The sequence below is a fragment of the Tachypleus tridentatus genome, chromosome 9 (assembly GCF_004210375.1).
Source record: "Tachypleus tridentatus isolate NWPU-2018 chromosome 9, ASM421037v1, whole genome shotgun sequence".
Classification (NCBI taxonomy): Eukaryota; Metazoa; Arthropoda; class Merostomata; order Xiphosura; family Limulidae; genus Tachypleus; species Tachypleus tridentatus.
In genome coordinates, this window is record NC_134833.1 from 154315735 (window position 1) to 154540393 (window position 224659).

Sequence of the window (224659 nt, forward strand, 5' to 3'; positions counted from 1 at the left end):
TCATACTTACCTGATACTACTGGGACTAAGTATATATCATACTTACCTTATACTACTGGGACTGAGTATATATCATACCTGATACTACTGGGACTGAGTATATATCATACTTACCTGATACTACTGGGACTAAGTATATATATCATAAACCACCTGACACTACTGGGACTGAGTATATATATCATACCTGACACTACTGGGACTGAGTATATATATCATACTTACCTGACACTACTGGGACTAAGTATACATCATACCTGACATTACTGGGACTAAGTATACATCATACTTACCTGATACTACTGGGACTAAGTATACATCATACTTACCTGATACTACTGGGACTAAGTATATATCATACTTACCTGTATATACATACCCTGATACCTGGGACTAAGTATATATCATACTTACCTTATACTACTGGGACTGAGTATATATCATACCTGATACTACTGGGACTGAGTATATATCATACTTACCTGATACTACTGGGACTAAGTATATATATCATACTTACCTGACACTACTGGGACTGAGTATATATCATACTTACCTGATACTACTGGGACTGAGTATATATCATATATATATCATACTTACCTGATACTACTGGGACTGAGTATATATCATACTTACCTGATACTACTGGGACTGAGTATATATCAAGTACATGATATATATTATATTTACCTGACACTACTGGGACTAAGTATATATATCATACTTACCTGACACTTCTGGGACTGAGTATATATATCATACCTGACACTACTTGGACTGAGTATATATATCATACTTACCTGACACTACTGGGACTAAGTATACATCATACCTGACATTACTGGGACTAAGTATACATCATACTTACCTGATACTACTGGGACTAAGTATACATCATACTTACCTGATACTACTGGGACTAAGTATATATCATACTTACCTGACACTACTGGGACTAAGTATATATCATACTTACCTTATACTACTGGGACTGAGTATATATCATACTTACCTGATACTACTGGGACTGAGTATATATCATACTTACCTGATACTACTGGGACTAAGTATATATATCATACTTACCTGACACTACTGGGACTGAGTATATATCATACTTACCTGATACTACTGGGACTGAGTATATATATCATACTTACCTGATACTACTGGGACTGACTATATATCATACTTACCTGATACTACTGGGACTAAGTATATATATTATACTTACCTGACACTATTGGGACTGAGTATATATCATACTTACCTGATACTACTGGGACTAAGTATATATATTATACTTACCTGACACTACTGGGACTGAGTATATATCATACTTACCTGATACTACTGGGACTAAGTATATATAGCATACTTACCTGACACTATTGGGACTGAGTATATATCATACTTACATGATACTACTGGGACTAAGTATATATATCATACTTACCTGATACTACTGGGACTGAGTATATATCATACTTACCTGATACTACTGGGACTAAGTATATATATCATACTTACCTGACACTACTGGGACTGAGTATACGTCATACTTACCTGACACTACTGGGTCTAAGTATACATCATACCTGACATTACTGGGACGGAGTATAAATCCAAATTAGTCCTTCGGTACATTTAAGTACATCATCTATTATTTCTAATTAAGTATGTTGATCAGTTGATGCGAAAGCTAGTCGCGGATTTACGATTTTACATTAAAACAGATCCTAGTCAGATTTGAATTTTTTTTTTAATTTCACGCAAAGCTACACGAGTGTAAGACTAGTGAAGTTAGCAGTGTAAGACTAAAGTGAAGTCATCATCACCCACCGCCAACCCTTGAGCTACTGTCCCAACGAACAGTGGGATTGACCGATACGTGATAACAACCCCACGGCTGAAAGGGTGAGAATGTTTTGTGTGACAGGGGATTAACTCTGCACTAGTGACAAAAGAGTTTGCATTGTCTACATTCTTAAATAATTTATCAAGTCTAATTACATACCTTTTTTATCAAAAATCAAAACCTATCGCACGTTCTCATTTGCCAAATAAGGTACATGATATACAAAACAAACACCCCTATAGATTCACAACACTTGCTTCTTATTTTCTCCGTTTGTTAATCGTGTAGGAAAAGAAATTTCTTTTAATATCATATCTTATGCTAAGATCACTGTAGATTCCATTTTGGTTTTGAAAATTATTATTGCGTCTAACAACAACAACAAAGAAATTATTTACTTTTCATATCACAGGATGCAATTGCTCATCTTTTATATAGATAACTAATACTTTTATTTAACTTCTCTGGTTTCAGCACAGATAGTTTGGGTAAAACTACATACGTTCGGCAGTTAGTTATCTACCTCCGGGTTTCATTCTCCTAACCAACATTTTCATCAGACATTCTGAACTACTCTAGCCATCCTTGGACCGTTGTTGTTCCTCGCGTCGCTTGTTTTCTTCTGTGGATTTTTAACTCTTAAAAAATGAAGTCAGTTCTTTCGTTTCGTATTTCGTGCAAAGCTACACGAGAGCTATCTGCTCCAGCCGTCCCTAACTTAGCAGTGTAAAACTAGAGAGAAGGCAGCTAGTCATCACCACCCACCGCCAACTTTTGAGCTACTTACTCTTTTACCAACGAATAGTGGGATGGAACGTTACATTATTAACGACCTCAAGGCTGAAAGGGCGAGCATGATTGATGTAATGGGGATTCGAACACTCGACACACTGTGAGTCAAGCGCCCTAACTGTCTAATCATGCTGAGCCTATTATAACTTAGAATGGACGTTTTTCCTCACTAATTAGATTTGAAATATCTAGACAAGTAATACAAATGATCTTGACCTACTAAAAGCCTTATCGTGAAGGTAATTATAAAATACTAAAACAATTGACGGTTTAAATGTTACAATAAATTAATCTCAACGTTACCTCGTAATAGATACACTTACATAGTTGTTGCTATTATATGTAGCGCCACCTACATAAAACTAACGTGAATTTTTCGAGTAGCGCGTTTCCAGAGTAGAGTTTACGTGCACAAGAAATAAAAAAAAATACTGCAAAAACTGAGTTATAATTTGAATAGACTTAGATCGCAGAAATAAACGATTATTATTATTAACAATTAGTAAAATAATCGTAAAATCTAAACTTGACACAGTGAGCCTCGCCCGCTGTGTCCGGAGTCCCTAAGCAAATGTCTAGGTTTGTCGCTATGTGAAACCTGCCCTGATGAGAACAAGTAATTTTGTCAATTACGTATAAATTTCTACAACCAAGATCAACACACAGCTTTAGCTAAACAGAAGGGCCCCGGCATGGCCATGTAGTTAAAGCGTTCGACTCGTAATCTGAGGGTCACGGGTTCGAATCCTGGTCGCACCAAACATGCTCGCCCTTTCAGCCGTGGAAGCGTTATAATGTAACGATCAACCCCACTATTCGTTAGTAAAAGAGTAGCCCAAGAGTTGGCGGTGGGTGGTGATGACTAGCTGCCTTCTCTCTAGTCTTACACTGCTAAATTAGGGTCGGCTAGCGCGGATAGCTCTCGTGTAGCTTTGCGCGAAATTCAATAAGAAGCTAAACAGTAGTAATAGACTCCTGTAAAACCCTTTTCCATCATGTTCATAAATGTATGCAACAAAAACAGTAACCAACAGATTTTTCCCTCTCTTTCTTAAATATAGGTGAAAACGCTTGAATGTTTCATTAATTTATTGTTAGATTTGGTGACTTCCATATTTTGTGGTATTTTTACTACATTAACGTGCGGATTAGATTAATTTATATTTTAAAATATAACTCATGTTTTTATATAAACATTAATTCTTAACCTTTCATCTGATTCATTTGATGTAAACATTGGTGCATAATCTTTTAAACCACATCTTGAGGCAAGTATTGATTTATTACGTCATCATTTCAAATACAGTTCTTATTGTAATTCTCACAAACAGTTTACATCACTTTAGCGATCATTTAAAGTTAATTTACAATTTTTGTCTATTTTATTAAAGTCAAAATACCACGAACTTAAATGAAAAGTGTATTTTGCCTTTCTCAGACCAAAGAAACGAGTGACTTTAGTTAAATGGGTAATTGGAAGAATTTTCAACACTGTGAAGTTCTAAAAGTTGTCTTTATGTTCTAGAATTAGGCTAAACACTAATAGAAATAAATTTTATAAAGAAAGTGTATGAATGTCGCGCAAAACTACACGAGAGCTATCTGCGCTAGCCGTCTGTAATTTAGCAGTGTAAGACTACAGGAAAGGCAGCTAGTCATCACCACCCACCGCCAACTCTTGGGCTACTATTTTACCAACAAATAGTGGGATTGACCGTCACATTATATCGCCCCACGGCTGAAAGGGCGAGCATGGTTGTTGCGACGGGGATTCGAACCCGAGACCGTCAGATTACGAGTCGAACACCTTAACCACCTAGCCATGCCGGGCCCTAATTTGATTTTATCTGCTTACATTATCCATTCGAAAATGCAAAAGAAAATTAGGCATAATACTTCTGTAAGTTAAATTCTTAGTTTTGAATTTGGACCAGTCACATTTCGCAAAATATTTACAATAGTTTTTTTTATAAATTTCGCTTGAATTTTTCTTGTTACATAATTTTCATGCACGATATTTAAACTGTGATTTTTTGTAGGTGTTATATGTTAGATCAATAAATCTAAACTGTGATTTCTTGTAGGTGTTATATGTTTGATCAATAAATCTAAACTGTGATTTCTTGTAGGTGTTATATGTTTGATCAATAAATCTAAACTGTGATTTCTTGTAGGTGTTATATGTTTGATCAATAAATCTAAACTGTGATTTCTTGTAGGTGTTATATGTTAGATCAATAAATCCTGCTCTATTTGAAAATCTTTAATCCGATCAGACAAATAAACTCACGTATACGTAACTTTATTTAATATTATTACATTGCTGTGCAAAATTATTTGGACAAGATAATATTTGTTATTACTTTTGTTGTTTATAACAATAATTGTTCCATACCATTACAGAATGTAAACATCAACACTATGGTAACACTTCACTGATCCTGTTAACAACTGCATGAGTTAGGGTTAGAATACATATCATTCATTATAATTCACATATACTTGTATCAAGGGTATGTGGTAAGTGTTCTGATTGAGTGAACATACTGATCAAATTTAGGGTTTGAAATAGATGTCATGGAACCTCGTGCAGTGTCTTAAATACATAAATAAGGAGCTAACAAATGGTATCAGTATATATTAGAAGAAATCAAATTAATTACACTCCACAAAATAAACCTTGATAAAAATAGTGTTTAACACGATGTATTAAGTTGTGTTTTGCCAAGGTCCAAAAACACATAAAGAATTGTGAGTATAACAGACATAAAAACTTTACATGATGCTGATAGGACTCGTTGACAAACTGCCACACTCTTAAAATGCTCCCCAAACTCTGTAAAATATACAAAATATCGTGAGACCGAGAAAGGTAGATTTGAAACTAGGGAAGAAAGAGACAGAACATCTGAACTCAGTGATATTGTTGTTTATGTGATCTTCAGGAAGACTGCCGCTGATCTCAAGTATGAGATAAACAACAAATAACGGAAACGTGTCCAGATCTACAGTATGAAGAGGACTTAACATGAGTGGAACATCTGGTCCAGATCCACAGTATGAAGAGGACTTAATACGAATGGAACATCTGGTCCAGATCTACAGTATGAAGAGGACTTAACATGAGTGGAACATCTGGTCCAAATCTACAGTATGAAGAGGACTTAATATGGATGGAAGATCTGGTCCAGATCTACAGTATGAAGAGGACTTAACATGAGTGGAACATCTGGTCCAAAGTGGAACATTTGGTCCAGATCTACAGTATGAAGAGGACTTAATATGAATGGAACATCTGGTCCAGATCTACAGTATGAAGAGGACTTAATATGAATGGAACATCTGGTCCAGATCTACAGTATGAAGAGGACTTAACATGAGTGGAACATCTGGTCCAGATCCACAGTATGAAGAGGACTTAACCTGAGTGGAACATCTGGTTTTGTAGCAGTTAAATAACATTTACTTTGATCTATATTGTCAAGAGACTGAAATTTGCTAAAATTACATAAACTGGAATGTTGATAATTAAAATCACTCTTATGGGTGGATGAATCCAAGTTTGAAATATTTGGTTCAAACCTTAGGTTGTACGTCCAGCGTAAGTTGAAAAATACCTCAATACATAGCACCTGCCATGAAGCATGGGTGTGACAGTATGATGGTTGGGGGTCAGCTGAAGCAAGAGGAGGTATTTGTAAGCTAGATGGAATAATGAACCAACACAAGTACCATCACGGTATACCCAGTGGTTTGCATATTATTGGTAAATGATTCTGCCACCAAGAAGATGACTCCAAACACTCATCCAATCGATGCAGAAATTACGTAGCTAAGAAGAACGTCGCTGGAGTCATTCAAATGATGCAATGGTCTCCCACAGAGCTCCAATATCAACCCAATTTAGTAGATCTGGGATTTGATGGACCAAACACTTGACAAATCAAAAGTTACTCCCAAAGAAACTTTATGGGAGTGTACCAGAGACATTGAAAGAACAATCCCAAAGAAAGGTTTATTTAAATATGTTACAAGAAAGCCTAAAATAATGTCTGCAGTTATTAAAACGAAAGAAGACACACAAAATATTAACTGTTTGTTGAACCCGAGCATTTCCACCGAGTTTCTGTTGCAATAAATATGAAAAATTAACAAAATGTTGATGTTACATCTGTTATTTATCTTCCATTGTTCTTTGAATGTAGCCTGAAATATAATTATTGGCTTTGTTCCAACACTTTTGCACGTGTAGAGCAAAATAATAAAGTAACTCAGGGGTGCTCGTAATAGTGTATAGAGTATAAAACAGTCATGAACGTTCTGTGTATGACGTGGTTTTACAAGTTCAAATAAAGGAAACTGACTAAAACCAAGAGAAAAACTCATAGTAAAGAAAACACAGAATTAAAAGTTGTTTAGAGCAATCTTTTAGCCGATCCGAAGCTAAATTATTGCAAAGTAAAGTAAATGTAAAACTGTAAAGAAGGCTAACGTAGCTGATTATACATAAGCGTCTGAATGTATGTTTAAAATATTATAATCATATGGTTTTGAAAGAGCTGCGCGTGCGTATTTTAGACCTAAATAAGTCGAGAAAGTCCATAGAAACTGTATTTAGCGCAGTGTTCTTTTTTTAAGGAAATTACACGCGGGTTAACTTGTTTATGTGAGATACCTTGTCGTCTGACGACAAGGAAATTGTGACATTGTGTACCATTATTTGTTGCTCTGAAAAGTTTGACTTGGCTAAAAACAGGTAAGATGATTCTGAATTCATTTCTGAAGCAAAAGCATTTGTAACTATGAGATTTATAGTGTTTGATGGAGGAATTTGCGAGAAAAGTAAGTGTTTTTACTCAATAGTGCTTGACGTCATGATCTAGAAATGTCATGTTTTGAGCAGAAAACGAGAACGATAACAATAATAACAGTGAAGTAAGACAGTAAATCTGAGATATTCATTTCAGTGTTAGTAATTAGTTAGTACGTCTATTCCTCAGTTATAGAATTAGCAAGTTTATTTGTGAGTTAGGAGTAGTGTAATATCACAATTTCTTTTGAAACATTGTTTGTGAATCTAGGCCTACAATTTGTGTCAAAACGTTTATTTGTTGTTAAGAGCAATGCTACAAGATAAGACATCTTTGCTGTGCCCACCACGGATACTGAGACTCGGTTTTGGAGTTTTAATTCCTTAGACTTGCTGCTGTGCCACTGGGAGAAATGTCAAAGCAAACGTAACCTGTAGCAAACTTTATTGAATAAATTAATTTCTTGTTGTCACAGGGACTGTTTTTTCGTTTTTCAACTTCCTAACCTAGACTAAAGTGAAAAGCCTCAGAAGTGCTATATAAGCCTTCTTTAGAGTGCACACGTACTTGTGTTTACGATAACATTTCATTTCTATGCGTAGTTTTTACTAAAAACGTGATAATTAGACAATTATTTCGAGAGTGATGAAATAACTGAGGTGTAAGGAAGTACAGAGAAATTCGTTTTAGTTAAATTCTATAATTTTTCATTAATAATTCAATTATGATTGTGTGGTGAGTGGAAGGTAGTTTGCAAGGATTTCCTATCCAAATATTTAGAGCTCCAACATAGGATAAACCTGCAATCAGTTATCTCTCTCCATATATATATATAGATAGATAGATGGCCCCTAGTGTAGCTTTGTGCTCAACTACAAAACAGTTAACCTAGTAAAGTTGCACATTTCTAATGTCTAATGATAATTCTTTATTTTTATAAATATTTCTTTTTACAACAATGTTAGTAGACTGTGAATCAGTACATTTATTGGCGTCAACAATTACTACATAGAATAGTTTTAACATGAATAAAGGTCTGCCTTCTGTTTCTAACCTAAAACTGGTTTTCAAACCCACCAAACACTTGTTTCCTTTTCAAAGACAAAATACCTCTTTCATGAAGCCGCTCATACTGTATCAATAAACGCGTCCCTATGAACATAGCTACATAAGGTCAACGACACGAACCCTGGTTACCACAATCAAAGAGCATGCGCAAAACACTCCTTCCAAATACTTTGGAATTTACGACCGTCTAAACATAGACGTTAATGAAGAGCCAAACATCGAAGACCTTAGAATAATAGACCTATTGGTAAATAAATGGAAGCTAATGAAAGAAATACCTGGTAAATTCAAAAACCGAAACCAAAACTAAACAGCCAGTAAACAATACCGCTGCATCTAGAGCGATGATAAATTATCATGCACAATATTGAAAAAAAACTTTGAAACTTTTGTGAAACAATTAGATAACTATTTCTGACAGAAAGCTTTTCATTGAAATATTGTTTTTATTTGCTCTTAATAAAGCACGAATATCTAATTCGTGGCGGTTGTATCGACTATTTCACACCTCTGAAGAACTGTACGTAATATCCAACATCTCTGTTCCGGCCATTAGTAACGTTTTACACATCATAAGCTATTGAATTGCTATACAAATATCTATTGTCGTATCCGATAGCTAGGGAAAAACAAACTATAATTTTGTCATCATTAGTTACTACACAAACATCTACCATCGTGATATTACGAATTGCTATGGAAACACCTACCACTGTGGTATCATCAGTTATTGTACGAACACTTATTATCTTAACATATTGAGCTGCTTCAGAAACATTTATTAATATGATGTCATGCAATGCAATGGATAGTCTATGAATTATTGTAAAGTTTCACAGTACGATGCCACTATGTGTTATTAATACATTTCTATAAAAAAGAACAGCGTATTTAAAATCATATCACGTATCTGTGTGAATTGTCTAATTCCAGTAGGAACATGAATTATTAGGAGTTGCTATAGAAACATTAAACCGAGCAATATCACCAGTTTCCATGGAAACACATACTGGTAAGATAGGGTAGAAGCATCGCTAAGTGGCAACAACGCCAATTATCATAGAAACACATCATGAGTTTTTGTGTTAATAGATAGTTCTTTGTTAGGTGCAGACAGCTTTGTTGCTTTGAGCTAGAAAACGCCAACCAACAAACCAAGTGGTCTGTCTGACAATATTAGAACTTTTCCCAGGATTCCATAGGCTGAACCTTGTTGTTCAGCACATTAGCCACCTGACAGTTCAATATCGAAACCCAGTGAAAGCGTGTGGTAGTTTCCAAATAAGAAATCTGACAGAGACTTCAGCTGTGCCGCTCCGACAACGTCAAGAGATCAGACGGAGACTTCAGAGGTGCTCTTCCGTCAGGTGTATCGCTCTTTCCTTCTGGATAAAGGAGGGTAACTCTGCTTCCATCTTCATCAGACTACTAGAAACTTGTGGCTTCAGATGGATAATGTATAGTGGTCAACCCTAAGAGATATATAGACTGTTTCGTTGATACATTCAACTGTCTTCCCTTCCCTGTAAAACAAAAGGAACAATAACACTCGTTTGTAGAGAGTAAGTGTTTCGCGTTTCTTTTGTTGTGCCGTTATTTCTAGCGAATCAGAGAACAGAATATAATATGTTGGAACATCTCTTAAAAACTATTGTAGGAGTCGAGATAAAATGGTAAAGGACGTTGTGGGCGGTAAGTTAAAGTCAGGAAGTGACTTGAACGAAACCGTCTTCCATAAACCTGAGTTGACTTGTCATGACTTTAAAACCAAAGGATTACACTAAGTAACAAAATTTTTACTTTTTTTTGTTCCTGGACAGAAAGTGTTATTTCCCAATTGCTTATGTCTAAAGTAAATGGAAAAGACCTGCTTTCTCTTCAAACTTTGCTTTTGTAATCTGGGAGCGTATAACTAAAACATGATGGGAGACTATATTTGGTGGCTGGTACGTGAGATTTACATTACAGTCGCAAATCTCGAAAAACTACTCACTTCTGAACATTTTTGTATAACTTTAGTATAAATACATGTAAATCTTGATTCATATGTTGTTTTATTCAGACCTTATGTAAATAAAAATGTGCAAATTTGCTCGTTTTTACATAGAAAATAGGTTAATTTCTAAATTTCATTATCCAGGCCACAGAAGCAAAGTTTGATGGGAATAATGGTCATTTTCTATACTTTTCAGTAGTTTTCAGGCTACTCTTGACAGTTGGATTGAGGGTCATAGAACATTAACTAAAATACAGGAAACGAACCACTGGTTGGTTGTCTTATTTTTTACTTTATAGGCTTTCAGTTTGTTTTGTTAAAACAACTAGAATTCAAACAGAATTCTGTTGGGTGTGAGTATACAGCGAGATTATGAAAAAAGATCCACATTTCAACGTATCATACCTCACAAACGATATGATACGGTTTGGTGAAGATGCACTTCGGTTCTGGGAATATCAGGTGGATGCAAAGTTGCCACGTGTTACAGACAGGAGCGCTAGTGGAGTTTATTTTACGTGTTTCCCACGAGTTCAAAATGGACCTGTCCACTGCACTAAATCCCATTCAACCAAGCAGAAACAGAGAGGTTTACTAGTGAGACTTTACTACTACAAAGGATGCAATACCACGTCAGTTTTCAAGGAATACTGTACAACGTATAACACCAGCAGATGGCTCTGCTCTAATGCTGTTACACAAGTTCATAAGACTTTTAACTATGAGGGCGACACTTACTGAAAGTGTCGCTGAAGTCATACATGTTGCACAAGAACAAGGCGTCGAGACAGCACGTTTTGTTGACTGTTGTCTATTTCCATTGCACGTTTTGTTGACTGTTGTCTATTTCCATTGCACGTTTTGTTGACTGTTGTCTATTTCCATTGCACGTTTTCTCTTGAGTCAACTTTCCGAATGTTTCTACAAAGTTGTGTGACATTTAGGTATTAAAAGATTTTGATTGATTTCTGAAATACTGATTCATCCAGACGTAGTAACTTTGCGTTGTAGTTGTTGTTGCTAACATCTTACAGTCAGACAAAGTATCGTTTAGTCTGTCTGGAAGTGTAAACACGTGTAGCTACATTATTTACTCCGATAGCATACACGTATAACATTTCCTACGCACGTCTATGACGTTAAGATCAGAGTGAGACGTGGTTTTCAGCTGACTTCGTTAGTGAACCTTACTGTTTGTTTTTTGTAAGAAATATTAGCACATGGAATACAAATTTACACAGTGCTGCACGGTGCTAATTTGATTTCCGTGCTGCAGCGACGAAATGTGATTTCCAAGCAGGTTGTTGCCCTCTGGACGTTGGTCACTAGGTGGAATAGTTTTTAGAAAGTATTTTCAATACAGAAAAATTTCACTGTCAGAGAATCTACCACTGACCGATTTCTGGTTGTGAGACTACCTGAAATCACGTGCGTAGCGTGTGAAACGTTGCACCATTCCAGCTATCAACTAATAAGGTTCTAGAAGTGGTCAGCATACAGAATTAGATATCTCTGTGGCTCTAACTTCCGTTTACACACAAATACAATGCATTCTGTCCACTAGAGGAGCACATTTTGAAGAGTTGCTACGATTTATCAGACAGATATTAAGTGATTGTAGCGCCTCTAGTGGTAACGTATGACAACTGTGATATTTGAATGCGGATAATATTGTTAATACCTCAGTAAAATTTCTCTTTACTTTGCGACCTAGCTGTCGGAACTCGTCAAGAATTCCCTGTTAGAAAGTCTAGCTGGTTATACAAGAGACACCACAATAGTGGGCTTGTAATGGCCAGGTGGTTAAGGAACTCGATTTGTAATCCGAGGGTCGCGGGTTCGAATCCCTATCACACCAAACATGTTTGCCCTTTCAGTCGTGGGGGCGTTATAATGTGACGGTCAATCCCACTATTCACTGGTAATAGAATAGCCCGAGAGTTGGCGGTGGGTGGTGATGACTAACTGCCTTCACTCTAGCCATACATTGCTAAATTAGGGACGGCTAGCGCAGATAGCCCTAGTGTAGCTTTGTGCGAAATAAAAAAAAACAAAAACAAAACTACAATAGTAAAAGTTGGCCCTATTTTGAACCACTAAACACAGACCTAGTGTATTAAGTGTTAATCGAATGTCATTGAGGGTTAAAGTGTTTTCGCTTGAGTAGTTAACATGAGACTGCAATTATTGTTATACTGCTAGCCTGTAATTCAACACAACGTTACTTGTTCTACTGCTAGCCTGTAATTCAACACATGTTACTTGTTCTACTGCTAGCCTGTAATTCAACACAACGTTACTTGTTCTACTGCTAGCCTGTAATTCAACACAACGTTACGTGTTCTACTGCTAGCCTGTAATTCAACACAACGTTACTTATTCTACTGCTAGCCTGTAATCCAACACAACGTTACTTGTTCTACTGCTAGCCTGTAATTCAACACAACGTTACTTGTTCTAATGCTAGCCTGTAATTCAACACAACGTTACTTGTTCTACTGCTAGACTGTAATTCAACACAACGTTACTTGTTCTACTGCTAGCCTGTAATTCAACACAACGTTACGTGTTCTACTGCTAGCCTGTAATTCAACACAACGTTACTTGTTCTAATGCTAGCCTGTAATTCAACACAACGTTACTTGTTCTACTGCTAGCCTGTAATTCAACACAACGTTACTTGTTCTACTGTTAGCCTGTAATTCAACACAACGTTACTTGTTCTACTGCTAGCCTGTAATTCAACACAACGTTACTTGTTCTACTGCTAGCCTGTAATTCAACACAACGTTACTTGTTCTACTGCTAGCCTGTAATTCAACACAACGTTACTTCTACTGCTAGCCTAATTCAACACAACGTTACTTGCCTGTGTAATTCAATTCAACGTTACTTATTCTACTGCTAGCCTGTAATTCAACACAACGTTACTTGTTCTGCTGCTAGCCTGTAATTCAACACACGTTACTTGTTCTGCTGCTAGCCTGTAATTCAACACAACGTTACTTGTTCTGCTGCTAGCCTGTAATTCAACACAACGTTACTTGTTCTACTGCTAGCCTGTAATTCAACACAACGTTACTTATTCTACTGCTAGCCTGTAATTCAACACAACGTTACTTGTTCTACTGCTAGCCTGTAATTCAACACACGTTACTTGTTCTACTGCTAGCCTGTAATTCAACACAACGTTACTTGTTCTACTGCTAGCCTGTAATTCAACACACGTTACTTGTTCTACTGCTAGCCTGTAATTCAACACAACGTTACTTGTTCTACTGCTAGCCTGTAATTCAACACACGTTACTTGTTCTACTGCTAGCCTGTAATTCAACACAATGTTACTTGTTCTACTGCTAGCCTGTAATTCAACACAAAGGTTGTATTTATTAGTACATGCAGGACTAGGACTGTTCACATACGAGATTGTTTTGCAGTGTTCTTTTCCAGTTCTAATAATAATAATAATAAATCGTATATTATTATTCAACGATGTTATTTTGACAACAATACGTATATTTCACAGATTACTTGGGTGTCTTGGGTGTATGAACTTTCTCTTCAACAGCCAGTGCTCCAGACTGGAACTGACCAATGCAAATACCCGAAAATTAAACCGTGGATGATCTGCAATAATTTCCACGTGCACAGACACAACACTAAAGCCCGTGATTTGGTTCCCTCTAGCAGACAGACCACAAAACGACTTATTGTGTATCTTTGCGCTGAAAAAAACAAACAGCAAACACAATCACAAACGTTTTAAGTTTCTGTCTCGTGAGACTAAATATTTTCCAGACTTACTATTCATAACTTATTTTTTTGTCTCTGTCGTTTATTTCTGAAAAAAACACTACCTGGGATTCTGAAACAAACGGTCTTTACATAGAGTTCAGTAGTAAATTAATGTGTAATATTACACAAAGAATAAAAATATCGAATCTATTTGGATACCTGGTCTGAGTAGTCGTTTAATTACATGTGTAATCGGTGGTGTACGAAGTTGTTTTTTTTTAATATTGCCCAAAGCTACATGAGGGCTATCTGCTAGCTGTCTGAAGAGAAGACAGATAATTATCATCGCCCACCCCTAACTCTTAGGCTACTCTTACTCTTAGTGAGATTGACCGTACAATTATAACGCCCCCACGGCTGAAAAGGTGAGCATGTTTGGTGTGAAGGGGATTTGAACCCATGACCCATAGATTACGAGTCGAGCGCCCCCTAACCACCTGGTCATGTGGAAAGGAGTTACAAAGTGAGTGTGATTGGCTAGACATAGAACGTTTAAAATGGAAGAATTAGACTAAGGGTGTGCTTCCCAGAGAATTAATATTATGATATAAATTACAGTCGTTATACGAGTGAAGTGTGTAAAAATGCAGTAACACCTCCCGTTTCGACACCCCTAGGAATTGAACTTCGAGTGAATTCTGTGCTAGCCAGTATCATATTATTATTACCTTTATCAACATGTGCGCATGAAATGTTTCGTTATTAACAGTTTCCCTGCTGTCCATTGCGTGGTCTCCTTAGTGTAACTTAGGTTGGAAATATATAAAACATTCTGAGCAATGTTTTATAGAGTTAGCAAGGCTGCATTTAGTGTACACTTATTGCTGCGTCCAGCATGACCTTGTCTTATTGACTTTTTCATACTTCCAAGAAATGACCATTTGTAACACGTATTACATTTCTTGACTCCTGTTAGGCACGTGATAGATTAGGCGACTTATCTCTGTCCACCAATCAGAGCGAAGACAACCAATACAATGTCAAGGTTGAGTATTATACTGCTGTCCAGCGGACCTAATCATATGTGCACCTTTACTTGAGGTTTCGTAACTTCTCTTCAGTTGCAGTGTGGGCCCCCCTCGAATTTCTTTCTGAACGTTTATCAGCTAAATAAAACGCGTGTAATACCTTAATGTTTACCTCTCAACGTAAGTCGATAAATCTGGTTTTCCTTGTGGCTTTCCGTATAAATAATTCAAAGTGTACGGGATTATGATAAAAATAGAATAACTAAGGATACTGAGTAATGAAGAATAACTTTCTAAAACCAAGTTTGTTGAAAATGGAGTTAAGACACAACTTTTAAAAGTTAGCTAATAAAGGTAATTGAAACGGTCTATTCGGGGAGAAGGGTTATTGTCCTTAGATGTTTATGTCTGCTATTTGGGTCAGAACCATTTTATGGAGATAGTGATCGTCAGAGACCTCCTAGAATAATCATTTTCGCGAATTAAAACTTTGAGTGTTAGGTTAAATTTGTTACACGTATTTAAACATCAGTAAACAAGAGAAAGTTTCGGTTAATTGACTCTAGATTTCTTCTCTTTTCCCTGATATATGTATATACTTTAGTGTAAAATTAAATAAATACATTTAAATGAAGTTAAATAAGTAAACAAAATCATGAGGAAGAACTGCGTTAAAAACAGCAAATCCCAACCTCTGATTAATTACATTATAACCATAACTTTTAAAGCCATAAACAAAACACATTAATTAAACACAAAAATTAAACATTTTAAATTTAATATGTTTTGTTTATGGCTTAAAAATTTATGGTTTTATGTATATATTAATTGTTTGTTGGTATTTAACCACAAAGCTACACACTGAGATATCTGTGCTCTGCTCACCACGGGTATCGAAACGCGGTTTTTAGCGTTGCAAGTCCGCAGCCATACTGTTGTGTCACTGGGAGTGGGGGTATCATAGGGGTATCATATTGAATTAAATAGGTCTCATATAACCATTAGAGTACTTTAGATGCTGACACGTCGTATATGATTCTGCTGGTGCCTGTCTTCTCTCCAGCTGCCCCCCGCTAGTACAGCGGTATGTCTACGGATTTACAACGCTAAAATCAGGGGTTCAATTCCCCTCGGTGGGCTCAGCAGATAGCCAGATGTGGCTTTGCTATAAGAAAAACAAACAAACTCTCCAGGTAGTCAAAGACAACAAGCCAACATCGCTCACCGCCAACTCTTTCCTCAATGAATAATGAAATTGTTTGTCTCATTTTAAAGCTCAAATGGCTGAAAAGGTGAGCGTGTTCGGTGACCGGGATTGAAACCTACGATCCATAGACTGAGAGCCGAGCTTCCTAACGAAGAGGCCATGACAGACGCAACTCAGTTAACATCGCAAAATTTAAGTCATATTTAATATATTACGTCAACTGTAATAGGAAGTTTTAACAACTTCTTGCCAAGTGTTTCGTCAAGTTTCCACAACTTTATGCTGTTGTTCAAATTATGCGTTTTTGAAATTTGGTCAACGTTCCTGTTAGCGAGGCTATTTCGCTCAAAAAGTCTGTTCTATTGATATTTTTTACAATTAATTATTAGTCCGTTTACATATTTTTGTGATACTATTTCAACATTCTGGTCACCGAAAAAAATATAATTAAATAAAATATGCTATTTAAATGCGTTACAGTATTTGTTGCAAAGCTGTACAATAATAGGATATCCGTACTTTTTTCACCATACGGAATCGAAGACTGGATTTTGGTGATATAAGTCCGACAACTTACCGCTGACCAACTCGAGAAAAAAAAAAAAAAAGAAAGGGCCCGACATAGCTAGGTGGTTAAGGCATCCGAGGGTCACGGGTTTGAGTCTCCGTCACACCAAACATGCTCACCCTTTCAACCATGGGGACGTTATAATGTTACAGTCAATTCCACTAGTCGTTGGTTAAAAAGTAGCCCAAGAGCGATGACTAGCTGCCATCTCTCTAGTCTTACACTGCTAAATTAGGGACGGCTAGTACAGACAACCCTCGTGTAACTTTGCGCGAAATTAAAAAAAACTAACAAAAAATAAATCCTTAAAAAATTCTTTATTTCATTATAGATAAAAAAGATATTCTATTGTAGTTATTACACATAAGCTTAATATTGTCTTTCCGATACAAGTATCTCCTTTTCTTATTGTGGTCAAAGGTGTGGTTCATCTGTGACAAGGACAACCTATCTTGCTAAATATCGTGTTCTAAAGTGATCAAGTTCATAGAGTAGATCACGTGGCAACCACTTGACCACAGCCAAGTAACCTAACAACTTGTCCAATCTTATTGACAGACATTGTTTAGGTCACATGCCAACGACACGAGGCACGTGGGTGTAGGACAATTGACGTCACGAAAAGTTCACTGATACGTTTCAGAACATTTTAGCTTTTCATCGTTATAAAAAAAACCCAACTGAACGCGTTTCGTCTCACATTAGATAAAATGTTGTGCGCATATTTCCGTTTTATACCCACAACAACTGACATAAATGTATATCCAAAAACGTTTTTACATATATATTTTTCTCTACAAGTGGGTTTTCTCGTCATCACGAACAATTGACATAGAAATGTTGATAGAACATGGCGAATGTCACTGTATAAATTCCAAATAATTTTCGCCCAACAACTATTTAACCCTGAGGCTAGATTGGACTCACCTTTGACCTTGTGTTGTAATATTACAAAAGTACAGCTGTGGTCAAAATAAAACTACTTGTGAACACAGCACATCCGGTGCGGAAAATATACGGTATATGATAACAAAAACGGAATAAAAAGAGTGATACCAGGTTTTCAGCTTTGTGTTTTAAGAACTAATATGGCAGACAACATAATTCTTTTACAAATATTTTTGTTGGTGTAACAAATTGTAAATATATTTAATCACGTTTCAGTTTATTCAGAGAGAGTTGGTGGTCTCAATCTGGCCGATTTGTCTTGTTCCCTAAATGGTTTAAAATACGAAGTGATTCATATTTGTTTGGTGTTTTTTGTTGTTTTTTCTAATTGTATCAAATTCAAGACTTGATCATGGTCTGCAAATTCTTTCTGGTGGCATTTGTTTATTACAAGCGAAAATAAAAGTAGTTCGACCGAGTATAATATCTTGACAGCCGATTCTGGTTGTCAGTACATTAAAAACGTTGAACTAATGCTGTAACTAAATCTTTACAACAAGTAATTCTTAAGATCTTCGAGAAATACGCCCGTTCGTGGAAATTTCAGTATGTAATAGTTGCGCCATCTGTTGGTTATAATTCACACCAAGTTAAAAAGAAAATTCTTTTTGTAAAGTTTTTTGGAACTACGTACTGACATAATGGAACGTATTTCTTTAATTATGTACTTTTGAATTTAATAAAGAGTTTGAAGACATAAGATTTTAAAAATAGTTTGGTTCTGTTCTTTTTTTAATATTTAATCATACGATTTTCCTGAATAATTTGATTTTAAAAAATTGTCATATAAAGTAACCACACACTGATAAAAACTCCAGAACTGTTATCATTTCATTTTCATTTGGGGTAGGTAATGAGACGAAAAACTACAGTCAAACATCGATATAAGGCGCTAGTTGGGGTCCAAAAAATTCGACCGCGTTGTATCTGATTGCGCCTTATACCGATTTGATTATATATTTTTTTGACCCTCGGGGTGAGCGATAATGCAAAATTTACGCGTTTTGTAGTGAAATAAAGAAAAACAAACAAAACTACTTACACCAATAATATAGCATTTTTTATTTATTAAACTCAATTTTAAGACTGAAATTAAATGTAAAAAAGCAGAATTCTAAAGAAATTTATCGAATTCATTACTTTGATGGGGGCTGATATTCTAAAAGTAGTTCCGTCAGAGCAATCATGTGATCGTTTTTACGATTAGACGCTGATTAAAATTAGTTCAATTTTAAAAGTTGATACATACAGTAATTAATTTTGATAAGTTATTTACTAATTATTAAAATCTAAGTACAAACTGAAGTCAAATAATTACCAGGAAAAAAATGTCATGGCAAAGTTTAAAATACGAATTCAGTACTGAAACAAAAACGGATTTTTCAAAAAAATTAATAACAATAAAATATAGTGAGCACATAAAACAAGTTGAAATGCACAAATTTATACTGGTTTTTGATTTTTGATCACATTAACCGGCTGATTACATTAAGCAGTGGTAATATTAAGCGGCGGCCTCTGTAGAAACCCCAAAAAATTTGGGGCCTAAGACCCCATCGCGCCCAACTGATTATCGCGCTTTATCGATGCGTTTTATATCGATGTTTACCTGTACAAGCAACAGTTTCACTGCTCATTTTACAGATGTTTATTTTACAATGTGGAAGTGTTTTTTTTATATTTTTAATGATGTCATCAGTCAGAGTAAACACTTGTCAACTCTGTCATTCTAGGAACTTTCAATATGCTACGATATTAAGTGAGCCCCGCATGGTCAGGTGGGTTAAAGCATTCGACTCGTAATCTGAGGGTCGCGTGTTAGAATCCCCGTCGCACCAAACATGTTTGCCCTTTCAGCCGTGAGGGCATTATAACGTGACGGTCAATCCTACTATTCGTTGGTAAAAGTGGTCTTTCACTGCTAAATTATGGACGGCTAGCGCAGATAGCTCTCGTGTAGCTTTGCGTGAAATTCAAAAAACAAAACAAACAAACGATATTAAGCATATCAGCACCACCTACTGGCTATTTTGGAGCTTCCAACCTTAACACAGTGACTTCCAGTAATAATTTGTACAGTATTTAGGATCCCTGTCATAACAGAATACAATTTGGAACTGTTTGTACTCCTGAATATGAACTTGAACTCTTGTAATTTAGCCTCATCTCTCAAAAAAAAATTAGCTCCAACCTTTATAACCAATTTTATGTTATGTTGGTTTGTTGTTTAAGCTCAGAGTTATACAATGGACTGTATGTGCTCACAGACCAAAGGTAGCGAAAACTAGCTATCTAGTTTAGTAAGTCCAGAGACTTATCATAGAGCTACCAGGGGGCTTCATGTCGAGGAAAGAAGTGTTCGAGTTTCCTACTTGAATTTTAGAGATAAAAGTAATTTATTGAAAATATTTGCATTTATCCTGCTTTATCAATTATCACTTGGACACACACAAACATCTATATTTTGCTGAAAACTTGTGAGTTCATGATTGTTTCTTTTCGAAATTTCACGCAAAGCTACACGAAGGCTATGTGCGATAACCATTTATAACTTCGCAGTGTAAGACCAGAAGAAATGCAGCTAATCATTACCACCCACCACCAACTCTTGGACTACTTTTTCACCAACGAATAGTGGAATTGACTGTAACTTTATAACACCCCACGGGTGAGCATGTTTGGTGTGACGAAGATTCGATCCCACGACCCTCAGATTACGAGTCGAGCGCCCCTAACCATTTGGTCATTCCAGACCTATATGTTCACGATAAAATATAATTCAACAATGCGTTTTTACAGTCATTCCCAAGAATGAACTCTTGGACGTAGATGAATATTGTATCTAACCGATAAGATGTATTGTTGGAAAAGGTTTGAAATATTAGCATTTTTTTTATTTATTCATTTTGCGATGTATATATATGTGGGCCCGACATGGCCAAGCGTGTTAAGGCGTGCGACTCGTAATCTGAGGGTCGCGGGTTCGCATCCCCGTTGCGCCAAACAAGCTCGCCCTTTCAGCCGTGGGGGCATTATAAGGTGACGGTCAATACCACTTTTCGTTGGTAAAAGAGTGGTTCAAGAGTTGGCGGTGGGTGGTGATGACGAGCTGCCTTCCCTCTAGCCTTACACTGCTAAATTAGGGACGGCTAGCACAGATAGCGCTCGAGTAGCTTTGTGCGAAATTCAAAACAAACAAACAAATATATATGTGTGTCTGTGTGTAGCTGAGTACGTTATATTAAAGTAGCTTTGTTAAACAGCGATCTTTAACCACATGGATGTTTACATAAATCGTTTGATGTCACTATAAAAATTTTAACATTTAACCTGAAACATAATTATATCAAAACTTTAAGTACTCACCTGAACATTAGAAAATTAATTTGTCATGTTATTGTATGACCAAAAAGTTATTTAGTGTTTTTTAACTTAAACGGCACTTTATGTGACGCATAGGCTTAATGGTCTAGTTATAAATGCCAGACTTGAGGCAGAGCCATTCCAAATTTAAAACTGTTGACCAGAGAACAGAAATCCAATTACCAGCACTTGTCAGAATTCCTGCGTTAAGACTTGATTAAAATAACGTATTTTTCTTCTTGCTAAGTGTACATAATATTGTTCTTCTTCACAAGAAAGGAAAGGACTTAACATGGGTATGTGTTTTTCTTTTAGCAAAGCCACAAAGGCTATCTGCTCAGCCCACCGAGAGGAATCGAACCCCTGATTTTAGCGTTGTAAATCCGGAGACATACCGCTGTACTAGCGGGGGGCAGGACTTAACAAAACGAACACTTCAAATTTATCATGTGAGGTTTTCGGATTTTATAGTTTCAAGAACCACTTGCAAATCACACTTAACATTCTGTGGCAACTTAGCGCGATACATATTTTTTATACTTAAATACTTTAGACACTTTTGTCTATAGATGTATTTTATAATAGTTTTGTTTGTTTTGTCTATAGATGTGTTTTATAATGGTCTTGTTTGTTTTGTCTATAGATGTGTTTTATAACAGTGTTGTTTGTTTTGGAATTTCGCGCAAAGTTACACGAGGGCTATATGCGCTAGTCGTCCCTCATTTAGCAATGTAAGACTAGAGGGAAGACAGCTAGTCATCACCACCCACCACCAACTCTTGGGCTACTCTTTTACCAACGCCCCCATGTATGAAAGGGCAAGCATATTTGATGCGACGGGGATTCAAACCCTCGACCCTCAGATTACGAGTCAAACCCCTTAACTCACCTGGCCATGCCGGACCCTTACAATAGTCATTAATTATTTTATTAAATTACAAAAGCGCTTGATGGCATTATTGATTTTTTAGCTTAATGTTAAATAAAATTTAGTCAAAATATAACAAATTATTCAAGGAATGAAAAACACTAAATTATAAGTAAATGTCGCCACGTCGGGTTCGGTTCGGTCTGACAACCGTGCATTCCATCATTTGTCCTGCAGCATAGTTTCCATTATTGAAGGATCTATTGTAAAGCTTTTGTGTCAAAAGCACAATTTCCTTCCATGCGTACTTTACTTAAACCATTTAAGGTTTTAACAGTCTCATTACACACAAATCCATATAGAGTATGGATTAATATAAATCACCTGCTTCATTTTTCAACTGATTGGAATATGCAAAAGCGAAACAACTATGCCATGGAAACAGCTTGCGTACACGTGACACCTTTCGCTGTTTAATGTTGTCTGGGACACGTGGACAGCTTTGGATACTGTCCTTTACATCAGTGGATACTTTCTAACTACAAGCGGCCGATCTTTTCCTACGTACTACATGTGTGATAAGCAAAGATCGGCCGCTTGTAGTTAGAAAGTATTCACTAATGATATTAAGTATTTATCACAGTGTGTTAAAGCAATATTTTATTTATCGTCATAGGAAGTAATGTACTGTAAATGTTAAAAACATATTTTAAATTATTTATTTTGCTTCTGATTACATTGTTTCCTTTTCACCATTGACGAACTATAATCTCAGGATCGCGGGTTCGAATCCTCTTTCAGCTGTGGGAGCGTTATAATGTGACGGTCAATCCCACTATTTGTTGGTAAAAGAGTAGCCCAAGAATTGGCGATGGATGGTGATTACTAGCTGCCTTCCTTCTAGTCTTACACTGCTAAATTAGGGACGGCTAGCGCAGATAGCCCTCATGTAGCTTTGTGCGAAATTCGAAACAAGCAAACTAACGAAATATTATTGTATGTTAGCGCTATTTGTTGACAATTTCTGATGGTAAAATGAAAGCATAATGTATAAGAAATGATGGGTTTTGATTGAGACTACTTACATAAAAGAAAAACAAACGTGTTTGTTAATGATCCATATATTTTAATTGCTGATGAGACAAATATATTTCTCTCAAATAATTTAATCTCCGTAGATCAAAAGCTTTACGTATTATTATCTGAAAAAATGAGAATCTGAGCATATGTAAATTATTTTGTATCGAAATTTAACAGAATCTTCACTCGTTAATGTAGGATACTTTCGTTGAAAAAACAAACAAATTACCCAATCTCTGTTTCCTTAATTTGAATGGAATTTTTTAAATGCTTTATTAGCTAAAAAAGAAGGAATTTCTCGCACTTTTTTGACGTTAGGACTGGTAAACGTTATTTGAAGTGGTAAGGAAATTGAAATATAATCAGTGCATCGCGCGCTCAAGGGCCAATCACAAGAAATATGTAAGTTTCCGATGAGATGCAGATGTATTTAGGAACTGTTTACCACCACCTTGGTAGTTTCTGTGCAGCAAGCTGAGCACAATATTATATCTGTAGCTGATTTCAAAGATTTTCTGTCTGCTTATTCCACTGCTGACTATCGTGATGCTTCGATCTTCCCTACAGAACCGCAAATGAAATCGTTCTTATCTCAGTTGAAAACTAAACATCAAAAGGTGATATCAGATTGACAAATGCTTAATTAATAATGCAGAGAAAGTTGCTTTATTGATATACACCGAATTTACTCCCAGCGTGTAGACTTTAGTACTGACTAGTCGAATTGAACTTACTTTTAGTATTAAATAAATTGTAGTCTAAACACACCTCTCGGCTCCCGACGGGGGTGTATTATATTACTTAATAAGGATTTCGTTTTTCTCTTTCAAATGCCACATGGAGAGAGAGCTACCGTATTTTCCGGTTAATAAGCCGAATCGCCGAATAAGCCGAGGCCAATTTTCAGCTCTGAAAATGAGGGTTTTTGCTTATTACCGCCCAATAAGCCGAAGCCATTTTTAAGAAGTGACAAGTTTCTTCAAAATGATTTCTTAGTCTCGTTTCAGCGTCAGCATGCACGTTGTGTGTGATTATTGGCGTTCTGTTGTAAAGCAGAACGTGTCGTATTGAGACAGAGATGGAATCAATATGTCATTCGTTATTGGCTCCACTCACTGTAATTAGGTAACCAATGAAATTCCAGAAACAACGTTTCACTGTAGTGTTAACGTGCTTTGCTGATGGGACAAAATTACCGCCTATGGTAATTTTCAAAAGAAAAACATTTCCTAAGAAGAAATTTCCGAAAGGAGTGATCGGCCAATAAGCCGACCCCCAAAAATCAGGTCCAAAATTTAAGGCCAGAAATTCGGCTTATTAGGCGGAAAATACGGTATCTATAAATTAGATTGTGATGAAATGTTTTAAAAATTATATATTTTTTATATAAATTAAGTCAAGAAAAGTATGATCGTTTATTGTGTTAAAATCCAATAAATAAATGCTTCAAAAATATTTTATTCTAATGAGAATACAAACTGACAACTCCTAACTGATGCAGAAACCCCAGGGAGTTGACGACACGTGCTAAGTATTATAATTTATATCGGTTTGTTTGTTTGTAATTTCGCGCGAAATTACAAGAAGGTTATCTACGCTACCCATCCCTAATTTACCAATGAGAGACTAGAGGGCAGGCAGTTAGTCATCACCGCCAACGGTTGAAAGGGCGAACATGTTTGGTGTGACGGGAATTCGAACCCGAGACCCTCAAGTTTATATCGGATGAGTTTCCGATTTAATGTATTACGTATGTTACGTATTAAGAGTTCAAATAGCTGGAAATTTAGTTTGAATTTTAAAATTAATTAAATGTTAATAAGTATCAAATTTATAATATTTGCCGACAATACAGACAGACACAAATTTTTTCTTAACACAAATATATTTTAATACACAAAAAGACTACAGTTTATAACAACAGTTATTACAAATATAGGTTTATATACAAGAATTTTACAAACTTAGAAACCATACTGAGCCTTCTGCCTGGTCTACAACTGACAATTTTATCAACGGCCCAAGTCGTTGATACTGATACGCCTAACCTACTCTAGCTAGTTTGATTGGCCTGACACCACTTACAAGCTGACTTATACCGACGAAGATATTTAACGTTCTTGTAGAAATACTAACGTCCAAAGTCAATTCACTGAAGTTGAATGGTTTGTAATGTTTGAAATCTATAAACGTTCCTGGTCCAGTTCTGTAGTTTCAGATTAATAAGCGTTAATCACAATTATAGCTTCCGAGGCTTATAGCATACAGGCTGCAGCGATAAAAAATGTAACTGTCTCTTAGTGCGTTGTTTTATATAGTTTAAGACGAAATTATAGAACGTTCAACAATGTTCGAAAACACATTAGCATTTTCATTAAGCAAATATTGTTGATTCTTACTCTCGAGAATCTTCTGTGAATTTAGAGAATAGGCGGAACTTGCGCAATACATATCCAACAATATATGTTATGTGCGTAAAAAAAATATACTGAGATGAACGTAGGTATTAATATAAACATACAACGGTAAATCCGTTATACATAAAGGAGTCAATTTCAAACACTAACTCACTATTTTACTCCCAGGAGTTTCAAGGGTATACGCCATGTGTGGTTGAGATAGTTTCATGTTTATTTTAATTTTTTGTGAACAAAAGACCACTTTGGTTTGAAGTACTACAACACGACTCAAATCACCCAAACTCTTGGAATGGTACATAAAGTGTATTTTTATTGTAGTTTAGTTTAGTTTGTTTTGAATTTCGCGCAAAACTACTCAAGAGATATCTGTCACGTTATAACGCTTCCACGGCTGTAGGGGCGATCCTGTTTGGTACGACGGGGATTCGAACACCCGACCCTCAGATTACAAGTCCAGTACCTTAACCACTTGGTCATGCTGGGCCATTTTCATTGTAATACTTCAATCTGAATATTTCACCTCTCAACGAACCTAATACATTGACTAACTTAAAACTACACTAGTAAAGCCTAAACCAGATTGCAATTAAGGCTACTTAAAACGTTAAAAAACGGATTGCGATACCCAGAGCATATATGGCTCTTTGAGTAGCTTTGTACTATTTGCAGAAAGTCTGATTTGTGGGTGAAATGTTATAATCATCGAAAAGGGCAAAAACGAATGAAATGTTTCAGGTGTAATAAAGAAAAACTAAATATTTTGTTTGTAATCGGGTTTTATTCAGAAAAAAAAGATGAAAAAGGCTTAACCACAGATAAACTACAGCTGACTACTGTGTTCATGTGTAAACGTTACAAGTCAGGTACAAAAATGTGTGCTGGTCTTGTTTTACAAACATTTTGTTACGTCTTCAGTTTAAAACATTTTTTAAGTACAAACCAAGTATTTTTTGTTGACAATCTTTCAGTCTGAAGAAAATAAGTAAACTAATAAAACACTTTCAGAAAAAAAAACATTATGTGTGTTTGTGTGTTGTTTTTTGATTGGTTAATAGAAGCATTATAAAAATAATTCACTGCATTAACTTGGTAATAGACTCCATTAGCATATGTCATCATTTGCTACTTAAATGAATGTTTGGACATTTAATATTGCTGTTGAGCATCTGGCTACATCCTTCCAGAATCTCATTGCTGTCAGTTTTGGATTGTCTGGAGAGGGTTTTGTTTTGACTGAATTCCAAGTTTCAGTTGTTATTTCTTCTACAAGGGAAAACTCTTACATGCATCTACAATTTCTTTACAATAGTAAACACATTCCTTTCGGATGTTCCTTTCCATTTTTCAGCCAGGATTACAAATAATTAATTAACAGATTGACTCACATAAATAGCATCTTTAAGTGCTAGTTTTCCTAAAACAGTGCCGTAATTCTCTGTTGGTTTAGTCTCTGTGTTTTTGTTGTTGTTGTTTTTTAGCAAAGGGAAAGCTTGACATCTTTGATGTGGTCTATGTTACACAAAATGGACTGATTGTAACTGTACAGAAACATATACTTGGCATAAATTTTGTTTTGCGGCTGTTGGTAAGCGAGAATGGTTTCTAGAACATGTGATGAATTTACTGCCATATTTTTGTTTAAGTTAAACTTATATGTCGAGATGTACATAACTTATATTTTTAAATCTGTATTGCGAGACTCCAGCCTATTTAATAAAGTTGTAGAGGATTTTTGAGTGTAAGAATCAACAAATAAGTGTGTATGCAAACACTGGTGTATCGTCTATATTGTTGTGTAGGCTGAAATTTCTAGAAATTCTCTTCACGCCTATAAATGTAACCAATGTGTCGCGTCAAGAGAGAGTAAATATTATTGTTTTTCTACAATTGGTGTATTATAAATCTTGGAAGCAATAACTGTGATTAACGCTTATTAATCGGGAACGTTAGATATTTGAAACATTTATAAATTTCCAACATCACAAATAATTTAACTTCAGTGGATTCCCACCAGACATTAGTGTTTTTATGAAGACATTATATATAACTTCAGTGGCAAAAACTTGACGTGTGATCAACAAAGAAGAGCCAGCTAGCTTCCTATTCAGTGAAATGCACGTGTATCAACTGAAGATTAATGTGCTCATCGTGAACCTTCAATAAGGTACCAAGGAAGTTCCACACCAGATAGGAGACTCTATATTGTTTTTACGTTTGTAAAACTTTGATATATCTTATATGTAATAACTGTTATTGTAAATTGTGTTATTATTTGTATTAAAAGAAAACTGTGTGGATCCACTTTCTTAGCAAATATCATAAATTGGATACATATCGGCAGTTTCTAACTTTTGAATTTAAATTATTATTTAATGCAGTTTCAGGCCATTTGAAATTGTAATACATAACATAATAAACTGGGAGCTCGTGTCGGAGATCTAAATTAGACACAATTCGATTTAAATTATACTTACAATTTAATTTATATTTATCAGTGATTATCAAGGCTTTCTTGAATTATTCTGCCTCGAATAACTAGAAAGATATAACAAAAGTAAATTGCTCAAAATTGTCAAAGTTTTAGAATCAGTGTTTAAGAAATCATTGATAAAAATGAACTAAAAAGTGTATTATTGAAATGTTAATCGATGATGATTTGTTGTCTGAGGAAGCATCAGGAGAATACTGTAGTGTTGACACTGGCCAAATTAGAGATCAACTTAAAACTCAAACAAATTGTGCTAAAACAAGCTCGAATCGAAGTCGAGAAAGAACGAGCTCTTATCGAAGCTAAAAGAGAAAATAAACGTCTCGAGAGCGAAAAAGCTTACATTGAAGCCGAAAAAGAAATTAAACTGAAAGAAATGGAAATTATACCCAACTCCAATCGACCAAAGCAAAATTAGAACCTTGAACTTAACTGATATGTTGAAGTACCACTGTTCGATGAAAATCAAGTGATAAATATTTCCAAAAGTAGTCATTATTATTACAAAATGTTTTAACTAGTAAACATAAGAAGCTTATGCCACTCTGCTTCTGGAAGATTGTACGAATTACGATAGGGTTAAAGCAGCTGTTCTCACTGCATACGAGTTAGTACCAGAGGGTTATCGCCAAAAGAATCGAGATTATCACAAGCAAGATAGTCAAACTTATACGGAATTTGCCCACGTAAAAGAGGTTTATTTTGATCGATGGTGCAATTGTATGCATATTGGCAACAGTTTCAATAACTAAGACAACTATATCTAATTGATAAATTCAAACGTTGTGCACGTGACGACCTCAACACTTACTTGGACGAAAAGAAAATTGAAACATTACAGGAAGCAGCTGCTCCTGCAGATGGTTACACTTTAAGACACAAAAACCACTTTTCATAAAAAGAAATTCTCACCAACTCAGCAAAAACCTGTACTTGTTTAATCGACTAAAGTTGAGGATTCTTCTTAAAAAAACCCAGATCCTTTAGTTTGAAATCTTCTGACAGTCAAAATAAAACTTTACCAAGGGCTCTTTGCCACTTTTGTAAAAATTAGTCATTTCATTTCCGATTGTTGGTGTTATTGTGCACTTACCTTTTATTCACGGCAACTAACTTTGATAAGCCTTTCGTATTAGGTACTAATACCAGTGATTGTGGTGTTGGTGCCATTCTATTACAACCAGATGACAAAGGTATCGAATACTCTGTTTGCTATTTTTCTAAAATGTTTGTCACCATAATAATTATTCTACTGTGAAAAAAGAAACATTGGCTTTAGTGTTAGCTTTAGAACGTTTCCGTATGTTCGCAACAACCTATTGTAATTTACACTGATCACAATCCATTGAAGTTTTTCTTTTAACCAAATGAAGGGCTAAAAAATATAAAGCTGTTAAATTGAAGTTTATCAGTCAAGAGTATGGTTTGAAGGTGTATATCTATAATATTATGGTTAAAATTAGAGAAGTTAGACAATTTTTAATTATATAAAGAAAGGAGATGCGACGGATTTACTATTATATATCTCTTTTAATATTGATCTATGTTTAAGTTAAATTTATATTTAGATATGTACATAACTTAAAGTGTTAAACGTGTATTATGAAACTTCTGTCTATTCAATAAAGTTATAGAAAATTCTTGAGTGTAAAAATCAACAGTGTACTGATGTGCAGGCTAACATTTCCAGAAACTCTCATCACACCTATAAATACAACAACAAGACGCACCAAGAAGCAGCATATATTATTGGTTTGCTATAGTTGATACACTATAAACCTCAGAAGTTATAACTTTGTTTAACGCTTATTAATCGGGAACTTAAGATATTTGATCAGGAATATCTATAGATTTCGAATATTACAAATCGTTCAACTCTAGTGTGTTCACATTGGGCATTAGTATATTTACGAAGGCATTATATAACTGCAGTGGTGAAAAACTCGACGTGTGATCAACGAATATCGCAGAGTCAGCCAGCTGTTAAATGAATTATATCTACGTCAACTCAAGACTAATTTGCTCATTGTGAGCCCTTAATAACATACCAAGGAAGTTCTATACCAGACAGAAGACTCAATGTTGTTTGAGTTTCTAAAACTCTTGTACATAATTCATCATTTTAATCATCGTTATTGTAAATTGTATTATTGTTTGTGTATTAAAAATATTTGTATGGAAAAAGAAAACTGTGTGTATCAACCTTGTTGTTAAATATCATAAATTTGATACACATCGACATTTAAAACAGTTTTAAGCTATTTGAAATTGTAATACGTAACGAACATTAGACTTTTTTTTGTTCATGACATCGAGGATCTTATTCAAAAGAATCATCAGCTCAGCCCAAAAGCAGACTCTGATAAAAACTGAACTATCTAGAAGGAGCAACAGCTGAGGGGGTAGATGTTCATTATATCTTCAATTCCAATTTGAGCACACACTTCACTACACAGTTTTTCTATTTTGTGAGCATATTTAAAGAAGGTACCAAACTTGATAAACACTTTCCAGCATCTGATGTTGCCAGACAGCTAAGGATGGTGTCAACAGAAACATGAATTAGACGTGCCACATGTCGAAGTTTATTGACACCTTAACCAACACGTATTCCACTCACCAATGGTTGGATGTTATTTATAGAATCATATACTACAGCAATAACATCAAACCACTTCTTCTCACATTGCCATAATGATGTTGCGAGCGTGAAAATAAGGCAGACGCTGTTTGAGATAACAACATTAAAAATATGTACTGGTGTTATTTGATGATCTCCTTTACAGTGTTGTAATATGACATCAGTGTATTGACTTTGGACTTTCCTCTATCTGAGGATTTATCAACAGTCAGATATACTTTTTATCTTCTATTTGCTCTTTTGTTTCCGAAAGGCTTGAGAGAAATGAATCTCTTCAACGTAACATACTTTAGCATTATTTTAGCTGGTAGATGACATTTCTCTAGAAACTTTTCTAAAAGTCCATTAGCCACAGGTAAATTTAAAATAGCTTTGGCAAGTGTTTCAACAAATGAATGAATTACACTCTGACCCTCTGCCTCTTTGTCCTTCTGCATTTCCATTAAAGTTTACTCTATTGTAGATCTTCTTCATTGTTCAACTTCCTGTTTTAGAGAAATATGATGTATACCACGTAAGTGTTCGTTTATCCTGTCATTTTTTTTCTGTCAATTGATATTTTTAACTCGAAGTATTTACACATTTATTTAAGCCCTGTATTGTTTGTTTGTTTGTTTAATTTCGTGCAAAGCTACACGAGCGTTATCTGCACTGGCCGTCCCTAATTTAGCAGTGTAAGACTAGAGGGAAGGCAGCTAGTTATCACCACCCACCGTCAACTCAAGGGCTACTGTTTTACCAACGAATAGTGGGAGTGACCGTAACATTATAACGCCCCCACAGCTGAAAGAGCGAGCATGTTTGGTATGACGAGGATTCGAGCCCGCGACCCTCGGATTACGAGTCGAGTGCCTTAACCACCTGGCCTAGGCCCTGCATTACTATCTCCATAAAGTACCTTGAAATTAGGGTTATTCTTTGACCCCTCAACAGGTACTTTGCGTTTTCTGCACATTATTGAAGAACTTTAGTTATGATTATTATTAAATAAATTATTATTCAGAAATCAAACAAGTTTATCTTAATCAATTCTAGTTCTTTGAATCATAGAAAACTGCACATGAGTTTCATCGTTAATATTATTTTCCTATTCAGAAACTTTTCGAGATTAACCCAACTTCTTAAGAAAGTGGAGGAAGAAAAGTGTGATGGGGTGAAAATCGGGTAATACCAGAACTTTTGATCTACTGATCGTAATCCAAACTCAAATAATGCTAGTAGATTTCAAATTTCACACAGTCACAAGCTGAGGAATAGTCTAGTCCATTAACTCCAAATTAGGGATGACAATGCGCAATAAAACTTGTAATCATGCGTGAAAAATTCTGAAACGAACATTGGGATTGAGCAGAAGCTAAACACTGTTTTTCAGCACATGAAATCCAATTCTCAGCTTGAGATGGTATTTTTAGTCAGCGTGATTTAAATGTTTTAAGAAATGTGTTTTAAAATTTCCAAATTTTAATTAATACGAATTACATTAAGTTTATTGAAGAGGATATATTTACTGGTGTTGGAAATTTCCTACAAAAAGTAAAACAAAAATGTTTAATAACACCGTCCATTTAAATTTAAAATAATTATCTTGGAATGGAATGAAAAATAGGAAAGAATGACAAGTTGTTTTGAGTTTAGAACTGTAATTTTATAATTTTAATTTTTAACACGTGACTTAAATTACGCCGACAGGGGTTTACAGTAAAAGTAGTGAATAATGACTATTTCCTTCGTGTTAAAAAAGAACTGTCGAAGAGGCTTCGTATGAAATTATCAGGTGGGTTGATTTACAGGACGTAAAATATTAATCGAAACGCTATTTAATTAAATCAATTGTTTCCGAGACAAGATTGTTAAATCCAATCGAAATGATTATCTTGTACCGAACGAATTGCTGTCATCGGTAAGGCTTAGAATAGACAATTAAATAGTTCTATTTTGCATAACTTAAGACTGTGACAATAGGATAGATTTATTTGACGACCCATATATTGCATTAAAAATCTTGTTAATAAATTAAAATATGCTTGTGTGTGGTGGAACCTGCTTAAAAAATTAACCCTTGCAATTTCGTTATAACATTACTCTGAACCACACCATTTTAAAATGAGAGCACAATTAAGATAAAAATACCTTAAAACGCTGTTTACAACGAAGATTCTATTGACAAACGTGACAATTACTGTTTCGAACATAATGCTCCAGTAATATGTTACAAGAGTAATTAACTTTTTTTTTTAATTTTAGAAGAACAAAACTTTGATTATTAGGTGTTCTTACATTACTTTAACTTCAGAATTAATATTATGTGTTTCTGTAAGTTCTGCCGGGACGCATGAAACATAAAACGACATCTGTTGAGGCAGACAAATATCTCATATGCAAACTTAGAAACCATGCATGGGAAAATATCCAGTATGTGCATAAGGCATACTTTATGTATTCTAGGACATTGATGCATACTTGTATAGTTTTATTTCGATACTGAAAGGGTTAAAATTATTTTGATATTATTTAAGTCTTGAGTTTGTAGACTGTCATGAGATATCGTTAAATATTTAGAAACGATACAGACGAGTCTTGGAGTTATCAAAAATGTTTATTAGAGTATAAGTTTATTTTTCTATATTCCAACAGTATTTAAGTATCTCGAGACAATTTAAATATATGAAAACACGTACTTCATCGCAATAACATTAATAACAAGGTACACAAAAAAACATTTGTCAAGAAGTTAAATGAATTAGTTTGTTTTTTAAATATTTTTAAGTACACGGATCCATAGAATACGTGCATTTGTCGAGTATTTGGAAGATCGAGCACCTTTCTGAAGTGTTGACGAGCCAAAAATTGAAAAGGAAACATCTTCTGATAAATATCCCATTGTAGAGACATAAAAATAACATTATCTACAGACCATACCAACACAATTTTGTCGTCAGCCAGTCTATTCATAGTGAACGACTCCACGACTAGATGACGTCAAAATCACATTCGAACGGAAACAAACAGGAGTGGCGCCAGTGAAAATCTTGAATTAGAGGTCACAGTTTTTTGAAATGAAGTAAAAAAGAAAACACTATAGCCCAGACAAAACCCAGAATAAGAAGTATCACCATGGTAACTGTCTTGTACTTAGCCCAAGGCTCCATTCTGATCTGCAGTCTCCTTCTGGGGGGGTTTCCTGTTCCACACCTGCATTCTTTACCTTCCTCAAGGCAAGAACAGGTTTTCTTTATTATATAGGTGTGTGCCATTTCCATAGGGTTTGAGGATGGCCAAGATGGATTCTGGTGCCCATAAAGGAATGGCAATCTGCAATATAAAAAATTAACACATTGCTTATTAGCTAGTAACAATAATAAGTATCCATGCACGGTTAGATTTCAATAAAATAATTTTTATTTATGTGAGGTTTTAAGTCCTTTCACGTCGCCACACAGTAACCTAAATGAATTTAAGTATGTTAATCTTACGACGTTTCGTCGAATTCGTTGTTTGATATAATAGCGGACCATCTGCTTAATGATTTTATATACGTGTTAAAGATCGATGTTCTTTATCAGTAGAGATGAAAACTGAAGAGAATCTCTGAAGTAAAGAAAAACAAAAACGACTCGAAAACCACATTGATATTATACACACTTCACCGTTATCAGATGTCTAAGTATTTCTTTGGTTGTTGATCCAAGCTGTGCTGATAAGGCTTAAATACGCGAAACTGTAGTACACAACAGAGTACCACCAATGTACAGCAAAACCTGTCTAAGGCGGAATCGCATGGGACAGAGTAAAATTTCCGGTTTAAACAGGTTTTATAGCTCGGACATATTGAACGTGCATTTTCTTAATTATGCATAATTTCTGAGCGGAACGTTATACTTGCTTGACTCAAGAGAAGTAAGATGTTTGTGAATAAAGTTATTATACTGTTTATGCTGTATTCATCAGAATAATAAAAATATACATTCAAAATATACACAAGTACACAAAATCTTAAATTTATTTGAAGAAAGTGTCCAATTTCAATTATTTCGTTTTTATTAATGGGCTTTCTGATGCGATTAAAAGAAAACGCCGATTCTCAGGCCTTTTCATGAAGTTCATTTTCTCCCTTCATTTTTACATACAATTTGATAGTGTTAATATAAATTAACACTTGAGATGAAGTAGGAATTTCTATTTCCTCACTATCTTTATCAGTTTAATCACCTTCTTTCCATCACCGTGTTACCATCTTTCGATTCTATTACAGATTTTAAATCAGTTTCTGTGAAAATATTATTGTCAACGTTCACAGAATCACCTGCAATCTTCTCAAGAGTTTGGATTTCACTAAAATCGTCATAACAAACAACTTTTCCACAGTCTCCGCCATTATCAAGAATAAATCTACAGTTTTGAAAGCACTTTATTACGCATTCATCTTTTATGCATTTCATTGAATGACTTAAAAACGCAATTGCATCTAACACATCAATTTTCATGGTCATTTCAGATGCTTTCTTACAGTCGTCCATGTTTGCAATGATATGCTGAAGCATCAGTTTTCTGTAGTTCAATTTTATATAGTGTATAATTCCATTATCTAATGGCTGTAGAACTGATGTTGTACCTGGAGGTAGAAAGACTAAACGAACATTTGAAAGTTGAACTTTCGGGTGACAAGTTGCATTATCTAGGAAAAGTAGAATATTCCTATTTTCTTGTTCCATTCTTTTGTTTAATTTGTTCAAAAATTCCTCGAATGTAGCACTTGTTATCCACCCTTTATTATTCGCTTTCCATTCCACAGGAAGTTGATTCTTCCTTACATTTTTAAAACAGTACGAATTTTCACTTTTACCTATTGCCCATGGTTTTTCTAGTTTTCCCATCAGTAAAGCCCCCAGTGGCACAGAAAACCGAGTTTCGATACTCGTGGTGGGCAGAGCACAGATAGCCCATTATATAGCTTTGTGCTTAATTCAAAACAACAACCCATCAGTAAATGCAACCAAAAGTACAGTCAGTCATTCTTTCGAATAGCGACCTCCGGAATAATGACGGCAGAAAAAAAGAACAGAATATATTAAACCAATACTTACTGTAACAAAATGTCTGAAACTTTATTCATATTTAAAGAAATCATTAATTAAATAAGAATTTATTAATATTTAAATAAATTATTAATCAAGAAAATATTTAATTAAAAAACATTTTCTCCACCTTACTCAGGTTCTAATCCTACTTGTTGGTAGATGAGATAGGTGAAAGTTTTCCGTCTGCGTTACGCAGGTTCCGCCATATAGAGGGCCTTTTATAAGAAAAAATTTAAGATGAGGAAAAATTGATATTTGCGGCTTGTAGAGGTTTCCGTCCTATGCAATTTCTGGCTTAGACAGGTTTTACTGTATATTTGAAAAAAGGCATTAGGCTTCAATGGTTTAGATTCTCTTCAATTTTTACCTCTGGTGAAAAGAAAACCTTTAACAACTTTTTTATTCTATTGGTGTTTTCTAATATTCAGTGTCTCAAAATTTTATTTTATATATTCCTGTCCCAACACTTATAAATTTGTAATTATTAAAATTAAAACATAATTCCTTATTAACAAACATTTAATAAACTTTATAACGACAATAAAATAGGCATAGGTGGAACGCTGAGGAAAGTTCTGGGCTACCAAATCTATGAAATCACGTAAGTCTTAAGAGTATTTCATAAAAAGTAAAAAGTAGTTAGGCCTATATATGTATATATATTAATTTACTTAATTTTATGAAGCATTAATTGCCTAGGTTTCTTTCAATGATATCTGAACGCTTAAAATAGAATAGTACAGAAAAATTTATAATTTACATATGTTACTTAAATTTACCTTTCCACACAGATTTCAAATATTCTAATAACACAAAGCACTACACCCAAACGTTGTAGATACCGCATTTTGTGTAATTAAAAAAAAAACAAAAAAAACATTTAATTTCTACCATATGTATTTGTTAATTTTTTTAACTGGTGTGATGTCATATACATTTTATTTTTCATTTACTTAAAATACATATTTTAATGTATTCATTTTTAAAAGTAAATATAATTTATTCGCCTCTATACTAATTGCTGTTTTATTCTAAGTAATTGTATTGTTAGTTGTTTTTCACAGTTAACCCACTTTTTAAAATTTCACGTCTTCTGAAAGCTAATTTGTGAAGTTAAATTTGTTTTTATTCTATTTTTGATACTTATATCTTGATCACTTATACCATTTAAAATTTTCCCAATTCCATTTTTAAAAGGTACTCAATTAACGAGGTATAAAAATAAAGGCTTGAATGAATAACGAAGAAACCTATTGCAAGTATGTTAAGTTTGTAATAGTTTTTTTTTTTTATTTCATTATCCACACATTCAATTTCAAGCGTCTTCAAACCTTATTAACCCACTGTGGGTTTTTAGTCATCACGTTATGAGACTTTGAAATAGCGTAAGTCCTATATGACATAAATGAATTTACCTATGTTGTAGTTTTCATCGTGAGTTCCGCTTGAAATGGCAAATTCTTATAACTAATGATGACATTGAAAGATGAACAATTCTTAACCAGCTATCAAAAAAACTCGTTGGAACCTGCGAACTCGATTCAGGCTAACGGTCAGAAGTGTTCTGCTTGATAGCTAAGCTAGCTTCCAAATCAGGGTAGCCCAAGCATCCGGCGTTGATAAAATAGTATTTTTAGCAACGATTTACAACAGTGCAATCGGAAGTTACTTAAAAGTTGTTTACAGTCACTATAAGAGGAGAGGTGTTTGACCAGCCTGGGCCATAACTGATAAATACCTAGTTAATTAAAGTTAAAAATAAAAGTGTCACATGACTACAACACAGTACGCAAAGGTATAACTCAAATAAAATAATAATGAAAAATTATACAGGTCAAACATATTCGAATATTTCAGAAAACTCAATGGAACAAAATAGATTAACTAAAGGCAAATCAACATTTAAGATCAATTGAACAGTGAAACGTTGAGTGATGTAAAAAAGATTTATGGGTGTATTTAATTATTTTTATTACATTTATTCAGAAACAAATCGTTATAATAACTGAACTTGTATGAAGTTCAAACTTTCGGTTTAATTAATCTATATTAGTTTTATATACATATATATATATATTTCAAGTGTGTTGGTAGTTTAATTGCTATACAGGTACAAAAATATTTTAACGTGTATATTATTCATATGTGCATCATTACCAAGTCTGACACTTACGTATGTCTGTTACTGTTTTTAGCACAAAGCTACACCATGTGCTTTATTCATTCTGTCAACAGTACGGGGAATTGAACTTCGAAATTTAGCGTTATAAATATGTAAAATTAACGTGTGCTATTACTGCGCGCTTTGCACAAACGAGACAACATAAATCGGTTTCTAAATGGATAATGTAGTCAATACTAGGGTTTTCAAGGCAACTTATCCGTCGTTTATGTCATAAATGTGATACTTTCAAATAAAGTTATAGAACTTGAGCGTTAGGGCATAATCAGCCAGGTTGATCAATATGTTATTGTTTCAGTTTTCCATACTAAGACTTTGGTTTATTATAGCATGATATTTTTAATTTAGTGTGAGTTACATTTTTACATATAAACTTGCTTTCATGTCACGGCCCGGCATGGCCAGGTGGGTTAAGGTGTTCGACTCGTAATCTGAGGTTAGCGGGTTCGTATCCCCGTCACACCAAACATGCTTGCCCTTTCAGTCTTGAGGGCGTTATAATGTGATGGTCAATCCCACTATTTGTTGGTAAAAGATTAGTCCAAGAGTTGGCAGTGGGTAATGATGACTAGCTGCCTTCCATCTAGTCTTACACTGCTAAATTAGGGAAGGCTAACGCAGATAGCCCTCGAGTAGCTTTGCGTGTAATTCAAAAACAAAAACAAACAAAGTTTTCATGTAAAATATAGGGGACACTGCTTAAGGTTTGATCCAATGATCATCTGCTCACAGCGATTCATAAATATTTTAATGCTTGAATTTTTATGGAATAAAATTTAGATAATGTTTATTTTCATTAAGTTTTCCTAACAAAATCGGTTATTTGTAAAAGTAACTCAAAACAACTAACAAAGGTCATATTCGAAGAGACAATGTATATTGTTGGTTTGCTACATTTGGTATACCATAAACCTCGGAAGTTACAGTTGTGATTAACGCTTATTAATCAGAAAACTACAGATGTTTTACCACGAACGTTTGTAGATTTAAAACATTACAAACCGTTTAACTTCATCGGTGAAAAACTCACGTGTGATCAGCGAAGAGCTAGCTAGCTCCCCGTTAAGTGACGTCTACCTATATCAAGTTAGAATTAATTTGCTCATTGTAAACCGTTGATAAAATATTCAGTTCCAGACCAAACAGAAGACTCAATGCTGTTGTGAGTTTGTAAAACTTGTGTATACAAATCAATATTTGGGATAACCATATATTGGCGGTTTTCACTAATTCATTTGAAGTATAAGAGAACGATAAAAAAAATTGAAGTCGAGTAAAAATAAAAGACATTACCACAACAGAATAGATTTGTCATCTGCATGTGTATGTATATACATATAATTTAAGGACAAGAAGGGACCTGTAGCTCCACTCAGGCTAGCCTATCTACCAAACCACACTTTAAAATATAAATAAAACACCCAAAGCCAAAATTTATTATTAAAATACTAATTAACCTTTCCCTTAAACTTTCGAAATTTACTGCATCTAGCCAGAGCTGACGACAAGGGGGTGGCAAATAAGACATCAGCCTCGGATCCATGCAGTGGGATATTTCAAAGTTCACTATAAACACATACTAATTAATGAGTTAAAATGGCTACTGCTTTTTCATGAAGTAATTAAGAAATTTCTCACGTAGATTAATTTCATGAAAAATCGGTAAAAGTTAATAAATATAATGAAAAAGGAGTCCGATGATATTACTGACCCCGGAAACTGGGCTGGCTTTTGAGGCCCCTGCATCTATCTTACCTGAAGACAAACATTTTGTTAGAAAAATAAAGCTGTCTTGTTGAAAATTATTCTTTACCTAAGAAAATTTATATTTGTGACCCTGAGTTTTACCATTATCACCATTAAGTTTGAAGAAAGATGACGCATCAACAACATTGATTCTCTTAATAATTTTTTAAACATCTCGGTTACATCCGCTGTAACTCTCTCTTCTGTTTTTTTTTTCAAATGCCAAAGGTCTTAACCTGTCCTCATATCGCAGCCTTTGAATCATTTCCAACAATTCAATTTCCTTTTTAAACTAAGGAGCTCAGTTGTTGTTTTTTATTTTTCTTCTAATTTTCCATAGCAATTATAAAATGTTTGAAAATTGATGTGAACACAGGTAGAATTCACGTCCTTTCTTTGAATGTTCAGTGTCACCGAAACTGGATAAAACTTTGCCATGAAAGTAATTTAGTTACTATGTTAGTGGTAACTAGTCATTATGACGATTGAAAGAATTACAGTACTTAAACATCTGAAAATTTAAAGAAAAGATGTTAGAAAGCTAAGTTCTTATAATATTCTGGATTTTTGAATGTTATTTGGTTTTAATATTTTAATCCCAAGTCCAACTAAATCTTGCTGTTTTGCTTTGTTATTTAACCCTAATTTCTAAAAATAAATTTTATAAATGTAACATGTAGTATAATCACATTAGGCTAAGTACGCATAATGGTTCTTTACATCTTGTTATAATTCAACTTGCAGCAAGATTGCAAGACAAATTGAATACACTGTTTTATTTAATATATATAGTCAATTAGTTAATTGTCAAACGTAGGTTCAACAGCATTAACAACAAGTTGCTGATATTTAATTATAGTATCGAGTGTTTATTTTAATTCTACAAATAATACTGTGGTTAAGACTAGTGCGTTTCCTGTTTGTTAGGTGCGAAAGGTGCAATAAATAGGTTTTTTATTTAAGAACATTGAACTACTGTGCACTTTTAAAGAAGCTAGTAGTGAGGGTGTTCAATTTATATGTAAAGTTTGCAGATTGGACGAAAGTTGAAGGTTATCCTAACTAAAGTTGAGGAAATAGTGAAATAGTAGTATAAACTGTGTGAAATGACAACAGGACTTCAAGAGGAGCTAAGATTTTAAATACAAGGTTTTATATCAACTAAGATTAACAATGACAACTAGTTAGAAAGTGTAGTATTGGAGTTAAAAATAGTGAAGTTACGTGTAAAGACCGTATTCTACTGAGCAGCAGACTTCAGCCCTTGACTTACGTAGACAAGGAACAGTTGGAGGAATATAGAATAATGTGGATTATGAAGTTAAACAGGTTATAGTTATATTCTACTGAGCAGCAGACTTCAGCCCTTGACTTATGTAGACAAGGAACAGTTGGAGGAATATAGAATAATGTGGATTATGAAGTTAAACAGGTTATAGTTTTATTCTACTGAGCAGCAGACTTCAGCCCTTGACTTACATAGACAAGGAACAGTTGGAAGAATATAGAATAATGTGGATTATGAAGTTAAACAGGTTATAGCTATAGGTGATACTTTGACACAGCATGTGGTTAGAATAATCTGTGGGTAAACTGGGAGAAAAGTTAAATTATGTTACCCTGGGGCACAGGTGGAAAATATTACTGACAGAACAAGAGATAAAAGTGGACTAGCAACGATGTAGTTTTTGTTGTTCATGTAGGGACTAACGATATAGTGAATTTTGTCAGGGATACTGCCAAGAATTAATTGTGAAGATAAGATTTTGAGTAGGTCCCTAGGTTAAATGTTAGTCTGAAATTAATGTGCAAAGAAGAGCAGGTTAGCTGATATTATTTAAATTGTAAGGGAAGTTTTAAACTAGGACTAGATATTGGTGAGGGCAAAGATAAGCTAAATGTAACAAAACAGATGTACAGGAAAGTTTAGCATAGGAAATCAGTATAAAAACAGTTATAAGAATAGGCTTAATTGTTACTACTGTAATGCTGAGAAGTATGACAGATAAAACAGAAGACTAGGGCACTGGTATGAATAGAATATTTTGACATAAAGGGAATAACTGACACATGGTTAAAGGTAGATAATTTTGATGCCATAAATGTCTTTAAAATAAATGGTTATTGGTTATTTACTAAGAACAGAGTAGTAAACAGAGGGGAGAAGTGGCCCTCTATGTAAAGTATGGTTACATCCTGTTGAAGTTGAGAATATTAAAGATAATAGAAAAGATATTGAATCTATTTGTGTTTCTTATAGTAGATATCAAGGGAAAAAGCTCTTAACAGGAATTTGTTACAGACCATCAGATGAAATTAGTGAGATTAAGATTTCACCTGTTAATGAAGTTCATAATTACGGGTCATTTTAATTTCAGACATATTACTTGGAAAATGCTAGAGTCAAACCATGAGGGAGAAAGGTTTCTGTAAGCTGTTCAAGATGGATTTCTTCACCAACTGGTCAAGGAATCTACTAGAAATATTATTTCAGATTTATTGTTAACTTGCAATAGAGAAGTGGTTCAGAGAGTGAAAGCTGGGGACAATTATGTACAAGTGTTCATTGTTGTATTAGACTTGATGTTTTGCTCTATATGGAAATCAGGAATAATAATATTTTGATTCTAAATTTAAAAAAGAAAGCAACTTTTGAAAGGAAGCAACAAGAATTATCTGTTGTGAAGTGAGCAGCTAAATAATTTGGAGTCACTAAGCAAATGTGGAAAATGTTTAAAGAAAAAATTCCAGTATTAAAAACAGATGCATTTCTCACAGAAATAAAATGGTAGCTGTAAATAGAAAAACCATGTTGGTTCACAAACTGTATAAGTGATAACATTTTAAAATCTCATAAATTTAAGAAAGTTAAATTGATTGGTATTATAGAATATTATAAAAGATCAAGAAAGTTCATCAAACAGGAAATTAGAACATCGAAAAGAATGTATAAACAATTTGGCTGAAGCATAAATATTAACAGTAAGGATTTTTAAAAAAATACGTTTTCGGTAAACAGTGTCAGGGTGGGAATAGGACCCTTGAGGAATGATAAAAGATGGTTTGTATCTGGTTATTATGAAGTAGTTAGGTTGTTAAATTATACTTTTTCTTCTGTTTTTACTTATGAAGACTTAAGCTGTAATCTTCATCTGTAGCAATTGATAGAAGGAAACAAAATTGAACAAGACAATTGCATAAAGTCTGAGTTTGTTAAAATACAGTTGGGAAGTTTAAAGAATGATAAGGCTCCTAGACCAGATAACATTTTCCCAAGGATTTTAAAGGAAGTCAAAGACTGGATATGTGAGTCACTTGCCATGATGTTGTGAATAGCAGACAAGTACCAACATATTGGAAACTAGCTGTTGTCACTTCTATCATTAAGAGACATAATAGAAGCTATTCCATTAATTATAGGCCTATTAGTTTTAATCAGTCATAGAAAAACTTTGGAAAGTTTGATAAAAGATACTTTGTGAAATCAGTTAACATTGTTCAGAATTTTGTTAGATGGTGAACATGGTTTCATTAAGGGAAAATCATGCCTTATAAATTTTGTGACATGCTTTGAAAATGTTACTGCATATGTAGATGAGGTGTATCTGGATTTTCAGAAAGTATTTAACAAGAAGGCATGAAAAGAAACTTATTTCTATAAGTGTTTCGAATAAGCTAACAAATTTGACAGAAGAGTGGCTTGATGGAAGAAAGCAGAGGGTTGTTAAAAATGGAGTTCAGTTGAACTGGATTAATGTTTCGATGGTGTTCATCAGGGCTCAGTCTTAGGAACATTAGTGATGTCGAGAAAATCCACTTGTAGAGAAAAATATGTATGTAAAATTGGCTTGTTTGGGTTGAGAAAGTATTTTACATAGAAGAACGAACAATGTTTTGACCTTCTTCGACGAGAAAATATTTCTTCTGACAATGATTGAAGAAGGTCAAAACATTGTTTGTTCTTCTATGTAAAATATTTTCTCAACCCAAATGAGCCATTTTTACATATATATATTTCTTAGGAACATTGCTTTTTCTGATTTATATTAATGCCATAGATCAAGGAATTGTTAATAAATTATGTAAATTTGCTGATGATATTAGTGTCTTGGGTGTTGCTGATTTACAAAAGGATTTATATCATTCATTGGGATGGGCAAATGAATGGAAGATGATTTTAATTATGATAAATGCAAGGTAGTGGGTTATCATCATTTGAATTATAAGTATATTATGGATTGGAATAATCTTATCAGCACCATAAAAGAAAAGGATCTTGGTGTAAAAGTTGATCATTTTCTTAAGCCATCCAAACAGTGTGCTGTTGCTAGTGGTAGGACAAATAGGATTTTAGATTGTAGCTACATAAATAATGAATACAAGTCTAAACAGGTTATCATTTTATTGGCCTAGTTAGGCCATATTTGGAGTATTGTGTTCATTCTTGGGCTTCTTACTTTAGGAAATTCATTGAATTGTTGGAAAGGATTCAGAGAAGAGTTACTAAAATGATATCTGGGATGGAAGGGTTGTCATACAAAGAGAGATTCAGGTCCTTAAAATTGTTTACTCTAAAAAAAAGAAGAGTTAGAGGGGATCTGATTGTAGTGTTTAAGAATGATAATGTCGATGCATCAACATTGTCCATACTTAACAGTGAGAATTATAGAACTAAGGGACAAAAATATAGATTTAGGCAAGGTAGAAACCATCTTCAGATAAGACAATTCTATTTTTCAAGTAGGATGGTTTTCCTATGGAATGGATTACCTTCAGATGTTGTTGAGGTAGTCAAGTGAGCTTTAAAAAAGACTTCTTTTTTATACCAACTCCAAATTACATTTATGAGTGTAAATGTTGTTGGTTTTTGGTACTCACTGTATGTTTCTATGCCCACAAGGTGCAGGTGTGATATTCTGTGACACTTTGTTTAACATGTAGCTTCCATTTCCATCATTATTTTAAAATTATTAGTATTTTTAACACTTGTCACATGAGTCAGCCAAGAATCTTAATGTGGATAAAAAATGAGTCATTTTAGAAAGATATGGGTTGTTTTGATTAGATAAAAAGATGTTTGGTATTATTTTCGAGGTTTAGGTTGCTGGGGAACAGATCCATGACTGGACCCGAGAGTATGTGAGCTGTCTTGTACATGTAAAGTAAACCAATGAATCATGCTTGAAATGTTCCAGATACGTTTGCGAATGTGATGGTTTAGTTGTAGTGATAACCTTAAACTGTGGGTGTAGAAAGTATTGGAAGATATCCCAGTCGATTTTACATACTAGCTAAATTGGAAATTTGTCACTTAATTACTACATGTTAATGTTTTTAAAATAGTTTCATTCTATAGTTTCAGGGTTGAACCTTTTACAAAACTGATAGTTTCATTCTTTGTAGTTGAGAACTGATGTCATTATAAGAACTATTAGTTTTTTTTTGTAGTTTAATGTCATTACAAGAACTGTTGGTTTTATCCTTTACTTGTACAAAGTTATTGTTATTATAAAACTGATATTTTTGTCTTTTGATAGTCCACTGTTGATGGTATTATAGGAACTGATAGTTTCATTCTTTGTTACTCTACAGTCAATGTTATTATAAGAACTGAAAGTTTCATCCTTTGTTACTCTACAGTCAGTGTAATTATAAGAACTGAAAGTTTCATCCTTTGTTACTCTACAGTCAGTGTTATTATAAGAACTGAAAGTTTCATCCTTTGTTACTCTACAGTCAGTGTTATTATAAGAACTGAAAGTTTCATCCTTTGTTACTCTACAGTCAGTGTTATTATAAGAACTGAAAGTTTCATCCTTTGTTACTCTACAGTCAGTGTTATTATAAGAACTGAAAGTTTCATCCTTTATTACTCTACAGTCAATGTTATTATAAGAACTGAAAGTTTCATCCTTTGTTACTCTACAGTCAATGTTATTATAAGAACTGAAAGTTTCATCCTTTGTTACTCTACAGTCAATGTTATTATAAGAACTGAAAGTTTCATCCTTTGTTACTCTACAGTCAGTGTTATTATAAGAACTGAAAGTTTCATCCTTTGTTACTCTACAGTCAGTGTTATTATAAGAACTGAAAGTTTCATCCTTTGTTACTCTACAGTCAATGTTATTATAAGAACTGAAAGTTTCATCCTTTGTTACTCTACAGTCAGTGTTATTATAAGAACTGAAAGTTTCATCCTTTGTTACTCTACAGTCAGTGTTATTATAAGAACTGTTTTCTTTGTGACTCTACAGTCAATGTTATTATAGGAACTATAGTTTCATCCTTTGTGACTCTACAGTCAATGTTATTATAGGAACTGATAGTTTTATCCTTTGTTACTCTACAGTCAATGTTATTATAAGAACTGAAAGTTTCATCCTTTGTTACTCTACAGTCAGTGTTATTATAAGAACTGAAAGTTTCATCCTTTGTTACTCTACAGTCAGTGTTATTATTAGAACTGATAGTTTCGTTTCTTTGTGACTCTACAGTCAATGTTATTATAGGAACTATAGTTTCATCCTTTGTTACTCTACAGTCAGTGTTATTATAAGAACTGAAAGTTTCATCCTTTGTTGCTCTACAGTCAATGTTATTATAAGAACTGAAAGTTTCATCCTTTGTTACTCTACAGTCAGTGTTATTATTAGAACTGATAGTTTCGTTTCTTTGTGACTCTACAGTCAATGTTATTATAGGAACTATAGTTTCATCCTTTGTGACTCTACAGTCAATGTTATTATAGGAACTGATAGTTTTATCCTTTGTTACTCTACAGTCAATGTTATTATAAGAACTGAAAGTTTCATCCTTTGTTACTCTACAGTCAGTGTTATTATAAGAACTGAAAGTTTCATCCTTTGTTACTCAACAGTCAGTGTTATTATAAGAACTGATAGTTTCGTTCCTTTATTACTCTACAGTCAATGTTATTATAAGAACTGAAAGTTTCATCCTTTGTTACTCTACAGTCAATGTTATTATAAGAACTGAAAGTTTCATCCTTTGTTACTCTACAGTCAATGTTATTATAAGAACTGAAAGTTTCATCCTTTGTTACTCTACAGTCAGTGTTATTATAGGAACTGATAGTTTTATCCTTTGTTACTCTACAGTCAATGTTATTATAAGAACTGAAAGTTTCATCCTTTGTTACTCTACAGTCAATGTTATTATAAGAACTGAAAGTTTCATCCTTTGTTACTCTACAGTCAATGTTATTATAGGAACTGAAAGTTTCATCCTTTGTTACTCTACAGTCAGTGTTATTATAAGAATTGAAAGTTTCATCCTTTGTTACTCTACAGTCAATGTTATTATAAGAACTGAAAGTTTCATCCTTTGTTACTCTACAGTCAGTGTTATTATAAGAACTGAAAGTTTCTTCCTTTATTACTCTACAGTCAATGTTATTATAAGAACTGAAAGTTTCATCCTTTGTCACTCTACAGTCAGTGTTATTATAGGAACTGAAAGTTTCATCCTTTGATACTCTACAGTCAGTGTTATTATAAGAACTGAAAGTTTCTTCCTTTATTACTCTACAGTCAATGTTATTATAAGAACTGAAAGTTTCATACTTTGTTACTCTACAGTCAGTGTTATTATAAGAACTGAAAGTTTCATCCTTTATTACTCTACAGTCAATGTTATTATAAGAACTGAAAGTTTCATCCTTTGTTACTCTACAGTCAGTGTTATTATAGGAATTGAAAGTTTCATCCTTTATTATTCTACAGTCAATGTTATTATAAGAACTGAAAGTTTCATCCTTTGTTACTCTACAGTCAGTGTTATTATTAGAACTGATAGTTTCGTTTCTTTGTGACTCTACAGTCAATGTTATTATAGGAACTATAGTTTCATCCTTTGTGACTCTGCAGTCAATGTTATTATAGGAACTGATAGTTTTATCCTTTGTTACTCTACAGTCAATGTTATTATAAGAACTGAAAGTTTCATCCTTTGTTACTCTACAGTCAGTGTTATTATTAGAACTGATAGTTTCGTTTCTTTGTGACTCTACAGTCAATGTTATTATAGGAACTATAGTTTCATCCTTTGTGACTCTACAGTCAATGTTATTATAGGAACTGATAGTTTTATCCTTTGTTACTCTACAGTCAATGTTATTATAAGAACTGAAAGTTTCATCCTTTGTTACTCTACAGTCAGTGTTATTATAAGAACTGAAAGTTTCATCCTTTTTTACTCTACAGTCAATGTTATTATAAGAACTGAAAGTTTCATCCTTTGTTGCTCTACAGTCAATGTTATTATAGGAACTGAAAGCTAAATCTCCTGTTACTCCAGCTTTTCTAATCTTCTAAATCTCCTGTTACACCAGCTTTTCTAATCTTCTAAATCTCCTGGTACACCAGCTTTTCTAATCTTTTAAATCTCCTGGTACACCAGTTTTTCTAGTCTTCTAAATCTCCTGTTACACCAGCTATTCTAATCTTCTAAATCTCCTGGTACACCAGCTTTTCTAATCTTTTAAATCTCCGGGTACACCAGCTTTTCTAATCTTGTAAATCTCCTGGTACACCAGCTTTTCTAATCTTCTAAATCTCCTGTTACACCAGCTTTTCTAATCTTCTAAGTCTCCTGGTACACCAGCTTTTCTAATCTTCTAAATCTCCTGGTACACCAGCTTTTCTAATCTTTTAAATCTCCTGGTACACCAGCTTTTCTCACCAGGTGCACCAGCTTACAGTCTTTTAAATCTTTTCTTTCTAATCTTTTAAATCTCCTGGTACACCAGCTTTTCTAATCTTCTAAATCTCCTGTTACACCAGCTTTTTAATCTTTTAAATCTCCTGGTACACCAGCTTTTCTAATCTTTTAAATCTCCTGTTACACCAGCTTTGTAATCTTCTAAATCTCCTGTTACACCAGCTTTTCTAATCTTCTAAATCTCCTGTTACACCAGCTTTTCTAATCTTTTAAATCTCCTGTTACACCAGCTTTTCTAATCTTTTAAATCTCCTGTTACACCAGCTTTCTAATCTTCTAAATCTCCTGTTACACCAGCTTTCTAATCTTCTAAATCTCCTGGTACACCAGCTTTTTTCTACACCAGTCTTTAACTAAATCTCCTGGTACACCAGCTTTTCTAATCTTCTAAATCTCCTGGTACACCAGCTTTTCTGATCTTCTAAATCTCCGGGTACACCAGCTTTTCTAATCTTCTAAATCTCCTGGTACACCAGCTTTTCTAATCTTCTAAATCTCCTGTTACACCAGCTTTTCTAATCTTCTAAGTCTCCTGGTACACCAGCTTTTCTAGTCTTCTAAATCTCCTGTTACACCAGCTTTTCTAAGCTTTTAAATCTCCTGGTACACCAGCTTTTCTAATCTTCTAAATCTCCTGTTACACCAGCTTTTCTAATCTTTTAAATCTCCTGGTACATCAGCTTTTCTAATCTTTTAAATCTCCTGTTACACCAGCTTTCTAATCTTCTAAATCTCCTGTTACACCAGCTTTCTAATCTTCTAAATCTCCTGTTACACTAGCTTTTCTAATCTTCTAAATCTCCTGTTACACTAGCTTTTCTAATCTTCTAAATCTCCTGTTACACTAGCTTTTCTAATCTTTTAAATCTCCTGTTACACCAGCTTTTCTAATCTTTTAAATCTCCTGTTACACCAGCTTTTCTAATCTTCTAAATCTCCTGTTACACCAGCTTTTCTAATCTTCTAAATCTCCTGTTACACCAGCTTTCTAATCATCTAAATCTCCTGTTACACCTGCTTTCTAATCTTCTAAATCTCCTGTTACACTAGCTTTTCTAATCTTCTAAATCTTCTGTTACGCCAGCTTTCTGATCTTCTAAATCTCCTGCCATACCATTCAATTTAAATATTTAAATTTATGATTCTTTTTTTTTTATTTTTAATCTATTTGTGAGCCAACCCAGTTTTTACTTACAGCTATCCCTTTTTTATGTTTACTTTGAACACTTAAAAATTTATCTGTACAGTTTTTCCACATCTGATCAGTGTCTTTATATAACTTAGCTGATTAATTCAAAACAGTCGTGTACAAAGAATTCTTCTCACATCCATTCACAATTAGCTTTTTAGAAGTTTGTAACCAAAATATCGTTACAACTAATTTCCATATGCAACAAAACATTAAACCCAATAAAGTGATGGTCATTTGCATCCATATATTTCCTAATTCCCATCCTTTAGATCATTTCTATGTTTGAAGTTAAGAACAAGGCTAAACTAGCCTTGTATTTTAGTGGGTACTTTGAACTTGTATTTTAAGAATGTTTGTAATGCAAAATATCAACGATTCCCGATCAAACTCCACGTAAGTAACTATTGCTATTTATTCTCAGTCGTATAACAGAGTTAGAAATTGAATGCTTGGTATTTTGTATTTAAAAAAATAATTAAATTTATGTTTGAGAAGATTTCAATCAACGTGTTAATTGGTTATTTATTGATAGTATTAAGTGATATAACTCTCTAGTATGGCCAAGACATTAGAGTGCTCGACTCGAAATCTGAGGGTCACGGGTTCGAATCTGCGTCACACCAAATATGCTCGCCCTTTCAGCCGTGAGGGCGTTATAAAGTTACGGTCAATCCAACTATTCGTTGGTAAAAGAGTAGCCCAAGAGTTGGCGGTGGTGACTAGCAGCATTCCCTCTGGCCTTTCACTGGTACATAGCCCTCGTGTAGCTTTGTGCGAAATTCAAAATAAACAACAATAAATGGAACAATAAATATATTTGTGAAATGTACATTTGCTCCCCCTCTTCAATTCGTAATTATGGAGTTTTACCAAGTAACGAAAGTTTCATGTATTAATATATATATTTTCCATTTTACCATACACATATATATATGTATATAGAATACAAATTTGCATTTTGGATTTCTAATTTGGCATTGCCCTTCGGTGGCTTAGAAGTAAGTTTCACAGCTTAAATTGCTAAAATTTGGGTTTCGATACCGGCGATATAGTAACATTTTGTTCTTGCTTAGTAACAAGGAAACGATTTATAAAATTAACCGTGTTCTCCCTTAAAATATTTGTTTTTATTTCTCATTAGAGTTTATGAAATTATATCTTTTCTTCTCTTACTAATTTTAGTGAGTAGGCGCAACTTCATACTTTTGAATTACTTTCTTAATTGGTTTCATGATGTATTAACCAGAAGTTAATTTTAAATGTGAAAAGTTAGGTGTAAAAGAGCAGCCATAGAAAAAGATCAGGTTTACCATACATTTTGTATGTTCTTTAGTGTTATAAACACGTAGCCAAAATTCAATCCAAAATTAAAATTACCATACTGCGGCGATATTTGATGGTTTGGTTTGTTTTGAATTTTGTGCAAAGCTACACGCTAGTTATCTGCGCTAGCCGTCCTTAATTTAACAGTGTAAGGCCAGAGAGAAGGCAGCTAGTCATCACCACCCACCGCCAAATCTTGGGTTACTCTTTTGCCAACGAATAATGGGATTAACCGTAACATTATAACGACCCCACGGCTGAAAGAGCGAGCATGTTTGATGTGACGGAGATTCGAACCCGCGACCCTCAGATTACGAGTCGAACGCCTTAACCCACCTGGCCATGCCGGTTGTATTTGGTGGTATAACTTTAACAAAGTTATAAAGATACCTTTTATAAAAATCACCCATTTTGGTGGATATTTCTTCGTATAACACGTCGTCAGCCACTGGTTTGTAGACAGAAATAACGTGTTTTCTTGAATATGTTTGGCGAAAACAGTCTCCCCTACACTATTGATATACCGAACTATTTATTTTATTAACTGGAAAAATACAAACGTTTTCTAAAGAAAGACTTTTGATTTTAAGTTTATTTGGATACAATAAATATATTTTTAAATTTGCTGTTGAAACTTTATTTTAAAATGAAGTAATAAAAGAAACATTTATATATATATAAAATTTTATAACAGAAACAGGTAAAAATTATACTCGATATTTGAAATAAATATTGTTTTGTCGGTAACCTCATAAAAACTTCCAGTGAACGAATCCCGTAATTATTATCAAAATATCAATAACAAAAGCGGTTTCTTGAAGAAAGAATTAGGCTAAAACATACCCAAACCAGTGCCCCAAAGTGCGAAACAACCCGAGTCTCTAACAGCGAGTAGAATCTAGGTAAATGCAACAGGATAACACTTTACGTCTGTTGCTCGTCTAGAAATAACTTCCACTAAGTCACATCTTTAATATTTTCACTATTTTTCAAGAAAAAGGCTTATCAGAAATCGATATTGAACCTCTCTCTCCTCGTTGTTTTCTATATACACAACAAAGAAGCGTATTTTATGGATTGTATTATGGTGATATTCTCAATTAATGTCCAGTAAAAATAAATATATTGATTCTAGTCAGGTTTTAAAATTCGTCGTCAGAGGTCTCTGCTAACAGCCTTATTCGATCAGCTGGTCTAAGCGATTTGATAGGGCCCTGTAGAAACAAACAAAGAAAAATATAAATAACAGATGTTGTTTTGAATTCTCCAATGTTATCATTTTATAACGTAGCCTAATTGCTCAATACATCTTTAAATGAGTTCACTTTCGTAAATTAATATTTAAGTACAAGTAAATAGTGTAGCAGCAAGGACTACATCTAAGTGAACATGTACAGTTGGATAGATAGAAAATTTCTGCTCACCCTCTTGCAAGTTTTTATTTTAAGTGCTATAATTAACCGTTTGATAGATGGAGCTGCTAACAATTTTGATGTCATAATCGAGAAACTTCGTCTGATATTTAGAGACAAGAGTATATTATTTATGAATATGAGTAACCAGTTAATGAGAGTTCACTGACTTTGTGAGTTCAGTGTAAGAAAAATTGTTCGTTGTTAGAAGTGAGACATAACGAGTTCATTTAGTTAGCCATACTATTACCAAGGAAATTATATAAATAAGTTTATTTGTGAGTTACGCATACATATCATTAGTCTTAGCATTTTTGAAACGCTGTTTGTGCGATAAGGGTTACAACTAGAAATTGAAAGAAAACGTTAAGGTGGAAATAAGTAACTTTTCATTATTATGTGGATGGAGTTTCCAAAATAACCTGCCCAACGAAAGAACACTTTACAACAATCCCATGAGCAGATTATCAAAAGTAGATGTAGGCTTTAAGAACGATGCAGTGTTCTGTATTGTGAAGGTAAGTACGACTGGGTAAGAGGCTTCATACTGATTAAACGTAAACTGATAATGTTTGTAAAATAGGTTTAGGATATAGAAGCAGGTAAAATACAAATGGTATTACCTTTTTTTTTCAGGTAAGCACTAGACCGCTGAAAACAAAGGATAGCCTAAAAAAAGAAAATTGTCTAGCGACTTCACGTGTAGTACACTGTATCAGAAAAGTACTGACGAATATGCTAGTGGCGAAATGAAAATGATTGGTATTTAGTAATTACCTACATGGACAACATTGGTTATGCGATGCAAGAAAGGGGGTTTGAGGATATGTCTGGTGAAGCTAATATTTATGGAAGATCCATCATTAATCACATCATGAAGGGAAAGACTTATAGTTGTGATGTCAGAATTCATAAGTCTGTGAATGGGGTGATGGCTTGCCTTAAGTGGATATCATTATGCAAATAGATCACCAAAAAAGATTCTCCCTTATCTGAAATTATAAGTTGCAATAGCATTAAAAGCACACAGATGTTTTGAAGATAAAAAATGCACAATATAAACAGCAAGCTGTTTTTTATATATTAATAGATATAATTATTTTCATTGCAATAATTGATGGATGAGTTTGTAAACATGAAAAGGAGTTTTCCAAAACGTTTCGTTTTGTTTTTTTTTTGGGGGGATAACTATGCCAGTGAATAGTACCAACTTCTGGATTACATAGTTAATAAAAATGATGAAGATACAGAGATAGAACTGTATACGTTCGCGGAGATGGTACTCCTGTACTTATATGTGGATACTTGAATATGGAAAATAAAACTTGTAGGAGAGTGATTTTTCAAGGAGGAGAAAGCAAGCATTCATAAAGCACTTTCTGAGAGCCTGACTTTAATCCTTTTTAACAGCTGGCCTTTCAGTGATATACTGCAAGGTACTGCCACTACGGAGTTCCTGAATAAATGTTATGTTATAATGTCAGAATATTTGCACAAAAGATAAAGCTCTGAAAACACTATGACATTACTGAACGTTTCAAGGATAGAGTGGCATCACTGGTATATACCATAAGTGGTTCTGAAACATCTAACAGCCTTCCCAGGGAATTATCAAGAACCAGATGGAAACAAGACGAAGATGCAGTGTAAATCTTTTCAAGGCAGAACGTGACATCTTAGAAGAAAGCCCTACACCATAAAATGTCCAAGATTATTTATGCACTCTGAACACAACAGAAAAAAAACTAATTAAATGTATCATTGAAAGACAGCAAAATAGAAACGTTGGGTTTCTGATCTATTACGTTTTGATCCAAACTAAAGATATTTGGAATTACTAATAGACCAATGAAATGCAAGCAGTCCTGAGACGTATAGACTCAATATAAACTAAGACAATTGTAATAGTCCAGTATAGAGATGCAGATATATCTTTACTTCTTCAATGCCAGTTATTCTGCCCCCTCGATGGATTCAGCAGATAGCCTGATGTGGCTTTGCTATAAGAAAAACTCACATACTCTATCCAGTCTGATGGGCCTATGAGAAGAACAAATAACAGTATGACCATGTCTTGGATAGAGAAGGACAATGCCAACATCAACTCTTGAGCAACTCTTTTGCCAACAAATAGTGGTAAAACAGCTAAAAGGGCGAGCATGTTTGGTGCGACGGAGATTCGAACCTGCGACACCCAAATTACGAGTCGGGTGCCCTAACTACCTGGTCATGCCGGGGCCCCTTATCAAATGTTTAGCGTAGAATTCGATTGGTACTAATTATGGAGAACAAAATGTCACTGAAAACTACTGTACGTATTAGTTAACCAAACGAATCAATGAAAAAAGTTTGAATGGTGATACCATAAGCAAATTGCCTCGTTATATAAAGCTACGAAGAAACTCAGGGTAACAGAACACGTACTTATAGAAAATACATTTCAAGCCTACACAGGTAGATTTCAATATTGAGAAAACAAGCAATTTATTTTACCAACAGGAAGTAGATGTCATTAAATCAAAGGTTGACGCGAAATTTGTGAAACCTAGGGTGTACTATTAAGTTATTAATGAATATCTCATACCACGTTATGGGAGGAGTTTGGAGTTATGGTAATAATGAAATAAAAACTTAAATTTTACCCTACAGAGCGAGGTGTATGAAAGGAAATACATACTGGGCACAGGCCGAGTGGCTTAAATTTTAGTCACGTCAGGGATGTAGACAAGGACACTTAGAAGGCCAACTTCTAAGAAACTTGAGAAAGAAAATATGAATTAACAGCATCTCTCAAAGCTCGTGCAATGCCTTATTGGTTAGAAATAACCAATCAAAACCTAGAAACAATATTTATAATTCTGGTTCCTTCAAAAGGCAAGAAACACGTGCTGTAGTTAAGGGTTTGGTTCTGCCTAGAACGACACTAAGATTTCAGCATTAGCATCTGTGGAGAACACTCATTAAGCTTCATATAAGCCTAAATGCCTTTTCTACTTTATTTGGTAATGTATCTGTTATACAGTATATCATGACAAAGAATCTAGTAAGAGTTAAGGTGATTTACTGAGCATCATGGAGATGTTAATAAGCATCGTGGAGGAATTGTTAACGAGATGTCCAAACGTTAGAGGAAGTAACGTGAAAGAAATCTGTGGAATTTGTTCAATGAATTATACGTTTTGTCAGTGATGTCGAGAAAACCCACTTGTAGAGAAGAATATATATGTAAAATCGGCTCATTTGGATTGAGAAAATATTTTACGTAGAGGAGCGAACAACGTTTCGACCTCCTTCGAGTTGGTGGCTTGTAAGCCTAACCTACAGCTGCTCATGAGAGAATATCCTTGTAATAAATAGACCAATTTGTAGCGAGTGATTGTCGAACTCGACGACAAGAAGAATCCCGTTGTGGAAGACATTTGTATTCGATTATAACTGTTTGGGTAGGTGTAGATGAAGATTACTGTAGTGAAGAGTAGGTAATCAGATAGTAATAATGTTTGTATATCTTAGATACGTTTGTTTATTGGGGGAGTATTAACACAATATAATATGCAACAACTTGACTATCACTGAGTTTAGCTTAAGAACTAGGGTTCCATTCGAAATCAGTAGCTTGGAGGAAAAGCATACTCCACTTGGTTGGACATTTATTAGATCATACAGCTTGACAATACGCTCAGAATACCGTTAGTTTGTACTTTTAACTAGTTGTCACATGTATCATTTATTGGAATAGAGCCTGAAAGGTGCCTACATTGCCTACAAACAATTGATATAAGTCCAAAAGGTCTCTAAGGGGTTGATGTTTGGCAGCCAACGTGTTACAATTGGTATCTGCAATTTAACATAACATTTTAAAACAACATGGGTCCTTTTGGTCCGTCCATCCTTTAAACTAAACTAAAATTATTAATAAATAAAGTAAAAAAATCGTATAAGCAGCATTTATCATTCATGTACTAATAACGTTTTTCTTAAACTCACTTAAATGTACTACCTATATAATATCTGAAGGCAAACTATTCCAAAGACCACCTACTCTGTTAAAAATATGTTTTAGCAGAAGGTTACTTTTACCCTGCCAAAATTTGTACTTGTGTTACCCACTTCTACTGTTCTCACCATTAGGTCTGAAAAAATATATGTTAACACCTTAAATTCCCTTTACAATTTTAGACATTTCCACCAGATCCTCCAACGCTTCTTTGTTATTTTTTAAGAGAAAACGATTCAAACAACCACTCTAACCTAGACAACATTTTAATAACCCTCCTCTGAACCATTTCCAACAATTCAAACAACAACTCCATCCCAGACAGCATTCTAGTAAGACTCCTCTGATCCCTTTCCAACAGTTCAATTTCTTTCCTAAGGTACGGGGTCTAAGACTGAACACAGTACTCTAAATGTTGCCGAACCAGTTTTTCAAACTACTTTAATAGACCTGGCATCAACTGGTAGTTAGGGCACTCGACTCACAATTTGATGGTAGTGGGTTTGAATTCATTGTCGAACATGCTCATTCTTTCAGTCACGAAAGCACTGTAGTGTGAAGGTCAATCTCACTGTTCTCTTAGAGTTGGCGGTGTATGTAGCTACCTTTTATTGTTTTACTTCTAAATTAGGAATGACTAGAGCAGATAACCCTCGAGTGGCTTTATGAGAAATTCAGCAAAACATAAACAATTAAATGTTTATATTTTCTAAAAATACTTTAATTCACATTAGCCATATTGAATTTAAAGAACAATCATAAGATATAATAAAAATATGAAAGACACCAATATGCATTTCTGCAAAAAATTTGACCAAAATAACTGCATTAATTCTGAGCTTGTAAAGAAAAATATTAGAAGTTTAAAGAACGATAAGACTTCTGGGCCAGGCAATAAGATTAAACTTTAAAGAACGATAAAGCTTCTGGGCCAGCTAATATTTTCCAAAGGATTTTGGAAAAGGTTAAAGATTGGATATGTGAACCACTATTTTTTTCAGTCCCTGAATAGCGCGCAGGTACCAGAGGGTTGGAAGTTAGTTAACGTAACTCCTGTTTTCAAGGGAGGTGATAAAACTTTTTCCCAGTAATTATAGGCCTATTGGCCTTACATGTTGTGGGAAACGTTTTGAAAAGTCTGGTAAAAGATACTTTAGAAAGTCATTTAACAAAGTTTAGAATTTTATTAAATAGTCAACACGGTTTTAATATGGGGAAATCTTGCCTTACAAATCTCTTGACATTCTTTGAAAAGGTTACTGCTTATGTGGATGAGGGTAGGGATGTAGATTTGGTGTATCTGGACTCTTAGAGAGCATTTGACAAAGTACCACACAAAAGGTTTGTAAAAATTATCTCTTTAGGAGTGGAGATAAGTTAGCAAACTGGACGGAAGAGTGGCTAAATAGTAAAAACCAGAGGGTCATTAGAAATGGAGTTCAATCAAACTGGACTAATATCACAAGTGGGTACCTCAGGTCTCAGTTTTAGGACCTTTGATATTTTTATTTACATCAATGACAGATGAAGGAATGGTCAATAGATTATTTAAAATTAATGATATTAAAGTCTTGGGTGTTGCTGGCTGTGAAGAAGATGCTGCTACTTTAAGAAATTATTTAAATCATTTAGTGAGTTGAGCAGATAAATAGCAAGTGGGTTTTAATTATAATAAATGCAAGAAGATGTATGTGGTTTATTATAATTTGAATTATAAATATAATTTGTATGGAAATAACAGTGATATGAACAGTTAAATCTTTAAAGCAATCCAAGCAGCGAGCTGTTGTTAGTTGCAAAGCAAAAAGGATTTCAGGTTGTATCTACAGAAATATTGAATACAAGCCTAAATAAGGTACACTTTAATTGTATAGGTCACTAACATTTAAATTAAAATATATATTTATCCTACAATAATAATATGATGTTCATTGCAGATTACAAAGATACTAAGGCACGTGATAAAAAGGATAATCAATATACTTATGACAATGTCATGACATAAAGGGCACTATACTTATTAACGAAAGTGTCATAATATAAAGGTTGCTACACTTATTATGACAGTATCATGACATAGAACGTAATTTGTGATCATTTCTTTTAGCAGAAACTAGTAAATTGACAAGTGAAATCAAAAGTTTTCATCTTATAGACACAACTAATTCGACCAGATGAAATGTTCTAATTAAAACATGATTGGTTGGTGTGTTTTAAAAACACGAGTGTGAGAAGTAACGTTAGTCTTTCTTTATTAGGGTGGCAATAACGTGCAGATGATGCTAAAAATGAACAGGGGGCTCACTGGAAAAAAAAGGCATTTTTCAACTATTACAAAGCAAGGCTTTTGAGAGATAACGTGTTAGCAGAGACTATTGAGACTACTGTGGGTTGCCTTGGTAACACATGATACAAAAGACATAAGAAACCAACAGATCCTTTTATAAACACATTCAAAATGTAAAACTAAACAGTTAGTTCTTGCGTATTAATACTTACAACAGCATATCACACTCACTTCTTTAATGCAAAAACCAAAACTCCTTTTGTGCCATTTATTTTAAAACTAAAACTGTTTATTCCCTAATAACTTGCAGCAAGCAAGGCGTGGAACCAGGCATGTTTTTAAATGGTTGTCGACGACTTTCTACGGTTGAGAAATAGGATACTTTGGGAGCGTAGAAAAAAAATGAGATAGGGTTTGATCCTACTAAAAGTTCCGTAATTCACGCCCCACTGCTGTAAAATAGAAGAAATATAAAAACGTTCTCCGCATTTTGAAGGCGTGGGTGCATTATAAGAGTAATATGCAAATGACACTAGTTTATAATAATACGTAACCAAAGGGTTGGCATTGAGTACTGTAGAATAGCTTCTTTCCCTCCTGTCTGGGCCCGACATGGCCAGGTGGCTAAGGCACTTGCCTCGTAATCTGAGAGTCACGGGTTTGAATCCTCGCCACACCAAATATACTTGCCCTTTCAGCCGTGAGAACATTATAATGTTACAGGCAACCCCACTATTGGTTGGTAAAAGAGTAGCCCAAGAGTTGGCGGTGGGTGGTGATGACTAGATGCCTTCCCTCTAGTCTCACATTGCTAAATTAGGGACGGCTAGCGCAGATAGCCCTAGTGTAGCTTTGCGCGAAATTCAAAACAAACCCTCCTGTTTGTTCCTCGCCGAGACAGCGTAAGTTTACGGATTTACGACGCTAAAATCAGTGGCTCGATTCACCTTGGTGGACACAGCAGATAGCCCAATGTAGCTATGCTATAAGGAAACCCAAACAAACAAACTCTCATGTCTATCACTTCAAAATTAGGAACGGCTAGCGCAGAATGCGCTCTAGTAGCTTTAAGTTAGAGACAGCAGTATAATCTTAGTAACTTTATTATAAATACGGAATATTTTATATCATTTGTTGGTCAGAGGGAGTTTTGGCATAGCATGATAGACGTGACCTACTTACTAGAACTTTCTAGACTAAACTATATTTTAGTAGTTTACGAGTTTGTTATTGTTGGTTTGTTTTAGCGACATACCTCACAATCACTGTCAGTGCTCTGTCCACTATTGGGAATCAAATCCCTGACTTTAAAGTTGACAGGAGCCTCCTATAATGGATGATTGACTGCCGAGTTAGCGAAGTCGTTATTTGTATTCTCGAGACGGCTGGTATGAATATTAGAACTTTAATTAAACTAAAGTAAAGAACAACGTTTCGACCTTCATAGGTCATCTTCAGGTTGACAAAAGAAATGTTTTGAGAATACATCTTTACTTCACGTGTGTTTCTCGTCATCACGAATTTGTTATTTAAGTTGTTACTGTTAGACAATCAATTAGTTTAGTTTGTGTTTCGACAAAGAAATAGAGATACAAGAAGTGTCCTATACACAAGAAAATCAACAAGTGAAGAATGGTTCGAGTTCGATGTATAATCTCTAACTTAGAAGTAGTAACCATTATCGTTTCTTAAATGAAGTTTATGTTTTAGTGATGAAAATAAATAATAAGTTAGTTCGCTAAATAATAATAATTAAATATGACGGTACACTATATGCCATCCAAACTCCTAAAGGATCTTAGATTATTAATGGTGAGTAAAGGACTATACATCAAAACCAAACTTTATATTCCACCACTATATTAAGCCTACCTTTATTAGTTTGTTCGCTCCGCTAAACAGTACTGACTATCTGTGTATTTAATTAGCTGAAGAGAAAATAGCGAATTATCAGATGTGATTAGGCCTAATGTTTTCAGCTAGCTTATTACTGATGGTTACATATTGGCGATGAAAAGAAATTCAGAAATGTATAAGGTAAGCGAAACATGAACTATAGACTTGATTCTATCAATAAGTGTTATTAATCGAAGTAGCTGTAGGAGAAGAAATAACTTTATTATTATTATTAAGTGGACTCAACTTTACATTTTCTTTTAAGAGCGTGTATGTGAGTTTTCATTTAACAAAGTCACATCGGGCTATCTGCTGAGTCCACCGCATTTTCTTTTAAACCAAAAGAATCACAGCGATAATAAACACCATTAGAACAGTATTAATTTCACTGTATAAATTAGCAGGAACATAAACCCAATTTTCTTGGATTACTTTACAACATAGCGACAAATTTAAATGTAAAGCTATCTTCAGAACACACCGAAAATATAGAAGCTGATCCACGCAGGTCGTGAAAGACAACGACTAAGCACTGATCCAAACCGAAAAATCATCATTCGATTGGTGTTTGAGACACGAAAGAAACAAGACGTGTCTAAGCAAACTTCTCTCAAACAAAAAATCGTGACATATGGAAAGTGGGCTTAAAAAACAACATTTACCGGTGTGAGGGCGAGCATGGTCATTCATCTAACCAACCGACTGTTGTAGCAGTAGTGGCACCCACCTGACCAAACATCAAACTGATACATCTTTGTCATACAAAAAAAAGACAGAGCTATACAGTAACCTTCGATAGCAAAAAAAGGCAAGAAACAATGAAGATGTAATAACATAACTTTAATGTCTTCGGTAATGGATTCTTCTTTAGGGAAGAAGTCGTGTAAGCCTAACAAAGGTGGCCAAAATAGCACGTTAAATGATAATATAGAACTAAATCCTGAATTAAACTCCTTAGTCCTTGTAGCAAAAAGAAAAAGAAATTATCAAAAAAGCGAAAGGAAAATAAAAACACCAGAATTATCTAATTTACATAGAGCTTCAAATAATGACATAGAAAATAAGACAGAACAAAATACCATACAAAACACTAACACTATAGGAAATAAATGTTTTACTGGCACTGTGTGTAAAGAACCACACCTGGCAGCTGAAACCTGCGCTATAAACCCAACATTAGAAATTCTGCCATTAAACGATTAGCAAAAGGTGGAGTCCTAATCGAGGGAACCTGATGAGCCTTTTTTCCATCCAGGTCGTATGTTGAATCATTTGCCAGGAACTGAGCGAAACGTATTTATAATAAAAGGAGTACCTTATAACATAGAAACGGAACAGACCCTAGACGAGCTAAAACTAAACAACATTATTTTAATCTCGAGCAGGACACCAAAACAAACCAACATGATTATATCACACAAAACACAGTATATCCAGAGTCTAATATCGAATGGTATTTCTTACCATATGATATCGGAGACTTCTGGTAGAGGAATTTAAAACGCTAACTGGAGTCGTGTCGAACATGATGCGACAGTCTGTAAACTGTCAGCACACTGTGTGGGCTGTGGTGGAACTCATCAGAACATACAAAGGGCACCAAAACCTATAGATATTAACACATAGCACATAGAAACCAACCGTACAAACTAAGACACAACACACAGAGACAAACCACAGAAATTAACACACAACAACCAACAACAAAAATACCTCTTCTACAGACAACCACAACACAGCCAGCTCTTACGTACGTGGTAGCAGTTCTTACACAACTATTTAAACAAATAAACACAGCCACAAATGAAAATAACCAAAGAAACGCAATTTAACAACTGATCAAACAAATACTCAACCGTAAAATACACCGTACTCAGGTATACCAAAGCTACCTACAAAATAACCCCATAATGGGGCGAGACAAGATCACCTTTTTCGATTTCATTACTTTAGATTAAAACTCTCTTAACATTAAACTCCTCTTACTCATTGTTTCACAATATCCAAGAAACATTTCACATCTATTATTCTTTATATAAAAAAGCAACTAATGGTTTGTATTCTCGCCCAAAAACTCAGGATACAAAAGAACAACATGCAGGGTTAACTTACTAAAACAAACGTCACCTATAGCGAGACCTTGAATTACAACTTAGATTAAGATGTCAAAAGTGTGCTTTAAGGGTATTTATGTAAAATACGCCTCCAGTAATTTAGTCAAGTGACGAGTTACCAACTGAACTGTTTGTTGAGTACAGTCCTGCTACACACCAAATGGCAAAAAAAAAAAAAAAAACAGCATTAAATACCTAAGTTTTATATTCATGGACATGGCCTTGAAGAAGAAAGTAGGCTTAGATTAATGAATTACCTGATATTAATTAGCTACAACTTAAATGAAAATAGATGTATCGTTAAGCTGGAAGGAAAAAGGTCTTTGAACACTTCACCCTCTCAGATCGCACAAAACACCACCTACAAATTGATTATACGCGCACACAAACACACAAATCTCAAACCACTTTACATTTGTATTATTGCCACTTAGTTTGGAATGAATAAAATTACGTGAAGGGCAATATTCAAATAAAGTGTGATATAATTTGTTTTTACGTTTAAGGGTAAAATGCTGTTTTTAAAATTGAAAACGATATTTCTCAGTTAATCGTATTTATTTATTTACATGATTGTGTTGGTTCTTCCAAACAAATTACCGAAAAGCCGTATGAATGGGTTATTATAATAACGTGAACCAATAAAATATGGACTGAATCAAGAATATTAGAATGTGTATCATGTGTGGTGAGTACATTATAATATGTAATAAATGAGTCACGGATATTAAAATGTGCAATGGGTGAGACGTGGACAAAACAATGTGCATGTTAGTGGTTAATACAAGAGTGTGCACTAAATCAGTCGCGGATATTAAAATGTGCATTAGGTGAGACGTCAAAAATAGTGTGTGGAAAAACTGAGTCACAGATATTAAAATGGACAATAAATAAAACAAGTATATTGAAATGAACATTCAGTTGTGAACATTAAAATGTGATTAGAATGTTCAGTGAGAAGGTAAACATTAAAGGGATATTATCACTAAGGGATGAGCTATTTTACCTGTCCCTATACCTGAATGGCTTTCACTCGAATGATAAACATTTTATGACATCACAAAAGTTTACCTCAGCAAAAAATGTATTCGTCCTATGTCTTGAGGGACGTAAGGGAAGAATATGTTAAGAAACGTGTAAACAAGTAGTTTGTATATATGTATAGATGTGGACATTTTTCGTTGGGACTCATAAAAATAAGAAGGATTACAAACAGAGGGGCCCGGCATGGCATAGCGCGTTAAGGCGTGCGCTTGGTAATCTGAGGGTCGCGGGTTCGCGCCCGAGTCGCGCCAAACATGCTCGCCCTCCCAGCCGTGGGGGCGTTATAATGCGACGGTCAATCCCACTTTTCGTTGGTAAAAGAGTAGCCCAAGAGTTGGCGGTGGGTGGTGATGACTACCTGCCTTCCCTCTAGTCTTACACTGCTAAAGTAGGGACGGCTAGCACAGATAGCCCTCGAGTAGCTTTGTGCGAAATTCCAAAACAAACAAACAAATACAAACAGAGAGGGCATGGGGTAAAAAACAAACAAAGTTCCCGCTTATCGCGAGATTTAAAGAAAAAGGTTGCATTTAATTCAATCAGCAAACTGATGTTAGAGAGAGATTTTGGTGGTAGGCCTTACGTGATTAGAGAAATGAAATACACATACTTTTAGAGGTTTTTTCCTTAATTTGTTTTTACGTGAATGACAGAATCGGTAAACATATCTGCAAACCAGTATTAAACCAAGAACCAGGAAGCCTCCAGCGACACCTGCTGCCACGGGCGTCACGATACTCATGGTGTAGAAATCTTTCTGTTCAGAATAATCAAGATTTGTAAGTTCATCCATTCATTATTAACTTTCGTATATACCAGCTTTACTTTTAGACTTGTTGTTTTTCAGATTAAAATTAATATTTTAACCAACTGTAAAAGATTAGTCTAATTAATCTAAAAAAAAAAAAAAATTCGTACAGCGATGAATTTGTACATAGATTGTGAAACAAAACTTATTAAATTTGTCGTTATGAGTACTAGAACCCAGCGTAAAAGTAAGTTAATTAAAGTGAATATTGTCTAAGGACATGAGGAGGTAAAAATCCATAAATCTCATTCTCGTGTTCTTTTCGAAACATTTCAACTATTGTACAGAAACAACCAAATACAGATAACTGGTATTCTTTATACAGAGTTATACTAGGCTTATAGGAGTTAAATTATTTATATGTTTATTAGCGTAAGTTGATTAATAATAATAATAACTACAAAAAAACAACTCTGATGTTTCAACTTAAGGACAACTATTTTTCCGATTAAATAAGAATACAGTAATTGCTCACCATCCACGAAAACAACCAGTAGCCTTCAGCATCTGAAAATAGAAAATCATTGTTAAAAGTAGATAGATAGGTAGATGTTATTATTCAAATCGTTACAAACTTCACAACCTACTCAGAAAAACAATATAATATTTACTTTTACTATGTAGACGTGTGGCCTATATTTAGCGTGCCAGGCTGTGAATCCAAAGAACGAGAGATTGTATCCTGTTGTCCCTAAACTCGAGATCCGAACATTGAAACCCGAAACAACGGGTGCTGTATAACAGTGACTGTTAAATCCCAGTGAACAACTAAAGTGTTCCAAGAACTAGCGTTAGGAACCGTTTATCCTGCCGTTGCTCTATGAATTCAAATTTAGCGGCGGTTAACGCAGACAGGCCTTGTTTGATTTTATGTGAATATTTGAAATAATTAACCAGGCCCCCAGTGGGACAAAGGTAAGTGTGGCTTCGCTATAAAACAAACACGACTACCAAGTAACCAACTTTTAATAGAACAAAAATCATAGTAACTTTATTAATGGCCAAAACATTCATTTAAATAAATAAATAGCGTTAATTGAAAATAAGTGAAATATAAAACAATACTATTCCTAGAAACAACTTGCAAATTTTTTAATTACATGTTCTGTTCTCAGGTTTTAACCGAATAATTATGGCTTATTTTATTATATTCTGTCTCTAGCAAAGCCCTGGTTTGCGATTATATTTCACTTGTTGATTACAGTTTCATTATTTGTATTATTTTATTCAGTAAGCATTTTATTCGAGTGAATTTTGTTGTAGAGAAGATTGATCAGCAGTTAATGAGTAAGTTAAGTCTGTTATCAATCAAGTAAATTTCTCTTAGATATTATTATTAGTGTATTAAGCTTACAATAATTTCAAAGTTTATGTTAAAACATTAGTAAACTTAGGCCTACACCTTGCGTGAACGAAGCCTACATAAACGTCGTTGAAGAAATAAGTTAATGGGTGCTAACATGTTAATACAAAACAAATGAACAACAATACATATCAACGTTAACACAAAACAGCTAATCATAAATACATGTCATCATGTTAATATGAGATTGCAAGTAAACAATGCATAACGACATGTTAATACAAAACAATGAATCAATAATGCAAGAAACGACAGCAAAGTATAACAGTTTGAATTTCGCGCAAAGCCTGTCTGCGCTAGCCGTACCTAATTATATAGTGTAAGACTAGAGAGAAGGCTGCTAGTCGTCACTACCCACCGCCAACTCTTGGGCTACTCTTTTACCAACGAATAGTGAGATTGACCATTACATCACAACGTCTCTACAGCTGAAAGAGCGACCAAGTGTGTAAGGTGTAATAAATGTATGACGTTTTAAGGTATTAGGTAGCGAAATTTTCCTCACTCACAAGTTTTACTTATCTTAAAACTATGTTATTACAGTGATAGCTACTTACTTCCACCATCTTGCTTGGGAATTCTCTTGTCAGGAATCAATACGATGTCCACATCCCTGGTTGATGTATCTGAGAGAGGGATTTCTTCACTCGATTCCTTCACTTTATTCGTGAATGAAGTGTTGTTTATATTAATATTTAAAATATCAGGGCTCTCCAAATTAGAATTACTAAAATGTCCACTTGTAGAGGTACTGTTTTCGTTAATCGGCTGAAGCGTTGAATTTCCTAACATGTTAAGCATGTTAATAAGATGTTGGCTAATGTTCCTAATTTTTCGTTTTGCTATATTGTTTTGGTATGACTGTAAAACAGAATCATGTGGTTTAAATTCTGCACGTTCCGTTACGGATAGTTGAAGATTCCGGTTGCTAATCACAGACTTCATATTTTGCTTTTCGTTTAATACTAGAACTAATTTATTTCCTAGTGTGGCAACTGATGACTCCCATGTTATTGTTATTATAAAAATAAAAATATATGTCCAACTTGTTCTTGGATTGTCACCAACGTTGCTCATGGTTTAAGTTATCTGTGGCAGCCTGGGAAGAAATCTTCGGCGTTGGAAGTTCTTAGAACAGTATTCCTTGTCTAGGAATTTAACAAGAAACGTTTGGAAGCTTTGTTCCCTGTATTTTAGAAGGAAATAAAATGTTATAGCTTATACTTGTACAAATTTATTTATGTTTACAAATTTAAATATACCTCAAAGGTGAATATTTTAAACATGTCAAGATCATAGGTATAGTTCAGACATATTTTAAATCAGTCTTTTTAATGGTCTCTGAGCGTGTGAGCTCGTTCGGATTCTTTAATAATATAATGACAACAATTAATGTTATTATTTAATTACTCGCTAATTAAGTAACGGAAAGTCCTGTCTACGTAACAACAGTAAACATTTCATTAACTTCAAATCCCGCGATAGACGTAACTACCGCACACAGATAAACTTACATCTGTAACAAACACAATCAGAGATATTACATACTATTGTCCCGCCGTCCATTTTCGAGGCAAGGGCGTTTATATTAGATAATGTCATATTTAACCTATTCAAAAAAATCCTTTTTAGGTTCAAAATTATCAACGATCCGTATAATTTTATTTAGAATGATAAGGAATCTCAACCTTAGGTAACATCAACTGAGATACATATTTTATCACACTTTACAGAGTTATTAACCCAAAAACCGTGAAAATGCCCTCTCTCCCAAATATATATAAAGCTTCAAAATGATCCAGAATCTGGGAAGGCATGTTTCATACTGACTTCCCATCTTATGTTAAATTTGTGTGTATGTCGGTTTATTAGTTTTATGCGTGTGAAAAGATAGACACACACGAATCCGATTGCAACACCCAATAATAAACGCTAAACAAATAGTTTCACTTGTTTGCTAATTCCGTCGTATCTCCATTTTGTCGACGATACACAAACTGCACGATACACAAATATTCACTGCACCTAACTGACTAAAGCAAATAATTAACAGTAACAAACCAACTCATTTACTGTGTAATTTTCTCTAGCCTACTTCCTTATATAAACATATATGTATTATTAAGGAAGTCCAGTTAGAAAAACGAAGAAGTCCTTGTACTGATTTGAATAATTGGTTTATTTACCATTTGTACAAAATATTAAACATTTCAAACAATAGCGGATTCAGGCCTAACTACGTAGTTTTTCGGTTACACAATCAAGCTGTTTGTTTATTTTGTTTTTGAATTTCATGCAAAGCTACACGAGTGCTACCTGCGCTAGCCGTACCTGATTATACAGTGTAAGACTAGAGGGAAGGCAGCTAGTCATCACCACCCACCGCCAACTCTTGGGCTACTCTTTTACCAACGAATGGCCCGGCATGGCCAAGCGTGTTAAGGCGTGCGACTCGTAATCTGAGGGTCGCGGGTTCGCATCCCCGTCGCGCCAAACATGCTCGCCCTTTCAGCCGTGGGGGCGTTATAATGTGACGATCAATTCCACTATTCCTTGGTAAAAGAGTAGCCCAAGAGTTGGCGGTGGGTGGCGATGACTAGCTGCCTTCCCTATAGTCTTACACTGCTAAATTAGGGACGGCTAGCACAGATAGCCCTCGAGAAGCTTTGTGCGAAATTCAAAACAAACAAGCAAAATTTATCAACGAATAGTGGGATTGACCGTTACATTATAACGCCCTCACGACTGAAAGGGCGAGTATATGTGGTGCGACGGGGATTCGAGCCCGCGACCATTGGATTACGAATCTGGTGCTTTAACTACCTGGCCATGCCGGGCCTAAACTTCAACTAGCAGTTCATCAATAACACAATCAAATGGGTTTTGGAAGATCAATATTTCTGTTGCACTCACATCAAGATCAGAAAAACACTCCTTGAACTGTGGTTTAGGTCAGAAAGGATATCTCGTGCAAACCTGCGTGAGAATAGGGATCCTGCTTCTTTTCACAACATGGAAAGTGTGTGAAGCAATTCTCCATTAATTGATACTAAAAACAAATTGTTTTTGCCAAAATGCTTTTACTTCGGTGTACACATCGCAGATAAGCACGGTTTCGTTTGTAATCTAAGACTGAATTAATCAAGTACATGATCAAGTCCACAGAAAAAGCTAATTTCCAAACCCATTTACTGTTTGTAAGTAACGATTGTGGACGGTTCTTTTCATTTAATAAAATTTCAGTCTTAGTTCTAAGCTAAAAATATCGCGACATAACCTTCCCATAGCTAAGCCACTGAACTAAAGTGTGGCAGGGAAAGTCGAGATATATGGTTTCTATTTCTGCCAAAAATTCACAGAATTGATGATAGTTGAGTCCATGAGAGTGAATGAAGTTCACTGTTGAAACTACAGGTTCCATGACTCATGACAGATCCAGATATTTTCCAAACAGTGCCTGCTGATGAATAATGCAGTGAAGAACCATAAGCTTGGAACAACCTACACTTTTAATAACTTTCGTCAACTAAACCTTTCCTGCACCACACATATTTTTACCACCATCTGTTGTAACGCACTTCAGCCGTTTCCATTCTAGGTTGTACTGAGTCAGTGATTTTTCTACCTCATTGAAAATGTCCTCATCTATGGTTGGTCCATGCACATTGTGCATAGAAACTAATTCTTCAGTTGCTTCAAAATTGACTATGTAAATAAACAAAAACAACTGTAAAGTGTAGGACACATCTATTGACTAAAGCGCAATGGAAAAACACTCGAACTGTTTGACCTTGTATTTCACCTGAGACACAATATTGCTTCCAATGTCCTCGACTCTACAAGCAACTGTATTCACCGAAACGCTAATAATCTTAAACAAGTCTACTTTTTATGGGTACATTTCTGTGGCTGTATTAATCATACATAAGTTAATTAGCTCCTCATTACCAGGTGGTTTTTCTCGCTTGGCTAACAGAAGTGCCACTTGGAAACTTGCTCTTGTTGCAGCTTCATTCTCGGCTTTCTTCCTGTTAAATACAAACTGTTGTGACGATAAGTTACGTTTCAAGGTTTAGAATTTGTCTGAACGTACCTTTTCCAGTGAACTGAGAATAGTTTGATGATAGTTGATTATGTGCTTGGTTTGGTAATATTTACAAATGTTGTATTCTTTTAGCACTGCTAAAGTCTTGTTGCATATTAAACATAACGCTTTGTTACGTGTTTCAATAAGAAGTACTCCACACTCCTTTAAAAACATGACATTCAGAGTCAACTTTTCTATATTTTCCTTGTCTTGACGTAATAACTAGGAATAGTGATGAACTGGAACATAAAGTAAACAGCAGCATCCACGACACACACTGAGGTATAAGGGGCAGGCATGGGAAGAAACGCGTTGCTTGAGGGCTCTGGGATCGACGCAATACTACGTAATATGACGTTTTTCAGCAAGTAGAAAAATGAATCACAAATAGATTGGCTTTTGTTCATTTACCTTTTTTTTTTTTACATTATTAAAAACGAAAATGATAATGATATCACTGTATAATTAATTACTTTAATGAACTACTGGTGGGCCGCATTGAAACTAGATTGGCTTCTGCTCAATTACGTTTTACTTTTTGGTTTTATAATATTAGAAAAAATATACTATTACTTTAATGAACTGTTGGCGGGCCGGATAAATCACATCCGGCCTGCGAGTCGTAGTTTGGAGACCCTTGTTTCACAGTATACCAGACTGTAGCTATAACGTGTTACGTTAGTATGATTTGGTCTTGGGGTTTGTGTAAGATATCTTCTCCTATGCTAAACTTTCTGGTGACGTGTATTATAATGGGTATCATAGCTTGACCTTTTCATCCTTCTTTGAACAATCTATCAGGTTACTCTTTCTGGAAATAGCAGTTTGTTGACACTTATGATTTATTCGTTTTTTTCTCACAATGCTTGCATTATTTTTGGCAGACAGTCTGTGTTAATGACACTGACCAACCACTATGAATGGTTGGACTGGCTCTGAGAATGTTAAGACGGTCATTGAGGGCAGGGCCTTTTTAAACTGTTGAGAAGCTTTATATCAATGGAATAATTATCCATTATTTGTTAGATTGAAAAGCGGTTTGGCTGTATTTACAAATTCTAGAACATACTTTTGGTAGTAAGTAAATAGGCTAAGGAAACTTCTTGGTTGACTCACGTTGTTAGGTCACGGCCAATTGTCAGTTACAGCTATCTTTTCAAAGTCTGTTTGCCCACCATTCTCGCCAACGAGTTCAAGGCATTTTGCCTCCTTCTGAAATAACTGACATTTCTTTGTGTGTAATTTGAAGTTAACTTTGTGTAATCAATGGAAATTTCTTGCAGTTTTACTTCATCTTAAAAGGTGGTTTTTCAATGTAAACCATTCAGTGTAAGGACCACGGGTTGTTCAAAAGTTGTTTAATTTCAGATACCAGAAGGCGCCACGTAGAACTATTACAATCTTTCAAAGGAAAATTGTTTTTTTACCTATTTTCATTTGCTATTTTCACTTGATATAAACCCATTTGATGCCAACCAAAGCTTCCAAAGTGTTATCAGTCCTTGGAAGAGGATATGAACACTTCACTATAATCCCATTATGATCATGGCAATTGGTATAAAATTGGGTTGATACATTTTCTGACCACTACAAATAGTTGAAGACCATGGACTTTGTGACTTCCCGATATTCCTTGATGATTCATGTCGTAGACAATTTTCAACTTATTTCTTTTTCTCAAAGGAGGTACTTTTTGTGTTTATTAACAGATAAATTTAAGGTTCTGTAATGTAGATGCTGCCAAAATCATTTGGTACTTTGGAGAAAATATCTGCAGAAACTATTTCATTTCTTGCTGCTCCATCAATGACAGATACACACAGCTTTGTTCATACAAGTCCTGTTGCTGCATCAGGAGATATCTGGATAATTCTATTCTTTTAGCTGACGTCAATTATTTTTGTTGTAGGATACATATTTTCTACCGTTTCACACTGTCCACTTCCTTATTCACATTTCGATTTCTGAGCATTTGAAAAATTTCCATCAACTATACAAAAGCAGTGTTTGTTAGGAGTCACCATAGTTTGTTCAACCAACATTCCACCTGGAAATCTTGCTTCGAGAAGTTTCTACATATCAGTAGATTCCTTGAATTCAGAACCAGCTGTGTTACGATAAGTTACTATCTCAGACTCAGGAAAGATGGCTCTATCCGTAACTCACTAAATAGGTTGTTCTTACTTTAACAGCTTTATTAGCAGTTTTCCCATAAATCTTTCGTGCCAACTCTTCAAAGTTAAGTTTGCATTCATTTTTAATAAGACAATGGAGTCATAAGAGAATTTATTTTCTGCATAACCACACATTTTTTGAATTTTTACATTAACCTCTCAAGGACCATTCTATGGTCACAAATGTCCAGTATCTTCACTCAATTTTTCTTCTCAGTCTGAACAATACTTCTAACCCAAGAGTTCTAATTATAGCAATGTACCATTGTATCTACAATCACTGTATTTCTGCTGCTATGCACATAAGTGTCGTCTTGTCTACTCTTTGTTGGCGAGGTTTAGCCACTGGCTGACCTGAGACTTAAAATATCAGACCTAAATGGTTGCTGCCACCTCTCTAGAACATCTGTCTTCTTCACGAAGCAACACTCGTTCTTGTAATGACCTTTCCCACAGTTATATCACTCAGTATTTTAGTTGTGTTTCTGGTTTTTCCTGTTTAACACGATTTATTGTGTTTCTTTATTTCTAGTTGACTAAAACCAATCTTTTCCATAAGTTTCTTCACCTATACTGTCAGTTTTCTTATTTTGTTTATAAATATTACACGCTTCATCCATGGTTCCTGGTTTATACCTTGTCTTTTTGTAAAACGTTTTATGTTTTCACTACTAATCTTTCTGAGTTGTTAGTTGTAGTTTTTAACACTCAGAAGTTGAGCTTGTGAATTTTTAATTTGTCATTCTTAAGAACATAAATGAATTGGTCTCATAACAACACTTGTAATAAATTTAGTTTCACAACTGGGTATGCATAATGGTCAAGATTCTTTAGTTCCTGTACCAACTGTTGTTGTGACTCTCAATGTTGTCTCTTCTTGTCCTGAACTTGGTTTGATATGCCTCTTCTTGGTGTATAGCCCAAACGTTTACTCTATTCTCTAATCAGAAATATTTTATGTTGCTAAACAAGAACTTGCAAGTGGCCCAAAACTTCTAAAGTTGTTCCTTTCAGGTTAATTACAAGCTGGGTCGTAGTTATTTTGATTGTTCATTACTATAGCCAACAACTGGAATTGAGTGAAATGTGCTTCCCAAAGAACTGATCCATCAAACTCCTAAAGCTGCTTTCACTCCTGAATTCTACCCTGATTGGATGGATGGAAAGGTTGTGCAAAAGGGGCTGAATCCAGGAATGTTAAAAAGGGCTGTTCTTCCTTTTGTCGGTCAAATGAATTGACTGGACAACGTTGAAATACTTTAAGGTTGGTACTCCCCGAATGTACTTAACTTTCCTATTCAACTATTCTGCCTGATCACACATCTGTCTACCTATTCTATAACGAAACCGAAGTAAGGCTTCTGTCTGCTGTAGTTTTTCTCTATCTTTACTTCACCTATGGACCTATTGTTCTAAGGGTTCTTCTAACTCATTATTGCACGACAGTTTTTAAAAACTTAAGTCTTTGATCTTGTTGATAAATCTGCTCACTGATTTAATCCATCATTATTGTCAATTCTTCTGTTGAGTAAACTCCTTTATTTGCCAATTTGTTATTGCTGCTTGTTGATCGAGCTTTTCCTGAGTATGTAAATTTGTAATTAGGTTTTGTTGACCATACTTTCCTTCTAGCTTTACATTAACTTCATGCATTTACTTATATGACTGTTAACACAGTTCTTGAATTTGTTAGTATGTCATTATATCTTATTGGTGTGGATATATATTAGGTATGGATCTCTACATCTAACCACCGGATGACTTATGCAATGGCTGTAATGAAAACCTGGAATGAAATTCAACCACACTGGCAGATCTTTCTTTTCGATTCTTACAGCTTTCATTGCTCTAATTTGCACATGTGCTGCTTGAGCTTAACCGTGTTGAAATATTTTAAACAGTATTTTTTTTCTTAAACTTGAAAGAAAAAAAAAAGACAATGATTATCAGTTCGTGTACTGATCTGAATAACTGGTTTGTTAGCTACTTGTACAAAATATTTAACTTTTCAAACACCAGATTATGGCCTAACCATGCAGTTTTTAGGCTAAACAATCAAACTGGCGTTCTGATACCATACTCAAGTCTATCCATTTTTTTTTTTTTTGCTATGTAGTCATGATGTTTGTCTGATACCGGAATCAGGCCTAACTCACAATTTTTATGCAACACATAGCATGAGGACACGATTGGGCGGTCATATTGATCACGTTTATTTTGAATGAGTAAACAAACCAGGACGGAGTTTTTGACAAAGCAGGTGAAGATGTTTAAATACCTATCTCTATGTCTTTAAATTACTTTGCTATATTAAGTTACTCAAAGTATTTTTTTAAACTTTAAGTTAACTTTATGGAAGTGTTGTAATAACAGATCATTAAACCAGTAATTAACAGCCATACTGTATTATTACCTAGCAATCATAGGCCTATTAGTGTTAAGTTAGTTATGGGAAAAATTTTAGAAATTATGTCAAAAGATGCTTTGCAAAGTCGTTTAACACAGTTTAGAAATTTACTGGATAGTCAGTATGGTTTTACTAAGGGAAAATCTTGCTTTGCAAATCTTTTAGTATTATTTGAAAAGATAATTGCTTATATAGATGAGGGTAAAGATGTATAATTGGTGTATCTGTATTTTCAGCAAACATTTGACAGTATTAAGGTTATTCCCATCAAGATTACACTTGTAATTCAAATTATGATAATTCACATGCATTATATTGTATTAATTATAATTAAAACCCATGTGTTATTTATTAAGCCAACTTACTAACGGATCTAAATACTTTAACAAAGCAGCGGTAGCCTCTTTATAGCCAGCACATCAAATATTTTAATGTCATCAGTAAATATATTGATTATTCCTTCATCTTTTGTATATCAAAAGTAGCAAAAGTCTTAAGACTGAGCTCTGAGATATCCCACTCGTGAAATTAATTCACTGTGACTAAACTCCATATATAACAACCCTCTGCTTTTTACATCCAGCCACTCTTCTATCCAGTTAGGTAACTTATCGCTCTCTCCTACATTTGTATATATATTTGTTACAAGCCTTCTATATGGTATCTTATCAAATACTTTATAATTATCCAGATTTACTATATCTACCCCCTTACTCTTTTATAAATAAGCAGTAACTTTTTCCTATATTTATATTTTATCCTGTTTTAATTCCTAGCCATTGTAAATATTTTCTGAAACATAAACATCAGAATATAATGAGAAGGGTGTGTGTTTATAACAAAGCCACATTGGGCTGTCTGCTGAGTCCACCGAGGGAACGAGAAGGGAAAGCTCGAAGTTATATGGAATATATTTGTTCATATTCAGTCAGGTGTAAAGTACAGAGCTGGCTCTCAACTATAACATAGGCCTAAAATGATTTTATTATAGCCAACAAGACTGAAATCATCTCATTCGGTTTCCTCTTAAAAGATGCAAGTTGATTATTGAACCTTACCTTTAAATGGAGAGGTTTGATAAGTTATATTTGTGTGTGGATCTCTATATTTAACCACCGGATGACTTAAGTAATGGCTGTGGACTGGATGAGTAATGGCTGTAGTGAGTGGAATGAAGAACGAGAATCTGAAAAGATGTTGTCAAAACTCAGCCTCGTTCTCGTGACGACCTTGACACACCATATGAGGAACACCATTCCTCTGTGTATTGTTTCTCCAATTCCGGACTCTTTATTGACTGTTCAAGAGGCTATAAGACTTCTAATAACTTCACTGTGTACCTGACTGTTAATCAAACTGATTCCACTATCCAAAACAAAACTAATTACGTAAGAGATCACCAACTAGCTCTATTATATATAATTTACATCAGAGTCTGTTTTTACGACAAAGACTTACACCAGATCGCTTTTACCAACTTATTGAATGCTTAAAGCGTCCCAAACCTAATATTTACGATAATTGTAAAACAAAACTTTTCAGTAAACAACTATGTACTTCAGTTACACGTAAAATAGTGTAAAACTGGAGGGAAGGCAATTAGTTATCACCATCCAGCGTCAAGTGTTGGGCTACTCTTTCACCAACGAATAGTTGGGTTGACCGTACCATATAATTCCCTCATAGCTGAAAGGGCGAGTATGTTTGGTGGGACGGGGATTCGAACCCGCACTCCTCACATTGCAAGTCAAGCACCCAAACCACACGGCCATATCAGGCCGTCCAGATACGAGATCCCCACCCATCAGACATTATGTTAAACTTCCTCCCAACTGAACAATAGAAAGTTCTAAAAAATTCAGATTAAAAACCACAGACGGCTACAGTAGCGGCACTAGACATTAACAGACATGGTAACTGCTTCGAACAGCTGAAATTCTACAGGAATGTTTTATTTTCATCAGAACATTCACTTTCGCCTGTTTCAGTTTTATAACCGTTTTCAATCAAATTTATCTAAAGTAATGGGCTGACGTTATGAACTTGCAACATCGAGACCTTAGTAAGTACGTGGGCACTGATTAGTTGTTAAGGGCAATCAATACACGCACAGCGGGCTTCATTAAAGAAAGATTGCTAGTTTGTGAGCACAAACGACCTTTTAATAAGTGTATTATTATATATTTGTTGCTTAACGGAAATATCCCAATTGTTTTTTACTTTGTTTTTTGCGATTCCCAGAAGTTGCCTACTTGCAGTTTCCAAAGGGTTAGAATCGCTACTGATATTAGGCCCACCGTTGCACAAGGCCTGGTTTATTGTTATACCAGCCGAAGTGGAGTACCCGCTCCCTGGACGGAAGTTATGTAAATTCATGATTAATGAAAGGTCGTTTTAAGACTTAAAAAGTTGCTTTCCTTATGTGTAATTGTAAACAACACCCATAAAATCCACAAAATAGAAAACTAAAAATTTGTATGTACCATGTACCCCCGCATGGACCTAATCATGCTAATTTTAGTGAAGATCCACCCACACCCTGCGAAATATTTAAATGGATATACAACAGACATCACTATTATATTCGTATGGATGCACATAACAGTTGTTAAAGTTATTATTTTACAGTATTAGGTATCCAAACAGTAGTTATTTAAAAATAGGCTGGGAATGCAACACACAGGTGGCGTGCGAACAAAATGCAGGTCGAGATGCTGTTATGTTCTTACTAGAAATCTAAAATCAGAAAATAGATATTTTAACTTGTTATTTACTGTACACGATATCCATAAGATCTTTTAAAAAGTATTTTATAAAACAATAACCCGCTCCAGTGACTTTAGTGGTAAGTCTGAGATCTCATACCGTTAAAAACCGGGTTTCGATATTCGTTGTAGGCACAGCACAGAATGTCCAATGTATAGCTCTGCGCTTAACAACAACAAAAACAAAATCAAGATAATATCATCATAAAGTATCAATAATTATTTATATAAACGTAATAAATTGTTCTATTTGTTGAAGGCCCATGTGACCACTTCACAGGATGTGGATGGATCTTTACCAAAATTGGTATGGAGGTTCATTAGGTCTGAGGGAAAACACACAAATATTCATCTTTGCGTTTTGTGGTTTTTTTGGGCCTTTTTTTTTTACCGTACTTCCCCTCCTGTTGATGGATTTTCACCAAATTTGTTATAAAGTTAATTGGGTCTACGCAAATTTATGGTTTCACACATTGTGTTTTATAAATTTTATGAGTTTTTTACAATTACAATATAAGAGAAGCAACTTTCTGTTTTAGATAACCTTTTACTAATCATGAATTTACATGACTTCCGGCCGGCCCAGCATGGCCAGGTGGGTTAAGACTTGTAATCTGAGGGTCGCAACAAACATGCTCGCCTTTTCAGCCGTGGGGGCGTTATAATGTGACGATCAATCCCACTATTCGTTGGTAAAAGAGTAGTTCAAAAGTTGGCGGTGGATGGTGATGACTAGCTGTCTTGCCTGCTAAGTTAGGGACGGCTAGCGCGGATAGCCCTTGAGTAGCTTTGCGCCAAATTAAAAAAAAAACAACAACAACAAACTTCCGTCCAGAGGATGGTACTCCATCTAGTGTGTAATCATAATAATAGACTTACAATTTATGATTAATTATATTACCTGCAGATTATTTTCATAAAACTAATTTCAGACTATAGCTTTTAACGTTTCGTCATTTTTTTCAGCGTTGAAACTCTGTCTGTATACGTATGGCAAACTACAAATAATTTGTATTAATTCAGTACATTCTATGCATATACTTATGAGGTTTTGCCACAGGCCAACATTATGTAGTGATAGCCAAACTTAGCACTTTGCAAAACTGTTACGTACGGAAGCGTGTAAAATAATGATAATTAGATATATTTTTGCTTGGTAGATGTCACTGTTGCGCAAAGCACGAACCGCGTTTCTTGTCCTTAAAATGCATCATTTTACACAATATTATGAAACATCTTTATATGCGTATACAAACAACACTCACGACTAAAGTCATATGAGCTAAGTGTTTTTTTCTTTCATAATGGAGTTTTTATGTTTCGTTAATATAAGTTTTGAGAAAAGCATTTTTCGTGATAACCTGTATTAAATATATTTAACTTTCGAGGTTTCCACCATTTTTATACCCTCCACAAAAGTCTACTACGACCATATTTGATAACTAGAATTTTTTTTTCGTTCGACAGCAATCTCCTTACCACTAAAATTATGCTCACTACGTGTCGTATCAAGTTGAGAAAATATACGTTTTTGTATATCATTATCACAAGCTTAAAAATAAAAAACATTAAATATTTCGTACAAATTACAGTATAGGCTTAATAACTAGTATTCAAATAGGAATTTGAAAAAAACAAACAACACCGATAACATTAATACTCTATACAATAATAATACTCTATACTACAAACTGTTTTTTGAAATAATATGATCAAAATCTACACATACCACTTCTTACTTTTCCGGAGTTTGTATCTAGTAATATACGTTACAACACTTGTGGTGCTGGAACCAGCAAGACCTAACGCTTACTAGGAAATAACCATGTTTCCAGAGTATACGTTGAATAACACCTATTGTTTGTCTCGTGTGACATCATAAACCAGCTGTTGAACTCCAAACTAATCCGAGTAGTTGGAGAAGTCTTATCACGTGCCCAGAACTTAGCTGGAGGTCGGCTGTCTCATCACATTTTACGTTGTATGTAATGAACGAGATATACTGTTCTCAAGAGAAAAAAAAATTAAAAAGTAGATGCCATGGGTAAGACAGTTTCTTATATTTTATGAAATATCCACCTCGTAGAAATAATTTTTTTGTAGTTCCAGATTTGGCAAACTTTGCTGAATCAATACAACTTCACCGACGGTTATAAAGAGCTGTATGGAGGACCACATGTTAATGGAACAACCAAGACAATTACTACATCCCAGACATTATTTGTGTTTCTTTTTTTTTTGTCATAGCGAAGCTACATCGGGCTATCTGCTGTGTTCACCGAGGGAGTGGAACCCCTGATTTTAGCGTTGTAAATTCGCAGACTTACCGCTGTCCAAGCGTGGGACTTTTAAATAGTAAACCTATAAGTTTTTGAACTTCTCACGTTAATATTGTTTCACTGCCCGTGTTGGGGTTTTAGTTTTTGAATTTCGCGCAAAGCTACTCGAGGTCTATCTGCGCTAGCCGTCCCTAATTTAGCAGTGTAAGACTGGAGGGAAGGTAGCTAATCATCACCAGCCACCGCCAACTCTTTTACCAACGAATAGTGGGATTGACCGTCACACATTATAACGCCCCTACGCCAGAAAGGGAGAGCATGTTTGATGCGGCCGGAATTCGAACCCGCGACCTTCAGATTACGAGTCGAACGCCAGGTTTGTTTTGTCGTTGTTGAGTAGGGAAGGGTTATCTGCGTTGTTTCTACTATGGGTATCGAAACCTGATTTTTAGCGTTACAAGTTTCCAAAACTGCTCACTAAACTGTTGAGGTGTGACCCCACAGACATCCTACTTTGTGGCTTAGCGCTGGAAAGAGGAGCAAACTTTCCAGATAAAACTGCCTCCGATTTGGTCAAAATCATATACATGAAATACCGTTACGACGGTCATTTTTTAACTGGCACACCTTTGTGAAATTAACACATTTTCCTCGTTAATTTGTCCATTTACTTAAAATATATATTCATATTATGTGCATACAGTACTGTTATTAGTACCAATGAAAATCAATTTCAACAAGTAAATATTTCCCTCTGTTACGAGAGGGCGACACATATCTGTTAAGTTTCCCAAGTTCTCAGGTAAATGCGCATTCCATCAATATGCTATATATGATTTTAAATCATAATCAAATATTTATTACTGCAAAACGCCTTCACATTTATTGCTCAAATACAGAAACCAGTGTGTACCCTCTTTTTTTCCTCATCACTTTTTAAACATTATGAGGCTTAGGATTTAATAATCTGTTTTTCACTAAGCTATTGCTGTAGTGTGAGGTAATTATTTGCTACGTAAGCCAACAAAAAATAAAATAATCGGTACCTGCGCAGTGAGAGTAAGATTGGAAAGATCTGGTGTTCAAAGTGGTCATAAAGTGAATCGTGATATTTTGAACAGTCTGTACAGCGAATTGTGTAAGGAAATACTGTGCTGCAGGGCTACTATCAAGAAGCACGATCTACACGTGGCAATACTGACGATAACAATGCAGTGAAGCACAACAATCGTTTTAATATAACATACTCTATTTTGTGTACGTGAGGGACCACAGAAAATGCATTCCACTAGTTTCTGGAAATGGCCTAGAATACCTGTATAATATTGCCTCTATCTTTATCCAAAGTCTGTTCAAGCAGCAGCCCACATCTCGTGTTGTTCACACGATGGTATACACAGAGCGCATTCCCAATACTGCAGCCATTATGATGGCGGAGTTCCATTGTCATAAAGTTAACGAGTTCCACGTGACATTCTTATGAAAAGAGTAAGTTGTCAAACTCAAACTAACGTGGCAGGGGTTTAGTTTAGAGAGAGAGAAATCAGAAGAGTAAGTTGTCCATTACATCCTGTGCTTATATACAAACATAAGCACCCTTTAATGATAAAAATCAATACATTAAACTTTCATGACCCATTAATCACTACATACTGCTCAAAATACGTATATAATAATCATGTGTTTATAAACAGTGTTGCACAAAAGTTAACAGTAGACTACGACAAGAGAAGACTGTTTTTGATTTAAATATGATTCCACAATTTAGAGGAAAACAAATCAAAGTTGTGCTTAAGTGATAAAAGATGACAGAGGACTAGAAACCAACACCTTATTTACGTATGACAAATGATATAAAATAAAGTGCTATTTGTACACAGATTTAAATACACAATAAGTTATAACATGCAAATAAAATAAAACTCTCACATTCAACCCTTTACTCTTTATTCATGATACAGAACTCTGCCATTTGTAAACTAGACTAATATATTTTCATGATACAGAACTCTGCCATTTGTAAACTAGACTAATATATTTTTAAAGCAATATTTAATATGCAAGAATTGCATTGGTTCTCCTTTTAATTGCATGAACTGCAATAGATCTTCATAATTGATAAAAAAAAAATGGATAAATTGGATTTTAAATCAAAATAAAAAGAGGTAAATAAGTTTATCACAGATGGTACAAGTGTTCTAGGAAGCTGGACTGACGTTAGGGATGTTTATATACAACTTACTATTTCTCAGCTTCACCTAGGTTACTGCATGCACATATAACCAACACAGGCCAATTAACTTAGTGTATATATATTCAATGGAGAGAATACCAAATGAACTTCAGGGAAAAACAGAGTTACATACAGTTGTCTTATTACACATTAAACTACAGCAGTGGTTTGGATGACATCACAATCATTATAAACACTGAAATGATGTTTTTTGAGAGGGAAACTTTCTTAAAGGTTTCCTTGGCTATCGTACATTATGTATTCTAATGACTAAACTAATAAAATCAGATACAAAACAACAGAGAAGTGCAAATACAATTTATTAAAATTATTTGGTGTCTTAATATTTTGTTGCTGAATACTGAAATCACACATTTCTCCATTTAAGGAAAAGGCATACAAACCATCAATCTAACAGTTGTAAAACAGAGCAACACTGAAATGTTCACTTGTAACAAAACTACATTTTTCTTGTTACATCCCTTGCAGTGTATAGAATTCTCCAACAAAAAATTTAATTATTTTACTATTGTAAATGGTTTGAGATTTCAAACTTAAAACAAACAAGTTGTTTTACTTCAAAAACACTTCCTGAAATAATAACTGAAATTATTTTTTTAACACTAGCCAATTCTCAATGGTAAGCAAATTACAAAACAGCACAACTACACCGGAAATTCTCGGTACTTCTAAAACTTATCACATAAACTAACTCAACACGTATGAAGGATTTTCCTTTCACTTCTAACTGCTTAAAATGACATCACTGAGACCTTAAAAGGTATGCTGTTCCATTTGTTACTTGCATCATAATTTTAAAGTAAAACAAAATATACTGACAGTTTATCTAATACCTGCAAAAAAGCTTCATTCAAGCTGAAACCCACAAGAGTGTAGGTTCTGACAGTCACTCCACTTACGCATTTGGTTACTAAATATTTATATCATTTTTAACCTTCAACATTCTATGGTTATGTATTACAGATCTCTCTTTATATATATCTACTATGTGAAGAATTTATATCTTTTATTTAAAAAAAACACACTTAAGTTTAGTATATTATTACAAACAAAATTATAAATAAAAATCTCATAAATATACAATTCTCCAACTGTACAAAACTGAGAAGGAATGATAAAGGAACTCAACTTCAGTAGCTTCATGATGATAAAAGGATATCCTTCACAATAAAATACCATCGTCTTACCAAAATCCTCATTCCTAGCACCATAATATTAGTTTGTAATACAAATTTTATTCTGGGGTAATGAACTGGGTTAAAAATAAGGAAACTTATGAATTTATATATATATATTTTTTAGTTTCTTTTTAAAAGCTATCACCAAGAAAAAACAACAACAAAATGAGTATCAGGATATTCAGCACAACAAAAGAATAGGAGAATGGCTGAGGAACTGGTGTACGTAACACGTCTGAATTATTTTAATAAAAAAGCAAACTGAAGGTATAATCACTAGAAGAGGTTAACAAGTTAAAAATAAAATATACTAGTTAAAAAAAATTACAAACCGTCGTAAAGTTAAGAAAAGGAACCTAAACAACTTATTTTTGTCAGACATGAAGTTAACGTACGATTCACCAGAAAAAGTTGTTAAGCCTTATGACTGTATGAAAACGTGTTATGAAAGTGTTAGACGATGCAATGTCAAAGGCTAAATCTGAATGCTACTAAGGATGTCATCAACAGTTGTCAGCTGAAACGTGATCAGTTAACTCTTGATTCCTACAATAATCCACATGTAATGCAGTTTGTTTTAGGTATATTCATTGATCAACTTACCTGTTTAGAAGAGTTAGATTAGAAGTTCTGCAAACTACACCCTTATTCGTGTTTTTTCTTTTTTTAATGGAATCATTGATAAAAAGAGAAGTAAGCTACATCAATAAAAAGAATAGACTTCAGCTACATCTGACATTAAGCTAACACTTTAAGTACTGTAAATTTTTAAATACTGAACACAAGTTTTCTTTACAAACGTAATGCTATGAAATGTTAATAGTTCGTGCCATTCTGAATGTCCTCATCACATATTTACTACTTGAAAAGGTGAGAACAGTTATACATAAAACAGTTCTGCAGTATGCCTCGTACTATGAGGTAAAGCATTTAGACATACAGTGCTCATGTCAATATATCTAAATAACATAACAGTACACAGATTATATGACAAAATGACATGTTCATATAATTTCAGTATCTAAAATAAAAATATAGTTAACCCAAAAATGAATTATTTCTTTACATGTTATTACTTTATGAGAGATTGATTAATTATATACACATAAATATACAATTAATATCAGCAACTGATTAATGTAATTACTTTCAAATTAGTCATTCTCAACTGACAAGATGATGAAAAAAATTACAGTTAAAATGAGTAATTCATGCCAAAATAAAAGTACGTCATTTTTAACAGTAAACAATCCTGTAAATTCTGTGAGGAACAAAAACAACCCTTAGTTTTGTGTCACTAATTACATATCTACGCTGTTATTACTAAAGTAGTTTTTGTATATCTAGTTTCATGAAGTTATGGTAAATACTTTTGCTTTTTCACTTGGATTTAATATACGTTTATAATTAACAAACATTTAATAATGTCCTAAGGCAGTTAAAAGAAGTGACTAATATGATTTATTTCCAGGTAGAAAGAAAAGAAGTTAGTAATATACTCTGTTTCACCTAAATTTGAAGTTATCAAGTTCCAGGTAAAGAGAAGTCACCAATACAGTTTGTTTCACCTAAATTTGAAATCAATCAACATGTAACAAAGTCGTAGGTAAAGAGAAGTCACCAACACAGTTTGTTTCACCTAAATTTGAATCAATCAACATGTAACAAAGTTGTAGGTAAAGAGAAGTCACTAATACAGTTTGTTTCACCTAAATTTGAAACCAATCAACATGTAACAAAGTTGTAGGTAAAGAGAAGTCACTAATACAGTTTGTTTCACCTAAATTTGAAGCCAATCAACATGTAACAAAGTTGTAGGTAAAGAGAAGTCACTAATACAGTTTGTTTCACCTAAATTTGAAGCCAATCAACATGTAACAAAGTTGTAGGTAAAGAGAAGTCACCAATACAGTTTGTTTCACCTAAATTTGAAATCAATCAACATCTAACAAAGTTGCAGGTAAAGAGAAGTCACTAATACAGTTTGTTTCACCTAAATTTGAAGCCAATCAACATGTAACAAAGTTGCAGGTAAAGAGAAGTCACTAATACAGTTTGTTTCACCTAAATTTGAAGCCAATCAACATGTAACAAAGTTGTAGGTAAAGAGAAGTCACTAATACAGTTTGTTTCACCTAAATTTGAAGCCAATCAACATGTAACAAAGTTGTAGGTAAAGAGAAGTCACTAATACAGTTTGTTTCACCTAAATTTGAAGCCAATCAACATGTAACAAAGTTGCAGGTAAAGAGAAGTCACTAATACAGTTTGTTTCACCTAAATTTGAAGCCAATCAACATGTAACAAAGTTGTAGGTAAAGAGAAGTCACTAATACAGTTTGTTTCACCTAAATTTGAAGCCAATCAACATGTAACAAAGTTGCAGGTAAAGAGAAGTCACTAATACAGTTTGTTTCACCTAAATTTGAAGCCAATCAACATGTAACAAAGTTGTAGGTAAAGAGAAGTCACTAATACAGTTTGTTTCACCTAAATTTGAAGCCAATCAACATGTAACAAAGTTGCAGGTAAAGAGAAGTCACTAATACAGTTTGTTTCACCTAAATTTGAAGCCAATCAACATGTAACAAAGTTGTAGGTAAAGAGAAGTCACTAATACAGTTTGTTTCACCTAAATTTGAAGCCAATCAACATGTAACAAAGTTGCAGGTAAAGAGAAGTCACTAATACAGTTTGTTTCACCTAAATTTGAAGCCAATCAACATGTAACAAAGTTGTAGGTAAAGAGAAGTCACTAATACAGTTTGTTTCACCTAAATTTGAAGCCAATCAACATGTAACAAAGTTGTAGGTAAAGAGAAGTCACTAATACAGTTTGTTTCACCTAAATTTGAAGCCAATCAACATCTAATAAAGTTGCAGGTAAAGAGAAGTCACTAATACAGTTTGTTTCACCTAAATTTGAAATCAATCAACATCTAATAAAGTTGCAGGTAAAGAGAAGTCACTAATACAGTTTGTTTCACCTAAATTTGAAGCCAATCAACATCTAATAAAGTTGCAGGTAAAGAGAAGTCACTAATACAGTTTGTTTCACCTAAATTTGAAGCCAATCAACATGTAACAAAGTTGCAGGTAAAGAGAAGTCACTAATACAGTTTGTTTCACCTAAATTTGAAATCAATCAACATCTAATAAAGTTGCAGGTAAAGAGAAGTCACTAATACAGTTTGTTTCACCTAAATTTGAAATCAATCAACATCTAATAAAGTTGCAGGTAAAGAGAAGTCACTAATACAGTTTGTTTCACCTAAATTTGAAGCCAATCAACATGTAACAAAGTTGTAGGTAAAGAGAAGTCACTAATACAGTTTGTTTCACCTAAATTTGAAGCCAATCAACATCTAATAAAGTTGCAGGTAAAGAGAAGTCACTAATACAGTTTGTTTCACCTAAATTTGAAGCCAATCAACATGTAACAAAGTTGCAGGTAAAGAGAAGTCACTAATACAGTTTGTTTCACCTAAATTTGAAGCCAATCAACATGTAACAAAGTTGCAGGTAAAGAGAAGTCACTAATACAGTTTGTTTCACCTAAATTTGAAATCAATCAACATGTAATAAAGTTGTAGGTAAAGAGAAGTCACTAATACAGTTTGTTTCACCTAAATTTGAAGCCAATCAACATGTAAGAAAGTTGGAGGTAAAGAGAAGTCACTAATACAGTTTGTTTCACCTAAATTTGAAATCAATCAACATCTAATAAAGTTGCAGGTAAAGAGAAGTCACTAATACAGTTTGTTTCACCTAAATTTGAAATCAATCAACATCTAATAAAGTTGCAGGTAAAGAGAAGTCACTAATACAGTTTGTTTCACCTAAATTTGAGGCCAATCAACATGTAACAAAGTTGCAGGTAAAGAGAAGTCACTAATACAGTTTGTTTCACCTAAATTTGAAATCAATCAACATCTAATAAAGTTGCAGGTAAAGAGAAGTCACTAATACAGTTTGTTTCACCTAAATTTGAAGCCAATCAACATCTAATAAAGTTGCAGGTAAAGAGAAGTCACTAATACAGTTTGTTTCACCTAAATTTGAAGCCAATCAACATCTAATAAAGTTGCAGGTAAAGAGAAGCCACTAATACAGTTTGTTTCACCTAAATTTGAAATCAATCAACATGTAAGAAAGTTGCAGGTAAAGAGAAGTCACTAACACAGTTTATTTCATGCAATAAAGCAGGAATATCAGAAGGGAAGTTTGTACATTTGTTACTATTGAACATGTATACATAATTTATCTTCAAATAACAATAATCGACATTACACACTTACATTTCCAATTATCAACAAATGATACTCTTTCATTAACAAGCAACAAAACAAATTCATCGAATTTCGGTAGAACTATAGCTATTTGTCATGGAACACGAACCTTCCTAATTTACTGAAGTTGGAATTTTGACCTTTTAAACCTTATGTCATGGAACATGAACCTTCCTAATTTACTGAAGTTGGAATTTTGACCTTTTAAAGCTTAAAACATTTTGCACATAATTTTCTGAAATATTGAAGAGACAGAAAATTTCATAAATCTATAAAGATTAATTAAAAGGTTTGTATATATTCCCTGATATTTGTTTCTAAAAACCAATAACAAAGTCATTTTTGAAACATTATTTGAAGAAACTCTTGAGGAATATAATTTAAATAAAACAGTCACATAATTGTGACTTTTGATTCCTCAAACTCTAGAGTGCTAGTATTACCAAACCAATACTTGCCATAATTTTATAAGAAGACAGCAATGAAAGTAAGTTGAGACAATAAAAAATACATTCAGGCAAATCCACAACACACAGTTCAGTTTCTGTACTGGCTGAGAGCTCTTGTGACCACAATCACTACTTTCACCGAGGTGACTAACCGGAAACTTGCCTGTCTTGTAGAATTCTTTCAACATGACTTCTTTCTCCTCCCAACGTTCAAACAACCAGTTCCTGAGGTCTTCTTCATTATTACTTGGAATATCATCTACTGGAAATTTTCTATAATGTATATAGGTTACACAAGGGGGTCTGCTACCAATACATATGGTTGGCAAACTTAGAGGTTGTCCACCATCTGGGTACCCAACTGTTACATCAATCACCCACTTTAATGGTTCAGGCTTTTTAACTGAAACAAAATAGATAAGGAATGTTATGCACTTGTAAATGAAGCATCAGTGTGGTAGTTTCATTGAAGCTCTTTCTCTGCAGATTTAAATACAGATCAGATCTGCTACCAACTTGAAGTCCTATAAGTAAATCATGAGTTACCACTATCATCTAAGGTACTTGTTCTATAAATTTACAATGAAATGAAGTCATACATGTGTGGTATCCTCAAGTGAAAATGATTTCTGTAAAGAGTATTAGATGGGTCTGTTTTACAATGGGTGGATCAGCTAAATAAGTTACAAATTAATACTGAAATTAACTAAATGAGTTTAGGCAAACAAATTAATACAATAGACATGGTATTTAATAAGTGATGAAAACAATATTCCTTAAATGAACAAACAATTACAGTGTCCATACTTCCATTAAGGAAATGGATGGTTGCTTTCAACTAGGCTTGTGTACTGCTCAACTGGTTCTTAACTGGAGATGTTTTCCCATCATAAAACTCACTTAAGATCCTGCAAAGCAGTATTGAAATCTTAATGTTTCTTACTTGACAGAAAATGTCAGATTTACCTATGGGGACTAACATCACATGACTAATTATATCCATTCATCATAGGGAAGCTGTAAGATTTAGATATCATCTGCTCTGTGAACAAAGGACACTACTGACTGTTGTCTTCATTCTTGCACAACATGTAGTATGACAACAATAATCCCATTGCGTAGAACAGGTATTATCTATAGAGGACAACAAATGACAGCACGACAACAATAATCCCATTGCTTAGAACAGGTATTATCTATAGAGGACAACAAACGACAGCAAGACAACAATAATCCCATTGCGTAGAACAGGTATTACACGACAACAATAATCCCATTGTGTAGAACAGGTATTATCTATAGAGGGACAACAAGCGACAGCCACGACAACAATAATCCCATTGCGTAGAACAGGTATTATCTATAGAGGACAACAAACGACAGCACGACAACAATAATCCCATTGTGTAGAACAGGTATTATCTATAGAGGACAACAAACGACAGCACGACAACAATAATCCCATTGTGTAGAACAGGTATTATCTATAGAGGACAACAAACGACAAAAGGCAGCTAAAACAAAGTCAACTTAATGATATTTTTTTACTACATGTTATGTGACAGACTCAGAAAATATTTAAAATTTTAAAACTTTCTACATTAGAATAACAATGTAGAAAATGGTAAGCCTACATACCACTAAAGCTAGGTGGATCAATGGAAGTTTCTAACTGATTACTCGCTGGACTCATTAATAAATCACACTCGGCTTTTTGTATGTTCTCATGAGAAGACCTTAAAAAAGAAATATACTGTTCTTTTAAGATGGTGAATAACAAGCAGCTTATACTGGTAAAAATTGGCTTGAGGTATTTATGGTTAATAATCATAGATTGTTATAAACATTAAGTGACCTGTGTTACGTTCCAGTGCCCCCCTAGCCCCACTTCTCACCATAGAGGGACCCTTTGTTTTAGTCCCAGCAGTTAGGTTCTAGGTGGTAAGAATTTTTCATGGGAACTGGTTGATTTTTTTTTTTGGGGGAATTTATGTCAGAGAGACATGGGAAATGTGTTCAGATTCTTACCTGCCCTTCAATATAGAAAGGTATTTTAGTGGAGACAATGAAATAGATGACCTTGAAACCCTATTTTTAAAAGCTAGCAAGTAAAACTGAGAACAGCAGGCAGGAAAACCACTCTGCTGCTGATGTTTAACATGATACTACATAAAATACAATCACCACCACCAACCGCCAACTCTTGGGCTACTCTTTTACCAACAAATAGTGGAATTGACCATCACATTATAACATCCCCATGGCTGAAAGGGTGAGCACGTTTGGTGTGATGGGGATTCAAACCCGCAACCCTCGGATTACAAGTCAAGTGCCTTAACCGCCTGGCTATGTCAGGCTGTGAGAGAAGATTGTTGGTGACCGGCTTCAGCCAAAATTCTAGGAAATCAAGGGCACCATCAAAAATCTTCAGATAAAGAAGACAAGAGAGGAAGGGAGACCATTCCTTAACACAACAAAGGAACCAGGTCAGAAGAGAAAGGACACAGGAAGTAGAATGGACCACTGGACTTATCCAGAGTCCTCAGAAACATCAGGAGGAACAGGGAGAGTTGAAAGCTATGGGAGTTAGAGAACAAACTGCACATAACTATGAAATGAGGTTTTGAAAGTCAGGGGAAGATTGAGAATATTCTTCAGAAGGTAACATTCCCAAAGCAAAATCTGTAGGTAGAAAAAAGTACTTGAAAGAAGAGGAAGTCAATGTAAAGGACAGAAGCTAAGGGTCCTCACTGCATAATACATTCCACCATATTATAAGCAATGACTACCATATCTTCTATGTGTAAAGAATTTCCAGCAGAAATGTTGGTGATTTGTTCTTTGTGAAAATATTCTTCCCTGACAACAGTACAAGTAATGTTTACATTAAACTGTGAACTCATAAGGAGTATAATTAAATTAACCAAGTTAAAAAGTTGCAAATCTCAACAAATTCTGAACATGTAAGTGCAAAATAGTGCCAAGGAAAATTGCTTTGGCAGAACATGTGAACCAGTAATGGAAAAAAAACAAAACAAAAAACTATTCTGTTTTGAAATAATGAAATATGACTTTTGTCAAAGCTACTTTGTAGACTTTAACACAGATCATACCCACTACAAATTTAAAGTTGTATGTGGAAATTGAACCCAAATGCACATTTTTTGAAAGTATTTTGCAAATAACAGAAGCACAGATCACACATATAACATTCTTGAAAGCGTATTTGAGTTAGTAAATATACTAGTCACATAAAAGTTAATTCAGCATGGTTTACTCAAGATTTAATGGCATATAAATTAAAATAGAAACTGAACCTTTTTATATCTTGCTGAATACGAGAAGTTCTTTAAAAATGACTAATGCTTTAGTTATGTTTATAACAGGACTGTGCTATTAAAATTTCACAAAATGAATATTTCTCAAAACTAGAAACAAATTTAAAAGACCCCTTATGAGTTAGAAGGGAACATATTTGTAAGAAACAACAACTATTGAATCAGATTTATTCTTTATTTCAACTGAAATTTTTAAACATTTTTATTGGCTAAAAAGAAGGCATTTCCTGCACTCTTTTCATGTTGGGGGTGCAAAAAGTGATTTGAAGTGATAAGGTGACTGAAATCTGTCAGAACATTACGAATGTAATAGCAAAGCACAAGAACTTTCAAGTTTCCCAGTTACATGCAGAGGCATTAAGAAACTGTTTAGAACCACCTTGGTAGATACTATGCAGGAAGTAAAATACAGTATTATGTCTGCAGCTACTTTACTTCTGCTTATCCTACTGCTGACTACAGTGATATTTCGACCTTCCCTACCGAATTATAGGTGAAATTGTCTACATCTCAATTGAAAACCAAATATAGAAAGTTGATAGCAAAAGCATGAAAGGTTGGGAACTGCTTAAGTGATGATGTTGGGAATGTGGCTTTGTTGATGTATACTGAATTTATTCCCAACAAGTAGACCTTAGTACTGACTAGTACAGAGACTTGAGGATGTAGTATTTCACTTAAAAATTTATTAATTAACAAATGAAAACTTGTTTTGAATAGATATGTCCAAAGCCATCCTCTCTGGAAGTTTATGGTAAACATAAACTTACTTATGTTAATATATCACTATAATTTAATCTGACAAATTCAGACACTGCTACACTCAAAAGCTATTAAATAATATGACAGATTATTCTCACAGCTGAACTAATACCATACCTTGTTCATTATTCAAATGATCTACAATGATGCCATTCCCAATATTTTCTTTTTGTAATACATTCAGAATCACCTTCAATGCACCAATTCTAGGTAACGTAACATGACTGAGAAAAGGATAGCCGTGCTCTCTTCCATACCTACAGCGAAGAGAAATATATTAAGAGTGGTATACCCGAGATGACATGCAGTTTGAACATTAAATGATTTTTTGTAATTATATAAAACAATACAAAGTGCACAGACCTAGACTTGAGAATACTCCTGCTGTATATAACTTTGGTTCGAGATACTTAGTTTTGAAAACTGACATGCCAAGAAATGCACAATATACAATATCACATTAATCACTTGTCTACATCAGCAGATGTTGGTGGAAAATATTACATCATGCTGGACATGTTAGCATTGTGGCAATGGTGGTTTGTTTTGAATTTTGTATAAAGCTAAATGAGGGCTAGCTGTCCCTAATTTAGCTAGTCATCACCACCCACTATCAATTCTTAGGCTACTCTTTTACCAACAAATAGTGAGATTGACTGTGACACTATAATGCCTCCACTGCTGAAAGGGGGAGCATGTTTGGTGTGACAGGGATTTGAAGCCACAACACTTAGATTACAAGTTGAGCACCCTATCCACCTGGCCATTCTGGGCCAGACAAGGATGGAAGGTTAACGAGTGGAGGATCCAGAACAAATGTGAAGGAGGCAGTCTCTACTGGGGGTTCCATTGTTAGTGTGTACAAAAAATATATAAATTGCATATTAGCCCTAATGCATATCATGATATTGTTCAGCAATGGAGTAGCTTATTCCATGTGTAAACTAACTTACTTAATTGTAGGAAAGATTTGACTGTAGTTCTTTTTACTAGCCTTGGAATCTGCATGCTTGTCTGTTTGACCAAAACTAAATTTTCCATTTAATAATCTTTTTATTCCATAATGACTATTCCACCATTGGTACCATGCAACACCATCCCGAGGTCATGGTTCAAGACCTTGCAATATCTACATACAAAGAGCACTGAACAACAGAACAATATTTTACTTGTTTTGTAAAATGATACTGTTTGAATAATTCATTCAATATCAATTGCTAGAATGCTTAGGTGTCCAATATTTTGCCATAGAAATCCAACAGAAACACAACTGAAACTATTGAAACCTGTATGTTGGGTTTTGATAAAAAATAACAAATGTCTTTTTTTTTATAAGAAAAACAAGCACATAAGCGAAATCACCCTCAAAAAAGGACGCACCATCTTTGGAAGGTGGAGGTCAGACTCGTATAACATTAGTGAAGGGGGCAACTGCCCTAGTCTCCCCCATCCCAAGTCACAATTCGGGTTAACTATACACTAATCACTCTTTAATACTCTAAGAAATAAATATATGAATGCTGGTGAAAAAGATTCCATCATGTCAGTCACATTGTGGGGGAGGCATACAGTCAGGTCTTTATTTACAGAAGCTCTGTTTACACTTATGTTAGTGCATTCAAGTCAGTTGTGAAATTTTTTAGCTGACCTACATAGCTGATTAACTTTGACTGCTATTATACAATAAATAAACGTTTATTACTTGAATTTTAAAAACATTACTACTCCATCTATATTGCATTCCTAGAAGTTCTCAATTCTTTAAAAAACATGTAATTACAACCTAGCTGTTGAAACTTTTAACAAAATGTGTTTCTTTACAAGTTGCTACTATTCATTTTTCTTACTTTTGGCTGCTTTCTAATCTCTTCCTGAGAAATCCTCCCTCTGGAAAGAGTATAATCCACCTTCGGTCTCGTTGTAAGTAAACATTGATTAAATGGGATCTTAAATTTTCTAACTGTGCCTCACGTCCACTCTTCCCCTGAATGGTGTTAGAAAAATTACAAATGTTTGATGTTATTATGAAAGGAGAAACTTCACATCACATTATATACGTGGTTTTCTTCACTTTTTGAGAGAAGTGTTACTTTATTCAATAAATATGTACAGCATCATGTCTAGAAGTTGAATCAATATATTTAAACATAAAAAAAAAATATTAACTGTCAAATTCATTATTCAATCTCAGTTGTTCAGGCTGAGCCACTCATCTAAAAATGCTGACCAGAGTAGGCAACCAATGAGCAGCACTTGTTGTCCTCTTGAGCAAATGGCTATCACTGTATCCACTGTGCTTATAGCTGAAAATGTCTATGTTCAGCAGCACATTACGACTCTAACCTTGGATCACAAGGTTACAGCACAGCTTTGCATGTTAACAATTAGGCCACACCTGGCTTGAATGTTATTTATGAAAGACAGAAAACAAACATTTTCACAAAAAAACAAACATATGATTCTAAAAACATTATCAACAGTTATTTGCAAACTCTCTCTTTGCTAACCTGAAGATGACCCGGGAAGGTCGAAATGTCGTTCTCTGGTTTATTAGTAAAAGTGTTAATACTCATACCAGCTGTTCAGGAGTGTATGACTTACAACCGCAGTAATTTTAAATACAGCTATGCATTTTGCAGCAAAACAATTAAATTTTAATATTAAAATAATGTAAGGATGATCTGTGTATAGCTGTATCATCACTCTGTTCTTTTTTACATTCTCTTTGGCACTACCATCCCTACATCATTTTACATAACAAAATGTATTTATTATTTGTGGTTGTAAGAAACTTAATCCAGTACAAAAACGTTTACAAATGAGAACAACAAAATTGACTTTGTGTATTATCCATATATATATAGGCATTTCTTTTTAATAGCCTGAAAACAAAAATGTTCTCACAACTTTATATGCCATAAAAAGTCATAAATCATAACCTGGGTTATAAAGAAGTCTCCGTGTATCATGGACACCACACCAAAGTTTGTGTAGCGAAAGAGACGATCCATCACCCAGGTGACATTTTGCAGAACTTCACCTTTATTCTGAAACACGGCCATTAACAACGGAACATCAGCTGTAGACTGGTGGTTCATCAGGACCAAAGATCGGTGATTGACACAGCTACTTATATCTTCCCCTACCTCTTGTACTGACAAACAAAAATTATACACTTTACACTGGACAACTTAGTAGTTGTGAAGATGTTTTATACTGTTCATTAGTTGAATTGACTACAAATGAACTGTTAGTGACTTCACTTATTTAACAAAAAATACTTTTATACATTCAAAACCTATTGCTGCATTTCTGAAGAGGAGATCCAACAAAACATGGTGAAGCTCCCTTCTGAGTTTGGTTTCTAAAGTAGTTTGTTCAAAGACAACACTACCTTACTAGACAATAAAGTATAATACATATTTTAACAAATTTCTAATGACTGTTATTTTTTACAGTAGTTTTTGAATGTGTGGTCCAATGAGAAAATTTACATACAACCAAAATCACTTACATACTACAACTGGTAAATACATATGAAAACACAAACTTTTCTGCTAATGCAGGATTTTAGGTACAATGTACAAGTATTTTACATTGCCTGGATACATAACTGTAGCCACAAATACAAAACCAGATACCTCTTAAAAGACTGAATAAAGATCCATTTGATATTCCTCAATTCAAGTATTATTAAAAAAATAATTCTTAGCTTAGTTCATGGAATTTTTAACAAGAAAAAGCAAAATAATGTTTTTGACAGTGAACGATATCTAAGAACAATGAGAACAGCTTACTGTAGTACTTGGCTGACCAACTCCAAGCAGCAACCATGTACAGAAGCCACTTAAACAATATCCCTTCAATTTTCCAATAGATCACTGGCTTGAGATGATACAAGGGCCTCAACAGCACTAGCGTCCATATTATGTACGTGGGAATGCAGTAGAGATTGTTGACGAGGACAAAAATGAACCGACAAGTACATTTCAGAATGTGTAAGGCACGAGACCAGTCCATGAGCTTGAAACAGTCTGTAAGAAAGCACCATTATGTACAACATATGTAAACCTACTACTAGACAGAAACACATTATAAATAATGATCTCTTTGATGAAAGAATAAATTTACACAACATGTAATTCTGTAGGAATTTCTACTTTGTTTATTTAACTCTTCTTTCATGTATGTGTTTGTTTTCAAATATCAGTATGGACTTTATAAATCAACTGTTCAAAGATACAACCGACGCAAGATGTTGAAGGCTTAAGTCCTACTGTTTTAAACTAAAAACAAGATGTTGAAGGCTTAAGTCCTACTGTTTTAAACTAAAAACAAGATGTTGAAGGCTTAAGTCCTACTGTTTTAAACTAAAAACAAGATGTTGAAGGCTTAAGTCCTACTGTTTTAAACTAAAAACGCATCTCTTTTTTCCAATCATGAAAACAAGTGTGACACAGTGAAATGAAACTGATGCATCATATTACGATATAGAAATCTGATGTTGTGAGCTGTGGCATTCAGAGAATTATGGGAACTCAAAGAATACTCTAAAATCATTATTTTTCATTCATAAACAAGGAAGTAGCTGAGTATTAAACAGAGGTTTATTCTGAAACACAGAGAAAGCAAACAAACCTTATTCTTTGTATTAGATATTCACGGTGCTCTATAAAACTTGATAATGTAAGCCAGTACGGGCAATGTTTGTCAGAGTAAGACACTTAGAAACAAGGTGACTAAACACCAAACTAACTCCCAGCTATGTTAAAAACAAATGGATATTGAACCTTAAAACAATCAACTGCACATCAAGTGCCAGCTACTACTAGTAATGTTTTATCTCAAGCTAATACAAATAAATGTAATCTGAGCAGACTGATTAGAGAATTAAAAACATGATTTATAAAAAAAAGACTTTTCTATCAAGGTTGAAGTTTATATTTCACAGATTACACCACATAAATGAACAAATATGTAATAATTTCACATTGAATGATAAACAATCAAATACATCCAATATGTATATATTATTTATAGAGTATCTAGTTCAAAAGACATGAACTATATTCCTTGTCATAGAAATGGAAATACAATCACCAAGTGTACACTGTATGAGTGTCAAAACATTAATAGAAAGAAGAAAAACAAACCAGTTACATACATCATTACAGACCAGGTGAGCCACTCTTTGTACAACAAACTTGAGAAGTTTATTTTTAAAAGATTAGATCTCAATAGCTTTCCTAAACAAACATTTGCACATAAAAGTAGATAAACATGAATGTATTTTATCAACACTTGAAGAAAAATCTTCCCCGAAAGTAACAGTAGTTAATTCTGGATAAGGATTTTCAACATAATATAAAGGTATGGGCAAAGATAAAAATAGAGTATGATGGTCAGAAACAACCACTTGACTGCTTTAATCTAGCCTTTAGACATTTTCATTTTATAAAAAAAGCACAAAAGAAAAACAACCATTTTAAAATAAATATATGTTCTAAGTTAATGGGCTACAAACTGATGCTTCATCTTATTTCTTCATTAAAGCTGTTTTGAAATTTCCAACAGTGTCAAAATCACCATTGTTTCCAACAAGAGTTCTTCATACATCAGATATTTGGTAAAAAATAAATACATTATTTGATCAGTTATTTTTGACCTAAGTTATTTATTTCTATGATACCATTTTGCATGTTAATTTTAGCTTATAGGCCTGACTCAAGAATAAAACTAAGCATTTTTAAAATATGACTACTGAAATTTCACTCTGATGCTTTGTTACTTGGTCACTTCCCTCAGCTTACAATGATTGGTCTCTTACAAAATTAAATAGCATATCATTTATTTAAGAGTAAGCTTATAAGTCAGTGTTAATTGATAGATGGAAGGTACAGTGTAGACATACATCAGTTGTGTAACCAATAATTTGAATAATGTGTCCCACATAACATTCAAAATGCAAGAAAGAAAAATAAGTTAATAGACATTAACATAATGTTATTGTCACTAACACAGAATGATTACAATGTCAAGTTTCACTTCTCTGAACTTCAAAGTCCATGGCATCTTCTGACATAATGCCTTTCCTGTAAGAAATGGTCCGAAACAGACTTTGCATTCACCTTTGCCCCAGTTCTAAGTTTGGGTGAATATTTCATCTCTCTCCATGAAAGCCTTCATGTTATCTTTCTGTTTACCAAATTTATGCAGCTAGGGTTAGCTGGTCCTGACACCATTGTCCTTCTTTCTATTGGGTGAGCCTGGTGATTTCAAGTTGTGCTTTTATTCTCTCTATTTCTAGTCTCTCCTCTCTTGCATTTTCTTTCCCTCTCTGTGCTCTTAGTTTCTCTTTATCTCTCCTTCTTCTTTCAGTCTCTTGTTCTCTTATCTGCCTACTCTCTATTTATCGTTATTTAAGAAACTGTCGTAGTTCAGTGTCTTTCAATACAAGTAGCTCGGCCTCTTTTTATCCATTTATCAAAATCTGTTGACATGATTGTAATTTCTCCCCTATTTCTGCCCTCACTACAGTTGTGGACGTAAGTAGGCCTAATTTATTCCCACTGTCGTCCACATCTTCTTCCACCCCAGTTTACTGCTGTTTAAACCTGGTTGGCTGGCAAAATGTCAGGGCTTTAAATATGAGTGTGTTGGACAAGGATTCTTCTACAATAGGTGTCTGTGACTTGCTGACAATAAAACCAAACAATAAACAGATGGCACACAATCCACTAGCTTTAAAATGATATATATACAAAACAAGTCAAATACCCAATTATGTTAGCAAAAAAAAATACCAAAGAGTTGAGCAACATAACATCCATAATATTAGTAAAGCTCAGACAACAAAGAAACTGCAAATGCAATGTACAACTCATAGAATTATTTACAGACATTTGTCACAAAAAACATCTTTAAAACAATTAATCTTCAACACTCATGATAAGAAACAATAATCAAATATTAAGTCACAATATAAACCAAATAATAACACACTAAACAGTCTTGTATATCCAATATCCATAATGTTACCCTCACTATCACAGAATGATTACAGTACATAATGTTACTGTCACTATCACATAATGATTACAGTACATAATGTTTCTGTCACTATCACATAATGATTACAGTACATAATGTTTCTGTCACTACACAGAATGATTACAGTACATAATGTTACTGTCACTATCATAGAATGATTACAGTACATAATGTTACTGTCACTATCATAGAATGATTACAGTACATAATGTTTCTGTCACTACACAGAATGATTACAGTACATAATGTTTCTGTCACTAACACAGAATGATTACAGTACATAATGTTACTGTCACTATCATAGAATGATTACAGTACATAATGTTACTGTCACTATCACATAATGATTACAGTACATAATGTTTCTGTCACTATCACATAATGATTACAGTACATAATGTTACTGTCACTATCACAATGATTACAGCACATAATGTTACTGTCACTATCACAATGATTACAGCACATAATGTTACTGTCACTACACAGAATGATTACAGTACATAATGTTACTGTCACTATCACATAATGATTACAGTACATAATGTTTCTGTCACTACACAGAATGATTACAGCACATAATGTTACTGTCACTATCACAATGATTACAGCACATAATGTTACTGTCACTACACAGAATGATTACAGTACATAATGTTACTGTCATTAACATAGAATAATTACAGTACATAATGTTACTGTCACTATAACAGAATAATTACAGTACATAATGTTACTGTCACTATAACAGAATGATTACAGTACATAATGTTACTGTCACTATCATAGAATGATTACAGTACATAATGTTTCTGTCACTATCACATAATGATTACAGTACATAATGTTTCTGTCACTACACAGAATGATTACAGCACATAATGTTACTGTCACTATCACAATGATTACAGCACATAATGTTACTGTCACTACACAGAATGATTACAGTACATAATGTTACTGTCATTAACACAGAATAATTACAGTACATAATGTTACTGTCACTATAACAGAATAATTACAGTACATAATGTTACTGTCACTATAACAGAATGATTACAGTACATAATGTTACTGTCACTATCATAGAATGATTACAGTACATAATGTTTCTGTCACTATCACATAATGATTACAGTACATAATGTTTCTGTCACTATCACATAATGATTACAGTACATAATGTTACTGTCACTATCACAATGATTACAGCACATAATGTTACTGTCACTATCACAGAATGATTACAGTACATAATGTTACTGTCACTACACAGAATGATTACAGTACATAATGTTACTGTCACTACACAGAATGATTACAGTACATAATGTTACTGTCACTATCACATAATGATTACAGTATATAATGTTTCTGTCACTATCACATAATGATTACAGTACATAATGTTTCTGTCACTATCACATAATGATTACAGTACATAATGTTTCTGTCACTATCACATAATGATTACAGTACATAATGTTTCTGTCACTACACAGAATGATTACAGTACATAATGTTACTGTCACTATCACAATGATTACAGCACATAATGTTACTGTCACTACACAGAATGATTACAGTACATAATGTTACTGTCACTATAACAGAATGATTACAGTACATAATGTTACTGTCACTATAACAGAATGATTACAGTACATCATGTTTCTGTCACTACACAGAATGATTACAGTACATAATGTTACTATCACTATCACAATGATTACAGCACATAATGTTACTGTCACTATCACAGAATGATTACAGTACATAATGTTACTGTCACTATCACAATGATTACAGCACATAATGTTACTGTCACTATCACATAATGATTACAGTACATAATGTTTCTGTCACTACACAGAATGATTACAGCACATAATGTTACTGTCACTATCACAATGATTACAGCACATAATGTTACTGTCACTAACACAGAATAATTACAGTATATAATGTTACTGTCACTATAACAGAATAATTACAGTACATAATGTTACTGTCACTATAACAGAATGATTACAGTACATAATGTTACTGTCACTATAACAGAATGATTACAGTACATAATGTTTCTGTCACTACACAGAATGATTACAGTACATAATGTTACTGTCACTATCATAGAATGATTACAGTACATAATGTTTCTGTCACTATCACATAATGATTACAGTACATAATGTTTCTGTCACTACACAGAATGATTACAGTACATAATGTTACTGTCACTATCACAATGATTACAGCACATAATGTTACTGTCACTATCACAGAATGATTACAGCACATAATGTTACTGTCACTACACAGAATGATTACAGTACATAATGTTACTGTCACTATCACATAATGATTACAGTACATAATGTTTCTGTCACTATCACATAATGATTACAGTACATAATGTTTCTGTCACTACACAGAATGATTACAGTACATAATGTTACTGTCACTATCACAATGATTACAGCACATAATGTTACTGTCACTATCACAATGATTACAGCACATAATGTTACTGTCACTATCACAATGATTACAGCACATAATGTTACTGTCACTACACAGAATGATTACAGTACATAATGTTACTGTCACTATAACAGAATGATTACAGTACATAATGTTACTGTCACTATAACAGAATGATTACAGTACATCATGTTTCTGTCACTACACAGAATGATTACAGTACATAATGTTACTATCACTATCACAATGATTACAGCACATAATGTTACTGTCACTATCACAGAATGATTACAGTACATAATGTTACTGTCACTACACAGAATGATTACAGTACATAATGTTACTGTCACTATCACAATGATTACAGCACATAATGTTACTGTCACTATCACAATGATTACAGCACATAATGTTACTGTCACTACACAGAATGATTACAGTACATAATGTTACTGTCACTATCACAGAATGATTACAGCACATAATGTTACTGTCACTATCATAGAATGATTACAGTACATAATGTTACTGTCACTATCACAGAATGATTACAGTACATAATGTTACTGTCATTATCACAGAATGATTACAGTACATAATGTTACTGTCACTAACACAGAATAATTACAGCACATAATGTTACTGTCACTACACAGAATGATTACAGCACATAACGTTACTGTCACTAACACAGAATACTTACAGTACATAATGTTACTGTCACTATCACAGAATGATTACAGCACATAATGTTACTGTCACTATCACAATGATTACAGTACATAATGTTACTGTCACTATCACAGAATGATTACAGCACATAATGTTACTGTCACTATCACAGAATGATTACAGTACATAATGTTACTGTCATTATCACAGAATGATTACAGCACATAATGTTACTGTCACTATCACAGAATGATAAACAGTGAGTTTTATGTTGAAAATCTATAGTTTCTTCCATTACTTTCCAATAATGGGTTTATAAATATTTGTCCAAAAATGTTTGACAAGAAGACTAAAATACAGAAATATTAACAGTTTTACAGTTGTTGTGTTGCATACCTTCTAATAAGTGTTTCACACTACAGTTGTAGCTACCCTGTAGCACTGTTTCATAAAGTTGTCAAACAAGTTTCTATAAAAAATATCTTGTCTTGTGTACCATAAGGAAGTGTTGTCAGTCTAGTGGTGAATTTAAGTTCTGACGTGTTCCAGGTACTATCCTACCAGTAACTAGATCAGTATTAAAAATGAGCCACCCCTCTATCTATGTTCATTCCTATTTGACAAAAGGAAGAGAGAACCAGGTATGATTTAGGCCAAATAATAATGCAATTAATCAGGATTTATTTTACACATGTTAGATAATCACAGTGTGATCTAGAATAATTCTTGTTATATATGTGGCTATAAAAATGGACATTTTTCAACTCTCTACAAAATGAGTTGACATAATGTTTCTCTGTGTGAATAAACTGATAATTAAATAATGAAAACATATTTTAAGACTATACTGTTATATATGTAATTATTAAAAATGATTAATTTCAACTCTTTAATAGATAATGATAGATTTTTAAGTATACTAACAAAAGATATTTTGTTTGATTTTGCACAGAACTACTCCCTTAGCTATCTGTCTTAGCTGTCTCTAAGTTATAATAATAATGTTCAAAAGGTGAACATGTTTAGTGATGGGTTTTGAACCTGCATTCTGTAAAGTACAAATACAGCACTCTAAACACATGGCCATGCCAGCTCCAGTAACAAACAGGGTTAAATGATATGTAAAGTTAAATTAAAATGATAGTTTATTACATAGAACAGCAAAGAGAAGAAACCTTTATGAATGTCCACCAGTATACGGTAACTGTTACATACAGTGGTAACAATAGCAATAAACTATATACACACAAAGCATAAGACATTTAAATACATTAACAAACAAAATATAGTATGTGTATATTTAAGAACAAGTGTGTGTCAGAATAAGAAATCTTTCAACACAATATACTGAATTATAAAATGAGCACCTAATTAATAATAAAGTTCTCCACAGTAGAATTGGACAGTTAGTGGTGCTTTTTTAATCAACATAATGGGCTTATTAATTATGTTTCATTAACCAACTAGTATATGTCTCTCTATCTCTCACTCTCCACATACAATGAGAAACAAAACAAACTGTGACATCTTCATAACTGTATCAGCCACTGTACTATTATTAACATAGTATCATTTCCTACTTGGTAAATAATTTGTTAATGTCAACCAGTGAGTTACCATGTTTGTTTTCACAATATGTACTAATCCCCACTGGCCATGTGTGAATTAACTGAAATGTATCATAATTTTAATGAAATAGATAGTTAATTAATTTATGTAAATTGTTCAAACAGGATGAACACAGAAATTACCTTCAATCAGAATACACTGCTTTTCATTATCATATTCACTAAACATTAAACCTAAGTTATTCAATTTGACAAGAACTTTGTAACTCATTAAAAACCATCTATTAAAAAGCAAATATACTGTAATTTCCAGTCATGTTTTTTGTTTCATACACATACATATATATATATTTTAGTGTTTGCATTAACCACTAATATCTTATGCTGACAATTTTTCTCCAAACACTATACATTTGTTGCTATATTAAACTTCTATTTTTTTTAATAACCTCTTCCTACTCTAAAATGTATAAGCTTTTCTTATCTCCAGTTATCTGATCTCAAGATGGCTGATGCCTTCTTATTGAAGAAATACCTGCAGCTTTGAAATAGGTATAATGTAACACAATTTCATAATTTACAAAATAATATTTACAGAAAGCACTAAAAACAAACTGATATTATGATGTCACAGTATAATTCTTGCTCCATTGAATCATATTTGAACTTTCTTTATAGGTGTCTTGAAAGTATATTTAATTAGTATATTATTAAACCACTTCATGTGGTACTATAAAAAGCCTGTACAAAAATTATGAGAAATCCTTGAAAATCAGAAATGGATCATTTTTAGAATGGGCAGACAAAATCTAAAACAAATAATGGAAAATTGTTTTATTTAAAATAAAATCTCTGCAGCTGAAGATATGAAAATATCAACATTCTTAATGTTTTTTCTTCATAAATTATCCTAAATAAATGTAAAGAAATGACAATATATTGATTCTTAAATATTTTTGGGTTAAAATTATTGAAATGTAGTTACAATTAACATAGAAAATTGACTTCAAAACCTGTTTCAAAAAGTTTATCATGTGACAACAAAATATGAAACCTTCCCTTCTTACTCTTAAGTGTTACAATATGGAATTAAATTATTTTAATAATTCTAAAGTTGGACAAGTTTAAGAACAACAAGTAAAACTTAAAGGCCTGACTGAATCTAAGTACTGAAATATGTTCTTGTAAAATAGATAAAGGAATTAATATAAATATAAATGAACATCTCTGTATTTATTAAAAATAGGGTTATGTTTAATAATGTGTATTTTATCTATTAATGTTGTTCTTTCTGCTGAATATTTTGACCTGGTTTACTAGGGTTACGGATTCTTGTGTGGTTATTTTTCAAATTAAATTCCATTAACCTCAGTTCTTGTATACCAACTGATGATGTCTGGTGAACACTGTGAAGGATTATGAACATAACACGTTTTAACATGTGCAACCAACAAAAGCTTGTGTAAATAAAAGGCTCATTTATCTATCAGTCATCTGTTGCAAGAATACATGGTACACTTTTCCAGGTTTGTTACTCCAGACAATTCAGTACTGTTCTACATGTTTCTAAGCCAGTTTATAACAATGTTGGAACCTTAAGTTTTGAGTCTATCACTACACAGTTACTCAACCACTTTGTTATCAACCAGAGAATATAAAAACTGTAACTGACAAAAGTCTCATTTGCCTTTAGTGTTGAGCAGCTTGAAGAATATCCAAATTACCAGGTTTTTCACATTGACTAAGTATTCATTTGCCTGATAAGTAAAATCAGTTACTGGTATTTAACCACATTTTCAGTACCTTTTACATGAAAAAATAAACTGAATTATGGATAAAACCTTGGGAAGGAAACACACACACACATACATATATATATAGGTGACTTGGTCCAGTCTTGATAGAATTAGGTGACTATATAAGCAGAACAATGTGGTACTGGGGACCAATAATGTGCAACTTTTCTTACTGAGATCAGTGACAAATGTGTACAAATGTTGAGTATTTCATTGATTGGATAACTATCAGAACACCTGGATATTGAAAGAACACATTGAATGTTTTAGACTAATCACAGTATCTACTATATATTGGTTAGGTTTTCTTAAGTGTCCATTTTTCAACTGGAAGATGTTGAACGATACCTTCTATATAAGTATGACTAATACAGTTCTTGAAATGTGACTACTAAAAACCTGATGCCAATAATCTAACAGTCAGAATACATTCTCTTATATTTTTATACCTTGATAAAGATAAGTACTGTGTTTCATATGTGTTCTTCCTTTACCAGATTATATTGTACCTGGAATAAAAATAGTAAAAAGCAGACAAACTGTACGGTTTTTCTCTTCTACTGCCTTTTTATCTGTGATAATAGTTCAGGTGCCCACTATGTGTACCATCCATTCTAAAAATATAAATATGAAACCTATCACTAAAATGTATACCATCTCTGTATATTAACAAAGACAGGTGTAGAAATTAATATGATTTCCTTTATATTACTACGATCATTCCAGCTGTAACAGGCTAAATGTTACTCTGGATTAGGCTACTTCCACAGATCATAAATGTAAGTTGTTATTATAATGTGACATTATACTAACAAGTAAAAAGGAGATACAAGGAGTTGAATGAATGTGGTGATATTGTTTATCCATTGTGGGAACTTTACATGTATCGAAGAATCTGCTTTTATAAACAGACCCCTAATTATCATTCATACATTCAACTTTGTAATTTATCAGTCAGTTAAACCTAAAACTACCACCAGTCACACCATTAGAATGTTAGGTATACAGTTACACACCTATTATGTAATCCCACTTTCAAGGACTTTTCTTGCAGGAAAATGAACTAATTTGTGACTAATACATTTCAAGTCTGCCCTACCCTAGTCATTTGCACACTGTGCAAACTAAATATGGTGGGAGAGGTGTTATGCACTCTACAAATTTCCCTCTGAAACAGAACTGAAATAAAACATGTAAAAGAACTCACTCAACTTTGTGTTCAGTTATTGACAACAACAAATGTCTTAACTATTGTGTATAATGGTATAACAAAATGACATAATTTGAGAATCTACACTAAATATACATGTAAAAGCCATCATGAGCTTCAAATATAATTTTATTATAAGCTCCAAATGGACATACCTAATACATCTGATGACACCCTGTGTTTAGGGTGTGATGAAATCAAATTATATATTTCTTGGACTGATTTTAGACTAATCTTTTTATTTATTCAAAAATGTGTAATTCATGTCTGGAAAATAAACTATTGGAAAGGAGAATGCATGATTATGACAACATGCTATCCATGGCAACATGTTATCTTGGATATTTTTTATATGTGAAAAAGTAATAAGACAATGAGGTAATAAAAAATTTTAAAACATAAATGTTTACTAATAATACAGACTTGAGTAATACTTACAGTTTTTTGTGTTTGTGTTGTTGCTTTGAAGTTAATTTTTTCTGCTGGCAACACCCACCACTGTTAACACCCACCACTGTTTATTTCTGTGGTTTGCTGGAAATACTTGACACAAACTCAACATATTATGTGTGTTTAGAAAGCTCTGTTCAGCATCTGTCATTTATAAATTATTATAAGTTTGTGTAATGTACATACTCAGAAAAATATGTCCCAGAACACTTGAGATATGAAACAGGGCACTTAAGAAAGCCTGGCACATACTGTCTTAAACAAAACTGTCAAAGTTAAAATAATGTTAACACACTTTGTAAATGATTAGCTCAGTCAGGTTATAATCCAGTGGTTTCAAAGCTTATATCTTTGTGAGAGATATGAAAGTAAAAACATCTTTGGGGCTTTGAGTCTGTTTTACTTCACCCTTTAGAAACCTAAATTAATTTAGGTACGTGAATAATGTTATGACATTTCACTGAATTCATAATTAAATATTATATGGCAGACCAATTGTTTATTGACTGTATATACGTATATATTAAAGATTTCTATTTCTTTTTACCACAAGTGAAATTGAAAAGACAATCTGTGACGTAGAGGCATAATGCATTTCCTAATTAGCCATATAATTACTTACATTTATATTTAGAAGAATAAAATATTGAAAGCAGGCATCATGTTTAACAATGTCATACTTGTTTTAAAGCTATTACTTACACTTTCATACCACTTTTGTTTGTACTTATTTTAAACATCAACAATACAGTTACATATCTTTCAGAAGTATTATAACTTTCAAACAATGAAAAATTAAATCTCTAACAAATCTATGTTACAACAGCTGTAGGTGTCCCAGACAATACTAACATTGACAAAACAAATATCTAGATTGTAGGTATATTATTAATGTATTATAAAAATCAAAACATGAAAAAATACCTTGATGTCATTTAATTTTTTATTACATAAGACCTTGACTTCACTGCTGTTGTTTCAGTCATGTTGACTTCGGAAAACCTTTTACATTAATTAATAGCCACCAATCATGCAAAAGATACTGACATCTAATGTTTATTTTTAATGCAACATGGTTGAGTAAGGACATTGTTATTTTTAATCATTTTTTTTTAATGATAAAAGAGATGATAGATATGCAACTACTTATATAATATTATATTATGAGCAAAGGTATTCATCTTCCAGTAATGGAAAAAATTTAAGTTGATATATTATATCACAGACTTAACCAACCAAAGAATCATCTGTTGGTTCTGTCAGCCAATTGCTTTCGAACTAGTCAGAAATTAAAAAATTAGTGATAGTGACAGGTAGCCTTGATAGCTTCGTTGTAACAAAGACAGGGGGAGCAGCTTTAGCTGCAATGGAAAACTGAACCTAAGATTAAATATTAAATATTATTAAATATATAATAATAAATATAAATATTATTACTAAGTTAGGTGGAACAATCAAAGACTGTAATAACTGAAAATCTTCATTTTCATTACCTCCGTTTAACTGTATTTTTGTCCAATTATTTGTTAGAATAGCTGAAAAACGTAATAATTTGAACAAAAAATTTCAATTAGTTGAGTGTTTTTTTTAAAGATATTTTAATTTCTATTAATCAATTATTTTATGCCACATCATACTGTGTAATTTCTGATTATAAGTAATAATTTAAATCACTCAGTTCTATTTCACAGTACCTATTCCTAGGGTAAAAAATGTATATTTTTCTACTAATACAGGCTACAATTCTAGTATGTTTTATTAATATAGCTAGAATTATGGTATTATCTTCTACTAATATGGGATAAAATTATGACACTAGTAACAGTAACAGTCTTTGAGTTTTGCCACATGGAATTAAGGTGTTTGCTACAAGCATGCTCTAAATACGTACACATAAGTAAAAAACAGTTATAGATAATGTGACCCAAAGCATTATTATTATATCTAATATATTTACTCAGTATTTAATGACCTGTAAAAATGTAGAAGCATGTAAGAATGTGTAAATAATGTAGTTCAAAGCATTATTTGTACAATTTAATTAACCCTAAATGGAGTATAACCAAACTAACCATATATAAAGCATGAACCAACATGTGATAAAACTTTGGGTAAGTGTCAGTAATAAGACAAATTGTTTGATGTTTTAAAACTTAAAAATACAGGAAAAGTGTAGAAAAAGAGATTTCATTATGTTTATGATGTTTTTGCACTTTGATGACATGGATATATTACAGAACCGTATGTAGTAAAGCTTGTTCAAAATATATAATTTTTGTTTGATGAAAACTTAGTCATTTGTTTTTTAATCAAAAAATTTTAATCTTATCATCATGAGTTAAGAAAATCTCTATAGGAAGATACATTTATCATCACATAAATAATGAAATTTTTCTGGTAAAACAAAAACAAAAAACTAGTCCTAACAACTATGCTTAATTTTATCTGTACAATGTAAAGATGCTGATATATTTTTCTGTGAATACTTCAAAATTTTTATTGATTTCAATAACATTTTTTGTTAAGTAAGTTATTTGATGTACACAACTGGAACCTTTATGATTTAAACAAACAAAATGGTTGACAAAAACATGAACGGTAAATAAAATGTTTTTGTTTACAGTTGAATACAAAGTTACACAATGGGTTATCTGTGTTACACTCACCACAGGTATTAAAACTCAGTTTTGAGCATTTTAAGCCTTCAGAGTTAAAAACTGGATGCACGTCTCATTAACATAATTAAGTGCACTGATAATAAATCTACTACTTTCAAGAGCTTGCACGACAATAACAATGAATGGATTATCAAGATGAGGTTAGTTGTTCAGAAATACAGGGTGTTCGGAAAGTCACTGTGCAGTTTTGTGATAACAGCATTCATTCAGTCTATTGCAAGCCAGCAACTAATAGTGGTGTTTAGAAACAAAATAAGAAGGATCCAGACCTATATTGATGCCAACGACAGTCACTTTCAACACTGTTTACAATTGTCATTCATATTTACCTCCTGTATTCTATATTGAAACTTGTCTGTTAATAAATATATAAGTGCACAGTGACTTTCCGAACACCCTGTATAATGTAAGATGAACTCAACAAAACTCTCCATGCCAACAAAAAGATGAAGAATTTCACCAGAGTAGAAGTTTTTAAGTTAGTATGATCTAAAATATAAAACAATTTTTGAAATTATGAAAATCAGAAAGAAAGCTTCATTACACACAACGTTTCATAAATTATGTTTTTATACACAACAAAAGTGGGTTGTGTTTCAGAGCATTGTGTTGAAAATAGTATCTTCACTGGAAAACAGTATCTAAGCAAACCACATAACTTTAACTGATAATTTCCAATGAACTACTGGTTGGTTTATCACAGTGTTTCTGTAATAATTACCTTAGTGTCTAAGGTTTCAGAAAAGCACCTTGTCCCTAACAAGGATGAAACAAAAGACTGGTAAATGTATGAATGATAAGGGCTAGCTTTAACATATTTTTCTTTTTTCTAATTATTTTAATTTAGTTTAAAGGATGGAACAGCCAAGATGGATCACTAGGTCATATGTTGTCCCAAAACATTATGTTATATGTTATGTAAAGTATTAATAATAACAGAAAAGTTGATTTTCCAATTATCTGATAAAATTTATCCATTTCATCTTCATAACATATCATTCTTGTTTCAAAGACCAACAGAAAAACAAAAACACCTCTGAATATTTTATTCAAACCTGGGCACACCTATTAAAACTCCTCCACAGATCATATACATTATTTTAAATTTGATTTTTGCAAAAAGGAGAGATTTTATCAGTTTTTCATTGGAACTGGTCAAGTTTCTCTTTGAAACTATTCAAACACCCAAGCCTAAAGGAAAAAATGCTAAGGTATACTGTGCCAAAATCTGAGCACAGCTACTAAACAAACTCCTAGGAAGGAAGGTTAGAGGGCTATTTTTAAGTTGATTTCCACCCTATACATTTTCTTTTAAGTTCTTTGCACCAACATAAGCTACTTAACCATCACAGAAACACAGATGTTACTTAAGCACTGCTATTCTAGTTTAAATAACTTTGTTTTATTACAGTAAATAATGTGTACATCTATAACAGCATCTCTTCCAAACAGAGAAACAATGGATAAGAATATTTTATTGAAACCTGGACAGTATTAATGAATGGAGTGTTGAGTATATCACAGGGCTGTTTTGAAACTAATTCAAGCAACTTTTTGTTTTGTTTTTTGTACTAATGAATATCTCTTAAGTCCTTTACTGTCTGCAATTAAAACAAATCCAGTGTTCCACAAATGCAGTACTAAACAAATGTTAATGCAGTACTTTAGTGTAGTCAAAATTTGTAGTTTGAGAATATAATGTAGACACTATTTACAGCCTAGTGTGTTTACTTTATTTAAAGTCTCTGGTTGTAGGCTTAAAAATATTATATTTGCATTTTGATTCAACTTTTTTCTGTACTTTTTTTTAACAATCCCTATTATCATTTTTAAATTAAGAATTTCTAGTCATCTTGTAAAATTATGCTTATGAGGTTATGACTTGATTACGTTTGTGGTAAGTATATGAAAAGTTAGATGAACCTGGCACTTGCTAATGAAATGATTTCAGACATTTTACACTTTCAAAGAGATAGTTTACTAAATGATTTAAAGCCTGTTATATTATAAATAAGTTTTGAATGGAATACTTTTAACAATTTTACTGTTCATATCATGCTATCATTATATAAAAATGTCTTAAAACCAATTTCATCCTTAATAACACAACACTGTAGTAGTTCATATGCAACAAATTATCAAATAAATTATCTAGGAAAATATATTCATGTACTTTAACTTGTAAATGAACAAACATGAAAAAAAATTATTATTCTGGTTTTAAAATACAGGCTGTTTCTTCAATTATTTCAGTCTTTTATGTTTATATTTTGTTATTATTCTGTTCTTTAATTTTTAAGGCCATACATACAAAATTACTTTTGGTATACAATTACAAATATTAGTACTTCATAAATGTGTTGAATATTCAGTATTTTAATTATGAATTATGTTTCCTTCAGTGTTAATACTAACACCGATACATTTTTCCTTCTAAAAACTAATATTTTTATGTTAGACTTTCCTCATTGTAAACAGTTTAATGAAAATGAAACCTATAAATAAAAACATCTAACACTAACGTATATATTTGAAACTAAGCAAACGCATTGATTGTTTATATTAGCGTTACAAAATAATTATTGTTACAACGATTATTATGAATCTTAAAAGTAAACAGTTGGGTCCTTGGCCGGGTGTCATTGGTCATATAACTAGGCATGCTTAACTTCCAAAGTTTTGTAAGCAAATTCAAAACTAAAAGTTGTGAAACTCAAAAGTTAACTAACAATTTTGGAATTCTGGCGACCTTTTGTCCTACCTTTTGGTTTCAACGAAGTGAATCTTCAATATCGTTGCCAATTTGCAGAATTAACAAATTTGCAAAATATTTCCCATATAACCAATAATTTCAAATAAGAATCAAATCAAATAAAATACTATAACTAGTATTACGCTAAATCGGTAAATCCCACAAGCATGATGGCCCTGAAATAAAGTTAATTTTAAAAAAACAAAACAAAATCTTTTAGCGCCATCTCGTGAATTAGCATACCAACTTTTAAATAAATCTAAGTATTTTTTATTAAACGCATTGCTACAGAAAGAGTTATCTTTCTGTAATCTGCCAACCATGGGTATCGAAAACCTATTTCTAGCAGTGTAAGTTCGCAGACATACTGTTGTGCCACTGAGGGGAATAAATATAAAAAATATTTTAAAGCATCATAAATAAATTTTCTTTTTAAATTTACCTGATACAGAAAAACCTGTCTAAGGCGGAATCGCACAGGTACGAGTAAAAATTTCGGCTCAGACATAATGAACATGCATTTCCTTAATTATATACGATTTTTGAGCGGAACGTTATACTTGCTTGACTTAAGGGAAGTAAGACGTTTGTGAATAAAGTTATTACACTGTTTATGCTGTATTTATTAGAATAAGAACAAAAATAGACATTCAAAATATACACAAGTACACAAAATCTTAATCAAATTTATTTGAAGTAAGTGTCCAATTTCAACTGTTTCGTTTCTTTTAATGAGCTTTCTCATGCGGTTAAAAGAGCAAGCCGATTCTACGGCCTTTTCATGAAGTTCATTTTCCCCATTCATTTTTGAATACAATTTGATAGTGTTAACATAACTTAACACTTGCGATGAAGCAGAAATTTCTATTTCCTCACTATCTTTACCAGTTTGATCATCTTCTGAATCTTTCACACTGTTACCATCTTTCAATTCTATTATAGATTTTAAATCAGTTTCTGTTAAAACATTCCTTTCAACGTTCACAAAACTTTCCGCGTTCACAGAATCATCTGCTTCAATCTTCTCAGAGTTTGGATTTCACTAAAAACGTCATAACAAACAATTTCTCCACAATCTCCGTCATTATCAAGAATAAATTCACAGTTTTGAAAGCACTTTATTGCGCATTCATCTTTTATGCATTTGATTGAATGACTTAAAAATGCAATTGCATCTAACACATCAGTTTTCACGGTCATTTCAGATACTTCCTTACAGTCGTCCATGTTTGCAATAATATGCTGTAGCATCAGTTTTCTGTATTTCAATTTTATACACTGTGTAATTCCATTATCTAGTGGCTGTAGAACTGATGTTGTACATGGAGGTAGAAAGACTAAACGAATATTTGAAAGTTGAACTTTTGTGACAAGTTGCATTATCTAGGAAAAGTAGAATATTCCTATTTTCTTGTTCAATTCTTTTGTTTAATTTGTTCAAAAATTCCTCGAATATAGCACTTGTTATCCACGCTTTATTATTCGCTTTCCATTCCACAGGAAGTTGATTCTTCCTTACATTTTTGAAACAGCACGAATTTTCACTTTTACCTATTACCCATAGTAAATTTTCCCTAAATTGTAAAATTAGGGAAGATAGGAATTTATTTTTTTTGTGAGAATTTTTAAAGAGTAGAATTTTGTACTTAAAAGACAAATATATTTCTACAAATCATGGATCTAATTTAACTGCAAAAATAATGACGACAGAGAAAGGAATAGACTACATTTACTCAATACGTACTGCAACAAAATGTCCGAGAATTTATTAATATTTGGCCCAGCATCGCTAGGTGGGTTAAGGCGTTCGACTCGTAATCTGAGGGTCGCGGGTTTGAATACCTGTCGCACCAAACATGCTCGTCTTTTTAGCCGTTGGGGCGTTAAATGTTAGATCAATCTCATTATTCGTTGGTAAAAGAGTAGCCTAAAAGTTGGCGGTGGGTGGTGATGGTAGCTGTCTTTCCTCTAATCTTACACTGCTTAGACAGGTTTTAATGTAATAATAATGCTAGATATAGAAAGTTTATCAATACTAGCCTTAGACTATCCAGAATTTCATATAAACAAGGATATGAGAATCAGTGAAGCTCAGAGTCAGTTTTTAGTTCATTCAGTAATTATAAAGCTACTGAAGTATTAGATCAATGTTAACTGTTCAGTTACCAATCATTTAATCGTGAAGTTGTACAAGTAGCCTCAATATCTTATTTGTGGTACCATTTTTGAATATATTTCTGTGAACAGTAGCCAGTGATACTATTCTGTAGCAAAAGTTAAGGAAGAAACATAATAATTTGTTTTTGTTACATAGTTTGGACATAGCAGTATTTTCAATAAGAAATTCAAAGTTTATTTATTGTATTTATATACAAAGCATCACAGTGATATATAGTGCTGTATTCAAAATAGGTATCGAAACCCGAGCTTTTGCGTTATAAACTCTCAGATTTTCCGCTGAACCAATAAGATGAACATAATTTCAGATAATCTACTTAATAAAAACAGAGTAAATAGTATGAATACACACAGGTTTTGTGGGCTTTGTTGATTGATTTGTTGTGTCCACCGCAGGGAATCTAACCCCTGATTTTAGCATTGTAAGCTCTTAAATCTGCAGCTACTCAACCCGGGTTTGTTAATTTGCTTATAGTGAAAACACGTATTATCAAGCAGATAAATTAATCGAGTAAACTTTTTACTCTTTTTAATAAAATTGTTGTACTATAATCATGTTATACCTTCTAAAATGTATTTTGGTCATTAAAAGTTTTCCCTGCAGTAATGTTCATGTATTATGAAGTAGAGAGACAATTATTCAGTTCTATCATTCTTGTTTGTGTTTTGAATTTTGCACAAAGCTACACGAGGGCTATTTACGCTAACCATTCCTAATTTAACCTGAAGATGACCCAAGAAGGTCGAAACTTTCTGTACTTTATTTTAATTAAAGTTTTAATACTCATACCAACTGTCTTTGAAATACATCACCTCCAAATAATATCAGATTTTGATGACATACAAATAATGTAAATAATTTTTAATGCCTACATTGTTATTCAAAATTATAATGATCAAACGTAACACTGTTATGTTTGAAGAAGGTTGAACGTTTGTAAACCTTCTAGGAAAATTATAAAATGAAATTTAAGTACCGAGCTTCCTAAATCAGCAACAATTACTGCTGTGAGTCTTTATGGATAGGTCTCTATCATCTTTGCACAACGTAATTTTTGCTCATTCTTCCTTACAAACCTGCTCCAATTCTGACAAGTTCATTGTGAATCTTTGATGGACCTTAACGGTCAAGTCTTGCCACAAATTTTCTATTGGATGCAAGACAGGACTTTGACTGGGATATTCCAGGACGTTCACTTTCGTCTTTTGAAACCCCTTTAATGTAGATTTGGCCTCGTGATTCTGGTCATTGTCTTGCTGAAGTGTGCATTCTCAACCTATTTGTAGATTGTTGGCTGACTCAAACAGGTTTTTCTCTAGGTTCGCCTGCACTTTGCACCATCCATCATTCACTCAATCCTGACAAGCTTCCTAAACCCTGCTGATGAGAAGCATCCCCATAACAAGATGCTGTTACCACCATGCTTTACAGTTGGTATGGTGTTGACTAGCTGATATCCTGTGTTGGGCTTGCACCAGACGTTATGCTTAGAATGAAGAAAAAAAAACTCAATTTTTGTATTTTGTGACACAAAACCTTCTACAAGAGGTCTGTAATGTCATTTAAATGTTTTGTCACGAAATCCATATGAGATTTAAGATTATTTTATTTCAGTAATGGCTTCTTTCTTGCAATTCGCTCATTCAGACTAGCTTTGTGTGGGGACTAGGATATTGTTGATGTACGAGCTCTGACTCTCATCTCAGGTTGGCACTTTGCAAATATTTTAAAGTAACTGTTGGGTTCACAGTGGCATTCCTAACCAGTTTCCTGCAGTCAGACTACGTAGCTTGTAAGTATGACCTGATCTAGGTAGTGACTAGGTGGTATGGACCACATTACGCTTTTTAATGATGTCCCTGATCGTACTCAGAGGGATAACCAGTGACTTTTTAAAAGTCTGTGCTTCTTTATTAATTTATCTCTGACATTCTTTGAAAGTTCCTTGGTCTTTGAGTTATGACTTTGAAAGATGCCTTTACTTTGAGTTCAAGTTAAGTACTTTGATTACACATAAACAGAGACCATTACAGTAATTTTGTGACCTTCCAAAGTAATATTTTGCACTTCAACTGACTTGAGGTTGCCCTAGCAAAGAGGTTGAATACTTATGCAGTTGAGAATATTCTAATTTTCTTTGAAAATCTAACTTATTTACATCACATCAGCGCTTTTCAACTTTTTCATTTCGAAGTAGGTTTTATAGATTTTAATATAAAGTTCCATTTCAATGTTTCATGAGTGCAAGCTCAGATAGCAACAAAAGTGGAAACTTGGAGGGTTGAATACTTTTGTAAGGCGCTTTATAAGACGTATCCAAAACAAAATAAATGTTGCAAGGCGCTTTATAAGACGTATCCAAAACAGAATAAATGTTGCAAGACGCTTTATAAGACGTATCCAAAACAAATGTTGTAAGGCACTTTGCAAGACGTATCCAAAACAAAATAAATGCTGCAATGATAGGAACACAAACAAGCAATACTAAATTTTAAAATGATTTTCAATAATTTTAAAATATATACAACCACTGTCACATTATTTGTGTGTCTTTTTATTGCCGTTTTCTTCTTGTATCAATTTTATGAATAACTAGAGATCCCTACTTTTCGCTAAAAAATACATTTTTTTCCAACATATTTGTTCAGGTTTTTTTTATATGTACATTAAATAAACACATATATAAACTTTCGCTATAGTCATATCCCTGATAACTAAGACTTTTACAAAAATTAAGTGTGTTTTTTTTCTTATAGTAGGGCCTGACATGGCCTAGCGCGTTAAGGCGTGCGCTTCGTAATCTGAGGGTCGCGGGTTCGCGCCCGAGTCGCGCCAAACATGCTCGCCCTCCCAGCCGTGGGGGCGTATAATGTGACGGTCAATCCCACTATTCGTTGGTAAAAGAGTAGCCCAAGAGTTGGAGGTGGGTGGTGATGACTAGCTGCCTTCCCTCTAGTCTTACACTGCTAAATTAGGGACAGCTAGCACAGATAGCCCTCGAGGAGCTTTGTGCGAAATTCCAAAACGAACAAACAAATTTTCTTATAGCAAAGCCATATCGGGCTATCCGCTCAGCCCACCGAGGGGAATCGAATCCCTGATTTTAGCGTTGTAAATCCGGAGACATACCGCTGTACTAGCGGAGGGCTACAAAAATTAAATTGTCCCCAGATGGTACAGCGGTAAGTCTTCGGATTTACAGCGTTAAAATCAGGGGTTCGATTTCCCTCGATGAACACAGCAGACAACCCGATGTGGCTTTCCTATAAGAACACACATACACAAATTAAAATCTCAATCAGAAATTTATAAAAGTTAACCCTTACTTTGACCTACAGATAAGTGTATAAAGCTGCCAAAGTAAGGATTACTTTTGTGATTGTGTCTTAATGTTTGTTTTATTACTTTTTATAGCATGATCCAAACTTTATTTTAAAATTCGTAACTTTTTATAACCGTGTTTGTTTACTTTTTATGTTTTGCCAGTATAATATACTTTACATTTAGAAACTCACGTGTTTATCCGTCGATGCCCGGTATGGCCAGGTGGGTTAAGGCGTTCGACTCGTAATTTGAGGGTCGCGGGTTCGAATCCCCCTGGCATAAAAAATGCTCGGCTTTTAAGCCGTGAGGGCGTTATAATGTGACGGTCAATTCCACTATTCGTTGGTAAAAGAGTAGCCAAAGAGTTGGCGGTGGGTGGTGATGACTAGCTGCCTTTCCTTTAGCCTTACACTGCTAAATTAGGGACGGATAGCGCAGATAGCCCTCGAGTAGCCTTGCGCGAAATTCAAAAACAAACAAAGCATACTCGAATTATTTTGGAAATTAAGCAAGACCATATAAGCATAATTGTTGTAAAATTATATTATAAATAAAACCAACGTAAGAATTGGGACATCGAATTAATGTGAAATGTTTTCTAGAATCAGTTTAACAATTGTCTTGTTTGCCCCGATAAAATTCTAATCTCGAAACGTTAGCATAAACAAGAACAGTTGTATTTTCTGTTATAATTGGCCATTGTTTTTATTTTAATAATCTGTTTTGAGCGGTAATATGCTAAAAATTCAAGGACACTGAACCTAACAGAAAAGTCTAATAACCTTTTAAGATTTATTGTCGTAGATGTGTTCACCGAAACGGTTTTAGGTGTGGGGTGTTATGTTACCAATTCGTACCCAAACTCTACTAATCGAAAAGTAAACGCATCTTACCTGTAAGGTGAAGTTTGACTGTAATTCTATTACATAACACAAAGCACAAAACATCAAACAAGATTGCGCATGTGTACTGGAAGCATCATTCAAAAAGGCACATGCAGAACATTCATAAAGTCTGGATGCGGAAATAAAAAATGGGCATATAATCTTTTGTGCTTGGCATTACCGAATAAATTACAATCAAACTCAACCTTACAGGTAAGGCTTATTTAATTTTGAATTCTATCCCATAATGCTGCACTACAAGATCTGACGAGACTTCAAAACCCACTTGAGCCGACTAACATAAAAACAGTTACGCACAATTGCATACAAATATGTTTATTAATTCAGAAATGCCATTCGCAAAATAAATTTTGTGAACTACTTTGAATAATATTATAATCTAGTAACTAAATCAAGTATGGCGTTTGTTTGATTCATGAATATTAAATTCCTAATGTTCATCTAAATATAAATGTTATCAGAACTGTGAGTACATAAACCTACTGAGATTACGTGAAGTCCAACTAAATAATAACGTAATTGTGGTTATGTAGGCTTAAAGAAATTATATGAAGTTCACACTACAGTAGTACTTTCCCAATCTGTTACACTATATTTAAACTGTTACACTACAGAGTGTGTGTTTATGTGTGTGTTTTCTTATAGCAAAGCCACATCGGACTATCTGCTGAGCCCACCGAGGTGAATCGAATCCCTTATTTTAGCGTTGTAAATCCGTAGACATACCGCTGTACTAGCGAGGAGCTACACTATAGAGAACAGTTAAAATTGACCTGGCATATAATTCTGGGTCTCAAATAGTTTTATTGTAAAAATTTGGAACATTGCAATCTTTTGTTCATCTTGCTACTTTAAAAACATCACCCACTGGTTCATTAGCCAATCTGCAGCACTTTTTACAACTGAGCATGTACTCTAAGCTCTGAAGATCCGTGTATTCACACTGAGCGTGTACTCTTAAGCTCTGAAGATCTGTGTATTTATACTTAGCGTGTACTCTTAAGCTCTGAAGATCTGTGTGTTTATACCAGCTTTCTCCAAGACTGTTCTAACATATCTTGCAATCGTGGGACAAGCAACACTTTCACAGGGTTTACAATAACCAACAAACACTGATTGGCTAGTGTTAATATATCCTGGCCTATGAAAATATTCTTTCATATAAGTGAGAATACATAACCCTCTAGCAGAAGAAAAGACAAGCAAAATGAGATTTGTCTGAGATCTTCCATGGTCCGATTATTTAACAATTTTTGCAACGCTACACTTTATACCTGATTATCATATTATTATATGATCTATATTCATGGAGTTCACTTCCTGGCGTGTAGTAACTGTGACAAGCAGCATCAAAGTCACCAATTTCATAGTCAAGTCCTTCAGTGACAATTTATAAGCGGAATTTAAAGTGTTTGAATAATTTAATACAATTATAACATACCAAGTTTCATTATATCTGGGTAAGATCAGTTTGTGTTAGAAGACAGCTTTATTAAATCTTTGCGCAAGTGGATGATCTCCTATGGCATGAGATTCATATTTTAGGGTACTCACTAAAGAAAGGGCAGACATGGCAGTGTTAAAGTCGGAGTATCCGAGTCCTGAATCAAACAAATGGGCCAAGAAATGAAACACACTAACGAATGTTGGTTTTAATAAATCACAAGAAAAATTGGTAGCACAATCTGTTCATTTCTGAATATACACATTATACTATTTTTAGTGGCAATTCTCCAAGATTTTGCAATACTTTGTTGTGCATAAGGTGAAGCACCTTGTTTTTTTATAATTTTTGACTAATGAGCAACAGACCAATAGTTTTATCTTTCCTCACAAGGGGTAACGTGTTCCCGGATTTGAGGTAGCCACAGTGGTGTCTTTATTCTGGGAAGAGATAAAGGTTTGGCCTGAAGAAGTTGCTATAGTCTGGGATACCGAGTTTAAATTGGCTGTTTGGGAGACATGACAATGGATCTTGCTGTATTCTGTTACAATTTACTGATTATTTTTCCCGACAAACTGAAAGGTGAAAAAATATCAGCTGGATCAAATTAAGTTCAACCCAGGTAAAATGAATCAACTGGAATAGCCTCGAAGTCGGCATGCCATGAAACACACGGTAACATTTGTTTATTTATTCTACAGGCACACATTTCAATAGATAGCTACCAAATTTCTGAATTATGTAATTGTTGGATCTAGCTGCCATTTAGTATTGTTATTGAATTTACAACTGGCCTTATCTGCTTCAACGTTACACACTCTTTGTACGTGAGTAGCACTCAACCAATTGATATTTTTCATACACCACTCTCAAATTATCAACAGCCACTTTATTATAACTTAAGCTTTGACAATGTCCCATATTTTTTACATATGTAATTACTATTGTAACATTGTCTAATTGACTTAGAATATGTGTATCTTTAACTTCCTTACGCAAAGGTTGCAATCCTAAGAAGGTGAGCTCTTAATTATAAATAGTTAATATGTTTATAAAGATCTTGATTGGCCAAAATTCACCCTATAGTTTCATAGTCTAGCCTACATGCTCCCCAATCATCGTTTGATTAAGCAGTTTTTGCAATAATAGAAGAATTACCTTATAATATATTCTAGCCTTTGATATCCAGCATTGCAAACAGATTATTGATTTCTTTGACAAACGCATCAGTTTATCAAAACTGCCCTTGTTCAGCTTCAAAGCCTGTAATCTGTCAAGTTCTAATGGCCTATAATTTAGCAGACTGTATTTAACAGCTGGGAAACAAGCATTTGGTTTGGCAGTGACTTTAACTATCTCTCTGATTGAGACTCCCCTGCCTTTAAATAACTCTCTAGCCAAAAGCCTTCGTATTTTCTCCTCATTAAGACTAACTGGCATGTGAGTTCAGGATAAAGCTTAGATGTTCCATTTGTTTAGTGGGCAATGCAACCAATCTATCACTATTGACAAGGGGAGAAAAATTATGTTACGAAGAATATTTAAACTATTTTTCAGATTGTCATAACATTGTAACAATGTCCCTCACAAGAAAGATGTCATCCAAATAGGCAGTGCAAGTATATCTTTTCCTCTGAGTCGTGCAAGTACAGATTTTAGAAGCACAGTAAATATTCTAGGGGCAAAAGTCAAGCCATTAGGCACAGCCATGAATTTGTACAGAACTCTAGGGAACATAAATTTTAAAAACTTCTGGTGATCCTTATGAATGTAAATAGAGTAGTAGACATTTGTCAAATATATTTATGCAATGAAGCGTGAACTAAATTATGGTTGATGCTGTTTACTGTGACTATACCTTAAAAAGGCCAATTTGATTTGTGAAACTTTACATGTATTTCTGATTTATTGTGAGGCTGACAATTACAAGTATTTTATCTTTTCTTTCCTGTCAATTTTGTTTGACCTTTTGGTCTCACCTACTGACTTCAGCACCAAACAGTATCTCAATTACAGGGATTGTTTCACTTACTAAGCTTTTATATTTTGGCCTAAATTGTTCCTTCAATATGGATTTCATTCTAAGGTCCAGTTCACGAGGACCATCATCACCAGAGCAATAACGTCATTCAATTATCACAACATTTTGGTGATATCTGATTGTCCTTGTTGCATCCGAATATATCTTATTAGCATCATTTCAGTGAATCCTTTAAAAACTGCCTTTTGGATTTTCTTCAGCAATGCATCAGTTGTTTTGTTCTCGTTTGTCGTCATTAAGAATGCCATAATTAACTCTAACAATATTTCGCCTAGTACAATGTTTTGGTGGAAATATTGGCTTATACTTGTCTTTCTTGACACTAATGTCATGCCAAACTCAAGCAAATTTTTAACTGCATCAGCTAATTTGCAATTAATTTTCTGCTCCAAAGACTTCATTGTTTGACACCGAACCTAAACTCAAATCCTCGTCTGTCAAATTATGGGTATTACAATCTCTGCAGTTGTTTTGGTGTGAGATTGATGTAACGTCATTCACGATGGCTGTCGAGTCCAACTTCCTCTTTTTAATTTGAGGCGTTTCTGAAAAAACAAACATTTTCTATCCAAATAAGGCAAATTTTAATCAATCTTAGATTCATTTTAATGATACATTTTGATCTATAGGCTGCTTTCAGTTCTGTGACTATCGATATTATCAGATGCTTACCTTTCTTGAGCATCTCCAATTGAACTTTTATCCCAGTTAGAATTGAGCTTGAATCTTGGTCATTATTATGAGTATTACACCTTGCCTTCTGCTGGTTGTTTGAGATGATTTTGTGCTCCTTCGATTGCGATTTTCCTGGAGTAAGTTCAGCATTATTCGTGCTCTAATTAGGCCTATCAGTTTGCATAGAAGTACTAGCTTTCTTTAGGCCTATCAGTTTGTATAGAAGTACTAGCTTTCTTTAGGCCTACCAGTTTGTATAGAAGTACTAGCTTTCCAAGCAATTAGTGCGGATTTTTTGTCTTATCATTTTTTGTACTACCATCTTTCGATGGATGTACAAGGTTTTGGTGAACTACACATGAGATTTATAACTCGCCTTGAAACAGTCATACCTTGCAAGATATCCCCAACGATGTCATTCAAACCACTAGTGTAGTTGCAATTTTTCAGAGGTATAAGTTTTATAGTTATGCCAACTAAAACACTAGTTGATCCAAGTTTAACACGTATATATTATCTTAGAAAATCTAAGATAATTAGCCTACTGCCGCAGGTCTTCAGGTCCCTCAAATTGAAGGTTTGGTATCCTCTGGTTCACTGGACTTGGTCTTTAACTATACTGCTTTATGTCTTGAAGCCCCTCAAGCTGGAGGTTTGGTATACTCTGGTCCACTGGACTTGATCTTCAGCTGTGCTTCTCAAGGCTTTGAAGTCTCTCAAGCTGAAAGTTTGGTATCTTCCGGTTCACTGGACTAGGCCCTCAACTATACTACCTGAGGCCTTGAAGTCCCTTATGCGAGAGATCTGATATCCTCTGGTTCACTGGACTTGGTTTTTGATCATGCTGCCTAAAGTCTTGAAGCTCCTCAAGTTGAAAGTTTGGTATCTTCCGGTTCACTGGATTTGTAATAGAAATAAGATAATTAATAATAATATGAAGCAAGCCTCCAAGAAAGTTGTCAATGATGCACTTATTCTTGCCATTCAGCTTACAATAAACAGAGAGATGTTTTTATAACTAATAATTTTTCTAAATTTTAAAAATATTGAGTGCTTCAGATGGCATGTATGTGTTTTCTTATAGCAAAGCCACATTGGGCTTTCTGCTGAGTCTACCAAGGGGAATCGAACGCCTGATTTCAGCATTGTAAATCCGTAAACTAACCGCTATACCAGTGGGGGATATTTCAGGTAGTAAACTTGTTTTAAATTAAGCACAAAGCTGTTTCTAGCACTGTAAGCCCGCAAACACACTGCTGTGCCACATAGGGGTACTGAGAGTAATTATGAAAACTTAAATATTTTTTCTTTTAATATATTTCAATTTCACGCCATCACGTGCTACTTTCAAGCTAATTTTTCATAAGACACTTTATGATGTCATTGTAATTTTCATTCCATAAATTATTAACATAGTTATTATTTTTAACTCTAAAATACCATTCTACACATTTATAATTGTGTGTGTGTGTTCTATGTATGCGGTAAAGAGTTTTGATAAAGAGATAGAGTGGAATGGTTAAATACTGAAAGTATTTTTTGACGAATGTCAAACTATCAGTTTTAAAGCAATCTTTTCATCTGAAAACTTTTACTTTGGATTCATAAAAAGTAAATAGAGTGTAGTATTCTGGTGATTTATATTAAGGTCTTCCAACGCTAAAATCTAGAGTTTGATTCTCATAGTTTGAAAAACCAATTATGTGGCTTTGAGCTGGATTTGCTCGATATTTTGATTGGCCAGATTTTTTACTCGTAATCGATATTTTAGAAATATTTCACTAGAGGATATAATTTACTAAGCTTTGTAATAATTACTTTTTGCAAGTACTTTGAACAATATGATAAAGAGAACTGTTTCTAAGAAACCACACAGAGTAGGAGTAAAATTTACGAATTAATACAAAATTACAACTGATGTGGAATGAAGCCTTTTTCTAAATTGATAAATAATTAATTATGCTTGTTATAAATTGGGTCCCTTTTGAATTTTATGTAGAGCTAATCAAGGACCAGTTCTGGTTCAATACTCCTTTTCGATCTTCTGTTTTGTAAGTCTTTTTACCATGTTTTATTTTGCTTGACTTCATCTCGGGCATTGCCTCAAAGTTTCTGCAGTGAAAGTTCTCTCTTCTGCACTTCTTTCAGCTACCATAAACCAATATTCAGGATGTCACTTTAAGATACTTTAAAGGTTTGATATTTTACTCTCAAGCTCTTGTGATGACTGCAGATGTTAAGCCTCATCTTTCTATCTCGTTCTTCTGTATCCAATCATCAAGTTCTATACACATATGGCTTCAAGATCTCCTACATAATATGGACTATCCACTTTTATTTTTACTATGGGAGATTTTTTTTTCACTGTCCCATCAGTTAGTACACACAGGCGTACTTTGTCCATCATCTAGTCACCAGATGATAGATTGGTTTCCATTGCTGCACTAATGCACCTAGAGTCTCATAGAACGTTTACTTTCTTGGCTCTGACATAGCCTTCAACTATTGGCATATTGTAATTTAATGGTACTTCTCGATACCTGTAAGATGTTCTAATCACTACTGGTACTGTTGATCCATTTCTGACTTGAGTTGACCATTACACTGATCAGTCATGGAAATGACACTTCCTTCTGTTGATTCCAATAAGCTGTATGTATTCCGTTTTTTTTGGCAGCAGTGCCCATAGTGAAAGTCACTCATTTCTTGCTTCTCACCAGAAACATCTTTGCAAGCAGCTCCAGCTGTTTTATTTTGCGATTTCTGTTGTTACTTGTTGGTTATGAATTTGCACTCCTTTTCAATATGTTCTATTTCATAACAAATATAGCATCTCTTCTCGCATTTTTTGTTAACTTCCTGTCACCTTCGGTAAACTCCTCTTGGTTAGCCACAACTGATTTAGACTTTAACTGGATATTCTTGGACTCCACATCTTTTGGTGCTTTCTTCATTACAAACAATGACATGTCAGTTGCTCACGTGATCATGAACTGCTTACATATTAATCTATCTGCCAGACCCTCAAAACTATTTTCACACTTAGCCATGCAAATTCATCTGGCGAAGTATCACCACATTCGTTCCACGAACTGGAATACAGTTTCTCCAGTATCAGGTTAGACTTCTCTGAACTTCTTACGATATTCAGTAAGTTCATATCGTTCCAGCAAAACCATTTGTAATTTGTCATAGTTCATGGCATTTTCTGACAACATGCCTGCATATACTTCTAGGCCTTTTCGCGACGAGTGGGCTGAGACAAACTGCCCGGTCACCTTTGTTCCTATACTGATTTTGGGCGAATCTTTTATATCCCTTCAGAAAAGCATCCGTTATCTTTCTTTTCATTAGATTTGGGCCCCATTCTCATTCTTTGGTCCTTCTTATTTCTGTTGGGTGAGCTTGGCAATCTCAGTTTGTGCTCTTATTCCTAGTCTTTCCCCTCTTGCCTTTTCTTTCTCAGTTTGTGTTCTTATATCTAGTCTTACCCCTCTTGCCTTTTCTTTCTCAGTTTGTGCTCTTATTTCCAGTCTTTCCCCTCTGGCCTTTTCTTTCTCAGTTTGTGTTCTTATTTCTAGTCTTTCCCCTCTGGCCTTTTCTTTCTCAGTTTGTACTCTTATTTCTAGTCTTTCCCCTCTGGCCTTTTCTTCTTCAGTTTGTACTCTTATTTCTAGTCTTTCCCCTCTGGCCTTTTCTTTCTCAGTTTGTGTTCTTATTTCTGGTCTTTCCCCTCTGGCCTTTTCTTTCTCAGTTTGTGTTCTTATTTCTGGTCTTTCCCCTCTGGCCTTTTCTTTCTCAGTTTGTGTTCTTATTTCTAGTCTTTCCCCTCTGGCCTTTTCTTTCTCAGTTTGTGTTCTTATTTCTAGTCTTTCTCCTCTGGCCTTTTCTTTCTCAGTTTGTGTTCTTATTTCTAGTCCTTTCCCCTCTGGCCTTTTCTTTCTCAGTTTGTGCTCTTATTCTCTTTGTCTTTTCTTTCTCAGTTTCTCATCTTTCTCAGTTTATTCTTATTTCTAGTCTTCTGGCCTTTTCTTTCTCAGTTTGTTTGTAGTCTTTCCCTCTGTTATTCTCTCTATTCTTTCTCCTTTTCTTTCTCAGTTTGTGTTCTTTTCTTTTTTGTTCTGTTATTCTCTCTATTCTCTCTATTCTTTTTCTCTTATTTTTCTTTCTTCTCTTTCAATTTTTGTGTTCTTATTTTAGGCTTTCCCCTTATTCTTGCTTTTTCGCCTTTTGTTTTCTTTTATTCTCTCTATTTTCTCTATTCTTTCTCCTTTTCTTACTTTTCAATTTGTTATTCTCTCTATTGTTTCTCCTTTTCTTACTTTCTCAGTTTGTACTGTTATTCTCTCTATTCTTTCTCCTTTTCTTACTTTTCAATTTGTACTGTTTTTCTCTCTATTCTCTCTATTCTTTCTCCTTTTCTTACTTTTCAGTTTGTACTGTTATTCTCTCTATTCTTTCTCCTTTTCTTACTTTTCAGTTTGTACTCTTATTCTCTCTATTTCCAGTCTTTTCTCTCCTTCTCTTCTTGTAGCCTTTCTTCTTCTCTGTCTCTCCTCTTCCTCTCTCTTCTGTTGCCATTCTTCTCTTTCTAGTTCTTGTTGTTGCTTAACAAACTCGTTGTTCAATATCTTGAAACCCAGAACACTTACCTCTTTCTATCCAGTTACCATAATGTGATGTGTTTATGCACTATTTTCACTACCACTACCATTTTGCATATACAGGCCTACTTATTTCCTCTGTCATTTTAACCACCGTTTACCACTACATAATCCTGGCTGGTTTGCCAAATGACAAAGTTTTTAGTATGTGCGGTGGCTTGTTTCTTTGTTTAGAATTAAGAACAAATCTATACAATGGGCTATATTTATGCTCACCACGGGTATCAAAACGCGGTTTTTAGCGGTATGAGTCCATAGATATACCGTTGTGTGACTGAGGTCATATGTGGTGGACTGAGGATTCTTCTACAGTAACTGTCTATGACGTATTGGTGATAAATCCGAACAAGTACACGTTTTAAAATAATATATTTAAAACATGTTAAACGTATGCACAGAAAATTCCTTACACAATGGATATCAAAATTGTATCTAAAATTCTAAACAGTTCTCTTAGTCCACTTAGGCTGATTCAATTACTTCAGGTAACCCTCTGGCAAGACAAATTAATAATGTCCTCATATCTATTTAATTAAAGCTCACTTTAAAAATATTACCCATTATTGCTACTCACCCACACACTGGCTATCTTCATATTTTCTACCGTTTCTCTGACTGAACTTCTTTCACTTTATCTTTTTCTTGTAAAACGTCCACTTAGACTGATTCAATTACTTTATAATCCAAATGATAAGACAAGCCAATTTTCTCTACGTTTCTCCCAATAGTATCACTGAATAATTCACTCAAATTACCACGTGGTTTACCACAGCTGTATCCTAAGCATTAAATAATTGTCTTGGTGATGCGATGACTTAACAATACTCAGTTAAGGTAACGAGAAATATGCTGAAGGTAAGAGTAATGTAACGTCAACAGTATTACTTAATCTTCAACATGTAATTGCAAACACAACATACAACTATTAATGGGTTACACAACCAGACTTGTCATAATTATTTTCTTTAAATTATTAACTTTTAATTATTTTGTCATGAAACCTAAACAATCTTTAAATATAAATTCACATATAAGTAAGATAATAATAATTACTCTAAACAGTCTTGCATATCCAACAAGGCCATTATTAGGTCACACTGAGCCGGTAGAGAAAAGACAGATATTGTAACAGTCAGAGGTGCATTATTATAACACCTGAAGTTCGAGTTGCATCCCAACTTTTCAAAAATTAAAAATATATATATAAAAACCAGTTGCTCAGTTTACAACTGAAGTTAAGTGTCTTTCATGAGAACACTCTGATTGTTTGAAATTCGCCCATACCCATCAGTGAAACTTTCTCAGAATAATAACTTTATGATTCTGAGAAATGTTAAGGTTATGTTCACCAATTGTCTATTAAATATTTTTATTACACTTCTTAATAGTATAAGTATATATTGTATTGTTGTTAGGCTTAGGATTCTTGTGCAGTAGGTGTCTGTGACCTGTTGGCGATAAAATCAATGATAAATAAACAACATATATTCCACTTGTTTTTTCAAAATAATATATATATATTCGAAACTAGTTAAATGTATGTACAATAAATTCTTTACACTATGATGATTATAGAGATATAATAAACATTATATAGTTCTCTTCTTGTTGTCAAAAGCTCACTTAGGCTTATACAATTGCTTTAAAAGTTTAGCTCGCAAGCCAAACTACCTTTCCATACTTTTATTGCACTTGTATTCTGTTTATAATTGACTTAACAGTTTTGGCGTTGGTTATCGCAGTCTTATACTGCTCTTCCAGTAATCATTTGGTCTTCTTTCTTCAACATATCCTCTGTTCCTTTTCTGAAGGTGCACTCAGGCTAATTCAATTACTTCAGAACCATGCTTTGCGCAGATAGCCCTCGAGTAGCTTTGCGCGAAATTCAAAACAAAACAAACCATGCTTTGATGGAATAAATTCTAATTATTTTCTCCTTTTATACTGTTAGTATTACCCTAACATATTAAATGTTAGGCCTATCACTTCTACCACAGTTAACTTTACGCTGGACTTTTTTCTGGCAGTAGCTGTACTCTTTTTTGCTACTGTTTTTGTCTGTCTTCTCTCTCCTGCTCATCTCACACTATTTATATCTTTATTATCCACTCGCCACATTCTCAACGTCAACAAGTTACAAACACAGCATCCAATAATTGTCTGCTTTTAACTTTCTTATAATGAAAAACAAAACAATCATAACATACTCATCCACAAAGTAAACTAATTCATAACACATCCACAAAGTAAACTAATTCATAACTTCTACACTAGAAAGTCTTTTAAATCATGACACACTCTCTCTCAGGAGTTGGTGTCAGGCATCTGCAACTGATCACGCTCAATAGCAGGTGTCAGAGGGTTAAAATTGTTCATATAGTTATTAAACATACGAATATAGTGTTAAAACTCGTAATTAAATACATTTTACAGTTATAACGTTCATTCAAAACGTGCAAATTTTAAAACACTTATTACTAACATAATATACAAAGAAGTTCGCTTTTTAGTTATTCATGTCGATAGGACAGGTGGTGTGAAAAGTTGGATAAAACTCTGTGTTGTTAATACTATAGTGCTGTTAAGAATGTACTAAATTAATAACATATGCGTTAATTAAACTTGTTTTAATTTAGTGTTAGATATTTTCATGAGGCGCCCAGTTTGTTTGTTTTTTAATTTAAAGAAAGTTGAATTGTATGTTTACGTTTTACACTATGTGGGTATTCAGGTTAGAATCTAAGGAGTTTCCAGTAATTAGCGCTGCTTATATATATTTTTATTATTTAAAATGATTGAAAAATACTGAAATTAGGGTTTTAATATGAAATCTCTACTTTACTAGTGATGTCACACGCGTGATACATTATGGTAAAGCTCCAGTACTATACAATTTAGCACTAAATCACTCTGCCTTTCAGTGACTCAGTGGTGAGTTTAAGGAATCATGCTACTAAAAACGTTGTTCAGATACTCGTAGTTGGCACAGCTCAGATAGCTGAATGTGTAAAATTGTGTTTAACAACAAACTGTATAAACAACAACTATAATGTTGCGAACTACAGAAAACTGACCAAAACAATGTACCTGCCCCTGTTGTTAATTTGTTATGTCCTTTATTATATAACAGAAAAAGTATGTAAAAACTATATGGTGTTAGATCGCATTGGGCGAGATTGTTCAAATATGATTTCAAGTCCTAATTTTAACACTGGCTTTCGTAAGTACCTGAACTTTTCATTATTTTAGTTGCATATAAACTGTTGTGAACCTGTTGTAGTTTATTATATTCTCATACAAACTGTTGTAGTTTATTATATCTTCTTACTCCAATTAGCCTACAAAATGATCAAACAAGTTTACCTATAATAATCAAACGTAAATATGAAACTAAAAATGACACAAGTCAGTTTCACAAGTTAATATTTAGTCAACATTCTTTTGAATTTCACTACTGCAACATCGACGTGGAATACTTGTAATAAGTTTGTACAGATGTCACTGAGTGATTGACCACCGTCTTTCTTTGAATACTTCAACAAAATTCATCTTCCGCGTTTGGCTTCCGATCTTTCATTAATCGGTTTAATTCAGCCCATAAATTTTCATTCGGACTGATATTAGGTGATTGACCTGGCCATTCCACAACACCAATTCCCTTATTTCTAAAATATCTTTTAACAACTCCACAACTACAGAGAACCTTGTTTGATTATTTTGTAGGTTAATTGGAATAAGATTTTGAAAAACCTACAGCCGGTGCACAACACTTTTTATGAGAAAATTTAATTAAAATAATAAAATTTTATACAATTATAAAAACTGTAATAAATACAATATTTGTTTTCTAATACTCAAAGAGAATCACATACAAAGAATGTGAAGTTTGAACATTGTGGATTCGGAAATTATGAAGCAAATGGAGATACACAACAGATTAACACAGTTCTCTTGTACTTGCAATAGTTATGGAACAAATATTGAACTTAAAATCCAGTTTTCCAAACACGTTGTTTAAAGAAAGTGATTTTCTCACCAAGTTACCTGATGCACGAGTTGCTTGGTCACTTGCTACAACTCACTCCAGCGTATTCCTTACGGCCTGTGGAGTGTTTAGATCAATTCGTTTCGACAGCTGCACGTGTTTGAACTGACATGCAAGAACAACGAACAATCTTGATGTGCTAAAATTTCCCTGTATGACCTAGTTCATTTTGTTTAGTCTGTGTATTTAGTATACTAAAATATTGACCAACTTTTCATAATACTAATATAATAAGGCCAATGGTTTCAAGAGAGGCTTCTATTTTTTGTAAGTGAATTTTATTATAAATAAAGGGAAAGAACCAATTAAAGACGAAACAATTTTAAAATAATTTTACGATAACTCATTTATGATAGATATATAGAAAACAAAACAAAACAAGTACAGTAACGACCAGCGTGGCCTGGTTGTACAGAAAGTTATGCGAGGTATAATGATGTACTTTTTGGTTTGAATTTCGCGCAAAGCTACACGAGGGCTATCTGCGCTAGCTGTCCCTAATTTAACAGTGTAAGACAAGAGGGAAGGCAGCTAGTCATCACCACCCACCGCCAAACTACTCTTTTACCAACGAATAGTGGGATTGACTGTAAAGTTATAACGCATCCACAGCTGAACAAGCAAGCATGTTTGGTGCGACGGCGATTCGAACCCGCGACCCTCAGATTACGTGTCGAGCGCCTTAACCCACCTGGCCATGCCAGGCAATGATTTGATGTTTTAAAATTATTTTTATCTTGAACATTATATCTAAATTCCACTGTTCCAGCTTCGCAGCAATGCGTTTTTTAGTGGGTGAGAGGATTGAAACAGATGAACAAATACTGTGTTTAGGCTGTGACTTGTTTCAAAAACTGTAGACTCGTGGGCATGACTTGTATTTATAAAATAAACAAAGAACCGTCAGTGTAAGTCGCGCCTTTTTCACATTTTTATTACAAACATCTTACATATTTTAAGTGTTTTTAAATTTTTTTTACTTGTACACATACCAAAGTTTTTTAATGTTTTAAAACGGCTTATAACGTGGAATAATATAATTTAGACAATATATTTGTGTATATTCATATTTAAACTTTAAAGCATTGCTAAGATACTTCTTTCCCACGTTTATTTTAATTCTAGATCATTTAAAGTAAAGTGTATATATATATATATATATATATATATACACACACACACACACACACATGCAATGTAATTACCCTCGCATGTTCAGTTCTCTTGTAAAATGAATACATACACGTTCGTATAAGGATATATAACTAAAATGATAAATATTCTGTAATTTTTTTCAACAATAGTTACTAATTTTATTTGAATATCACAAATATTTCAGTAATTATAGTCAAAATTAAAGTCAGTGGTATTCGATCCCAGAGGCGTCGCTAGGCACTGGCACACGGGGTTCGTTTCCCGATTTGATATCACAATTCCCCAGATCCATTTGGTGTTTTTGAAAAGTCAGAATAGAAAACCATGATTTACATCATACCGAAGCGACGAAAAGTCCCAAAATTTTTGGCTGTTCAAGCCCCGAATCTTAAGCACCTAGTGAAACTTCTGGTCAAACCCGCAACAATTTCATATGTTATACCCAACAACGTCAGAATTCTGATACTGTTTAAGATTTAGGCTTAAGTCACCAAAATTATACAAGTGTTTTAAAGTACACGATACATATTTTAATAACGTAAGAGAATTTTTGCACGAAAAGATGGCCAACTGGTACTTGTATTTGTAATGAAAAATAACAGTCAGGCTCAAACAAAAAATAATATATTGTTTTTTTCGTTTGTTTGTTTTTATATATAGATAACTTCAAACGTGTATGTTCTAATATTTATTTGTGTACCTGACGTACGTCATCTGGTGCTATGTAGTAGATAAACTTCCCACTGAGGCACCAGTGGAAAATAAAGATAATGAAAGGTAAAATGATTAACATAAAGATCGTTATAAAGACGAGATAATTGACCAAAAATTTGATATGCAAGAAATAGGATACATTGAAGTCTTAAGGAATCTAGTATGATACTAACATTATAAAATAGTAGAGACTCGTAACTGAGTGTGAACTGTGAAACAAAATAAGAGTTAAACATATATGAATTAGAAAATCACTCATAAAACAATTTCACGAACAAAGATTTCCAATTGCATTGAAAAAACAAAACAAATTAAGGTATCACATAAGTCTAACAATGCATCATGCCAGAAAGGAATCCTCATTCACTTTCATACAGTATACATTAATTTTTATAGAATATTTTATTAATTCTATAATGGTAAAATACATAATAAAAAACTTTTCTTTCAAATCACCAAAGAAACAATATAGTGTTTTATCAAACATTACGTGAATGGATACCGCTTTCTTCTCAAAAGACAAATTTTGTTGCCGCCTAGAATTCTACTACATTTTTACCTTTGAGATTTATTTACTGGCCTTAAATAATAACATTCAGACGGACCTAGAAATTTTAAAGATTTTGTGTCAAGTATTCTAGCACATTCGAAACGAAACTCTAAATGCAGAATAATTGTTTGACAGGTGAATGAGTTGAAAAATAGTTCAAGAGACAGACAGACGTTGTTTTCTTATTGTTTAAATAAGATAGTACAGTGAACCATTTATTCCAGGTTATTCTTTACAAGTTGATTTGATGTTAATCCTTGAATTGTTAGAGATTTTAACGTCATTTGTAACGTAGACCTACAACAATTTACATTGTTACAGTCGTGTACAGGTGTTCAAGCTTGTAGAAAAGTCAAGGGAAGAAATACATTAGGCTATTGTAGTTTTAAATAGACTGGACTATGAATTATGTGTACCAGATAATTTAATGGGAATTGGCACAGCGAGAACAACGTTATAAAATGTCGTTGAGATAATTGTCAGTAATCATAAGAGTCTTAGCACGAGGAGACGTTCGACTGAATTATCAGTTACAACAATAAGATTGTTTGTTTGTTTTTTAATTTTGCGCAAAGCTACACGAGGGCTATCTGCGCTAGCCGTCCCTAATTTTGCAGTGTAAAACTAGAAGGAAGTCAGCTAGTCATCACCACCCACTGCCAACTCTTGGGCTACTCCTTTACCAACGAATAATGGGATTGATCGAAATTTATAATGCTCCCACAGCTGAAAGGGCGAGCATGTTTGGTATAATGAAGATTCGAACCTGCGACCTTCAGATTACGAGTTGAGCCATGTAAAACAGATGTTTCTGTGGTGCAAAAACTATGTGATTTGTCATTCAGGCTACAATTAAGAAGAAAGAGCTATAATCATAAAACGTGAAATTTTGGCATAATAAATTTTAAATCACAAAGACGCACTCTTAATGACAGATTTAGAACTAGTTTTTATTTTGTCACAGTGTAAGTATATTTTTGGTGTGTGGACATTGAAAATGCATTACTTTGGGTTCAACAACAAATCGCGACGGTTAGGCAGCGTTGTTGGTAATTTTAAATTATCACATTTATATCTAAATAAATATTAAATAATAAATTAAAATGATTACATTTACTAACGTAAGAGGAAACTATGCAACACAAATAGTATTAGCCTACATAGTTGACATTTTTAAGCTTAAAGCTGGCGACGTCTAAGTATATGTCGTAGTTTTAAAACTGTAAGCTATCCTGTAGGTAAAGTTACATTAGAAATGTACGACAAATAAGGCAAATCGACTTTTCGTGATTAAGGCAAATCAGCTGTTATCTGCACAAGTAAAATAACTTAGGGTTGATTAAGTGTAAAATAAACAAGTTGTTGCTTTGATTTACACTATAATTAGTATAAATTTCTCGTCCAATAACGATGATAAATCTAATCTGAATACACCATTCGTTACAGTTTGTAATTGAATTATTCGAGTTACATAGAGTTGTATCTTTTACACCAGAGTGCGCATTCCTGTCTCAACTGATGAGAAACTTTTTCGGGAGTCCAAGATAGCGTCCAAAACAGACAACTAACTAAGAAACATAAAGAAACACACGTGCGCAAAAGCACTGTAAAACTACCGTGAGCCTTTTCGCGAAGTTCATCGTTAAATATTTTCGCATTTTCTCAGCATTGTGTAAAAGATTGAATATTGTTGCGTCTCGTCTCTTCATCTTCTGTTTAGCTGTAAAGTTAGGAAAAACAAAAAACCTATACTCTCCAGATAATAATTGAAATTTTTTCACTTCCTTATTTCCCAAATGTCTAAATCTTTCTAGTATGTACTACAAATCTTAAAACAATGTGCTTTTATACTTTAAGCTTTTTTTTTTTTTTTTACGTTAATCTTGAAGTGTCAGCTGCAAAAGTTCCTGTCTGTTTTGAAGGGAGACAGGGTTGACGTAGCAATTGTGATTGGAAGACCTTGCAACATAAAGTTTAGCGTTTCGTGAAAAGTCGTCATATCGGCGTTCCTTTGCAGCACTTATTTGTGTCTCAATTTTACACAGGGGGCACAGTAGAATAATGAAGAGATGATCACCGGAAAGCCTGAAATACCAATAGCAATTAATTTGTAAATGAAATATTAAAAAAAAAAAACACATATTTATAACTGTAAAGTCCTAGAAAACCATCATGATTACTCGTATAGACATATAGTAAACGTAACTGTGTCATAATACTTCTTGAGGAAGTAATCACCTCACACGGTTTGTAGCAAGTTTGGAATTTTCTCTACTGATATTTGTCAACCACTTTGTGAGAAGGTCGCGACTGTTTAGAAGAAACCTGATAACAATCAAATTAACATCTTTATAGAAAACATGGTCATGTTTAAGTCTCTTTAGGGCATTTTTTTTTGCTAATTATGCAGTTAAACTATATCACTCTGATTTTTTTCGGTCGAAATTATCTTTTAAGCGCAAATTTTGCCACCTGAAAACCTTGATAATAATAATTTTATATTTAGTAGAATAAGTTAAATAACCATAGGTGCACGAGAAGTGGGGGGCTGGAAGGTTTGTTTGTTTTGAATTTCACGCAAAGCTACTCGAGGGCTATCTGCGCTAGCCGTCCCTAATTTAACAGTGTAAGACTAGAGGGAAGGCAGCTAGTCATCACCACCCACCGCCAACTCTTGGGTCTTCTTTTACCAACGAATAGTGGGACTGACCGTCACATTATAACGCCCCCACGGCTAAAAGGGCGAGCATGTTTGGCACGACGAGGATGCGAACCCGCAGGGTCTGGAAGGATAGCACGAAAGGAAATGAGCTGCAGTGATTTAATTTTGTTTTTTTAAAGCAAGCAAGTCTACGCAACCTGGTCTAACGTACATATGAGTCTCTGTCTCAGACCACAGATAGGGCAAGCGACTTTCACATGTTAACCCCCTCCCTTCTTCTTTTTTCCTCACAAGCAACATGTTACAATTGCAATCATGACATTCTACGTGGATACCAGGGAGACGAAGGTGGGGCGTGTGCTCATGTTAGTCAATCTTTTAAAGGCTTACCATTGCTTAGTAGCTTTGTAACCATACTACAATCACTGAATGTGAGACTCAGAAATGACAGTTGATATTTTTTATACAATGACAGATTTTTATCGATAATGTCATGAAGTTTAAACTTTAATATTTTGCTTAAAATTAATTAAATCTTTATCATAAATGTTTTATGATCGATATCTTGACTTATATCTTCAGGTTAACAAAGGTAGAGTTTGTAAACTTTCTCTTTCTTAGCCTGAAGATGACCTAGAAAGATTGAAACATTGTTCTCTCCTTATCAGTAAAAGTGTTAAAACCCATACCAGCTGTTCTGAGATGCATTTTTATTTCAAGTGGGTTTCTCGTCGTCAAGAGTATCTTGACATGTCAAACATAGTTTATACTTAGGGTCCCAGGCAGCATAAACAACTTAAGGGACCTCATACATCCTAGAGAGCGGTAGGGACTGGAACCTAATTCTTTTTTACTCCTATTTATAAGCATAGATCTCAGAATAGCCTACTCATGCCAGTCCCCATCTAGGCTACACAATGAGTCAATGTACATTGTCAGTGATAATATACAGTAAATGTATCATACATTCGTAATTATTGTATTTAATTACTTTATTATCCACTAATTAGCGAAAAGAATATACTTACTTGTGAAAAGAGGCGGCTTCCCCTTCTCCTGTCGATTTGAACAGGCGTAACGAATTCAGCTATCTGGCAATTTATTTTGTTGATAACTGTAGACATGCAGCAGAAATCTTTTGGAAGTTGCCTGTGTTGGTATCGGGGATCGATTTCCCTTGTCACAGGCTCATGCAACAAAATGCGTGCTCAGTGTTAAAGATACAACTCTATGTCGAGTTCCTAAAAGCTGAGAGTACCAAAATCTCTTGGTAAACTTTTGACTGCTTTATTACTTATAAAATCTGTAAATATGGACTTTTTAAGAGGAAAAAAAAGATAGGCAAGGCTGTAGATAAGTGAGTGCTAACTCCTTCATAAAAAAGTTTTTGAACATTGTGATAAGACTTTTTTCTTTTCTTTCTCTCTCTCTTTTTAAATCAAAATGGAACAAGTACTGTGTGTAGACAAATCCTGATCTTGCTAGATAGTGGCGCTGCAGTCAGATTATTATTCATTTTCGAGAAATTCTTTTTTAACCTTACACCTGCGCGAACAATGATTACTACAATATTATTATGAGTAATTAATAACATACACGAACATTTCATGGAAAAGTAATAAGCGACTCAAATTGACCAACTTAAAAATAAAAAATATATAAATTAGCAGAATGAATATTACAAATATTTATAAAAACACATGATGTTGAAAATTGTGAATTATTATTAAAAAGTAATTTTTAGCACTAAATATAAACCTTGTTATGTATCGAAAAACATTTCCTGAAAAAAATGAATCCATTTTTTGTCGCAGAGGAAGTCATGTTATAAGTAGAAAATAATAACTTAAATGAAACCATTTCCAACACGTTAAATATCACAACTTTGATTAAAATTGGAATTCATATAGTGATTCTTTGCAATTTTTTTTATACTGGGGAGTTAGAAATTTAACCTGAATCAAAATAATCAAAGTTAGGTTTGAAATTGTACTAGTTGTTGTTTTTTTTTTAATTGTAGGCTTTATCTTTTCCTGCAGCTCAGTATGGAGCATTAAGATAGTTTTTCGTATTCTTCCCTTTTAGCGTGATATAAACAGTAATGCTGAACCATGAACAATACATCATATGTAACTGTGATTAGTCCTAGTCCAAATTTTGCAAAGTTTCCAAATATTGATTTCCAGTCATCGTAATTATAAGCAATAACAAACATCTGAGCGATGCTCAGAGAACTACCTACAATATCCAGTAAAACCCCTTCAATGCTCCATCCTGCAGTGGACTTGCGTTTGAAATTATGGTAAACTTGGGGAGCATACTTAATCACAGCTGACACCACTTTTATGTACGAGAAATAATAAAGTAATTTCAACCAAGGTTGGTTTTTAATAATTTCTAGGGATATAAGTATCAAGAACGTGAATAACCCAATGATGAGAGCTGTCAGTGCTGTGATGATAACCCAGGATAATGTCTGTTTTCCACGCTCATAAAAACAACACTGGAAAATGATAACACACGCTGTGAACATGACATGGATATTGAAAGCAAAATCATTGTTATTGACAGGAATAACACCAGTCGGGTGTAAAGTTTTGTACTCCTGTTGTACGACATCTATAAACATTAAACCAACATTGTAAATCAAATAAGATACATATCCAGTAACGTGTATTGTCAGATAATTAAAATCATATCCTAAGACACTTTTACGTTTCCAGTTTTTATATATTTGAGGGTAGTAGCAGAAAGACCAAACAAAGAAATAAACCCATCCAAGAACATCAGCCACGATGTCCAAAGCGCTATTCCTTGCAACATAGACTCGAATGAACGCGTTCGAATCATCGACATACTTACAGTTTGAATGGATTAGAATCGTTGTTTGTCCGCTACCTTTGGCTCCTACGGTAAAGTTTAGAACTCCTTCTCCTATGTTAGAAATTGTCGCGTTTTCTGGTAATCCTGTTAAAAGATCGGCATAATTAAGAAAAATAGTTACACTCTCGTTCACAGGCTCGCTAAGTTGAACAGAAAACTGACGAAATTCGCCTTCTTCGAAATGCAGTGATTGGGTGGAAACTTCCAAACTTCCACCCAACACTGTTGGTAGAATCGCGCACAAAAAATAAGTTTTCCATACAAGAAAATTCATTATTAAGGTGTTTAGAAAGGTAAGTTCTGGCGAAGTTTCAAAAGCAATAAACAAATATTATAGTTAAATGGTTATTGGAAAGAAATGTAAGATAATATTCTGAAACAATCTAAATTACATACATGTTTGATTTGCAACTAAATTAAAAGGCCTAACCCTATCAGCACATCTTTGTTTTCAAGAACGTCACGTGGAACATATCATTAACACACACATTGTAACAGTTGTTAATAAATCATGAGAGCTATTCTGAAGTGATTAGTACGTCACTGACCAGACTAGAGAATCGACTTATCAGTTGTTGATAATTAGTATTTGCTGGAGTTGATAATTTGTCATTCTTTTATGTAAAATCTTTCTCCCATAAGGTAATACGATTAAATATTTTGTCCTCTTCGACTATGAGTAAGAATGAGCTAAAACTTATATATATATACATAGTGTTCGATAACAGTATCATTATTTTTTTAGCATCTAAATCTAGTTTGAAAGTGAGCTGTTTGCTTTGTTTGTTGGCCTGGCATGGCCTAGCGCGTTAAGGCGTGCGCTTCGTAATCTGAGGGTCGCGGGTTCGCGCCCGAGTCGCGACAAACATGCTCGCCCTCCCAGCCGTGGGGCGTTATAATGTGACGGTCAATTCCACTATTCGTTGGTAAAGAGTAGCCCAAGAGTTGGCGGTGGGTGGTGTGACTAGCTGCCTTCCCTCTAGTCTTACACTGCTAAGTTAGGGACGGCTAGCACAGATAGCCCTCGAGTAGCTTTGTGCGAAATTCCAAAACAAACAAAGCTTTGTTCATGGCATTTTCTGACAACATGCCTGCATATACTTCTAGGCCTTTTCGCGACGAGTGGGCTGAGACAAACTGCCCGGTCACCTTTGTTCCTATACTGATTTGTATAGAAAGTTGTACAGAAAGTTATGCGAGGTATAATGATGTACTTTTTGGTTTGAATTTCGCGCAAAGCTACTCGAGGGCTATCTGTGCTAGCCGTCCCTAACTTAGCAGGGTAAGACTAGAGAGAAGGCAGCTAGTCATTACCACCCACCGCCAACTCTTTTACCAACGAATAGTGGGATTGACCGTCACATTATAACGTGCCCACGGCTGAAAGGACGAGCAAGTTTGGTGCAACGGGGATTCGAACCCACGATTCTCAGATTACCAGTCGAACGCTTTAACCCACCTGGCCGTGTCGGGCCTACAGTGAATAAACAAATGAAAAGAGGAATGTGTTTTATGTGTATTTGTTGTTTTTAGTTTATATATATATTTCTTTTCATGCCGGTATTATATACATGCATAACTTTATTTTACCATATCAAATAATGTATTTGAATTGAATTCAACACCTCCCCTTTAATACTTCTTAAAGAAATGGCAACTATCAGATACCGCTTACTTTAGCAGTGGTATTTCCTGGTGCTCAGTAAAATGACAAGGAATGATGGCATCCAATGAGAAAAAAATATCCTTGCGATTACTTAGCGAAACTGAGTGCTATATTGTGCTAGATGCATCCAGTGTATTAAAACCCAAATATTTTTACTAGCAATATATTGTAGCCAGTCCCCCTTGCTTAAAAACAAAGCCGATGTAATTTTCCTTATTGAAATAACACGCAGAATGAAAAAAATATGGTTGAAAACGGCTCCGAGACAATCATATTTTATATACACTATAATTCAATAGATTTGATTGACCTCACATATTTTAGTTATTCATCATCATTCATAGGAAATTTGCCATTGAACTGTTTCAATGAGCATCCGTTAGTATGATATAAATAATACCATTATCAACTTAAGAATGAACTTTGAGTCACTACATGATCCAACTATTGCCATGATTAGTTACCACACATCTAACTAGAACCTTGATCAGCATAGTAACGAAATCTGAACCACAACACTATCAAACTCTGAACTTTTCAGTTAAAGCATATGCTGACCTTGTTAATTCGAGTATAGTATTGTTACATATCGTTTTCGTAGCCTGAGAGCTTAGTTTTTAAATTATGTTAATTTTATGCAGCTCACAATAACAAACGTCAAATTTGTAAAATTGGAAACAATAACTTGGGAAAGTATTATATTTGTTCCACAAACATATAAAAAATTAATAAAGTAATATAAATTAATAACAAAATTGTGTGCATAATGTATGTGTGGGCGTGTGTGTAATATTTACTGTGGATGACCACTTTTTCTAAATCTTCTCTTCTAACCTCAGACAGACTTGTGCTAACCACGTGATTGGTTATTCTCATTACAACGTAGGCTGTAACCCTAGATATCACCTAGAAAACCGTTGAAGGACACTACAGTTCACACAGCATGTAGTTTTAAACATTATTATTCCTTAGCAGAAGATGCTTTATCAATTTTGAAAAGAACAAAAGGAAGAAAGGTAGTTTAGAGCAAAGTCACCTTAGCAGCTTTTTTGATTATGTGCTACGCAAAACCTGCACATACACAATAAAACATATATTTAGAATAAACACTATAATAATACAAGTAGATAGGAATGCATGGCATATTCATCAAGTGCCACACTTCTCATCTTCCCTTTCTTCAGGTTTCTACTCAAGCTGACAATTAACTGTAATTTTAAAACTAATAAACTTTAGATTTGCGCTGGTTAACATATGCACGAGCTCTTTTCCATCTCTTAAAACACACACCACACCGCTGGTACAGAGGTAAGTCTGCAGATTTACAATGCTAAAATCAGGCGTTCGTTTTCCCTCGGTGGACTCAGCAGATAGCCAGCTGTGGCTTTGCCATAAGAAAACACGCAAACAGACGTCACAACCGTGAAAAAAAAAGCACAGTTACAGCAAACTAACACTAAACGCTACATAAGTAAGAATCATTTAACACCAAAATACATAATTGAAACTCTTTTTACGTAGGTGTAAGCACAGAAAAACATTAACATAGAAGCTTGAGCAACAAAAATCATATTGTAAACCCTTTAACCTAAAAGCTTGACAGAAAATTAATAAACGCTTTTTAACATTCATAAAATATATCATAATACTCTTCAAGATGAAAAAGGTCACATCTCACATTATAATAACCATTTAACGCAAAATACTTAATATCCAGCGATAACTCTTTTTACAGTAATCATACATAATATCCTTCAACAAAGAATAAGACAAAATAAGTCTAGCATACTATACAAAATTAAAAAAGCCTTTACATTAAAGCTATACTACATAATACATGAAATAAAAACCGTTAAACATACGATAACCCTAAACAATATTAAACCAAAATATATATCTAATCTTTTACACACAAAATCCATACTGCATATTAAAAATCATCAACTTATTATATCTTTGTACAAAATAAGCCTTTTACACTTCATAGTAAAATGTTTTGAACCATAGTGAAATAACCTCTCAGCAAAAAATACACAGAACAAAACCTTTGAAAATACACAAATATTTACATATTAAAAGAAAATAAAACAGCAAAATTAATCCACATATGTACAAAAAGTGTATTTAACTTATTCATGTACAAAAATATTTATTCAGGAATAAATTCAACTATTCAATAAAAATGCCCTTATTTCTTTCTTCACATTACTTCAGTAGAAAAAGTACTTTCAATAATTCTTTTTTTTTTTTTTTTTTTACTTTTTGGAGATCTTCCATACTCTTAAATTTATCGTATTGTAAAACGTTACTGATTGCCACCAATTTCCTTGTATTTGCAAGATGAGCTTAGTAAACCTCCAATAGAGCCACGCCTAATTTTTATCAGTGCAAGACACTTCCTGTAGCCAGTAAGATTCTTTGCCTGGAGTTGCCCAATTGTAGTCACTTTCCTCTACAAATTGGCCTTTTCAGTGACTCAGCGGCAAATGAAAACAATTATAATACTAAACAACCAGATTTGAATATCCCTTAAAAACAAAGAGCCAAATGAAATCAAAATATTGGCGAGTCTTTCAAAAACAAACAAACTCTTCCAACCACTCAAGTTGAAAAAATACACCAAACTAACTGAATGTAACTAACACTCGTTAGTTTGTAAGAAACATTAAACTACTCAGAGAAATTACATTTACCGTATGAATAGTAATTCACAATTTAACCTATGTGTGACCGTGTGACCTCTAAATATCACCTGAGTAGTCATTGATTGTTTGTTTGTTTACTTTTGAATTTCGTGCAAAGCCACTCGAGGGCTTTCTTCGCTAACCGTCCGTAATTTAGCAGTGTAAGACAAGAGGGAAGGCAGCTAGTCATCATCACCCACCGCCAACTCTTGGGCTACTCTTTTACCACCGAATAGTGGAATTGATCGTGACATTATAACGCCCCCACGGGTGAAAGGGCGAGCATGGTTGGTATAACGGGGATTTGAATCCGCGGCCCTCGGATTACGAGTCGAGTGCCTCAACTACCTGGCCTGAGCAGTCATTGAAGAACACTGTTGTCGACATCCTTACACAACATGTACCCTTGGTGTAGCAGGTGTTGTCCACTTCGAAAATAGCAGCCATAGCACAGAATAAACTCAACTCTGGCATTCTTGACTACACATTTTCTGAAATCTACTCATATATAGAATAAAATAAATTCGGTATAAATAGTATAATAAGATAGAAACACCTGGTATATTCTAATACCACATAAATTTGTTTTGTAAGGAAGTTTCTTTCTGGGTTAGAGAAATATATAATTCAGCCTTTGTGAAACTTACTTTTAAATTAGACGCTCAGTTTTTATTAACCCCCGAAATACCCCAGCTAATTCTTTAAAAAGCAGTATTTAGAGCATTTTGATGTTATGCCATATTTATAAACTGTTTTGTAAAGACATTCAATTATGAGATGGTTGAAAAAGTAGTTAGCACTTGTTTTAAATCTCTTCTTTTAACAATACTAAAAAAAAAACAAAAAAACATTGGAAAGCGCCAACCAGAAGGAGAGAACTTCAGCCTCGATACTCTCGTATAACGTGTAGACGGTCTCAAATTTAGTTTGTGGGGTAACTTATTCAACGTTGGAGGCAAGTGACTCTTATCTTACGTAATATCATGCCAATTCCAAGGTTATTTCCCTTTAAGGGTTTGTGTTGCAGTAATATTACTGTTAGTCTACAGCCCTTAAATATTGTAAGTCGCCGAATTCTGTATAGGAAGTACGTAGATTTGGCCTTGGTTTGCGAGGGAAGAAATGCTAGGCCTAATATTAGTAATATTAATAAATTTCACCCAGTGATTACAAGTCAAACTATGCCAGTTCATACATCTTCAGTCATATGTAAAGAAGTGGTAAGTTATTTATTTAATAACTTTAATAGTGTTTGTCATTGCGTGATTTATTAACTAACTGTAAAATAGCAGTTATTAGCCTCTGAGCTGACTTAGTTTTCATTTCCTGTTTCCTTGTTATTCGTAAGTACATAGAATTGGGAAAATATTAACAAGTATATATATCTTTTGTTACTTTTATACTACTACAGAAACATGGATTTTTGAAGTGAGCAAATAACTTTACGATTATTTACCGATAAAGGAGCATTAGATGTATTAGTTCTAAGAGGTACTGGAATAGAAAAAAAATGAAATATTTCTTACACTCCCCACGTAATCGTCAATTTTACACGTTATAGACGAACAAGATGCATTAAAGTAATAGTAAAAAAAATTGGGTCTTCTGTATTGTTTATTTATAAGGATAAAAAGAAACTAGAAAACTCCAATATTGCGCGATACCAAAAACACCTGAAAAATTACTTCTGAAACTCAAATTCACATGTCATTAACAAATTACAAGACTAGAGGAATCTAAAATTGAAGGTCTTTTGGGTCACCTAGTAAGTTAGGATATCAAATCTGTTAGTTCAAACATGTGGATAATAATTACTTTAGGAGACACTCAAAATTTTCAAACATTAAAGAAAAACAGAAGTTTTAATATAATAATTTGCTCTTATATAAATATGTGTCTTTATATATACATTTCTTCTTTGAGAAAGGTCTACCTTTCAAAAGTGCTCAAGTTATAGGGTTTGTATTCATTTCTAATATAAGAAGAAAAATATTTTTGATTTTCAAGGCCTTTTACCCACTGAATTCAGTAAAATTGGCCTAGAAGTACAAGTACTTTTTCAAATTTTTGTTTTCCAGAAAATTTGGGAACTAATACTATATAAGTTTGATGCCACCTAGTGAATATGCAACACTAGAGGACTTTTTGGTTTTCATTTTATAACAAGTCCATCTCTTCATAATTTAAAACACAAATAGACAAAGATATGTGTGCTTAAGCATTTAATGTTTCCTGTTACTGCTTTCCATACTTTGAATCATTTTTAATAAAGAAATAGGAACTGATAAACTTAAGTTTTTACTAGTGCTGTTCTTGTTCCAACTTAAATTTAACAATGTAATTAATTTTAGATTTTATTTGTATTACTCAGATAAAAAAAAATGAACTTGTCAAATGTATATGTATTAAATGTTTCAGTTTAAATTTTGTGTCAAACACATATATGGGTCAATTGTTTATTTTTTCTCTGTATTGTAAAATGAACATGATTGATAGGTCAGTAGGTTAAAAGATAATGTATTTTATTTTGGCATTACGCTATTCAAGTAATGAGGAGACACTTCATTTCTAGTACTCTGAACTACATGTACATTAAGGGAAGTAGGACTCCGTACAGAGGCTAATTTTATTTCACATCCCACCTGTTTTAATAAATGTGATTAGTAAGCAACTGTGAGGCCTTGCATTTGCACATTGATACGTACAGGTAAAATGTTTTCCTGTGCATCTGTCTATACTCAGAATTGAAGCTTTTGAGCTAGGGTTTAACAAAAAACTGCCAAGTTTGTTCTGTTCCTACTTTGTGTTCCATTCTCTCCATGGCTAAAGCAACAAATGCCAAAGATTCCTATTTGATGAAGAAAATACATAAGATAGAGAACATTTTGAATAACATAAAAAATCGAAATGTAAGTTGTTGGACTGGCTATTTTGTGGACAGTATGTCCAGTACCTGAATGATCTAATGGCTGTACTAAGTGTATTATAGAAGTACTGTGAGAATATGAATGACTTCATATATGTGACATATAAATCTGTTTTGTATGTACAATGTATTATAAATTGGAGTTTCTTTGCATTTTCTAAGGACTTCAGAATAGAAACGGACACTTTCGGTGAACTGGAGGTCCCAGTAGATAAGTACTATGGAGCTCAGACTATGCGATCCATGATGAACTTCAACATTGGTGGACAGTCTGAAAAAATGCCCGTAAGTGTTGTTTTAGAGTATTTTCTAGTTATCTGTTTTCAAGATAGATAGATTATTACACGTATGCACAGAGTTCCGAGTGTATTGTGTGGACAATGAAGAAAAGTTGCAATGCAGTTATACTAGATGTGTACAGTAATTCATTAATAATACTCACTAACAGTTTTAAAGTGATTCCTAGTTAATTAACATGTTTTGAAGAATATCTTGAGATTTTTTTAATATAAGTATTTTACTGTATTTTAGAAACATTGTTTTTTTCTGCTATATTAATGTAAATACGTGTATCTAGTAATATTGGTTACCTACTATTCTATATGTGTACAAACATCAGGAAAAACATTTTAAATTGTGCAGAAATATTTTTATTTAAAAAGAGCACAGAAAAGCTTATGTGGTGTTTCTATACTTTGGACAAGTTGAAATCCTCAATTATGCTGTGTATATTTCACATCTATATTTTGTATAGTATTTGCAGATATATTTTGTTTCTCTTAAAAGCTGTTATGTTATTCATCTAGGTAATATAATTTACTGGTCTTTTTGTAATAAGTTATGTTGCAGTAAAATATATCAAATTATCAGGGACTTTAATAAGAAACCTTACAAAGTTAGATGTGAATCATGTATAGTTGACTTTGGGCTTGAAGACCAGATAAAAACAAGTTTTTAGAATATCTGAAGATCTCTGCCTCAGGCTGTCATTCAGGATGGTTGGGTTTTTTGCATCTTTTGAACCATGACTATTGATTAAACTGACCAATATTTCTCAGACTGGGTATCCTGACCATCTGTTGTGGTGGGGTCAGTGGAGAATGTTGGAATAACAGATATTTTAGAACACATACAGTGACTGTGTGTGTAGTGATGTCAGCAGCACAAAGAAAAATGTTTCAGAACTCTAGAACCAGACTGTGAGCTCACTGTTTGCCTTATTTAAGGATTCAAATGCCTTATGAAATGTAAAATAAATAGAAAAAAATCTATATTGAATATGTACTGTAATAAACTTTACCTTTAGACCTGTTACAGATTGGTTTTGTTGTTCACACACTTGTACAGTGGTGTGGTGCTTCAACACATAGTTAAGGTTAACCCTTGGATGAGAATGTTCTGTGTATTTTGTAAAGTGTTCTAGCAGGAGAAGTGTCTTCATGTAACTGAAAGTCCTAGTAATTATATTAATACTTAAGTTCTTAACTTTAGCACTTGCGAGGCAAATTTCTTAATATTGTGGTTTGTTATGAAATGTATCTTTCAGGTAGATGTCTGGTCTTGTTTCCATGTATAAATTAATACGAGTGTGTGAATTCAGAGCTGGTTAAGAAAAACTTTGGAAGTTTAGTAAACAGTAAGGCTCCTGAGCCAGGTGATATTTTCCCAAGAGTTTTGAAGGGAGATAAGGAACTGATATGTGAGCCACTTGCTACTATTAGGTTATCCAGAAATAAAAGTAAGAATTCTTACGATGAGGTTTAGAAGCTGAATATTGAGTTACTTATCATTGGTTGGTTAGTTTAATCCAGTATTTGTCACTTACAAGGTGTCTTAATTGTCTGCTATTTCAACTTTACTCAGAGTAAGTTTTGCAACCCCTAAAGCAGCATGGACAAGAAGGACTTGCATCTGATTTTCCTCTACAACTTCAAACCTGGATGAAAAGCTACCAAAACTACATGGAACATCAACCAGGCATTTGGTTCCTAAGGTTTTGACATGGAGGTGAAAGTCTTGAAGACCTTGAAGGTCATGGAAGGAAGCTGCCCTTAGATAAAAATACACCAAGGGAAGCAGTTGAGACAGACCCTTGCACAACAGTACTTGAGCTTGCAGAAAAGCTAGGCACAAGTAAATCAGCATTGCCAACCACCTGAGTGTGATTGGAAAGACAAAATGTTAGATAAGCGAGTTCTGTATGAGCTGACTGAAAATCAGCATTATGAGACCTGACAAGGATGATGCTCTAAAAATTGAAAGAATTTGGAATCAAGGTTCTGCCTCTTCCACCATCCTCACTCCCCAGACCTTTCCCCTACAGATTTTCATTTTTTCAAGCACTTTGACAACTTTTTGAACAATAAATGCTTTCAAAATCAGGCAGCTGCAGAAGAAGCTTTCAGGGAGTTTATTGACCATAGAAACTCTGATTTCTACAAGAGAGGCATAAACAGCATTGTTACACATTGGCAAAAGTGTATTGAAGCAAATGGTGCTTGCTTTGATTAAAACATGTTTTACAACACTGGTTTATACTTTTCCAAACTTCACAGCTCAAAAACATTTCTGAACAACCTAATATTTTTGGAAATCTTTAAATGGTGGGCAGGTGCCAGAATATTGGAAGTTAATGTTCTTCCTCTTTTCAAGGGAGGTGATAAAAAATCTTCCAAATAATTAAAGACCCATTAGTCCTACATTAGTAGGAAAAGGTTTTGAAAGTCTGATGAAAAATACTTTGCTTAGCCACTTAACACAATTTAGAATTTTATTGGATAGTCAACATGGTTTCACAAAGGGAAAATCTTTTGACATTCTTTGAAGTGGTTACTGGTTATGTAGTGTAACAGTAAAGATGTAGTTCTGGTGTATCTGTATTTTCAGAAAACATTTGATGATGTGTCATGTAAAGGCTTGTTAAGAAAATTATCTCAACAGGTGCGGGGGATAAGTTAGGAAATTGGATAGAAGAAAGTGGAGTTGTAAAAGCAGTTTGGTCAAACTGGATTAATAATCACAAGTGGGGTACCTTTGGGTTTATTTGTAGAAGGTCTCCAATGTTTGGTTTGCAACAGTAACAGAGATGAAGGAATAGTCAGTACATTTACTGATGATATTAAAGAATTTGGTGTTGCTGGATGTGAAGAAGATGCTGTTGATTTATAAAAGGATTTGAATCATTTAGTGAGTTGGGCAGATAAATGACTGATGGGCTTCATTTATAATAAATGCAAGATCATACATGTTGGTTGTCCTAATTTACAAGTAATTTGTGTTGGAATAGCCTTAATCGTGCCATAAAAGGAATAATGGTATAACAGTTGATCAGTCTCTAAAGTCTTCTAATCGGTGTGCTATTTCTAGTGTTATGGCAAACAGGATTTTAGGTTGTATCTACAGAAATATTGAATACAAGTCTAAAGAGGTTACAATTTCATTCTGAAAGCCACATTTGGAGCATTGTGTTCAGTCTTAGGCTCCTTACCTTAGGAAGGACCTTGAATTGCTGGAAATAATTCAGAGAAGAGTTACTAAAATTATACTTGGGATGGAGGGGTTGTCATACGAGGATAGATTAAGGTCCTTAAAATTATTTTCACTTGAAAAAAGAAGAGTCAGAGGAGATCTGATTGAAGATTTTAAGATTGTAAAAGGAACTGATACTGTTGATGTATCAACATTTTTATACTTAACAGTGAGAATTATAGATCTATGGGACAAAAATATAGATTTAGGAAAGATAAAAGTCGTCTTCAGCTAAGACAGTTTTATTTTTCAAATAGGCCGGTTTGCCTGGGGAATGTTTTGGAGACAGTAAAGGGTTAAATGAGACAGCATGATAACTATATGAATGATAAGGTCTGCCTGGGGAATGTTTTGGAGACAGTAAAGGGTTAAATGAGACAGCATGATAACTATATGAATGATAAGGTCTGCCTGGGGAATGTTTTGGAGACAGTAAAGGGTTAAATGAGACAGCATGATAACTATATGAATGATAAGGTTTGCCTGGGGAATGTTTTGGAGACAGTAAAGGGTTAAATGAGACAGCATGATAACTATATGAATGATAAGGTTTGCCTGGGGAATGTTTTGGAGACAGTAAAGGGTTAAATGAGACAGCATGATAACTATATGAATGATAAGGTCTGCCTGGGGAATGTTTTGGAGACAGTAAAGGGTTAAATGAGACAGCATGATAACTATATGAATGATAAGGTCTGCCTGGGGAATGTTTTGGAGACAGTAAAGGGTTAAATGAGACAGCATGATAACTATATGAATGATAAGGTCTGCCTGGGGAATGTTTTGGAGACAGTAAAGGGTTAAATGAGACAGCATGATAACTATATGAATGATAAGGTCTGCCTGGGGAATGTTTTGGAGACAGTAAAGGGTTAAATGAGACAGCATGATAACTATATGAATGATAAGGTCTGCCTGGGGAATGTTTTGGAGACAGTAAAGGGTTAAATGAGACAGCATGATAACTATATGAATGATAAGGTTTGCCTGGGGAATGTTTTGGAGACAGTAAAGGGTTAAATGAGACAGCATGATAACTATATGAATGACAAGGTCTGCTTTCAAGATTTTTATTTTATTTGTTATTTTAATTTATTTGCTTGATAGTTTTAGTTCAGTTTAGAGGATGGGGCAGCCAAAATAGACCAGTAGGTCCATTGTTGTCCTAATGTTTTATGTTATTTACTAGTCATGGACTTAGTTATTACAGAATCAATGATGTAATTAGGCTCAGACAGAAATAACTTGTAAGCCTGATAATTCCTTTACTGGCAAAACCACAATAGGAGTAATTGATATATATATTTATTTATTTACAAATATTATTTTTGCTTTTCCCATTTCTGTAATTATGGAGTTTTACCAAATACTGACAGTTTTTCAAGTTTTAGTTCCAAGAAATAATTGTTTATTCAAGTGAAAGCAAAGGTCACCAGTTTCAATGTCATTTACAAAGATGCAGTTTTTATTTCAAAGACAGAAATTAGATTTATTATCAATTTTAATACTGTAAGTGATAAATTATTTTGGAGTGTGCTGCACCATGTGATGTCTCAGTAAGCTTCATGGCATATAATGCTGTAATTTGGGTTTGGTTACTATGGTGGATACAAGGCAACCCATTCTATAGCTTTTTACTAAAACAAGTAAGTACTTTGTGAATTATAAAATAAGCTTATTGTGTTGCTGTTAAATTTAATTTTAATTTAGTCATATATCAGTACATTATTTATTTTGACTGATAATTATAAATAATCTCTGTACAGCAGGCTATACAATTGAGTGATATCATTTATGATGTAGCTTAGGAAATGTTGACATTTAAGAGTCTTTCTTAGACTGAAAAGTTTATGCAAAGTTGTACATTACATCAGGAAAATACTAAGTATGGAAAGTAAGATATATTTTTGTGTGATGTGGTGGTATTACTTTTGTTTGTTACTTGAATAGTTTTTATATTCATTAGCTCCCAGTGATAAAAGCATTCGGCATTTTGAAAAAGGCAGCTGCCGAAGTGAATCGGGAGTTTGGTTTGGACAAGAAGATAGCTGATGCAATATGTCAGGCTGCTGATGAAGTAAGTTCACTCTTTCTACATATGTGTACCCATAATAGTTATGTTTATACAACTACTGGGAAGAATATGTTTAGTTGTAGATGTTATAAGACGTTAAGAAAAGCCTTATTAACAATTAATATTTTGTGTTGTGTCTTGTAGAAAAGAAAACAGTGTTTCCCTGTTTTTCACAGTTAATGCTAAGTTTGTATGACTTTAGATTTGTTCTATGTAAGATTTAATGTTTCCTAATCTGCTTCATTTTAAATCTGTAATAGACAACATTTTGTACGTTTATACAGGTTGCTTTTGGTGTATCAGTTAAAGACTACATAGTTTGGTACAAACACAAATAATTTTGGAATTTCTCAGCTGGGTCTGTATTGAAGGTATCTAAAACCTGTATTTTCAGGTTATTGATGGAACTTTGCAAGACCACTTTCCTCTTGTAATTTGGCAGACGGGTTCTGGGACCCAAACCAATATGAACGTGAATGAGGTCATTGCTAATCGAGCTATAGAAATCCTGGGTGGGAAACTTGGGAGCAAATCTCCAGTTCATCCAAATGATCATGTGAATAAAAGCCAGGTGAATGTGCTACAAGATGTGCTATTTGTTATTATACATATTTTATGAATACTTTCAATATATTGTAGATCTTGTCTTTGTGTGAAACGGAATTTGTGCTCCGTGTTTGAAAGTGCATTATTAGATACATCAAAGTAATCACAAATGTTTTGCTGTTTTTTTATTTTTATTTAAAAAACATTGTTTGTGTGGGAATCTCAAGTTGCATTATGAGTATACCTTTGTACATGTTACCTAAAATGAACATACAATGTTTGTTTTCACCTGTAAACATATTTTAGCTCTGCACAACATTTAACATGTTTTATAAGCTTTAAATTTTCTTGGCAGAAAAGTTCAGGAAAACCAAAAAATTACCTTTCTTTCTGTAGATAATTATAAAAAAAAAAAAAACGACAAAAAATTTTATTGAAGCTGCCATTGTGGCTTCGTTAGGGCTAATAGTATAAGAAATATTTTCCAGTTTATATTGTTCAAGTTGCTTGTTTCTAAGACAGTTTTGATTTGTACATTTTAAATTGTTCTGGTGTTCGTTCTTGGTTATTTTAAAATTTTTATTTTTATATTTTTTAAGAGCTCCAATGATACCTATCCTACAGCAATGCATATTGCAGTTGCTATGGAAATTGAATTAAGCCTTCTACCTTCTTTAAAGACTTTGCATGAAGCTTTGCTAAAGAAATCTGAAGAGTTCAAAGACATTGTAAAAATTGGAAGGACTCATACTCAGGTGAAAATCTGTTTGCAAGATGATGTATGTGTAGCCATGTTGTATGTATTTTTTAATATAAATGAAATAAGTTTTTTGAACTGTAAAGAGTCTGGATTGGTTCATTGAATAGTTTTGTTTGTTTGGTGATTTTTATATGTTCTATTTCTTCCTCTTTTGTGAAGTAAGATTCAGTTGAGATTTGTAACTGTGGTTACTAGTATAGTCTTATTTTTTTGTATAAATAATTATTTTGTTCATACATCTAGTAGAAACTTTAATTTTTCACAACATAGGATGCTGTACCTCTGACACTGGGTCAAGAATTTGGCGGATATGCTGCTCAAATAGAAATGGGTATTGAACGTGTGAAAGCAACACTTCCAAGGTTGCATTGTCTCGCTGCAGGTAGCAATATAATCATTATTGTGAAAAACTGTCACTAAGGTATACATGTAATAACATTTGATGATATAATGCTAAGGTTATGCTTTTGTCTGAATAAAGTAATTTTGTTTGAAAGTTATCCTTCAGCAATAAAATTTTTCAAAGTGTTTAGCATGTTAGGCTAAAAAATGTACAAATTATTAAAATGTTAATGCCACTGTTAGATTTTTATGAATCAAAGGAAAATTTATATGTTATGAGTTTACAGACCATGTATACTGTGTACATATAATTTTGTTCCTGAAATTTCAAATATTATTTAACAGTCTAGACTTAGTTTAAGGATATAATATATAGCATATGTCATTGTTATATTCATTATATCAATGAATTGCATGTTTTCCTTGTGAAATGTATACATATATTTATATATAATTTTTTTTAATTGCAAAAACTAGGTGGAACTGCTGTGGGAACAGGGCTGAACACTCGCATTGGTTTTGCTGAGAAAGTTGCATCTAAGATTGCTGAAATTACAAGTAAGAATTTGAGATATTGATCTACTTGTTGTACTCTAACCAGATGCTGCTTTAAATAGTGGTGGAATACATTTTGTTTTTTATGTGTCCACATCTCTAGAAGTAAAAGTTTTGTTGTCAGAAAATGTAACAATGAAAACAAAGTATGCACTTAAACAAAAACTCCAAAATTTAGACTGATTTGTATTGAAAGTGTTCTTGCTTTTGTAAAACCTACTTATCCAGTTGTCTTAAAAATAATTTTTAAACTTGAATTTTAGAACAACAAAAACATACCCGTCACTAGATTGTTATTTATTTCACATTCATTACTTCCTGGAGTAACATCTTACAATATTTTTTTATGGAGAATTAAATATCTTTACTTCTCAAAGAAAATAGACAATTGTGGAAGTATTGGTGTATCCAGGAAATTGAAAATGGGGGGGGAGGAGTGAAGTATTAACATTCATATAATTTCTGTTTATTTTTTACCATATTTCAGCTTAGTTATTTCCTTAGCATTGGTTAAATGAGTGTTATAACAGCCAGTTTACTGATGTCACTCAGCTATTGTAAATCACAGCTACACTGAAGTTGGAATTTTGGAAACTGTGAATATGAATTTGAGTGAGCCAGATGCAAGTTGAAGCTAAAAACCATTATATTGTAAAAAATTACCTAGCCAAACAAGGAACTGTTTAGAAAAACTGGTGAAAAATAAAACTACAATGCCTTTACAAAAAAAATTAAAATTAAACATCAGTTATTCTCTATAAAATTGTCATTGTTCAGACAAACTGCATTCATTATAGTCTTCAATTTTGTTTGGTTACAGAGCTACTGAATAGAAAATTAGACCCCTCCTGTCACATTCTTTCTTTCATAATTCATCAATAGTTTACTCCTATGTTTAAATATGTATTGCCTATAACCAATAGAAAATCAAGGTTTTCATTTGTCAAATGATGCATTGTATAACATTATATTTTGAATGGTTAAATGTAAGTTTCACTCGGAATTCCAACATCATTCCTATGAGAAAGTTAACAACCAACTTTGATGAATTTGTAATGACTCTTTTTTTTTCACATAGTTAGAAAGCCAGGAAACTTTTGAGAGGTAAGGGAATTTTTCTGTTTTTTTCCATTTTTATTAGTTCATATTGTTTGGTGCATTATTTAATTAAATAAAAAATTAGGTGCAGTACTATAATTACTATAAAATAAATTAGGGTTAACTCTCTTTAACAAGTGAGAGCAAGAAAAAAATTTTCGAGTCTTTTCTTTTTTCTTTTTCATGTTTATTCTTTATGTATAATTTTAAAACTAACTTGGATGTAAAAACAGGGATTTTTATGTTATTTAAGATTAGATTAAGTAAGATAAATAACAATATAATAAAAATGTTTCATGAGACATGCACACATGCAGGTTGTTGTAGCTTATGAGTAATGTAATTCATTAGTGTAACATGAACTACACACACCCTAAATGACAGGCAACTTATAATGGTGCAGATAGAAGTTAGACATGGTTCAAAGGACAATAGACTAATAAAATTTAAGTATAAATAGATACTGTTACAAACTTAGAGCTACTTAGGGTAAACAAATGTAGTTTCATGTTACAATTTGAAGTCATTCTAGAAAGAAAACAAAAAGCAAGTAATTTCAATATTTTGTGGTGATTATAAGGTTAGTAAAATTGAGTGATTCCATTTGAGATAAGGTAGAGAAAGTAACAGATAACTATAAAGTTTTACTGAAAAAAACATGTTTGAAATACATGTAGGAGGTTTTAGAGATCACTTGAAGGAAATTTGATACTTTTTGAGATCAGGAAAAGTACTTTTAATCTTAACCTGACAATTACTTTGCACATGGACTATTCAAAACAAATACTCCAATATATTCATGGATAAATCCTTATTTTATTAAAAATACTTTATTAAAAAGTTTGTTTTTTTATGTGAAGACTGCCAAATTTTGTGTAGGTATGTACACTGTTTTTAAAGTTAAAATGAAATCTTAAAGGCTAAATTGAGTACAAAGAGGTCATGTGGTTGATCGTATAGACTGGGCTTGGCATGGCCAGGTGGTTAGGGCACTCGACTCGTAATCTGAGGGTTATGAATTTGATTCTCCGTCACACCAAAACATGCTCGCCCTTTCAGCCGTGGGGGCGTTATAATGTGACGGTCAGTCCCACTATTTGTTGGTAAAAGAGTAGCCTAAGTGTTAGCAGTGGGTGGTGATGACTAGCTGCCCTTTCTCTAGCCTTGCACTCCTAAATTAAGGATGGCTAGTGCAGATAGCCATTGTGTAGCTTTGAGCGAAATTCAAAAACAAAAACATATGGACTGAGCTTGTATTCAGAGAGTTAACAGAATATTTGTTTTCTTTATTATGAAGAATTTCATAAAATTCATTAATATAATTAATAACTTATTGTTTAATATTAATGTACAAAGAAGAATTTTCAGGTGTTGCTTTCCATAAAATGCTTTACAAGTTAAAATTTCAAAAGCCATATTGTTATAAAACCTTCAGTTCATTAATACACAAATACTGTCTTTATCACATTTTGAATAATTAAATCTTCCAGACTTTACTAAGGTTATCTTTTAATATTATTTCTTACGTCTTCCCTCCAGTAAAGGTATTCTTGATTTGACTGCTTTCTACTGCACAAATGTTTCCTTGCACTAGACTTAAAACTTCCATCTATACTATGTAGTTCAGTTACATTTAATCATAAAAATTAGAATGCATCAGTCCTCTACCAGTAGGTGTGTGACAAATTCTCTTATTGCAATTAAACACAATCTAAACTTCTCAGTTTGGCATGACCGTGTTAAGACCTAGTGCTTAGGTTGAAACTTTTTTTTTTTTAGTGTGTTTCAAACATATTCAAAGCATTTTTTTATAATCCTCTGTCAAATTGGTTTCTTTCTTTGATTGTAAATTTGTTTTCTCACTCAGTCACTGGTAGTCAGTCAATATTTTTAAATTCATGATTTACCATTAAGACCACAATGGCTACTGATTGTACTAGCATTTAACAGTTTTTGACAGTCTGGCATTATTAGTGGAGAAGTTATCAGCTATAGTTTGTCATGAGATGTCTTCTTTCACCCGAAGACTTAGATTAGGATGGTATGGACCTGAACAGCTTTTTCTCCCCCTTTCTTTGCTGTGCAGGCATGATCTGAGCCTAGATTTTTGTCACCATTTTTAGACTTGATATTGCATGTACTTTATTTTTTATGCACCATGTGATTTCGTTTCTCCCTCGTCCTTTTTAATATAAATATAATGTAACATTCAGAAGGTGCCAACAAGCAATCGAAATGTTTTAAACTTATATGCCACAACAGAACTTTGACACATAATTGTCTGTGACCCACCAGTGGGGCACATTGCAGCCAATGTGTTAACTTAGCTTTGAGTCCCCCCCCCTCATCTAATATTGGCAACCATCATTAATGTTTTGCAGATCAGTTACATGTGGAAAGTTAATATGCCATATTATCCAGAAGCTCATTCACATGCATGTCATTGTTCATCAAACCCTTGGGTCAATTGGGATTTGTTAGAAGGAATTCTCTTCCTTTTCCTCTCACCCCCATCTTATTATTCCTGCACCACTTTATTCTCTCCTCTAAAGATCCTGTTTTCCACCATTGTTTTACAGAACCACTTTAAGACTGTCTCATTAAGGATGTCATTGAACAATTTTCTCCTGTTCTTCCATGATTTTACTCATGGATCTTTTGTTATCCCCAATAAAAACATGCATTGGTGTCCTATTTTTTATTTCTCCCATCTGAATCCATGGTAATCATACCTGTCTCTTGTATAGACCTTTGGGTGATAATATTTATTTTCCTATTGCTTGGTGATCATATCATTATCTACGTTTTGTCCATAAGGATCATGTCAATAAATTTTTTTTTGCTTGCTGTCAATAGTCCAGTCATCTGTCATATTCCTGTATTTTTTTTATGGGCTCAACTTCCATTCTCATATGTACATTTGATTTCTTCTGTGGCTCAATCCCTTGAGAGTCTTCCACACTTACCAAACCTCTCATCAAAGAAGATACCCAATTGGACTAGATTATCTAGATGGAGAAGTCTTTTTATCCATTTAATGTAATATTTTGTTCTTCTCGGAGTGTTTTTTTGCAATTTGCATCTCATGGAGCCCAGCCTTCTTTTCATATGCAAGCTGAGGAGTTTTTAGCTTGGAGAGCACATTCAGCACCTTCTCTCCCTGTGTGAGAAGTTTGTTTCTTTTAGGGTCTTTGGCATCACCAGATACTCTTATCACTATGGCCCATGTCCACGTTTTCCTTGCAGTGGGTAACTACAAGATCAGTGACACCTCATCATGGACTTTCATTATTTTCCTTGTGTTTGACTTTCTCTGATAGTTCAAGAGGAATTACACAACAGTGGACGTAATTCTTACTTCTCCCATCTTCGCATATATTTCTTTGTCAGATGAGGTATATGTAGCACTATACATGAGAGCTTGACCCATTATTCTTGGGAAGGGTTAGGTCCTTACATCAACTCTTTGGAACTCAATGCTATGCATCAAGTAATTGTTCAATTTCTGTTGTCTGTGCAGGGCATAATAGTTATGATTCATTCTATCAACTCAATTACTGTCTCTTGCATCTGAATAGGGGGGACTCAATCCAAGTTTTTGTGTTACAACACTTTAATAGTGCTCCTCTTCTGGGTTCACAACCATCAAATTCATTTGCTGCTTGTCACATACTCAGTCTTGTAGCTGTTTGTCTATCTCATCCTCACAAGCTTTTACCCATCAAGTTATTCAACTAGTTATGTTTTCACTTGGATGCTTCCCAGCTGTATGCATTTGTAACTCGGTTGAATGCCAAACTCCCTCTCTTTTGGATACATTCAGCCAGGATTGGAAGTATCTTTTTCTTTGTACATACCCTAAGTTTTTCTCTTTTCTGGCTGACTCAACCATGGTTTCTGTCCATGTTCCTTCTCCAGGAACTACCTTTCCTTCTCTCCCAATCATTCCTCTGGCAACCTTGCTGGGATGCTTGATCCTTCCATTTCAGCTTCATGCACAGTTTTTGTCTGATCCTTTATGAGTTGTTTGGAACTATCAACAAGTGTAGCATCTTTGTTGTCTCACTTTGTCCATTTCTCATTCATACCTGTATATCAACATGAACTAAGAATATTCTGTCATTGGTCCATCCAGCATGGATTCTTCCCATTCCTTTGGCTTTTGGAAATCACTGGTTGGACTTGTTTGCCATTGAAGTTCACCACATTTTGTACCACAAAATATATGTCCTTTTTATATCCCAACTATTCTTTCCTAAAACATCATATGTCACAAAGGATATTTCAATTTCACCCATTTCTTCCTATTTTCCATATCCCATATTTTCTCCCTCTCTGATCTGGATCATTTTCTGTGTCTAGTCCATACTTAACAGTGTTGTGTCACTAACAGCATCTTCTATGGCTTTTCTCAATTTCTCCTGAATTTTGCCAGTTCTGGATTTCATCATATTATATCTGTCACCCCCAATGTCCTTGACTGCTCATTTCTATTATCCTGTGGTGGAGCTTATTCAGGAGGGTATGTGGATGACTTCCTACACCTTCGTGTCACATTACTTGCACCATCTGACAATTCTCTGTTCAACCAGGTATCATCTACCTCCTGCAGCCATTCTTCATACATCAGTACAAGTGAGTGGCAAATTATTTTTATTCCTTTATTTTCCAGGAACCAACTTCACACATTATGGATCCCACTCTGTGATGAGTAATACCTGTCAAGGTTTACTAATATCCAAAATCTGCACTGTGAAGTTTGTAAGGTCTATCATGCTCACTGTTGAGATGAGGTGTTCCACAAGACCACTTGCAAGTTTTTCCTCATGGTATACTGCATCGTAAGCATGTTTGAACTAGGCTGTACACTCGTAGACTAACATGAATAAAATGAAATGAGATTGCTTCCTATCTCTAACATTCTTTAGATTGCTGGAATTGGGAATGGTTTGCTTTTCAAAATAGGGCTTGGTGGTCATCCATTGCACTTGTGCCAGCGATGCATTCCTCTAGACTCTTCATCACATTTTTGTTCCCCATTTTTCTTGTGGAATACAGGAGTCCCTCCACTTCTCAGCTTTTAGTCATTGAGGGTATGGACAGTTAGAGAATCTTCTTGAGTGTATACAATACCACTTAATAAAGAGTAGACCAGCAATATTTTCCTGCTTAAAAGGTTTGATGTTTTATTGCAGATGTTGCTGGTCTGGACTGGATTTTAAAAATATTTTGTGCAATATGTCCCTCTGGCTGGAAACCCTCCCTCGTACTGCCATCTGGATGTTAGTTCCTGGATAACTGGTTTGGGTTGAAGCTGGATCAGCCAACATAAATCATCACATATGAATAGACTGGAAAATTTTTCCTGCAACAGTCTGGATTTTATATCCCCAATACTGATCAATTTTAGACTGGAATGGACTCTCCACATTGTGGTTGCAAGTTTTTGTCTTCGTCCAAATGTACATTCTCAAGGATTTTTCCATTTGGTTGTGCTGGATGCTCACACTTAATATTTTACATCTGGGAATAAAGGTTCCTCTTATCTTCTGTTCACTAGACATGAGGTGAATGGTTGAGGGCTCTACTCTTACCATGGATTGGCTGAGTTCCTCCTGATGTTATTGTTATGGATTGGAGTTGACCTTCCTTGTGGTCAGATGTGCCCTAGCCACTACACACATTCCTCTTTCTTAGGGAGTTGAAATGATTACCTTGTTCTACCTTTTGATTGTGACACCAAACTCATTAGCTTCACATGGGCAAAAAATATACCTGGTTCAGATATGGTGCAGTCTTTCTCTATGTTTTCTCTGTAGAGAGGACATATTCCATAGGGTACACTTTAGGCACTTTGGAAAAGTGCTCTTCTAGATGGTTTTACATAGGAGGTAAGTAATTGTGTTGGAAGTTTATATTTTTTTACACTGAAAATATATTTCTAATATATAATTACCTCCTCTCTCACTTTCCACCTATCCTTACTATTTCCAGTTTTATTTTTTATGTTTAATTATGAAGTGAAGATTGGGCTCAACTGCATAGAGGGAGTCAGCTGCAATAGGAAGGTTTGTCACTCTTCTTTTGGTGGAGGACTGTCACATGCTAGTTTGAATACTTAAATGGAAGTGAACCACATCAAATTCAATGAGAGTTTCAGGCTCATGGCAAGCAAACACTTGTGTATCTATTGGAAATATATCTTCAGTGTAGAAAAATGTTAACCCTAAAAATGTCCTTTGTTGAATAGTTTTTAATTAATTCAGAAATTAAATCTAAATTTCTTTCTTATGAGGGTGAAAATTTAAACTTCACTTTCCAGTATAATAACCCTTAAAGAAATTCGTATGAAATATTTACATTTTTTTGAGTACTAACTATGCTAAAATTCAGGGCTCATGTCTGCATCAGATACAAAACATATAGCCAACTATTTAGGTTTGAACTAAAACAAATATTATATTTTTGCTAATGCTTGTAATATTTAATCATGAAACCATATTGAAAATAACAGTATTATTTTGGTTGGATAACAAAAATTTCTTTTGAATTGTGACTGTTTGCCCTATTTTTCATTGCATTTCACTTTCAGGTTTGCCATTTGTAACAGCATCAAACAAGTTTGAAGCGCTGGCATCACATGATACCATGGTGGAAGTGTCTGGAGCTACGAATGTGATTGCTTGTAGCTTAATGAAAATTGCTAATGACATCAGATTCCTTGGATCTGGCCCAAGATGTGGATTAGGAGAATTAATCTTACCTGAGAATGAACCAGGAAGTAGTATCATGCCAGGTAAAATAGGCTGGTTATGTATTTTACAGATAATGTATTATTGTAACACTGTTCTTTAATTCAATGGGTTCATTTTGATTAATTAGAAAAATAATACAAAGTCCAGTGCACATAGTGATAACAAATTGATTTATTTCTCTTTTAACATTTGTACATTAGCTTTGGCACGGGTTGTAGGGCTAAGTTCACAAACAGCATTAACAGAAATTCCTTTCTAATTTTATTTAGGTCTAACTTACTTAGCTTTGATGAACCTGCAGCTCACTGATTAGCAAAATATAACTGATATGCTCATTGAATTATTCAACACTCTCATTAAACTTTTGCACACTGATGACTTGTATTTAAGAATGATGCACCCTTGTTTTGAGATATTGGATATCAACAACAATAGCTGATCTCTTTAACTAAATTATAAATGTAGGCTGCAACACTGCCTCCCTTCTGGACTGTGAAGTTTCTTGAACAGTTTTAATAGATAAATAAACATCACAATAAATCATCCACTCACCAAGTGTATGTGGTAGTTTTCTTTTCCAGGACCAATTGTTGTCCATTCACTTATTCTTCTGTTGGGGAAGTTGGGTAATTCTGAGTGAATATATTGGAAACTCTGTCTTTGAATCTCTTGAAGAGGTCTTAACAAAGACCCTGTGTTTTTTTTAGCAGAATGGCTCTCCATAGACAAATTGCTTTGTGATCACTCAAATGGTTGTTCTCCAATATACTTTCTTAAAGCAATTATGGTGAAATGAACTTTGGCTCAAACTGCCTGTCTTTCTGTATTTTGTAAACCACATCATTGGTTTTTGTCTTTACAATGCATATTTCTTAACACCTGCCTAAATTGGTGTTTGTCCTTTTTTTCCAAAGGGAATTATTAAACTATTACAACGTCATTTTAAAGAAATCTAGTCTTATCAGCATTAGCATTTTAGTTTTCATTTTATCACAAATTAAATTGGTTATTTCCAGAACAAAGTCATGTATGACATCATTATTCTTTAGATACACAAGAGTTCTAATCATTGATTTCTTATGGCATGCACCCCATCTCCCCAGCAGCACATGTCTACAGTCTTACAATGCTGGAAGTGGGCAGAGTACAGATAATTCATTGTTTATCATTTTTGCTTGCTCACAAACAGACCAACCCTTATTACATGCTGTATTTTTGGTTACATTAAACCCTAGTCACGAGATGTAGTTTTATTTGTTTTAACTCCAAGTGACGTCTTGGTGGTGTGGTGACCTTCTCTTATTTTCACCAGAGCTGGGTAAATTAATTGATTAATTAAGATTACAGTTAATCAAATAATATCGTGTTTTCAATGATCACAAACTGAGATCTGACTTGGAGTTTGTCTTTTCTTGTGGCAGTGTTTGTACTACCATATCATATTACTTTGTTTGTGTCCTGTTGTGTCAGTGTTAACAGTTTAGCCACTTTACCATATCATATTACTTTGTTCCTGTCCTGTTGTGTCAGTGTTAACAGTTTAGCCACTTTACCATATCATATTACTTTGTTTGTATCCTGTTGTATCAGTGTTAACAGTTTAGCCACTTTTTACCTTCTCACTAGCTGTTTTTTTCCAACAGTTAATTAATTGAAGTATTGGTGTTATATCTATTGTTTATTAAGCACAAAAGTGCATAACTGGGGGACTTATGGTTGATTCCTGTTGCTGTCAAACACGCTCTCCCTGTTTTTATTATTGGATAGCTAGTAAGGGTATCTGCCACTGTCAGTAATTTTGGCCTAATAACTAGCTGGCAGGTTGTAGGAAGCTTACACTAGTCAATTAATGCATCCATTAATTAAACAATTAGCAAATGCTACTAATTGAATAACTCTAGTTGTTACTGGAAATTCAACCTCTGGTGTACAATTTAAAACTAGTATCACTTCATGACCATGTCTGCATGATGTCTGTTATTAATATACATCCTTCCTTGATGTAAATTATTCACATGTCTTGAGGTGTAGAGAAGCTAACCTTTCAGTTTTTGAAACTCTTTCATTTGTTGTTTGCATCAGTTAATTTTCTTTCATAATCTTCAGATGCAATTTCCCATGTTTCTTTACCAAATCAGATTGAACAGTTGAAGGCAAAGAACCAGTGTTTGTCAACACACTTCAAGATCTATAAATAAATAATTCTTCTAGTTTTGTTTCTCTCTTATTTAATATTCTTGTTTCTTTGTGTTTGTTCTACTTTTCATTGTTTTTCATCTCTACCATGTGTACTAGTTTGCTTCGTAACTGAGTGGTCATTCTGAAAGTTTCATTGATGTTCTGTTTTTTCATCAAAATAATCCCACTTCCTACACAGTTGTTGTAATATTGCTCTTTCATTTGGTAAAGTACAATCCATATGATGATAAGACATATTTCATTTATAATATTTTTTGTAGGTATTACTTATTTTGACACAAGTTATATGTTTTAAGTTCACAGATAATGTTTCAACAAATGTTTCTCACTGGTGGTCTGTACATACATATAACATACTTTGCCTGAATTGGTAATCATGTTAGTCAGTGAATAACTGATTATGAGAACAGAACTGAAACACTCCATTAAATAGGTATAAAATTCTTATTCATTCTTCACATACTGGTTACTTATTTATAAGTAATGTACACTTGTCACTAAATGTTAAGAGGTTCTTAGTTAATACACCATCAAGGTTAGCAGCTTCATCTAGCAAACAACTATTACTAAATTATAACACTGAAAATATAGATTACAGCATGATCTTCAATAGGTTATTGCTGGATAAGACATGCTTGTTCTCGTGTATGCTACAAGATATGTATCATGTTACTATAAATATGCTTCTTTACATGTGTTAGCATCCATCGCCTGGAGTTGGCTACGTAAATTGTCTTGATTTTAGGTATGGTAATTGGAAACTTGCTTGGTTTATAGTGTGTGTCTTTATCATATTTAATTAGATAGCTTATTATCTTGTGGTCTGCATGATATCATGCATATTTAGGTAGCATGTTATATTGTGTCTGGGGTACATGTTCTTGCATCTAATTAGTTTGTCACGTTGTTTTTAAGGTATATTTTATCATTTTTAATAGGTAGCTTCTTATGTAGAGTATGTTATGTGTTACCAAATCTCGTTAGGAACGTCGTTGTTTGGCGTGCAGGGTGAGTGCTACCAAGTTTCGTTAGGCATGTCATTGTGTAGTGTGGAGGGTATATATTGTTATATTTCAATAAACTGCTTCTTGTGAGTTAGTTTACTGGGGATGTACTGCCATGCTCAATAAAGTTGCTTGTTATGGATATTAACACTTTTATTGATAAGCAGAGAACAACATTTCGACCTTCCTAGGTCATCTTCAGGTTAACATCCACCTGTCACTATCCAAGTAAGGTAAGGCCATATATTCCAAACCTTCTCCAATGTTTTCCAGTACCAGCAGTTTGGAAATTCAAAAACCTCTTGTCATGGATCATTAACATGTGCTTGTTGTGGTGGCAAAGACTACAATGTCAACAAATGTGAACTGGAACCACACTGTATCAACTGTAGTGGTTCACTCCCCTTATACTTGCATTCTGCTCTTAAGTGATGGAGGAGAAAGGGATACAATGTTTGAAGACTGCAAATAATATCTCGTGTCTGTTATAGAAATTATAGTCCCCCCCCACTCCACGCATGTTGTTACACTCCATTCCACTGGTACAGTGGGAGTGCAGACAGATCTCTCCATGCCTCCAACAGAGTCATTTTCAAACCACCTTGAAGAGTCTTTTGCTTTCCATGGTTGAGAGTGTTGATGAGTCAACATATATACCCATTTCTGTCTCCATCACTCTTTTCAGTGACTCCCTGGATCCACTTCCTTTGGCCCCAGGTTCTGGAGTTTCCTGAGGTCTATCTTCTTATCTGGCCCTGAGATGTAGAATGATTATTTGTCCATGCTCTCAGCAGCTGGAATCTTCTTCCTATGACACAGACCTGCCCACTTGATCCAGGGTGGGATCTGTGGAGGTTGATAGACCTCCTTCAAATAAAGAGAAAAGATGTGGTCGAAAACAGAAGGGCTCTCTGCCCAATTCTGCTTTACATAACTAAAAATGGCCACTGTAGAACTGTTGAGGTTTGTGTTCTAATTTGGATGAAATCAAAGTGCTGATTGATTCTTACCATCCTGTGTGTCTTTTCTTACAGGAAAAATTTTCTGAAACCAGCTGATACAGCCACCTTTTGGCAGTTGTAATTATACAGAAATGACAGGCTGTGTGGTGGATGAGTGCATGGAGGGTGGCACTGTTGGTTGATCAGCATGTACTCACCCTGTCTTTGCCACTCGACACACCCTTGGAGGCTGTAGCCATCTGTGTTTCCTTTGGTCGTACCATCACTATTTGTTCTCTCTACCTACGTCATAGAGAGACCTATAATCAATCAAACCTTAATGCTCTCATTGAACAGTTGTCACCTCCCTTTTGATTTCTGTGGGGCTTTAATGAACATAATCCCCTCTGGGGAGGTACTGATATTGATGGGAGAGGTTGCTCCATAGAGCATGTGCTCTTGGATCACAACTTTTCTCTCTTCAATACTGATATTTAAGCATGTTTTCATGTATGTAGTCAGTCTTTTACTCTAATTGAGCTGGACCAAGCTATTGGCTCTGTTTCACTGCTCTCTCAGAACTTGATCTTGCTGTCATCTGTGAGCCATTGATAAATGACTTCATGGAATCTTGCCTGCCATGTGGCATGGAAGACTCAAAAACAGGCTAGGGATACATTTTGTAGGTATCCCACACTTTTGAACCACAACACTTTTCAGCAAGCCCATGCCCATGCTCGGCGGGTAAAATGTCAAAGTCAGAAAGAATCTTGGATTAAGTACACAACCAGCATCTCTTCTACCATCAGTTCCAAAGTCATATGGGACGAGATTTGGAAGGTCAGTGGGCTGTATACTTTTGTCCCCTTTTTGAACTTGATCTCTGATGTTCAGGAAGTTACTGATGCCCAGAGTATTGCCGATACTCTTAGCAAAAGATTTTTCTGTGTATCTAGCACTTCTGTTTCATCCTCCACCCTCTTAGCCATTAAAATTTGAGCAGAGTGATTGATTCTTTTCTTTTGGGCTGATTGACTATAATAACTTTACACTGGTGGAACTCAAACTTGTTCTTCATCAGTCTGGCAGTACATTGGTCTGACCTGATGATATGCACCATTGGTCTGACCTGATGATATGCACCATTGGTCTGACCTGATGATATGCACTATGAGATGCTGCACCATCTCTCTCCTGCTTCGTTTGTTATTCTGCTTGTTGTTTTTAATTGGATCTGGCAGGAAAATGCTTTTCTTGATTCGTGGCACAAGGCTATTGCCCTAACTTTTTCTAAGCCTGGGAAGGATCCCAGAATTCCTTCAAACTACTATCCAATTGCTTTGATGAGCTGTCTCTGTAAGATCTTAGAGAGGATGGTTAATGCTTATCTTGTTTGGTTCCTTGAATCAAACAATCTCTCCTCGTCCACCCAGTGCAGGTTTCAGCAACAGGGCTCCACCTTGGACTATCAGATTCAACTTGAAATGTTGATCAAAGAAGCTTTTCTCAAGTGACAACTTCTTGTGTTAGTAATCTTTGACCTTGAGAAGGCTTATGATACTTTGTGGAGGTATGGTATTTTGTGAGACCTCCACTCATATGGGATGTGTGGCCATTTGCCCATTTTTATTAAGAAGTTTTTAATAGGTTTGTGATTCCAAGTCCATGCAAGTTCAACACTTTTCCATTCTTTCCTACAGGAACCTGGAGTCCCTCAGGGCTGTGTTTTGAGTGACACACTTTTCAGGATAAAGATTAATACCATCATTAGAAAACTTCCTCCTGTCATTGCAAACATGCTGTATGTTGATGGCTTCCATGTCTCGTGCCAGTCATCAAGCATGAGATTCATTGAGTGGCAGCTACAGACTGCCCTCACTTGTTTACTGAAGTGGAACTTAGCAAACAGTTTCACTTTTTCTCTCTAAAACCATTTGCATGCACTTTTGCTGTCAACAGGGTAATTACCCCATTCCAAAACTCCATGTAGGTGAAGTTGTGCTTCTCATGGTCCCTGAAGCAAAGTTCTTGGGCTTATCTTTGACCACAAGCTAACCTTTATACCACACATCATGCATCTATGAGTCAAGTGTACAAGAGCACTGAACATCCATTGTGTCCTCTCTTGCACCTCTTGGGGTGCTGATTAATGTTCTGTGCTAAAGATCTATCTTGCCCTCATTTGATCAAAACTGGACTATGTGGGTCTGCCATGACCTTGGGTTTGAAGATGCTTGACCTTATTCACCATCAGGGCTTTCTTCACTTCCCTGATCCAGAGTTTGTACACAGAATCTTGTGAACCTCCTCTACATCTGCTGTTTTCAACTGTCTTTATTGTGTATATCAAAACTTTGATCTTTACCACAACATCCCACCTGGGATTGTTTTTCTTCCTCAGTATCCCATGCTTTTTCAGAACAGACAGTCTGTCATTGTTCCTTTTGGCTTTTGTATCCAGGCGCAGTTAGATGAATTTGGTCTGTCCTTGGACAAAATTGCTACATTGCTGTATCAACTGGTCAGCCCATCTCACCATAGGTTATTACCACCCCCAAGTGTGACCTTTCTTTGAATCATATGAGGAAGGCAGATACTTTCGTCTTCTGTTTGCCAAACATCTTTTCAATCTTTTTTATTTCCATTTGTATGGATAATTCAAAAAAGTGGACTCTGACATGGTTTTTTATGGTTCAGTGGTTGCACACAGAATCTCCTCTACAGTTGCTGTGTTCAATGCCAAATTACACATCATTTCTCTTGCCCTGGATCACATAAAAGCTAAGTAGTACATGAATACTGAAATGTATTGACTTTGGTTTGGTTTGTATGGCTTGCTTTCTTCACCAGGTGTAACTTAAGTTTAGAGAAATTAGGGGATTCATCATATCTATTTTTATTTATCAGCAACTGTGTAATTAAATGGTTTTATTTATGTAGGTAAAGTGAACCCAACCCAGTGTGAAGCTATCACAATGGTAGCTGCCCAGGTCATGGGAAATCATGTAGCTGTCACTATTGGTGGAAGCAATGGTCATTTTGAACTGAATGTCTTCAAACCGATGATTGTTGCAAACTTGCTTCGTTCTTCCCGACTGATTGCAGATAGCTGCGTGTCATTTACCAATAACTGTGTTGCAGGTATTCAAGCAAACAAGTAAGTGGTATAGTAGTGAAAAAATATGTAATGGTAAGCAGAGAGGATAGACATGATTATTATTAGATTATAATGCATACTACAGAACAAACTCCAGGTCTGTGATGCACAGTTATTAATAGTGTAAAATAGAATGATTATAATTAATTCTTTTTTAACTCCAACTACTTTTGGAAAGTGACATTGAAGCATGCTTTAATGTTGTATCTTCAAACTATTTATTAGACATCACTCACTTATATATTTTAAAACTGTATTGGCAATTCCTTCATGCTAAAAGTTTCGAAAACAGTCGAACGTTTTTTTTTTTTGACAGACATTGTTCACTGTGGATATTAGTACAGGTTCTTCAAGAGAAATAATTACTTTAACTCTATAAGAATGAAATTTCAGAGTTTGAATATGTATCAGTTCTATGGTGTATCAAGTGGTATTGACTGTAAATTATAATAATTTACAAGTTACTTAAGTTTCATGCCTTATCACCAACATACTACATGAAGTACTTAGCAGAACGTGGTCTGTTAAAGAAGGGATGTTTGTGTGACAAAACATCAGAATAAGTTGAATACTTTTCTTTTATAGAACATAAAAGATCTGCAAAAAATGAAATATGTAATAATTAAGTCCTTATATTTATTTATTTATATGCCATAACACAGTAATTTTAATTTTTTGTTGTTACAGAGAACGCATCAGTAAGCTTCTTAATGAATCGCTCATGTTAGTTACTGCACTCAATCCGCACATCGGATACGACAAAGCTGCCAAAATTGCCAAGACAGCTCACAAAGATGGAGCAACGCTCAAAGAAACTGCTATTAAGCTCGGGTTATTAACCTCTGAACAGTTTGATAAGTTAGTAAAGCCGGAGGAAATGTTGGGGCCAAAATAGGGCATATTTTGTATAGTGGATGAAGTGATAAAATGATTTTACCATGTTAGATCTGACAAGAAGAGCTCCCATTCTACTGTCTGGAAATGTTTTAAACAGTTTGAGCTACTTAGAAAATTATTTGCTGACAAACTGAGTGAGTTAATTGTTTAATGAAATTAGCCAATTAATAAGTTAGTTTAAAAAATATTTTAATAGAAACAAAAAGTGGTAACACATGATGTTTTGATTACTTTGACGTCTTCAGTGTCTTAAAAAAATTGTCACATTTTATTTCTATTAAAATAGTTGTTTTATTTTATATTCAAGAATCTTATTTCTCCACTACATAAAAGAGGTATCCATGTAACCAGAATGTATTTTAACATTAGTATTCTGTTGGAGTTTATGATAAAAGTTAATGATATACTGTTGTACCAAATGTTTAACTAAATTGTATATTATTGTAATTTCATGTAGAAAAACTGAATGAAAACCAAGTTATTATGAACAGAGTATGTTTGATCAGTGACTGGAATATATTACCTGGTGTAAGAAAAACATTTTTTGAGAAATGTTCGTTCAATTATGTGTAGAAAATGTGGCCTTAAATATTTGTTTTTATTTTATTGTTGATAAGTCATAAATCTATTGATGAATGTTTTTTCAGAAACTGCTGTTTTAATACCAGTCTGTCATCTCCCCAGAAAATGTGTAATGTTACAGTTGTTAATGTAATGACAAGTGTTTGATTTGTCATATTAGATAACATGTTACTTTACTGAAGATTCCAGTACTAAATAAAAGTAATATAATATTGGAGGTTGGTTGGTTGCTTGAAGGAGCTAAAAGTGTACATTTACCATTCATTGTTTTGCTGCAGGTTAACCAAAACTGCATATCTGAGTGAAGAGGCACACCTCTGAGGGATATACCCATATAGTTTTCTTAATTCATAGTAGAACAGTATGTTGTTGTTTCAAATAGTATACAAGCTCTCAAGATTTAGTGAAGTGTATTTCAAGATACACACACTACATCAACATGATCAATGGAGCAGTTAAATAATATATAGCATTTTGTTATTTAATGTGATTGTAACACGTAAATAACTCTTACCTCATAACAAAATAACCAATAAAACACAGTATCTGCCATATAACAAATGTGTGCAGTGTTATAGCAGGTCACTATATCCAGTTTGTTCACTCATTTGTTCTGTGTCAATGCATGTGTTTTCAACCACTCATAACTAGTGTTAACACATTAGACACCCAATCTCACCTTGCTTGTTAATCCACTGTTTTGTTTAGTAAAACATAATGTCTTATTCTAAATCTGAAAATAATACTCCCATAAATAAGTTGATGAAAATACTGTAATACAGTCATTGTGACATTTTTCAGACAGTCAAAAGTTTCAGTAACAGAATACCACAGTTTCAGAACCTACTATTCTGTGTTATTCCAGTCACTAACTGGTCTCTTTCAATATTTTCTAGTTCTGCTCTTAAGTCGACAATTTTTTGCCTCCAAATTGAGCTGCTTTGTAAGTCAATCAGTTGCATCTCAAAATTATCCAAGTCAATCCACTGCAACATTTCCAAATTTAGTTTGTCTAGCATTACACTGTCTGTATACTTCATGAATTTTGCAGTTTCTTTAAATAACCTGAACTTATTAAATATTAAAGAAAGTTGTTCAAAAGTTGAATTAATGATACTTGAAAATTGCATTTGCAAGCTCCAAATGTATATTTTCTCATGAATTTCAAGATCTGTCGTTTGTTTGTTTTAGGTTTGGGAAATATTTAAAAGTGCTATTGTGAACGTCACATTTAAAAATTCTCAATTTTATTTTAAAACTTTTTATGTTATCAAACATAACATCGAGTGTTTTTCCAGATCCCTAAAATTTGGTGTCCAAATCATTTAAATGTGATTAGAAATCTGTGAAACAAATATCAATCTACAAATCCACACATCAGATAATTCTTGATAAGAAAATTTTACATTTGTCAAAAACAGACGAATTTCATCCAAACACTCAACAAATCGATTATGTACAAAACCTCTACTTAGCCAATATTGTCGTACGTAATTAGTTCTGTGTACACCGAATTCACATCTCGCAATATATTCTGAAATTGTCTTTTTTTTTTAAACATGCTTAGAAATAAAATTAGTTACCTTGGTTATAACTTCCATCACTTTTGAATTTCCTTAAGACTAGCTTTGCACACAAAGCCTTCTCGTGTATAATACAATGAAAGTCTACCAGTAGATGTCCAACGTATTTTGTAAACAGGTTTAGAAAACCTGCTTCTTTACCATTCATGTTGGGTGCACCATCAGTTGTCACGGAAACTATTTTTGAAAAGTCATCTCATCGATTGAATAATTCGTTTACTACTGCTTTGTGTATTTCAGCCCCTGTGGTATGTTCAGGTAACGTTACCATAACCAGTTCTTCACAGATTTCCTCACCTACTAATAAAGCAGAGAACAACGTTTTAAAAACTTGTAATAAAATACAACATTCCAGTAAACACCAAATTTATTCAAAAACCAGGTTCAAAACTAAGAGTCCATACTGTATAAATAAAAACTACACTGAGAAACGCAACACCAACATTATTTATAAAATACAATGCAACAACTGCCACGACTTCTATATTGGAGAAACAAGCAGAAAAATGGAAACTAGATTCAAAGAACACAGAAAAACACCTTCACACGTTTTTAAACAAATCAAACATAACCATAGGAAACACCCAGGTACCAAATAGGGAAACAAACAAACGCAAAGTCAAAGAAGCACTACTCGTACAATAACTAAAACTATAATTAAACCGGTATAAAGGAACGACTTTAAACCTATACTAATTAATAAACTAACATCCAACTGCAACGCCCCCTACAATCCCGTACCCGTTTACACACTCGTTCCTAAGACACGCCCGCCAACAGTTAGTTGTAAACTCTTTCTTTGTTAACCCTAAAATGAACTAGGAAGGTCGAAACGTTGTTTTCAGCTTTATTAATAAGTGTTAACAGCCGTCCTGAGATGTATTTCTACTCAAGTGGGTTTCTCGTCATTACGAAAGATTTCATCACCCTTACAAAATCGAGCAATAATAGCTAGCCCAGCTGATGATGTAATATCAATGTTCTCATCAAGACAAATGGCAATAAGTTTACACAAACCAATATGTTTTGTTAGCTGTTCTGCTATGTTTGTTTCCATATTTAAAATGCTATGTTTTTTGTGTTTCTATTCGCTGAATAGTTTATTTCTAGACAAAACTAAAACATTCTAACCATGATTCTATAATACACTCCTCAGTACTCATGTTGAGCAACAACCTTTAAAATCTCAAAACTAGCAGCAACTAAGTTGAAACTTCCTGCAACAAATTTCATTAAAACATTTAATTGCATGCTGTTATTGCTGACTTCTCAAGAAATGTTATTTTCGTTTTTACTCACTCTTATCACAAAGCCATTTATGAACAGTTTCATAATGCTGTTTTACAGAGGAAGTCCTGCACATCATTGTTTCAAAACATCAGATGCATAATGCTTTATCACCATTTTGATCATGTGAAATCTTTCAGTCCATGATTCCTGAATATCTCTACTGCTGCTCCTTCCATTTGAATGTTTTTGTTTCTTTGCTGGTTGAGCTGACATTCTAACAAATTTTAAAGAGTAAATACAGTTTAACAATATTGCATCAATTCACTTACTGTAACATAAGATCAGGTGAAAATTTATGTCATTGATATATAAATAAATTTATAATTAACTAACTGATAAAAAATATACACATGCCACACCAAATAACATAATTTTAATAATATAATTCATATATTTACTGTGAAAAAATAAATGCATATTTACTGTTATTATTACTAAATATCATGTATTCACTAACAAACAAACAGAAGAAAAATATAAATTGAGTGAAGCCAGTACTAACAGTTTACTTCTGTTTTTACTTAACTACTGATGTGTACACTGGGTCTGTGAGGAATTCCCTCAACCGTAAAGCTGGCGCCCAGAGGATGCGAGACGTCTCCTGTGAACACTTATCAGTGCTCCCGGGTTGGAAAGATTTATTCGCTGCTACATCTGGCAAAAATGATAGTCATTGTAAACATATGTATTTGTTATTGGTTAGCGTTGGGGTTTAAAGAATCAAGAGGTGGCACTGCGTGCCATAGGTTCGTCATCACTGCTTTAGTTTATTATTTAGAAAGGGAAACAATACTTTTATATTTTAGTTGATTACTTAAAGAGGGAAACTGTACTTGAATACTTTAGTTGGTACACAGAAAGAAAAACTATATTTGCATACTTTAGTTGGTAAGGTAGAATGGGAAACTATTCTTACATACTTTAGTTGATTACTTAGAGAAACTATAGTTGCGTTCTTTAGTTGGTAACACATAAAGGCTTTGATGTTTTATTTTTCCCTTTTTTCATTTTCTTTTTTTTTGAGAAACTTAAAATTGTTTGTTTGTTTTTGGGTTTCAAACTTTTAATGTAAAAATTCTAAGTGGAATTCATTCGTTACTTGTACATTAAGAACTTTCTGTTGACTCTTCAAAATTTAATTATTTAAATATTTTCCAAGCTCTTTCTATTTGTTAAAAGGGTCCAGCATGGCCAAGCATGTTAAGGCGTTCGACTCGTAATCCGAGGGTCGCGGGTTCGAATCCAAGTCGCACCAAACATGCTCGCCCTTTCAGCCGTGGGGGCGTTATAATATGACGGTCAATCCCGCTATTCGTTGGTAAAAGAGTAGCCCAAGAGTTCGCGATGAGTGGTGATGACTAGCTGACTTTCCTCTAGTCTTACACTGCTAAATTAGGGACGGCTAGCGCAGATAGCCCTCGAGTAGCTCTGCGCGAAATAAAAAAAACAAAAACTATTTGTTAAAAACTTATTAATGTTTAGCTACAGAAAACTATTGGAACTATGAATTTGTTTAACCACAAAAATGTAGCCACATAACATCATGAAAAAAAATTAAAATTTTGATAAAAGTGGAATAAACACCAATAATTGAATTTTATTTGTTTACAATGTGTTATTAGGCAGCTTATTCCCTAACTCCAACTGAAAGCAGGACATATCAGTTTGTTTCTGTTTGTTAATTTGTTTTTGAGGATAGATTATCTCAGAATCGGATGGATGGATTTTTTCACTAATTTTATACAATAACTACCACATTCAAAGCTGTATATCTGATTAACACTCGAAGGTAAAAGATGAAACTGGAGATTAGGTGTTTCATGAACACAATTTTTACCTTTTTTTCTCATAGTAAAATTACTGAAAACTGATAAAAATTTTACTTACAAGTTACTAAAAGAAACACAATAACACAAAAATCCTTAAGTATAGGGTCATAGATAAACAATTGCATGGAATAATTTGAAGCATTATATTTTCTTATTAAATCGTATACAGGTACATAACACTCGACTGCACAAAACTGATGATATTATTGTGAGAAGTGTGCGTTTTATTTAATGAGTGTGTGTGTGTTTTCTTGTAGCAAAGCTACATTGGGCTATCTGCTGAGTTCGCCAAGGGTATGTAATAATGAAGAGAAAGTCCATCACCAATTCTTTGGATTTGCTGTGTTTTATATTCGGTGATAAATATAACTTTCTTTACTATGAAACATCAATTATTTCTACTTGAAACTATAGTAAAAACTAGTTAATTTTCTCATAGTGATTTTATATGAGATTATTTATTGGATAATTTAACCTATGGTGATGGATTTCATTAGGCTCTATTTCATGCTGTTTTAAATCTTTTAGGGGAATCGACAAAAAACACAACTAAAAAAAACAATTACTTGCATTGCTTATTAAAATTTTTACATCGTCCTACTCGTTAGAAAACTCTCTTGTTGTTGTTCGGTCCATTCAAACAGTAAAAACTGTAATGACATTCATTAGATGGTGGATTATTTTAAATTATCTGATCAAAATAATTCTCAGTCCAACCTGCAAACTGTAGCAAGTGGCTGTATTTTTTAAATTTTCTTCAAATTAAACAGCTGTACATTGCCGTAAGTTATTGTAAGCCTACGTTACAAATGATATTAATCAACGAAAAGAAATCGTCTTAGCTCATTAAGCACAATAGCAAATATAGATCCAAGTCCTTCACTAAATCATTCAACTGTCTTGATTGAAATAATAAAAGATCTCCACAACTGTCTCGTAACTAACATACAAATTACAAAATATAGCTTATAACAAGTGAAACAAACAGTTCAAATTTACCACCCCACAATACATTAATCCTTTATCTTTGGGCGTTATTTTCTGAACTAGTACTAACTATTTATTACTGATATAACTCAGAATTTCTCAACTGATTGGTCCCCTGCTAGTACAGCAGTAAGTTCTACGGATTTACAACGCCAAAATCAGGGTTTTGATTCCTCTTGGTGGACTCAGGAGATAGCCCGATGTGGCTTTGCTATAAGAAAACTCGCACACACTCTGTTGACTGTATTGTACAAAATTCTCACGAATACAATTACTTAAATTACGCTTTAATTGAGCATTTATTACTTCACGTGAGTTGAATCCAGAACTTGTATTACAAAAACAATATTCACAATATGTGTTGACTGCAATGGCTCTTGTACAAAGTTTTACACATTTCATATATTTCGTTGCTGTGTAAAAGCAGTGATTTCAGATCTTGTTAAAGATAGTTATGCACATGTGAAAGTAGCTATTGCAAGGACTATTATGAAATGTTCTTGTATAAATAATAAACTATATAATTTTAGCATAGAACATCTTTTAAGTCGTTTTCAAGTTTTAATTTACTTTTGTTGTTGTCACTGTAAAAGTAATGGTTCGACATGACCGGGCGGGTAGGGCGTTCGACTCGTAATATAAGGGTCGCGGGTTCGAATCCCTGTTTCACCAAACATGCTCGCCCTTTCAGGCGTGGGGGAATTATAATGTGATGGCCAATCTCACTATTTGTTGTTAAAAGAGTTGGCGGAGAGTAGTGATGATTAGTTGCCTTTCCTCTAGTCTCACACTGCTAAATTAGGGACGGATAGTACAGATAGCCCTCGTGCAGCTTTGCGCGAAATTCAAAAAACAAACAGTGACGGCATTTTAAAAAAAACTTTTGAAAATATTTATCTAATAAAAACTTGTACTAAAACCAATTAATACATTAGTGTATTTGTTTAAATGTGTTTACCTTTCATTGCTAATTAAGACGTTTTAACAAACATTCTTTGATATTAAAATGTTCATATGTTATTCGCAAATTATCATCATGTAAAATCAGAAGGACGATAAAATATGATAAAAGGTAAAAGCTACTGTATATAAAGTTGAACTTTAAATAGTCATTTAACATTTAGGCGTAAACCTATACAAAGAACAGTTGTCACTATTTCCATTCTTTAACGTCGTAAGTATATATTTAAACCAACAGAAGAGATTCAGTTCAAATACGTTTGGTATTTTTTCTTATTACGTAGCTAACCTTGTGTAGCTTTGCGCAAAATTCAAAACAAAAAAAAAAAAAACCCTCAAAAACTGAGATATACTTTTCTCATGAAGAATCGGGTGTTTTATTTACCAGCAAGTGAGGCATCATCAGATCATTTGAAACTGTGTCGAAAATATAAAAATAAAAACAAGATTGAACTACAGAATAAAGGAAAAACTAAAACTGTACAATTCACAAATACGGAATGTATTATTACCATGATTTGGTAGTGAAGACATCATCAGCCACCGGCCTTGTTTCAAGAATCAAGTTTGAATTAGATTTAACATCAAACTACGAATCTTCATGTAATAAAATATTGTTTTTAAATCTTGACAACATTATTTTAACACAGAAGAAATAAGCTTATTATAATTGACAGAGTTTTGTTCAATTGTAACACTTTCGTTGTAACACTGTGCAGTTTTGTTAGGAATTGTCTTTCGAGTGTGTGTGTTTTATTATAGCAAAGCCACGTCGGGCTATCTGCTGAGTCAACCGAGGGGAATCGAATCCCTGATTTTAGCGTTGTAAATCTGTAGACTTATCGCTGTACCAGCGGAGGCCTTGTCTTTCGAAACATTAAGGTATTACACATCCTTAGGATAATAAACCAAACTACGTTACATATTATTAACGTGATATCAACAATTTCGTCTGAAGCTGACGAGGTAGATCCGCTAAATAACAGGAGATTTGTTTCAGGAAATCTACTGTGAAGTCATTCTGTGTTATCTAACACGCTGAGTTTTCAATAAATATAGTTTATTAGGTGAAAGCTTAGACATAAAAATATAAACGATTTCATTTATATATATTTCTAAAGTGGGAAGTAACATCACAGATATTTATGAAATAGTTCATTTTACTACAGTCACTTACTACCAATGAATTCACTATTCCCATTTCTTTCTATTTTGCAAGTGAAATAAGTCAACTATCCCTCCTCCAAAAAACCATTATATGACTAGATTTGTTATTACATCCTTCTTTAAAGGTTGTTGTTTTGTTTTTTGCTAAGCAAAAAGGTACACAATGGGCTATATGTTCTGTTCCCACAACAAGTATCGATACCCGATTTTTAGCGTTATAAGTCTTCAGTTACTACCGAGCAACTGGATGCCAATAAAAAAAGCCTAAACACAAATTTACCGTCATAATAAACAAACACATAATATGCTTTATTCGTCATAACAGTCACTCACTTTCACTGAAAGTGTTCTAATTCATTCAGAGAAGATCATAACACATCTCGCAGTCATAGCACCAATATTTTCTCTTTCTTATCTACTGTGCATATATATATATATTATGGAAAATAGCACTGAGAATAAAAAGAATAATAGTGAAATATCCAAAAGCGCTCGAGTTTCAGGTCTCATTTCAAAAATCATTGGAACTTTTGTATGTAGTTCTGTTTGCTAACTTTTTAAAGAGGAGTTGTGTTATTACGCCATGCTGCTAGAATCTTCTAAGTTTTCTCATTGCTTTAGCTGAGTGTTATTGCATCATATATTTCATAGTGTATAGAACATTCTAGGCCTCGGTTGGGCTAAAATTACACGTCTAAAATGTAGTTTGAAATAATTAGTTAGATAGATAGATCTAAACTGAGTGACTGAGAGTTTAGCCACAAATAACATATAGTGGCTATTTCAATATGAATTATCATAGACTGTATTATAATAACAGGGTAGGGAAGAACTACTTTGCCTTGTGATCTGTGTTTTAAAGTAATTTAAATAGACTGTATGGACGTTGATGAAAAAAGATATTTATTTAAAGCTCTACATATAAGCGTGATCATAGGTGTATGGGAATTTTTTTAGGGGAGGCTGTACAATTTGTACCGAAGAAGGTTATGAGTAAAAATAGTTCTGACACCTTTTTATGAAAGAGGGTAAAAAATTGTCCAAATCACCAGATTTTCTTCTTTTAATTTTGCCCAAATGAAAACTGAAAATTTGCCCAAACAGTTGTACGTGTTGCAAGCTAGTGGGGCTTTGATAAACAACAGTGTAAAAAACATTTGCACATATATATTTAATTTGTTTTAATATGTTATTGTAAAACAAGTGAAGAGTGTACTGTTTGTACATTCTCGAAAATTATCACCAAGTCACAGACACCTATTGTTAAAAACCCGTGTTCACATTCATAAAACCTAAGAATGGCGAGCCAGGCATAATCTACAGTGATAAGCAGCAGTAGAAGGAGATATATATATATAACAACAGAAATAGGCCTATATACGCGCAAACATAATGGTTGCAATAATATTGTATAAGTCATAACCATATTATAAAACCGCGTCGACTAACTTTGATAAGTGGAGAAATAGGGACGAGCGATTGGGCTTACAAATGGTGATCTACCAATGGTTATCCAGCAATAACAGGACCTAGAGAAATAAAAGCATCAACAGATAAAGAAAGACAGAAATAAGAAAATGAGATTATATAGACTGAAAATAGAAAGCATAAGCGTAGAAGTTGAAAAACAAGAGAGAGGAAAACTGGCAATAAAGAGAATAAGAAAAATGAAAAAGGAAGAAAATTAGAGACAGTGGAATTCCTAGTATAGAAAGAATAAACACACAAATTGAGATTACCAAGTTTACCAAAAGAAAAATAAATAACATAAGACTAGTAATGTAGTGAGAGCCAGCCAACCTAAACTGCCTAAATTTGATAAACAGTTTGTTTGATTTTTAATTTCCATAAAGCTACACGAGGGCTAACTGTGCTAGCCGACCCTAATTTAGCAGTGTAAGACTAGACGGAAGACAGCTCGTCATAACCACCCCCTACCAACTATCGGGCTATTCTTATATCAACGAACAGTTAGATTGACCATTACTTTATAATGCCCCCACAGCTGAAAAGCGAGTATGTTTGGTGTGACGAGGATTCGAACCCGTGACCCTTATATTACGAGTCGAGCACCCTAACGACCGGGTTTTGATGAACATAAAAACAGTATTAATGCTTTCCTGGAAAGATATGAACATTTACCCTAAGCTAGAACTGAGACAAAGCTAATCAGACTGTCTGTCTCAACCCTTTGACTTTGACTAATTAAAAGTGGCATTACTGAAATTATTCTAACATAACGAGGAAGACTTTTACTGGAAGTCAAACAGAAGTCAAACCTGACACTGGGAAAATTGTTTTTCAATTTGAGGCACATCTATGACGATACTTTACAAGATGGAATAACATGGCGAAGTGTGAAGATAGTTTTGAAGAGCAAGCAGATTTACTAGTATGCGAATAGTTCATGATCATGTGCTTTACTGACATGTCACTGTTCCTAAAAGAGAGATCATTGAAAAATGTAAACGAGATGAACAAGTTGGCATATCACTACATGGAGGTCCATGTAGGAAGTATAACCTTTAACTCCAAGACTCGTTGAAACCAGGGGTGGCTGACCAATAGCAGGATGTCACCAAAGGTGTCAAGAAGTCAACAGGCTTCTTGTGATAAAATGGAGCACATTGTGAGCAAGTATAAATCTGTCAACAAAAAGCAAGAGCAGAAATTTCAACATAAAGTGGTTGGAACCACCTAGAAAATGGCGCTTGTAAGAAATAAGAACAGAGTTATTGTCACCACGGGTACTGATGACAGAAGAAACATATTCACTACAAGAAAGAAGTGTTATCATCACTATTAGACAGCGCCTAATTAATGGTCAACTCCAGTTAGTGAATGGGTTAACAGTAGTGACTGGAGCATGTGACAAACATCAAGAGATGCCAACAAATCAAAAAATACCAATAAGTGAAGGTCATGTTGGGGAGAAGAAAGTGAAAACCCTATACAGCAATGAGTGCAGCAGTGATAATGAGTCTACATCTTATTATCAGATGATGGACAAGATACATATATGTGTGCTAATTGATGGAACAGGAAAATTTTTCTTATAGAAAAAGGTTGACACTTTGTACTATGTGGAAGACCTTCAAAACAAGTGTATGAAGACATCTATCTACACTTGGTGATAGATAATATACTAGGTAACAGAAGTTTGAAGGAATCATACAGAAAAACTGTTGAGGCATCTATTGTAATCACAAAAGCCCAAGAAAAGTAACAAGACATCAAGCCTCTACAAATCTTAAAAAGTGACATTCTGAATGTAGGTCTAAGGAAAATGCTGAAAGCACAGAAGAAAGACCCTTTACTGTAGACATTTTGGGAACGTGTCCAGGAAAAAGTCGATCAGAAGACAAAAGGGAAAGGGATATAGATAAAGAATCAAAAGGGGATGTTGTACCAGATCTATCAAGGGAGTTCTACTGAAGAAGGTGAACAGATTATAGTACCCACAGAATATTAGACTTAAGTGATGAAGTTGACTCATAAGTCGATAGCAGAAGGATATCTAGGAGCAAAGAAAATTACAGACAGAATTACTAGTAACTTCCATTGGCCAGAAGTCATCGTGAATGTGACCAAATTCTGCAAATCATATGAATTCTACCAAAGAACAGTAATGAGAAGGAAGGTAGCCAAGGTACCTCTGGGCGAGATACCTCTCACAAAAGAGCTATTCACCACAGTAGCTGTGGAGTTAATCAGACTACTGTCACTAATATCTGACAAAAGCAACTGCTGACAATAGTTGACTATGTGACACTTTATCGAGAAACCATACCACTGCCAAATATAGAGAGAGTAGAAAAAGTCCTCCTGGAAGCGTTCTGCCGAGTAAGGTTTTCCTTGAGTGACAGAGAGACCCAGTGTACCTGGAAATTTATGCAAGAGGAATGTAGACTTATCAACAGTAGGCAGCTTTTTACCACCCCCTACAACTCTAGGTGCAACAGACTCTGTGAGAGAGTTAATGGAATATTAGAAAACATACTGAAGAAGATGTTCCCAAGTAAGATCATATGACTGAGACTTATAATTTATTACCAAGAAGTCAAGGAAGCGAGTACAAAATGTTCGTCCTTTGAGTTACTGTGCAGAAAAACAGTACAGCGTCTGGTGCATATATTGAAAACTGTGGACAGGAAAAGAGTCAGAAGTAAGAAACACATACCAGTACATATTAGACCTCAGAAACTTATTGGAGAAGGCCTTTCAACTCACTTGAGAACATTTGTATGTAGCTCAAAGCAGTCAGAAGAACTTTATGGTAAGAAGACCAAAGATAGATGTTTCAAGATAAAAGAAGTCTTAATTTTACTACCAATAAATAATAAAAAATCCCCTTGCAGTGGAAAGAACATATTGAAGTGCAAAAAATGAGTAACAGAATAGCTGATAAGTTGAAAATGGGTGGGAAGACCAACATTTACCACAACAATATGTTGAAGTGGTATTGGAAGAGGGAAAAAGAATGAACAGGTGCAAAACCAGGAAATGGTGACTTTATCGTGGATGATGAAAATCTACAACACCAAAAACTACTGGGTGGATATTGGCAGCATATAAGAATACAAACATCAGTGAAGGACGGACTGAGAATAGAAAGAAAGAGCTAGAAGTTCTACAATGTTTGTATTCAGATGTCTTCACAGATAGACCAGGTAAGACAAGATCAAAACCATGACCAGGAATTCAGTTGTGGTGAAGCCCTACCAGATGCCCTATATGATGATAGATCACATCCAGTAAAAAGTCGAGGTAAAGCCAGAATCATCGAGCTACTGAAAAACATGTAGATAGACTGTTTCATGTAATGTATGTCAGTAAAAAGTAAATTAATGAGAAGAATTACTCTGTAATTAAGCGAGAGTGTCTGGACATCTCATTTGTTTGTTTACTTGATTTGAATTTCGCGCAAAGCTACACAAGAGTTATCTGCGCTAACCTTCCCTAATTTAACAATGTAATACTAGAGGGAAGGCAGCTAGTTATCATCACCCACCCCCAACTCTTGGGATACTCTTTTACCAACGAATAGTGGGATTAACCGTCACATTATAACGCCTCCACGGCTGAAAGGGCGAACATGTTTGGTGCGACGGGGATTCGAGCCCGCGACCCTAAGATTAAGAGTCGAATGCCTTAACCCATCTGGCCATGCCGAGCCCCATCTCATTTGCCATCTAGAAATTAAAAAAATACCTGTATGGGAAGGAATTAATCACCTAGATGGACCACCAACTGCACACGCACAAGATTGACAGTGTGAGAACAAGGAGGTGGGCTTTGTACCACCAGAATTATTGGTTCTGTATTGAAGTCATCAAGGGGACTGCAGATGTTGATGCAGACTGTGCATAAGTTGAAAAGTATTTGTATAAAAATATTTTAAATATTTCTTCTTGAAAAGGGCTTATTGTTAGATAAACATTGCTGTTTCAAATTAAGTTTAATGCAAGTATATAAAAACACCCAATAGTAATTAAATGTGCCGTACGTACTAGTGTAGGGGAAATCTGAGTAGTTTATATGAGCACTTCATTGCTTCCACTTTCGAACAATTGAACAATAAGTCCACGTGACAAGAACAAATTATTATGTTTCTTCTTTCAAAGTTTCTATAAATTTGAACACTTGTACACTGTCATAATCAGTTGTAAGCCAATGTTAGAAATGATGTTAATCTCTCTAATAGCAATAACGAAGAATAAGCGTACTTTTACAAAATAACTCATAAAGCATGATAGTACAAACAAATCTAATTATTTCACGAAAACAGAATGACTGATTTATTTATTTAACTTGATGTAATTCTACACTATTCACGACTATTTCGTCATTATAATTTTTCTTCGAATGTGCGAGAGAAAATTGGCACGAATATGGTCTATTTTAACATAATGCAACTTCTAGCTAACATATAAATTACAGCATTAAAATATCTCACAACACTTCCCCTTCTATATGGTAATGTTCATGGAACAATCCTAATAAATAATATAACAAGATACTACAATAAACTATCCATTCATCAAATCTTTGAGTGGTTTTCTCTTTTCAAGCCCATGGTATTTGAATGTGGTGGTGTCTTGTCTCTTATTTTACTGGCTGTATTTTTACTGGGACAAAGGATGTAAAAAGAATGTGAGATTATGTTAATTCCAAATGGCTTTACATCTCTAACCAGGAATTTTTTGTGCACAACAAGGCAGCTACTAAACCAGAGGTGAATTCTTTATAATAATCAAGAGAAACTGTCATTGTGCCACAAACAAGTGAAATACTCATACCAGGAGTTGTTAAAAACAAATTTTCTTTTACCAATAGAGTATTAACTGACTCAAGCACTCATAAAGGTTCTGAGGAAATGGAAGTTGGAAGAGTTCTCGTGGAAGTGAAGAATAAAGGTTTCATATACGACTTCACCTATGGAAGACTTAAATTTAAGACAGCCAAAGATAGCTATAATGTGACAAAACTGGATTTCATTGAGATGACGAGGAATGAGTGAATAATTATTATCACAAGAGAAGATAAATTCCAAAGCTAAATAGGTCTTCAGAGGAAATACTATCCAATTGAAAGGCCATTCGTGATTATCAACTTTGGAAGTATGTTGGTGAGAGAATGGTAAACTGGATAACATCTGAGAAGACTTTGTCATAGAGAATCAAACCTTCTAAGACTCTCAAGGCACCTCCCAAGGCTACTTCCAGAAGATCCCTAAGGCTGAAGACTACCAGCGAATTTATCAAAAAAAAATGTCCTAGTAAAAGGACAATCAGTAAAATAAGAGACAAGATACCACCACATTCAAATATCATGGGCTTCAAAAGAGAAAACCATTAAAAGGCTTGATTAATGGACAGTTTGTTGTAGTATTTTATTTTATTATTTATTATGATTGTTCAATGAACATTACAATATAGAAGGGGTAGTGTTGTGAGATATTTTAATGCAGTAACTTATATGTTAGCTAGATTTTGCATAATGTTAAGATAGATCAAATTTTTTTCCAGTTTTTCTCGTACATTCGAATAAAAATTATAATGACGAAATAGTCGTAAATAGTGTAGATTTATATCAAATTAAATAAATAAATCAGCTATTGTGTGAAATATTTTCGTGAAATAATTAGATTTCTCTTTGCTGTCATGCTTAATGAGTTATTTCATTATTACCGTTAGAGAGATTAAAATATAATCTGCAGGGAAAGTTAACGCTTTGTACAGACCCACACCAAGCCCATAAGAAGCTGTTGTTACTTAATAAATATGTTAGGTTTACAGCAATCCTAGTTTTTAAATTCTTATTGCAGAGATGCCAACTATTTCAAATGACTGAGCGTAATGATTGTAGACAGTTTCACAGTTTTTTGACGGTTTATTATCGTCACCGGTGCACAGTATTAATTCGCACCGTTCGGAAAACACAAATACGTTCGACTGTACTGTCATGTCGGATATCACAGCAGTAAAACTTCAAGTTTTTACTTTATAAACCTCAGCTTATAAAGTACCCCGCAGTACTTCATCCACTTGTGAACGATCGCATTGGTGTTTCTGTGCCGCTTAGAAAACGAAAAATACACCATCTACGCCAGCGCTGATTGGTTGACTAGCACTGATGACGTAACTATAAATTCCCCCACGTACCCAGTATGGAAAAGCACCGCGCTCAAACTATTGGTAGACGTCGGAGGTACAAATATTTTTTTTATTTCAAGCACAAACATGATTATCGCAAGTAGCCATTTGGACTATGTCTTTTATTTATTATCAAAATTGATTTGTATCTCACTAGATATTTTCTTTTCACACCTTTCAAGCCCTGGAGGAACAATTTATCACTTTATTGTATAGGCCTATATAATATATAATAATTTGGGAGTTGCAACAAGTCGTAATAGTTGTCTGTATGAGCGTATAGTCCTAATGTATACACCAAAATCGTAATGGTTGGCATCTCTGTTACTGCAGCTGTTATTCCAAATCAGTTATTTCTGTGCAGTTCTTTTTATGACACTACAAGAATAAGACATATTAAAAATTTGATGGCCAAAAAATTGATTACAATCTTAGAAAATATATCAAAATCAATAATGAAAAGTATTTTTGGAAAAATAAAAATTATCAGACAATGAAGCTTACCCTGCTTAAGAAAAATAATATCGAAAGAGTGTGTGTGTTTTTCTTATAGCAAAGCCACATTAGGCTATCTGCTGAGTTCAACGACAGGAATCGAACTTCTGATTTTAGCGTTGTAAATCCGAAGATTTACCGCTGTACCAGCGAGAGAAGAATCAAAAGAACTACAATGAATCTTAGTTTTCCTTTTGTATAATTAGGCCCAGCATGGCCAGGCTGTTAAGGCATTCAACTCGTAATCTAAGGGTCGCGGGTTTGAATTCCCGTCACATCAAATATGCTCGCCCTTCCAGTCGTAGGTGTGTTATAATGTGACTATCAATCCCACTATTCGTTGGTAAAAGAGTAGTCCAAGAGTTGGCGGTGGGTAGTGATGACTAGCTGCCTCCCCTCTAGTCTTACACTGCTAAATTAGGGACGGCTAGTGCAGATTGCACTCGTGTAGCTTTGCGTGAAATTCAAAACAAACCAAACTCTTTGTATAGATAAAACAGAAACGAAAGTATTAACAGCCATCAAAAACGCAAAAAACAAAGCACCTGGAAAAGATGGTATACAAGCCATCGTCCTAAAAAATGGTACTCAGAAATTATATGAACATCTAACAGCTCTATTTAACTTATCATTTTCAGCTGGATATATCCCTGTTTCTTGGTAAGAAGCAGTAATTTTAATGTTCCAGAAAGAAGGAAAGCCAGCAAATTAACCAAACAATTACCGCCCGATTAGTCTAACTAGCTGCATAGGAAAATTTTTGAAAAATAATTAGTAATCGACTATCAATATACTTAGAAGCAAATTTAAAATTACCCGAAATTCAAAACGACTTTAGGAAATATAAACAAACTACAGACCAGGTAATCAGATTAAATGAAACAATTACAGACAGTTTTAACAAAAAAGAATGCGCTGTAACTTGAGGAAGCATTCGACACGGTCTGGCATAACGGATTACGTTACCGAATAGCGGAAATGGATTTACTCCATGGAATTATTCGGTGGCTATCTAATTTTCTGGACAATAGAACATATAAAGTAGATGTGAATGGGTCCTTCCCATACTCAGGGTATTTTTCTCCTGAGGCAAGAGTCCCACAGGGAGGGGTAGTTAGTCCAATCCTATTTATCATGTATGTGTGTAATATGCCACTGTCGGATCTAAACTTAGGTTTTGCATATTATGCCAGAAGCCTGGCCCGGCATGGCCAAGTGCGTTAAGGCGTGTGACTCGTAATCTGAGGGTCGCGGGTTCGCATCCGCGTCGCGCCAAACATGCTCGCCCTCCCAGCCGTGGGGGCGTTATAATGTGACGGTCAATCCCACTATTCGTTGGTAAAAGAGTAGCCCAAGAGTTGGCGGTGGGTGGTGATGACTAGCTGCCTTCCCTCTAGTCTTACACTGCTAAATTAGGGACGGCTAGCACAGATAGCCCTCGAGTAGCTTTGTGCGAAATTCCAAAACAAACAAACAAACAAAGCTTTGTGCGAAATTCCAAAACAAACAAACAAGCCAGAAGCTTGTAAAAATCAAAGCACATCACCTGATAATATAATACACATCTACAAAACATACATAATAAACATAATACAAAAACAATTACATAAACTACAAAAAATACAAAATTCAATATTAACCTCAGTTTATAAAGTACCTCGCAGTACTTCATCCACATTTATGCACAAGTATGCAAACTTAGAGACAGTATCAGATAGTCTCTTGCATAATGCACTAAATTATTTTAATAAAAATTGGCATAAAAATGATTTATTGCGTGATCTCGACAGATACTACGTACATGATGAACACAGTCCTAAGTATCTCTCTCATATGAATATGTATTTAAGAAATATAAATCAAGCTAACTGTCATGCACCAGACGTTTAGAGTTAGTATAATATTCACAGTTTTATTTGTTAAATATATCTATATAAATAGATCTAAAAAGGAAAAATAATAATAATGAAAAAAAAGAAGAAAATAAAAATAAAATAAATAAATTACAATAAAAAGTAACTCAAGACAATGTATGGACATTGCCCTGAAAAGAGCCGGAGTTCTATGAGTTACTCTGGCGCTAAACACTACAACTACAACATAGTAGTAGGGATTGAGGAAGTGGTCTTTTGCACCTGATCTTCCTGGGTATCTGAAAATCAACATTTCTAAGTACCCATAAAGAAGAAAAAGCCCCCCTGAAATTTCACAGCGGACGTAAAACGCTAGAAACTAGGTTTCGATACCCGTGGTGGGCAAAGCAAAGATTGTGTAACTTTGTGCTTAACTTTACACAAACAAACAACTATAAACCTTCGTATACAAGTTAAGTCAGTGAAAATTTATTTTTGTAATGGTTTTTAAATTTGTATAATATATGTATTTATCTTAACAGCAGAGGGCGAAAGAGAAGTTTTTAAAGTGTTTCGATTTTGACAGGAGGGTGTTGAAACTTTGCAGTGAATATAAGTACTTTCCTCGATGAAGCAATTATTTTTTTAAAAAATATTAAAATTTAAGATATAAGATTCTCATTTTGATACACGGGATTATTTAAATTCATAAACTATAAAGTTTTCAATATGATTACTGCTTTTCTAACTGTTGCAAGCTTTGTTTTGCAAAGAGCTACCTCACAAAATATAAAGTTTTTTTATTTATCAAATAGTTGTTATAAGCCTAACATTTTTTGTCATTACTTGGTTAGCGGTGTTTTTCTATGGAGTGTTTTATTATTCGTACATTCCTGCTGTTACCCATATTCGTCCTGTTCATCTGCAGTTTGAGTAAGTTTAAATTTTTCGACCAGTTGTCTGATGAAGTGATAATAGCTTTTACATTTATAACAACAGTAAAATTATTTAAGTGTAACCTTAAGCGATAAGATACTGCTAACAGTGCCAAGTGTATTTTCATGAATCATTCTTACAAATGCAAAAATTGTTTCGTCATTTAATGTATATTACAGACAGGATAATTGGACTCTCAGAATTTTACATATAATAATAAAAAGAGTGCTCAGTTATTTTTACAAAAAATTCGTTATTTCGTGTTTGTGAAGAAGAAATAAAAGCATGCTATCAACTTATTCGTTATTCATAATTTTATTTATTTGGAGTCAAAGTTTGAAGCAATCGAACAGTTATAATCATTCCACAATACTACTGTAAATAGAGAATATCCATAACAGTATTTATTGCTTTTGTTCAAAAATTTGTCAAATGTTTACAAAGAGAGCAAGTTCTATATACAATGAAAGCAGAATAGCTGTTTGCTTAATATATGATATGAATAATGTTAGGGCATCACAGGCTTCTATTTATTTTTTTGATATTTAGGTTGATACAAAAGATAAGACAATTTAGTTGTGTGTTCAAAAATGGCAGACTATAAGAATTAAGGATAAAGTAAAACATTACAGATAAATCCTACTTTTAGAAATTTGCATACAACACTGGACTAAAACAGTATTAATTATAGCTAAAATTATAAATAAATAGGTAATGAGCAATACAGAAATAAAATAATGTTTTCTAGTTCATCCTGCGGTGTGGAAGTTTGTAGTTTTCCATCTGCCTCAGTTCCATTAGTCAGTCAGGTCCAAGATCATGTAAGTTGGAGAAAATAAATATATTAATTTATTATATGTTAGTTTATAAAAATGTTATTATTGAATCTAAAGCAAAGCATCTATATGATTTTTTGGTACTCAAAATTCTTGGAGTTGGTAAAGGCATAAGAAAAAAAAGAGTTAAGAGTTGAATTCATTCTCTTATGAAATTATACGTAAAAAAATTAAATGTGGAAAATTACCAACATTTTTAAGTTTTTAAAAAATGTAGTAAATTTATTACTTTTTCATATGAAGATTTAATTTTGGGAAAAAAAAGTCCAGTGATTGGCTTTAATAGAAGTTCAGTAATTATTAGCATAATTCATTTTAGAGAGAGTTGTTTATAAACATATTTTATGTTGGCAGCTGCTGAAACGTGGCCAGTCTTACAAGGTGTATTTGGAAATAGAAATGCCAGAGTCAGAGGTGAACAGAAATTTGGGTATATATCAAGAAATTTGCATAATTTTGTTTTGACATCTTGTTCAAGAATTGCAGAAACATTCGTTTTTAGGCATTGACGATTACCTATCAGTTTGTAGATGTAAGGCTGTATGCAAAACATCTAAACTATGGGAAAATATACATTATTTTTAATATATGTGACCTTTACTTTCAGAAAAAAATAGTTTTATTTCAAAGTTTACTTATTTTTCTAACTTTCGTAGAGATTTGTTATTGACAGTGTTGTATTACTGTGCATGTTATTAAGATTTGTAAACAGTGCTCATTAATATAATTATTCATCTGTGGAGTCATAAACATATGAAAAGCTGGGTTATTATATTTTAAATACTGAGATAATGGACAGATTATTGAACATAGTGTCTCTATTATAAACATATGTTATTTTTATATGAGAACTATATATTCACTTCCAAGTGTAAAGTTTTAATGTATTTGCACAATAAATATAATTTAAATAGTTCAGAATTTTGTGTTGTTGGAACATTGAATTACAATTATAAAGATGAAAACTTTAAACAGTTATAAATCTTATTTTAAAGGAATGTTTATGGTGAAACTAAATCTATATTCTATTACTGGAGAAGTAGTGAGTTCATCTCTTCGGTTGGTAAGTATTTAGATTCTGTGTTTGGTCTATTTTGAAAGTACTTGTTCAGTGCTGTTCTTGACTTCATAAATAGCCTATATATTAAATAACGTTTTATGAACATGTGTGTTTATAAGAATACAGTAGCACAGCATTATAACAGAGAAACAGATTCACATGTTTATGTGAAAACTTACTATAGTCCATATACAGTTGTTAGACTTGTACTAACTACAGAAAACTCGTTTCATGGGCCATTAATAGTATAAAACACAATATTTGAATAGGTGTCCAACATTCAGCAAATATAGTAATAAATGCAATATACTAGAGTGTTAAATAGCATGTTTTCTTCAGATGTTTATACTAGTGACAGCATAAATAAACAAATAAGAGATAAAACTTGATACAGCTTATTGTTCACACAAACAGTTGACTTTAATATTTTTGTTGTTAGTTACATTTCTGAAAATACAGGTAAGAGTTTAAGTAATTGTTAATGCCATTTGCTGCAGCAGAGCAGCTGTACTAATAACAGTTATGTTTCAAACATTCAACTGAAGAAACATAATCATTATAAAAATTTTGGAAACAAAAGAATCTAATATATGTATTGTTCTTTCTTATTATCTGTGTATCAATCATAGAAGTGCAAGCAGGATCAGTTTTGATTATATTTCACTAAAGTGAAGACTTTTGGTTTTTGGAAGATAGTATTTTTTGTTTACTTTTTAACGAAGCACTTTATATACTCTTTATAGGGACTTTTGAAATACAAGTCAAACCTCTTTAGAGTCATCCAGACCTTGTTTTACATGCCCATGCTGTTACTAAGTGCTAGACAAGAAAAACAGATGGTAGTCATTAGTTTCTTTGACAACTATCAAGAACATCCAGTAAGTATTTTTTATCTAGGATGTAATGAAATGAAAAACTACAACTATGAACAACAATGTTTCATAATTGAAGGTTCATGAGATGACTCAAAACCTCGTTGAACCTCTTGTATAAGCTATGCATAAGTTTCAAAAGCTATCATTTAAACCATAAAATTTCATCCAGTTCTTAGCAATATATATGTAAAAATGGCTCGTAGGTTCACAATGACCGAAGGTCGAAATGTTGTTCACTCCTCTACATAAAATATTTTCTCAACCCAAACGAGCCATTTTTACCTATATATTTTTCTCTACAAGTGGGTTTTCTCGTCATTACTGGTTATTATTTAATCTAAGCAATAGATTAAACTAAATCAGTAATAAGATCTGTGTAACCTTATAAAGACCAGATAGTATAATTTTAAAATTGAGGACTTAAAAAAACTAAATATATAATGAATTTTCAAAAGTAAATTAAATGACTTTTTTTTTCAAATTACATTGTGCCTAATAAATTAATTTTATGAATTTTAGTAAACAGGAATTCTTCTTGTAGGAAAAACCTGCTGTAAATGCTTACGTTGAAGTACAGAGTAAGGTTATCCAGATCTACTCAGCTACCTTGAAGATTCATGCTGATTTTCAAGGCCTTAGGTAAGTTCACTTATCTTAAAGTAAGGTAAAATTGAATGGCATTAGCCAAGCACATGCATACGTAACTTGGTATGTGAGGTACAACACAGAAAAGAACTTCATCTATTAGCCTGTTAGAATAGACTATATGTCTTAGTGTTCTTACATCACCATTACTAGGCTAACACTAGTCGATGTGAAGAGTCGGTTAAATAAAGGACAGTGAGAAGCATATTAAAAAAAATTGATATCTTTTTATATTTTCTATGTGATAAGAGTGTCAAGTATTTGAATCTGTCATACACATTAACGATCATTGTGTCACTTGACATACATTTTAAGTTTTGTCTTTATAGGATAATGTCAGGGAAAATATTGAGAGATGTAGATTAAGGGTTCATTCTGTACTTTGTGGGCTCTTTCCTGTGACGTATTGAATAGTTACACATCTTAAGACAAAGCAGTCTAGTGTGTTGATCCCATTGGGGTTTCAAAGGTGTAAAAAAAATTCAAGTGCTTCATAAATAAAAAACTTTGAGAGCCACTGATATGGATGTTTTCTTTTGATTCAGACATTGTTCCTCTTAGGAATATAAAAATATTATTGAGAATATTTTTGAATTATTTAATGCTGATATGTTTATCAGATCAAAACCTTTAAAATCAAAATTACTAATTATTTTCCAATTTACTGTAATAATTTCTAAAAGTAAAATAATTCACAGTTAACTGTTTACTTGAAATATTGTTTTATTAGAACTTTGTCGAAAACTAAGTTTAAACAGTTTAAGGTGTGTTGTATGTGAAAATCTAAAACATATTTATGCAATAGTTGGTTTTTACACAAACTTAATGTGGCAATATGGTTGGTTTTCACACAATGTTAATAACATGAAAAATCTTCATCTTTTACTTGAAGTGTCACTTTGTTTATACATAAATTTGTTCTCAATTCTCAGGTACTTCATGTTTTACTGGCCTGTCTTCTCAGCCTTTGTGGGAATCAGCACAAACATTTTCTTCCTCATTTTAATTGCTTTTTTATCTTGGTATCGTTTCATACTATGGAGTAAACAGACCATTGAGAACAATTTTCTAGATTCAAATCCAACTAATGGTGTTTTGATGCCAACATACCAGGACAGCAGAACTGACTTTGATTGTCGATTACAAAGTAAGTTACTTGTTAGTCTAAATCCAGCCAGTGGTGTGTCTGTATAAACCTACCAGGTCATTAGGAATAACTTTGTTGATCATTGATTACAAAGTAAGTTACTTGTTAGTCTAAATCCTGCTAGTGGTGTGTCAGTATAAATCTACCAAGTCATCAGGAATAACTTGGTTGATCATTGATTACAAAGTAAGTTACTTGTTAGTCTAAATCCAGCCAGTGGTGTGTCAGTATAAACCTACCAGGTCATCAGGAATAACTTTGTTGATCATTGATTACAAAGCAAGTTACTTGTTAGTTTAAATCCAGTCAGTAGTGTGTCTGTATAAACCTACCAGGTCATCAGGAATACCTTTGTTGATCATTGATTACAAAGTAAGTTACTTGTTAGTCTAAATCCTGCTAGTGGTGTGTCAGTATAAACCTACCAGGTCATCAGGAATACCTTTGTTGATCATTGATTACAAAGTAAGTTACTTGTTAGTCTAAATCCTGCTAGTGGTGTGTCAGTATAAACGTACCAGGTCATCAGGAATAACTTTGTTGACCATTGATTACAAAGCAAGTTACTTGTTAAAGAAAGTTTTGGTAAAGTTAAGAGGATTCCTCGACCCGTATTCACTTGTTTAAAGACAACAGTTTTAGCTTCCAGTGCAGGTTTCTATAAGGTCATGATAAAAGTATCTACTATCTGTTTAATTATTCAGCTTAATGTGTTTTTATTTGTGAATGAAACTAAATGTACCTTTTTCTGCAAACAAATTTACTATTTCTGTACCCCTCAGTGTAGATTCCTGTACGTGGTGAGGGGACCTCCCAAAGAAGGTTCTGTTCTTTCAGTTTACCTCCTCTGGGATCTAAACATTTACCCACGTGTTTGCTGTGTGTGGTGACCCATGAAGGGGAGGAGAGGATCCTGGTGGTTGAGGAGTCCAACGCCAACACACCACTTTGGCCTTGAATTCCTGTAGACGGGCGGCCCTTGGGTGGCTCATCTTGGGTCAATCGGCTGGTCCACTTGGGCTAGAGTCAACCAAGTACCAGTGTTGGAAGTTCTCAATGGGTGTTGTGGACATTGTGTCTGATGCTGGTGTTTGGGTATAGTGCTCACGAAACCCTGGTGTTGCTGCAATGTCTTTGCATGACATTGTAGTACGTCCCCTCGTAGGGCTCTATGGTGGGTGGAGTCAGTGGGTACTGAAATTTTCCTTTTTTCCTGTGGATCCTCCAACAACGAATTTAAATAAAATAGTGAAAAAACAGTTAATAGGTAAACAACCACGTCTTGAAGACTGAGCAGCAATCTTCAACATCTGTAACACCTGTACCCCATTTTCTTATATTACATTCTCTTTCAGGAAAATCTTTAGGGCAAATGATTCCCCTTTTTTATTCAGAAGGGACTAGAGGGACTTTCTGGCTCTTCAAAGTCAGTAAAGAAGCTTAAATCTGGCAACATATTGGTTGAAACATCCACATCCCAACACAGTGAACTCCTGTTGAATTCAAAGGCAATTGGGGATGAACCTATTGAGGTTACCCCTCATGCTATCTTGAATTCATCACAAGGAGTTATTGTTGAGAGGGATTTGAAGAACATCCCTGAGTCAGAGATTCTCGCTGGTCTCTCCACTCAAGGAGTTGCTGCAGCGAGGTGCATCTCCACTCATAAAGATGGAGTTACACTGCTGACACATATCCTCGTTTTGACATTTACATCACCACATGCACCTGCCACCATCAAGGCAGGTTATCTAATTTGCAGGGTACGGCCATACATTCCAATCCCTCTTCGATGTTTCCAATGTCAGAGGTTCCACCACTCAAAGACATCCTGTCATGGTTTCCTGACATGTGCTCGTTGTGGTGGCAAGGACCACGATGCCTATGAGTGTCACACGGACCCACATTGTATAACAGCAATGGTTCCCATCGTTCCTACTTTCGTTCTTGCCCAAAATGGTTGGAGGTAAAAGAGGTGCAGCGTTTGAAAATGACCCATAACATTAACTATCCTGAGGCTCGGAAATTGCTGTCTGGCACTCCATTTTGGACATATGCTACTGCTCTTCGTTTCACAACTACAATGGGAGTGCAGACAGATCTCTTTGTACCTCCAAGAGAATCATTTTCAAAACAAATGAAAAGCCTTTTGACCTCCATGGTTAAAAAGGTTGATGAATTGACTTCTACACCCATCTCTGTTCCTCCCATACAGTCCAACAAATCTCAAGATCCACATCCTTCAGTTTCAAATACAGGCATTTCTTCTGATACATCTTTTTCTCCCACCACAAGAGACAAAACAATAATTCGTTCACATCCTCAGTTGCTGGAATCCCCTTTCAACAACAAAGACCTGCCCAATCGACCCAGGGCAGGATCCAGGATCCTCCAAATAAGGACAGTAAGGAAAAATGGCATGGTAATAAACAGAAGGGTTCTCCAGCCACTTTGCCTTCCCATCATTAAAAATAGCCACCTTGATACAATGGAACTGTCGAGGTTTACATTCTAAACTGGATGATATCAAAACACTGATTGCTTCCTACCATCCTGTATATCTTTCCTTACAAGAAACATTTCTAAAACCTGCTGATACAGTTACCATTCTGCAGTTTTCTCTGTACAGAAATCACAGGCTGTGTGATGGATGAGTACATGGAGGGGTGGCACTGTTGGTTGATCAGCATGTGCCCACCCTGTCTTTGTCACTCAACACACCCTTGGAGGCTGTAGCCATCCATGTTTCCTTGGGTCATACCATCACTGTTTGTTCTCTCTATCTGTCCCCTGGAGAGACATGATCAATCAGACCTTGATGCTTTCGTTGAACAGTTGCCGTCCATTTATACTCCTGGGGGACTTTAATGGACATCATCCCCTCTGGGGAGGTGCTATTATTGATAGGATGGGACACTCTATGGAGCGTATGCTCTCTGATCACAATCTTTCTCTTTTCAATTGGTTCTTCTACTTACTTTCATGCACCTAGTCAGTTTTTTACAGCTATTGATCTCTCGGTTTGCTCCCCTTCATTATTTTCCCATTTTTCATGGAGGGTTGACAATAATCCACTAGGCAGTGATCATTTTCCAATACTTTAGAGAGAGACTGGCCATGGTCAATGCTACCCTACCCTCGTGCCCAGGTGGAAGCTGGATCAGGCCATCATGAATCAGCCATCAATAGATGACTGTGTGGCAACGGTAACTGACTGTATTATACAAGCAACTGCTCAGTGTATTCCTAAAACCTCAACACGTTTTCCATGATATTTTCGTCCGTGGTGGAATCCTGCTTGCCACTTGGCATGGAAGGCTCAAAAATGGGCCTGGGATACTTTCCATAGATATCCCACACTTTCGAACCGCATCTCTTTCCAACGGGCCTGTGCACATGCTAGGTGGGTAAGACGTCAAAGCAAGAAGGAATCTTGGATTAAGTTTGCAACTAGCATATCTTCTACCACCAGTTCCAAGGTCATATGGGACAGGATTCGAAAGGTCAATGGGCACTACAATTCTGCCCCCCTCTCCATCTTACTCTCTGATAACCAAGAGGTAGCTGATGTCCGGAGCATCGCTGATACTCTAGGTGAAAGCTTTTGCCGGGTATCTAGCACTTCACCTCCACCTTCTTTGCCATCAAGACTCGGGCAGAGCATTCACCTCTTTCCTTTCGAGTTGACTGTCTTTTTTACTATAATTGTCCCTTTACACTGGTGGAATTGAAAATGGCCTTTCATCGGTCTGGCAGTACATCTTTTGGATCTGATGATGTACACTATGACATGCTGTGCTATCTCTCTCCTGCTTCTCTTGATATTCTTCTAATTGTTTTTAACAGGATCTGGTAGGATAATGTTTTTCCTGATGCCTGGTGCCAGGCTATTATCTTACCTTTCTCTAAACCTGGGAAAACCCCAAGATTCCTTCACACTACCGTCCAATTGCTTTGACGAGCTGTTTCTGTAAGATCTTAAAGAGGATGGTTAATGCTCATCTTGTTTGGTTCCTCGAATCAAACAACTCCTCTCTGCCCACCCAATGTGGGTTCCAATGACAGCACTCCACCACAGACCACCTAATTTGACTTGAAACATCAGTCAGAGAAGCCTTTCTCAAATGCCAACATCTTGTTACCAATATTCTTTGACATTGAGAAGGCTTATGACACAACATGGAGGTATGGCATTTTGCGAGACCTCCATATATATGGGTTACATGGCCATTTACCCATGTTTATTAAAATTTTTTTAATAGACAGGAGATTCCAAGTTTGTGTGGGTTTGACACTTTCCTGTTCTTTTGTACAGGAACTTGGGGTCCCTCAGGGCTGTGTTTTGAGTGTCACACTTTTCAGTACAAAGATAAATGCCATCACTGAACAACTCCCTCTCACTGTTGCAAACGGGCTCTATGTTGACGACTTTCACATCTTGTGTCAGTCGTTGAACATGAGATATATTGAGCGGCAACTACAAACTGCCCTCAATCGTGTACTGTAGTAGACTATGGCAAACGGCTTTAATTTTTCTCTCTCTAAAACCGTTTGTATGCACTTTTGCCACCAATGGGGTATCCACCCTGATCCTGAACTCCGTATGGGTGAAGTTTTGCTGCCAGTGGTCCCTGAGACCAAGTTCTTGGGGCTTATCTTTGACCGTAAGCTCACCTTTATACCACACTTAAAGCAGCTACAGGTCAAATGCACAAGAGCACTGAACATCCTCCGTGTTCTCTCTACTGCCAGTTGGGGAGCAGATCGTTGTTCTATGTTAAAGATATATCATGCTCTTATTCCTTCAAAACTCGACTATGGATCAATGGTCTATTGCTCTGCCAGACCCTTGGCCTTAAATATGCTGGACCCCATTCATCGTCAAGGACTACGACTCTGCACTGGGGCTTTTATGTGGAATCTCACGAATCTTCTCTGCACCTTTACCGTTTGCAACTGTCTTACTGTATTCTTCAAAAATTCGCTCCTTACCAAAGCATCCCACATGGGGATGTGTTTTCCTTCCTCAGTGTGCCTTACTTTTTCAAAACAGACGATCTACCATTGCTACTTTTGGCCTTAGCATCCAGGTGCAATTGGATGAATTGGGTCTGTCCTTGGAAAACATTGCAGAATCCACTGGTCAGCCCATCCCCATCCCCCCCATGGCTTATTACAGCCCCCAAATGTGACCTTTCTTTAAGTCATCTGAAAAAGGCAGATACTCCCGATTGGAAGTACCGTCTTTTATTTACTGAACATCTTTCGAACAACCTTTCTATTCCATTTTATACGTATGGTTCAAAATCAGGTGACTCTGTGGGCTCTGCCATGGTTTGTTGTGGTTTGGTAGGTTGCTAGCAGAATCACCTCTACAGCTTCTGTGTTCACTGCTGAACTGTATGTCATATCTCTTGCCCTGGATCATATTGAAGCTGAGCAGTACTCTGACTGCACTATTTATACTGACTTGCTTAGTTCTCTACTGGCCTTGAAATCACTTCACGTTGGCTCACACCTTGTTCTCGCTGATATTCAAAACGACTGGCCCATTTCTGATTAACATCTACTTCTATCCAGTTTTTCTAGGTACCAGGCCACGTTGGTATTCGCGGGAATGCAGTTGCAGACATGGCAGCTAAATCTATCTGCTCTGGCACAATCACCACTGTTCCTATTCCGTACATGGACTATGGTCCTGTATTCAAGGCTCGGCTCCGTGCCAGCTGGCAGTCCACTTGGAGTGAGCAACGTGATAACAAGCTTTTTCAAATAAAACCCTATATTGGACTTTGGCCTCTATCTTCCGTAAAGTTAGGAAGGAGGAAGTTGTTCTAACTAGACTACGCATTGGTCACAGTTTTTTAACTCATCTTTTTTCTTTTATCTGGAACTGATGCACCAATGTGTAGTTTGTGTAACACTCAAATCACTGTAAGCCACATTTTACTTTCCTGCCATTGTTACGACTCTCAACGATGGCACTATTTTAAACATGTTCTGTCCCAGGGTTTGTCTGTAACATTGGACAGTGTTATTGGTGATGGTGACACTGTCCACCTTGATAAAGTTTTTAGTTTTTTAATGGCCATTAATCTTTTTAATGTCATTTAAGTGTTTGATATATATTAATTACACCTTTTTAATTGTGGTTCCCTTTTCAGTCTCATTCTCTCTAGTTCAATTTCATATTGTAAAATGGCTAGAACATTAAATAACTCGACACCAGGACTGGAAAGGCCAACTTCAGGTGACTAATGCTGCTGTTTGAACTATCCGTTTGAATTACCCACTAGTCGTCCTGGGGAGTTGCTATTACAATTTTGCTGCATGTCTTTTAACACTTTTATTACTTTATGTTTTGATACTGGACATAATGACACATAACCCAGAACCAGGACTGGAGAGGCCAACTTCAGGTGACTGACGGTGGTTCTTGTACTTACCTGTTAGTCTTCCTGGTGGGTTATGATCATTACCATTTTGCTAGAGAAAGTCCTATACAACTTCTCTTACTCTGCTTTCTTTCTTAACATTGTAGACTAGGTGTCAACATTGGTTTTATGCTTTTCTGTTTTTCAATGCTGTTTTGTTTTACCTTCACTTTCTTTTATGTATTTTACTACATTTACTTTATTTTTACCTTTTTTACTGGACGTTTGGCACAGATAGCCTAGCTGCTTTGTGCCATAAAACACAAAATCAATCAATCGATCAACTATTTCTGTACCTTGCTGGACGTTTGGCACAGTTAACCTAGCTGCTTTGTGCTATAAAACACAAAATCAATCAATCAATCAACTATTTCTTGTATTATTTCACAATGCCACAGTTTTTATTCAAAATTCCAGTCTCTTCTGACAGAATATAAAACTACATGTTAACATTTAGTTTTAAAATAGATTCATAAGATACATGTAAAAAGAAACAAACTATTACATGTAAAGAAAAGGACAGCAGTATAATACTGAATAGAGGTTTTGGTTCCCTTTTGTACTTTACATGAAGGAGTTTCTGACGTGGCCTGCATCATTGTTACTTTGTACATGTATTTAAAGGGATTCCTCTATTGAAAAGATTCTTTCATTCTTACCAGTATTAATGTAACTGTCACCATATTGATCTTAAGACAATCAATAAACCAAAAGTTAACTCGTATATTCCACGTGGAGAAAAGTCATTCAAGTTTTCTTTGTGCAATTAAAGATATTGAATAACTAAGAGAGGATTCAAAGTCAAAAGATATGAAATTTGAGGAGAATGAAACTGCTTATAATTTTTTGTTCTATCTTCAAAATGTATCTTGTTTTATAGCACATTCTTCACCCAATCTTCAGTTCACCCATAATGATCTGTACAACACCGAAAGACCACAACACACCACCAGCGTTACATGTGGTACTGCTGACGACACCTCGTGGGATCCCGTCAGTGAAACTGACTCTCGGGAAGTGCGATTTCATACAGATCACCACATAGAAGAAATAATGAAAACTAGTTTTGACAAGCAAGCTGAAGAAAGTGATGTATCATCTTCAAATGAATGTTTAGGTAATAATGAGATTTTTGTGTATATTTTTGTATAGTTGACATTAATGCTTAATTTATGTTAAGTAGAAAGGAAGGTAAAATTTTACTTTTCTTGTATCTTAAGGTATTTGAAAGTAATGAAACAGATAAACCAGGTGTAAGTTTCATGAAAAAGTGCAATGTAATAATTGAAATGGTAGTAATAGCACTTATACAAATCAGATGATAGAGTGAACGAATCAGAAAGTGATGATTTTATGATGGAGGTTGTACGTGTATAAATATGTACAGTTTAGGATTCAGAAATGATAACCACAACAAACAACTATTACCTCACACACTGGTTTGATTATTTTCTGTGTATGCTACAAGCCTTGAATGAAAATCTCACCCATACACTACTTTTGTAGAATATAACCCTTCTGTAGTTGGTGACAGATTTACCAACTCAGTAATCTCCATTGGCTGTAATAACTTAATAAAAGCTCATTTTTCTTCACCACTACTTGCATTTAGACATTTTTCTTTGTTTCGTAAGGATGATACACAATCTTAACCATTTTGGCACTGAATAACAACTTTGAATGTTTGGCATGGCACTGAATATAGATGTTTGATACTTCAACTAATTACGGTATCAGTACTAAAAGCATGATATCTCAGCAATAACTCAACAAAAGTTCCTGAAATGTTCAGAGATTGTACCCAATACTATATATGTTAAATTCAATACATAAGAGTAACAGGAATAAAGGAAGGTCTCCTGCCGGGCTGAGCCTTCAAGTTGAATGTGGTCACCAGTTGTGCCAAAAGGGTTAAACTTATCAGTTTGAATTTAGTTTAATTGTATTTGTACTTTTGGAACATATTTTCTATTACTGTTTACATTGTTTAATCCAGTATATGGGTTTCATCCAGTAATCTTCACTATCACCGTCAGATGCTTCCATCTTTCACATTTTTCACAGTAAAAAGCCACCACAACATCGTTTATGTGGATAAACTTGATGATAAGTTTATATTCCCACATTTCTGACAGACCTGGAAGTTTTGACGCTACTTCACAAGAGTTTTTGAATAGTGTGTGGAGACAGGAGGTTCTCTGATGGTCAGTAATATTACCACCATTGTTGGTTTCATTTTGATCCCAGGTTCCAACCTTGTATTTCAACAACTTCAACTGAGCCTGCCCCTTCTTCTGTTTTACCACTGTTATCTCCACACCTATCTTCTCGTTTGCTCTTTTTGATGAGGATCAGATCCCACTTTTGTCATTCACTGCTTTAATTTAAGTATTTTTTCCTTTCTGTCAGTTTTTAGCTGATTCATAGGTTGTTCTATTGCACAAACCTCATTAAGCTACATGTTTTTCTTTCCATTTAAGGATCTCCTTCTCTCTTGTCCATGGAATAATTTCTCTTAATCAACATATCTGTTCATTCTCATGCTTTCCCTTCTTTTACAGACAGACGGACAGACAGACATTTGTACAACACAGGTGACTTAGTGCATGAAGTTAAATTAGCAAAGTCAAAGAGAAATTAGACTGCACGATTGTCACTTTAGCCATGACAGGTAACTTCTAAGAATGAATTTTACAGTATGTACTGTAATAACAGAGATTGAGGGGAATAATTTGTTTTTTGTTAAAGGGTGTTCTAAAATGATTTAACCCACCTGTGGGGACTGTGATGAAAAAGAGACAATGTATTTAAAGCTTTGAAAACAACTGTGGTAACCAGTAGGGTAAAGAATTATAGTACACACATTTGACTCAACTTGTTTTGAATATATTATTTTAAAAGAAGTGGATTGTGTGCTGTCTGTTTGTTGTGTAAATTTATTGCCAAGAAGTTGCAGACACCTACTGTAAAGAATCTGGCATACAAAACCTGACATTACTGTTTAAGGTCCCTCACTCTTTCAAGATGGCCATTGCAGTTGTTTTAGGTGTTTGTTTCTGGAGCTGCTCTGTGGCTCCAATCTTGTATACTCAGTCTATTGATTTCCTCTGGAATTTTTTTTTCAGACCTTTCTCACTACTTTATATCTAGAATACCATGGGACAATTTCTATTCACTACTCGGAGGTCTTCTGCTTTCTTGTCATTCCCATAGCACCAAGAGTTTACCAGCCAGTCATCAATCAGATCTACTTGACCCATCTTTGGTCCTTTGTCTCTTCATGGATGGTTTTCTATTGGTACTCTCCCAATTGGTGATTTACTTGGATTGAGGTTTCAGACAAGTTTGCCATTACCCAATTTTGTTTGTCCACCTCTTGCTTTGTTATATTCACCCACAAGGGTTAAAACTGGTTTTTCAGTCCTTTTCTTCGGGTTAGCTGATGACAGGTTGATTTCCTTGTATTCTCCTAGACCCTTCACACAAAGTGGTTACTTCACCCTTGGATGTTTTGAGTGAATCTTCTTCTGCTGTAGGAGTTCTCTCATCATTACCTTTTTCAACTCCTACAAACTCCTCACTTCCACTCTTTTGTTATCCAGTCTCAGACTTCACAAGTTTTGAGGATAATGGTATTGTGTTTGGTATGATTGAACTTCCTTTTATGTGTTTCAGACATACATATTCCTTGTGTTGTTTGTGAGAACTGTCACTCTCACTTTTGTCTTGGTCTCCTTCCACTCTACTTATCATGGTAACAGGTTAATCTTCTTTCTAGATTGCTTCTTTTTTCCTGAAATTTGGATATGTTGGGGGAGTTTTTGGATGTTCTCTCCATTCATTCTCCTGTTTCTTCTTTGTATGATTTTTTTCAACCCTGATCATCTCCTTTGATCTGGATGATCTATCCATTGTTACTTCACTTGTACTGCCATTTTTCTGGGTTCTTGTCAATGTCTTTTCTTTTTGTGGGATATTCCTCTCCATCTAGTAACTTATATCCTTTCATTTTGCCCAAGTGGATTATACACCACATCAAGCTTATTTACTACTCTGTGGGCATTGACCCTTTGCCTTTTGTAATGTATTCTCACATTATTGTTTTTTTATCCTGTGGCTTCTTTTGTCTCTACTATTTGACATTCCCTATATGAAACCTTGCAGACAAGAGTGTGGATGATCCTAACTCATTAGTATCACATTTTTTACACCACTAAAAGGTTTCATCTATCCTGGATTCCATTTTATTCAGTCATGATCATCCCCTTCATGGTGGCTCTCTCATTTTTTTCATGTCTCACATGAAATATACATTGAATAGACCATAACAGAAAGTATTAGGCCTATCTGTCTATGCTTAGTACCTGCTGTTGAGATGGATTTTCTGTCAAACTGCTTTGAGAGTATCTATACATTTCCTCTTTCAGGCCATTCAACACTTGGAAACAACAAATAGTGATAGCACCATATCACACCGTGCAAATGTGGATTTTAATTATGGTAACTTAGTGCACAATCTATCAGTGTGGAACCTAGGTAGATGTGAGAATTCCTGTATCAGTCTAAGCATCTCCAACACTTTCCCCAAAGCAAGTTCCTCACTTTTATTTTCTTCAAATAAAGCAAATGGGGAATCCTTGCTTCCCCAATCCCAAGCTACTCAGAAGGTCAATATGAAGAGTTCCTTACTGGGAGAATATAATACCACTGGTATGAGACCCAGAGAACCTACCCCTTGATGGGAAGTATAACTGAAATGTTTCTGGTAGTAAAATACATATTCCTCACTTTGTTATGAAACAAGTCAATCTCAAGGTTGGTACAGAAGGATGTGTTTATTCACTCCTTGAGAAACAGATCTGGAATGTTTGTTTATGCACCAGGATATTGTGGTAAGTGTTTTATTTAAGCATTTCTCCATTCTGGAAAAGCCTAACTTACAGTACTAGTCACATTACATACTTGTGATCAGTTGGCTGCCTGTGATATAATGGATGGTTAAGTAGTCTTACGTGCCTTTAACTGTAGTGACACTTTAGCAGGATACAAAATATATCTTTTACAATGCCTTTTATTCTACTAGTTCTATTGGACAAAGAGTATTTCCTGTTTGAAATGGATGCAATTCTTCACAGAGTAATGTTTCACAGATTTCTCTGTCTTATGTTTTCAGAAGGGACTTAATCTGTGAAATTTTCTTTATCTGCATTAACTTCTTCACTGCCTTTCGAGTGGAATTGTAGTTGTCTGTTCTGCTGAAATGAGTTATATTTCTCAAGTTAACATCATTTTATTTATCTAAAAAATATATTTCAAATAGATACATACTTCCTGTGTACTTTTTTTTTTTGTCTCATCAAGAATGAGTTCTTGATAATCTGCAAGTGTCCAGTGAGGATGTGTCTTCTTCCTTTTGGTGGAAGACTGTGTTTAATGGTAATTACATCATAGAGAGATGCAGCATTTAACACATGGAAGAATGGGAACTTTGATCTAGGTTTATAGCAGGTGCAGAAAATTTTTCAACAGTGTAAGGCAAGAATTGTTTGTTGCACATAGAGGTGAGTATCTATCTGAAATATCACTAACACCAGTTTGCACACATCCTTGTCATCGGCTACATTGCACCAGAAATGAGATGCTCACAACAGTACACAGAGAAATAAACAATTCCCGGAAAACCAGATGACCCCCATGATGCCACTAAACACCCTCTATATGCATTGCTTGTTCAATCACAATACCACTCCCAGTTTACCCTTGAAGAAGAAAGTTCCACCTTTCGAAAGTGCTCAGGTTATAGGGTGTCTGTTTCATTTTTATCAAAACTTATGGACCTCCGTGTTTTTAGAACATCATGAATGTCTGAAATATATTTCCAAGTAAGGAAAATGTTAACTTACCTTCAGATATATCTCATCATCTTAAACAGTAACTCGCTTTTAAATGTTGCAAATTCATATAAAGAAACAACAACAGCAAATGTCACCCACTAGAATAACTTTCCAACTCTTTCTGTTAAGAAGAGATAAAAACGTGGTCTATCTATTGTTTTAGCCTTATTTTACAATAATTGACAAAATAAAAAACATACCCCTGTGGTCTTAAGCTAGTGTCTCAAACCTCTCTCTGGTGTAGTATTTAACTGTGTCTCAAACCTCTCTCTGGTGTAGTATTTAACTGTGACTCAAACCTCTCTCTGGTGTAGTATTTAACTGTGACTCAAACCTCTCTCTGGTGTAGTATTTAACTGTGACTCAAACCTCTCTCTGGTGTAGTATTTAACTGTGACTCAAACCTCTCTCTGGTGTAGTATTTAACTGTGACTCAAACCTCTCTCTGGTGTAGTATTTAACTGTGACTCAAACCTCTCTCTGGTGTAGTATTTTACTGTGACTCACACCTCTCTCTGGTGTAGTATTTAACTGTGACTCACACCTCTCTCTGGTGTAGTATTTAACTGTGTCTCACACCTCTCTCTGGTGTAGTATTTAACTGTGTCTCACACCTCTCTCTGGTGTAGTATTTAACTGTGTCTCACACACTCTCTCTGGTGTAGTATTTAACTGTGTCTCACACCTCTCTCTGGTGTAGTATTTAACTGTGTCTCACACTCTCTCTGGTGTAGTATTTAACTGTGTCTCACACCTCTCTCTGGTGTAGTATTTAACTGTGTCTCACACCTCTCTCTGGTGTAGTATTTAACTGTGTCTCACACCTCTCTCTGGTGTAGTATTTAACTGTGTCTCACACCTCTCTCTGGTGTAGTATTTAACTGTGTCTCACACCTCTCTCTGGTGTAGTATTTAACTGTGTCTCACACCTCTCTCTGGTGTAGTATTTAACTGTGTCTCACACTCTCTCTGGTGTAGTATTTAACTGTGTCTCAAACCTCTCTCTGGTGTAGTATTTAACTGCGACTCAAACCTCTCTCTGGTGTCACCTCTCTCTGGTGTTTAACTGTGACTCAAACCTCTCTCTGGTGTGTGTATTTAACTGTGACTCAAACCTCTCTCTGGTGTCGTATTTAACTGTGACTCAAACCTCTCTCTGGTGTCGTATTTAACTGTGACTCAAACCTCTCTCTGGTGTCGTATTTAACTGTGACTCAAACCTCTCTCTGGTGTAGTATTTAACTGTGTCTCAAACCTCTCTCTGGTGTAGTATTTAACTGTGTCTCAAACCTCTCTCTGGTGTAGTATTTAACTGTGTCTCACACCTCTCTCTGGTGTAGTATTTAACTGTGACTCACACCTCTCTCTGGTGTAGTATTTAACTGTGACTCACACCTCTCTCTGGTGTAGTATTTAACTGTGTCTCAAACCTCTCTCTGGTGTAGTATTTAACTGTGTCTCAAACCTCTCTCTGGTGTAGTATTTAACTGTGTCTCAAACCTCTCTCTGGTGTAGTATTTAACTGTGTTTCAAACCTCTCTCTGGTGTAGTATTTAACTGTGACTCACACCTCTCTCTGGTGTAGTATTTAACTGTGACTCACACCTCTCTCTGGTGTAGTATTTAACTGTGACTCACACCTCTCTCTGGTGTAGTATTTAACTTTGTCTCAAACCTCTCTCTGGTGTAGTATTTAACTGTGTCTCAAACCTCTCTCTGGTGTAGTATTTTACTGTGACTCAAACCTCTCTCTGGTGTAGTATTTAACTGTGAAAAGTAAAAGGCACAAGAACATAATTAATGTAAACAGTTTTTGTAGAGGTCATTGATTGGACTACATATAGTATATATTGTTGGTTTGTTTGTACTTCAGTTTTATATAATCAACAGTCAAGTTAAATGTAATGAATGTTGTTTTTTTAATTATGTTTAGTATTGTGAAGATGTTTCAAAATTTTTAGCATTACTTTTTTATCAAATTTTAAAATTAAGTGATGTGGAAATTTGTATTTAAGGTTATAACTCTGTTAAAAGTAATATACATTTATTTATGTTTAGATAGAGTGTATGCTTCTTGCAAGATTTCATATACAGTTTTGGGTAATTTATTGATAAACAATAAATTAGTTATTACTTCAGAAAAAAGTTTAATAATATTCTTATGTGTTATTTGTTACAAAATATCAAGTTATATTACTCATCACATTACTTTCTTTTTGTCTTATCTTACAAATCAACTCTTGTTACCGTTTCTTACTTTTTAAACTATGCATTTGGCAATTCAATTATTACCTGAATGTTAATCTGATAGTACAGCTTGCGCTCGATAACCTGGTAGTACAGCTTGCGTTCGATAACCTGGTAGTACAGCTTGCGCTCGATAACCTGGTAGTACAGCTTGGGCTCGGTAACCTGGTAGTACAGCTTGCGCTCAGTAACCTGGTAGTACAGCTTGCACTCGGTAACCTGGTAGTACAGCTTGCGCTCGGTAACCTGGTGGTACAGCTTGCGCTCGGTAACTTGATTGCCAATTTAGAAATGTGCAGTTAGTCAAATAAAAATGAAATTGTAAACTAAGTGTTGGTAAAGCTTCTATGAAAACCATTTTTTGAGCTGCTTTCTGAAATAGGATTTGGTATTTATTCAAGAAAATTGTTTTTGACACATCACTTAGATACTTAATTTGCTTAAAACTCAGAAACTGGAATTCACTTTGGCTTTAGAATTGAAAATATCACAAAAGGTGTGCAACACAGAGAAGGTAATGAAACTAACTCACTTCAGTTTGTAGAAAATAACTAATATTATTAATCTTGGTAAAATCTAACAAGTCATGAAGAAAGTAGACCTATCACAGTAAAGTTACTTAACAAACATGTTAGTCCTGTTTCTGAGTTATATAGTTTTACATCTGATTTTAAAAATGCTTCTCTCCTGTTTCAGCGTGTACAGATGAAGTACCAGAAAACTTGAGTCAAACCAGCATTACTTAGTTTACTGGCCACAAATTTAGATAAGGTCTGAACTGTGACAGGATCATGGTTTTCAATCAAAGAGATTAAGTTTGCTTATTGTTATTTATTTTGTTTGTACTTTCTGTTATTAATGGAAGATGGCCAGAATTTCTCTTTTACAATGGCAGCTACAAGATTGTAGACAAGAAAACATCTTATATTAGATTCTTCTTTAACTGTTAGGTCATTAGTTTTAAAACTTTTAATTATGAAATATATTTTAAATTAGGAAGTTTAACCCTTTTCAGACTTTAATACCTTCAGGTGTCAAGTGCACACCTGGAAATCAGTTTATAAATTTACATTGCTAAAATCTGGGGTTTAATATCCCATAATGTATAGAGTGCAGTAGCTTACTGTGTAGCTTTGTGCTAGAAAAACAAATTTTCCATATTTGAGATAAAATAATAATTCTAGTTCTCTTCCAACAATCTCTTAATCATAAATGTGTTAGAATTCATGCTTTGTCCCTCTATAACAATCATTAAATGAAGTTTGCATAGTAAAATGAAAAACATGTTCAAACTTCCTTTTCTACACAGCTCCAAGAAACCTCACCTTAAGTGATGTTCTTACCAATATTTATTATAATTTTTCTTGCATCCCAAAGCATATTTGAATATTTATTAAGAAACTATTACCCCTTATAATACACGTCTCAAGGTTTTGTTTCTCTCATGATTTCCTTCTCTATAATGTTATTGGTGTGGGCTGTCCTCCTACTTTTTATGACATAACATCAGGGGATAAGATCACATACTATAAAATAAACTTTGTAAATATTTAGAGACAAACATTAGATACCGTTTGGTGAGAGAAATTTTAAATTGTGTGTGTCAAAGGGGGAATAAAATGTTATGAGAAACAATTCTTGGTATTAGGATTTACCTTCTGCAGAAAACATCTGTAAAGTTTAGAAGACTTAGGATTGAACCACAGATTTGTGAATATGTCTGCTTTACATATCATGTTATTCCCTGAACGTTTACTGCTGTTAAATCTAATTTTTTTTAAAGGTATGAACGTTTTGTTCTGTGATAAGACATCTAGTATAACTAGTCAGGGCCCTCAGTGGCATAGTGGTATGTCTGTGGACTTACAATGCTGGAAACTAGGTTTTGACACATGTTGTGGGCAGAGCACAGATAGCTCATTGTGTAGCTTTGTGCTTAATTACAAATAGATAATTAGTTAGTTTGGAGTGTACAATAGGTGATGGCAAAAAATGTTCGTTGAATATTATATTTTATAAAGTTTAGATTTAGAATGGATAGTGAATAAAACTAATATAAGTGTAACATAGTGACTGCTGTATGTTTCAATGGGGGTTTTCTACCATTGGATACATTTATTAGTCTCAAAGAAATTCAGTGTTGTCAAATTATTATTAAATGTTTGTATATTAAACACTGTACAAAAATTAAAAAAAACTTCTTTCATTTAAAAAACAAACAAACTGTTTATGATAAATAGAATGATCTTGGCCAAGAGTCAATTATCAAAAGTAGTTACTTGATGTGACCTCACATTTGATATTGTGATAGATGAAGTCAAAGGTCAGCAGTAAATCTTTGTCAGTTTTCCCAGAGATGGGAAGTACTGTAATTGGCAAAACATAGAATCAAAAGAAATATATTCATAGATATCAATACAATTGAATGTGATTAGAAAAAAAAAGTTATTTTTTATTGTCAATATTCAAGTCTTTAAGCCCAAACTAACTGATATATTAAGTAAATTGTCATCAAGTTTCACACAAGGTGGCAAAGTATTTCCATAAAATTATAAGGGGACATATAAAATTTAGTGGGGTAGGAGCCATTTTTAGATATACAGCTTTATACTTCTGTCACAGTGGTTGACTGTTGAAATGGGTTACCTTCAGATGTGGTAGATGGAATTAATGTAATGGTGTTTAAAAGAAACCTTGATAAGGACTACCTTAGAGTGTGTTATTTGCACTTGAATTTTAATTTAGTGAGTGGGAAAAGTTAGAAGAACTAAAAGGCTCTTTATTGTCTTTAAATTGTACGTAATAGAAGTCACGAAAACGTCAGTCACCTCTCTCCAGAAAGCACTTTTTTTTTTTTTTTTTTACCATATTAAGGAATATAAGCTAAAGAGGTTGTATTCATGATTTATTATTAAAAATGAATTTATAATCAAAATTATTTTATAATTTTATAATCAAAAAATAAATAAATGCATAAATAACACAAGTAGCTTCAGTGGCAGTTCTGTATTATCCACAGATAAAAACGAACAATAGAAAAGGATGGGGAAAATGACACCATAGTAATTTTAGAATGGGTTGGTAATATAACCACAGAGAAGATATTAAACTGGTGATATACCCAACACGTGAGTGAGTGAGTACACAGAAGAGTTAAGGTGTTATTAAACTGGTGATATACCTAACACTTGAGTGAGTGTACAGAAAATTAGTAGTGATTAAACTGAAATTTAATAAAACCTATTATCTTGAGAAAGACACTGCATTTTTTCTAGTAGTAATGATTGTTTATATGTAACATTTCTATAATCTTGTTCAAAATGAACAAAGTATTTCAATTATTCTTTCTTTATATATAAGTTTAGATAATAAATGTAAACTAGTGAATATGCTTTTGTTGTTTAACCTTTACTGTCAATATAACACTGATAAATAAATGTTAAAAGCTGCAATCTAACATTTGTTTTCATTCTAACACATTATAAAACATCTGATGTATATATAGTAAGTAACAAATATATATATATATATATACATTTCAGTTACCAATTACTATTGCTTTGTATTTTTATGTATGTAAATGAATCATTAGATTTAAATTAAAAATTTGTAACCCTGTAAATGGTTTCTGCATGTATATTTATTTCATCATAAATTGTGCCTAAAACTAGAATGTCTTGTTATATCTATATACTGCATGGTAGTTTTGTTTTCAAAAAAGTAGTCACCGTATTGTTTCAAACAGTTATATGTGAACCCAATTTAATGACAGGAGAACACTCTCAGTTTAATGATTATATCATAGCAATCTGCAGTAATTTATGTATAACACATGCTAACAGAATCACAGTTTTACTAAGGTGAAACCTGATGTACACTATAAATGTAATAAAAAAGATTGTTGCAGTTTGTGTAATTTACAATCATTTTTACAGCAATGTAACATTTCTAATTTGTCTATAACTTAAAGTACAGCAGTTTACACCTGACTTGTATCAAGATATTTACAAGAATATTTCTTGTCACTCACCTCATTGTTTTCTATTCTTAAATTAATGTATTCACACAATTTGTTAAAAACTTATTTTTTTGCAATTTACCAATTCATAAGGATACCCGACAAATCATTGCCCTCAGGATGGCTGATATGGATATTAACACGTTTGCTAATAAAGCAGAGAACAACGTTAACCTGAAAATGACTTAAGAAGATTAAAACATAGTTCTCTGCTTTATTAGTAAAAGCGTTAATACCCATACCAGCCATCTTGAAACACATTTTTACTTCAACTGGGTTTTTCATCATCACAAAATCAATGCCCTGTTTAAGTACTGTCTTAACAGCTATTATTGAAACATCTGATTAGAAATTTTCCAATTATTTTTTACTTTTACTTCTATTCAAGGTGTAATTACTTTGTACTTCATGAGGAGGAGGGGTGAGCTAGTTATTACTAGAATTTCTGAATCATTGAAATGTTCACTTCTTGAAACTGCTGCTCACTGTTAGTTTTTTTGTATAGGCTGCATTCTTTCCAGTAAGTGTATGTGACTTGTTGGGGGTAAAGTTCAATAATAAACAAATAAAACACAGATAAGTTGTTTTAAAATAATGTATTAAAAGAAGTCAAACATATATACAAATGTTCATTACAATGTTTGTTATTACATTGGTACCCATAGCTTTAAATAATTGTCTCTTCATTGTTCGATTTTACACAAGCGAGTTCAGTTACACTGTACCACAATTTGACAAGGCCTCACCCCAGTGGTATGTCTGTGGATTTACACTGCAATAAACTGGGTTTCAATACCCGTGGTTGGCAGATCACAGATAGCCCTTTCTGTAGCTTTGTGCTTAACTACAAACAAAAGAAATAGAATTCACAATAATCATTGTTCCTGCTCTATTATTGCAATACAGTCTGTGATAATTTCAATTTTAAATGAACTAGAAAATTTAGAAGGATCCAATAACATGATGCAACAATATAACAATCGCCAATTTATAATTAGTGAACTACACAACGTACGATTTGCAAACAGTTACGTGAATAGGCGTGCAATAAACTATCACTTTTTAAAGTAACTACATTTAACACCCACTTTATACTTAAACTGAAACACTTGTATTTGTCTAACAATCTTCTTTAACTAATACCTGACTGAAAAAAACGAATGCAACAAGAAACTTGAACTACGTCTTAAATTAGATCTGGTATTGAAGGATATCGCCACTAGTGTCTGACTTGTGAGACAATGTTTCCTTCTGGAATGATTTAAGACATAAATGCTATCTTAATAAAGTATTATTGATAGATACCTATTCACCTACGATGTTAAGATAAAGTAGTTATTATGAAAATATTTTAGGACTAGTTAATAACTTTACTAATCAAATTTCACTTTAATCACTTTTTGTGCCTAAACGACTAAAAAGCAAAATTTTCTATTCTGCTTTAACACCTTTAGAGTACTGAGACCAACATTTTCATTAATATTTCTTAATTTCTTGTAAAGTACACACAAGTATCCTTTCAGTTATATTACAGTATTAACGTTTGAGGTAATGAATCCTATCACGAAGTAATCAAGATGAGATGTATACGTACAATAATTTAACTAAAATATTTTACATGTTCTAAAATAGCAAATTTAGAATAAAAGTGGTAGCCATACAAAATTGTAATATGAAAAAATATGCAAGTTATATAGAAGAGCAAACTCTGTAAAGGGGCCCGGTGGTTAAGGCACTCGACTCGTAATTCGAGGGTCGCGGGTTCGAATCCCCGTCACACCAAACATGCTCGCACTTTCAGCCGTGGGGGTGTTATAATATTACAGTCAATCTCACTTTTCGTTGGTAAAAGAGTTGGCGGTGTGTGGTGATGACTAGCTGCTTTCCCTCTAGTCATGCACTGCAAAATTAGGGACGGCTAGCGCAGATAGCTCTCGTATATCTGTGCGCGAAATTCAAAACAAACCAAACTCTGTAAGGGTGTGAATACTGGCAATTTAAATAAGGAAAATGTTTGTCTTCTTTTTATATTGTTTCAGAATGTTCCAGTTACAATAAATAAAAAAAAGGAAGGACTATGTCTTATCAAATTTTTGCTTCTTGACTAACTTACCTGCTTTTGTATTTCTTCTTTACAGAAATTTAATTTTCATACAACTCTCCCTTTTCGACGTTACATATATAAATAGGTGACCATTATTCTGACTTCGCTGTTTTTCCACACATAAAATGTTCTGATCAGATATCAATACTTTGGATGATATAAAGCTTACTTATTTAGCAAGTTCTGAAATTTACGAAATTCCTAACCAGTCATTAACTCTAACTGGTCCTTATCATGTATCTCGGGTTTGTTAACTTGAAGCTGACCTAAGAAGGTCAAAACGTTATTCTCTACTTTATCAGTAAAAGTGTTAATACCCATACCAGCTGTTCTGAGATACGTTTTTACTACAGGTGTGTTTCTCGTCATCATAAATGGTCTTTATCAGATTTAACCAATCCGCTCCAAGAACGTGTGTGTGTGTGTATATATATATATATATGTTAATTCGATTTTATCAATTGCATATATGCATATTTTATAGAAACACATAAATGCAGTACGTGTGTGCATGTATGTGTAACAAACATCAAATACAGCTGTTTAACTGAGAACAAAAGTATTTAATCATATTACACTTAGAATGTAGATAAGGCTCGGCATGGCCAGGTGGTTAAAGCACTCGACTCGTAATCTGAGGGTCACGAGTTCGAATCCCCGTCACAGACGTTTGGACCCTGAATGCCTAACACCACGTGCACCAAAACAATACCATATTCCTTTAATCATAGAAAAGGTAACGTACAGTAAAGTAGAAATAAAAAATAATAATTTTTATCAACACAACGGAAGACTATATTATTAAAAGTGATTTTTTCAGAGTTAAAATCCCTTAAATGCAAAAAAAAAGCAAATATTCAAGCTAACCATTTCTTGCTTATGTATGCGAGAAGTGTTAAAATACATTATTCGCAAATTCGTTCATAAAACATACTAGAAGAAGTTACCAATGTGATGATAATAATGTTAGATTCAGAAAACTTAGAATAGTAACTCTGGAATACCTAAAATATCCACGAACATTAATGAATGAAAGACTTTGAAATACTTGATGATCTAGCTGCCTTCCCTCTAGTCTTACACTGCAAAATTAGGGACGGCTAGCGCAGATAGCCCTCGAGTAACTTTGCTCAAAATTCAAAACAAACAAATAATACATGTTTGAAATAGCAAGGAGACCATTATTACTTGACAAAATGTCACCTTTATACTCCTGTATGTATAGGTCCTATATTTTCTGCATATGCTCATGAATGCTGAAGACAGAAAACTCTCTAAATCAAAATATATATAAAAAATTATGCTGTATAATACTAAAGGAAATCACAAAATTTACCTAAAAATTGTTAGACTCTCGTGTACCACATACTCTTTTGAACGCAGAAGACAGAGAACACCTTGAAGTAAAAATTAAATACAAAATAAATTCAAATAACTTATCTCCAATTAGAAAAAATAATTGAGGCTGCACTCGCCTTAACCCACCAATAAAGCTTCCGTATCACTGTTGCCTAGTGATTGGTGAAAGTGGATTTTTTGAGACCTACTAGGGTCTTCACCAGGTTCTGCTCAGCTTCAGGCAGCCTTTTCCATGAGTGATGGACCTCGCTCTCATATGTCAACTGAAAAACGACCCTTTGTCTCAGCCGGTATTCTTCACAGTTATAGAGAGCCCAAGCCTCTGTCCATTTGTCTTCCATTTTCTAATAATGACATTTTAGGGTAGGGATCTATTTTAATATAGGTTAAATTTGATCTATGTAGGTGGCTGAGTAAAAAATTCTACTCTCGAAAGTCTCCTGAGATCATTTGACTTGATGATCCTTGCTCATCAGCGGTAGTATACATCTCGTAGGATCAATGTACTCGGGACATCAGGTTTGAAATATCATTGTTGACAATAGCAATTATTGAATGAGCTACTTGGCCTGACTGTATCACTGTTGCTATCATCTTCATTGGTGATGAAGGTCGTGATGTCAACGTTTTCTAGAGCTCATCCAGCTTTCATCTTCTGGAGAATACGATGTCTCTTGAAATGAACCTAACACTGAAAGCTCTTTTTGGGCTAAGAATATTGTGGTTCCATCAATGATGCAAACTTACCTGTCATTTTTTTCCGAATTGTTATGTTACATCCCATAGTAAATTCATTGGACTTCTCCTCTCCTTGGTCTCACAGCGTCGTCTTTGTGCAGCATCAGTAGTGGAATTGACTACTGCTGTTAGGCAGCTTGAAGACTAAATACTTCCAAGTTCGATAGCGCTGATTCTGTGAAGACTAAGTACTTCCAAGTTTGATAGCGTTGATTCTGTGAAGACTAAGTACTTCCAAGTTCGATAGCGTTGATTCTGTGAAGACTAAATAATTCCAAGTTAGATAGCGTTGATTCTGTAAAGACTAAGTACTTTCAAGTTTGATAGCGTTGATTCTGTCAGTTCTAGTCGAGAAACTTTCTAAAACTTATCAGTGACATCAGGGCCTTCTTCAGTTATTGCAGACACTTCAGGGCCTAGCATGGCCAAGCGCGTAAGACGTGCGACTCGTAATCCAAGGGTCGCGGGTTCGCGCCCGCGTCGCGCCAAACATGCTCGCCCTCCCAGCCGTGGGGGCGTTATAATGTTACGGTCAATCCCACTTTTCGTTGGTAAAAGAGGTGGCGGTGGGTGGTGATGACTAGCTGCCTTCCCTCTAGTCTTACACTGCTAAATTAGGGACGGCTAGCACAGATAGCCCTCGAGTAGCTTTGTGCGAAATTCCAAACAAACAAAAGCAGACACTTCCACCCTATGAAATATCAGTGGTAGCTTATTCAGTGATTCAATAAGCTTTCCAAAGCCAGACACACATCAACAAGGGGGGCTTTAAATGATGAAGATAAATCCACATTAAAACTGTTGGATTAAGTAAAAAGTAAATTGAACAAAGCTATTCGTGTCTTGTCAGGCGACAAGCACCACTTCAAGTTGAGAATGAGACACTGATTGTGGTAGAACGTGATCTTATATACTGACGACTGAATTTAAATGCTTAGATTAAATGAACTCTAACTGGTTCAAGGTAGCTGAGTGTATATGTTATGGAGGATTCATAATTCTTGCTTACGATTAGGAAATATCCACAAGTAAGGTGAAACATCTTCAGGTTTAACATGTATTTATGTCCATTCTTATGCAGCCTAGCTTGGCCAGGTGGTTAAGACACTCGACTTGTAATCCGAGTGTTGCGGGTTGAATCTCAGTCGCACCAAACATGCTCGCCTTTTTAGCCGTGGGGGCGTTATAATGTTACTGTCAGTCCCACTATTAGTTGATAAAGGAGTAGCCAAAGAGTTAGCGATGTGTGGTGATGACTAGCTGCCTTCCCTCTGGTTTTATAATGCTAAATTAGGGATGGCTGGCGCAGATAGCCCTTGTGTAACTTTGCGTGAAATTCAAAACAAACCAAATCTAAGGTGAGGAGCCCAAGACTGAACACAATACCCCAAATGTAGCCTAATCAGTAAGCTATAGGATGAAATTATAACTTCTTTAGACTTGTATTTAATATTTTTAGATACAACCCACAATCCTATTCACCCTACCATTAACACTGTCTGGATGGCTTAAGAAACTGGGCAACTACTACATCGAGATCCCTTTGTTTCGCGAAACCGCTAAGGTTAATCTCATGAAAAGCATACTTATAATTTAAATTATGGTAACCTACATGTATTATCTTATATTGATTATAATTAAAACCCACCTGTTATTTAAGTACCAACTCACTAAATTATTTAAATAATTTTGTAAATCAGTAGCATACTCTTCACGACTAGTAACATTCAATGCTTTAAAATCACCTGTAAAGTTAAGTGGATTATTAATCATTCTTTCATCTATACCACTGATATAAATTTTTTATAAAATCAAAGGTCTTAAGACTGAGATATGAGACATTAATCTAGTTTAACTGAACTCCAATTGTAACAGCTCTTTGCTTCCCTCCATTCAGCCACTCGTCCATCCAATTTGCTAACTTATCCCCTTCATTTACAGAGCCTTTTATGTGGTACCTTGTAATATGCATTCTGAAAATCCGGATACACTAAATCTACACCATTACCTTTATCAACATAAGTAGTAACTTTTTAAAATAGTGTCAGAAAATGTGTAAAACAAGATTTATCTTAGAGAAACCATCTTTGACTATCCAAAAAAATTCGAAACTTTGTGCCAAAGGATTGGAAGTTAATCACTGTCACTCACGTTTTCAAGACATGTAATAAAAATTATCTCACTAATAAAAGGCCCTTTAGTTTTACGTCATTTGTGAGAAAAACTTTGGAAAGTCTCTTAGAGAAACCATGTTTAACTATCCAATAAAATTCGGAACTTTGTTAAATGGCTTTGCAAAACATCTTCTATGAGACATTTCAAAGCTTTTCTCATAACTGACGTAAGACTAATGGGCCTATTATTAGTGAGATAGTTTTTTATTACCTGTCTTGAAAACAGGAGTGGCAGTGATTAACTTCCAATCTTCTGGTACCTGCCAACTATTCAAGGACTTAAAAAATACTAGCAAGTGGTTCACGTATCCAAGACTTAACGTCCTTCTAAACCCTTGGGGTTCAGGAGTGTTATCGTTTTTTAAGCTTCCCAATTTTTTCGTAACAAAGTCAGAAATAATGCTGTCACCTTCTTCGATCTCATTTCCATCTATCAACTGTTCAAGCATTTAATAATCCAGCTATCTTATAATAATCAGATACGAACCTTCTATTATCATCCATCAAGAGTCCTACCTTCTTCTAACATTTTGTTCACTCTTAATGCATGTAAAGAAATCCTTACTGTTAATTTTCAAAATTTTTAGCAACCTCTTTTCATACATCATTTTTGGTGTCCTAATTTTCTACTTGACCAACTTTTTGAATTTTTTCATACCAGTCAATTTAAAATTTACGATGCTTTTCAATGTTATCCCTTGTACTCTTTGTGCGTCCACTTGTTTCTTGTTGTTGTTTTTTTGCTTACAGCCACTGTTTTCTTTCTATGAAGAAAATGTGTATCTTGAACACTTAACAGTTATCTTTAAATTTTCCACATTTGATCAGTATCTTCAAATAATTCAGCTGCTCAGTTTAGAGCAGATAATTCTTGTTGGATTCCTTCAAAATTTGCTTTTTGAAATTTGTAATGTAAATATCATTATTCCTAATCTCCACACGCAGCAAAACATCAAACCTAATAGAGCAATGATCATTTGCACCCATATATTTCCTCAATTTCCGCCCTCTCCATCATTTAACAATAAATCTAAAATAGCATTTTCTAGTAAATTTCTCGATCAATTGGTGGAGAAAGTCATTCTGAACAGTTTCCAAAACCTTTTTCCCACGTAGTTTGGCTCTGGTATCATCAATCTATATGCCAGAAATTAAAATCACCCATAATGATGACTTCATGAACAGCTGAAATCCTAACCTCACTATAAAGTTTCTTACTTATTTCATTAGTATCATCTGGTGGTCTGTAACAAATTCTCACAAAAAGTATTTACCATTTATATCAGCTAATAAAGACCCAAATGGATTCAATATCTTTGCTATTATCTTTAACATTCTCAACTTCAACAGGATGTAGCTCGTACTTTACAAAGAGCCACTCTTCCCCTCTGTTTAGTATTCTGTCCTTATTCTATAACATATAACTTGCCTGTATTTCAAGGATATTTCTGTCATCTACATCATCTAGTTATCTAAGTTTAACTATGTTTCAGTTATTCTCATTATATTAAAATCCTCCATTCCTACCAATACCCTAAAATAATCTATATTATTACTTATACTTCTAGCATTACAACAGTAACAATTAAGCCTACTGTTTTAATTACCTCTATACTCATTTTCTATTCTAAACTCTCTATCTCTCATTCTTCTTGCGTATAGTTTATTCTGGCCTTCAACATCGTCTGTTCCTAGTATAAAACCTCCTCTACAATTGAGTTAACAGTTCTTGCAAATAAGCCAGCCCTTAACCCATCAAATGTAAACCATTCATTGAAAAAAGCTCTCTGACAACATCAACTTGGCCAAAATAGAATGTTACAACTGCTAATCCTTTCAGCTCGGATTCTACATGTTATTTTAATATCTTCTGGGACAGAATAAACATTATCACTATGGTTTCTGAAAAAAAGAAACAAAGAAACTAGAACAAGGCGATTTTGTGTACAATGTATTTATGACAATGTTACATACGAACTAAACACTCGAAGAAATTTTAAAGTCCCTATTTAACTGAAGCAGAATGAAAGTATATTTTTGTAACTTAGCCTTTCATTGTTGTAATTTAGATGTTTAATCGAGTACTTTCAGAATTGTAGTCCTAGATACCTGAAAATCTCACGTTGAGGTAATTAATCTAGTGAGTAACTCTGATATCTGTACATGAAGTTAAGCACAAAGCTGCACAAAAGGTTATCCGTGCTCTGCCCACCACGAGTATCGAAACCAAATTTGTAGTGCTGTAAGTCCGCAGTCATACCATAGTGCCACGGGGAGGGCATATTATTTATAAATACGAATAAACAGTTAATTTTAATGTCAAAGCGTTTTATTCATTTGAATAATAAATGAGAAATCAGAAAAGTTAGTGAGTGATTTCAAATGATGTTAACCAATGAGTGTATTCAATGCTTGTACATTACATTGTGATGTTATTTTTGAGTGATCAGACCATTTCCATTTCGAGAAGAATCTGGACGGCATACCACATAACGTGTTTAGAAATTTAATGTTACGAGATTTAATCTTGAACTATTTTAACTACAAATGCTGCATACACCCAACTTTATGTGTTTAATTTAAAAAGTAAGTTTTAATACATAAGCTGTGGTTATTAAGATGTGGTTAGGTCGTGCCCTGTTATAGTTTTAAGTTAATCAGTTAGTTATCAAAGATATTCGGCTATTGGTTACCTTTATATGTTATATGGAACCGGCACAGTCAGGTGGTTAGGGTGCTCGACATGTTATGTAAGGGTCATGGGTTCGAATCCCCGTCACACCAAACATGCTCGCCCTTTCAGCTGTGGGGACGTTATATTGATACGATCAGTTCCACTATTCGTTGATAAAATAGTAACCCAAGAGTTGACGGTAAGTGATGATGACTAGTTACCTTTCCTTTAGTCTTACACTGCGAAATTAAAGAAGTGATAAGGTTATGTTAAAGCAACATGATGTGCCTGCATATCACTCTTTAACCTTATTAAAACAAATCTTACAGAAAATGACAGTTGGAATTATAATTATTTTTAGGTTTGGTTTGTTTTGAATTTCGCGCAAAGCTACACGAGGGCTATCTGCACTAGCCTTCCCTAATTTAGCAGTGTAAGACTAGAGGGAAGGCAGCTATTCATCACCACCCACTGCCAACTCTTGGACTACTCTTTTACTAACGAATAGTAGAGTTGACCGTCATATTATAACGCCCCCACGGCTGAAAGTGCGAGCATGTTTGGTGTGACGGGGATTCGAACCCGTGACCCTCAGATTACGAGTCGAGTGCCTCAACCACCTGGCCATGCCGGGTTTATTTTTAGGAGTAAAATTATTATTTATTCTGTTTTATTGAGTGTGTGTGTTTTTTAGAGCAAAGCCACATCGGGCCATCTGCTGAATCCACCGAGGGGAATCGAACCCCTGATTTTAGCATTGCAAATCCGTAAATCTGCCGCTGTACCAGTGGGGGAATCTGTTTTATTAAAATTTTGGAATAGTAATTTATTAAAATATCAACACTAAATTTTCTATAATTAAAAAATTCCCCTTTTTCATTCTACTTTGTTGTATTGACTGGTTCCATGAAATTAGAGGTGGGGAAGTAAGTAACAATCATCGAGCGTGGGGGGACCACTTAAGTTCTGAAACATTTGATATTTACTGTTTAATCTATCTCAAGTTAATGCATATTTGTTACTGTAAATAAACACGCACAGACATTTAGGCATAAATTGTTCAATTTATACTTACTGATCATTTATTATCAGAGGTGCCTGTTGTCCAGTCAATCCTTCAATTTTAGTTTCAACTGTATTGTTGCGTCGAACTTATTTTGTTAGCGGTTTCTTTAACTTATCTACTGAAAATAATTCAAAGTCCAGTGAACTTAAACTATTAAAAATAGCTTATTTTGTCCTTGAACGTTTCTAAAATTTACAAGTTTGAACATTGTGCTCCTTCATAAACTGTTGTAGGCCTACGTTACAATCCATTTAACAAAACTAGGAGTAATATAGAGTCAAATATATTTTCTTGTACGAAGTAATCATGATAGCTAACACCTGGTTGATTTACACTACTATCTCCTAACTATCTCGTATTTATCATTTACTTTCGAATATGCTAGAATATTTTGCCACATCCTAGAAACCTTTTAGGTATTTTAGACCCATCTTATTCAGTCTTTTGATCAGAATATCATCGTTAAGACCTGAAGTTTCCTTTTGCTAACATTTAAATTACAATATTAAAAGTATAGCTTATAACAGTATTTTAAAAAGGATAAAAAAGGCGAGAAACATACATCTTTGCGCTGCAGACGGGAGTTCGGGGTTCGAAACATAATGCTGCTAAACATGTTATACACTTTCAGCGGTAGGTGTATTATGAAAGAGAGAGTAAAATCCCTTACTTTATTCAAAGGGTTGTCCGAAGCTCTTGTGGCGACAGGTGCTACTGGTTGTTGCTTTCACTCTGCTTATTAGTTTACAACAGTACTTGAACCCTCATGACCCTTACCTGGCCGTTTAACCAACTTGTGTTTAAAGTGTCTTTCAAGTTTGAGCATTTCAAGTTCGATGTCAAAAAGATACATAAGATAGAAGAAGCCTAAACTGGAGTATTCTAGCTAACATACCCCGCTGCTACAGCGGTAATTCTACAGATTTACAACGCTAAAATCAGGCGTTCAATTCCCCTCGGTTGATTCAGCAGATAACC

At 34.2% G+C, this 224659-nt stretch overlaps 4 protein-coding genes, 2 long non-coding RNA genes and 1 pseudogene across 19 annotated transcripts; 3 read left to right on the top strand and 4 right to left on the bottom strand.

The window, feature by feature from the left end:
- Positions 1-33451: 33451 nt before the first annotated feature.
- LOC143226700 (uncharacterized) lies at positions 33452-37536 on the bottom strand. The gene is made up of 2 exons (XR_013014713.1): positions 37368-37536; positions 33452-34186 (listed from the first exon to the last, which is right to left on the bottom strand). It is a non-coding gene; the product is annotated as an uncharacterized LOC143226700 (long non-coding RNA).
- A 14120-nt stretch (positions 37537-51656) lies between these two features.
- LOC143226701 (uncharacterized) lies at positions 51657-79354 on the bottom strand. Its single transcript, XM_076458036.1, has 5 exons — positions 79221-79354; positions 66616-67244; positions 65171-65202; positions 64498-64644; positions 51657-52351 (listed from the first exon to the last, which is right to left on the bottom strand). Exons 2-5 carry the CDS (start codon positions 67133-67135, stop codon positions 52280-52282), a joined length of 771 nt encoding a protein of 256 aa, XP_076314151.1. The 5' UTR covers positions 67136-67244; positions 79221-79354; the 3' UTR covers positions 51657-52279.
- Positions 52569-56061, top strand: LOC143226702 (uncharacterized). The gene is made up of 2 exons (XR_013014714.1): positions 52569-53067; positions 53186-56061. It is a non-coding gene; the product is annotated as an uncharacterized LOC143226702 (long non-coding RNA).
- Positions 79355-82305: 2951 nt separating the features above from the next.
- LOC143226707 (acyl-CoA:lysophosphatidylglycerol acyltransferase 1-like) lies at positions 82306-112907 on the bottom strand. 6 transcript variants are annotated; one of them, XM_076458052.1, is made up of 7 exons: positions 112710-112898; positions 98169-98735; positions 95838-96074; positions 94980-95194; positions 93888-94024; positions 92158-92297; positions 82306-88343 (listed from the first exon to the last, which is right to left on the bottom strand). In XM_076458052.1, the coding sequence occupies exons 3-7, from the start codon at positions 96058-96060 to the stop codon at positions 87931-87933; spliced, it is 1128 nt and encodes a 375-aa protein (XP_076314167.1). In that variant the 5' UTR covers positions 96061-96074; positions 98169-98735; positions 112710-112898; the 3' UTR covers positions 82306-87930. The 6 variants fall into 6 exon arrangements, with proteins under 6 accessions (XP_076314167.1, XP_076314164.1, XP_076314169.1 ...); XM_076458049.1 differs by lacking the exon at positions 98169-98735 and having other exon boundaries at positions 112710-112907; XM_076458054.1 differs by lacking the exons at positions 98169-98735; positions 112710-112898 and adding an exon at positions 107259-107277.
- Positions 102816-171872, top strand: LOC143226706 (fumarate hydratase, mitochondrial-like). Of its 3 annotated transcripts, none has more exons than XM_076458047.1 (10): positions 102816-102887; positions 147380-147502; positions 152712-152822; positions 153214-153390; positions 153965-154120; positions 154396-154507; positions 154945-155025; positions 162713-162916; positions 169960-170176; positions 170864-171872. In XM_076458047.1, the coding sequence occupies exons 1-10, from the start codon at positions 102831-102833 to the stop codon at positions 171069-171071; spliced, it is 1446 nt and encodes a 481-aa protein (XP_076314162.1). In that variant the 5' UTR covers positions 102816-102830; the 3' UTR covers positions 171072-171872. The 3 variants fall into 3 exon arrangements, with proteins under 3 accessions (XP_076314162.1, XP_076314160.1, XP_076314161.1); XM_076458045.1 differs by lacking the exon at positions 102816-102887 and adding an exon at positions 145148-145511; XM_076458046.1 differs by lacking the exon at positions 102816-102887 and adding an exon at positions 147078-147200.
- LOC143226708 (cystinosin pseudogene) lies at positions 132371-140377 on the bottom strand (annotated as a pseudogene). Its single transcript, XR_013014716.1, has 2 exons — positions 138087-140377; positions 132371-136481 (listed from the first exon to the last, which is right to left on the bottom strand). The product of XR_013014716.1 is annotated as a cystinosin pseudogene (transcript).
- A 17844-nt stretch (positions 171873-189716) lies between the features above and the next one.
- On the top strand, positions 189717-213454 carry Seipin (lipid droplet biogenesis associated protein seipin). 6 transcript variants are annotated; one of them, XM_076458057.1, is made up of 10 exons: positions 189717-189946; positions 190329-190407; positions 191159-191231; positions 191601-191676; positions 192242-192309; positions 193050-193184; positions 193723-193820; positions 194759-194973; positions 202288-202524; positions 210245-213454. In XM_076458057.1, the coding sequence occupies exons 4-10, from the start codon at positions 191646-191648 to the stop codon at positions 210292-210294; spliced, it is 834 nt and encodes a 277-aa protein (XP_076314172.1). In that variant the 5' UTR covers positions 189717-189946; positions 190329-190407; positions 191159-191231; positions 191601-191645; the 3' UTR covers positions 210295-213454. The 6 variants fall into 6 exon arrangements, with proteins under 6 accessions (XP_076314172.1, XP_076314173.1, XP_076314171.1 ...); XM_076458058.1 differs by having other exon boundaries at positions 189821-189951; XM_076458056.1 differs by lacking the exon at positions 189717-189946 and adding an exon at positions 190019-190090.
- Positions 213455-224659: the final 11205 nt, after the last annotated feature.

Bases quoted from the DNA above. Each gene is read 5' to 3' on its own strand.
- LOC143226701 (XM_076458036.1), bottom strand. From the start codon at position 67,135: ATGAGCAACGTTGGTGACAATCCAAGAACAAGTTGGACATATATTTTT. The intron at 65,203-66,615 runs GTAAGTAGCTAT...TTCTATTTTCAG, and splicing joins TCCCAAGCAAGATGGTGGAA to ATGCTGAAGGCTACTGGTTG. The intron at 64,645-65,170 runs GTGAGCAATTAC...TATTCTGAACAG, and splicing joins ACTGGTTGTTTTCGTGGATG to AAAGATTTCTACACCATGAG.
- LOC143226707 (XM_076458048.1), bottom strand. From the start codon at position 98,112: ATGCCATGGACTTTGAAGTTCAGAGAAGTGAAACTTGACATTGTAATC. The intron at 95,195-95,837 runs GTAAGCTGTTCT...TTTGTTTGTCAG, and splicing joins TTGGTCAGCCAAGTACTACA to TACAAGAGGTAGGGGAAGAT. The intron at 92,298-93,887 runs GTAAGAAAAATG...TCTTCGCTGTAG, and splicing joins AGATTAGAAAGCAGCCAAAA to GTATGGAAGAGAGCACGGCT.
- LOC143226706 (XM_076458045.1), top strand. From the start codon at position 145,275: ATGCCAATTCCAAGGTTATTTCCCTTTAAGGGTTTGTGTTGCAGTAAT. The intron at 153,391-153,964 runs GTGAATGTGCTA...ATATTTTTTAAG, and splicing joins ATCATGTGAATAAAAGCCAG to AGCTCCAATGATACCTATCC. The intron at 162,917-169,959 runs GTAAAATAGGCT...TTATTTATGTAG, and splicing joins AGGAAGTAGTATCATGCCAG to GTAAAGTGAACCCAACCCAG.
- Seipin (XM_076458057.1), top strand. From the start codon at position 191,646: ATGCCAGAGTCAGAGGTGAACAGAAATTTGG. The intron at 193,185-193,722 runs GTAAGTATTTTT...TTCTTCTTGTAG, and splicing joins ACAACTATCAAGAACATCCA to GAAAAACCTGCTGTAAATGC. The intron at 194,974-202,287 runs GTAAGTTACTTG...CTTGTTTTATAG, and splicing joins CTTTGATTGTCGATTACAAA to CACATTCTTCACCCAATCTT.